Source organism: Eurosta solidaginis, chromosome 4 (genome assembly GCF_040869045.1).
Source record: "Eurosta solidaginis isolate ZX-2024a chromosome 4, ASM4086904v1, whole genome shotgun sequence".
In the NCBI taxonomy this organism is placed as follows: Eukaryota; Metazoa; Arthropoda; class Insecta; order Diptera; family Tephritidae; genus Eurosta; species Eurosta solidaginis.
This window is the reverse complement of record NC_090322.1, coordinates 180,533,502-180,777,294: the sequence shown is the minus strand read 5'-3', so window position 1 is coordinate 180,777,294 and position 243,793 is coordinate 180,533,502. Positions and strand designations below refer to the sequence as shown.

The 243,793-nt window shown below is 39.7% G+C and overlaps 1 protein-coding gene across 2 annotated transcripts; it reads left to right on the top strand.

The window, feature by feature from the left end:
* The first annotated feature begins 3,258 nt into the window (after positions 1–3,258).
* On the top strand, positions 3,259–161,493 carry LOC137250729 (probable WRKY transcription factor protein 1). 2 transcript variants are annotated; one of them, XM_067784055.1, is made up of 5 exons: positions 3,259–4,308; positions 14,588–18,881; positions 134,750–134,983; positions 156,217–156,282; positions 156,624–161,493. In XM_067784055.1, the coding sequence occupies exons 2-5, from the start codon at positions 15,540–15,542 to the stop codon at positions 156,795–156,797; spliced, it is 3,816 nt and encodes a 1,271-aa protein (XP_067640156.1). In that variant the 5' UTR covers positions 3,259–4,308; positions 14,588–15,539; the 3' UTR covers positions 156,798–161,493. The 2 variants fall into 2 exon arrangements, with proteins under 2 accessions (XP_067640156.1, XP_067640157.1); XM_067784056.1 differs by lacking the exon at positions 3,259–4,308 and adding an exon at positions 4,380–4,696.
* Positions 161,494–243,793: the final 82,300 nt, after the last annotated feature.

Below are 243,793 nucleotides of genomic sequence, written 5' to 3'. Positions count from 1 at the left end.
ACAAAAATTTTCCACACTTTGTATGCAGAAAAATCGCTTCGGAAAAAAGTTCTCAAAAATCAATTCGAATTTCGAGAGAAGTTTTCCGTAAAAGTTGTTTATCAATGATTTGCATAGTTTCTCTAATTCTTTTTTAGAATATTCTTTGAAGTACGAGGATGGTTCTTACGGAGAGAAAAGTGGACCAGGGGCTGCCCTATTCGAAATAAAATAGTGTATGATGCGATTTGCCTGAAACTTTGTATAGGTGTACTACCCTGACTAGCTCTTTATTTGAGAAACTTTTCATTCCGGGAGGCGTAACATGGGCTTACTTATTTCACAAAATCTCATTTTTGTCGCAATTTGTTTGAAATGTATTGATTTAGGCAGCCTTTCGAAAAATGAAAATAAGAGACCGTAGTGGGAATAAAATAGGGGAAGAAATAAAGGGAAGATTTAGGGAGAAGGAAGAATATGTGAGTAGAAAAGGGAGACACAAATAAAGAAAGTGCGAGGGGAAGTTGGGAAGAAGAGGAAGCATGTGCAAGGAAGGAGATGAAGAATAGAGGAAGATTGAGGGATGGGCAATAAAGTGGGAGTAAAGGAGAGCAAAGTACAGAATGTAAAAGGGAGAAGATACGGAGGGAGATAGGGATCGAATATGTAGAGAAGGAGGGATGAGCAAGAAGTTAATTTTTTTTTTTGCAGAAGCTGCAGTGGGAAAAAGGTTTCCTGATATAAGGGTCAGGTCATCCCTAACAGCCGGAACGAAAGTAAGCCCATCACCCCCATTAGAAATACCACCCACAAGGCAAACTTTTTCTGTTTCTCTACCCTATCCAACAGAAACCTAACTTTTACAACAGACACCACCATACGCACAATTATTGAATCTGAGAACCTCTTCTCGATGTCATACGACATAGTTCCCCTTATATAAAGAGAGGACCCGTGGACTCTGCATTTAGCAGAATCATTACTTGCCAACTACGAGTTTGAAGGACTAAATTGGTTGCAATATAAGAATAGCTACAGAATGGCGATGGTTCATCAGTTAGTTAGACTTGAGTCTTTGTGTGGAGAAAATTATTGACTTTACGTAAGTAACTGCCGACGTCGTTCGGGGTAAAGAAACGTTTGACCAGCGTACAATGCTCGCTTACATTGGTACCAATAAAGAAGTGAGCAGGCACACCAACGCCTTGGTGGAGTTCGAGGTCTGCCTAACAGCTCTTCCATTCTATGGGCCATGGCACCCGATAGCGAAGCAAATCCACATTCGAGTTAAGAAACTCATCGGGATTCGGATATCGACCACCGCCACCACGATGCTCCCGTAGGGCCTATCCCAAAGTGTGTAGAGATGAAGGAAGTTCCGAGCGTTTATCTGCTACCCGCGGTAAGACTTTTGCAGCCGGAGCTACTTTCTATTGATTCAATATATTTCGCACCGGCGGCCTAGAAAAATTAGTATCAAATGAGGTAAAAACCCCATAAAAACATATTACACACTAACCAATCTGATCATAGCTGACCATCCTCCGTCTAAATACATCAAAAGCATACACGTACAACAATTCAAATGACCGACTAATGGAAAAAGTCGCACTTACATATATCAAACCCATTATCCCCAATAATTATTCCACGCAACGCCACATACACACACCCCTCCTGGGCGAATGGAGATTTCTTTTCCCCTCCGAGCCGAGCCTTGCCTCCTCCCTTGCCTTAGCCAACGGAGAAATTGATCCTGTAAAGAAGTTTGCCAACTACTCCTTAGCGCACTCTCTGAGTATTAACGTTGTTGTGATAGGTTAGATTAGGTTAAGAGGGCGTGCGTCGGTGATACCCACACTTCCACTCTGAGACATTTTTGTCCATTATGAGTGCCCTCAGTAAGTACAGGGTGGCGGCAAATTCGTTTAGCCTCATTACCTCCTAGCGGTCCTCAACGAACCACTTACTTTCCCTGATGAACCCAAGAAGAAGCGAGACGTCCACCTTCCCAACCTCTGCCAGGCTGTCGAAGAAGCGTGAGTGCAGAAATCTAAGACTTCTTCTTTGAAGCGCCGGGCATTGGCAGAGAAAGTGGTAGATCGACTCCTCTTCCTCCTCATCCTGGCAGCGTCTGCAGAGGTAGCTTGTTGGTATTCGCCACCGTCGTAGTATTGGTGCGATAGCAGAATGACCTATGATGACACCCGTAAGTACCCCCACCGCAGGTTTGTTCAGTTTGAGAAGGAAGCTGGTGCCCTTCCTATCCAAGCATGGCCATAAGGACCTTTAGAGTTCGCAGTCCATAGCAAGTCCGTTGCCCTGTTCTCATATTCGTCGATTCTCCCTAAGACACAACTCAGCGGCGGTCGGATGGAGCTGTCCACATCACTTATGTCTAAGTCGGAACCTTTCCTAGCCATCTCATCCGCGAGTTCATTCCCTTCAATGCCGCTGTGCCCAGGGACCCAGCAAAGGGAGACATTAAGATGACTTATAGAAGCCATAGAGGCTCTACACCTCCGCACGATATCCGATTTTATCATGTTGGACTCTAATGCCCTTAAGACGGTTTGGCTGTCAACAAAGATTGTTACGTCGGTGTTGGAGACCGCACTATCTTAGAGAAGCTTTGCCGCTCTGTATATGGCATAGACCTCGGCTTGGAATACACTGCATGCGTCAGGAGGTCGGAATGATTGGCTTAGCTGTAGATGTACATCACAGCTCCATTTTCGAGCCGTTGGTGTATATTGTGATGCCCCTGCCGTTGTCTAGGCCTACTTCCCATTCCCCCTTGAAGGATATCGTATGTTCTGAACCTGGAAGTCCAAAACCACTGTGATGTGGTCTGTTTTGGATGTTAGGTCGGTTATTATTCCGTTTAATTGCCCCTTCGTCATATCGTCCAGAATCGTCGCGTGTACGTGCTTAGCTGTTTTTGTGATAACTCACAGTTGGGTATATAAGGTTTCATTCGAACGAATTCAAAATTTTGTTTACTTGCTTTTATTGCATATTTTATATTGACTTAAAATTTTTTACTCGCTTTAGATAGATTTTTTTCGTGTAGCGTGTGAATGCTGGGGCTCGGCTGTTTTTCATTTGCTTTCAAAAAAACGCGGACGGCACGGCACAGCGAAACCTCTGGGGCGTAGTACAAGCAGTGGCAGTAGATAAATAATAAAAAATGAACGCTTTGTTTGTGAGCCCAGCAGCAGCAGCGGCCACATTAGGCCGCGTATGTGCAGCGCAGAGAATGACAAGTAAAACGTTGTTGTGTAGCGCATCGCCAACAGACGACTTTGACGTCTTGACTGTTTTGCTTTTGCTTATTGTTGGCTTGAATTGTTGAGTGTGTGAATGGATGGATGGATGGTTTTTTGGTTGTTTCGTAGAGTTGGCAAGTGGCAAAGCGGCATACCTGATCAACATAGCTGTTTTAGTCACCAACATGATATTGAATGAGTTGTATGCGCGCGTTCGAAATCAACAAAACCGTTATAGACGAGTAACTAAAACATGTGATTAAGTACAAGTATTAAGTACGAAAATTTGTCAAGACGATTTGTGTTGTGAAGATGTGAATCCTAAATGATACCTACGTACATAGTTTTTGAGTTTTTGATATAAAATTACTGCTTCAGGCGCAGTGGTGTAGTGCAGTGGCGGTGAGGTGCCGACTGACGAAACGTAAAAAAGTGGGCTAGTAATGTGAGCTGCTGTAAGTTGAAATTTAATAACAGCAACAACCACGATAAATTCGAAACTTGAATGCAAGCAAGAAAAGTGTCAACCCATCTGCTAAATAACAACAACAACAACAATAAAGGCAGACACAATTGTAAGACCAACAATCGAAGCTGCAAAAATGCAACAAGGTGCGTCATATAATCGCTTACCACAACAACAACAATAGCAAAACGCAAACAGTGCTACAGCATACTTCCGATTCGCTTCAACACCAACTGGCTTTCTTTCACAATCAAAATGTTGTTTATGCGCTTCTTGATATTGCATGTGTGAACTTCTTGCTGCATGCCTAAGCGCTCGGTTGATTGTATTAAGAGTGTGCTAGTGATAGTATTTGCAATTTGCCAATTTTGTGAAAGTCAATAATAAACACAAAACATGTGTACAAACCAGTACGTGTTAAGTGTATGAGTACAGAGAAAGGATAAAACGTATAAAAACAAAACAAAAATATAAAATAAATAAAAAGTTAAAACCAAAAAATACAACAACCACATAATATCATCAAACGCATGTGAAGTGAATTTACAAATAAATGAGTAAACACTCTTCCGAAATCTTATGGTTAACACTTAAGTAAGTATAGGAGAAATATATTTACGTAAATACACACATATTTCAATAAGTTCAGTTAGTGTCGAAAAAAGCAAAACTTGAAAGTGTGGCGAAACAAAAAATCAATAAATGCAACAGTTAATGTTTTGTTTTTTTTTTTTTGAAAATGAGGTAAAATGTGTTTGCATGGCGAATTTAAAGCGTGAAACAGCAAGTACAAGCAAAAATTAAAACAAAGCGTAAAAAAAAACAAAAAAAAGCAAGTTGCGTGTATGAGTTTAAATAAATGCATAAAAATTAAAAGAAATGTGTAAAGAACCTCAGGCTAGGTACACATGAGAATTTTGGAAAAAACTAAAGACTAAAGCTACGAACTTCACTATTCTACCTTCGATATATCTTAATAAAGGTTAGATATTATCCATAATATGCTCTTCAAAAGAAGGGGTTTATTTTTATACCTTTCATGAAAATGAAATGGTATATTAATTTCGTCACGAAACCCAAAATTGTAAGTCCTTAAAGGAAAATAGATAGACCCAACATTAAGTATACCGAAATAATCACGATGAAGAGCTGAGTTGATTTAGCCATGTCCGTCTGTCCGTCTGTCTGTTTGTATGCAAACTAGTCCCTCAATTTTTGAGATATCTTGATAAAATTTGGTGAGCGGGTGTATTTGGGTGTCCGATTAGACATTTGTCGGAACCGGCCGGATCGGACTACTATAGCATATATCCTCCATACAACCGATTTTTCAGAAAATGAGGATTTTTGTCATATCTTATTCACTTTAACAGATTGAAGCTTCAAACTTCATCATATACTTTCGTATATTGCACATATTGTTGCCTGAAAAAATTGATGAGATCGGTCGTATATATAGTATATATCCCCACAACCGATTGTTCAGATAAGAAACTTTTCGTAATTACTGCCCTATTTTAAGAGCTAGAGGCTTCAAATTTCAACGAATGCTTACGTATATAGCATATATTGTTGTCTGAAAAAATCATAAAGATCGGTGGTATATATATTATATACTTCATATAAACTGTCATTTTTGTCCCTCTTTTACGGTTAGAAGCTTCAAAATTCATCAAATTTCATCAAATAGTTACGTTTACGTCATATGTTTTTGAAATACGTGATTCGTAGTCATAGTTTTTACACGCAGACCACAAAAAACCTGAAACTTTGCATCCTCACACAAAGTACCTAGCTGTTTTTTATTTTATATTTATCTTAAAAATCGTTTAGGTATGTAGAGCTGTTCACTACATATTTCTTATCTTATACATCCGATTATTCGGAGATTACGAACGGGATAAGATTATTGTTCAGCCCCATTCTTGAAAGGTATGAAGTCTTCGGCACAGCCGAAGACAGTCCCGTTCTTACTTGTTATTTTTAGTTTATTAAAAACTTTCATTCGAGCTCTAGGCCACACAAATATATATACCAAAATGTCAAAAACCGATTTTGTTTTTGCATATACAGTATTTGACTTTATTGTTGTCGAACATACGAAGATCTGTTTGTATGATTTTTAATAATCGGGGATTGCCCATATTGCTTTTTTTTTTTTTAAATGTATGAAAACATTTATTTGAAGCAATTTTTTAATTTTATAATTTATTTAATAATTTGGGAAAAATTTAAACAACGTGACATCAGGACGGACAAGGCGACAGCTGTTTCGATTATACCTTGTAAATCTCTTCAAAGCCTTTTCTCCCGGGAGTGGGAGTCGAACTCGCACCCCTACCATTTCAACTATCGTAGGGGTGCGAGTTCGACTCCCACTCCCGGGAGAAAAGGCTTTGAAGAGATTTACAAGGTATAATCGAAACAGCTGTCGCCTTGTCCGTCCTGATGTCACGTTGTTTAAATTTTTCCCAAATTATTAAATAAATTACGAAGATCTGTTTTTGACATTTTGATATATGTATATATTTGTGTGGCCTTGAGCTTGAATAAAAGTTTTCAATAAGCAACAATACTAAGGGCGATAATAACTACAAAAAAAAACATATTTTTTTGTTGTATTATCCGCCTATTGATAAAGGATTCAAGGTTCGAAACGAGCTCAAGGCCAGAACAATAATTTATTGTAATGATTATTGTTTTTTTAATTTTTCTATAATTGAAAAATTGTATTTTGTTTTTGGAATAGTAAGTAGACAATTTTTCAGACGACCTGCCATAGCTGCGCACATAGATCCATTTCGAAGGGTGCTAAGCCTTCATCATCAGTACGCTTTAGGCACGCTGCCCTAACCATTTAGCTATACATGTATACAATTATAGAAAAATATAAAAAATAAACAATAATCATAAGAAAAAATTATTGTTCTGGCCAGGAACATTTTTTAGTTTATTAACAAACTAGCAGACCCGGCAGACGTTGTTCTACCCTAAATTTGGTCTATCTGCATATGTTTTAATAAGCTTATTCCGTCTAACTCTGCCCTCACCCCTCTACTTTTTCCTAATCTTTGTATTCACACCTCCCTCCGTATTTTTCGCTTCATCTATCTCCATCTTCCTCTCATTCTATCTCTTTCTCTGTCTCCTTCTCTCTTTTCTCCTCTCTCAAGTTTTTCTCATTCTTCTTCATATCTTAATGACAGTCCCAGAGGGTGGTATGTATTTTATTCCAGTCCCATTCCGAGTCTCAGTCCCAGTCCCACTCCGAGTCTCAGTCTCAGTCTCAGTCCCAGTCCTAGTCCTAATCCCAGTCCCAGTACCGTGCGTTTGATAGGCATATTTTATAAACGAATTTTACGATTGCCCCTCTTCACATTTTGTGTGAAATCTCCGAAATAATTTGAGATATTGAAATAGATCTCACATAACAATGCAGTACTCATTTCTACCTTTCGTTTGACACCCATGCTGGAAAAACTAATTTTGGGTCAATAACTCTGGAACCGGATAAGATATCCTGATGAAAGATGTCTTAAATTTTAGGATAGACGTCTAGTAATATAATAGTGAAGGTTTCATTCAATTCAATGGAGTAGTTTTTGTGTGTGGTGGGCATAATGGTAAAAAAAACAACATTTTTGGTCACCCTGGGTCCACATTTTGGGCAATAGCTCGGGAACTGGGTGAGATATCCCAATGAATGTTATCCTAAGTTTTAAGTTCGACGTCATGTGATAGAATGGTGAGGTTTCATGCAATTCTAACTAGTAGTTTTTACGTGATGCCCGGACAATCATACAGACAGACAGACAAAAATTCTAAAGATTGTAGATTTGGGTTCCGTTGGTCCAATAACGACCTCTCCTCTCAGTTTTTCTTGAATATCTTTAATGTACAGACATCAACTTTTTACAATTTTATTATATGTAGAGATTTGTACACGTGAGGCTATTGTCTCTTAGCGTATACCAACGTTCGGAATATTTACCAGCAATACAATATTTTTATTTTCTAAATTTATTTTTGTATAAATAAATTATGAAAACTAATCGCCCTAATTAAATCAAAATACTATCAACTATTCTATGTATGTATGTTACACTGGGTCGATTTATTAACCGATATCGCGCCATCGATTTTTCGATAGGATTTGGGCTCAGAAAAAAAAAGTTCCCCAAAATAATTTTCAAGCCTGCGAAAAAAATTCCGAAAGTGTCAAAACACTCCCCAAAACCCAAAAAATGTATTTTTTTTTTTTTTTCAAAAAACTGTTATCGCCAACGTTTTTGGTCAAAAAATTTACTAATTTCGCTATTTTTTTTTCACAGGCTCGAAAATTAGTTGTTTGGGTATGCGTAGTGGAACTTATTTTCCTGAGCCCAAATCCTAGAGAAAAATCGATGGCGCGATATCGGTTAACTTTCGTCCATACAAATGTATGAATGCTCAAAAAGGTATTTGATTAGTTTAGTAAAACCAAAAATAAAATAATGAATCTTATTCAGAAAAAATTCAAATAAAGCCAGTTTCAAGCGTATGGTATTGCGTTAATGTTATTTGGTAGCGAGTTCCATAGTTTGATGGCACTGACAAAGAATGTTCTACGTGGAACAATAGAGTTGCCATTTCTGTCCGATTTTGAAAATCATAAATTTCTAAAGAGGTATTACAGTTGCCTTTTATAGATTAAATCGTGCAGGAACGTTAAATTGGGGTAGTTCGGAAAACTAACGAGACTGCAGTTAAGTATCTTGGAGGAAAACTCCGATATATGATCAAATTTACGCTTAGAAAATACATATCGAGCGCAGCTGCTTAAAGCCCGCCGCAACTTTTTCTTTGACTCACTGTCGATATTGCCGAAAATGATCCCCCCAAAAGATATCAAGGGAACTATAAGAGTTCTCACCACTTTCAATTTCACATTAATTGGAATTAAATGTAGACCAGATCCTCTGATACGACAATCGGGCGACAAAGATATACTTGAGCGTCGTCAGCGTACAGATGTATCGATACGCTCTTGGAAATATTAGTCATATCATTAATAAAAATATAAAACACAATTGGGCCAAGGATGGATCACAGTGATACCCCCGAATCAAGACTATAATCTCCGAGCAACTAGTTCTCGGCACGACTTTCCGCAAGCGACCTCTAAGCAAATTTTTAAGCAATCTCACGGAACTATCAGAGAATCCGTAGTATTTACTTAATTTTAGTAAAAGAATAGAGTGATCCACTGTATCGAAAGCATTGAAAAAATCCAATTTCTGCCATGAAAAGCTTCTAAGTGAAAACTCATTTGCTTTGCTAATGCCGTTCGGAGTCGACATAAAACAATTTGTAGGAAAAATTAAAAGAAGCACGACGCAAATTGGAAGGGAAAATTTGCCTAAAATCTCTTCGGAGGTTATCGCGCCTTACATTTTTTTTTAAATCCTGGTACCTAATTGGAAACACTACGGACATATGCCATTTCAACTTAACCTAACATCGAAGTTACCATTCGGACACATCATACGGCTTCATGCCTATCCAATGTGTAACTATACTGCAAATAAGATGAGTAACTTTGCCGGGGACTGATCAATTTGTTTGATTATTAACTAAGGATGAAGGAAAGCTACTAAAAGCATTCAATTCGTCAGAAGGACCAGCCAATTAATTTGTAGTCATGGAAAGGACTTTTTGCGTCTGGTTTTTTTTTTTTGTGTACAAACGTGCGTACTTAAATTTAAATTTCAATCGCATCGATATTTGCAGGTGTCTTTTGTATACTCGAAATGGAATGTAAGGCGAATTGAATTAAAAAAAACTGTCATAATTTATTTAATGATAAAGTGGTAGTCACTACATTGTAAGGACGTCTAGCACACAACCTTGTCGTTGGCTCATACACTGTCATGTTTAGCTGCAGAGCTTCTACTTGATTTTGTATTACTTTACAATCGGAACCGGCCTGAATATAAAGTTGATTGCTTACCGGTTTTAACTGCGTCGCATATTGTTTTATTACTACAGGTGCTGCTCTAAATTTCATTAAATGGAGTTCACTGCAATCACGGCAAGCGTAAAAAAAATGTATTATAAAAACGAAAATATTTAAAGCAAGTAAGAGAGTCTAAGTGCGGATGTGAAACAAGATTATATACTCAGCAGTGTCCTTCAATCGTACAGTTTATTTAGTTTCAGAAATATTGCTTTCCCAAACTTCATAAGGCAAATCAAAGGGTCATTTCATGGGTTATTTTTTCCTAAATTTCTCATCATAAGAAAAAAACATGTTTACCCCTGCAAAAAATCATGCGATTAATCCCTAAGGAGAGCGGTCTGCGATTGATCTCTTTTGGTCACATTGGAGTATAATTGATCCCCTTTAGTCCCTTTTGGGTATAAAGAGGATGGATCAAACAGTACAAAAAGGATCTGGCCGATAGAACCCGTGGGGGTATAAAGAGGACCAGTGTGACACTACCCGTTCAGACATAAACGGGTACAATTGGTTTCTCCATAGGACATGCTCAAACAAAAGGGATCACTCCAACCCATATAAAGAGATAAGAACAGTCTATAGTCGCATATTCCTTTGCGACTCATCCCGGATTCATCCTAGACTAATCGCATTTTTTTGCAGGGATTCTACACGGAGCCATACTTCCCGAAATGCTGGAAAGTAGAACTGAATTTCGATACGATACCTAGCCGATTTAATCGATCATCACACCGAAGATCCTAGGTTCAAGCCCCGAACAAAGTACCATCGAAAATTTAGAAAAAACTTTTTTCAATTAGAAAAAAGATTTACTTAGCGGTGTCGCCTTTCGGCAGTGATTACACAAACACTCCGAGTTTATTTGTGTCATGAAAAGCTGTTCAGTGAAAATGTATCTGCCTTGCAGATGCCGTTCGGAATCGTCATAAAGCATGAGATCACGTCCCGCCAGTTATTAGGAAAATTTCAAAAAGAGCACGACGCAAACTGGAAGAGAAGCTCGGCCTAAAATCTCTTCTAAGGTTATCACGTCTTACATCTGTTTACTTGTTAATGTTGTTACAAATAGGAGAATGCTCTCTTGATGTATTTGAAAAATATGATAAAGATTTACTAAAAGGAGCCAGGTAAACAAAAGAGTCCGGAGGCTTTACAGACGGAAAAAAGTTCCAGTTAGATGTGGGCAGTGCTGAGATCTTATAAAAAAAAATAAATACAATCGCGTTATACCTTTAAGGAGATACTTATTGATTGTTTCCACAAATTTCCGGGACGTTACCTACATGTTTTATGCTGACCCCCAACGCCATCTGCACGACAGACGAATTTTAGGTGAGAAGCTTTAGCTGGCAGTTATACACTCGGACTGTTTGCTAAATCACTGCCGAGTGGCGAGCAAACAAAATGTCTTTACTTAGTATGTGTGCTATGCCACCGAACACCGTTAGTCAAATCAAATATATATGGGGTATTCCATCCCATGTCGACCAATTTTGAACCCGACCCCTTTAGAATTGACTAAAGTTTTTTTTTTCTTTTTCTAGCTTACGAAAGACGTTTTTCAGAATTTTTTCAAATTTTTTCATTCAACTCAAAAAAAGTTATGAATTTAAAAAAAACACCGTTTATGTTTTCAAAATGCTATAACTTTTTCAAAAATTGACCGTTTGGGATCTTTTTTTTTTAAATTTGTTTTTAAATCTACTTTTCGGAAAAAATACAAAAAAATTTTTAAAGTTTCTTTTTTTTAATTTTTCAGTTTTTCGAGATTTTTCGAATTTCGCCATTTTTTTTTCTCATAAAAAACTTCAATCAATTCTGCAATCATCCCCACTAATCCCGGAGTGGGTCGATTTTTTTTATATTTTTTTTTGTTTAATTGAAAAAAAAATTTTCAAAAATGAAATTTTTTTTTATCAATTTTATTTATATAACAAAAAAATGTAAGAAAATGATTTTTAAGTATTCTTTTCTTTACATTTTTACATTATTTTTAGAAAACTTACATGTTTACTGTGTCAGTCATTAATCCTGGTTATTTTAATCGTAGATTACCATAATATATAAAGAAAAGAATACTTACAAATCATTTTCTTACATTTTTTTGTTATATAAATAAAATTGATAAAAAAAAATTCTCATTTTTAATTAAATAAAAATAAATATAAAAAAAATCGGCCCACTCCGGGATTAGTGGGGATGATTGCAGAATTGATTGAAGTTTTCTATGAGAAAAAAAAAATGGCGAAATTCGAAAAATCTCGAAAAAATTAAAAATTAAAAAAAAACTTCAAACATTTTTTTGTATTTTTTCCGAAAAGTACATTTAAAAACAAATTAAAAAAAAAAAGATCCCAAACGGTCAATTTTTGAAAAAGTTATAGCATTTTGAAAACAAAAACGGTGGTTTTTTAAAAATTCATAACTTTTTTGAGTTGGATGAAAAAATTTTAAAAAATTCTGAAAAACGTCTTTCGCAAGCTAGAAAAAGAAGAAAAACTTTCAGCCTATTCTAAAGGGGTCGGGTTCAAAATTGGTCGAAATGGGATGGAATACCCCATATATATGACAATACATACGAGTATATAATGCGGTTCGGACGCAACAATAAATGGAATGTGAAAGTATGCAAAACTTAACGAAGCTAAGGGGAAATTTGACTTTGCTTAAATGAGACATTAAATGGGATAGGGCATAGGGTTGTACATTTACGATATCTGAAATTTCTTTTTAAAACGCTGGATATAAGCTTAAGTACGGTTACGGACGCAACAATTTTTTCTCAACCAATACTCTCATGACATTGGAATAATATTCTTTGAGAGACATGCGTCAAGTTTTAGGTCTAAGCGAGTAAAGAAAATCTGTATACCTGGAATTTCGAATATACCCTCAAAAACCGGGATTAGGGGCCATAAACCCCATTTCATAAGCGGAGACACATACCGGCATATAACTTTCCATGTTTTTATGCTTCGATCATTTTTTTAGGTCATTCAATATAGTACGTTTTTTTTTTAACCAGTGTTGCCAGAACCTTTCCAGCAAAAATGCCAGATTGACAAAAATAAAAAGCTAAACAGGCTAAATAAAAATTTTTAAGGCGTTTTATTAATTGTTTTCATAAAAGACATAACAGAATAAAAAAATGTTAATTAATTTTTACTCCAATTTAATAAAAAATAACAAAAATAGTTAGCAGGTGCTATCTGTGTTTTAATTTAAAAGGGGTACATGATAAACAAAACTCTACTATTGTCTATAAGTTTTCGTAATATGTTTGAAGTAAATGTTTTTCTATTTGCAAAATAAGAATGCCGATCGGCTATTTTCAATTAGGAAATCTACTTTTTGTCCTTTTAAAGAACCCATGAAAGATGTAAACTCTACATTCCACACTGTCTGAGAACCTCTTCTTCAAGTTTTTGGTATATGTGTCCTTGAATCATGAAAGGGACCTATTGTGCGAAAACAAGTTTTCGAGAAAAACGCGTGTACAGTTGTTGTTTAGCTTGACTCTGTGCAGCGGCCGGCCGTTGTGAATGAATTTTGTAATTAAAATTTAAGTAACTTCCCGATAAGCTACAAGCTTGAAACTTCGAATATAGTTCAGAACCCAATGACAATGCAATAATTAGAAAAAAACTCCGATAGGTGGCGCATGGATCAAAATATTTCAAAAAATCGTATTTGTGGTCCGATTTGGCTTTAAATGCTAGTTGTGAACTAAGAAAGATAGAAAACTGCGGTTTGTTCCATTGGAAAGAGCGTTCAGTTTCCTATAAGAATCACTCAAAAAGTGAACAACGGCATTTTCGCACGGCGTGGCCCCGCCCTTTTTCATTTAATTTGACTAGAATACTTTTAATGACATAAGTCGAACAAATATTTACCAATTTGGTAAGGGCAAAGCTTCTATGACGATAACAGTTTTCTGTGAAAATGGGCGAAATCGGTTGAAGCCGCGCCCATTTTTTATACACAGTCGACCGTCTGACCTTCCACTCGGCCGTTAACACGATAACTTGAGCAAAAATCGATTTATCTTTACTAAACTTAGTTCACGTACTTATCTGAACTCACTTTATTTTGGTGTTAAAAATGGCGAAATCCGACTATAACTACGCCCACTTTTTCGATAAAATGAAAAAAATGTCATAATTCTATACCAAATACGAAAAAAGGGATGAAACATGTTGATTGGATTGGTTTATTGACGCCTTCACATATACAACTAAGGGCCACTCCCTTTCAAAACCTTCATTAATGCCTTTAGTTTCATACCCATATCGTACAAACACATTATAGAGCCACCCCTGGTCCACCTTTATGGCGATATCTCGAAAAGGCGTCCCCTACAGAACTAAGGCCCACTCCCTTTTAAAATACTCATTAACACCTTTCATTTGATACCCATATCGTACAAACACATTCTAGAGTCACCCCTGATCCACTTTTATGGCGATATCTCGAAAAGGCGTCCACCTATGGAACTAAGGCCCACTCCCTTTTAAATAATCACTAACACCTTTCATTTGGTACCCATATCGTGCAAACGTATTCTATAGTTACCCCTGGTCCACCTTTATGGCGATATCCGGAAAAGGTGTCCACCTATAGAACTAAAGATCACTCCCTTTTAAAATACTCTTTAATACCTTCCATTTGATACTCATGTCATATAAACACATTCCAGGGTTACCCTAGGTTCATTTTCTATATGGTGATTTTCCCTTGTTTTGTCTCCAAAGATCTCAGCTGAGTATGTAATGTTCGGTTACACCCGAACTTAACTTTCCTTACTTGATTTTTTAAGCAGATAAGATTTAAACGAAGTTTATTGAAAATCAATAGTTATATTTTTTATAATTTCAGATTCAATCCCACTAACGCGACGATGGATGTCTCATCAACATAAAGTAGAGTGAGAAGAAATGAAAACAGGGCCACAAAAATTCAATACAAATTATCACGTTTTTGTGCAATAATAGCAGTTTAAACATTTAAAAATTGAATAAAAAAGTTTAAGTAACAAATCCACTAAACAAGGAAGTTTAAAGAAAAATCAGAAGCAAAGGGTTTGCAAGAAAATAAAAAAAAACGCCACAAAGTAATCAACTAAAGAAAATTACAAAGTGATCAAATGAGGAAGTGTTTGAAGAAAAGTGCAAATATATAAAGAAATATCGATAAAGTATTGTGGTGCATTGCTGAATAATTTTTTGTGTAAATATATAAATAATAGCACTAACTGTAAGTGCGGTGTAACAACGTGTGTAATTCATGCCGTAAATTGCATAATTGAAAAAAAAGTTGCAGCCACAAAGAAACGAAGAAGTAATTGAAGAAATAGAAAATCCACAAAGCAAATTAAAACAAAATCGAAACGAGCATATTACAGTTTAACTACAATAACAAATAAAAGAACAAAAAATAAGTACATAGTAGAAGGGCGGCAAAGTGTGAAGTGTCTGAGTTCACAGCCACAACCAACGCGGAAGAGCCAAGACGTTGAGCAAACACACATGCCGCAAGAAGCAAGTGAAAACAAGAAGTGCCGATCAGGGGCAAAGTGAGCTGTAGGGTTGAGTAAGTGCCTGCTGAAAAATAAAACAAAGCTAGATGAAGTAACAGAAATAAATTACTACTAAAATTGTTGCTACTTATAACAACAACAACCTTCATGCTAATCTTTTGTAAAGTTGCTATTTTTCACACGCAGCTAATTAACAAGAAGAGAAACAAATTTCAAGAAGCAGCAGCGAGATATCTAGACTTAATTAACGAGAAAGAAGCGATTAGAAGAAAATAGAAATAAATAACGATAATGACAACAAAAACGGTTATAAACACAAATATGCCATCAACGCGTGGTATTTCGATTTTAATTGATGATCAAGATCCAATAAAACCGCCACAGCAACAACATGAAAAACCAGAACAACAACATTCTAAACATATCAACAATGCGCAACAACAAAGTTTAAGGTCAACACAGAAAGCGGAGACTGGCAAGATTACCATTTATCAAAATACCACAACAAAAACAACAACACAGATGGCACCAACACCGGCGACAGCAATAACTAGAACAGTGCTCACTCAGTTACAGCCACAGCCAGGTAAATTGGTGGCAAAAACGACAACAAAAACAGCAGGAGCACCAAAAAATGGTGTTAACGATATTAATAAATATGCGTTTAATAATGATATTGATAATAATGATGATAATTATTATTATGCAAATAATGAGCATAGATATAATAAACAACGTCATTTATTTAACACACAAAGTGGTGAATTTGAAAATGTTGAGCAGACAACTGGTTATAGCACAATTAAACAAACAACATCAACTGCAGTGCCAACTTTTCCACACTTACTCTTGAAAGTGATGAGTGAAAGAGGAAAAACTGAGTATGAAAAGAGCGCTGCTGCTGCTGCTCAAAATAACAACAACGAAGAAATACACGAAGCATGGGATGGCGAAAAAAGAAATGTTATGGATGGTGGAAAACTGCAAGCGGTTGGGATAGCAGGTGTAGCAGGGGGCTTAGATGGACAGAGCAACAACAACAACAACAGCGAAGGTATGAAAATAAACGTAAGCACTCATACAAACGCATTGTCGACTACAACGAATGAAGTGGCACAAGCACAAAACACTGCAATTGGTCAAATTCACCAACATCGCATGATGATTATACAATGCAATGGCAATAATGAAGCAGCTAATGATGAGCTGTCTAATAATTATGAGCGCACCATTAACCAAAAACAACATTATCACACTGGATCACCACTTGTTGTAAGAGAAACAATCAAGTCGACGGCGACGTTGACTGCTTCTAATGTGGATCACGAAGACAATGACGACGAAAGCAATAAACGTCGTGTGTCTGGTGTTGTTGCTGGAAATGGTCAAGACGCGTTTGAACGTATTTGTACGAATGATGACCAAAACGGTAACAAATACCAAGATCGTAGACGCTGCCATGAAACCACATCAAAGACGATAGACTGCAGTGCAGATGACCAACAGCAGCTGGAAAGTGAAGACGTAAATGCGAATACGAATGTGAATGCGATCGTTGTGAATAATAATAATAATAATGATTTACCCATAGCAAAGATAAATGCAGCAGAAACAAAAGCAATTATTAATACATATCCAACAATTAAAACAGAATCAAATTGTGCAAGTGCAGTGACCGTAACAGGTGAGGAGCTTAGTGCTCATTCATTTGGTGCAAATATAATAAAAACAGAAAATCAAAATCTGAATGAAAATAATTTCGCAACGAATCAAACACCATTGCATGTTTTGAAAATACAAATTAAACCACAAGAAGTGTATACAATCAATGAGAAAAAACAAGTGACTGTGGTAACCCTAAATGAGTTGCAGGTTGAAAAATTAGAGCAACAACAAATAAATGATTTAAAATTTACTCTTCCAGTGCATAAATTTGAACCAAAGAAAAGTGCGCGTCCAGCGTTGACGACGACGACGACGACGTTGACAACGAGTGAAAGTGCAAATAATTTACAACACAAGGCGAATAACGTCAAGAAAATGGTGCAAAAGCCTACAACAATAAACACAGCGAAAACAGCATTATCGCTTACGACAACGCCATCCTCCGCCGCAATGACATCAACGACAATTCTCAATTCGGGCGCGGTAAGCGTAACGACCGGCGGTGGTAGCACAAATCTAAATTCAAAAACGAATGCGAACGGTAACGGTCAAGGCAACGGTAATGCTGGCGGTGGCGCTCCAAGTAACGGTAATACTAACGGTAGCGTTCATGGTAACGGTAGTACTAACGGTAGCGCTCATAGTAACGGTACTACTTACGATCACGCTAAAAGTAACGGCACTACAAACGGCAACGCAAACACTCTTGCAATCGGCAATACAAGCGTTACCGAGCTGAACGCCCCCTCGGCACATCCGTCTTCGTCATATTTATATTATGTTATGTCCAGTGGACAATTTTCGCCATGCGACACACTAGACAGTGGTACAGGCAGTGATCTTGAAAGTAACGGTAATATCATGCCCGCTGCGCCAACTGCACAAAGTAAACTGCAAACAACACTTGACAAATTGAATGCAGCCGCTGCTGTACACGCTTCCACAGCCACAACTGCACAAAATGGTCTTACACCAAAAATGGAATTACTTTTGAAAAGCACTAAAATACGTCTGAATGCTAATAATGGCAGCACAAAAAAACCTCAACACGACACTACACACAATTCAGCCATAAAATATCACAACACAACAACAAATAGCGATCATTCACATGTGCGCAGTTTTACTGATAGCGAGGAAAGTGAAGCATCGTCACTTAGTTGTGATTCTTTGCATTCCACCGAATTTATGCGTCAATCATCTGTATCACCACCCACAACACCACCAAAGTCTATGAATGGCAGTGGTGTTACAACATCACGCATCAAAATGTTGGGTTCATTCTTGCCTGATTCTTTGTTGCGTGATATACGCGATCGTAAATTTTCAACAAATGATTTTGAATTGAAATATGGCAATGGGGGAGTTGATATCGGCAGTGGTAGTACTGGCAGCCCTGACGATGGTAGTGATGCTGATCCGGATGCGCATGCTGATGATGATGATGATGCCACCTCTACCACCATCACCAATACATTGCCAGATGCTTTGAATGAACAAGAATATATGAATGTTGAACATACGAAATTTTTATGTGAACGCAATACGAACAATATTAACACAAATAATAATAACAACAAACACAATACCTCGAAACGTTTATCGCTGCCAAATAAAACGTTTGTATTCAATGCGGAGAACGGTACTTTTGTTGATACGAAAATGGATTCAATGCCGCGTAAATATGAAGCTGATAAATATTACACTTTTCATGTGAAAGAACATGAGAATTTTCATAGTTTTGATATGAGCGGTGGTGGCGCCAGTTTCACAGCAAGTGATTTAGAAAGTCTTTCCGAATATGAAACGAAAGGCTTGCAGGATGACGCATTTGCCGGATATAAGGACATACGTTGCGGTTCAGCTACATCGACAATACGTTCGTCGAAAGGTACGGTGCGTGGTGTTAAGAATCGTGTGCGCAATGGAATAGCCACATTCTTGCAGTTGCAACAGCCAAATATGAAGGTAAGTCGTTTTGGGTAGGTTATAGTACATACAATCCCTTTAATATTGTCCAGTATATGTATTTGGATATAACATTTATAGATCAAATGGAGCTTTTTTCAAAACAAATGAAACTTTTTTAAAATCAAATGAAACTTTTTTCAAAGCAAGTGAGACTAGTTTCAAATCAAATTAAAATTTTTTTAAAACAGCTAACCTTTTTTTCAAATCAAATGCAAATTTTTTCAAATCATATGAAACTTTTTTCAAATCAAATGAAACTTTTTCAAAAGAAGTGAGACTATTTTCAAATCAAGTGAAAATCTTTTTAAACCCAATGAAAATTTTTTATAAATCGAATGATACTTTTTCAAAATCAAATGAAACTTATTTTAAATCAAATGAAACTTTTTTCAAAGCAAATGCAACTTCCTTAAAGCAAAATGAAACTTTTTTCAAATAAACCGAAACTTTTTCAAATCAAATTAAACTTTTTTCAAAACAAGTGAGACTTTTTCCAAAACAATTTAAATTTTTTTCAAATGGAATGAGACTTTTTTTAAATCAAATGAAACTTTTTTCAAATCTAATGTAACCCTTAAAGCGAAATGAAACTTTTTTCAAATACCCGAAACTTTTTTCAAATCAAATTAAACTTTTTTCAAAACAAGTCAGACTTTTTTCAAAACAATTTAAACTTTTATTCAAATCAAATGAAACTTTTTTCAAATCAAATGCAACTTCATTAAGCGAAATGAAACTTTTTTCAAATACCCGAAACTTTTTTAAAATCAAATTAAACTTTTTTCAAAACAAATCAGACTTTTTTCAAAACAATTTAAACTTCTTTTCAAACCAAATGAAACTTTTTCAAATCAAATGAAACTTCCTTAAAGCGAAATGAAACTTTTTTCAAATCAAATGAAACTTTCTTAAAGCGAAATGAAACTTTTTTCAAATACCCGAAACCTTTTTCAAATCAAATTAAACTTTTTTAAAAACAAGTGAGACTTTTTTCAAAACAATTTAAACTTTTTTTCAAATCGAATGAAATATTTTTTCAAATCAAATGAAACTTTTTTCAAATCAAATGCAACTTCCTTAAAGCGAAATGAAACTTTTTTCAAATACCCGAAACTTTTTTCAAATCAAATTAAACTTTTTTCAAAACAAGTGAAACTTTTTTCAAAACAATTTAAATTTTTTTCAAATCAAATGAAACTTTTTTCAAATCAAATGCAACTTCCTTAAAGCGAAATGAAACTTTTTTCAAATACCCGAAACTTTTTTCAAATCAAATTAAAATTTTTTAAAAACAAGTGAGACTTTTTTCAAACGAATTTAAACTTTTTTTCAAATCGAATGAAACTTTTTTAAAATCAATTCAATCTTTTTCATTTCAAATGAAACTTTTTTCAAAACAGTGAGACTTTTTTCAAAACAAATTAAACTTTTTTCAAATCGAATGAAACTTTTTTTAAATCAATTCAATATTTTTTCATTTCGAATGCAACTTGTTTCAAAACAAATGAAACTTTTTTTCAAATCAAATGAAGCATTTTTAAAGTGAAATGAAACTTTTTGAAGCAAACTGAAACATTTTTCAAATCAAATGAAAATTTTTTTAAAACAACTGAATCCTATTTCAAATCAAACGAAACTGAAATTTTTGTTAAAACAAATTAAACTTTGTTCAAATCGAATGAAACTTTTTTTAAATCAATTCAATCTTTTTTTACTTAAAATGAAACTTTTTTCAAACCAAATGAAACTTTTGTCAAAGCAAGTGAAACTTTTTTCAAATCAAACCAAAATTTTTTCATTTCGACTGAAACTAGTTTTTGGCTTGTGAGATTTAGAGCCTTCCAGCTGTGCTTTTACACCCAAAAACTGTTTTGCTATTAACAGTGTACAGTTGCAGCAGCTATCTCAGAAAACCTTTGGAAAACGTCCTTTTTCAGATTTTGATTGAAGAACGTCTTATTTCAGACATTTATTCAAAAACGCCCTGACGAGGTGTTTGTTCCAAAAACGCGCAATCTGAGCATTATCTCAGCAAACTTTCCAAAAAGGCGCGTGAACCCGCCTACTTTGTACAAAATAATTATTTCAAAAATGATTGGCCAAAACTCAAGAACAGTATAATTTTCACCATGAAACTCAGTAACGTTATGCCTGGGAAAAGCAGAAAAAATCGGTTGAGGACTACGCTTATTTTTAAACTGACCTTTTTATACTCAGTTGAGCAGAGCTCACAGAGTATATTAAGTTTGATTGGATAACGGTTGGTTGTACATATATAAAGGACTCGAGATAGATATAGACTTCCATATATCAAAATAATCAGGATCGAAAAAAAATTTGATTGAGCCATGTCCGTCCGTCCGTCCGTCCGTTAACACGATAACTTGAGTAAATTTTGAGGTATCTTGATGAAATTTGGTATGTAGGTTCCTGAGCACTCATCTCAGATCGCTATTTAAAATGAGCGATATCGGACTATAACCACGCCCACTTTTTCGATATCGAAAATTTCGAAAAACCGAAAAAGTGCGATAATTCATTACAAAAGACAGCTAAAGCGACGAAACTTGGTAGGTGAGTTGAACTTATGACGCAGAATAGAAAATTAGTAAAATTTTGGACAATGGGCGTGGCACCGCCCACTTTTAAAAGAAGGTAATTTAAAAGTTTTGCAAGCTGTAATTTGGCAGTCGTTGAAGATATCATGATGAAATTTGGCAGGAACGTTACTCCTATTACTATATGTATGCTTCATAAAAATTAGCAAAATCGGAGAAGGACCACGCCCACTTTTAAAAAAAATTTTTTTTTAAAGTAAAATTTTAACAAAAAATTTAATATCTTTACAGTATATAAGTAAATTATGTCAACATTCAACTCCAGTAATGATATAAAAAAAAAAATAAATAAATGTAAGGCGCGATAACCTCCGAAGAGATCTAAGGCCGAGCTTCTCTTCCAATTTGCGTCGTGCTCCTCTTGATTTTTCCCTACAAATTGGCCGGACGGGACCTACATGTTTTATGCCGACTCCGAACGGCATCTGCAAGGCAGATGAGTTTTCACTGAGAGCTTTTCATGGCAGAAATACAATCGGAGCGCTTGCCAGACACTGCCGAGGGGCGACCCCGCTTAGAAAAATTTTCTTCTAATTGAAAAATCTTATTTCTAAAATTTTGATGTTGCTTTGCCCGGGAGTTGAACCCAGGGCATACGGTGTGATAGGCGGAGCACGCTACGGTGGCCGCCAGTAATGATATGGTGCAACAAAATACAAAAATGAAAGAAAATTTCAAAATGGGCGTGGCTCCACTCTTTTTCATTTAATTTGTCTAGAATACTTTTAATACCATAAGTCGAACAAAAATTAACCAATCCTTTTGAAATTTGGTAGGGGCATAGATTTTATGACGTTAACTGTTTTCTGTGAAAACGGGCGAAATCGGTTGATGCCACGCCCAGTTTTTATACACAGTCGTCCGTCTGTCCTTCCGCATGGCCGTTAACACGATAACTTGAGCAAAAATCGACATATCTTTAATGAACTTAGTTCACGTGCTTACTTGAACTCACTTTATCTTGGTATGAAAAATGAACGAAATCCGACTATGACCGCGCCAACTTTTTCGATATCGAAAATTGCGAAAAATAAAAAAATGCCATAATTCTATACCAAATACGAAAAAAGGGATGAAACATGGTAAGGTAATTGGATTGTTTTATTGACGCGAAATATAAATTTAGAAAAAACTTTATAAAATGGTTGTGACACCTACCATATTAAGTAGAAGAAAATGAAATAGTTCTGCAGGGCGAAATAAAAAACCCTTAAAATCTTGGCAGGTATTACATATATAAATAAATTAGCGGTATCCAACAGATGATGTTCTGGGTCACCCTGGTACACATTTTGGTCGATATCTGGAAAACGCCTTCACACCACTCCCTTTTAAAACTCTCATTAATACCTTTAATTTGATACCCATATCGTACAAACTCATTCTAGAGTCACCCCTGGTCCACCTTTATGGCGATATCTCGAAAAGGCGTGCACCTATATAACTAAGCCCCAACGCCCTTTTAAAATACTCATTAACACCTTTCATTTGATACCCATATCGTACAAACAAAGTCTAGAGTCACCCCTGGTCCACCTTTATTGCGATATCTCGAAAAGGCGTGCACCTATATAACTAAGCCCCACCGCCCTTTTAAAATACTCATTAACACCTTTCATTTAATACCCATATCGTACAAACATATTCTAAAGTCACCCCTGGTCCACCTTTATGGCGATATCTCGAAAAGGCGAACACCTATAGAACGAAGGCCCACTCCCTTTTAAAAATACTCATTAACACCTTTCTTTTGATACCCATATCGTACAAACAAAGTCTAGAGTCACCTCGAAAAGGCGTCCACCTATAGAACTAAGGCCCACTCCCTTTTAAAATACTCATTAACTCCTTTCGTTTGATACCCATATTGCACAAACGAATTCTAGAGTCACCCCTGGCCCACCTTTATGGCGATATCTCGAAAAAGGCGAACACCTATGTAACTAAGGATTACTCCCTTTTAAAACACTCATTAACACCTTTCTTTTGATACCCATATTGTACAAACAAATTCTAGGGTCACCCCTGGTCCACCTTTATGGCGATATCTCGAAAATGCGACCACCACTCCCCTTTAAAACCCTCATTAATACCTTTAATTTGATACCCATATCGTTCAAACACATTCTATAGTCACCCCTGGTCCACCTTTATGGCGATATTTCGAAATGGCGTCCACCTATAGAACCAAGGCCCACTCCCTTTTAAAATACTCATTAACACCTTTCGTTTGATGCCCATATTGTACAAACAAATTCTAGGGTCCCTAGAGACACCCCTCGTCCACCTTTATGGCGATATTTCGAAACGGCATCCACCTATAGAACTAAGGTCCACTCCCTTTTAAAATACTCATTAACACCTTTCGTTTGATGCCCATATTGTACAAACAAATTCTAGGGTCACTCCTGGTCCACCTTTATGGCGATATCTCGAAACGGCGTCCACCTATGGAACTAAGGATTACTCCCTTTTAAAATACTCATTAACACCTTTCTTTTGATACCCATATTGTACAAACAAATTCTAGGGTTACCCCTGGTCCACCTTTGTGGCGTTATCTCGAAACGGCGTGCACCTATGGAACTAAGGATTACTCCCTTTTAAAATACTCATTAACACCTTTCTTTTGATACCCATATCGTACAAACACATTCTAGAGTCACCCCTGGTCCACCTTTATGGCGATATCTCGAAACGGCGTCCACCTATGGAACTAAGGATTACTCCCTTTTAAAATACTCATTAACACCTTTCTTTTGATACACGTATTGTAGAAACAAATTCTAGGGTCACCCCTGCTCCACCTTTATGATTTCTTTTGATACCCATATTGTACAAACAAATTCTAGGGTCACCCCTGGTCCACCTTTATGGCGTTATCTCGAAACGGCGTGCACCTATGGAACTAAGGATTACTCCCTTTTAAAATACTCATTAACACCTTTCGTTTGATGCCCATATTGTACAAACAAATTCTAGGGTCACTCCTGGTCCACCTTTATGGCGATATCTCGAAACGGCGTCCACCTATGGAACTAAGGATTACTCCCTTTTAAAATACTCATTAACACCTTTCATTTGATACCCATATCGTACAAACGCATTCTAGAGTCAACCCTGATCCACCTTTATGGCTATATCCCTAAATGGCGTCCACCTATAGAACTATGGCCCACTCTCTCATAAAATACTCTTTAATGCCTTTCATTTGATACACATTCCAGGGTTTCCCTCGGTTCATTTTCCTACATGGTTATTTTCCCTTATGTTGTCACCATAGCTCTCAACTGAGTATGTAATGTTCGGTTACACCCGAACTTAACCTTCCTTACTTGTTTTATTTGGAGTTTCGTGCAAGGAGGTAATGCTGTATGTAAGACTCTCCGAATGTAAGACTCCCTTCTTCCATGAAGGGCTACCTATTAAAACCTAACCTCCTCCGACTGCCCGCGCAAATCCCCGTACCGCTGACCACATGTAGCATTACTTCGGGTACGGGTGCACTCTACGTGAGCTCCCTGGCTACTCTCACGTTAATGAGCTCGGCATCCGTTGTATCGTTTACTGATAAGTATATGCCTCACATACATATGTGCTGACCGTATCCTATCTGTCGCTTCGGCAGGTCTTGTTATTGGTGACACTGTCCGGGCATAGGTCGCCAAGTATCTCTTGTACCCTCCTTCGCTGATCGAAGAAGTGCCCGCAACCTTGCCTATTCTGTGGTGATATTTGCTGAAGTGACCGAAACTGAGTGAGGTGAAAGTCTACCTCTCCGTGTGGTCGTTTCAACCAGGGATTCAGTTCAGGGATTAGTTCCCTAGTCCACTTTCCCACGGTACTGTTGCTCCACTGTTCTTGCCAGCGTCGAATCGATTCCTGCATGCATGCGCGACATGGCAAGAGCAGCTCTACTTTAAGGGACCTTAGGCGAATATAAAAGGCACTATCTTTGGAAAAATTAACTTCTTATCATGGCAATTTTATTTCTAAACTATATTTTTGATATTAAAATTAATAAATAATTTTGGAAATGGGTTGTGGATATGAGAGAGGGAGGGAGAGGGGCCCTCCAACAAAGGTCGCCGTATTTCGGTAAGTAACTATCTTCGTTTTTCACAATCGCCGGCTAACGTTAATTGGCAATTAGTTCTGATCAGCAGATCATCGAACAATTTATGTCAAATAAAGTACCGTCTAGCTGTTACCGGATATAGTGAAACGGAATCCATAATGTTACCAGAATTTGTTCGACGACGAAACTGAATAAAGAATCAAGATTTTTGTTATAAAATAAGTATGTCTCATATACGAATCGTCGAAGCTTTATATAACAAGCATGCAGACCACAAAAAACGTGAAACTTTGCATCCTCACACAAAGTACCTACCTATTTTTTATTTATTTGAATATTACGAATGGGTTGGCAGCGCAATATATAGCTTATCCAATCCAATTGTCAACCTCACCTATCCGTGGCGAATCCTGTTTCATTAACAGCCGAGGCTCTGGCGACCCCGAACTCCTAATGGATCTAGGGGTGGGAGGGCGGTATGCCCCAGAAGGTTTGATGTGGTCATATCAAATCGTTCCCGAGGTAGTCGGGATGGTACCTGTACCCGAGATGGGGGGATAGTATCAAAAATTCCCCCCGTAGGTCCGCGCCTGGTACCCTCGATATATCAATGGAAAACAGCTGATTAATTCTTTGGCCGTGTAACTCACATAAATCTAAAAATCTCACAGGTTATTTGACAGTTGCATATGCATATGATTTTAGCACCTGTCATTCACAATCTACTGTTGTCATGTGTAACCTTATGTATTCTAAAATTACAAATACTTAATAAGCACAAAAGAAACTAATGCATAAGTGTCCCAATTCAATTCAACAAATTTCAACAATTAAAATTCAACGACCTAGTCAAATAAAATATTTTATTGGCATACCAAATGTGTTAAGCGAAATCGCATTCAATACAAAAGTTTGACAATAGCATTGTGTTGTCATAATGCAGACAACTGTCAAAAAACTGAATCTTTCAGTCAACTTAATAGAAAAAGATTAATGGATTAACATACATAGGTAATTTCATAAATGCGTCCATACTCACATACTCACATATATATTAATGGAGCTACCCTGTCGGAAATATATAACTTCGTTAAATGTAATTCAACATGTATTTTTATCTTATAGTAATGTTTGAAATCTTCCTATCTTCTTAAAAGCAACTATGTACATAGACCTTCTCATTTATGCCGTTCTGGCTAACCAATGGTGACAATGTATAACACCCATACTAACCGCATGCGTACGTTTAGACAGATGACCGGTGCAGGCTGTAATCATTTTAGGGATTACACCTCCATGGATGGCCGAGAAGGTTCAATAAACCTTATTGCTGGTTATTACCGGAATGTAAGGGATCTATATCATCTATAACCGGCAAAGGACCATCAGCGTCGATGACACTTCCTAAAACCATCGATGAGTGCATTTAACGCTACAAGAATAAGATGGAAAACTTTATGACATGGAAATTCTAGAGACTTCGAATAGATTGCAGCTCTAAAGCCCTTCAATCTCGTAGCATCGCTTTAGATGTATATGCCGTTATCAACTGGAACCGTGCTACTTCTTCAATCCTTCCCACTTGAAACGATAGTACAGATTAATTCAGGTACCGCTCTGCCCTTGCTGAGTATCTTTTCTCTGTACCCATATTTCCCGAGTCAGTATATGCAGGTCGGTCTGAAGTAGGTTTAAAATATGTGGCAAGCTTCGGTGGCGACAACGCACGTAGTACTCTGAGCTTTCTGTTCACACTATACTGAGCGCAGCACAGATTGCACCATCCCCTCGTACAACTAAGGAACTCTAATTCGGGATTCAATCGATTTTTAGTTCCAGATTCTTTGTACCCGGCATAATGATTTTGGCCGTTCAGTCATGACAGTTCAAAATAAAGCGAGAGGATGATATTCTGGCATGCAGCCTGGCCATTATTTTGTCAATTAAAACGCAGAGCCCTTCCTGATGTTCCCTTCATTATATTTTTATACCCAGCTGAGCCGAGGTCACAGAAAATATTAATTTTGTTCGCCTAATGGTAATCCGTAACGGCATAAACTAATCGAGATAGATATAGACTTCTATATATCAAAATGATCTGGGCGAAAAAAGAAATTCATTTAGCCACGTCCGTCCGTACGTCCGTAAACACGATAACTTGAGTAAATTTAGACGTATCATAATGAAATTTGGTATGTAGGTTCCTGGGCACTCATCTCAGATCGCTATTAAAAATGAACGAAATCTGACTATAACCACGCCCACTTATTCGATATCGAAAATTTCGAAAAACCGAAAAAGTGCGATAATTCATTACCAAGGACGGATAAAGCGATGAAAATTGGTAGGTTGAATATCTTTATAGTATAATATAAATGTAAGTAAATTATGTCAACATTCAACTCCAGTAATGATATGGTGCAACAAAATACAAAAATGAAAGAAAATTTCAAAATGGGCGTGGCTCCACTCTTTTTCATTTAATTTGTCTAGAATACTTTTAATACCATAAGTCGAACAAAAAATTATCAATCCTTGTGAAATTTGGTAGGGGCATGGCTTCTATAACGGCAACTGTTTTCTGTGAAAATGGGCGAAATCGATTAAAACCACACCCAGTTTTTATACACAGTTGGCCGCCTGTCCTTCTTCTTGACCGTTAACATGATAGCTTGAGCAAAAATCGATATATCTTTACTAAACTTAGTTCACGTACTTATCTGAACTCACTTTATCTTGGTATCAAAAATGGGCGAAATCCGACTATAACCACGCCCACTTTTTCGATATCGAAAATTTCGAAAAATGAAAAAAATGTGCCATAATTCTACACCAAATACGAAAAAGGGATGAAACATGGTGATTGGATGGGTTTTTTGAAGTAAAATATAACTTTGGAAAAAACTTTGTAAATTGGGTGTGACACATACCATATTAAGTAGAAGAAAATGAAAAAGCTATGCAGGGCGAAATCAAAAGCTCTTGGAATCATGGCAGGAATACTGTTCGTGGTATTACCTATATAAATATATTAGCGTTCTGGCTCACCCTGGTCCACATTTTGGTCGATATCTGGAAAACGCCTTCACATATACAACTAAGGGCCACTCCCTTTTAAAGCCCTCATTAATACCTCTTTAATTTTATACCCATATCATACAAACACATTCTAGATTCACCCCTGGTCCACCTTTATGGCGGTATCTCGAAAAGGCGTCCGTCCACCTATAGAACTGTGGCATACTCCCTTCTAAAATACTCTTTAATACCTTCCATTTGATACCCGTGTCATACAAACACATTCCAGGGTTACCATAGGTTCATTTTCCTACATGGCGATTGTCCCTTATTTTGTCTCCAAAGCTCTCAGCTGAGTATGTAATGTTCGGTTACACCCGAACGTAGCCTTCCTTACATATGTTCTTACGCAAATCCTATACTTCCTGAAAGTCACTCTTTAAGTAGCAGTATTTCGAATAGACTCCACGATGAGATACATATCTATATGAAGACAACAACATAGTACTCCTTTGAAAACTTCAGAAGGCTCACCAGTTTGTAGGAAAAAGTTAAAAGTAGCACTCCAGAAAACGGACTAAAATCCTTTGGTATAGATCGTCACCGGATATGAAAATTATACGCTCGGATACCGCCTCCTTCAGGTATTAGTCTTATAGACGTGCGAGCCATTTTATTTAACCATGTCGAACCATTTACGTTATGAAAAAGAAGCGGGAGAAAGTCATTCAAGTAATTACTTTTTTTTTGCTCCATTAAAAGCTATATATGCATTTGAAGTTAATTCGCTAAAATCGTTTGCTGCTGTTCAGTAAAGACCATTAAATGCTCCTCATGCCAAGCACTAACTTAATCTTCGATGAAAGATTTACCGCAAACTGGTTTTTTTAAACATTGGCAAATGTGAGTAATTTGTCATCTGACAAAAATGAAAAGAGCCGTTTAATTTGCCGAGGTAATCCCTAAATGATTCCGAAATATTCCCAAAACATTTTCACAAATATTGCTAAAATTATTTCTTAAACAACCCTAAAGCAGTCTTGAAAACATTCCCGAAATAGTACAGAAATTACCTCGAAATAAGGCCTAATATAATCCGGAATCAAAAATATAGTTCTGGTATCATCCAAAGCATGATTTCAAAGTGATCTAGGAATAGTGCCGAAAAGATTCCCAAACAGTCTTAAAATATTTTTTTTTTTTTCAAAGCCAAACTCGGTGTTTTCCAAATGTTTTATGCAAAATATCTCTTGACGGAAATTGATTCTTAATTTTTGTTTCGGATTATTGATGCTGATATCAAATCGCGTCTCTTCTCGTCTTTCCTGTCAGGCCAATTCTGTCGACGGTAAAGTTCTATCAAACAGTCCTGAAATGGTTAAAATGATCCCAAAAAAGTTCCACAGCGATACCGAAAACAATCGCCTAATGATTTCGAAATGTTCACGTGACTAATTCTAAAAGCCAGAAACAAATATACACACAACACACGCGTTTCAATAGAATTGAAATATTTGAAATACGCGTTTTAGGTATTATTTATTTGTCCTTTTCGGGACTCGGACTCGTACAGGTTTTTTTTTTTAAATATTATCTGCATCATTCAGAGATCCTTTTGAAGTCTTATCGGTATCTATTTGCTTACAAAGCAATGAGCCGCTCATAAGGTCGTTATCTATAACAAACCGATAACATTTCTATTTCTGTAATAAACTGATAACTTGTTAATAACACACCAATAACAAATCGACATTTTTTCAATAACAAACCGATATGTTTTCGATACCAAGTGGATAACTTTTCAATCCATAAAAAACCTATAGCTTTTCGATAATAAATCGATAACCCGACTATAATGAACCGACAACTTATCCATAACGTTTATTATCGATAACAAATTTATATTACTTCGACAACAAGTCGATAACTCGTCTACACTACATGAAACGTCGGAAACACACAACCACTAGGCTAAAAGAAATGGATGGCACGTCAATACTTCTTAAATAAAAATCCAATAACTCGTGAATAGCGATCTTTATCGATAACATGTCGATACAACTTAAAACGATCAGGAAACTTTTTGGATGAGTGGAAAGTTACATCGGTAATTCCAGTTTTTAAATCTGGAAGTAAAAATGATGCATCGAACTATCTACCAATTTCTAAAATAACTAATACTGCCAAATTGTTCGAAAAGATCATTAGCTCAAAGCTATCATTTGGCATCAAATCATACATACCGCTGTCTCAACATGGTTTTATACTAGATCGATCTACAGTTACTAATCTAGCTGGTTTTTCCAATTACTGCATCTCAGCGTTTTCAGATGATCTGCAAGTCGATTCCATTTATACGGATCTATCTAAAGCATTTGGTAGAGCATCTCATACCTTATTAATTCACAAACTACAGTTATTTGGATTTCACTCATCATTTTTAGCCTGGGTGAAATCATACCTAACGAACAGAGTTAACTTTGTGGTTTGTGATGGTGTAAAATCATTCTCATATAGAGCAACCTCTGGGGTTCCTCAAGGAAGTATTCTTGGTCCTCTATTTTTTGTCATTTTCATCAATGATTGTTCAAAGTGCTTTTTAGAGTGTGAACATCTGCTTTATGCCGATGACTTAAAGATATTCAAAAAGATAAAAACTCTCTCTAATTTTTAAACATTAGAGATTGAAGTGAAAAATTGTCAAGAACGGTGCTTTCGTAATAAACTATCTATTAATATTGATAATTGTTGTTCGGTTACCTTCTGTAAAATTAGGTCACCACTTCAGACTTCGTATTCTATTTCTGATACTGTACTTAGATCCAGTAATAAATCCACAGACCTTGGTGTTGTATTTGACTCAAATTTTACATTTACTGAACATTTGAATTATGTCATACCTAAGGAGTATTCCTCGTTAGGGTTTATTCGGTGCAATAGCTCTGAATTTAAGGATTCATATACTAAAGAATTACTTTATAATACATTTGTAAGATCTAAATTGGAATATGCTTCCATAATCTGGAATCCGTTTTATGAAGTACATACTAATAGAATTGAAATGGTTCCAAAAAAGTTTTTAAAATTCGCCTTGTCCGATAACTTGCTATGTAGAGAAATAAATTTAGACATATTTGCTAATCGTAATGAATTCAAGCAAATGCTATGCTTGTACTATTCACACACTTTTTAATTATTAATTCTTAGTCTGTAAGGTTTGTAAACCATTGACTTAAATAAATAAATAAATAAACACGCAGCCAGCTTTCGGTTTTGGGTTTATGTGAACGTTTATATTCCCCAATTTGTGACATATGTATGCATGTATGTCACCTTAGTCTTTCAACCCATTGTATTGTTTATAGGGCCGCTATTAGTTAACCCAAATTTCAAACTACATGTTAAAGATTACGTTTTTTTATATCATTGAACCATAATTTGATGGATATTCTTTATATGTGATCGCTATGTGATATGTCACGTACAAGTTATATCTTTGTGCAACCTTTTGCGATATATTTCACCGATTTTCGTATTATTGGGTCGAGCCATTACGTCTGCGGTCTGTATTTCCTTTTGTGGGAGGGTTTATATCGTTTTCCTGAGAGGAAATTGATAATTTTTAGTCAACGGAACTAGATGGCTGAATCTTAAGAGCATCACATTGTCCACAACTAAGGAATATGGAAAGATACTGCTAACGTCACTGAGATGACTGACGATCTGGAACAATGTCATGAAGTTGCGAATGAGTATCGAGGAGGTTTGTAGAACGAAAACTCGGGATTGACAGTATACGGTCCCAAGAACCAATATTAACCTATGTAAACCAAGCGTAGTGCTTATAGATTTTACTGATGGCAAACAAAATTTTGGTTTATCAAAATTTTATTTTAAACAGCTCTTGTTATCCTTGGAAACGTTAACATGAAATACTGATACCCTCTATCTACTCACCTACCTCTCCTCTGTCTGACCCTCTTCCTCTCTTGTTGCCCCTCCCCTATGCGATTTTCTAGTTTACCTTATCCGAGTCATTAAATTTTACTTTTACTTTCATTCTTCCATAAATATTCCCCTTTTTCTCTTACTCTTCTTCTTTTTCTCTTATTCAAGTCCAGCTCTCACTATTTCTCTTAAACTTATCTAAATCTTCCTGTTAGCCTCTTTTTACTTCTTTATCTCAAACCACTCCTCCTATTCTTACTTTTACTCTCACTCTCCATCTTCCTCTTCCTCTTGTTCTCTTTACTTTTCCGACTTTCCTCTACTTTTACTTCCCATTTCCTCTGTTTTCTCTTCTCTTTTCTTTCATGTCCCCGTTTCTGGAATTATATCGAGTTTGGCTTTTTTCCGCACATTACATTACTAAGGATATAAAAAAGGTAGCACCATAAGATCATTTTTTAGAGATGGCAATGCTTTTTAAGCATTTTACAAATTGTATCTCTGGTTATGTTTCAAAGTGGAATTACCATGTTTTCAGTAGTGTCATGATTGAAGCTATACAAAAATCAAATGCTTATGTTTTTAATTACTCGGTCTTAAGGACATTTCGTAGAGCTTCTTCTTATACAATTTAAACATTTTTTGAAAATCATGTCCTTCTTTGAAAGACCACATTGCAAAATACAGCGGACTCTTTGAGTTACTCTACGAAATTTACGTAGTGGTAAGATTCGAACGTGTTTTGAATAAGCGTAAGCTACTTAGACCCGGTTTTTCGGTAGTTGGTTAGGCTAAGCTTAAACTAAGTTTTCTGAAACTCAAGTCAAATTTTAACTCCAGTTAAACTACTGAGCAGTCACAGTTTAAGGCCGCCTTTGGGGTTTGCTTTTTTGTGCGGCAACATTGGTTTTTTTATTAACAGCTGGATTTTGTTTACCCAACAAACATGGAAAAAAATTCTTCAGTGAAATATATATCTAGTTCCGGAAAAGATATCCAATATTATTATTTAACTATTCTTAAACCAGGTAGTTCTCGAGTTGATATCCAGCAACATTCTCAAATTACTATACAACCTTTGAAAAATTTTGTAAAATTAAAAGTTTTCGAGTTGATCTCCAATGTCTTTAATATTTTCCAATTATTATTCTAATTTCGATAGATTTTGAGAAATGTACAGTTTTCAAATAAATATTCAACACATTTCTCCAGTTGATATCCTACATTGCATATCGAGGTGGAGTTGATCTCCAAGGTGATACCACCAAAACCAACAGCTGTTTATTGTGAGAAAAAAACACCTGTTTGATAGCAGTGATGAAGCGTAATTAATCAAAAATAAATGATATAGGCGGCCGCCGATGGTAGCGTGCTCCGCCTACCACACCGAAGATCCTGGGTTCACGCCCTGGTCAAACCAACATCAAGATTTTAGAAACAAGGTTTTTCAAATAGTAGAAAATGTGTCTAGGCGCGATCGCCCCTCGGCAGTGTTTGGCAAGCACTCCGAGTGTATTTCTGCCATGAAAAGCTCTCAGCGAAAACTCATCTGCCTTCCAGATGCCGTTCGGAGTCGGCATAAAACAAGTAGGTCTCGTCCAGCCAAGGAAAAATTTAGGAAAAATTAAAATGAGCTCGACGCAAATTGAAAGAAAGGCGCGGCCTAAAATCTCTTCGCAGGTTATCGCGGCACATTTATTTATTTTTTAAATTATATACATTATATTTTATTTTCGTGAAAATACTGTAGTATGGAATCTTAAATTTGAGTACAGTTAGAGAACCACAAGTTGGGAATTAAGTTTTTTTAACTTAAGAAATAACATTTTTCTTTTGCTGTGTACGCTATGATTCTCGAGTTGAGCCACTGTTTGAAACAACTCTTGAGATTTTAGAAGTATGCCTAGTTATCAACATGAGTTCTAATGGTACTCAAGCCCAAATGATTGTTGGGTATATTCGACGCCATTTCGAACGAACGTAAATAACTGATAGGTTAACTAGAGTTTAACCCTGCCAGATCGGCCGCTTAAGCTCACCTTACACTTCAGTTAAAGTGGACTGAAAAACTGCAGAATAAGTTTAAGCGTAGTTAAACTGACAAACTGAGTTGAACTTGTACCGAAAAATCGGGCCTTAGTATATTTTGCAAAAACTGAAAGCCTTAAATATTAATATTAAGGCAAATAGTTTTTAATAATTCCAAAAAACATGCACAAATTACCAGATTACATAAAAAGCTATTTCGAGCAATCGTCTTGTTTAAATATCCAAGCATCGGATGTGCCTCTCAAGTGTAAATATTCACATACCAAATACCAGCTGCTATGCAAATCAAAAACTAGGCAGACAGAACAAGTATTTAAACAAATTTGCAACATAGCTGCACTATAACGAGGACAACACACCTTTCATACAACAACTTAGGCGGCATGTCAATAAACCCACACGAACTTCGCTTGTTAAGAGGTGAGGAGATAGATGTTGATGTCTGTTTTGACTGCAGTTTGTTACACACATTGAACATAGTGGTTTTGTTGTCATTTTCTTCACCTGAATTACAATGTCACATAAAATAAAGCTTATGTTTATTAGACTGGATCGATTTATTAACCAATATCGCGCCATTGATTTTTCGATAGGATTTGGACTCAGGAAACAAAAGTTCCACCACGCATACCCAAAAAAATAATTTTCGAGCTTGCGAAATTTAATTTTTTTGACTTTTTTCGACTTTGATTTTTAAGGTTTTTTTCTTGACCTACTAAAAAAATTTTAATTTCATTGTAAAATTTTCATGTATGTATACCCTGTCCGACCCAAAAATGTCCGCTAAAATTTTTAAATTTTTTTAAATTTTTTTTATTTATTTTTTTCAATAAACTGTTTTGGTCAACGTTTTTAGCGGACATTTTTGGGTCGGACATGAAAAAACATTAAAAATCAAAGTCGAAAAAAGTCAAAAAAATTAAATTTGGCAGGCTCGAAAAATTTTTTTTGGGTATGCGTAGTGGCACTTTTTTTCCTGAGCCCAAATCGTATTGAAAAATCGATGGCGCGATATCGGTTAAATTTCGCCCATGCAAATCGACCCACCCTAATGTATATACCTTTCAATATACACAAAGTCTAGCAACACTAAGTAAGTTTTCACAGATGAATATTTTTCTCATCAATTTCTTCCCAGCCATGCAGCAGCCTAAAACTAATACGCTTAATTTGTTGTTTAGCCATCGGATGTTGCTTTGTCGCTTTTGTGGTTTGTTGACAGGTTGACGTGCTTGTCAACCTATCTCAGCTTGCATTTGAAAAAAAAAAAAACATCCATAATCATTGTGTTGCATCTGCAATATCGACACTCTTAACCGCAAAATCTATCACGAAGCGTTAACCAACAAACTTCCAAAAAACAACAAATACAAGTTGCAAATGTAATTGCACTTATAACATGCAGCTGCGCTCAAAGTTGAACGTTGCACGCAGCATGCCTACATATGTACATATGTATGTATATGTATACTCTCCTCGTCCATTTTTGATTATTACTAATTTTATTACACAGTGCAACAATATTTTTTTGTGATGGAATAATTTGAACTGATTACGATAGACCCCAAAACCAGAGAAGTTTTAAAATTACTTCTCATTCTTGGGGAGTTTTTAATAGTCAAGCACTCAAAACTGCTAGACCTTGACCGTTCTGGCGCGAATGCGTCACAAAGACAAGCAATGGGACATCCAATCATTCAAATTTTCACATTTATAGTGATACTGTCCTGCTTGAACTTAGATTTACTTGTAAACTTTTAAAAGATTTTCAATAATTTTTATACCTAAATCTTCTTTTCTCTGCCTCCTCCACTGCTTCTGGCTTTTCCATTTCTGTCAAGTTTTTTCTCTCTTTCCCGCATTTTATACTTACTCGTATACCTCCCTCTGTCACCCTCTCAATCTCTCGCTCTTCTAAATTTTTCAATGATTTCTATTCCTAACTCTTCTTCCCTTTCTGTCTCTTTCCTTCCCCTTTCTCCGCACATTTTACTATTTCTCCTTCCTATTTCTCCTTCTCAAAGAATGAATATGATTTGCTCGATCCTTATTTAGCAAAAAATTGTTAATCTTTCACATATTAATCTAGTCAAAGCGATCCCAGAAAAAGGGTTTCTTTAGAATGATCAAAGCAATAAGCCACACGCGTACCAAATTCCTACAAATCGCAAAATACATTCGACGTTTATGTTGCTGTTGTTCTTGTAACCTCAAAATACTTCACCAAGCTTAAGGGAGTTTCTTCGCGACACCCCGGAAAACAGTCCAACCATCCCCTGCGGCTCAGCTTGTTTACTTCCCTTTTCGTATCTCTCTCTATTTTCCTCTTCGTAAAAATCTCTGTTTTCTCTTCTCTTCCCTTACCACGTTCATTCCCTTCCGATTATCACTTGCTTCCATTTCGGGGTTGGTTTACTTTTCCTTTGCCCTTTTCTTATCTTTTACCCTTCCTTTTCTCGTTTCTTATCCGTCTTTTCGCCATATCCCTTGCCCTCCCCATCTTTCTCTTCTGCCCGCTCTATCTCTTTCTGTATTGAATCTCCCCAACCATCCTCCTCCCAACATACCTCCTTATATCTTCTCCCTACCACTTTTTCAAATACTACCACTCCATCATATATAAGATCATTATACCAATAATGGGATATCTATTTGAAAAAGGTGCGGAGATACAGCGAGTTAGGCCTTTTTATAGTGACGTGTGTAGCACCGTCTTCCTTTTCCAAGTGGCATGCTTCCTTATCTATAGTGTACTAGCTTTACCAGGCGCACGTTGTAACGCCCGAGATCGAATGGATGTTGCGTTAAATACATACATGCATACATATGAATATACAGATTTTCGAGAAAACATATCGTATGTGTTTGCCAAAAGTGGCTTCACTTCGGATATCAACATCTTCGGTTGTCAGATCTTTCGCGTTCAACGCTAACGCGGTGTCAGGATGAAAAAGAATTTCAACCAAATTAGTGATACGAATCGCTACGTTTAAATAACCCTGACTGAGTACACGATTTTTTATATCATGATCCGAATATATTGGGGCATATTCATAATCGAAATCAAATGTGACTAAGTTAGTTGAAGCATTTTTGACAGAGAGCACCTATAAAATTGTGTCAAACAGTGCTAACTAACTTAAAATCATATTTTATAGTGACTTTGCCTATGTCGCGTTCAGTTTACTACTACTCATTGCAGATCTCTGCTCTGTGGGTTAAATCTGTAAAACAAAATCAAGTGCGCAGAAAAGTATGCAACATTGAGCCATAACAGCCTAACTTCTACGTTCGTTGTATACACAAATAAAGCGAAATTACCTCGTTTTTGAGCCGCTGTATGTTATTCACAATCCCTCTAAACAAATGACTTAGGCTTTTATTCCCTTGTGAACACAAATCTACCGATAACTCTGTTATCGATTAATTTATCGAATTCTCGCAAAGTAATATTGCATTGTCATCGGAGTTATACATGTGTGCAAAATTTCAGCTCAAACGAACACCGGGAAGTGTTTCAAATTTAACTTGCAAGATTTTATTACAAACAACAGCCAAGTGAAAGTAAATAAAAGCTTATAAAAAAACGGGGCCGGTTGCTTGCTTTGTATGTAAATATCATAAAACATCACCCCTGGGCAGGTTACCTTCTAAACCATTGATTATTTTCACTACATAGAAATTTGTTCCACATCCCCTCAAAAGATCTCAACAAAAAAATTTTAATTTTTTAATCATAATGGAATGCAATTGCAACTAAGACAGAGTTAATATGTGGGTCTATCGGCCTAAGTGGGAATCATTTAGTACACAAATAAGTGTTACACAGTGTTATCTCAATATTTTTAGTATATTTTTGTTGCATAAACATAAACAGTTGTACATTGTATGTATCTATGTAGCTCTTACATTTTATTTATTTAATTAGTTTTGATTAAGTTTTTATTTATTTAATTAATTAAATGTATAAATGTTGTTAGTTGATGGTTGGCAAGCAAGAGGCAATCGTAAAGCAACAAGTGTATTATTTGATACCCAACGCAGCTGCACACATTTATGTACATGTATGTATGTACATTAGAGTGGCCAGAAAACAAAGTGGGGATTTAAGCACGTATTTATCGCACTAACTAGTAACAGTTTGCTTGGTCAGAGAATGAGAAAATGCAATTTTTCAAGAAACGAAAAGTTTTTATTGAATTGAAAAGTTTTTATTTTCTTATAATCTATACATCTTATAAAATATATATCGTTGCACGCCCACCACTTCGCTCAGATTTTAAAACATTTTTTTTTTTTTTTTTTTCATTTAAAAGCTTAACTACGTGAGATGGACACTTTCAATATAATATAAAGGTATATATTGTAGGGGCGTGGCAAACTGCCAAAACGTATTAAAAGATCATAAAATTTTTATTTACACAGCTATAAATCAAAAACGAATAGATCGATTGGAATATTTTTTCTTTGCAGTAAAACTTTTAGATATGCATTTACCTTCGCTCTGCGTTAAAAAAAAAAAACTTCATTCCTGAGCTAAATTGTTTAAACAAAGTAAAATGGCTTCACTGTGCGAGCAAACTTGCTTTGAGTGGGCCATGTATCACAACACATTATGCGTCACATACATACATAGCATTCGCAAGCGTTATTTAACTTCGGGGGTACATTTATTCATATCACCTTGACATACATACCTATTTATTCGTGTTAATGTTGTTAGTGGTTAAGAATGCATACAACTCTTTAAAAATAATTTTTAGTTTAAAATTTAAACTATTATTTATATTTAATTAGCGAGACATGCTTTATACAAATGTTTTTATACTCAGCGTGCTTTGCACACACAGTATATTAACTGTGATTGGATAACGGTTGGTTGTACAGGTATAAAGGAATCGAGATAGCTATATACTTCCATATATCAAAATCATCAGTGTCGAAAAAGATTTGATTGAGCCATGTCCGTCCGTCTGTCCGTTAACACGATAACTTGAGTAAATATTGAGATATCTTCATCAAATTTGGTACATGAGCTTATATAGAATAGATTGGTATTGAAAATGAGGGAAATCGAATGATAACCGCACCCACCTTTTATATATATAACATTTTGGAAAACACAAAAAACTGATTATTTAGTAAATAATACACCTAGAACGTTGAAATGTGACGTATGGACTGATATTGAGACTCTTGATAAAAATTTGAAAATATTTTTTAAAATGGGCGTGGAACCGCCCACTTGTGATAAAATCAATTTTACAAATATTATTAATCATAAATCAAAAATCGTTAAACCTCTCGTAACAAAATTCGGCAGAGAGGTTGCCTTTGCTATAAGGAATGCTTTGGAGAAAAATTAACGAAATCGGTTAAGGACCACGCCCACTTTTATATAAAAAATTTTTAAAAGGGTTGTGGACGAATAAAATAAGCTATATCTTTGCAAAAAAGAGCTTTATCTCTATGGTATTTCATTTCCAAGGTTGATTTATAAAAAGAAATAGGAAAAACTTCAAATTTCAAAAAATGGGCAAGACACCGCCCCTTTTATGACTAAGAAAGTTTCTATGTTTCGGGAGCCACAACTCCAAGAAAAATTAACGGCTCGTAATAAAATTGGGTACACAAATTTTCCCTATAGCAGGAAATATTTCTAGAAAAAATGGACGAGATCGGTTAAGGACCACGCCCACTTTTATATAAAAGATTTTTAAAAGGGTCGTGGGCGAATAAAATAAGCTATATCTTTGCAAAAAAGAGCTTTGTGTCAATGGTATTTCATTTCCCAAGTGGATTTATAACAATAAATTGGAAAAACTTCAAATTCAAAAAAAATGGGCGTGGCATCACCCCTTTTATGACTAAGCAATTTACTATGTTTCGGGAGCCATAACTCGAAGAAAACGTAACGGATCGTAATAAAATTTGGTACACAAGTTTTCCCTATAATAGTAAATATTTATAGAAAAAACGGACGAGATCGGTTAAGGACCACGCCCACTTTTATAAAAAAGATTTTTAAAAGGGTCGTAGACTAGAATAATAAGCTATAACTTAGCAAAAAATAGTTTTGAATTAATGATATTTCACTTATAAAGTTTTACTGTAAGAGGAAATGGGGAGACATTTTTTTTGGCGGTGCCACGTGTTATGTAGAAAAGTAATTTATCTGAAATGAAATGTACAATTGAAGCTCACGCTGAGTATATAATGTTCGGTTACACCCGAACTTAGACACCTTTACTTGTTGTTATTGTTATTAGAGAGAATTGCAAAGTTGACAAACGGCGATGGTTACTAGGACATGTTTCTGAATTTCACTTCCTCATCAGCTAGCTTCTCGGGAGCTGAGTATTGAACTCGGAACTCCAACATTCATACTTTATACTAGTACTTTACTAAGGTATGTACTAATTCTATATGATTTTTTAATCCTAATTGTGTGGAATATTTATAGGCGCGCTCAAGAGCTTAGTAACATTTGATTTTTATAGTACTGCTTCTATTAGCAGTACTTCCGCTGTTCATTATTTTTCAATATTGTTATCTGTATTTAATTAGCGAGACATGCTCATATTGCTTTAAAGAAACGCGTCCACAAATACCTGGAGCGATTTCAGACGTCACGTATTGACCTCGGTCACAATAAACCGAACAATAACAACAGATCGGAACGAAAAATGGCACTACTGATGGCGCAACGTCGAAACCCGTTTTTCTACAAATTTTTAGGCAAAAGATGACGCAAAATCGCTGCAGTATACATCAATGTTAATACCTTTTAACAAAAAGTTGAGTTCACATTTTCATTTTATTTTCAATTGCGTATCTTTGTTTTTTGGCAGTAGAACCGTGTAAGCCAGAATCGCGGTTACATGAACTGGTAAATCGCGGTTACATGAACTGGTAGCGCTTTTCGGTCACATAATACTTCGGTAAAAATTTTATCAAAAACGGTCGGAATAAGGCCGTAAGTGAAAAGGATAAATTGCGAAAAAAGAAAAAAACTTACCTGATATGATTGTTAGGAACATAGCTAATAAAAGGTGAAAACGAATGAACGCTCAGTATCTGTCATTACGTATCATAAACCTGAAAAGAAATAGATACAAGTCGATTAGCTCAGTGAGCTTAGCAATTTATTTACGATTATTCTTACGAAGCAGTTAAATTTGCTTGTGGCAATTCTAAAGTAAATAACCTAGTTGTTGAAAATTTTATATATGTGACCTGGAATCATGAAACGACCCTATTGTGCGAAAAAAAGTTTCCGAGAAAAACGCGTTTAAAGTTTTTGTTTAGCTTGACTCTGTGTAGCGACTGGCCGTTGTGAACGAATTTTGTCTTTAAAATTTAATTAATTTCCCGATAAGATACAAGCTTGAAACTTGGAATATAGTTCAGAATATAGTGGCTAGGAAAACATGTTATCATATATATTATTTGTGATTGCTGTTTTTATGTACGGGTCCCTTTTTTGCTCTTATTTGGAATCCAAATCTATAAATAAAATTTTGGTTGTGAAAATGGAGATTCGGGCTATTAGCGAGCTTTGGCCAATTTTAGTCGTAGTGCTTTTGTTTAGCTATATTTTATTAAAATAATTTGTTAAAAATAAACGATTGTGAGCACACAAAGAAATCTATTTGTACTATGGCACTATTGTGAATATTTGCACTGCATTACCGGTAGTTGCTACCATACGCCAGATGGCAGCCTGTAAGTTTTAAATGATTGATAGAACAGCTGATCTATGTTGATATTTGATAAGAGACTTTTATATTGGTTGCGCAAGATGCGCACGGGTCCGGCTCGTATTATGTATTTTTAAAGCTCCAAAATACTAGTCAATAGAGAAACCGTTCTATGGACTAGTATTTTAGAGCTTTAAAAACACATGAAAAGTTGGTGTTTTCCTGGCCACTCTTATGTTCATACATACATATATGCGAATGTGTAATAAAGTGGTATGTCTATATTTTAATTTTTCAAACATTTCTATTATTTTTACGTTAAGCTCCATAATAAGTCACGTTTTTATGCTGCCGCAGGTGAAAGTAGTAATGTGTGTGCATGTATGTGCGTTACAAGTAAATAAAAAGTTATGAAGATTTAATCATATACATACATCAAACATACATGTATTTGTATTTTTCACAACTAATTGATTTCTTCATCTGTTACATACATATGAAACCCAAACTTAAAAACTTGTAATATGTACACTTTATGTATTTTCATATATGACGTAGTGAGAATGACATTATCCCGGTTAAAAGACCGGCCCACCATAAACGAACTGATCAAACCTTCCAAGCACGGTTTCAGATTTGATCAATTAACCATCGATCAGATTTTCACGATGCATGAGAAGATCCATGAAGTAGGGACTTGGCAGTAATAACCCCTTTATCTATTTCTAAACAGCTTTTGATATCATGAAAACGGAGCTACCTCTAACCACTACCCCTTAATATTACTTCTTACCACCAATCTTCATGAAACTAAGTTCATTTATATTTCTTGTAAAAGATCATTATGTCTCTAATGCCACTAAGGCTATTTTTACAACGTTGCCACCTAATTGAAATCTAAAAAATATATAAACGATAGGTGCCACAATGAGTATTGAACTAAAGGTTCATTTACTTAGTATTTCGATAGGCATTTTTTAAGTAGCTTTGTCACCTGTGGTTGCTACCTAACCTTGTAATATATGTTCCTTTATATATATGTACATTTCCCCCTCGGAAACTGCTCAACCGATTTAGAGGCTACATGAAATTTCAACAACTCATATGATTTTGGAGATATGGACAAAAGTGTGACCCAGGTAGGCCTAATATTTACTCTATTTTATATGGGTTTTATAGACATGTGGGGTGCAGGGATAGTAGGTATCAAAAAATGTGTAATTAGTAGTAGTAGGTGCCTATATGCCGCTATGTCTGAATTTGGTTTCCCCGCAAAACTTATACGACTGTGCAAAATGACGTTGAGCAACTCTATCAGCTCAGTCAGAATCGGGAAGGACCTCCCCGAGCCGTTCGAAGCTAACCGAGGTTTTAAACAGGGTAACCACCTATCGTACGCTTTCTTTAATTTGATGCTGGAGAAAATTATACTAGTTGCATAACTTAACAGCTCTGGAACAATCTTCTATAAAAGCGTTCAATTACTGGCGTATGCTGCTGACATTGATATCATTGGCCTAAACATCCGCGCTGCTAGTTCTGCTTGCTCCAAACTGAAAAAAAGCAGGAAAGATGGGTTTGATGGTGAATGAGCACAAAACGAAGAAGCTGCTGTCATCCAGCCAAGAGTCAGCGCATATGTGCTTTGGCATCCACGCTTCTGTTGGCAACCATAATTTCGAAGTAGTAAAAGACCTTCGTTTATTTGGGAACCAGCATTAGCACTAACAACGCATCAGCTCTGAAACCCAGCGAAGAATCACTCTTGCCAATAAATGCTTCTTCGGAATTGGTAGGCAATTGAAAAGTAAAATCCACTCTCCAAAAACTAAAATAAAAATCATGCTCTAAAAGTCACTTATCGTCCTGGTATGCGGTGCAGAAACATGGTCCATGACAACATCAGATGTAGCGGTTCTGATAGTGTTCGAGGGAAAAATTCCTCGAAAGATTTATGGACAACTAAGCGTTGGCGAATGCGAGTACCGAAGAAGATTTAATGATGAGCTGTACGACATCAACATAGTCCAGCGAATTAAAACACAGCGGCTTCGCTGGCTAGGTCATGTTTTGGGAATAAAAGATGACGCTCCGGCTAAGAAAGTTTTTTTATCGGAACCCGCCTATGGAAGCAGACGAAGAGGGCGGCCTCTACTCCGCTGGAAGGGCCAGGTGGAAAGCGACTTAAACTCCCTTGGTGTGACCAATTAAGTAAGTAGGTAAGTAGTTCGGGGGTGGTGTTTATTCGAAATCATTGCTGAAACAAATAGAGTTTCTTCCTCACTCGGGGCTCCTGCTGTGTTTGGATATACATATGTATAAGTACTTGAGATCCCTTGGTGTTTCAATTTAAAACAATTATCTACTGATAACTGTGAGACCTGTCCACTACTACCAGATTTACTGGCTACCATCCGGCATAACTACCAACCCTTCACCGGCTCATCGCCACCCATTATCTGCCGTTTTAAATTTATTTATAACTTTGGCACCGTTTTATCATTTATCTCATTCCACCGTTCGCCAATCATTCACCACTCACATTTAAACACCTACCAGCCAACGGTTCATCATTCACCATGCACCGTTCGACTATTTACCATAACCTAATATTCTGGACACTGGTCAACTGTACAGCGGATTCAGCGTGCATTAATCCACTGCTAGCTTTAAGCATCCGTTAACAAATTGCACCGGTTTGTTTTGACATAATTCCGTCGTTCACTGTTTTCCCATCAACCGTTAATTTGTGTAGCTGTCAACTCAACTCTGATTCAAATAACACAAAAAAATGTATTTGTGTTCCTTAGTAAAAGAAGATATCTCAACTCTGAATCCGGATTGGCTGTACTATACCAGCCTTACATGGGTTACTCATACGCCCTGGTGAACTCATTATCATTATATTTTATTCGGCGCTCAACCACTTAGTGAGTTTAGCGGTTTAGAAGTATTAAATATGGATTTCTAAGCGGGATTAGTAGAGAAGTGACAACGAAGAAGACTGTCATTAATTCGCGAGGCTCTGGACTATTATATCTAGCAATCCAGCCCCTTCACGTTACCTGGAGATGAGAAAAGTGGCAGGACGATGAGTAGCGTAGAATCTCTGAAGCTTCAATTGTGGGCTATTAACTCTTTCAAGCCATACAAACCACCAGGCCCGAATGTCATTATTCCGGCGGGACTTTAAAGTTTCTTGGGAATTTCCTGCCGCTGGTTGGCTATCATTAACAATAATTGCCATAAACCGTAAAGACTATATACTGAAATCTTGTAACAAAGTCAGGCTTGCCTTTATTTCAACGGCCAGTAAAAGCTCTTGCGTATCGCCTAAGGATTTCAAACACTAAAAACGTTGGAGCGACACTATATTCACACGGAACAGGATTTAACGAGGGTTACTGTCGGCATCGTAGCATGGCTATTGTAAGGGCAGGTCAACAGAAACGGCTCTCCATTCAATTGTGAAGCAAATAGAGTACACAAATTTGATCGAGCTACTTGTCTTGACATCGCTTAACAATGTCCTCCGTGTTACCATTGAAAATGCTGTGATTGGATTGATTAACAAACTCCTGTGCAACAGAACCGTCGCAGCGAAGTGGGGAGGACCAGAATGGCCTCCACATGAGGTGTTATATTTTCCTCTTTCCGAAAGAGCTCTGTCCACAATGGGGTCCAATTATTATTATATTTTTTTTTTTTTTTTAATTTGAGGGCATCTTTCATTTACTGTACGTCAAAACCTCTTAGTTTTTAAATCCCAAGGTATTAAATCGTATAAAAGATTACCAAATGTGTATCGCATCATGTAACGAATTTAATAAGCAAAAAAAGACTTGAGCTTTCGTTTTGCCTTTGGGAGGTTATTGAAACGTGTTGCAAGTACGACATTGAAATCAAAAAGCGGCGTTTATACAATCGTCAAAAGAAACCTCTAATATGCGGCCTCAAGAATTGAGGATTACAATAGAATGACATTTTATGTGCCATTTCGCAACACTTACACTTGTCACCTTCAAGGTCGCTTTTGTTTAAAAGCACAAATCCACTTTCCAAAGCTTTGGCCAGTTATTTATCAAGCAAGAATTTGATGAGGGGAAATGCACAGAACTTTTATGAAGAATTGCTGGATTTTTTCTGAAAGTGATTTCGTCTCTGAAGTCGAAATGTGGAGGCAACGAGTTTGAGATCGAAACGTTCAAAATGCGTTGTCGGAAAGTTTTCTTAAATCTCCAGGACTCTGAAATTTTCGCTTCTTTTTGCAGGTAATAAATGTGAACGCATTTAAAAATGTAAATACGTTATTGCGCGCTTTAACAGTAATGCCAGTTACTACAACTCCAGAACGGTCACTTAGAACCTTGAGAAAAATCAAGAACTATTTGAACAATAGTGCGGCGGATATTAGCAGCTGTATACATCACTATGTTACTACTAAATAAATATGCAACAACAATAAAGCAAGCAGCCACACTTAGGTACATGTACACATTAAAGCAAGCAGCCAGACTTATACCTATGTAGTCAGCAGATAAGAGCGAAGAAGAAAGACAACAACACAATAACACATCACGATATCATCAGCTAAGAGCATAAGTTGTTACTCACACATACACACGCATGTCTCTAGAAGAAAAACATAAACTACAGAATTACATGTATATTAGACTGGGTCGATTTATTCACCGATATCGCGCTATCGATTTTTCGATAGGATTTGGGCTCAGGAAAAAAAGTTCCATTACGCATACCCAATAAAATAATTTTCGAGCCTGCGAAATTTCATATTTTTACATATGTGAATTTAATTGTGAAGTTCTACTCCCAAAGTAGTCAAAATAAAGATTATTTTGCAATACTGAATATTGGAGTTATTTAGTCGACAGTACAGCGATTCGAACGTTAGCAGAAGGTGTATAATTATCAGTAATTTCCCAGAATTCGTTACAATACGATGGGACAAGAGCGTCTCAATGGTCTAGCTTCTTTGTATATCCATAACCGTATTGATTTGGCTGAACACGAAATGCTGAAATAAATCGAACCCGCAACCCCCCCCGCGCTCCCCTCCGGAAAATATGAAAAATTAAGTGCATCTACAATTATTTTTTTGGGTTTACCATAACGCGTTTTTCATATAAGAACTTTGTCAGTACACAAGTACTTATTTGTTGGTGTATACAAGCACTTTCACAAATTACTTCACAATAACAATGAATTTCACTTTGATTGACATACTTTTTCTAAAAATCCTAATTGTGCGAAACTTTTACATAACCTTATTTGGAAAAGCCAAAATTGCTTTAATTGAGACAAAGAGAAATATTTACGCCCATGGCAAAAAAAATTATTTATGTCAAGCCAAAATTTGTATATGCGTATGTACATAATGTATTACAATAATTTAATACATATTTACATACATACATATAAGCAAAATATTTAAGTAATATTTACTTATGCGAGCTGTGAAAATAAAATTGATTATAAAGTTAAAAAAAACAAATTCAAACATAACCATATTATTTGTTGTAAATTGTATTGATGATACTAAGCAATGTCTACGATCGACAATTGAAAATTTAGTTATAGCAGGTGAAGCAACACTGCACAACAAGTTGCCACAACATACTGCACCACAGCTTTTAAGATTATTACGTCAACGCCTTTCAACAAACCGATCTATACAATCTGTCCGTCTGCCTTTCAATCGTACGCATTCATTTTCTATTCGCTCAATCAATTGTCGATTAACTGCACATATGGTGGTTTATTAGTTTATACGTTTGTGTGTGTGTGAGTAGGTAAATGTGAATTACGCAAACTTTTGTAGTTGGATGTTGAAGTCAAAGTTGGAAAAGTGTAAAATTAATCATTTTCAAATCGGGGATTAGTAGCAATTAAAGGTGAAACTTTCAGCGCATATATTCACACTAATAACTGCAATTTTTGCTGTATTACATCATTAGAAATTGTTATGCGCTATAATGTTGTAACGAATTTAGTGAAACTCCGCTTATTTTACACCTTCTACTAACATTCGTATCGCCAAATTGTTGAATAAATAACTCCAATATTCAATAATGCAAAATGGTCTTTATTAGACTACTTTGATAGCACTTCACAATAACACTTATAATTCGCAACCAATAGCGTGCTTAAATCAAACTGATTACGGACTAATCAGCTTCTGCTGCTTTTATACTCTCTGCCCAAATGTCTAGACGTTTCTTCTTCTAGAATCCTCTACCTGGTCACCAGCCATACGCGCGTGTATTTGTAGTGTGTAACCATATGCGTGTGTTAATGTGAGCGAAGTAGTAGCTGATGATGACATGCATTTGTGAGTATATCTCTGCTGCTTGTTTGTATGTATATACATGATGATTAATGTGTTTATGTAGCTTTCTTAAATGTTGTTGTGCCTTTATTTAATAACCTTAGATATGGTAATATTCGTCACAATATGTACGAGCAGGCTTATTATATCATTTATTAAACTTCGTATTGATTAATACGTTTTATGGGGACTACAGAATGGAGGTGTACGGTAAGCACAGGCGTAATGTGTAGGAGCAGTGGAAGGAAAGGAGAGACAAGAAAAAGAAAATAGAGGGAAGAGGAAGGAAAGCTGATAAACCAAAGCCGAAACGGGACTATATGTTGTCGACTTATTATCGATGAGTTATCGGTTTGTTTGTTTTTAGCGGCCGTACTCGTGTGATGGTAGCGTGCTCCGCCTACCACACCGAAGATCCTGAGTTCACGCCCCGGGCAAAGCAACAAACAAAATTTTAGAAACAAATTTTTTCAATTAGAAGAAAATTTATTTAAGCGGGGTCGCCCCTAGGCTGTGTTTGGCAAGCACTCCGTGTGTATTTCTGCCGTTCGGAGCCGCCATAAAAAAAGTATGTCCCATTCCGCCAATTTGTAGGGGAAATTAAAAAAGGAGCACGACGCAAATTGGAAGAGAAGCTCGGCCTAAAATCTCTTCGGAGGTTATCGCGCCTTACATTTGTTTATTTACCGGTTTGTTATCGAAGAGTTATAAATTTGTTATCAACAACAAATTATCGGTTTGCTCACAAAAATATCGGTTTATTATCGGAAAGTTATAGATTACTCTTATCTTATCGCTTTTTTGTGAACGATTTCAAGGTAGTTTTTATCGATTTAGTATCGAAGTGTTTAAGTAAAAATATGCCGATAAAGCATCAATATAAAAACGATAGCACATCGATAACGAGCCGATACCAACCCTATAGCTCGACTATAATTTAGCCACCCCAGCGGGATAGGGGGCTTAGAATATACCCGCGGCAGGTATGCCTGTCATAAGAGGCGACTAAAATACCAAATTGATTCAAGGGGTTGTGGAGCGCAACGCTCCCAAGGGGTTGGCAGCGCAATATATAGCTTCTCCAACCCAATTGTCAGCCTCACCTACCCGTAGCGAACCCTGTTTCTTTAACAGGCTCTGGCGACCCCAAGTTCCCCAAGTTTCCTTCCGGAAAAGGACCATCAACATCGATAACACTCCCCAAGGCCTTTGGAGAGTGTCCTTATCGCTACAACAACAACAACTATAATTTCACTTTCGATAACAAGACGATATCTCGCCGATTTCGCTTGTAACCGAAAACAACCCCGAGTATACCGAAATTGTTCTAAAATATTACCGACTTGTAGTGAAAGAACTTTATGAAATAGTATCGATACCAGTACTCATTTAAAATACTCGTATCAAAGTATCGATGCTAGTACTCATACTCAGTAAAAGTTACCGAGTATACTCGATCCAAGTGAGTATTTCGGAACCTTTACCAAAAGTGAAGAATTTTTTTTAAACTGTTTTAAATTGAATAGAAAACAAGTGTTCCCACATGAAAAAATTTAGTTCTCCAAAATACGCCAAAGTTGGCAGGTATGCAGGTTGTTTTCCTATTTCTAATTTTAGAAACAGTAAAAATGTAAATTCACTATATTTTTAGCTGACATGATGTTCTTAAAAGAATGCCAGAAAGGTGCGTTCTTCAAATTTTTTATGATACAGGGCGTTCTAAAACTGGCAGCCGAAAAAGCGTGATCTTCTATACGTAAGATCTTTGACGAAAAAGAAAAAAAAACAATTAAGGACGGCACTGTTTTTGGCTGTGCCGAGGACTTCACACATTTCATGAATGGAGCTGAACAATAATCTGACGAAATTTAAAAAACTCACGAAATCTGAACCACCAGTGGTATTGTATATATACATATCACATATACGACCTACGTTAACAATTTTTTAAACAGCAGTGTAGACCTTATTTATAAGCATTCTATGATATCTTTTATCTAAAAAATCGATTGAATAAGACATATGATATAGTTATTGTTCAGAGAGCAATGCATATGTACCCATCCTCTGAAATTTCAAGCTTCTAACGGAAGAAAGACCAATTATCTGAACAATCGGTTATATGTATTATATTGTGACGAATATAAGCAACACTAAGAGATACTATCATCTCTAAGCCGATACTAAGCAGTCATTTGTATCTACATAAACAAATCAATCATTATGTCTACACATATGAACATACAGCAGCGGAGAGATGCTCACAAAAGTATGCAATCATCAGCAAAGTAGTTCTCACACATACACTTGCATATATCTGAGATGCTCACAAAAGTATGCAATCATCGGTGGAGGTGTCACTCACATATACACGCGCATATGAGAAGCTATAAACGTGCATCTGTAGTTTATAGCTGGTAAGTGTATAGCTGGTAAACAATTAATAAATTCTAGAAGAATAACGCCTAGAAGTATGCGGACGAGGAAACCGAAGAGTATAAAAGCAGCACCAACTGAGGCATGAGCAATCAGTTTGAAATAAGCACGCTATTGGTTGCGAAGTATAAGTTTATTGTGAAGTACTCTAATAAAGACCATTTTGCATTATTGAATATTGGAATTATTTATTCAGCAGTTTAGCGATACGAACGTTAGTAGAAGGTTGCAGATAAGCGGAATTGCACTAAATTCGTTACAACAATTTAAGCCTTATATATTTCCATTCTGTGAAATTTCAACCTTCTAGATAATAATATTAGGAAGAAATGACGAGAACCCTCTTATCCGAAAATTCTGTTTTCAGGGAGACACATGATAGTGGTCCAATCCGGTCGGTTCAGACAAATGATTAATAAACTTCATTTTCAAGATATCTTAAAAATTGTGGGACTAATTTGCGTTCAAACGGACTTGGCTTAATCAACTCAGTTCGCCATCCGATCATTTTGGTGTACTTATTGGTGAATCTAACTCTTCTCTTTTAAGGACTTACAATTTTGAAATTCGTTCCAAACTTGATATACCATTTCATGTTCATGAATAGTATAATAATAATAGATACATTTGTAGAACTGTAAATTTGTAGCATCATAAATATTTACATTCAAAATATAAATAAAACATGACACTTACATTTTATCATTAAGTTATAATTATTATTGATTAACCAACTAACACATATACACATTTATAGCAATATATTAAAGAAGTTTAACAAATCTATAAACAACATTCGCGGAAGTGATACAGACAAATGTATGCCGAAAGTTTCAAACAAATTCAAAATAACATAATAAAAGCATCAAAGCATAAAATAATAAATTAAGAATATTAATGTTGTTTTTAATAAAACTTGCTAAACAAGTAAGCTAAGAAAAAAGGTAAAAAATATAGCGAATGAAGAATTATACACGCGGCGTGAGCCGCAAAATACATATTGTTATTGCAGCAGTGATTAATAATAATTTTTTGAAAATATAACTCCTAGAGGTTTTCGGAGACAGTTCTTTTTCAATTTGTGATTTGATAGTTTATAATTTTCCCAAATGATATCGAGTGCTGAGTGGTACATAACAATATTTCGGTTGCCGTTTCAAAAACGCCTTATCTCTGAAAACATTGGAAAAACGCCCTATCTTAAAATTTATTTCAAAAACGCCTGTCTAAGAATTAAGTTGAAGAACACTCTACTTAGCCATGACGCAATTAAACCTGACAGGTGAAGTCAGTAATACAACAACAAAAATGTTCCGGCCCTCATAATCCGATCATGAATTTTAAAGTAGTAGGGAGGGAAAATTATTCGTACTATTTTGCAACTTTTTTACTACCTTAGTAATGTAATGTGCGAATAAAAGCCAAACTCGACTCGAAAGCCAAATTGGACACGGAGAAAAAGAGGAAATGAGAAGAAAAAGCAGAAAAAGGTGGCGGGATGTCGGAAAAGTAAGTAAAACAAGAAAAAGATGTAGAGTAAGTGTAAAAGTAAGAGTAATAGTTCGAGAAAATTAATAAAAGGACCACCAGCAGGTTAGGGGGTCAGAATATACCCGCGGTAGGTATGTCTGTAAAATACCAAATAGATTCAAGGGGTTGCCAGCGCAATATGTAGCTTCTCCAAACCGAATTGTCAACCTCACCTATCTGTGGCTAATGCTGTTTCATTAACAGCCCAAGCTCTGGCGACCCTGAACTCGTAATGGATCTAGGGGGTGGGAGGGCGTTATGGCCTAGAAGGTCGCATGTGGTCATAAATCGTTCCCGAGATGGTCGTGCTTGGTACTGGAACGTACCAGATCTGCATCCGGCAAAGGACGATCAACATCGATAACACTCACAAAACAACAACAACAACAACAGTAATAAAAGGAGGTTAACAGCAAGTTTAAGATTAAAAGAGTAATAGTGAGAGTTATAACTGGATAAAAGCAAGAGCAAAAGAGTATGAGGCAAAGCGGGAAAATTTACGGAAGAATGAAAAGGATATGGAAATTAAATGAGCCGATTAAGGTAAACTAGAAATGAAGGCAGGTGGATAGATAGAGAAAGTCAGAACAATGTCGGATTTGATCATACTGCTTGAAGTGTTTCATGTTTGTCTAAACCTTTCCGGAACTAGCCAACTCTGTTTAAAATAAAGTTCTGATAAGCCAAATGTTGTTTTTTTTTTGCCATCAGCTAAGTCTTGAAGCTCTGATTTGTTAAAGCATCGTCGTTGTAAAACCCTCTGGCACTTTATATTTCTATACCACCCAACTCTTTCTGCTCAATGTGCGTACCTCAACGCTTGTTTTATATAGACAAATCTTGGGTCTTTGGGCCGTGTTATTGTTCCAGATCATCAATAATTTCATTGACGTCAGCAGTATATTTCCATATTCCTTAGTTGTGGGCTATGTGATTCTCTGAAAATCCAGCCATTAAGTTCCGTTGCCTAAAACTTTCCCATTTCCTATCAGAAGAAAGAAAAAGACCTCCCACAAAAAAAATATATATACCATTTTGTAATATTGACTTCGCCTGTCTTGTTTGTTGCATCATGACCTGAGAATAAATTTAATAAATTTTGATGTTAGATAAGGCGTTTAATGAAAAAAAAAGCTGATACAGGGTGGCCGCCGAAATAGGGTGATATTCCACTCAGCAATCGATATGCATGTAGAATCATTCGGTATAAGAGGCTAGCATGCCACCCAAAACACCAAAGCAAGTGTTTACAATTAGAAACCCGGAACAAGGCGTTAAATGCATCTATTACGAGCTTTTTTACTTACTTACTTACTTACTTACTTAATTGGCGCTTAACCGTCTAAACGGTTATGGCCGTCCAACAAGGCACGCCAGACGCTCCTTCGCTCCGCCAACCGGCGCCAATTGGTCACACCAAGGGAGTTTAAATCGTTTTCCACCTGGTCCTTCCAACGGAGTGGGGGCCGCCCTCTACCTCTGCTTCCATAGGCGGGTTCCGATAGAAACACTTTCTTGGCCGGAGCATCATCTTTCATTCGCATAACATGGCCTAGCCAGCGCAGCCGCTGCGTTTTAATTCGCTGGACTATGTTGATGTCTGCGTATAGCTCGTACAGCTCATCATTAAATCTTCTTCGGTACTCGCCATCGCCAACGCGTAGAGGTCCATAAATCTTTCGAAGAACTTTTCTCTCGAACACTCCCAAAGCCGCTTCATCTGCTGTTGTCATGGTCCATGCTTCTGCCCCATATAGCAGGACGGGTACGATAAGTGACTTGTAGAGTATGATTTTCGTTCGCCGAGAGAGGACTTTACTTTTCAATTGCCTACCTAGTCCAAAGTAGCATTTATTGGCAAGATTGATTCTTCGCTGGATTTCAGTGCTGATGTTGTTGCTAGTGTTGATGCTGGTTCCCAAATAAACGAAGTCTTTTACTATTTCGAAATTATGGCTGCCAACAGTAGCGTGGTTGCCAAGGCGCATATGCGCTGACTCTTTGCTCGATGACAGCAGGTACTTCGTTTTGTTCTCATTCACCATCAAACCCATCTTTACCGCTTCTTTTTCCAGCTTGGAGTAAGCAGAACTAACAGTGCGGGTGTTTAGGCCGATGATATCAATGTCATCAGCATATGCCAGTAATTGCACGCTTTTATAGTATATTGTTCCAGTGCGGATAAGTTCTGCAGCTAGTATAATTTTCTCCAGCATCAAATTAAAGAAATCGCACGATAGGGGGTCACCCTGTCTGAAACCTCGTTTAGTTTCGAACGGCTCGGAGAGGTCATTCCCAATTCTGACTGAGCTGATGGTGTTGCTCAACGTCATTTTGCACAGCCGTATAAGTTTTGCGGGGAAACCGAATTCAGACATAGCGGCATATAGGCAGCTCCTTTTCGTGCTGTCGAAGGCGGCTTTAAAGTCGACGAAGAGGTGATGTGTGTCGATTCTCTTTTCACGGGTTTTTTCCAAGATTTGGCGCATTGTGAAAATCTGGTCGATGGTAGATTTACCAGGTCTGAAGCCGCACTGATAAGGTCCAATCAGCCGGTTCACGGTGGGCTTCAATCTTTCGCACAATACATTTGAAAGGACCTTATATGCGATATTAAGAAGGCTGATTCCACGATAGTTGGTGCATTCTGCAGTATCCCCCTTCTTGTGGACTGGGCAAAGAACACTTAGATTCCAACCGTCGGGCATGCTTTCGTCCGCCCATATTTTGCTAAGAAGCTGCTGCATGCGCCTTACCAACTCCTCGCCGCCGAACTTGAATAGCTCCGCAGGCAATCCATCAGCGCCCACGGACTTGTTGTTTTTCAATCTGGTTATTGCTATTCTAACTTCGTCATAATCGGGCGGGGGGACATATATTCCATCATCATCGATTGCGGGATCGGGTTCTTCATCTCTGCGCGGTGAATTTCTGCCTCCATTTAGGAGAGCAGAGAAGTGTTCCCTCCATAATCTAAGCACTCTCTGGACATCAGTTACAAGGTCGCCGTTTTCATTCCTACAGGAGTTTGCCCCGGTCTTAAAACCTTCCGTCTGTCGCCGTATTTTTTGGTAGAATTTTCGGGCGTTATTCCTGGTGGCTAGCAGCTCAACCTCCTCGCACTCACGCCTTTCTGCTTCTGCTTTTTTCTTCCTGAAAAGGCGTCTCGCTTCCCTTTTCAACTCACGATAGCGTTCACACACTCCTCTTGTCGCGCTCGCTTTTAACGTAGCCCTGTAGGCAGCGTCTTTTCTTTCGGTTGCAACGCGGCATTCTTCATCATACCAGTTGTTTTTTCGTGGCCGCCGGTAACCAATTTTTTCCTCGGCGGCAGTATGAAGTGCTTTGGAGATATGCTCCCACTGCTCCTGTATTCTTCAGGATGAGTTGTGCCCTCAGAGAGCAGGTGTGAGAGTCGAGTTGCGAAATCATTGGCAGTCTGTTGTGATTGAAGCTTTTCGACGTCTAGCTTTCCTTGTGTTTTTTTGTTCCTTGTTTTTAGCCGCGTTGAGGCGGGTGCGTATTTTGGCTGCAACGAGAAAATGGTCCGAATCGATGTTAGGTCCTCGGATCGTTCGCACATCTAAAACACTGGAGGCATGCCGTCCGTCTATCACAACGTGATCGATCTGATTGCGAGTATTTCGATCAGGAGACAGCCATGTAGCTTGATGTATCTTTTTATGCATGAACCTCGTGCTTGATATGACCATGTTTCGAGCACCGGCAAAGTCAATCAGCCTCAGTCCGTTAGGAGAAGTTTCATTGTGTAGGCTGAACTTTCCGACTGTAGGGCCAAAAACACCTTCTTTGCCCACCCTGGCGTTAAAGTCGCCAAGCACGACTTTTATATCATGACGGGGGCAGCGCTCGTATGTGCGTTCTAATTGTTCATAAAAAGTGTGTTTCACCTCATCGTCTTTCTCCTCTGTCGGCGCATGGGCGCAGATGAATGATATATTAAAAAAGTTTGCTTTTATTCGAATAGCGGCGAGACGCTCGTCCACAGGCGTGAACGCCAGCACTTGGCGACAAAGTCTCTCTCCCACCACGAATCCGACGCCGAAACTGCGCTTATTCGCATGGTCACTCCAATATATGTCACAATTTTTGATCTTCTTTCTTCCTTTCTTCTTCCAACGCATTTCTTGGATGGCGGTGATGTCAGATTTTGCTTTGACGAGGACATCAACCAGCCGGGCATCTGCACCAATCCCATTCAGGGAGCGGACGTTCCAGGTGCATGCCCTCAATTCATTGTCCTTCAAACGTTTGCCATGGTCTTTATCAATAGAGAGTGTATTTATCCGAGGCTTGATGTTATATTTCATTGGAGTATGGTTTTACGTGGCGGGTCCCAAGCCCAGCGCACAACCCGCTCAGCGGGGGTGAAAATATTACTTGGCACGTTTATATAGCGAGCTGCTTACTCCAAGACAGACGCCCGCTTGCAGCCGCACCTAGAGGTGTACAGACGCTGCCGATGAAATCTCCCCCGGCTAGCCCTTAAACCGATTATGTCAGAGTGGCCTAGCCAGGTTGTCGCCTTCTCACATTAGCTCACCGCTAAACGGGTGTTTAGCGGCTACCCATAGGATACTTGGCCGCAAGCGACCGGCAGTAGTGAGCTGCTTGAACCGCATGCAAAAGAATCGCTCTGGCCATTCCCAGGTGAATGGCGGTCAGAAGCTTTCCCCACTTTCGTGGACTTCTACACACGGCCCCACCCTCCTATATTCACAAGTTATTCCGCTTAATTTAAAAATTTGAATCCACATTACTTATAACAATGTAAACTTAAGTTATCAATAGCTTGATAATAACTGAACGGATATCCCGTATTGAGTTTCAGTAAGATTTCTCAAGCACTTCTGGGTGCACTTCAAATCATAGATATAGACTTCCATATATCAAAATCATCAGTGTCGAAAAAAAATTTTATTGAGCCATGTCCGTCCGTCCGTCCATCCATTAACACGATAACTTGAGTAACTATTGAGATATCTTCACCAAATTTGGTACACAAGCTTATCTGGACCCAGAATAGATTGGTATTGAAAATGGCAGAGAGGTTGCCTTTACTATAAGGAATGCTTTGAAGAAAAATTAACGAAATCGGTTAAGGACCACGCCCAATTTTATATAAAAGATTTTTAAAAGGGTCGTGGACGAATAAAATAAGCTATATCTTTGCAAAAAAGAGCTTTATATCACTGGTATTTCATTTCCCAAGTGGATTTATAACAATAAATAGGAAATAGTTCAAATTTAAAAAAATGGCCGTGGCACCGCCACTTTTATGTCTAAGCAATTTTCTATGTTTCGGGAGCCATAACTCGAAGAAAGATTAACGGATCGTAATAAAATGGGGTACACATATTTTCCTTATAGCAGAAAATATTTCTAATAAAAATGGACGGGATCGATTAAAGACCACGGCAACTTAGATATAAAACAAGTTTAAAAGGGTCGTAGACTATAATAATAAGCTATAACTTAGCAAAAAATACTTTTGAATCAATGATATTTCACTTATCAAGTTTTATTGTAAGAGGAAATAGGGAGACATTGTTTTTTTAAATGGGCGGTGCCACGTGTTATGTAGAAAAGTAATTTATCTGAAATGAAGTGTACAATTGAAGCTCACGCTGAGTATATAATGTTCGGTTACACCCGAACTTAGACACTTTTACTTGTTAACATTAAACTTAAGCGAATCGACACAAAATGTTTATGGCTAATTGGTTTGCTTACTTTCCACCGTTTGGCAACAAAATTCTTAATGCTGCAACATAGCAACTGTTAATTAACGCTAATTGATATCACCTCAATTCGCTGTGCTTGTTTAATTTATGCAATTTTTTCAAACACTAATCCATACACGTATGCGACTTATTAACACTTTTTGTGGGCCCTCGGCCGAAAGTGGGTTTTTGAACTGAAACCGAACCAAACGTTCCATTTTGATCAACTAATCGGCTGTTCACGGAAGCCGAAGTCCTTGAAATAGCTAAAGTGAAAATAATCCAAAAAAATTTTTTTTTGAAAGACTATAAAATTGCATTCTACCAAAATGAAGTTTTTTTCGTCTCTTTCCACACAAAACCAAAATTCTGTGCTACTTCAGAAGGCCTTGGACAGTCGAATAACAAATCCCATAATGCAATAAACCAGACAACCAATATGACGAAATGGAGTCGCATTTGACAATACTCGCCCTCATAAATTGAAGTGTTGCTTTTTGACTTAACTACAGCATTGATTTTTTCAGTATCATATAAAAATATTACATTAATGCCTTTCTGAAACATGAAGTAACTCGCAGGAAAATAACGCCTGCGGACGGACTGTATTTCCTTTTGGGTGAGCGTTTATTTCCTCTTCGGGAGAGAAAATGGAAACAGTTTTAGTCAACGGAACTTAATGGCTGGATCTTTTGAATATGGAAGCATACTGCTGACGTCAATAGAATGATTGACAATCTCGAACAATATCATGTAGTTGCGGATGAGTGTTTGCGAGCCTTGTAATACGAAAACTCGGGATTGACGGTATACGGTCCCAAGACCCAATATTGACCTATGTAAACGAAGCGTTGAGGTAGGCTCATTGAGCAGAAAGAGGTGACTGGTGTAAAAATATATAGCAGCAGATGTTTTACAGAAACGATGTTTGAAAAAATCAGAGCTTATAGATTTACCTGATTGCAAATAAAAAAACTTTGGCTTTTCAAAACTTTTGTTTTAACAGCTATTGCACACCCGACATACAGTTTTTTAACTTTCTCTATCTATTCACCTGCCTCTCCTCTGTCTATACCTCTTCCTCTCTTACTTCCTATCGCCTCTGCATTTTCTAGTTTATTTTAATCGGCTCAGTCAAGTTCCCTATACCTTTTATTCTTCCGTAAATCTTTTCGATCTTCGTCTTACTCTTTCCACACTTTCTCTAATCCAAGTCTAACTCTCACTACTACTCATAATCTTATTCTAAATCTTCTTGTTAGCCTCCTTTTACTACATTGTCTCAAGCCATTATCTGTATTCTTACTTTTACTCTCACTCTACTTCTTCCTGTTTTCTTTACTCCCCTCCAAATTTCTAATTTTTTTCTGACCATTTCCTCTGTTTTATTTTCTCTTTTCTTTCATGTCCCCTTTTCCAATGTGGAGATGCATCGACTTTGGCCTTTTCCACGTATTACATTACTATGAAAGTAGGAAAAGTGTACCAAAAATGTCCCACCTACCTACTACTTTAAAATTCATGACCGTATTATGAGGGCAGTAAAATGTTTGTTGGTGTACTACTAACTTCACCTGTCTGGTTTTATTGCATCATGGGCAACCCTAATAGCATTAAAATACTGTTTATTAAGGCGAAGAAGGAAGAGAGATGCCTATTTAGAAGTAACAAACGTGAAGCAGAACGACGTGAGTGCGAAAGACTTCAGATGATAGGAATAATGCAAGAAAACTCTATGAAAAAATCCGGCAGATGACGGAAGGTTTAAAGACCGGGGCAGATTCCTACAGGAATGAAATGCCGACGTAGTAGCTGACCTACAGTGTGCTTAAGTTGTGAAGGAAACACTTCTCTTCGTTGCCAGCTAACGAGAGAAAATACGAACCCGATACACTCCCAGCGGGTTAGGGGGATTAGAATATACCTGCGGCATGTGTGTAAGAGGCGACTGTAATATCAAATTGACTCAAGGAGTTGTGTAGCGCAACCCTTTCAAGGGTCGCCAGCGCAATTTATAGCTTCTTCAACCCAATTGTCAACCTCGTCTGTCCGTAGTGAATCCTGTTTCTTTAACAGCCGAGGCTTTAACGATCCTAAGTTCCTTATGGATATAGGGGTTGTGAGGGCGGGATGACCTAGAAGGTTTCATGTGGTCATACTAAATCGTTTCCCGAGATGATCGGGCTAGTACATTTATGATGCTTCTTACCTTAACGTACAGGATTTGCATCCGGCGTAGGACAGTCAACATCGATGACACTCCCAAAAACCTTCGGGGATTGTGCTTATCGCTACAACAACAGCAACGAACCCGATACCAAATCGCCGCTGATAGAAAACACGTTTCGGCGCCCGACTATGACGAGGTAAGAATGCCAATATCCCCGCTGAAAAATCACAATGCGCCAAGTAATGACGGAATACCCGCCGAGTTGTTCAAACTCGGAGGCGAAGAGTTGGTAAAGAGCATGCATCAACTCCATGCAAAATATGGCCGGATGATCGCATGCCTCCAGATTATAACTTATGTGTACTCTGCATAACCCAAAGCAAAGGCGATCCGGCAAACCACGACAATCACCGTGGAATCAGCCTTTTTAATATCGCTTGTAATACACACACCATAGTTTCGTCAACTTCAAAGCAGCATTTGACAGTGCGAAAAGGAGCTGTTATGTCTGGATTTAAGTTACCTGCAAAGTTAGTAAGGCTCTGTCAAATGACGTTAAGCAACACCACCAGCTACGTAAGGATTGGAAAGGACCTTCACGAGCCATTCGAAACCAAACGAGTCTTTACACAAGGCCACTCCCTTTCGTGTGTTCTCTTTAACATAATGCTGGAGAAGATAATTCTAACAGCAGAACTAAACCGTGATGGTACAACTATTAAAACAACGTTTATATGCTGGCGTATGCTGATGTTATTGGCCTGAACGAACGCGCTGTGAGCTCTGCCTTTTCTGGTTTAGACAAAGAAGGAAAAAAGAATAACTCTTTCCAACGAGTGCTGCTTTGAACTGTGTAGGCAATTGAGCAGTAAAGTCCGCTCTCGAGGAACAAAAATTATGCTCTACAAGTCGCTCATCATACTGTTCTGATGTATGGCTTCGGCTCATGAACTGTGTCAAGAGAAGATGGCATGGCTCTTGGAGTGTTCGAGAGAAAAGTATCAAGGAGGTACAAGGATGAGCTGTATGAGCTTTATGCAGATATGAATAAAAACTCAAAGACATCGCTGGCTAGGTCGTGTTATGCGAATGGACAAAGAATGTATTTCAGTCGACACCGCAATTTGGAAGCAGAGAAAGGGAAATACCTCAACTGAATTGACTGAAAGAGGCAGATGGAGGAAGACTTGACCTCCCTTAGTGCTCCCAATTGGCGTCAGCTATCGCGAAATAGGTATAGCTGGCGTTACTTGTTACAAAATGGCCTAAATGGCTGTTAAGCGCCAATTAATGAAGAAATGAATGACAACCAAACCTCTATGAAAAGTAATATTTTCTTAGCGAGGAACCTACTTATAGTTTGGAACAAGAACCGTAAAACCGTTAGTGAAGGCTGTTGAATTTCAAACTATTGTGTATGTATGTATGTATTGAAACGAAGTTACTTGCAAATTCTCTTATTTGCAATCCTCTGCTAAGTTCGAATCACTAAACTGTTGAATAAATAACTCCAATTTGTAATAATGCAAAATGGCCTTTATTACAGTACTTCACAATACACTCAAACTGTGCAACGAATAGCTTGCTTAATAACCACACTGATTGATGGCTCAATGAAACTCTACTACTGCTATTGCTCGCTAGATATCGTCTGAATCGCAACTGCTTGACAACTCAAATCAAACTGAATTACTTCTTACTCGCTGGCGCCGCTTTTATAGTTTACGCTGCATACTTCTAGGCTCTTCGATTTCCAGAAGTTACTAGTTGTTTCGGCTACAAAATCGCCAGCCACAACTACGTGCACAAATTATTGCTCTCTCTTGTGACAACTCAGATAAGGTATATGCATGTGTTTGTAGTTTACAGTCTCCCGCACACACATAAGCGTATAAGTAAATTCATCGGTGTGTGACATCTCATCTCTTGCTGCCTTGTATGTAAATGTTGCTCGTCGGAATGTGTACATATGTGTAGACGCAATTATTTATTCGTTTATGTAGATACATAATGATTGAATTATTGATGTGCATTCACGTCACTGCTTAGATCGGCTTAGAGCTGGCAGCACTCCTTAGTTTTGCTAATATTCGTAACACTGCCCTCCACCTAAGTCTGATCGTCCCGATCAGACAAATCTCTCGATCTAAACGCTGCTAGCATCGCCAAATGTACCACTCTTCTACTCCGTGGTTTCTCAATGCTTTGTATGCGGTAGATGGTATCACTGAGCTTCTTCACAATCTTGTACGGGCCTTCCCAACTGCACCGAAATTGGGCTGGGACACCTTTCCGCCGGTGAGGGTTGTTTAACAGTACCAAATCTCCATTCCGGAAACCTTCCGAATTATTTTCCCTGTCGTACCTGTGTTCCATCTTACTACTCATTATTCTGGATCGTTCTCTCGCACTCTGTTGCTTGGCCAATGAAGAACTACTTTGTAGAGCTTGTTCTTGACGGATTGGCTTCACATACTCAATATCGTTCCGACGTTTCCCAACAAAAGTGCGCGCTGGCTTGAAATCATCCTTGCATTCTTTCTGAAAAATTCTTTCGGTGAATTTAGTGCGTCCATTAGGGTTTGTTGATGCCGGTCTTTTCCTCGCAGGTACTTTTAATTTCGCTTTATTTGGCACATTCGATCCATCAACCTTTGCTCGATCTACTTTCCTTGACTTTCGTGGTCTCTGTCGAATCTCCTCGACCAGCACTCGCTTACTGCTGAACCCTTTTTCCAAACTGAAGTTAAGTGGCACATCTTGGTTCTCATAATGCATCACCCTTCTCTGCATATCGATCTTGATGTCATGGTCAACCAAGAAATCCACTCCCAATATAACTTCATCAACGATCTCCGCCACAACGAATTTGTGTAGAACCATGACCTTCCCAATTAGGACTTCACATATTACTTCTCCCTGAACTTGGTTATATTCGCCTGTGACCGTACGCAACCTCGCTCCAGGTAATGACTTTATTCCCCTGTAGACCAAATCAGATCGAATCAAGGAATGAGATGCCCCCGTATCTACAGTCAGTACACGCTCTTTACCATCCACATTCCCTCTGATGGTAAGACTGCTTGATTTCCTTCCAATCTGCGACACAGATATCACAGGACATTCAACAGCCGGGGCAAGTTTTCGTTCTTTACTTTCGACACGCTCTTGCTCATTTCCGCCAGCTTTGCGTTTACGGCCACCCACATTGTTGGAACTATTAGGACCAAGATCGCAATGACGTGCAATGTGACCTGGGTTGCCGCACTTGAAACATTTAATAACTCCGGCATTCTTCTGTTGAGATCCCTTCAGTGCTTCCAAAATAGTGTCTACCCAATCTGGTCTTTCCACTTCTACACGATGAGCTTTGTATGCTGGTTTACTCAATAGTGAGGCCGTTTCCTGAGTCAATGCATGTGATACCGTTTCAGAAAATGTCAGCTTTGGGTTTGCGTATGTAGCTCGCTTCGTTTCCACGTCCCGTATGCCATTTATGAAACTCTGGATTTTTACCCTTTCAGTGTATTCCACGGGTGCGTCCGCATTTGCAAGATGAGCCAATCTTTCAATATCTGAAGCAAACTCCTGCAATGTTTCATTTGCTTTTTGGTAGCGGTTTTGCAACTCAATTTGGAATATCTGTTTCCTATGCTCGCTTCCATAACGTCGTTCTACAGCAGCCATCAATGCTTCATAATTGTTCCGCTCTCCTTCGGGAATCGTCTGTAGAATTTCCGCTGCTGGCCCCTTCAATGCCACGAATAGTGCAGCAACTTTATCTTCCGAATTCCAGTTGTTCACTGCTGCGGTCTTCTCAAACTGTAGCTTAAAGACCTGGAAAGGAACAGAACCGTCAAAGGATGGTGTTTTTACCTTTGTATTGCTTGCTGAAACAGCTGGGCGGTTTAATTGCAACTCTTGTATACGACCTCTCAAAGCATCCACCTCGGCTTCGATTTTTTCCTCAAACTGCGTTATTTTCTCGTCCATACAAGCTTCGAGTTTTGATGATATACGCGCCTCTTGTGCTTCGAGTTGTACTGTTATGCGTGCCTCTTGTGCTTTCAGTTGTGTCTCCATTTTTGATGTAATCTGTGTCGACATTTCTGACATACGCGTTTCTTGTGCTTCAATCTTGGATGTTATGCGTGTCTCCTGCGATTCCAGTTGAGATGACATTTGTGACGACATTTCTGAAATGCGTGCCTCCTGTGATTCCAGTTGGGATGCCATATATGTCTTCTGTTCTTCCATCTTCGATGTTAAACGTGTCTCCTGCGATTCCAGCTGAGATGCCACTGTCGATGTTTGAGCAGTTATTGCAGCCAATATCACGTTCAAGTCCGTGCTCGTAACTGTCTGCGATGTTTCGCCTTTCTCCTCAATTTTTGTCGTTGTTTCGTCCCCATCAGGATAAAAGACAAACTCGTCCACATCAATTCCTTGCGACTCCATTACCTCTCGTAGCCGTGCTTGAAGTTCGATCTTATTGCCGGTTGTATTTAATCCACGGTTCTCCAACTCCTTTTTCAGTTGCTGGATCTTCAATTCACTGAACTTTGCCATGTCCAAGTTGTATTCCCAATCTTTGGAATTTATTCAACAATTCCTCTTCTGACACCAATTGTAACGAATTTACTTGCAAATCCTCTTATTTGCAATCCTCTGCTAAGTTCGAATCACTAAACTGTTGAATAAATAACTCCAATTTGTAATAATGCAAAATGGCCTTTATTACAGTACTTCACAATACACTCAAACTGTGCAACGAATAGCTTGCTTAATAACCACACTGATTGATGGCTCAATGAAACTCTACTACTGCTATTGCTCGCTAGATATCGTCTGAATCGCAACTGCTTGACAACTCAAATCAAACTGAATTACTTCTTACTCGCTGGCGCCGCTTTTATAGTTTACGCTGCATACTTCTAGGCTCTTCGATTTCCAGAAGTTACTAGTTGTTTCGGCTACAAAATCGCCAGCCACAACTACGTGCACAAATTATTGCTCTCTCTTGTGACAACTCAGATAAGGTATATGCATGTGTTTGTAGTTTACAGTCTCCCGCACACACATAAGCGTATAAGTAAATTCATCGGTGTGTGACATCTCATCTCTTGCTGCCTTGTATGTAAATGTTGCTCGTCGGAATGTGTACATATGTGTAGACGCAATTATTTATTCGTTTATGTAGATACATAATGATTGAATTATTGATGTGCATTCACGTCACTGCTTAGATCGGCTTAGAGCTGGCAGCACTCCTTAGTTTTGCTAATATTCGTAACAGTATGTATTTGTGTGGACAAAACATTTTGTCTTATTATGTAATTTATTGTTTAGTTTTATTATTTAATTTTTTATATCTGACAATAATTATAAACAAATCAATAACCTAATAGCAATAAATTTGCATGCGATGATAAAAAGAAAGACAGCAGACGTTTAATTCAAGGCTGTTAAAATATTCAAAGTGCGAGAAGAACAAACAAGAATATAAAAATATATTATATTTCTTCAATTTGCGCTTATTTGTTAATTAAAACAATAAACTAGTTAAGTTCAATGACTACGATAAAGTAATTTTTTTTTTTTTTTTTTTTTTTATCTGCTAAATTTATAGCTATTCATGTTTAAATTAATGAATAAAATTATCATTAAAAATTTTCATACAATATCGTTCTGCCAATAAAAAAATTTGTTTCAGGTTTTATAAATGCAACCCAATATGTGCTAAACAAAGTTCTCGAAGTCTATTATAACCAATCATCATAACCTCTTGTTATAAATTGGTGAGCGCATTTACATATCAGCGACTGAGTGGAAGATTACCCTATTCTGGCAGCTGGTTTGAAACTTCGTAACTTAGTAAATGTTTCAAGATTGCCTTATTAAATAATTCGGGGACTATGATTAACTATTAGGCCTCGATGCGACATTTGTTTAGATCTATTGTGCCTGACCTTTCAGCCTATTATTATATTCGGGGATAAGAATTTTGAATTACTGACTTCTTTTTTTTTTTTGTAATTTGTATATGTGACCTGGAATCATGAAACGACCCTATTGTGCGAAAATACCGTTGTTCACTTTTTGAGAGATTCTTATAGGAAATTTAACGCTCTTTCCAATGGAACAAACCTCAGTTTTCTATATTTCTTAATTAGATTCTTAGTAGTTTTGTAAAGTAAAATAAAATAAATTAGAGTTCGAGTGATGTCATCATTCGGCACCAGGAAAATGATTCTAAGCCTAACAACAGCATGTAGCCAAACGTACGCATGCACATTCACATACACATGCATATAGTTGCAAGGCGTGAGAACTTGCTGGTGCACACGAATACGCAAACTCAGCAGCAATTTTAGTTGGTTGCGTTTTGTTTACGTTATCAGCGAGCAGCTCAAAAGCCACGCGTGCTAAGTGTTTTGTAAGTATATACATATGTATGTATGAATGGATTTATTTTGGCTACACTACAGTTTCACAAATCGCATTTAAAGCCAAATCGGACCACAAATACGATTTTTTGAAATATTTCGATCCATGCGCCTCCTATCGTAGATTTTTTCTTATTATTGCATTGTCATCGGGTTCTGAACTATATTCCAAGTTTCAAGCTTGTAGCTTATCGGGAAGTTACTTAAATTTTAATTACAAAATTCGTTCACAACGGCCACCCGCTACACAGAGTCAAGCTACACAAAAATTTTAAACGCGTTTTATTCGGAAACTTGGTTCGCACAATAGGGTCGTTTCATGATTCCAGGTCACATATGTTAAAAGTGAGTTTGGTTATCATACACTTTTTCCAATGCTATAAATCGAAATGACGAAGTTGGCCTTTGCAAATCGCTTTTAAGACTGGACAGATTCAAGGAGTTTATATTAATATTGTAACGAATTTTGGGGATTCCGATTATTTTGCACCTTCTGCTAACGTTCGAATCTCTGAACTGTCGAATAAATAACTCCAATATTCCGTATTGCAAAATGGGCTTTATTTAGACTACTTTGGGAGAGTACTTCACAATAACAAGTATACTTCACTAATGGCGTGTTTAAAGCAAACTGATTCATTATCGCTAGCACTGCGCTGCTTTTATACTCTCAGTTAGCTTCGTTCACCTATTTCTCCTAAGGTCTGGACTTTTTACGAACACGCCTTCTATAACAACTGTATCTCATACTTGGTTATTTAGATATATACATGTATATCTGTAGTTTATGATTTTCTTCTAGCTATAAGCGTGTGTATGTGTGAGTAACAGCTTCTGCTCTTATCTCCTGACTACATATGTGAAATAATCTCTTCACTTCGAGGGGAGGAATATTCTTCGCTGCCTTGTACATAAGTGCGGCTGCTTGCTTTTTTTGTTGTTGTGAGTATTTACTAACATCATAGTGATGCTAATATTCGCCAGAATATTAAAAATATATTTCAAAAACAAAAAATCTACTTTAAACAAAAGAAATCATATTTTTCAAAAACCGTGTACAAATTGCACATCCGTAAAAAAAACGTACAGTGAGAGAAACTTCTATTAAATTGAGTTCATACATACAAGCAAGGATTATTACAAAAATATATTCAAAGGCAATAAAATCGGTTATGCCAATTTCACACAGAATTTCACAAAATAAAAAGAATATAAAAAAATGTTAAGTACTTTCATCTTATAAATGGACCAAAATCAACTAAAACTCTTTCTTTAAACGAAGGCACAATCCTGATGAACTTTTATGTTAAAATTTTAAAAATTTGTATTAAGAACAAAAATATAAAAGTGGAGTGCAATAAATAAACTTTCGATATAATCTTTACCTAAGTTCGGCAATGTGCGCTCCACCTTTATAACTTTTTTCCTGATAAACATTTTTGCAGTGGCTATGTTCAAATTTTAATATCAAAGATCAGCAGGATTATGTCTTCGTTTAAAGAAACATTTTTCGTTTGTTTTGGTCTATATATATGAAGATATTACTTGAAAGTTATTTAATATTAATATTTTTTGGGGGCAACTGACAGATGTTCGATAATGAAGCAAGTGGCCGTGTGAAAAGGGAAAATTAATTATTTCATTAAACGAAATTGTGACTCCATTACGTTTCTGTGAAATTGGTATTACTGGCTTGAAATCGATTAAGTCTTCCAAATTTTTTGTTTTTTGTTTTGTGTATGAGCGTTTTATTTAAATTAAGTGTTTTCAGTTGCAGCCAGAGAATTTGCTTTAGTTTATGTAGTTCAAATCATTAATTAGCTACAAATCCGTGTAAATTGTATGGACTATATTTTACGGAATTATGTAACTTCAATATGTTAATATAATTAATTAATAAATATTGTTACTTTCACACTTCAGCAAATTTGTTAGCCAATTACTAAGTACAACTGTACATATATTTATTTGCTCATTAGTTTATAAGTGAAACTCAAAGGTACGTTCACGCCAGCAAATATGCTTCCGGCTCCATATTTGCACGAAATTCCAACCATTTGGGCGCGCACTTTGTTTCCTACATTTGGCTTCTTATATTTACATCAGCGTGGTCAAATACCAATTTGGCTGCTTGTCAGTGAATAATAAAGCACTTAAGCAGTCTGATTGACGTTATTGTCATAATTTTGAAAGCCTGTTATGGAATGTTCAGCACATGCCTTTAATGTAAAATAAGGCTTAACAATTTTCTAAAAATTTAAAATAATTCAGTTGTAACCAACGTTGACGCGATTTCCTCTCACATATTTAGATACATCCGCACATACATACTGTAACGAATTTAGGGAAAGTCCACTTATTCCAAACCTTCTGCTAGCGTTCGAATCGCTAAACTGTTGAATAAATGACGCCATATTGCCATATGGTCTTTATTTAGTCTACTTGGAAGTAGTACAATTATACTTCAATATCACGTACTTCACAACAGCGTGTTTAAATCAAAACTGATTACTGACTACTCAGATTGCGCTGCTTTTATACTCTCCGTTGCTTCATTCGCATATTTCTAATAAAGTCTAGGCGTTTCGCCTTCTAGAACTGCTGTATCTCCTGCTTGGTAATTTCTATATACATGTATATTTGTAGTTTATCTTTATCTTATAGCCATACGCAGGTGTATGCGTGAGTACTACTTCGGCTGATGATTACATGTGTTTGTGAGTATCTCTTCGTTGCCTTGGATGTATGTGTGTAAATGATGATTGATTTGTTTACGTGCACACGAGTGGCTGCTTCATGGATTTTTTATTGTTGCGTGATTATTTATTTAGTTTCAGCTTAGGGATGCTAATATTCGTCACAATACATAGGTTTCCAGAAGAAAAAAAATTATTTACTGGTATTTCTACATATTTTATCTGTATAAATGATGATCTTAAAAATAATGACATTTACCTTAACCTTCCAAAGCCGATATATAATTCTAAAGAAATTTTTGTGTATCTCTCTTGTAAGCCAAACAAGAAGGCTTCGATGTGCAAAATATCTAAATGTATGAAACGTGTAGGCGTTATATGTGGAAAGAGTGGAAGGGCAGGAAATGACATAATTACCATTAATTGGATGTTAACCGCCTAAGCGATTTTGGGCATTGCATAACAAGCCACGCTAGCTATCCCTATTTCGCGATAACTGCCGCCAATTTAGAGCATTACGGGAGTTCCCAGTCTTCATCCACCTGCCCCTCCCAACTCAGAGGAAGTATTTCTCTTCCTCTGCTTCCAAACTGAGGTGTAGACTGAAACACATACTTTCTTGGCCGGAGCGTCTTCGCCTATCCGTATAACATGATTAGCCAGCGAAGCCTTAAGTCCGTCTTCATTATTTCTACGTAAAGCTTATGCAGCTCAACAATAAACCTCCATCCTCAGCAGGTAAATAAACGGCAGGAAAGGAAAAATGAGAAACTAAACCCGAAACCGAAAGCGGACGGCGTGTTATTGCAGACTTAACGGTTTGCTATCTATAACAGCCGTTGTCGGCAGTTTTTCATCGAGAGCTTAGCTATTTGTTATCGAAAATTTATCGATTTGTCATCAAAAAGATTTCGATTTGTTATCGACAAAAGAGTTATGGACAAGTTTTCCATTTGCTATCGATGAGTTATCAGTTTGTTATCGAAAAGTTAACGACATCACATCCTTATTCGTGCCGATCACTTCCATGGTTTCCTTTCAACTTCGACCCATCTGTAAATCAGCTACTTATAGCACCGCTGAAAATGTGTTTCTACCCCAATTCTATCTCGAGGGATTGATTGATAAAACGATAGTACAAAAGGAATGAAGTTGGTAAGAATTATGGAGAAAGCCCACTGCGGTCGAGTTGCTCTCGACATCCACCGGATGTATGTTCATCATGCCGATGGCATTCTCACAGCAGTTGTATCCATCAATATTAGGTTTTCAAGTCAGCTGCGCGTCCAAAATAATCTCTAAATATTTAACCCTATTAGGAAGTACCAGCAATGCTCTCACAATTGGGGAAGTCCTAAGGCAGAAATATTGCATCTCCTTGTAAAACGGAACAGGTCCATTTTATAACGGTTGACTAGGCCCACTTGACCAATGCAGCCAGATAATCCTGCAAAACATCTATCATGGTATTCTAAAGTTTCCCTTTACCAAAATTTCGGAATAATCTAGGTAACTATTCAGCAACCACCAAAAGCTACTTGCTGCCTCATAAGAGAAGACAGATAGCACACGCCTGCAGAGTGCATCTGTGCACCTTTCTCTAGATTGCCGCAGTACTACCTTGACTGCTAAAATAACCAGGGTACTTTCATGGCTTCAGACCGAACATAGTAAATTTCCCCCCCCCCCCCCTCAACCCCTCTCGATGTTTGGAACGGCACCAATAGCGAACTCCTTTTGCTCTATGGGCCTTTCTATTTCTATTTCAATTGAATGAAAAACCCTTTCTGTCGACCTGCTCATACAAAAGGCGTGCTGCAATGGCACAGGAGCTTCAAGATTTTCCAAAAGACACACACATATATGTACATGAGTTTTACCTCAATAACTGTTATTTATTTTTATGGAACTAGTACAAGTTTTGTCTAAGTATTTCGAAACATTGAACCGAATCGCCTGATTTTTTGAGCCCTGATTATAACTGAATAGTCTGCCTCAGGAAGGTGTACCTCAGCTGTTGCTTAGGCTTCTTACATAAGCATCTCATTATCAACCTGTACAATTGTTTTTCTTTCCCGATGTGAGTACATACATGGTCACTGAAGCACGTTAGAGTATATTAACTTTGATTGGATAACGGTTGGTTGTACAGGTATAAAGGAATCAAGATAGATATAGACTTCCATATATCAAAATCATCAGTATCGAAAAAAAATTTGATTGAGTCATGTCCGGTCCATGACCACGCCCACTTTTATATAAAAGATTTTTAAAAGGGTCGTGGGCGAATAAAATAAGCTATATCTTTGCAAAAAAGAGCTTTATATCATTTCCCAAGTGGATTTATAACAACAAATAGGAAAAACTTCAAATTAAAAACAAGTAAGAACGGGACTGTCTTCGGCTGTGCCGAAGACTTCATACCTTTCATGAATGGGGCTGAACAATAATCTTATCCCGTTCGTAATCTCCGAATAATCGGATGTATAAGATAAGAAATATATAGTGAACAGATCTACATACCTTAACGATTTTTAAGATAAATATAAAATAAAAAACGGGTAGGTACTTTGTGTGGGGATGCAAAGTTTCAGGTTTTTTGTGGTCTGCGTGTAAAAACTATGACTACGAATCACGTATTTCAAAAATATATGACGAAAACGTAACTATTTGATGAAATTTGAAGATTCTAGCCGTAAAAAAGGGGTCAAAATGACAGTTTATATGAAGTATATAATATATATACGACCGATCTCTATGATTTTTTCAGACAACAATATATGCTATATACGTAAGCATTTTGTGAAATTTGAAGCTTCTAACTGTTAAAATGGGGCAGAAATTGCGCAAAGTTTCTTATCTGAACAATCGGTTGTATGAGATATATACTATGTGTACCACCGATCTCAATGATTTTTTCAGACATCAATATATGCTATACACGTAAGCAGTTGGTGAAATTTGAAGCTTCTAGCTGTTAAAATGGGGCCGAAATCGTAAAAAAAATATATATATACTATATATATATACTATATATACCATCATATATATATTATATATATCACCGATCTCTATGATTTTTTGACACAACAATACATACTATATACGTAAGCAATCGGTGAAATTTGAAGCTTATAACTGTTTAAATGGGGAAGAAATTGCGCAAAGTTTCTTATCTGAACAATCGGTTGTATGGGATATATACTATATATACCACCGGTATCTATGATTTTCTCAGACAACAATATATGCTATACACGTAAGCATTTGGTGAAATTTGAACATATCTAAACGATTTTTAAGATAAATATAAAATAAAAAATAGGTAGGTAATCTGTGTGAGGATGCAAAGCTTCACGTTTTTTGTGGTCTGCATGTAAAAACTATGGCTACGAATCACGTATTTCAAAAATATATGACGTAAACGTAACTATTTGATGAAATTTGATGAATCTTGAAGCTTCTAGCCGTAAAAAAGGGGTCAATATGACAGTTTATATGAAGTATATAATATATATACCACCGATCTCTATGATTTTTTCAGACAACAATATATGCTATATACGAAAGTATTTTGTGAAATTTGAAGCTTCTAACTGTTAAAACGGGGCAGAAATTGCGCAAAGTTTCTTATCTGAACAATCGGTTGTATGAGATATATACTATGTATATCACCGATCTCAATGATTTTTTCAGACATCAATATATGCTATACACGTAAGCAGTTGGTGAAATTTGAAACTTCTAGCTGTTAAAACGGGGTAGAAATTGTGAAAAGTTTCTTATCTGAACAATCGGTTGTATGAGATATATACTATATATACCACCGATCTCTATGCTTTTCGCTTCTAGCTGTTAAAACGGGGCAGAAATTGCGCAAAGTTTCTTATCTGAACAATCGGTTGTATGAGATATATACTATATATACAACCGATCTCTATGATTTTTTCAGACAACAATATATGCTATATACGTAAGCAATCGGTGAAATTTGAAGCTTATAGCTGTTAAAATGGGGTAGAAATTGCGAAAAGTTTCTTATCTGAACAATCGGTTGTATGAGATATATACTATATATAGAATCGATCTCTATGATTTTTTCAGACAACAATATATGCTATATACGTAAGCAATCAGTGAAATTTGAAGCTTATAGCTGTTAAAATGGGGTAGAAATTGCGAAAAGTTTCTTATCTGAACAATCGGTTGTATGAGATATATACTATATATACAACCGATCTCTATGATTTTTTCAGACAACAATATATAATATATACGTAAGCAATCGGTGAAATTTGAAGCTTATAGCTGTTAAAATGGGGTAGAAATTGCGAAAAGTTTCTTATCTGAACAATCGGTTGTATGAGATATATACTATATATAGAATCGATCTCTATGATTTTTTCAGACAACAACATATGCTATATACGTAAGCAATCAGTGAAATTTGAAGCTTATAGCTGTTAAAATGGGGTAGAAATTGCGAAAAGTTTCTTATCTGAACAATCGGTTGTATGAGATATATGCTATATATACAACCGATCTCTATGATTTTTTCAGACAACAATATATGCTATATACGTAAGCAATCGGTGAAATTTGAAGCTTATAGCTGTTAAAATGGGGTAGAAATTGCGAAAAGTTTCTTATCTGAACAATCGGTTGTATGAGATATATACTATATATACAACCGATCTCTATGATTTTTTCAGACAACAATATATGCTATATAAGTAAATATTCGGTGAAATTTGAAGCTTCTAGCTGTTAAAATGGGGCTAAAATTTGCGAAAATATATATATATATACTATATATATATACTATATATATATACTATATATACCACCATATATATACTATATATACCACCGATCTTTATGATTTTTTCAGACAACAATATATGCTATATACGTAAGCATTCGCTGAAATTTGAAGCCTCTAGCTCTTAAAATAGGGCAGTAATTACGAAAAGTTCCTTATCTGAACAATCGGTTGTGGGGGATATATACTATATATACGACCGATCTCATAAATTTTTTCAGGCAACAATATGTTCAATATACGAAAGTATATGGTGAAGTTTGAAGCTTCAATCTGTTAAATTGGGTAAGATATTACAAAAATCCTCTTTTTCTGAAAAATCGGTTGTATGGAGGATATATGCTATAGTGGTCCGATCCGGTCGGTTCCGACAAATGTCTAATCGGACACCCAAATACACCTGCTCACCAAATTTTATCACGATATCTCAAAAATTGAGGGACTAGTTTGCATACAAACAGACAGACGGACAGACGGACAGACGGACATGGCTAAAAAAACTCAGCTCTTCAACCTGATTATTTCGGTATACTTAATGGTGGGTCTATCTATTTTCCTTTAAGGACTTACAATTTTCGGTTTCGTGACGAAATTAATATACCATTTCATTTTTATGAAAGGTATAAAAATAGGTAGGTAATCTGTGTGAGGATGGAAAGCTTCACGTTTTTTGTGGTCTGCATGTAAAAACTATGGCTACGAATCACGTATTTCAAAAATATATGACGTAAACGTAACTATTTGATGAAATTTGATGAATCTTGAAGCTTCTAGCCGTAAAAAAGGGGTCAATATGACAGTTTATATGAAGTATATAATATATATACCACCGATCTCTATGATTTTTTCAGACAACAATATATGCTATATACGAAAGCATTTTGTGAAATTTGAAGCTTCTAACTGTTAAAACGGGGCAGAAATTGCGCAAAGTTTCTTATCTGAACAATCGGTTGTATGAGATATATACTATGTATATCACCGATCTCAATGATTTTTTCAGACATCAATATATGCTATACACGTAAGCAGTTGCTGAAATTTGAAACTTCTAGCTGTTAAAATGGGGTAGAAATTGCGAAAAGTTTCTTATCTGAACAATCGGTTGTATGAGATATATACTATATATAGAACCGATCTCTATGATTTTTTCAGACAACAATATATGCTATATACGTAAGCAATCAGTGAAATTTGAAGCTTATAGCTGTTAAAATGGGGTAGAAATTGTGAAAAGTTTCTTATCTGAACAATCGGTTGTATGAGATATATACTATATATACAACCGATCTCTATGATTTTTTCAGACAACAATATATGCTATATACGTAAGCAATCGGTGAAATTTGAAGCTTATAGCTGTTAAAATGGGGTAGAAATTGCGAAAAGTTTCTTATCTGAACAATCGGTTGTATGAGATATATACTATATATACAACCGATCTCTATGATTTTTTCAGACAACAATATATGCTATATAAGTAAATATTCGGTGAAATTTGAAGCTTCTAGCTGTTAAAATGGGGCTAAAATTTGCGAAAATATATATATATATACTATATATACCACCATATATATACTATATATACCACCATATATATACTATATATACCACCGATCTTTATGATTTTTTCAGACAACAATATATGCTATATACGTAAGCATTCGCTGAAATTTGAAGCCTCTAGCTCTTAAAATAGGGCAGTAATTACGAAAAGTTCCTTATCTGAACAATCGGTTGTGGGGGATATATACTATATATACGACCGATCTTATAAATTTTTTCAGGCAACAATATGTTCAATATACGAAAGTATATGGTGAAGTTTGAAGCTTCAATCTGTTAAATTGGGTAAGATATTACAAAAATCCTCTTTTTCTGAAAAATCGGTTGTATGGAGGATATATGCTATGGTGGTCCGATCCGGTCGGTTCCGACAAATGTCTAATCGGACACCCAAATACACCTGCTCACCAAATTTTATCAAGATATCTCAAAAATTGAGGGACTAGTTTGCATACAAACAGACAGACGGACAGACGGACAGACGGACATGGCTAAAACAACTCAGCTCTTCAACCTGATTATTTCGGTATACTTAATGGTGGGTCTATCTATTTTCCTTTAAGGACTTACAATTTTCGGTTTCGTGACGAAATTAATATACCATTTCATTTTCATGAAAGGTATAAAAAAATGGGCTTTTATCACCAAGCAATTTTCTATCTTTCGGGAGCCATAACTCGAAGAAAAATTTACATATCGTAACAAAATTTGGTACACACATTTTCCTTATAGCAGGAAATATTTCTAGAAAAAAAGGACGAGATCGGTTAAAGACCAAGGCAACTTAGATATAAAAGAAATTTAAAAGGGTCGTAGACCAGAATTTTTTTTTTTTTTTTTACTTAGCAAAAATACTATTGAATCAATGATATTTTACTTATCAAGTTTTACTGTAAGAGGAAATGGGGTGACATTGTTTTTTAAGCGGGCAGTGCCGTTATGTAGAAAAGTTATTTATCTGAAATGAAATGTACAATTGAAGCTCACGCTGAGTATATAATGTTCCTTTACTTGTTTTAATAGTAAGAGTGTTTAGGTCTTTGTACTACTATGAATTATAAAAGCGTAAATTCATGCATTAACGACGTGCCCCTTTTATTCCCAGTAGTTCACATCGCAAAATCCACATCCAATTTATATCTTTTTTTGAAAATTTTTTAGCCAGTGAGGCTTATTAAATCAACTATTTTTGTTGCTGCTGCAGCAATCCAAACCATTATTACCATTGTGTTCTTGCTTTAGCGATAATTGTATAATTACTATTTTATGTTGTACGTGTCACTACTGCAACTGCTGCAACTTTAATAAAGTTACTTTATGCTCATGCGCTCAGACAATCGTCTTGGCATTTGATTGCTTCATTTTCGTTATTTTATTTACTCATATTTAGATCTACCGCTTCACAGCTTCAACCTCAATTTTAACTTTTACCTTTGCGTTTCGAACTTAAAGCGATGCATTCATTGCGCCCAGTTCATTGAATTCATAAAGGGCATAAAACGTACAGAAATTACACAAATTGGCCGGTCAATTGTGGTTGCATCGTATGTTAAGTCAAATTGTTTTACCGCACATTGAAATCCATATATGAATCTACCATACCAAGACCAATTCGATGGTTCAGATTTACTTTTTTGTTCAACTTAACATTTAGGTCTCCGAAAAGCTTGTTGCCTGTGTAAGAAGTTTACGACAATGGATCAGTCGACAAACGAAGTAAAAAGTTGCAAATGAGCCTCCATAGCTTAAATCATATGTTAGGAGTTTGGGAAAAAAATGGTCAGGTTGTTGTTGTTGTAGCGATAAAGACACTCCCCGAAGGTTTTGCTGCTGATCTTTGCCGGATATAGATCCGGTACGTTCCGGTAACAAGCATCAAAAGATAGGAAAGGAAAGAAGAGGGAGGAAATGAAAGGAAAGGGAAAGAAAGGAAGGGAAAGGAAAGGAAAAGAAAGATGAGATCGGAAATCAAAGCCGAAGGCAAGACCGCAGCAGTTGATAAGTTATAAGTTTGCTATCGAAGTGCTAACCGTTAGTTATCGACGAGTTATCGATTAATTACCGAAGTGTTCTACACTTGCTATTAATAGCAAAATTTGTCGATGGTTTCTCGATTTTTTATCAACAAGTTGTTGAGTTATTCTCGAAAAGCTTTTGATTTAATATCGAAAAATTGCAAATTATTAATCGAAAATATATCGATTTACTATCGGCATTTTATCGGTGCGTTTGCGATGAGTTATCGCTTTATTATCGAACTGTTATAAATTTGCTATCTATAGCGAAAGTTATGGATAAGTTCTCGGTATTTTATTGAAAAATTAGCAAATTAATGGATTTGTTATCGAAAAGTAATCGACTTTTATCGACAAGGTATCAAGCTATTCTCGAAAAGTTATGGATTTAATATGGTAAAGTTGTAATTTTTTTATGAAGAGGTTTTGGTTATTGAAAAGTTGTACGTTTTTTAATTGAGTCCCACCAGTTTATTATCGGCTTGTGGTCGGTGCGTTATCGTATTTTTATCGAAGTGTTATATACTTACCAGCGATAACAAAATTTGCCGATGAGCTGCCCATTTTTATAGATGAGTTATGGGGCTATTCTCGAAAAGTTGCAAATTATTTACCAAAAAGTTATTTGTTATGTAAAAGTTATCGATATCTATCCAGAGGTTATCGGTTTACTCCCTAAAAGCTATCGATTTATTATCGAAAAAGTATTTATCGAAAAGTTAAAGATTTTCACTGAGTGCTATCAATTTATTATCGGCGTGTTGTTTATTTCATGTCGAAAAATTATCGATATGTTACTAAAAGGTTATTAACTTGTCATGGGAGTATTACCAATTTCGCAAAGCTATCAGTTTGTTATTGAAAAGTTTTCAATTTATTACCGAAAACTTACCGATTCGTTATTGAAAAGTTGTTGATTAGTTTTTGACAAGTTCTATATTTGTAATAGAAAATGCATATATGTATTTACAATCGGTTCATTATCCGAGTGTTACTAATTCGTTATCGGAATTTTATCGAAAAGTTATCCACTCATTGTCAAACAGTCATCGATTTGATATCGAAAAATTATCTTTTTCTTATCGGAATCGTACCGATTTGTTATCAGCGTGTTATCAGTGTATGTTTACACGTCAAACTTCACGAGTACTTGGTACTCAACTCTTTTTTTATTTTGGATGCTTTTTGTTGTATTATTTACGATCATGTCCAACAAATATATTTTGGCTAGCGGGCATTGAGCTTTTGGCGCAGAGCTTCACAACATTAAATCAATTTCATATACATACACAAACAGATGAATGAACTGTAAGCACACACATTCACATACATATTTGCCAGGCAATGTGAAATAATGGCGATGCAATTCACATCAAACCTGTACGTAAAATGCAGATGACAACAAAGACAGCAGCGACAATAGCAAATGAATGCAATAGCCAATAAAATAACAACAACACATCACCATGCATATGTATGTAATACATACATATGTATGGAGATATGTATGTGTGTAACTTGCATTCCGCTTCAATAACTGCTACTTCGATAAAATCACTGAAATGAATTGTCGTAGTTGGCCGACACTTTATCTGAAGCTATTCGCAACCTCCAATGATGCAGTCAGCTCAAGCGCCAACTCAGCATTTTACATATGTGAAATGCCTTCATACTTGTACAACTGGATCGCTATTGTTGTTGCATTTGTATACATTAATATTTTGCAACATTGTGTGAACGTGTAACGGGATACTAAAAGGTATAGCAAAACGGCTCTGACTTGTTTCTTATGGGAACTTGATGGATTGGCGGTTTCAGTCATTAATTTGAATTTAATGATCAAGGCGATTGCGCTCAAGTTGTACCGAGCATGCCAAAAAAGGCCAAATCCTTCTCTACTCGTTTCCCTTCTGTCACTGAGGAAAAAAAATATTCTGAGCAGCATTATTGTCAACGATTGGAAGGTGGTAAAAACTAGGGTTGCGACAGGAAGAAGCAGCGCTTTGCAAAACTAGTCATCAGTGATGAAGCGCTCCACGGTGGTCTAGAGTCAGGCTGCCTATACAGAAGAAGGAAGAACTGGTAATATCGGATATATCAATGGATAAGCTGGGCAACATTTTGAGGAGGTCTGTACATTCCGCAAACGGAGAAGACGAAAATTTGGAAACATCTAATGCGAACTGAAATACGTGCTTCATTACCGCAAGCGACGACGAATTAACTTCGCTCTATTCGCAAGCCGTAATCGGTTTCATACTACTTTCGCCGACATCTGCTTCTGTTGCATCATTCGGAAGAAACCCTGGTGAAATTGTTCACGGGTGGATCCGTGCTGGGCGGGAGGTTTGGAGTGGAGTATCCGCAGCTCGGTGTTAGCTCGAAATTTAGATTGCCCAACTACTGCAGCGTCATATGCTAATGCGACTTAGATAGTTAGGCGGCTATCGAAGCATTAAGCTGTTACCGTGAGGTCGAGAGCTCTGAGAGACCGCTTGACATTATTTGCGGTGGCATTTACTACTTTCTAGTAAAATTACGTGAGTGCTAGAATATCCCTGGCAACTGTCATGTATGATATATTGACCCGGGAAGGCACCGGCGTACTAAATGTATGTCAGTGGATACTTTGGAATTCAGCTGGCCACTTCTTCTAGTGGGCCTCAAGCCAACGAAGCTAATGCTGGGCTGACTCCGCTTCTTACTTTGTGTCGAAGTCTTTCTGAACCATTATTGACTTAAGGCGCGCGGCCGAACTATTAGGGCTTACAAAAGCTGATCTATCCATGGTTTTTGGGAGTGGTCACAGGGCACTGCCCAACAGAAGTCTACGCGGTCCACTCTCTCACTTTATGTTCAGCTGTGCAGCCTTGTATAAGTCGAGAAGAGATCCCGAAAGTTTATAATGGCTGGATGTAATTGTTTAGTCCATTGGAGCCTAAAAATAAAGAGGTTTCTGTGCTTTTGACGACGGCTTCAGTCCCTCGTTAGGAGTACGAATAAAACACACCCTAGGGATATAAGTTCAGCAGCCTTCTGGCGAGTTTTTATCTGAGGCTGAAAGATGAAATACCATGTTAATATGAACGTTTACTTAATACGGTTCAATGATATACAGTCACTGAAGAAGTAGGCCATTCTGTAAGTAAAAGAAGAAGTAAGAAATTAGGTTCCGTCTGCAATAGAAAGTGCGGGTAGAAGGGGAAACGATCGAGCACGTATTGGGGTTGTGTCCTGCGCTCGCCAAACCATGACTCAAACTAAAAAGAGAGACACACATCTTTTAAATCTAAAAACAGCAAGTGGAAACCTGCTTTACCAAGAGGTCAGAATTATTTTATATTTTAGGTCCTGATTTTCGATAGACAATTCCATTTTGACCGTTGAGCAAATTTCTGGAAACACTATGGACTAATTCGGTCAGTATTGGATCCGCATGGACCGCTCAGTTCATCCTAACCTAACTTAAGTGCATCGCATAGAGCCTTGCAAAGATTTTTCGCTTTTATAAAGATTATCCCCTCCCTGGGAAAGTTATAGGTTTTTAGTGCTGTACCCACTTACGACTTTTATGTTCATCAAGCATTTTCAACATCGCAGCGATGTGGGAGTCCGAAGGTCCAGTATGGTATACTTAAAAGAGAGAGAGAGAGAGTTTGGTCGTATTATAGAGAATCTAGCAGGATCAAACAACCGCATGTGACTTTGATTACATCACGCAATCGACGCGTGCCTTTGCATGCTATGATAATGAGCTGTGCTGCATATAATGACGGAGCGTCCGAATGATACCATTTTAAATGCATTTTGGGATACGAAAATATTCTTTTTGTAATATCCACAGCTTCTTTATTAAGTATATTCGAATTTTAAAATACGTTTTGTTACACCTTTTATTGGCTGAGAAGAAAGAGAAGCGGAGGATGGAGTCGAGGTTATATGTTGGTAAGACAATCGAACTGGTGCGCACAAGTGCTTCATTGTCAATAACAACAACAAAGAAACACTGGAATACCGATAAAATCCAATAATGTTGACATACAACTTTATAAGCTTTCAATGACTGCGGTAAGAGGGGAAACAGTAATAGCGACGCGACAGTAACAGCATCAAAAGATTAAGAAGGCGATGAAAAGAGAAAGCAGGTCACTTGTATAATGACTTTTCGAGATATAGTAGTTTTTGTTGTTCTTGTTGCTATTATTATTGCTGCTTTTGTTGTTGTTATTGCTACGAGGCTCAGTTGGAAAATAGCATTTACTGTGACATTATATTGGTAGCCCGCTAACAGTCGCCAATAGCTCGGTCTCAAATATTTAATTTTAGCATTTTTTGGAAAGCTCTTGAATAACTCTGAAATAATTGAAAACTGGTATGGATTGATTTCCGGCCAGAAAATTTAATATTACTTTACTTACTTAATTGGCGCTTAACCGTTTAAATGGTTATGGCCGTCCAAAAAGGCGCGCCAGTCGCTCCTCTCTGCCACCAAGGGATTTTAAATCGTTTTCCACCTGTTCCTTCCGACGGAAAGAAGAAACTGCCTATGCGATTTTCGCCGTAGCGTTGGAAAATACGTCAGTCACCCCTGTTTATCTCTTCACATAGCATGATCCATGAATTCCTTTGAGATACGCCGCTGTCATCTTGGGAAGGAATATAAATGCTCCATATGTTCAAAGCACATCGCATCTTCTGTCAACCTCCCTCATACATACATAGCACTTCATTTTTGTTTTTGGAGAGGAATTCTGTTCTTGACTTCATTCCAAATTAGACATTAATGCAAAGAGAGAGAAAATCTGTTTTAATTCTAAGGTGAGATTGTTTTCGCTGAAAACTCTGGCCCTTCACGATTTTCACGTTGCAGGTTTCGAATATTAGGAAAGTTACAGCTTCTAAGCATCAAATCTTTTAAAGAAAGAGACACAAGGGACGTTTTCTCTTTCATATCTGGCAGACATAACAGGCGCGAAGCTCGATTCTTTCTTAACTTTAAACCTCTTTTTAGTCGCCCTCCATATCATACGCATACGCAATCACATTTTAGTTGTGCTGCTCGAAATATCGTCTCCAACATCACATTGGATGAATTGTACGAAAAGGGATCGCTTTTTCAGAATCCCTGTTTGGTTTCTCATGACTTCTGCCTTATCAGCGGCTTGCAAAAGGGATTTAACTGATTCTTGTTGTAGTCATAAGGAGACTGTCCGAAGGTTTTATGGAGTTTTATAGATGTTGACGGTCCTGTGCCGGTATTGATCCGCGAGAACTATTTGGAAATTGATTTATCTATTGCATTTTAGCGACAGGGAGGAATGTTCCCACCATAACTCTGTACGTATGTCATCTGCAGAGTTTTCTCGTAGAGCTTTCAGACATTATTTCTATCATGCCGTACAGCTTCTCGCCCTCGCTCATAACGCTTCTTAGTTGAGAGTCGCCATTAAATTTTCTCTTAAGTATGCAGCTCAAGCGGTGCAGATAGCGTTCGTCTTTTCCCAGACCTCGTATTATCTTTGATTATTTTCGTGGCTCCGGGGAAGTCTATAGTGTCTTCATTGCCAATAATAAGTGGGTCAGAAATATGTTTTCACTTCTCTGTTACATCGTCGAGTCACACATTACAAAGAAAGAGAAGGCGCGAGATCTGAACAAAGAAATTTTAAGCTGGTTTGGACATTGGGAACTCGATAGGAGAGCGCTAATGAAAGATTCTAATGCTATACCTACCGTCGATTACAATGTCATCAATTTTGTTAAACGTTTTCTCATTGGGAGGTGCAAGTACCTGGAGCTACATATTACCATATTTCAAAGCGGCAGGAAGTCAATCTTTGTACTCTGACTAAGAAATATTTCATTGTGGAAGGTGGACAGTCAGCATTAAAAACCACGTTTTTGCATTTCCTAGCATTAAAGTTGGTAAGACGTTACAGTCACAATGTCCATTTAATTTCATGCCTGACCACATCCATTGCATTTTCTGTATAGCGGCAATGTAAGCCTTTGCATCCATTACTAAATCAACCATCCGGTCAGTAAGGCTTTCTCTTAAGAGGGTAACGACATTCCACGGGTGCATTTTTAATCTGAATTCTTCAAACATTCGTCATGATCGTCATCGGAGAATTTTGACCCTAGCCTTTGGTTAACTTCTGGATGTGGGAGTTCTGGATGTCGCTGATCCAAAACCTACCTAGCCGACGCTAGAGTGGAAAAATATATATTTAGTAAAATACACGTTTAATGCTCGACGGTCGCTTGCAGCCGCATGCCTTGATGACTAGAAGCTACATGGATTCAAGGCTGATAAGCGCAATTCACAGCTTCCGCAATCCAATTTTCAACCTCACTTAAACGAAGCGAATCCTATTACAAATATGAATGTGCCATACACAGATTTAGCAGACGAGGCTTTGGTGTGTTGTCATATTAAGCCCAGAGATGGTAGGCTAGTACCTTAATGGTGCTTGTTACCGGAACGCACCGGATGTATATCGGGCAAAGGACTATCAACATCGATGATACTCGCCAAAAATTCAAACAACAACACCAACAACTAGTTGCTACAAGCCAAAGTGTGCCTTTAAGCCGATTGTACGGTAGCGGTGCCAACGAAGTTCGCAATTTTTTGTTATTTGCTTATAGACTAGTTATCAGAAATGGCTCAACCGATTTCCACATAATTTTGTAGATTGATAGCGTATTACTTTCTGAGAATGTTATGGAAGGTGTTGCCACTAATGTTGCCTTTGACTTGACCTTTAGTTGACACGACTTTGACTTAACTTTTACCCAACTTTTACTCAACATTGACTTGACTTTGACTCGACTTTGACTTGACTTTGACTTAGGTTTAAGATGACTTTGGTTCAACTTTGACTTAAATTTGACTCGACTTAGACACGACTTTGCCTTGACCTTGACCTTGACCCGACTTTGACTTGAATTTGACTTAACTTTGACTTGACTCGGCTTTGTCTTGACTTTAAACTAACTTTGACACGACCTTGGCTCGACTTTTACTTGAATTAATATTAAATCCACTTTCACTTGACCATGACTTAATTTTGCCTTGACTTTGACTTGCGTAGACTTGACTTTGACTTGACTCAACTTTGTCTTGACTCAACTTTGACTTGACTTGGCTTTGACTTTGACACGACTATTGCTCGACTCTTACTTTACTTTGAATCCACTTTGACTTGACCATGAGTTAACTATGACTTGACTTTGACTTGACTTTGCTTTGACTATGACTTGGCATATACTTGATTTTGACTTTAATTGACTTTAACTTGAGATTGACTTAACTATGACATGACTTTGGCTCGACTTTTACTTGAACATGCCTTAACTATGATTTAACTTTGTATTAACTTTGACTCGACTTTGACTTGAACCTTTTTTTATTAAATACGATACATCAAACGAAAGCTATTTTACTCCGTATTTAAATAAAAACAAATTTTAAGTAGGGCAACCCTGTTCTTAAAATTATATTCATATTTATGTATCTCCTGAAGCTGTACAATTCCTGTGGCAAAGTGAAGTCACGCTAACCTAAGGTCCGTCACAAAGGTACTATGGAAAAATGTAAACTGAAATGTATTACCTTCGCTAAGGCCTAGTTGCAGAACGGTTTAAGTTAACCCTTTAACAGTTTAAGTTAACCTTTTAACTGAGATTTAATTTGACATGAGGGGTTAAAGTCATACATTTTTTATAAATTTTTTAAATTGACTCTGAGTTAAAAAAAAAACTTGCCGTTCTGCAAATGGCTCTTAGTAATTGACCTGCTTTTGATTTTTTTGTTTGTTTATTATTAATAAAGTTTTCTCTCGGTCCATTATCAAAATAATTTTTCGGTTAACTCTTATTTCGGAGCACTGTTTTTTTTTTTTGCCAGCGCTTTAGCTGTAGGCAAGTACATTAACACTCAACGGTACTGCGAAAAGGAGTATACAAACAAATTGTTAATCAAATACAATGAAATTGATAATAACAATTTGAGTCATACAACCATATTGAGATTATAATAACATATTTAACAATTTTTTAAATTTTTTCCAAGTTTAAGCTCCTGCATGAGACAATGTAAAAAAGATGGCAAAATAATTTTGATAATGAAGCAAATTATAAATCCACACAAAGAAGAAATGTAAAATTAAGTGCTTAATTTTTTTGTGCCCACTGTGTGTTAATAAAACTTAGACAGCGGTTGTCTGGTGGATATGAAGTGTCGGCAGGTGGGCGTGAATGCCTTATTCATTCAAATGCTGCGATTAACCCTAGTAAGGTGCTTGTAAACATTGAAAGCATGCGCAGTGTGCAGGCGAGGCAGCTAACGTGCAACAATATCTGTTGTACATAACTTTTTTAATATTGAAAACTTTGTTCTGAGCGCTCTTTTTTCCACTTTCGTCTTTAATTTTCATAATTTTGCACTAATTTTTCAATTAAATGAATTTTCTGCTTTCTCGCTTGTGGCTGCGTTTGATATTCCATGTATTTTTTTTTTTTTTGTTGCAAGTTTTTCGTTAAATAAAAATTTAATTGGAAGTAGTTCATCATTTGCAAGCTTTTAAAGCGTAAAGTGTTTAAGTACAAGAGATTTTTGCCCATTGTTGTTTTTTTATTGTTTCACAGCGTTACTTGGGACTGCCATCAGCTGGCATAACTGCAACCGGCATGTATATATATATATATATATATATATGTAAATATGTAAAAGTAATGTAGCAAAATATTTTTGCACTAAAAGAGTTTTGAATGGTTTCAATGTTGACTATTTTTTCTATTACAATGTGCATAAATGAAAGCTTCAATTGTTTAATCATATTGTTATTATTGCATGCATAACATGCCAACTACACACATTCATTTACATATTTATGCCCACTCATCTCAATCAAACGAATGCTCTGCTCCACTGCACCAAAGAAACATTGAGCTTTACCGCCTACAAAAACGCCTTATGACGCGCGCGCAGCCGCAGTTGTTTTACACTTTTGTTCTTTATATTGAGGCAACATTTTCAAAGTAAACGATGAATAAACGATTTCCAATTCAGGCACTAAATATCAGCCCTCGTAGTCCCGCCTTTGTTTCAATATTTCTCTTCTACCTCTCATAGTTTTTTATTCTGTTTCGCTGTTTCATAACAGCCGATGAGTCATCGATGATACATCAATAACAAATCGATAACATGCCGATAAAGAATTGGTGACCATCCGATAACAAATCGATAACACGTCAACACAAAATTGGTAATACTGTTTTCACACATACGGCTTATTGAATAATAAAGGCAGTTTTCTACATTAAGACGCTTATTGAGCTCAATCTTCCCTACAAAATTCGAATCTATAATTATTTCATTAGTAGCTAATCGAATGCCTAATGAAGTCAAAAGCACAATGCAACTCTGTTGGCAGCCTTCCGCTTCTTAGTTTTTGGTGTGTTCAGTGCTTAAAAATTTCATTTGTCAAAGTAAAGGTCATTGTCTGCATGGCGGAACGATACAAGGTGGCCGCATCGATTATAACCTTTTTTACTTGATTTGATACATCAACTACCGGCGCAGTACGATTTTGACATTTGTCCATCGAATTTACAAGTACATGGAATTTTTTTTGTTTGTAGGTATGTCACCATGCTGCCACCTTGTATCGTTCCGCCATGATTGTCTGTCATATAGCATTGTCATTTTATTCGCTTGACATTTCATCCTTAATACTAATCGAGCAGCTAATTCTGTGTGAAAGCAAAAAAAATTAAGATGTCATTAGAAGGTGAAATGAGATCATTAAGTTTCTGTGTGAAAACAGTATAACACCCCGAAAAGAATACGATAGCTTTTCGATAACAGTTCGATTACCTTTTAATAACATATCGATAACTTTTGCGACGGAAAATTGATAACATCTTTTCGAAAAAAATCTATCGCACGCCTACAACAAATTGGTAACACTTTGATATCAGAACGATAACTTTTCCATAAAAATTATTGGCAATTTTCGTTAACCAGCCAACAACTCTTCGGCAAAAAATCGATAGCTTTTCGGTAACCTTTGTTATCTGTGGCAAGTTTCAAACACTTCGATAAAAAGACGAAAACTCGTAGCTTAGCAATGGATACACTCCCATATCCCGTCGAAAACAAACCGGTTTGCCTTCGGTTTTGACTTCTAATATTTCCCTGCTCTCCCCTTCTTTTATTTTTCCTTTCTCTGCCGTTCCTTTTCTTTACTTTAATTTCCTTTCCTTCTGTTCTTCGTGAAATAAAAAAACGTACGACCAAGAGCACATGGGAGCAGGAGAAAACGTTTAGGCTGTGTCAAGACAACTAAGAAAATAAACAATGTCGCAGTTGAACAGCCATACTAATCACAGATATTAGCACTGAATCTCTGGCAAAGAAAACAACTACGTTTACAGAAAGCTCTCTGAGCATAGGTTCTTCAAAAAATGCCAATATAAAACAAAAAAGGCAGACCAAAAGTGCGTTTACGGCGATGCAGGTAATGAAGATGATTATCTTAAAATACTCTTTATGGATCAAGAATCAACAAATACTTGAACAGCCGGCCACCGTGTTGTGGTGGTAGCGTGCTCCGCCTACCACACCGAAGATCCTCGGTTCAAGTCCCGGCACAGAACATCAAAAATTGAGAAACAAGTTTTTTCAATTATAAAAAGGTTTTTCAAGCGGAGAGGTTTTTTCCCATGAATGCCGTTCGGAGTCGCCGTAAAACATGTGGGACCTACCTACTAGAGATATACACCGCCGATAAGCCGCCGCCTATTTTCGCCCATTTTCGCACACAGCCGCAGAATGTCAAAAGTATCGACGCGGCGGCGGCGGCGTCCGGCGCGGTACTATATTTTCTACTCATTTAAGGCCATTTATTGTTCATGTCGAAAATTGGTTCGATATAGTCGAAATGGGTATCAACGGATGCGCATCACTACCAGTTATAAGAATCCAATTACGAAACTTAACTCTTTCTAACCGTTTAAAAGTTATTTAAAAAAACAGGCGCTTTCCATGTCGGCTTATCAAGGATTTTATATCACCAAATTATTTAAACAAAACACTAAAAGTTATATAAAAAAGTAAATGCTCACTTTGCATAATTTTTTCAAAAAATGAATAGAGAACAATGAATTCAAATAAAATGACCCAAGTCGAGCATGTTTTCAAATTGTCCTTAAGTTGTTAAAAAAGCAAGTTACCCGAAAAAAGTACAGATTTTCACAAAAAATTCTATATTCCGATTGGCTAAAATAATAAGCGAAATCAGCAATGCAAAATCCTTTAGTAGGTTCCAGGGGCTTAAACGCTCCTTTAAAATGATTCCCACCTCAAACTTAAGTTGAAGATATATGTATGTATGAGAAGGGTGTGAAAAATCACATCAAAAATCTGTTGTTTGTTTGGAGTGAATCACATTGATTCTAGTCTATCAACCAAGTTTGAATATCACCTATACGTTACGGCTCCTGTTACATATGTGAATACGTAGGTATATATTGTAAAGAATTTTGGGAAATTCCACTTATTTGAAACCTTCTGCTAACGTTCGAAGCGCTGAACTGTCGAATAAATAACTCCAATATTCTGTATTGCAAAATGATTTTTTTAGCCTACTGTGGGAGTAGTACAATTATACTTCACTTCGCAACTAATAGCGTGTTTAAATCAAACTGATTACTGACTCATCAGCTTGCGTTGCTTTTATACTCTCAGTTTTCTCGTTCATCCATTTCTCCTAAGGTCTAGTCATTTCGCGAACAGTTCGAGAACATTTGTATCTCATACTAGGTTACCAGCTATATACATGTATATTTGTAGCTGATGCTTTTCTGATAGCCATGTGCGTGTGTATGTGCGAGTAACTACTTCGGCTGATGACTACGTCTGTGTGTGTGAGATACCTCTTCGTTGCCTTCTACATAAGTGTCACTGCTTGCTGTGTTTTGTTGTTGCGATTATTTACTAACAGCCTAGTGATGTCAACATTCGCCACAATATATTTACCAGGTGAGGCTTTGTCCTTCGCAAGAACATTCAAAGTGGTGAAGCAAAAGTGGCGTTCTACTACCCTAACGTATGGGATAGTCGAACTAGTATAAAAACTGAAGCTACGCGGTTATTCATAATGAATTCTTGTATCAAAAGGCCGGAAAACAACAGTTTGGACTGGGCATATAACCTTAACATCTTTCAACTTAAAATCGGTTTTACGAAGGCTATTGAAATCAATGTTTCGAACGCAAACATCTGGAAATTTTGGTTTGCATTTTAAAAAAATTTATCCAGGGTCCTTGTAAAAAAAAAAATATATATATATATATTGTCACCCATGAGTTACGCAATGATATCCACTTAGACTGCTTATGATTTCGAGGGCGGCATCCTTGGCCGAACAGTTACTCCCTAACGTTTCAAGGTGGTTCTCTGGTAGTGCTCGGCAGCATAGCGCGAAAAAAAATTCGTTAGAAAGCCTGCGGAGATACACCTAGAGATTCTAGGAAAGTGACGTCGGCGAAGGTACTGTTCACACATCTGGATTTATAGTTCTTAAAACAGCCGAAAAAAACAGTTTGGCGCGTTCATCAATAGGCCAGCGTTGGTGCTAATCGTTAACACTGTGCCACGAGAGTCATGAGTATTGAAAGACCATTAATAGCAGCCGTAAGTCGCCTTTGAGCGTGACCAGCAAAGAGCCACAAATGATGTAAAGAAATCGTGTCGACAACGAGCATTAGGAATTAGCCCAGAACATCTGGTTCGGTGGAACTACGCTTTGCACGAGAAATACAGAAAAAAGTGTGATCATTTTAAGTACTTGAATTTTTTCGGCAGACGCAGCAGTACCAGTCCCTTAGACCGGGGTTAGGTTCGAAGGCTTCCTAGAGTTAATGAACGAAGAACAGTCTCCGCAAGGAGCTACTCCTGAAAATTTTGGAACGATCCGCGATATTTTGAGGCAAAAACCCCGGATCTTTCCGAAATGGCCAAAGCGTTGATTTCCTTAAATACATACAAACAAAACCTTTTTTAAATATAAAAATGTATATTTTTAAAGTAAGAATGCCGGCGTACGACGGCGCGCCGTCCACGCCGCCACCGCCGGTATATTATAGTGCCTACACCGCCGCCGCCGATAAAGTGATCGGCGTAAACCTCTACTACCTACTATCCAGCCAATTTGTAGGAAAAATTAAAAGGAGCACGATGCAAATATAAGCTCGGCCTAAATTTCTTCGGAGGTAAATCGAGCCTTGTATTTATTTAATTTTTTATTTTCAATGAGGGATTAAGCAAACCAAGATTTTGGAGAAGCCTGATGAGTCTCAAATCGTGGTATTACTGGCCTCTAGGTCAAAAATATGTACACCTAAACGTGAGGTTACAGGATGTCCAGTATGATCAGCCGTGCCATAGCTCATGAGTTTTATTTGACCGACTAGTTTTAAAACACCAAACAACTGTAAAAATAAGATTTAATAAACCAAATACATTCGGGTGCGCGCTTGGTGTCAACTTATACAGGAAAGATCAACAAAAATGTTGCGTCAGCTTGTCGCTTGCTTATCTTCACCAAAAGTCGCAAATCCAGAAAAAGACTACAAGAAGTCACTTAAATTCCAGGGTCTCAACTGTATGAAATATTTCGATACACAAATGCCCATTTGAGCCGAGTTATGCCTGTGTCCCCGAAAATGGGACCAAATGGCACTACCCTCCTCTCACACTTAAAGGCTGCACTTTCATCTTAAAAGAACGTTGCAGTGGTAGAATAGCTTGAACTTGCGGCTTACATCAATAACTCCACGCTCTCTCCACTCAACTTTTTCGTCCATTTTGGATCCACCCATAAATGCTTGAGAAAATTTAGCTGATAAAAGCCAAAAAAAGGGATTACTGCTTAAAATTAACTGATAGATAATGCGTTTGCGTTGAGATCAACTGTTTTTAACCAGTACGCTCATACAGCATTAATGTCTTGAACACCATTTCATACCTTTACTGTGCTACACTTGATGATATTTCCATGACAGAACATATGGAGATGTCCAGGTGCTTAAGCCTATTTTGTATAAGCAGTGATGTTCGCATAGTCGAGGTCAATCGGAACTCACGGAAGGTTTATCTTCATTAAGATTGAGTGAACTGTTAATACACATTACTCCGCTTACGTAACCACCCAGAATATCACGCTGCTTGCTCAGAAAACTTCTTTAGAAGAGGATTTCCATACCAGCAGCTCAAGATACCTCCTAATAGGCCCCCTAGACTCAAAGTAATTCAGAGGGAAGAGTATCATTCCCTCTTTTGAGGATATTTGTGCAAATATCTCTTTGAATTGTGGTCTCACTTCGCGAGGTGACTCTTCCGTAGATCCGAAAACAAAAAGATTTAGAGCTCTTCGATTTCTAGCGAAATTGAGCTCTTTCCAGAGAGCCCATTCCTTTAATCTATGTTAGTAACAGGTTTGAAACATGTGAATGCTCCATTTAACGACAACGGATCTGTTCAGAAGTTCAAACGTTTTAATAACAAGCATGGGAGACTGATTGTCTGAATGGTTCGGCAAACTTTTATTATACCTTTTTTTACGTTAGTGTATACCAACTGTAGGCAAATGCCGAAATAAATTGGTAATTAGGAGCAGAGAATCTGCACAAATAATTATAATAACCTTTTCTGGTTATCGAAGCTAATGACCTTCAACTTAATAGCAGTGTGTTTTTTTACATGTATATACATATGCACGTAAACTTTATATGGACTGTTAAGTGTGGAACTTTATCTACACTCATGAAATTGTTGCGCAGAATATAAGTATTGCCAAAGTTCAGTATGCATTATACTCAGTTGCAACTGAAATGTGTTCCTCTACACTATTGTCCATATTTATGGGCGAAAAGAGTGTGTGTCCACAATTCATCGCAACCGATGCAGCTATAGGTTATACACTATGACCAACATAGGTGTGTGTCTCCGCTACTCAGTACAACCCGTTTCGTAGCGAGTTATTTACCACTGGCGTGAGCCTTCAATAATTGTCTAAGTAATGATAAGCATTTGTTTTAACCGCAAATGTAGATGTGTGTACATTAGACTGGGTCGATTTATTAACCGATATCGCGCCATCGATTTTTCGATAGGATTTGGGCTCAGGAAAAAAAGGTCCACTGCGCATACCCAAAAAAATAATTTTCGAGCCTGCGAAATTTCCTTTTTTTGACTTTTCTCCACTTCGATTTGTAAGGTTTTTTTTCCTGACCTATTAAAAAACTTTTCATATATATACCCTGTCCGACCCAAAAATTTCCGTTAAAAACGTTGGCGATAACAGTTTAATATTTTTTTTCTTCAAAAACTGTTATCGCCAACGTTTTTAGCGGACATTTTTGGGTCGGACAGGGTATACATGAAAATTTTACAATCAAATGAAAACTTTTTTAAGTAGGTCATGAAAAAACCTTAAAAATCTAATTCGAAGAAAAGTTAAAAAAATGAAATTTCGCAGGCTCGAAAATTATTTTTTTGGCTATGCGCAGTGGAACTTTATTTTCTTAGCGCAAATCCTATTGAAATATCGATGGCGCGATATCGGTTAACTTTCGTCCATACAAATCGACCCACCCTAATCTGCATGTCAAAAAAAACACGTTTAATATATCACATTAGTAGGCAACACCTCCCCAGTGCTCGCATTGTCACTAGTTTTTCGTATCATGCGTGTCCTATAGAAGTTTAGGAGGCCTATTTCCCAGTTTATATTTGGAAGTCCATAAACAGCGTGGGTCCACATCAGTAGAATAACTCTCCAAAGCCTTTACTACCACATATTTCTGATTTTCTTTTAATAGTCGAGAATCGAGTTGAAGGGAAACGGTGTAATTGGAAGGCAACCATAAAACTAAGCTGAAATATTTAACTATGTAGTAACTTCATCAGTGTTATTAAGGAGGCTCTAGTACCGTAAACGAAAGTCCTATAAGTGAAGTGTTCAGCTCACTTTCTGGTAGAAGCAAGAAACAAACGCTGCGATACCAGTTCGAGAGTTGAGTACAGCGGAGTAACTCCAACACTGCCAAGCATCGCTTGCTTTCTTTTGTGTACCACCTCTAAAAGATAACAAAACTCTATCATACTCTACAAGCGCTTTCTACAGAAATGTTACCTTCGTTAAATTTGAAATGTTCTCCTGAATTGATGTATATTTTGGTGTTTTTTGGGTCACTCTAATGTGGGTACATCTTACGTGCTGTAACTCAAATTATTTCAATGTGAATAATGCAAAAAACCATCAAAATCAGTTTGTACGACGTAAGCTTTGTCAATATGTATGCTAGTGGGTGAATACAAATTTTTCTCCGAATTAAAAATTATCCAAAACATGAATCAAGTAATTGTTGCCTCCCGGTGATTGAAACCAAAACAATGCAAATTAATGGATTTTTTTTTTTATTTTTGGCGTTTTATTTGTCTTGCAAATTTCCAGATGTTTTGTTCGCAGAGTATGTATGTATGTGTACTCAGTTATACACCTACACACTTACACTTATGAAGCAACAACTGAGCTTTTTGTGCTTCTATAGGACTTGCTTTTTTTCTTATTCTTGAGATGTTAAAAGCTTGCTTTGTTTAAAAAATTCCATTTATTTTCGAATGCCGTCAGCAAATACCTAAATTTAATGTTAAAGGATGCCATTGATCGGTTCAATTTGTAGTTACAAAGAAAGAATATTAACATACCAGAGCTTTTTTAGCAAAACAGAAATGCACAAATTATTCAAAATGTGTGTAAGACTGCCAAAAAGCAGCAAACAATTCTACATTTAACAAGTAAGGAAGTCTAAGTTCGGGTGAAACCGAACATAACATACCCAGTTGTACACTTGAAATGCTGTTGTTGTTTGCTTTGTGCGCTTAATAGTGTTACAAGGTTGCGCAATAATACCTATACATATGGTTCTATTCAGAACAAATTTTTCTTCGCGTTATGGCTCCCGAAACATAGAAAATTGCTTAGTCATAAAAGAGGCGGTGCCACGCCCATTTTTTTTTTTTAATTTGAAGTTTTTCCTATTTGTTGTTATAAATTCACTTGGGAAATGATATAAAGCTCTTTTTTGCAAAGATATAGCTTATTTTATTCGTCCACGGCTCTTTTAAAAATCGTTTATATAAAAGTGGGCGTGGTCTTTAACCGATTTCGTTAAGTTTTCTTCAAAGCATTGCTTATAGTAAAGGCAACCTCTCTGCCGAATTTTGCTACGATAGGTTTAACGATTTTTGATTTATGGTTAATAATATTTATAAAATTGATTTTATCACAAGTGGGCGGTGCCACGCCCATTTTAAACAATTTTTTCAAATTTTTCATTCAAATTTCAACGTTCTAGGTGTATTATTTACTAAGTAATCAGGTTTTTTGTGTTTTCCAAAATGTTATATATATAAAAAGTGGGCGTGGTTATCATCCGAATTCGCTCATTTTCAATACCAATCTATTCTGGGTCCAGATAAGCTTGTGTAGCAAATTTGGTGAAGATATCTCAATAGTTACTCAAGTTATCGTGTTAACGGACAGACGGACGGACAGACGTAAGGACGGACATTTTTTTTCGATACTGATGATTTTGATATATGGATCTATCTCGATTCCTTTATACCTGTACAACCAACCGTTATCCAATGAAAGTTATAATACCCTGTGTACAAGTACAGCTGGGTATAAAAAGTAGGTAGATTAGGTTGGGTGGCAGCTGTTCAGTTAACAAACAGCTCAATTTTAGGTTGGTACGTTGTGCTACCATATACGCTTAAGTACGATGAATACTTACTCCGGATCATTAGGGACCTTATATTTGCTAGTAATTAATACTAGATCCACGTTGGCGGTTAACCCAACTCCAGATGCCCAGCCATATATATACCGAAATGCCTGATCCATCAGAGAGCTAATTGTTGTTAAGCATCTGCCGAGTCTTTTGATTATTCAGATAATCCGTTTTTGATATATTTCTTTCTTGCTCTTTAATGGATATTCAGGTTAAGAGTTACCAGACGCTTTTGAATTCCAATTATCATGCAGGAAAAGTCAAGAACAGAGCCAACGATTAAAATTGAGGCATTTAGAAAAACAATGAAATTTGCTTACCGAGGGCAAATTAACTGGTGAATACGGACCAATTACTAGGTGGACTAAAAGTGAAGAGGAGAGTGGTAATTTAAACCTTATACATCACAGGAGTACGTCCTAGCTTCCCTTTTGAGCTTAGCATGGATCTCTGCAACATCGCACGTACGAAATAGAGGACTTCTAAGGCACGCTTCGTTAACTGTCAGTAGCTGGTGAAGTAATATGGAAGAAATTAGTAAATTTTAACTTTTTAATTCCAAGCTTTAGTGAAAAGCTATTAGTGATGTAACAGTCTAAAGTGGCATAATGGTGCCTTTTACATAATATTTTACCATTATTATTTAGTCTAACAAACAATTTCATAGGTTAAGAGGAAAGTTTTTTATGGTTATATCTTTATTTAATGGCATTTGTAAAAAACCGGAAACTGAATATTTATCGCTTCATTATGCTTGCATAAAGCAGAACTGGCCAACTGATCAGAGGAAAAAGTTTTAGTAAGTTGGTCACAAATCATTTAATGTTGAATTCCTCCGTTGGCAAGCAAAATAAAATGATTAAATATATTTATATGCATTTTAACAACCATAAATTTGTTTAATTCCATACATATGTAGATATAGGAAAAAGTTGCACACAGTATTTGTGACACACTTGCGTGGAATGAAGTGATCATCACGTGATTGTTGATAACATCGTCTTTCAGGTTGTTGATGTCAGTGTACTTAACTAATTAATTTGTTATCGGTTTCTTTATCTTATTTTCTTTGTTCGCTGGTTTTTGCTTATTTGCATTTTTGTATAGCTTAAACCAAATCTGTGAATTTTTGCTTTTGCAATTTCTTTGTTTAGTAGTTGTATTCCTAGATAGAATTGAACATCTAGTTGACAATCGCAAAAGTTAAAACTAATACCATAGCCATCCAGAAGCACAACTTCTCGCTCCTAGTCGGAGCATAGGGCGGAGACGAACGCTCTCCAGCGACTTCTATCAGTCGCTAAACGTCTTATTTCATTCCAGGTGGCGGTGGAAGAGCTCTCATTGAGAAACGTACGCATCCAAGTTTGTCGAGGGCGCCCCCTGCGCCGGCTTCCTTGTGGGTTCCATTGGAAGGCCATTTTGGCAACGTTGCCATCTTCTCTGCGGAGAGTGTGACCGATCCAACCCCACTTACGTTTTTTAATTTCAGTGTAGATTGGGGGGTTGTTCGTGAGTGAAAGTAGATCGGCGTTGCTTATTGTTCTTGGCCAGAAGATACGGCAGACTATTCTCAGACACTTGTTTATAAACGTTTGCAGTCGTCGGTTAATGCGGTCAGAGACAAGCCAGGTTTCGGACCCGTATAACAGAACTGATTTCACGCTGGTGTTAAAAGTCCTCAGTTTTTTTTTCATCGACAATATGCGAGAGCGCCATACTCGGCCTAGCCAGTGGAATGCAGTTCGTGCCTTGCAGATCCTTGCAGATACATCCGATTCTGCGCCGCCATCTTTAGTAATTTGGCTGCCAAGGTAGCAGAATTCTTCTACATCCTCAATGACGGTAGTGCTGCCATTTGATACAAGTTGGAGAGGAGATGTGTTTCTTTGTTTGGTGCTTATCTTAATAAGCTTACAGGGCATTGACAATAAATTATCATGGGATAGGCATCTTCTATTTGCTTGTTATAATTTATTTATTTTTTATTATTAAACAATATTAAATAATATTTAAACAGAGCAGATCCACGGATATAATTTTCTGTAAATAACTTACTTATTATGTATGTACTAGAAGACCCGGCAGACGTTGTGCTGTCCTAAATTTGGCCAATCTGCATACATTTTAATAAGCTTTTTCCGTCTGACTCTGCCCTCCCCCCTCTTCACTTTTTCCTAATTCTTTTATTCACTCCTCCCTCCGTCTTTTTCGCGTCATCTATCTCCATCTTCGTCTCATTCTATCTCTTTCTCAATCTCCTCTCTTTTCTCTTTTCACTTCTCTCAATTTCTTCTCATTCTTCTGCATCCCTTATTGCCTGTCCCAGAAGGTGGTATGTATTTTATTCCAGTACCAGTCCCAGTCCCACTCCGAGTCTCAGTCCTAGTCCTAGTCCTAATCCCAGTGCCAGTCCGTCTCTGGATAACATATTACTCTGTACTAAAGCACTCATCAACAGCTTTCATTTGATATCCATATTGTATAAAGAATCTCTAGACATTCACTGGCCCACGTTTTGGCCTACATCTCGAGACCCTAGTCACCCAGGGGTATGAAAATTACCCACTAATAAAGCACTCGTCAACAGCTTTCATTTGATATCCAAATTCTATAAACACATTCTAGGGGTACCCGGGTCCACGTTTTGGCCTTTATCTCGAGACCCTAGTCACCCAGGGGTATGAAAATTACCCTCTACTAAAACACTCATCAACAGCTTTCATTTGATATCAAGATTCTATAAACACATTCTAGGGGTACCCGGGTCCACGTTTTGGCCTATATCTCGAGACCCTAGTCACCCAGTGACCTATCCTATGTTTCAAGTTATATCAAACCTAACACCGGGTGCAAAACAAATTCAAAATCGGTTCAGTAGTTTAGGAGTCCATTGGCCTCAATTGTGTGACACGTGTTTTTTATATATTAAGAAGAAGAAGACGTATATTAGCATGAGAAACAATTTAAAATTTTTTTCAAGAGCGCATATTAAGCAAAGGTGAAAGTTGATGCCATAGAACCGCATCATATCTGGCTATGAGCAACTGAGTATTGAAAATGCATTTCTATGGTAGGCAGTGCCAGATTTGTTCTATGCTAAAATCCAGGGACGGAAAATAATAATTTTTTTTTTCGCAGTCGAAAAAGTCCTGGTCAAAAAATTGTCCTAGGTGAAAATGTTTGAGTTCCCAGGTATCCCTTGAACTTTTTCCATAAAAGTCCAGATATAAAAGTAAAATCTGTATTTTTATTTTTTGAGTCCGATAAAACTAGTTAAACTCGGACTTTAAAAAATAAAAGTCCGGAAATAAAAGTTAAATCCGGACTTTTATTTTTTAAGGCCAAAATAAAAGTCCGGCTTGATAACAAAGAAACGGCTTATGCGAATTAAAAAAAAATATTTCGGATAAGCCGTTTCTTTGTTATCAAGCCGGACTTTTATTTTGGCCTTAAAAAAATAAAAAGACCGGATTTAACTTTTATTTCCGGACTTTTATTTTTAAAAGTCCGAGTTTAACTGGTTCTACCGGACTCAGGTAATAAAAATCCGAAAAAAATTTTATCTTGATCCAAATATATTAAAAGTCCAAAAATAATAGTTTTGCAAGGAATTCTATTATAAAAGGAATAACAGTTTCCGCCCCTACTAAAATCAATTTGAATATTCTTCAATTTGATAGGCTACTCTACATATCACTGCCTTAAAGTACGGATGTAGTTATTTATTCATTTGAAGAGTGAAGTTATCAGATAAAAGAGAAGAAAGTCAATGTTACATTGGAGACGGAGCGGTCTCTTTACAACAAAAATATTTCACCTCAAGCTGACCTATACTCAAAGTGTCAGCGGAGAAAAAACTGCAGTCGCAATCATTTCGTATAGCACAACATCTTAAAGTTTGTTAGAGTGTAAGCACTTCCTGGAAAGAATCGGAATGGACAGAAGTATACCGTATTGGTTACCTGTGTAAATGAGAATAGATGGAAATGAAAATACGCATGAGCTAGCTAAAAGGGTCGCATCCCTTGAAGATTGTACGTAGACGTCCTAATCAGTTTCGGGGAGATTAAGTTACTCTTACCATTAAAAAGAGAGGGAGGCTTATTATGGCTTTTTCGAGTGGGCACTGCCTTTTAGAGTCGCATGCTTTTAAAGAAGGCCTTGCCAGCGATAGGAGATGCAGGAAGTGCGGGTTGGAGAAGGAAAGACCGTGTATATTTTGTGCACATGCCCTGCGCTCGCTAGGCTAAGACTACAAGTTACCGATTTTTATCAAAAACTTTTCGATTTATCATATAAAAGTTATTGATTTGTTATCGAAGAATTATCGATTTGTTATCAACAATGTATCGATTTGTATCAAAAAGATATCGATATACTATCTAAAAGTGATGGATTTGAATGATTTATTTGTACTCGAAGTATTACTTAATTGACGATTAACCAAGTAAACGGTTATGGCCGTCCCACGTCCAACAGTACCGTGGCTGCCAAGGCTCAAATGCGCTAACTTTTTGCTCGATGACAGTAGGTACTTCGTTTTTTCTTCATTCACCATCAAACCCATTCTTACCGCTTCTTTTTCCAATTTCGAGTAAGCCGAACTTACGGCGCGGGTGTTCAGGCCGATGATATCATTTTCATCAGCATACGCCAGTAATTGCACACTTTTATAGAATATTATTCCAGAGCGGTTAAATTTCTCTAGCATCAAATTAAAGAAATCGCACGATAGGGGGCCACCCTATCAGAAACCTTCGTTTAGTTTCGGACGGCTCGGCTCTAAACTGATGATGTTGCTCAACGTCATTTTGCACAGCCGTATAAGTTTTGCGGGGAAACCAAATTCAGACATAGCGGCACATAGGTAGCTCCTTTTCGTCCAGTAGAAGGCGGCTTTAAAATCGACGAAGAGATCAGAGCTGTGTGTCAATTCCTTTTTCGCGGGTTTTATCCAAGATTTGGCGCATTGTGAAAATCGCGTCGATGGCAGATTTACCAGGTCTGAAGCTGCATTGATAAGGTCCAATCAGCCGATTCACGGTGGGCTTCACTATTTCGCACAATACACTTGACAGGAAAAGGCTGATTCGGCTGCATTGATAAGGTACAATCAGCCGATTCACGGTGGGCTTCACTATTTCGCACAATACACTTGACAGGAAAAGGCTGATTCGGCGATAGTTTGCTCAGTTTGCAGTATCCCCTTTCTTGTGGACTGGACAAAGAACACTTAGATTCCAGTCGTCGGGAATGCCCTCGTCCGACGAAGAAGCTGATACATGCACCTTACCAACTCCTCGCCACCGTATTTGAATAGTTCCGAAGGCAATCCAACAGCGCCCGCGGCTTTGTTGTTTGTTATTAGCGCGTTTTTTTGTTGATTTGTTACTGAAGAGTTATAGATTTTTTATAAAAAATGTATCGCTTTCTTATCGAAAGGTTATCGATTTCTTATCAGAGTGTTACAAATTTTCTATCAACATGTTATCGATTAGTTAACGTTTACTCATGGGTGTGTTATGAAACATTTACCAATAAAGCTTTAGTATAAAATTGATGACACAAATGTAACATCGATAAAAATCCAATAAGAAACCATTAAGAAGCCGATGACTCAGCGGTGACAAACCTACAACTCACCGATAATAATTCGCTTTGGATATTGAGCGGATTATAAAAAAATAACTTGTCGATATCGGTCTCAAATAGCCCGACTATTTTTGTTTTTGGTGGAGTTAGCTCTGTTGTGGTTTAAATTCAACCTTTGGGCGAGCATTAGTTAATCTCAAAACATAACTTGTATGTTTACTAATCGAATTTTACTAGTACTTGGTACTCACGCCTTATCGTACAACAAAAGCCTGGTATCCATTTTCAGCAATTGAGTAGAAACTGTTCGTGACCAAAAATCTATAGGCTTATAAATACTTAAGTGAGTTTGGTGTCTAAAAACGTTTTACTAAAATTTTTATTTGATTTTCCCTCAATAATTTTTGTTTTATTTTTAATTTTAATATTAATAGCGAGCAGCATATAGTATCCCACCAGGCGGGAAAATATCCAATTGCGTATGTATATACATGCCAAAAATCGCACGCATATGAATAGTTTTCCAGTCACAAATGTCATTGCCTTCTTAGATCTTCAGAGTCAAGTCAAACCGCTTTAACGCTAGCCATGTGCATATCTTCATACATATAAGTACATACATACACATATGCACTTACATACATGCACGTGTTTACATTTGTACAAACGTTATCTTCTTGTCTCCGATCAGTGTTTTTAGTCTTAGTTTGCTTGGCTTAAAGACGCACAAGTTTTGATTTATTTTGTTTGCCAATTTATTTATTTGTTTATTCATTTCATTTGTTTTATTAGCCATAGGTGAATGCGCTTAAAAATGTTAGTTTTTTTTTTTAATTTTTATTCGTAGCATTTAACACCAAACGAATATTTTTGGCCGCAGGCGGTTATTTTAAGTGCTTCGCTTGTACTAGCAAAAAAATAGCGGGTTAGGTTTGCTCATTTTTTTTTTTTTGTGTTGTTGTGTGAATCAACACCAGCTACGAGATGTTTTTTATTTAATCTTTCTGTTGCAGCATTTGTCGAGGCATAGAGTTTTTTGTTAATCAAGAAAAGCATTACTATAGAAAGTTGTACATCATATCGAGCTTAGGAAAGGTGGACACATCTGAACCTCCGTGCAGACGAGTTCATATTAGGCTAAGTCGAAAATAAGTCTAACGTATGATCAGCTTAAACACAACTTAACTGAAACATTTGATCCTCGGTAGTATTTTCCAATATTTTTTTTTAAATTTATGTAGTTTTGTTCGAATCCGGCGCACAGTTATAGAATGATACGTCGCTATATTGGTCTTCAGAAACTCCGTACATTCCTTTAATCTTTCTTCCAGCTCCGAAGTCGTTTTCACATAGTTGAGTCAGCTAACTAAGTTATTGTTTTACTATCGGCTTATTCGATAGCTTGTTATCGGCGGGTAGAGATGTGCCTTCGAATATTGTATATTGAGAAAAAAATTTGCAATACGATAACTTTTTGCGAAGAAATCGATAAGTTTTCTATAACATGCCGATACTGTATTGGTAACACTACATTACCAAATCGATAACATAACGATCACAAATCGATAACTTTTTGATAATATACCGATAACTTTTGACATACTAACGATAACTTTTTGATAAGAAATCGATAGCTTTTTAACTTTTTGACAACAAATAAATAAATCCACAAACTTCTGATAACAAATCTATAACTTTTGATAGCAAATCGGCAGCAAGCCGACAACAAATTGATTACATTTTAATAACAAATTGATCACCTTTCTTTGGCAAATCGATAACTTCTTGATAACATATTGTTAACTTTTCTATAAGCATTCTATAACTTTTTGATTATAAATCAAAAAATTTCGATAATAAGCCGATAGATCGTCAATAAAAAACAGATAACTTACCTATAGCTCTTTTTATTGATAAAAAATGCATAGCACTTCGATAATAAATCGATAACTAGTTAATACCTCGTCGCTATCTCACCTACATGTGTATGTATAAGAAACCTTTCTTTTTCTTGACTTGATTGGCTTTTTGATTTCACTCATATGAACTCTACTACGGACATTGTTCCCATATTGTGCTATAGCGTAGTGACTAACTACATTTACGCTTACGTCCTGTATTCCCCGATACAGCGCACTACGTGTCCTGCGCTCGCCAGGGAAAGGCTTCAGCTATTAGGGGCTGCAGTGTTGCCAGGTCTCGAGGTAGTAATTGTGCTAGGCCCTAAAAAACTTCTAGCATTTGCCAAACGGATGTGGTTTTTTGTGTGAGGATTACCGATTCATTATTTACTTCATATTTATCAAGAATTACGATTATTACGAGCGAGATAAGATTATTGCTCGGCTCAGCATGAAGTCTTCTTCACAACTAAAGACGCAATGGGGATGAGAAGTGGGACTGGGAGCGAGAAAGAAAGAGAAAGGTGTTGGAAGGGAAATAAATGTACAGGGAACAGAGAAATATAAAAAGAGGTGGCAGTAGAGGGCGAAAGACAGTAGAAGGCGAAAGAGAGTAGACGGCGAAAGAGGACGAGAAGGGTAAGAAATAGGAGTGCTAAATTTTGTTAACTATTTGAAAACTTAAATTCGGGCGGAAAAAAGTCTGCCGGACCTGCTAGTAGAAGAATACATTTTTAAAAAGTTGGTGTCCAAATAATTGCGTAAAGGGCAATCTCTTCACCTTACTTTCCGTTGCACTGAATCGGGATCGGAACCGGAAACAAAACTGTTTCCAGGAAACAATTCAAAGGTGATTTCAACAATTGAGCTCCATTCCAGTTATTTATCTGGTACAAAACAACCTTGTTCACAAAATTAAATGCTGAAAATACTTTTCAACTATTTATTGACAATTTACAATCAGTATTTATAGGAATTAAATAATGCAGACATATTTTATAATTGTTTCATTAAATTTTATACACACGCACATACATACACGTTCAACAATTCAATCACTATTCATCTGATCACGCAGCATTCAATAAAGATTTATGATGGGGTTAAGAAATGATTGTAAATAGCAATAAAAAATACAGCAGCGAACGCAAAAATAGCAGTGACATTTTTTAATTTAAGAAAAAAAACTTCTATGACCATTATGACTGAAAATATGCAAATAAATATTAAAAAGATTTTCGCTAAATTTGAGAGTTCGAGAAAATTTCACGAAAATTTTGAGTTTTTCAATTAAAAAAATTCAGAAAACTTAAATGAAAAGTTCGAGTTTTGCGTAAAATTTTTTCGAATTTGTTTGTAAATTTTTGGGATTGGTTTACAGGGTTTCAGTTTCATAGAAATTTTTTCTTAAATTATTGAAAATAAAAACCAAGAACTTAAGTGACGAAATTTGATAAGATATGCTTCTGCTATTTTGGTGTGCGTTGCTGTATGAATTAATAATATCAATATAATATTTATATATAAACACAAAATCGTGAATACAGGTGCAAGTAGATTTAATGGATTAGCAACGGTGTTTTGACAGATAAAACTCTCGATTTGACAATTTGAAAAGCGTTATTAAAAAGTTATCGATTACTTACTGAAATGTTATCGATATACTATCAAAAGGATATCAATGTGTTTTCAGAAATATTTGTCGGCGCGCTATCGATTTTTAATCGAAAAATTATCGATTTCTTATCGGAGTGTAACCGGTTTCTTATGGAAAGTTAACGACGAATAATCTACTTTTTATAAAACAGATACCCATAAAACTTCAATATAAAATCTATGACACATATCTAACCCTTCGATAACAAGCCGATAAGAAGCCTAAAAGAAAACGATGCCCAGCTGAAAACATATCGATAGCAACCTAATGACAAATCGAAAACTCGACGATAATTATTCACTGTCAATAATAAAACTATAACTTGACGGGATAGCTTGGAAGGTTCGACGGGGTTGTTCGCGAGATGGTCGGGATAGTATCTTAATGGTGGTTTTTACCGGGGCGTACCAGATCTATATTGGACAAAGGACCGTCAACATCGATAACAATAACGAAAACCTTCGTGGAGTGTCCTTATCGGTACCGAAGAATGAATGGAGTTGACCCTCTTCGATGGGCCATCATATCGATACCGGTGTAATACGTCCTCTGAATTCAAGACACAAAGGATGCATACTTTGGCCTTTTGTATAGTGGGGATGAGCTCTCTAATCATAACGTAAAACCGTGCACTTTGGTATTGCCTTAGGAAATTAGTAACCACTCCTTTTTAGTCGTTACACTTAGTCTGTTTGACTCCGGTGTACCATTCCACTGGGTCGTAGGATAAAAGCGAAGAGTTCGCTGCGCTCCGCATAATCCTTAGCATGGCACTAAGCAGCTCCGTTTTACCCATAGGAATTATTGCAATAAAACATCTTCACGACCATTGGCTTCCTCACGAGCCGCACACCCTCTATTATTAAATTAAACTTTTTGCTTTAACTGCCTTTGGTTTCTTCGCGTGCGCCAGAGTCTTATTGTGATATTTCTTAGCCTTCTTACTGATTTCCTGTTCTAATATTCACTTCCTTTCGTATTTAAGTGTATGTGTATATTACAAAGTAAGATAATATAACGTCCATACTGCACTTCAACGGCGCACTGCGCGATTATGTCTAAAATTCGTCAATCCAATACGTGCCGAATTACGTAAAATTTTAAACAAAACGTTTGGAGCGAGTCGTGATATTAGATGATAATTCACTCTCAATTATCTCAATAATTATTATAAAATCGATGGACCTTCTAATTTGTTTCAAAAGTTTATCGAAATACACCGGAGGTTGAACAAAATGAAAAAAAACCACAAACAATTATAAGGAAACAAAATGGAAACAAAAAATTAAACGGTCACTGATAAAGTTAGGCAGGTTGCTGGTACAGATTTATATTACCATTGTGAATTGCGAATGAATTACGAAGGAGCAGTGTGGACTGAGTACCTCGTGAATTACGTAGTTCATATTTTTGAGCCTCAATTAATTTTTTTTTTCGTACTTTCCTTTAACTTTCATAGTCCAACAAAAATTTGTGATTCACTAAATTGTTTGAGTTGTTTGGAGCAACAAAAACAAAAAGCCTAGCACTAACTTAAAGTTCGCATGTTGTTTGAAATGTTGACAAGTTGTTATATACAACTTTTGACATTTGAATGTTTTCCTGCAATAACAATCATTTATTGTGGCTCTTAGATATTGAACAACTTTTTTCGATTGCTTTTGTATTTTTTATTTTCTATGCTACGCCATGACTTTGCAAAAGTTAAGCAAATGAGTTAAAAAATAGGGAAGCTGGACCGCTTACAAGTTTATTTATTCAATTTAATCTTGCATTATTAGTTGTAATGATGTGATGCTACAGCTAACTATGGCAGCGAACTTGTTCTACTCGCGTGGTCAGCTGAAGTCAAGCGGCATCTGACAGCATCAGCCTGCGAGATCAACTTTGCAAACAACTGCAACTTGGTCATATAACGGAAACATTAATTGCATATGTGAAGGATACAGCAAACGTCTTAAGCTAAGGCCACACTGAGCTGCACTACACTGCGCTTCACCTTATTGCCTATTTGATCAACATGGCCACGCCGCGCAATGCTGCTGCCGCTAGGTGTGAATCGCTTCATAAGAATATATGCAAGAATATTTTGCAGCGCAGTGTAGTGCAGCTCAGTGTGGCCTTAGCTTTAGTGTTATCAGCTGAGTAAAGATTGCATGTGCGCGCTCATATGTCACTGCTTTTAGCATTTTCGAATTTTCCTCACTGTGAGGTTGAACTGGCTGATCCACGAGGACCTCACATAGACTGAATGAGTCCGTAGTGTTTCCTGACTGTGAAGTTTTACTGGATTTTTTGTGGATATGGCAGTCAAATTTTTGAGGGCTATCTACTAAAACCTAACCTTACATGGCCCGCACAATGCCCCGTACCTGGAGAAGCGTTTAGCATTACTTCGAGTACAGGCGCGCGTTACGAGAGCTATACGGCTACTCTCACGATAATGGGCTAAGCATCCATCTTCTCCTTTGCTGAGTAGTATATACCTCACATATGTGCTGAACGTATCCCATCTGTCGCTTCGGCAGGTTATGTTATTGATGACAATGTTGGCAAGCATCTCTTTTAGCCTCCTTCGCTGTTCGGCGCAGTCGTTTTTTCCACATTTCAGTCAGTTCGGGTTTTCAACTTTGCCAATTCTGTGCAGATATTTACGAAAGTAACCGCTAACTGTCTAACTTCATGTGTTTATATTTAATGGTCCCCAACCGTCATCCGCGTAAGCAAGAAGGAATGTACTTTCTGGCAAGTCCAATCAAGTGACTCAAACTGCGCTGTGCGCTAAAAGTTCTTGCAAACGGCCCAGTGTAAAGGTTACAAATTTAACTGTACTGAAAAACTGGCACTGAAAAACCGAGCCTTAGAATTTTTGATGTGTTAACATCCAGAATATAAGCGTAAGATAAGTGTAAGCGTAACGGTAATATTTTGAATTGGAATGCTGTATAAGGGAATACAGAATGTAAATGTAGGTGTAATGTGTGGGAATGGTGGGAGGAAAGCAACTGCAAGGAAAAAAGTAAAAGAGCAGCGAGGGAAAGAAACCAAAACCGAATCCGGAGTCGAAGAGTTACTGGTTTTTGTCTACAGTTTATCGATTTTTTATCGACAAGTTATCAATATGTTACCGAAAAATTATTCGTTTTGATCAGGGCAGAAAACGGTTGAACCGAACCACCCTCTATTTTGGGGCTTTGAACCGAACCACGAACCGAACCGTTTTTTTTTTCTTAACTCCAAAAACCGAACTGAAAACCACCCAAAAAAAAAATGGTACGGTTCGGTTCAAAATAAAGTTTCAACAAAAATCACTTAACTTATTTAATTCACCACTTTGCTTGAAAATACAACTCTAAGATAAAAAAAGAGCTTTTTCATTTATAACATAGTCCGAACTATAACACAAACCACATATATATTATGTATAATTATAAAAATTTTAAAGTTGAATTAATCAAATTTTCGAAACTTTTTATTCACAGTTTTTAGAAATTTCCTGAATGTGCAGTCTTGAAGCTCATTCAATTATAGTGTAATAGTATGCAAGTTTCAAGTAGATGAGAATTACCGTTAATTTTTTAAAATCTGTATCCCCGAGGGTGTTGCCCATATCTATTCTATTATATATATAAAAAGAAGTGTACATTTTGATTGTCACCCCATAACTCGAGAACGGATAGAAAGATTGCCATAAAATTTTTAGGAAAGATACAGGAAGGAGAGATGATGGTTAGTTGATTTTGAAATCCCAAATCGGTTTAGCCATTCTTGAGTTATGATTTTTTTTAGAAAAAACTCAAAATTAAAAAAAAAAAATAAAAGAAATGTACATTTATCCCAAAACGTGGACCCGGGTACCCCTAGAATGTGTTTATACAATATGGATATCAAATGAAAGCTGTTGATGAGTGCTATAGTACAGGATAATTTTCATACAACTGGGAGGCTAGGGTCTCGAGATATAGCGCAAAACGTGGACCCGAGTACCCCTAGAATGTGTTTATACAATATGGATATCAAATGATAGCTGTTGATGAGTGCTATAGTACAGGATAATTTTCATACAACTGGGAGGCTAGGGTCTCGACATATAGCCCAAAACGTGGACCCGGGTACCCCTAGAATGTGTTTATACAATATGAATATCAAATGAAAGCTGTTGATGAGTGCTATAGTACAGGATAATTTTCATACAACAGGGAGGCTGGGGCCTCGAGATATAGCCCAAAACGTGGACCCGGGTACCCCTAGAACGTGTTTATACAATATGGATATCAAATGAAAACTGTTGATGAGTGCTATAGTACAGGATAATTTTCATACAACTGGGAGGCTAGGGTCTCGAGATATAGCCCAAAACGTGGACCCGGGTACCCCCAGAATGTGTTTATACAATATGGATATCAAATGAAAACTGTTGATGAGTGCTATAGTACAGGATAATTTTCATACAACTGGGAGGCTAGGGTCTCGAGATATAGCCCAAAACGTGGACACGAGTACCCCTAGAATGTGTTATTACAATATGGATATCAAATGAAAACTGTTGATGAGTGCTATAGTACAGGATAATTTTCATACAACAGGGAGGCTGGGGCCTCGAGATATAGCCCAAAACGTGGACCCGGGTACCCCTAGAATGTGTTTATACAATATGAATAACATATGAAAACTGTTGATGAGTGCTATAGTACAGGATAATTTTCATACAACTGGGAGGCTAGGGTCTCGAGATATAGCCCAAAACGTGGACCCGAGTACCCCTAGAATGTGTTTATACAATATGGATATCAAATGAAAACTGTTGATGAGTGCTATAGTACAGGATAATTTTCATACAACAGGGAGGCTGGGGCCTCGAGATATAGCCCAAAACGTGGACCCGGGTACCCCTAGAATGTGTTTATACAATATGGATATCAAATGAAAACTGTTGATGAGTGCTATAGTACAGGATAATTTTCATACAACAGGGAGGCTGGGGCCTCGAGATATAGCCCAAAACGTGGACCCGGGTACCCCTAGAATGTGTTTATACAATATGTATATCAAATGAAAGCTGTTGATGAGTGCTATAGTACAGGATAATTTTCATACAACTGGGAGGCTGGGGCCTCGAGATATAGCCCAAAACGTGGACCCGAGTACCCCTAGAATGTGTTTATACAATATGGATATCAAATGAAAACTGTTGATGAGTGCTATAGTACAGGATAATTTTCATACAACAGGGAGGCTGGGGCCTCGAGATATAGCCCAAAACGTGGACCCGGATATACCTAGAATGTGTGTGGATATCAAATGAAAGCTGTTGCTGAGAGCTCTAAAGTTCATTGTGATATTGGATTTAGTCGCATCAACCTGGCAAAACTGATAAATATGTATGCGAAGCCGAAATAAAGACAAGAATTAATAATACGCACATACCTATTTACATACGTCCTATTCGATTTGCCTGAAATTTCGTATATAAATTTGCTTATATTAGTATTTACGATGCTTTTTTCCGGGAAGAATACCAGAGACGGACTACGACTGGGATTAGGACTAGGACTGAGACTGAGACTCGGAGTGGGACTGGGACTGAGACTCGGAATGGGACTGAAACAAAATACATACCACCCTCTGGGACTGGCAATAAGGGATGAAGAAGAAGGAGAAAAACTTGAGAGAAAAGAAAAGAGAGAAGGGGACTGAGAAAGAGATAGAATGAGACGAAGATGGAGATGAAGCGAAAAAGACGGAGGGAGCAGTGAATCAAAAGATTCGGAAAAAGTGTAGAAGGGTAGGGCAGAGTTAGACCGAAAAAGCTTATTAAAATGTATGCAGATAGGCCAAATTTAGGGCAGAACAACGTCTGCCGGGTCTGCTAGTCTTCTATATAAAAACAAATGTTGTTCGTGCGGTTTAAAATGCGAACACCCTCTTGAAACTTGCACATTATTACACTACAATTAGATGAGCTACAAAACTGCACACTCAGTAATTTTTTGAAAGTTTTTAATTAGTCTGGAAAACTGATGAAACTTTGATTGATTGTTGGGAGCTTTGTGTAAGCTTTGAAATGTATATATGTATATATAGTTTGTGTTGTAGTAAGAACGATATTTTAAATTGGAATTATTAAAAGGTAATAAATAAACATAATTTGGGAACAATACGGTTTTAAAGGGAAACCATATTATTTTTCACATAAACGTATATCAACACTTATAAGCTTATTGCCTAAGAAAAGCAAAGAAGACATTTACATTTTCATGAATATCTTTTAGTTTGTGTAGTAACTTCGCATCTAAAATTTAGGAGGTACCTTTTATATGTATATTGAAAACAGCTAATTGAATAGGTTTTCTTCTCTTAAAAATACGACTACTTTCTTATGTGCAGAATATATGCGTTGTAAATAGTCCCTATATGCAGGTATAGTCATGCATTCTACCATTTTCGCTCCATACATTTTATAATAATCAACAAACCGTTTTGATAAGTTTTATAAATAAATACATACATGGCTTTGATCTCAATAGCTGTATTTTATTTGTATGCACAGATCCCAAGTGACGAATTTCAAATTTTGTATAATATCAAAACTTAGTATTAAACGTTTGAACCACGTGAACCAAGTTTTGTTTGAGTGGTTCGAACCACTGAACCGAACCGCTTCGATTTTCGAGGCTGTTAGCAGCCCTGGTTTTGATATCTAATTGTTGTATTTGGTATCAAAGCGTTATAAATTCGCTATCGATAACATATATTAACAAATTTTTATCTATTTTTATCGAAGGGTTCTCGATACGTTATTGGTTTGTTATCGAGAAGTTATCAATTTGACAATATACACTTGTTATCCAAAAGTTATCGATGATGTAACGGCATTTTACCGATTTCTTATCGGCGAGATATCGGTTTATAATCGGCGTGCTATCGATTATCGACAAGTTATAGATTTATTTCGACAATCCATCGGTTTGCCAACGATAACAACGTACACGGTGGCTCATCAGTTCATAATCCAATGCATACCTATAAATCTTCGAAAAAAGTCACGCAACCTAGATGGGATAGTCTCTGCCTTGCCAGAGCGATGCATTCGCAGAGAATGTGAACACGCATTGCATCCTCCATCTCCCAAAAGCGACAGATTTGTGTGTCGTATAGATTTAACTTTCTTAGGTGATATCGTAGACTACAGTGCCCTGTATAGTACCCAGTGAGGGGTTGCAGGTTTTCTCTGTGTAGATTTATGAGTTTGGCTGATACTCTCGTAGAGTCACAGCTATTAGTGAGAACAACACATTTAATTATTCTCCCAAACTTTGTTGATATTTTTCGAACTACCTCAATGTAGTAAAACCATGTAAGGAAGGCTAAGGTCGAGTGTAACCGAACATTACATACTCAGCTGCCAAATTACGGCTTGCAAAACTCTTAAATTACTTTCTTTTAAAAGTGGGCGGTGCCACGCCCATTGTCCAAAATGTTGCTAATTTTCTATTCTGAACCCATCTACCAAGTTTCATCGCTTTATCCATCTTTGGTAATGAATTATCGCACTTTTCAGTTTTTCGAAAGTTTCGATATCGAAAAAGTGTGCGTGGTTATAGTCCGATTTCGTTCATTTTAAATAGCGATCTGAGATGAGTACCCAGGAACTTACATACCAAATTTCATTAAGATACCTCAAAATTTACTCAAGTTATCGTGTTTACGGACATACGGACGGACGGACGGACATGGCTAAATGAATTTCTTTTTTCGTCCAGATCATTTTGATATATAGAACTCTATATCTATATCGATTATTTTATGCCGTTACGGGGTACCGTTATGCGAACAAATTTAATATGCACTGTGACCTCTGCTCAGCTGAGTATAAAAAATTGTGTGCTGAGATTTAAATGAATTTCTGTGACCTTGGTTGATTTTGTTGCAATACCACTTCCTTATAAATAATAACATGAGCACATGAAGTTAACTACTTATGAATTCTATTACAATTATATATGACGTCGACTCAGCATGTTGAAAGGTTTTTTTTTTGTTAAAGCTGTCAAAGAGCTAAATCATATTTTCTTATTGTTCAGAATTCTCATTGACAAAGTCTTTAAAATTAATGAAGTGACAATAAAAACATAAAACGCTTGTGGAAACAAGGTTAAACACGAAATGGCGAGATAAAATTGTCGCCATAAATACATTCTACACTGCACTACAAACACTGATGTAATTTTTTGCCAAGTTTACGGTGGCGGAAAAACGGAAGCTGGTATCTATGGGCAGAACTTAAAAAACGAATACCAATCGGGTGCTACCTCACAATTTTTCAGGCATAAATTCATGCAATAAAAGTTTGCGGTAGATATGTCTATGTAGCGGCTTATCCTTGAGGAGTATCCTCATTGTGTCACGCAGTCAGGCAGCCTTTCGAACTTTGCAGTCTTACACAACCATTTCTAAGCTGGTAGATGACTGCAGTCCTAAATGCTCAAGAAGAACGTGTTTTCCGCAAGGTCGTTGAATCCGCGCCGGCTCGTCTCATTCCGGCTGGAAAAGTTCGGCCACACTTTCCAACATGCACCGCAACTTTAGCGAGATAGCGTGAGCTTGTAAGACAGCAAGATCCTGACGACCCTCATACCAGGGACATAAATATGCGCATTAAACAGCCCCAGCACCCTCATTTTCGAGGAAGCCTTTCGTAGTATACCTCTTTTAGTTTTGAGATTTCTCGATAACGCTAACGACTTCGTTAAGTTTTCTGACAGGTAACATTTGATTGAAGCATAAAAAAGTCCTCTACATATTTTCAATTGCAATGTGGAAGCAACGATACCAATCTCTCGATCCCCTACATCTCTCCTTCCTTATTTTCACGTCTTTAGGTTTATATCCCCTCACTAGGGCAGGCACCTTGTCGATGGTGTGAGTGCTAAGCCGAACTCCATAGCGCCCTACTATGTGGCTGAGCGGTTTAGGGGCTTGCATCTACGCCGTTTCCCCTCATAAGAGGGAGGCGGACGCCGGTAACCAACAAATGTCAATCTCCCTAATCCAGAGTATTATACGGACCGTGCATATTGGATGATTTGCAGCCAAGGGATATATTTGGCTGTATTTCAATACCAGACCAACTTAGTAAGTATTGATGGCCTTACCACAGTTAGGGGCGCTGCCGTGGTGGATCGTTCTCTTTCCCATATTTAATATTAGACCGATGAGCACACCTTGTTGGGCAGGTGGTCATACGACCAAGATCAAGATCTTATTTTAATAAAAAGGATGAGAGAAGGGAGTCGTAGTGGAGTTAAGGAGCTTGGTGATGCAAAGGCATACAATTCCAAACGGAGAAGTACAGTGGAGAAGGGTGCGCAGTTTTAAGGATTGTCCAATGCTTGGGAACAATAGTCGACCTAACACATCTGGAGAGTGAGCAATTGGAGTGAGCAATTGGAGTGGGCGATAGAAGTGGGTGGAAGGCAATTCAAGACGTTTTCTGCGAAATATACTCGGTACTGCAACCGGTACGAAAGGGAAGAAGCTTTGAGCAGAAGAATGAAGAGGCAACTTCGGCTGAGGGTGACAAGCCTGCTTTTAAGTGGCAGAAAAGATCCGGTCCCACGGCCGAAGGCAGGCCAGCCGAATGTACAATACAAATGGGTCTAGAGCTGTAGGACAAATTGGCCTCAATATCGAGGTAGTAACAACCTCGACAGCGACAACCTGAACATCCACGTCAATGGCACTACGCTACAGACTGTCTTACACCCCAACATCTTGATCAGGATCTACATTTTGGTGAGCATGCAGCCGCAATTGTACCGAAAATCCAGATCTGCAATAAAATCCTCAAATCTCTTCCTGACAGTACTTGGGGTAAAGATAAAGAAACGATAATTTCCACTTACAAAACAGTTGGCAAGCCAGTTGCATGCTACGCGTCCCCGATATGGTCGCCAAGCCCTAATACTACTCACTGGAAGAAGCGACAGGCCTGCCAAAATACTGCACTCAGAACCGCCACGTGTTGTCTTCTTATGTCCCCAGAACACCATCTACATAAACAGGCGAGAATACTCCCCATTAGGGAGAGAAATGAAATGCTAACCAAACAGTTCCTGTTGAATACCCAGAAACCTGGGCATCCCAACAGACATCTGATTGATGAGCCAACACCGCCCAGGGGCTTAAGGAGTCATCTCCGTAAGCACTATGAGGAAATACGGCACCTGAGAACACAGTCGTATGAAGCCAAAAAACACAAGCAGGTCCTCAGTGAACTCCACAAACAGGCGGCGGAATTGCCCAGTGAATCCTGTACTCAAAGAACAATACCCAAACTTGCAGAATAGGAACGCACACTCCCTAGGGAAATGCGAATCACTCTAGCTCAACTTCGATCTGGATACTGTAACAGGTTAAACTCTTACCTATCCAGAATCAACCCCGACATACAAAACATATGTCCTGCTTGTAACATGTCCCCCGTGACACCAACGATCTCTTCAACTGTATTGTGGAAACAACGCCTCTAACACCCCTCTCATTATAGTCCACCCCTGTTGAATCACCAAGTTTCCTTGGACTACCGTTAGAGGATATTGATGACGATTTGTGATCGGTCGCACCTATTGGATGGAGCGAAGCACTGCTACAACAACAACAACAGCGACAACCTCGAAAGCTGCAAGTCAGAGAGAGGACGTTAAAGTTGCATTGTGCCAACCACGGATGTGGAAGTATGAGATATGCTAAAAGGAATTAACGCAAAGACTCGGCTTGCTCGGAGGTGCCAAAGGAAGGTAACACTAGGACTCTGGCTTTTCCCCAGAGGAAGAGTTATGTGGCAAATCAGTAACTGACTGTGGCGCTTTAAGACTTTTATCTTTAATTGCTTCTCGAAGTGTATGTTTAAAGGGAATGCTTTTTATTGTTATATCCCATTGAGTAATAAGCCTGATGTCTTCATCAATAAATTTTAAATAAATAATGACCAATATTGACAATATTTTAGCAACCTCATTGCATTCCGATATATGCACAATAATTAATTAATTTAAAGTACATTCGTTATGTGTGCCAAGCAGAGCAATGTTGACAATCGTCTGCTCCAATAAGTCCAACATGTTCTAGATTTAGCCTAGTTTTAATTTGCCATCAATAGCAGAGGCGCAAACGAGTATGCGGCACTGTACGAGTGTATATGTAGAGGTGGCCATTTATTAATAAATCAATATGCATACCTACAAGGAGAACAAAAAAGGAATAACGCACGCTTTTTTAATCTAAACCAGGTTTTAGTTAATTTGTAATTTGCACAGTGGTCGGTCCCATAGGCCAAAAATAAAAAAATCAAAGTGAAAAGTTTGTCACCAAATGTGTCGTTTGTATCTCTTATTAGAACAGCCTTTCAAAAGGTATATTAGTTTTTGTTGTATACGAACTGTACTCTTTAAGAATAGCTTTAAAAGTGAGGTTATGTTATTAGTTGGTTTTTGCAGTGTGAGCAAGTTAAAGATAAAATGCAAGTTTAAGCTATTTAAAAATACATAAAATATCATTTCATTGAAATAAATAAAAATGAGTGGTGAAGTTGAAGGTATTTACTTCATTCTGAAATAATTTTAGTGTCTTGTGTTTTTTTTTTGTTATTAAAAATTTCACCAGTACCTTTATTATTGTTTATTTGCATAAATATTTCAATTTCAGCTAAAGTTTTAATTAGGTTCCTCACCGATCCGCCCGTTGGGACTTATATCTTATTATTATTCAAAGTTTTAGGATTCTAAAGTGTTAATATCAGCTGCCACTAACTATGTTTTGCGACAGTTTTCTGATAGCGTCACCCAGATAAATTATTGTCGTTATTGTTATATATGCTCACATGAAACGACATTATTTCATCCAGTCGACGATATGCATATGTAAACTTTTGTGTGTTTTTGTTGTTTTGTTATTGTTATATATGTAAGATCTTTTAATAACTTTAATTTCTTTATTTAATCCTATTAAACATTGTATTTGCGATAGACACATCTTACCACTTTTCCCCCCACATCTACTTACTTTTTGTATGCATGCGGTAAGAGTGGTTGTGGGTCGGTATGAAGGTATCACCTGCACCAATTTTATGAAAAAATAATTCTCACATATTTGTAAAGCCGTGACCAAAGTTTCACGTTAATATCTCTACTAGAAGTATTTTTGGCCCCAACTCCATATAAGACTGACCAGTGTGTACCGGTGCGTATACGTAACTTTATGTACCTAGCTTTTATTAACGTATCCTTTAAGCATAATTTTCACCAACTTCCAGAAGTTTGATTAATTTCAAACTTTGCACACGTATCAAGGACCGATGACAATGCAATAATTTGATGATGGGGTGACATAACGTCATGGGACATAATGTCTATTGACCTTATGACCACTTCAAATGACCATAAGTTTAATTGAAACTTTTCGGCCGTATCGAGTACCGATGACTAAGCAATATTTTTGATGGTGAGGTGGCGTAGAGTCAACGCACATAAGGTCAATTGACCTTATTTAAAATGGTCATAAGTTTAATTGAAACTTTGCGCACGTCTCAAGGACCGATGACAATACAATAATTTAATGGTGAGATGATATAAGATTAACGGACATAAAGTCAATTGACCTTATGACCACTTCAAATGGCCATATGTTTAATTGCACACATATCAAGGTCCGATGACAATGGAATAATTTGATGGTACATAGGTGGCATAAGGTCAACGGACAGTATGTTAGTCAGCCTTATGACCAATTCAAAAACCATTTAAAGTCACCATATGGCCAATTGACTTAAGAGCCCTTCAAAATTTGGTGTATTGAACATTTTTCGATCCATAACCACATTTTTTACTAAAGTGAGACGAACATAAAAGCAAACAAGGTTCGCAAGATAAATTTTATGTTAATTTGCAATAGCTTTTCGATTTCTCGATATTCCATTGGGGTCAAATTAGCGCCGCGGAATTTTTTATTCCAAATTTTTCTTAGGCGCAAACATCAATAAGTCAAACAGTCAAGGTCCTTCACCTACAGGCATATGGCCGACTTCTCAACTTACTCGAAAACATGGAAATCTACACACAAAATACATCGATCTAAAAAATCATCATATATATTCTTTCTAATTGCTGTTTTATGTACGGGTCCCTTTTTCGCTCTTATTTGGAATCCAAATCTATAAATAAAGTTTTGGTTGTAAAGATGGAGATTCGGTCTATTTGCGAGCTTTTGGCAATTTTGCTCGTAGTGCTTTTGTTTATCTATATTTTATTAAAATAATTTGTTAAAAATAAACGATTGTGAGCACACAAAGAAATATATTTGTACTATGGCACTATTGTGAATATTTGCACTGCATTGCCGGCAGTTGCTATTGTACGCTAGATGGCAGCGCAAAAAAGATGGTAATTTTATTTTGAATAAATTATTCCACCTTTTACTAATCTAACGTAAAATCTTTGTAAAAAAAAAACTATTTTTTAATTTTTATTTATTCTTTGGTCTAATTTTACTATAGTTGCGTTCCAATGAAGCCTGATCCACAAACCATTAAAAATTTAGCATGCAAATATAATAACAACGTTGTGATTCTGATATCTATCTCGATCAGTTTCGAATTCACAGGGTGACTCTGGTAATTTGGTTTTTTGTGGAAAATTTTTCACAGCTTACACTTTTACTTGCTAGAACTTTCAAACATATGGACTCGAGCATTCCATATTTAACAATTTTTTCCACTTCGCAACCCATAAATTTTTACTTTAAGTCTTAAAAAACCATATTATAAAGGCCATAAAATAATTACACTATATTCATTTTAAATCACGAATTTTTAATTGAATGCTGCGAACTTTTATAGCACTGGCCCGGTTCGTTCCAATCAGATTTGACCGTGATTCACAGCAGGATGTCTCATTGGAACGCCCTACATGATAAGCCACAAATAAGTCGCCAGCGTCTTATTTCCATTATTATCAGAAGAAAAAAAGAAAATACTTTCTTACTTGCTTTTTTATTAGCTTCTAGGTCATATAACTCGATAATGATTTTATGTCCATTTTATTAGCATTGGCACTTAATTATACTTTTTTCTTCTGCACGTCAAGAACTTTTGCCAATTTGTTGTATCTTGCTTTTTTTTATTCTTCCGTGCATACAAGCACATTCGCTTTTGTTTATCGCTAATGGGGTATAGTATAAGTCGTTAAAAAAAACTATTCAAGCTCATAAGCGTGTATTCTTAGTGTAAGCTTTGTGTATTGCAGAGCGTCTGATCAAAGATAACATATCTTTTTTTTTTTTTTTTTCATTTTACAACGCCTGTCGAAAGAGGTCACTAAGAGTGTGGCTAATGGACCATGAAATAAATTAATATTCTTTCTTCTTGTTTAGCTGCCTTTTGTATTCTCATACCTGACTGCCTTAGTATTTTTTTTTTTCTCCTTACACTTTTATAAGTGAAGCTTCAACTGATTGAATTACGGGTTTTCATTATTTATATTTAGTTTGTAAGTAATTAATTTTTCACAATATTAATGAAGCTGCACGGTGCATTGGAATGGAAGATAGCCGACAAAGACCCCAGCGGGTTACGGGTCTTAGAATATACCCGCGGCAGGTATGCCTGTCGTAAAAGGCGACTAAAATACCAAATTAATTCAAGGGGTTGTGCAGAGCAACCCTCTCAAGGGGTTGCCAGCCAATATATAGCTTCTCCAACCGAATTGTCAACCTCTTCTACCCGTGGCGAATCCTGTTTCTTTAACAGCCGAGGCTTTGGCGACCCCAAATTCCTTATGGATCTAGCGGGTGGGAGGGCTGGATGGCCTAGAAGGTTTCATGTGGTCATACCAAATCGTTCCCGAGATGGTCGGCATAGTACCTTAATGGTGCTTGTTACCAGAACGTGCCGGATCTGTATCCGGCAAAGGACCATCTACATCGATAACACTCCCCAAGTCCATTGAGGAGTATCCTTATCGCTACAACAACAACAACATAGCCGACAAGGTTTGTATATGAGAACCTCTTTGACTTGGCAGGATTTAATAAAGTTCTCTCTAGTCGTAATCTGTCATGTGCGAAGAAAATACAACATAAAACTATTGAAATATAGTCCCGATATGATCCAGAAAACGGTTCCGAGAGAGCCAAAAAAATAATCTCGAAAAAGTCCTAAAAAGATTCCGAAATTATAAAGCAAACGTACGCCAACTAGACCGGAGATAAACCCGAAATAAATGGATTCAAAGTGATCACAAAATAAATGGACGAAAATTTACAACAACTATGGCATGACGTGGCCGAATACGTTTGTAACACTTCAGCCATCGTAGGAGTGCGGGTTCAAATCCCACTCCCGTGAGAAAAGGCTTTGAAGAGATTTACAAGGTATAATCGAAACAGATGTGGCCTTGTCCGTCGTAATGTCAGTTATTAAATAAATTATAAAAAAATTAAAAACTGCTTCAAATAAATGTTTTCATACATTTAAAAGCAATGAGGACAATCCCCGCTTAACTCATACAAATCGGACGGAGATTATTCAGAAAACAATCGCATAAAACAGCGGTAGTTTCGGTGATATTACTTCGGAAACAACTAAGAAACGGTCCTTAAGAAATCTTGGAATAGCCCCGAAACAGTCCCTAAATAGTTCTGAAATAATCTTGAAATAGTCGTGGTCGTGCGTAGCCGAGCACAACCCCGAAATTGTCCTAAAATAATCTAGAAATTATTCCAAGCACTGTTCCGAAAAGAACCTTAATTGTCCCGAATTTATACCGAAAATCATCCCGCTGTGATTCCATAAAAATTCCGAAAATCATCCCGATCCAGAAATAGTCCGAAAATGGTCCGGATAAAGTCGTAAAACTATCTGCAGATAATCTATAAATAATTTGCTAATGGTCCCGGAACCCGTTTAAACGGTTAAGCGCCAACTAAGTAAGGTTTGGTGAATGGTGTATCGGTGTCCTACCAACGCGTTGATCGATGACCGATGAGTCGTTGTCGCGAATGGTGTAGCGTTGATAAAATAGCCTTTGGCTCGTTGGAATATGAATCGACGTCCAAGCAACCGGTATATAGACGTTCTGTGGGTCGATGACGAAAAGAGCAGCACCAGTGTCTAGGAGAGGGGGAGGTACGAGTCGCACTTTGAAGATGTTAAGGTATTTGACGGAACTTTAATAAAAGTTATAAGAAAGTGTTCGAGATGTCTCTCGGTTGGCATGCGGGCTTTCACTGGCATTGTCCCAGTATCATTCTGCCGGTTGGTTTGGAGACGAATGTTGTGGAAGGTAAAGGTGCTACTGCTTGTGATGTTAAAAAAGCAGTATAGCGACTTAAGGTGTTTTTATTATAATGATATAAAAAGCAGCATTATACCGTTGCGAAGGCTCGTTAAATTCGGCATTTTATGTTGGAGTTTAGTTGGGAATATTTCCGGCCTAGATAGATAAGGCCTAGTCTAGCTTGCTGACATCGGAAATTTTAAACTACACGAATGATGGCAGTAGTTAATATGTCAATACATGCTGGAAAGTGTGTATCCAAAACCAAAAACTAGCTCGTCGAGTATCCTGTTCCTGTATTCTAAATTGACTCGACGGGTTAGGTGACTTAGAATATACCCGCGGTAGGTATGCCTGTCGTAAGAGGCGACTAAAATACCAAACTGATTCAAGGGGTTGCCAGCGCAATATATAGCTTCTCCAACCCAATTGTCAAGCTCACCTACCCGTGGCGAATCCTGTTTCATTAACAGCCAAGGCTCTGGCGACCCCGAACTCCTGGCCTAGAAGGTTTCATGTGGTCATACCAAATCGTTCCCGAGATGGTGGGGCTAGTACCTTTATGGTGCTTGTTACCGGAACGTACCGGAACCATCAACATCAATAACACTCCCCGAATGGCTTATTCCGAAGCTGTACAGATGAGGATTAGTTGTGAAGGATGTGTTGAACGTTTCCTCTCCAAATGCGCGACCCTAGCCAGGACAGGGATGAAGAAGCACTTCATCTGCTGGTTAGGGGAGCTTAGTTCTACTTAAATAAAGACATCCAGCGCTGCATTAGAAATGCCAGTTGGTTCAACTTTTTACTTATTTAAAGACGGAATGGCATTGGTTTATTCAGTGGTATCACTACGGAGCCACCTGACCTAACCGTGGCCCACCGGCCTTCCCGGGCAGCCGCAATAAGCTAATTTAGCATATCATTCGGGACCGCTGAGGCAGTGATCACTTATAAAGTTTGACATTGACTCTAGTATCAAGAGTTATAAATCTGTCAATTAACGTTACGTGTATCCTCACGGGACGAAAGGCGTCGTACGTTAGTAAATCTAAAACTTTGGTTTTTTTTTACTACACTCAAATGTTTGCATTACTCGAACTCCTTTAAATCCAGTTTATTTTACATATTTTCGGTTACCAACAAGCATCCACATCAGTTCAACTTGACCCACAATAACTAATGGCGCTGCACATATGTATGTAAGTACTATCTGCCAACTGGTAAAAATGGATTTGAAAAAAATGTATGATATTTTCTCCCATGCATTATATCGAAAATTCCAAACGCAAACCAATAACATGAAAAAGAGCACAATTTTCGTCACCGAAAGTAGCACAAACAAGTAAGGACGGGACTGTCTTCGTGCCGAAGACTTCATACCTTTCATGAATGGGGCTGAACAATAATCTTATCCCGTTCGTAATCTCCAAATGTATAACATAAGAAATATATAGTGAAAAGATCTACATACCTAAACGATTTTTAAGATAAATATAAAATAAAAAATAGGTAAGTACTTTGTATGAGGATGTAAAGTTTCAGGTTTTTTGTGGTCTGCGTGTAAAAACTATGACTACGAATCACGTATTTCAACAATATATGACGTAAGCGTAACTATTTGATGAAATTTGATGAATTTTGAAGCTTCTAGCCGGTAAAAAGGGGCAAAAATGACAGTTTATATGGGGTATATAATATATATACCACCGATCTCTATGATTTTTTCAGACAACAATATATGCTATATACGTAAGCATTCATTGAAATTGGAAGCCTCTAGCTCTTAAAATAGGGCAGTAATTACGAAAACTTTCTTATCTGAACAATTTCAATTTTTTCAGGCAAAAATATGTGCAATATACGAAAGTATATGGTGAAGTTTGAAACTTCAATCTGTTAAATTGAGGATGATATGACAAAAATCCTCTTTTTCTGAAAAATCGGTTGTATGGAGGATATATGGTATAGTGGTCCGATCCGGCCGGTTCCGACAAATGTCTAATCGGACACCCAAATACACCCTCTCACCAAATTTTATCAAGATATCTCAAAAATTGAGGGACTAGTTTGCATACAAACAGACAGACGGACAGACAGACATGGCTAAATCAACTCAGCTCTTCATCCTGATTATTTCGGTATACTTAATGGTGGGTCTATCTATTTTCTTTTAAGGACTTACAATTTTGGGTTTCGTGACGAAATTAATATACCATTTCATTTTCATGAAAGGTATAAAAATCAGTTTTATGACCGCTAACCACAATTCACCAAAACAAAATTTAGTGTCTCAAAAACTAGCTTCGATTAAGATTTTCATTAAAAAAAATCAAATTTTAGCTAAATAAATATAAATGAAAAGTTTGCAGCCATTTCATATGCATTTTTGTTAAGATATTTGTACATGATGTTGAATACATGAAAACGATGATCTTGATTCGCTAACCGGTATGTGAACTCTGCGTCGCAAAAGCATTCGGTAGACGCCAATAAAAAGAAACATAGCTGCAAATATAAACAGGATCAACCAGAAACTAAATTATATTTGAAGTGTGCGTGAATGAGTGAACCCTGCAGGAAAAAGGCCAGCGCAATGTTGGCCATAAACATTTATGAAATGACAAATAAAAATTTAAAAAAAAAAATATATTTCAAAAAAATTTAAATAAAAATAAAATAAACATGTTTTAAGCACTTCCTTTATATAAATGGACAAAAATCAGCGAAAAATGTCTCCTTATATAAAGACATATTCCTGCTAAACTTTGATTTTTACATTTTGACATAGAAATTGTAAAAATATTTATGAGAAGTAAAAATATAAAAGTGGAGCGCACATTACTTGGATTGGAAAGTTGGTAGGAAGGAAGGGAGATATTATTAGTCAATAAATTGTGGAATTGTATAATATTTTTGCTTCTCATAAATATTTTTGCAATTTCTATGTAAAATTTTAAAAATCAAAGTTTAGCAAGAATATGTCTTTATATAAGGAGACATTTTTCGCTGATTTTTTTCCATTTATATAAAGGAAGAGCTTAAAATTTTTTTTATTTTATTTTTATTTCCTCCTTTTCTTACATTCTCTCGGTGTCTTAACCTATCGGTTAAGTTTTACGCTTGTAGCTCAATCAATCCCATATTCCCTCCGTTTCGTACGATTTTTCTAAATATCTCATCCCGTGCGCCCCCTAGCGAAACTTTTTGTATTGTGTCATCGGCTGTCATCGACCTCTGAATTAAGCTCTAAATTTTTAGGCTCTCGCTCATCGAGAATTTATTTAAAACCCGGTTTCAAATTTCCAAATTATTATATAATTTTTTCGATCCTTGCGCCACCTAACGGAATTGTTTTCTCCTTTTGTTCCTTTGTCACGATGTCTTAACCTGTCTCTGAGGTTTCATGTTTGTAGCTCAATGAGAAGTTACTTTAAAATCGATCTCATAACACCAAATTTCCAAATTCTTATCTAAATATTTCGATCCGTGCGCCAACTAACGGAATTTTTTCTCGTTTTCTTAAATTTTCTCGGCGTCTTATCCTATCTGGGAAGTGTTACAGTTGTAGCTCAATGAGAACTTACATAAAAACAAATTCCAAAATGACCTTCGTTTCGTACGATTTTTCTATCTAAATATCTCATCTCGTGCGCCCCCTAGCGAATCTTTTTGTATCGTGTCATCGGCTGTCATCGATCTCTGAATTCAGTTTGAGATTTCAAGTCTCTAGCTCATCGAGAAGTTACTTAAAAGCTGGTTCGAAATTTTTCAAATTCTTATCTAATTATTTCGATCCGTGCGCCACCTAACGAATTTTTTCCCTTTTGTTGCATTGTCACGGTGTTTTAACCTATGTGTAAAGTTTCACGTTTGTAGCTCAATGAGAAGTTACTTAAAAATCGATTGCAAAATTTGTGTTATAAGCGGACAAACATTCAACCGACCTAATATAAAGGAAATAAAAAATTTAGTTTTAAAAAGGGCGTGAGGACCAAATACTTGAAATTCGATGTATAAACATAGAGATGTACGTCTAGAAAACAAATATTTCAAGCTACCTTGGAGCATGGCCACGAGTTGAAGTTAAACCACAGTAGAGACAACTTAACCGGAAACAAATAATTTCGGGCGTTTTGAGAAGATCTTCAACGCCTTCTTCTTTGTAACAACCGACACCGACAAGTGATTGTTTTATAATCGGTTTTTATTGACTTCGAATTGTTACTGTCGAGTTATCAGTTTGTTATCGGCTTGTTATCGCAGAGTTATCGGTTTCTTATTGTTTTAGCCGGGTAAAAGACAAGTCATCGATTTTATAGTGAAATGTCATGGGTATAACTATGTTCCATAACAAACCCATAAGTCATCGATAACTCGCCTATAAAAAACTCGTAACACTCCGATAACAAATCCACAACTTTTCGATAGTACATCAAAAACTTTTTGATAACATATCGGTCTCTTTTCTATAGCAAAGGTATAGCTTTTCGATATTATATCGGTAACTTTTCGATAACAAATTAGAGCTTGCGATTTCTTCACGAACACAAGCGAGAATTTGAGACCCGAGAACTCGACTTTTCGCGAGTTTCTGGTTTCTCGAAATACTCGTAAATCTTGCGAGCTTCTCGACATTCAATTACTGACAATATTTACACACTCGTTTTTTTTTTACCTCTGGTTTTTTGTTCATTATATTAATTTCCAAAGATACTTCACTCAAATAGAGCTTGGGACTTCTCGAAGTTCTTCGAGAAGAGATTTCTCGTGAGACTTGCCCTCTCGCGAGCTTCTTGAGATTCAACTTTGTCGCTGTATTACTTGTATTACATGTACATTTTTGGTGTTTTTATATGTGGTTTAGTGAAAATGTTCACATGTGGTCCAGAAAAAATCATAAGCTCTATATAAAACTGCCAGTGCAGCGATTAAATTGAATGTCGAGGAGCTCGCGGGACTATCGCGAGAAGCCGAGACTCTCGAGAAATCTCTTCTCGAACAAGTTCGTGAGCTCTATAACAAATTGATAGCTTCGCGATAACAAATCGATAAAAAAAATTTTTAGCATTCCATTCACAAATTGATACCAAATCAATATCAGTTTGATAACATATCGATAACTTTTCTATACACAATCGATAAACTTTCGATAATAAATCAATAACATTTCCATAAATAACCAATAACTCGTCTATACAAAATAGGCAACTCATCGATAACCTTTGTTGTTAACAGGGGCTGAAACTGTTATTCCTTTTATAATATAATTCCTTGCAAAACTATTAATTTTGGACTTAAATATATTTGGATCAATATAAAAATTTTTTTCGGATTTTTGTTTTTTGAGTTCGATGGAGCTAGTTAAACTCGGACTTTTAAAAATAAAAGTCCCGAAATAAAAGTTAAATCAAGACTTTTATTTTTTAAGGCCGAGTTAAAAGTCCCGCTTGATAACAAAGAAACGGCTTATCCGAAATAAAATTTTTTAATTCGGATCAGCCGTTTCTTTGTTATCAAGCGGGACTTTTATTTCGGCCTTAAAAAATAAAAGTCTTGATTTAACTTTTATTTCCGGACTTTTATTTTTAAAAAGTCCGAGTGTAACTAGTTCTATCTATAACTCTTCAATTACACACCTTTAACCAATTTATAACACGTCATCCGGTTTGACTTCTTATTTTTCCCTTTCTGTCCCCTACTTTTCTTTTAGTCCTTCCTTTCCTTCTTTTTCTCTTTCACTTTCCTTTCCGTTTCTTTAATTTCCTTTCCTTTATTTTAATTTCTTTGCCCTACCTTGATTCACTGTCTGATTTTACCCATATAAAATTGAAAACAGACACCTAGGTAACTTCTGAGACGTTTCCAGTCTCTTAATGTTTGCCAGTCTCGACTGAGCCAAATATCCACAAAAAAGTTGACCGTGGCTTCGATGGCAGAGGAAAGGAGTACTAGAACTTGTTGGGCGATTTGGTTTAACTGTTTCACTTGGAACAACGAAGCATAATTCTGTCTGTTTATATGCAAACTAGTCCCTCAATTTTTGAGATATCTTGATCAAATTTGGTGAGCGGGTGTATTTAGGTGTCCGATTAGATATTTGTCGGAACCGGCCGGATCGGACCACTACAGCATATATCCTCCATACAGCCGATTTTTCAGAAAAAGAGGATTTTTGTCATATCTTCCTCAATTTATCAGATTGAAGCTTTAAACTTCACCATATGCACTCGTATAATGCGCACATTGTTGTCTAAAAAATTGATCAGATCGGTCGTATATATAGCATATATCCCCCATAACCGATTGTTCAGATAAGAAACTTTTCGTGACTACTGCCCATTTTAAGAGCTAGAGGCTTCAATTTTCACCAAATGCTTACATATATAGCATATATTGTTGTCTGAAAAAATCTTACAGATCGGTGGTATATATAGTGTATACCCTATATTAACTGTCATTTCTGCCCCTTTTTTTACGGCTAGGAGCATCAAATTTCATCAAAAACTTACGTTTACGTCATATATTGTTGAAATAAGTGATTCGTGGTCATAGTTTTTACATGCAGACCACAAAAAACGTGAATCTTTGCATCCTCACACAAATTAGCTACCTATTTTTGAACGGTTTTATTTAGCTTGACTTGACAGGCTGGCTGGCCTACACGAATTTTGTAATTGAAATTTAAGTGACTTCCCGATAAACTACAAGCTTGAAAATTGGAATATAGTTCAGAACCCGATGACAATGCAATAATAAGAAAAAAGCTCCGATACGTGGTGCAAGGATCGAAATATTCAAAAAAATCGTATTTGCGGTCCGATTTGGCTCATATTTGGAACACATAATACATACATGAATAGAAAGCGACCTATGAAAAAAACTGCCGCTAGGTGGTGCAAAGATCGATATATTCAAAAAAATCGTATTTGTGGTCCGATTTGGTCATATTTGGAACACATAATACATACATGAATAGAAAGCGACCTATGAAAAAGTCGCCGCTAGGTGGTGCAAGGATCGAAATATTAAAAAAATCGTATTTGTGGTCCGATTTGGCTCATATTTGGAACACATAATACATACATGAACAGAAAGCGACCTATGATGTCCGATTTGGCTCATATTTGGAACAGATATTACATACAGTCGTGTAGAAGTATAGTCAAAATATTTTGGAGTTCGAGGAGGGACAAGCATACGTGGCGCAGAGTTGAGTAAAGTCTTTGGAAGGATTATGTATTGAGGACTTAGATTGTAACAAATTGAAATAATGAGACAGTAAATGGACTAAATAAATAAATACTAAAAATTTGAAAATAAAATAATTTAAACAAATTTTTTAAGTTAAACGGTTTTATTGAAAACAATACTTACATGAATTAATAATAATACTAAAAGCTAGAAAATAATACGGTAAGTCCTAGGTACTAGTCATCACACTCCTCATCAATCTATCATATATAAGACCAACTGAACCTTAATAAGGTTATGCTACGCCTCACATTTTTAGAAGACAATCCCGTCCTTAATTGCTATTATTGTGATGACCTACGAAATCTCTGAATTGAAATGAACTGAAATGCACTGAGCTAACTAAAACTTTTACAAATGAGATGCGTTCGTAAAATGCGTTCATCAACTGCGTATAAACCGGATCACTAGCATCATCACAATTAGAATATAAATGAAGTGCAACTGAATACTACGCGGCAATAAAACATCAATCAGAAAAAACACCAGCAAACAACTACACTATTTCCAGTTGTAATTGAGAAGGTGTCATATGAAAACAAGTAATAAAGTCTAAGTACTTTGTCAATGCGACGAGAGCGTCTAATGAAAGTTCTCATGCCTGAGGCATTTAATTGAGAAAAGTAAGTTAAAAATGAGAATAGTCAATTGAATATGCGAAAGCGTTACTTCCATATAAAAAAGTCAATTGTAAATTGGAAAGCATCAAATATTAATGCGAAAGCATCATTATACGTACCTTTCATGATAATGAAACGATATATTGTGGCGAATATTGGCACCACTATGATGTTAGTAAATAATAACAACAGCAAGCAGCTACACTTATGTCCATGTACACATTAAAACAAGCAGCCACACTTATGTACAACGCAACGAAGAATATTCCTTACACATAACCATCAGCTTGAAGCAGAGAGATTATTTCACATACATATATGTAGCCGGCAGCTAAGAGCAGAAGTTGTTACTCACACATACACACGCATATGATTAGAAGACAAACATAACTACAGATATACATGTATATAGCTAAATAACCAAGCAAGAGATACAAATGTTCTGGAAGGTATGTTTGTGAAAAGTCTAGACCTTAGGATAAATAGGTGAACGAAGCTAACTGAGAGTATAAAAGCAGCGCGGTGCAAGCGATAGTCAGTCAGTTTGATTTTAACACGCTTTAGTGAAGAACGCGGTAATTGTACAACCCCCAAAGTAGTCTAAATAAAGACCCTTTTGCCATACTGAATATTGGAGTTATTTATTCGACAGTTCAGCGATTCGAACGTTAGCAGAAAGTGCAAAATAAGCAGGAACCCCCCAAAATTCGTTACAATATTAATGTCGTTTGCTTTTCAGAAAAAAAATTAACCCTCATGTTGCACTCTTAAGTTCCAACTTTTGATCTAGGTTACCTGGCGCTCTGCAAAAAGGCTGGGTTTTTGGGTAATGGTACCATTTTCCTTATTCAGTGGGAAATATTTTGTGAGATTAACATACAAGCTTACAAGAGATCTGAGAAAAACCAACAGGGCGGCATTCAGAAAAGATTGGTGCAAAATCGAAAATTGCAAGTCCTTGAAGGAGAAGAGATAGACCCACCAATAAGTATACCGCAATGATCAGGATGACGAAATTGATATGGCCATGTCCGTCTGTCTGCCTGTCAGCTTGAACGCCAACTAGTCTCTCAATTTTAAGATATCCTGCTGAAATTTATGGAGTTCTGGCGTCACAAAAATTGCAGCCCCAAAAACAGGACCCCCTTTTTCTGAGCCTTGTTGTTATGCCAGACTTAGTTACCAGACTAGTTTTGCTTGGCATTCACACTAATTTTTAAGTAGTTTGCACCTTATTTATTTACTGCTGGCATTTGCAGTGCAACAACTGTTATCACACATGGCCACACTCGAAACTATATAAAGGCAATGGACGTGCATGCAGGTTAGCCATAAAAAAATAAAAATTAATGTAAGGCGCGATAACCTCCGAAGAGATCTAAGGCCGAGCTTCTCTTCCAATTTGTGTCGTGCTTCTCTTGATTTTCCCTACAAATTGGCCGGACGGGACCTACATGTTTTATGCCGACTCCGAACGGTATCTGCAAGGCAGATCAGTTTTCACTGAGAGCTTTTCATGGCAGAAATACACCTGGAGCGCTTACCAAACACTGCCGAGGGGCGACCCCGCTTAGAAAAATTTTCTTCTAATTGAAAAACCTTATTTCTAAAATTTTGATGTTGCTTTGCCCGGGGTGTGAACCCAGGGCATACGGTGTGGTAGGCGGAGCACGCTACCATCACACCACGGTGGCCGCCGGTTAGCTATAAATTGCATTGAAAAATTAAAAAAAAAAGTCGACAAAATAAAGCAAACTCGAAAGCGAAACAAGTTAGCAGCCAATTTAGTGCAAGCACGCACTAGGAACAACTATTGTGTCGGTAAACTTTTTGTTGCAAATACCAAACAACAAAGATGTTGCCTCTACAGCGGCGCATGCGCATTACATATCAAGCCGAATGCAAACCAATATAGAGAAGATTTGAAATTTTAAATAAAAATAATTGCAATTGCGATTGCACAAAAGAAGAGATTGCTAACGAATCTGAAACAAAGTTCATTTGCAATGTGTAAGCATGGAATGCTTTTTGTGCGCCTTTTTACTTAGTCACTGAAAACCGCAAACAAATTTTGGATTGCAGATTAGCTATTTTGGTTTGGTTACTGCGTTGGCCTTGGCTATTCCTTCAATCATTTATTTTAGACATTTACCTTTTTTGATTACGAAAATGCGATAATTAAACCAAAAAAGGCTTTAATTGAATAATTTAATTTGTAAGTGATTATAAATTTTAAATAGTTTCCATTTTTTCTTATTCAAGCAAAGAGTCGTAGTTTTTAGGCAATACTTAGGGTAAGTGTGGGCGACTTTGGCAAGCAAGGCGACTCTAAGCGTCAGTATTTGAAAAATAAGCGCCGTATTGTGCATGAAAAAAGTTTTTCTCAGTCAGGAAAAAGTATTTCTAAGCGGGCTCATTAAAAATTCATCTGTCTTGCACCTTCGTAGTCGGCATAAAATATGTTAGTTCTGTCTCGGCCTACGTCTCCTCAAGTGTAAATCACGCTAAGTATTTATTAATTGATTGGCAAAGACATTGCAGCTAGATTACTCCAAAATAGTAAATTTGCAGTGTCCAGCAAACCCAACCTGGCTGCCTTGAAAGCATTATAGTTTAAGTCACACAAAAGTGTGCCGAAGAGTCAATATCTTGCTGGTGTCCTAAGGGCGTCCAGTATCTGCCTTTGCTGAGTCTCTGCATGTAGCCATATCGAAGGGAATGTAATTGCAGATGAGATAGCCGGGAAAAGCTTCGAAATAGACATAAACGGGGCGGAGAGCTCTGTATGGTAGCCATCTGGTAATCTCTTGAGAAAATAGAAGGATATAATCCTCACAAGTTCAACGATGACGTATATAAATAATATCTCTCTGCAATAGCTAGGATGAGGATGAGGAATAATCAATTCATTACTTTCTGCGGCGATATCCAAAACGGGGAAAGGAAAGGAGTGGGGGAAAAGGAAGGGACAGGAAAATAAAGTAGGAAAAAAGAAACAAAAGGAAAGGAATAGAAAGGTTTGTTATGGACGTGTTGCCAAAGAGGTTTAGTCGAGTTTTCGACTCGTTATAGAAAAAACATCTATTAAAATTAATTGAAGAAATCGATATTGTTTTCGATAACAAACTGATAACTTGTCGATAATAAATTGATATTTTTTCCATAACATATCGATAACTTTTCTATAAAAATCGGCACGTTTTAGATAAGAAATAGATAGATATTTTTCGATAACCAACCGAAAACTTGTCGATAAGTCACCAATAAAAAACTGATAATTATTCGATAGATTAGGTTGAATTGGCCGCCTCCAGCGGAGACTTGCGTATGCCATTGTTGCCCGTTACCTCGAAGGAGCTCTGGCTTCCCTTCTGTAGAACGTGGTTCATAAACCAGCGCGTTTGCCTAAGGTAGCGCAGAATTTTTTTTATATCTGCGGATTCTAGCTCTACAAGGTACCCAAAAAAGTGTCTGTGGAGACATCGGTACCTGGTCTCCGACAGGGCGGGACAATGGCATATATAATGCTCTACGCTTTGTAGCTCTTCTTAGTCTCTGCAACTGCGGCAGAAGTCATTTGTTTGCAAGTCCATATGAGCACCATGGGCACCCATAAAACAGTGACCTGACTCACCAAAAAGGGCTAATGGGCTAATAGAGAGGCGATTCACAAGTACGACCGCTTGCGATATCTTTTCGTACAGCTTGCTCCATATTTGCTTGGACACTCCAGATGTTGGTTCTATGACCTATCTCGCGTTAGCTTGTTCCGTGCACAGAGATCGTAGTCAGTGCTTGCAAGTATTTAGAGGAGGATTCACCCAGCCAGCAGGTGATTATTTGCAAGCTGGTACCTTTTCTTTGCTAGCTCATCAGCAGCGCAGTTTCCTGAGGCGTAACTGTGGCCTGGGTCCCATATTATGCTCAGGTTTCTCTTAACAGCTAACTTGTTTAAAGATTCCCCGTACTACAATGCCACTAGTGACAATGTATCACTACATTGCGCGGATTTTATGGCAGCTTGGCTGTCGAAAAAAATGGAAAAAAGAATTAGTGACCGGTGAACTAGATAGAGAGCACCTTCCCAGATAGCTATAAGCTCAGCTTGGAAAATTATTATTCCATAACATTGCGCTAACAGGTCTCTGGTCAAATGGATCTAGTGGACACGCAACAATCCTGGGCGCGTACGCCCCAGTCCCAATACCGGTACGCACTGACTACTGCACGCCAAAGAACGTCTTCGTTAAAAACTATAGTATATATATACCATCGCGACAAGACTGGAATACCAGTCAACATACGGTACTGGGTTCCATCAAGATATTCACGGATGGTTCTAAGCTTGACGGGAAAGTGGGAGCAGGCATCTTTTCACCGGATCTGGGTCTAGAGGTCTTTTTTCGCCTACCAGATCACTGTAGTGTTTACCAAGCGGAAATGCTGGCAATACACAGGGCTGTACCTAAGGATGGTAAACGGGTGTTTATTTTCTCAGACAGCCAGGCCGCATTAAAGGCCCTGCACTCATTCGTCGACAACGCAAAGTCGGTCACTGAATGCCGCAGATCTCTTAATGAGATGGCTCAGCACTTCAGTATTAGCCTTGTATGGGTACCTGGGCACAGGGATATTGAAGGCAACTGCAGAGCAGACGAGCTGGCCAGAAGAGGCACCACCGACCATAACCTTCCGGGAAATGATTCGGTAGGTATACCCATGGCCACTTTCAGGCTTCGTGTGAACACAAGCACTATAAGAATTGCAAATGGACTATGGTCAGCCATATCATCGTATGAGACATCCAGGCTAACCTGGCCCGCATATGACAAGGGGCGCACAAGAGCGCTTCTGATTTTAAACAAATCAGTTCTATCGTCCCTGATAAGGATTCTAACAGGGCATTGTTTAATAGGCACGTATGGTGCTAGAATGGGGGTAACGACCTTCGACTACTGTCGCAGCTGCAGATGTACAGAAGAGGAGGAGAGTGTTCAGCACCTTCTCTGTCATTGTCCAGCGCTTAGTAGACGTAGGTTGGTCATCCTTGGTAAATCTTTTCTACATGACCTTACTGAGGTCTCTAGCTATGAAGTCAAGGCTCTAGCAAAATACATAAATTCCACGAAGTGGTTTGACCCGCTTTAGGCAGGGTAGGGGTCCTCTTTGAGACCGTATAGGGTATTACAATGGGCCCATTGGTGGCCTAAGTAGTGAGCTGTTACCATAGTGTCCAGCTCAGCCCTCGCAACCTAACCTAACATTGCGCTTTCCACGGCAGTTGGTTCTATTTAATTTGTTGTGTCCCTCCCACTCAGTCCGTGACCAGCAAACAAATTCAGCCATCCTTTGTAAGCCTATCTTGGCAGTTTTTTAGAGCACATTATACCATCAAACTTAAGTGTTAATTAACATTAAACATTTTTGTAATTTTTGTTTTTTTTCTTCTTCTTGCAGAACTTCAAAGAAAAAGATGCAGGTAAAGTGGTTCTCTACACAACAAGTATGGGTATTATACGTGACACGTACGCCAAATGTGCGAATGTCAAACAAATATTGCGTACGCTGCTTGTGAAATTCGAAGAACGGGATGTATTTATGAGCATCGAATATCAACAAGAGATCAAGGAGCGAATGCACTCGGAAGCGATAAAAGTACCTCAACTATTCGTGGAAGGTCAACATATTGGTGTAAGTACAAGCAAATTGCAAAAAAACTGTAGTTGTAATATCACGTAAATATACTTGCGTGTAACCACATATATACATATGTACTTATGTATATAAAATTAACTTTTCTGTTCAACACACAACCTCGTGAATATTGCAATAAAGTACAAGCAATTTTATTACTAACGAACCGCAACTCTTCACTTTTGTTGAATGCTGAGATGCATTTGACATTTTCATGCCAAAATAAATTTACAGTCAAAGGGCTAATAAGAATAGTATTTGTTGTATTACATTATCTTTATAATTTTTCTATTTAAAGACATTGTTGTAAGCTGGTTGTTTTTTTGTTTAGCTCATTTTGCATGGTTACCACTTTTATGTATGAGGGCTTAATACGGTCCCATTTTCTTTACGTTAAGCATGAAGGTAAATTTTCTTCTGGCTTCGTTCTCCTTATTTCTAGAAATCTCTTTGCAGTTATGATCATTTTGCCTAATTCGAGATGTGTAACTGTACTTGATATGATCGAAATATCCATACTTAATATGTAGATTCTAACTTCAAAAGAGCTTTCCAGACCAAAGTATCAGGGTATCTTCCCTCTTTATCCAATATGTATTTATCTATATGTACATATTCCCTACATACATCCAGTACCCTTTCCACGATATTCACCCGACTCCAATGTCATACAAATCGGTCGTTTCGCTTGTCAGTAGGTGTACCAACTGGGATTTTCCGAGATAAAACAACAATCGCGCCGTCGGACGCCGTCCAATACGGGCTTTCTATTCGTATGGCAGTAATTCGGAAAGCTGTTAGTAACTATATCTTTTTTATAATATTGTCGAGCTGTTAACGTTGGACAATAGCTGACGGGTGGCATGGGTCGCCGATGTTGGCCATTATTCGCATTAGGACTCCACTAACTTTAAACACTTTCTCTCCCACCGCCCTGAAGTGTTCCTTAGAAGTTAGTTTTAATCTATGTTTACTACTAAATATTTCATGTATGGCTTTGAATTTTATCATCCCCGTTGGTTAAGACTAACTCATCCACAGTCCGCTTTGAGCTCAATAAAACCACTTGTCTTATTGTTAACCATCTCAAGGCACATATTCGTCAGCCCTTTCTTTATTCTTTTTACGACTTCATAACATAAAGCTTGGAAAGGACGACAATATCATCTACATATGCGGGAAGTTCCGTTCGTAGCACAACGTCATACATCGCATTCCATAGCCCTGGCTCTAGGACAGATGCCTGAGGGACGCCGTCGGTGATGGTGTGCTGTTTTGGTGCCTCATCCGTCCCTCAGCAGTACTCTGTCGCTAAAATAGCTACCAATAATTCTACGCAGGTAAGCAGGTGTGCCAAGGTATCATAACGCTTGCATTATCTACATCCAGTTCGCAGAGTTAAAAGCACTTCTAATATCCATGGTCGCCGTGGTGTGGTGGTAGCGTGCATTCCTGCCATGAAAAGCTTCACAGTGAGAATGCATCTCCCTTGCAAATGCAGAAAAAATTAAAAGCAGCACAACGCAAATTGGAAGAGAAGCTTGGCCTAAAATCTCTTCGGAGGTTATCGCATGTTACATTCACTTATTTATTTAATATCCATGGTAATCAGTAGACAGAACTTTCTTTTACTTTGATCTCGGTTTTTCCAAATTTCGGTGATTTCCAAAATCCAAACTGATTATTTGACAAGCCACCTGGAATTTCCATGGTCTGCTGTAGGCATTCAATGATAATAAACTCGAGAATCTTTTCTATAGAATCCAACATACAAAGTGGGAAGATGGATGATCGGGAATCTTACCAGATTTCAACACAAGGATCAGTCTTTGACGTTTCTATGAGCAGAAAAGACACCTTCCTGGATACAGGCGTTGAAACGATCCGTAGATAGGGATGTTCTAGACCTTATCGCTGCTTTAAGGGCTATATTTGGCACTCCATCGGAACTTAGGGATTAATTATCAGCAACACTGTGTACTGCATCCAGCACCTCCTGCTCCTTTATATTCATTTTCATCTGCATCTATATCTACATATAAATATCTTGGAATAAGAAATTTTAGATCAGAAACTTGGCAACTTTGTCAATATGCTGCTGTAAGCATTTTTGTTGCATGTAACGGTTTTCATAACAAATAAAGAAGTATCCATAAAAATATACGGAATACATATAGATGTATGTATAGTAGAGTCTAGCTATACTGGAAGATGAAAAAAAAACTAAATCATTAAGGTGAATAAGTCACAATGCGACTGCTGCATTCGACATAAGTTTTTCTACTTTACCGCACATGCAAGGCCAAGCCGTATGTCGCAGCAGGGCGCGCTAGTCGCGAAATTATCTACTTGAACAAGGGAGCTCTTCTTTCGTTTCTGTGGTTTTTTTAATTGGCGCAATTTAAAATGCTTTGACATATTTGGGTTTCTGCAATTCCGTCAGCTTCCTCTTTTGACAACCATCGGATGAGAATCATTTTTCTTTATATTCGCCTACGCACTAATAGAAGATGACAAGAATAAGGACTCCTTTCATGAGAAACTGGAAAAGACATACGAGGACTGCCCTTGCTTAGCGAGTTCAACGCTAGGGTCCGCAAGGAAGGGGTTTTTTGTTTTCCACGTCCTCCAACGGGTTGAGGCTGATTGACTGCGCGGCGGATAGTAATTTACGATACCGGGTTCCAGCTTAAAAAGAAACCAAATCGATCATGTTGTGATCGACGGCAGGCATAGTTCTTGTGTCCTGTATAGTAGCTAAGAGAATGCGCGAGGGGACAGAAGGAAAGTTTGCGGTCGGAAAGGTGCACCCGGTAACAGACAACTTATGATTACTTAACTCAGCTCTCACAATTCTTCACTCCGAGCAAGCTTCGGCCTGACGATGTAGCCTAGTAGTGCGAGCATATTTCTCTCTCACAATGTACCACCGGTGCTGACACCATAAGTATCACCCAGCACGCAAAAACAACTGGTACTATGAGTAATGTCGTTTTGCCTGAAAAAAAAACAATGCCTTTAAGTCGTCTGCTTAGAAAAAAAAACGTGAGGCAGAAGAGCGTGACTAGAGGATACAAGACCTGGCAGATTCCTGTTAGAATGATGATGGCAGCCTGTTAACTGATGTACTTGAGTTACGCTACCTAGCTAGCGAAGGAGAGTACGAACCCGATACCCTAATCGCTAATGACGCAAAACACGTTCCGGCGGCACCAGACTATGACAAAGACTGGCAATGTCCCGGCTAAGGAAAGACAAGGCGCCGGGTAACGATAGACTATCCGACGAGCTGTTCAAACACGGAGTCGAATAGTTGGTAAAGTGCATACATCACTCCTTTGCAAAATGTGGTCGGACGAGCGCATTCTTCCAGATTGGATTTTAAGTGTACTCTGCCCAAAACACATGAAAAGCGATCGCGCAACCCGCGCTTATTACCACGAAATCAGTCTGTGAATAAGGTTTGATGTGTCGAAAGACAGAAGCCCACCTTATAAGTGCGGCTTCAGACGTGTAAACCTACTACCGACCAGATCTTTATGATACGCCAGACCATCTTTTGGTCGACTTGTTGCTTTTGTTGTAGCAATAAAGACACTCCCCGAAGGTTTTGGGGAGCAATATCGATATTAATGGTCGCTGCTCGACCATATCTTATTCGTTTGTTCACCGTTTGTCCATGTTTGTCCAGGAAAAATGTTCGTTTGTCCCCCTATTGTTAAAAAGTTATTTGAAAAAGGAAAAATCGTGTGTGAAGTTGGCACATCCATTTGCGAGTAATTAAAAAAACCAAATGTGATTCGTTTGTCCATGTTTGTGTGGCAAAAATTTTCGTTCCACCTTTTGTTAAAAAGTTATAAGAAAAATATTTTGCTTTCGAAAAAACCCCTACATTTTTTTGTTATAACTTTTTAACAAAAAATGAACAAACGAAAAATTTTCCTGGACAAATATGGACAAACGATGGGAAGACGACGGACATACGATTTACCACAATAAAGGGAAAAAAATTTTATTGGGGTTTTTTCGTAGAAAAAATATTTTTGTTATAACTTTTTAACAAAAGGTGGACAACCGAAAATTTTTGCCAGACAATCATGGATAAACGATGAGCAAACGGCGGACATACGATTTACCACAATAAAGTGAAAAAAAAACTTTTGGGGTTTTTTCGAAAAAAAAACTTTTTGTTATAACTTTTTAACAAAAGGTGGACAAACGAAAATTTTTCCTGGACAAACATGGACAAACGAATGAGATATGGTTTTTTTTATTTACTCGCACATGTAGGTGCCAACTACACAGAGCTTTAGTCACCTCTTACGTCAGGCATACTTGCCGCAGGTATATTCTAAACCCTCTAACCTGATGGGGTTTTTGGTCGACTTCAAAGCTGCCTTTGTCAGTGCGAAAATGCTTTGCCCAATTAAGTTGAGCAACACCACCAGCTCCATTGGGAAGGACCTCCAAGAGCCATTCGAAGTCAAACAGGACTTGATTCACGGCGAATAAAAGTAAAATCATTTCTCGACGAACAGAAATTACGATTTACAAGTCGCTCATCGTGGTTCTGTCATCAGTGCCGACGACGACTATCGATGGAGTTAGTGTGATGAGCCACTAAAATGTGAAATTCAGAGGAAGTGAAAATATAAAAAATATATTATGCGCCTTTTTTCGTAGTTAATTATATTAAAAAGTCAACGGATAGAGTCTTTATTTGCACAAGAAATATCAACAAGTGATGCAGCTGAATTTTAGCAAAAACCTATAGCCATTTCATTTTTGTCTTCACTTTAATACAAAAAGCTGGCGTGGAACAATCCATTCGCATATATCAAAGCTCCACGCCACTTTTAAGTGTTTTTATAAATATTTGTTTGGATTTGTTTAATTTTTCACACACACATACACCGACTAATTTGTGTAGGTATGTAGGCACAGTGAAAATTAATCATTAAAATTTATAGCGGCAACTGATCTTCCACTTTTAAATAACGAGTTTTTGAAGTTTCATTTGGCTATAAAAACGATTGAATTTGAAGTAATTTTTATTAGTGCCTACAATTAAGATATAAAACTTTTTATTCGATATTTTGTTTGATCGTCTAGTCTACATATAGTGTCACTAATACACAGGAAACTATGGTGCGAAATAAAAAGAGCATTAAATTGCTCCGTTTATTGTTATTGGTACGTTTTAGGGACAAATAAGAAAACTATGTTTCGTTCGTATTCCAAGCTCTGCTGGCATTGTGCACCGCGGGTAGAAGAACGATTTCATAACTGTTCCCAAGGGAAGAAAACCGGCCTATAAGCCCCGAAATGGCCCTTAAAAACAACTCCGAAAGAGTTTCGATGTAAATGCGAAATGAAACCGAGAAAATACATATTCGTCCAAATTATTCAGAGATAATTCCGAAATGAAGCCATACGAAAAACAATCCCGATATATTCCCGATATCTCGTAGATAGTTTTCAAATAATGCCGAAATAGTCAGTATGAAGTTTCGTAATGACCCCAAAGAGATCTCGAAATAACCCAAAACCCATCCGTAAAACAAATTCAATATGATCCGAAACATACCCGGATTGGGAGCTGACATCATCCCGATGACAATCCTGAAATGAGCTAATTATTCCGAAAGAGTCAAAAAGTGATTTCGTTATACTCCCAAGTGATCCCAGAAGCAATCCCAAAATGATCCCAAGATAGACGCGATATGAACCCGGAAAAAACCCTGAAATAGTCTCGATATATATCAGAAAAAATTTCAAAACTTTTTTTTTAATTTTAAACTACTCCTAAAATCTTAAAATTATTCCGAAAGAATTTGTTAGTGATCCCGGAATAAAAAAAATAAATGTAAGGCGCGATAACCTCCGAAGAGATCTAAGGCCGAGCTTCTCTTCCAATTGGCGTCGCGTTCCTCTTGATTTTCCCTACAAATTGGCCGTACGGGACTTAAACGTTTTATGCCGACTCCGAACGGCATCTGCAAGGCAGATGAGTTTTCACTGAGAGCTTTTCTTGGCAGAAATACACCCGGAGCGCTTGCCAAACACTGCTGAGGGGCGACCTCGCTTAGAAAAATTTTCTTCTAATTGAAAAACCTTATTTCTAAAATTTTGATGTTGCTTTGCCCGGGGTGTGAACCCAGAGCATACGTTGTGGTAGGCGGAGCACGCTATCATCACACCACGGTGGCCGCAATCCCGGAATACTCTCGAGTAAAAACAATCCCGAAATGATCCGCGAATGGTCCCGAAACGATCCCAAGACTGTTTCAATATCTTCCACAAGAAATGCAAAAATTAATCCGAAATCAATATTGAAAATTTGAAATTATTCCGAAAATGATGAAATTATTACGAAGTATTCGGGAAGTGATCCCGATACAAACTCGAAATATTTCGAAGTCATTCCGAAGACAATATTAAAGATTTTGAAATTATTCCGAAATAATCTGATAATAATAATAATGCTACTTTGGAGATACATAGTTCCGAGATATACCCGGCATGATCCCAAAGTCAAACCCGAAACAATATCGAAATAGACTCAATATACTCCAAAAGAAGTTTTAAAAATTTTTCGAAAAAAATGTTGAAAATCTTAAATTATTTCAACATTTTTTTAATTCTTCCGAAATTATGTGGAAATAATGCCGGAATTCTCCCAATATTATCCAAAACCATATGGAAATGATTTGAAATAGTCCTGAAAAATACCGAGATTCACTCTTATACAGCCCCGAAATTATTCGCAAATGGTGCCAAAATATACCCAAAACAGCTTCGATAATCTAGAGAAGGTTCTAAACTAGTTATGAAATGAACCCGAAGTAGTACTCGTATGGTCTCAAAAACGTATATATCAAGTATCATTGGTTTAGGTCAAATAGACTCCGAGATATAAGATTTAAAAACACTGTTTTCTCTAAATTTGTTTATATACCAGTCTATATGAACCATATTCTTGAGACTACATCCAATAGATCTCCACATATTATTAGCTATCTGGTTCAAAATCCACAAGTCTTCAGCCGTTCTCGAAGTTCGAAGTACCGAAGAAGATTTAATGAAGAGCTGGATATGGTCCGGAGGCTACGATGGCTAGGCCATGTTATGCGAATGAAAGATGATGATTCGGCTAAGAAAATATTTTTTAGGAACCCGCCTACAGAAGCAGTGGAAGAGGACGCCCCACTCTGATGGCAGGAAGAGGTGGAAAAATATCGAAATTCCCTTGGTGTTATCAATTAGCGCCAGTTCGCAGAACAAAGAAGCGACTGGCGCATCTTGTTGGGCACACATAACCGTTTAAACGGTTAAGCGCCATTTAAGTAAGTTAGTAATACTAAATAAAGAGTTCAAAATTATCGTAAAATTTTCTAGATTTTCGAATTTTTTTCCAAAACATATCTTTAGCTACATAGCATATCTTTAGTTACAAAGTGTATAGTAGTTTTTTTTTCTTAAAATAGTAAAAAGAAAAAAGAATTTGATTGACGAAATTTGATAAAAACAGCCACTTCTATTTTTCTCTTCCCTGCTGTCTATTGACAGAGATGATAATTCTAGCAGCAAAACTAAACCGTGAAGGTGCAATCTATTTTAAGAGCGTACAATTAGTAGCGTGTGCTGATGATATTGTTTTGTTGCCCCTGTTGTTGTTATTGTTGTTGTAGCGATAAGAACACTCCCGGAAGGTGGGAGTGTGTTACAGATGTTGATGTTCCCTCGCCGGATACAGATTCGGTACGTTCCGGCAACAAGTACCAATAAGGTGATCACAAGAAACCTTCCACGCCATACCGCCTTCCCACCTCTATATTCATGAGAAACTTGGGATCGACATACCCACAGCTGTTAAAGAAACAGAATTCGAGGTGAGGCTGACAATTTGGTTGGAGAAGCTATATATTGAATCAATTTGGGATTTTAGTAGCCTCTTACGACAGGCATACCTGCCACGGGTATATTCTAAGCACCCTAACCCGCTGGGGTGTTAAAGATAAAGGAAGGATTACATAAAGCTTCCGGTAAATGACGACAAGACGAAGACGCATATTCATTCGAGGCTGTGATGAATTTCGTCTATTTGGGAGCCAGTATTAACAACAATAACAAATCAGCTTAGAAATTAAGCGGAAAATAACTCTTGCTTACAAGTGCGACTTTGGACTGAGTAGGATATTGAAAAAGTCCTTTCTCGACGAACAAAAATCACGCTCTACAAGTCGCTCATCATACCCATCGTGATGTATGGCTCGTAATACCGACGGCGAGTATCGAAGAAGGAGGAATGATGAGCAATATGAGTTTTACGCATATATGACGATATTGTAACGAATAAAAACCCAAAGGTTTCGATACCTACATCATGTTATCCGAATGTACGAAGACGCTCCTGCCAAGAAAGTATTTCAGTCGAAACCGCAGTTTGGAAGCAGGGAAAGGGGGAGACCACCAAATGAATTGAATTGGGATAGACAGGCGGAGGAAGATCTGACCTTCCTTGGTGCTCCCAATTGGCGTCAGTTATCACGAAACAGGGATAGCTGGCCTGACTTGTAATGGAACTGCCAAAATCGCTTAGGCGATAAAGCGCAAATCAATAATGATGATGCTGTCTATTAGCAATTAAATAATAAAAGGAAGGACGTTCTTGTGTTCACATAAAATAACTTAACAGTTTTAGTAGTCAGTTTAGATAAATAAACCGCTTTTACTTCCGTTATAGTAGGTCGGTTGAATGTTTGTTCGCTTTTCATACAAATCTTGCAATCGATTTTTAAGTAACTTCTCATTGACCTACACACGTGAAACTTTGCACATAGGTTAGAACGACGTGACAACGCAACAAAAGAAAAAAAAATCCGTTAGGTGAGATCGATGACAGCCGATGACACGATACAAAAGATTCGCTAGGGAGCGCACGGGATGAGATATTTAGAAAAATCGTACGAAACGGAGGAAATTTTGGGATTGATTTTTATGTAAGTTCTCATTGAGCTACAACTGTAAAAATTCACAGAAAGGATAAGATGCCGAGAAAATTCAAAAAAAAAGGAGAAACAAGTAAAAAAGGCTAAGTTCGGGTGTAACCGAACATTACATACTCAGTTGAGAGCTGTGGAGACAAAGAAAGGGAAAATCACCATGTAGGAAAATGAACCGAGGGAAACCCTGGAATGTGTTTGTATGACATGTCTATCAAATGGAAGGTATTAAAGAATATTTTAAGAGGAAGTGGGCCATAGTTCTATATATGGACGCCATTTAGGGATATCGCCATAAAGGTGGACCAGGCCTGACTCTAGAATTTGTTTGTACGATATGGGTATCAAATGAAATATGTTAATGATAATTTTAAAAGGGAGTGGGCCTAAGATCTATAGGTGGACGCCTTTTCGAGATATCGCCATAAAGGTGGACCAGGGGTGACTCTAGAATTTGGGTATCAAATGAAAGGTGTTAATGATAATTTTAAAAGGGAGTGGGCCTAAGTTCTATAGGTGGACGCCTTTTCGAGATATCGCCATAAAGGTGGACCAGGGGTGACTCTAGAATTTATTTTGTACGATATGGGTATCAAACGAAAGGTGTTAATAAGTGTTTTAAAAGGGAGTGGGCCTTGTTCTATGGGTGGACGCTCTTTCGGGATATCGCCATTAACGTGGACCAGGGGTGACTCTAGAATGCGTTTGTACAATATGGGTATCAAATGAAAGGTGTTAATGAGTATTTTAAAAGGGCGCGGGCCTTAGTTCTATAGGTGGACGCCTTTTCGAGATATCGCCATAAAGGTGGACCAGGGGTGACTCTAGAATTTGTTTGTACGATATGGGTATCAAATGAAAGGTGTTAATGAGTATTTTAAAAAGCAGTGGGCCTTATTTCTATATGTGGACGCCTTTTCGAGATATCGCCATAAACGTTGACCAGGGGTGACTCTAGAATGTGTTTGTTTGATATGGGTATCAAATTAAAGGTTTTAATGAGGGTTTTAAAAGGGAGTGGCCCTTAGTTATATATGTGAAGGCGTTTTCGAGATATCGACCAAAATGTGGACCAGGGTGATCCAGAACATCATCTGTCGGGTACCGATAATTTATTTATATATGTAATACCACGAACAGTATTCCTTCCAAGATTCCAAGGGCTTTTGATTTCGCCCTGCAAAACTTTTTCATTTTCTTCTATTTAATATGGTATGCGTCACACCCATTTTACCACGTTTTTTTCTAAAGATATATTTTGCGTCAATCGACCAATACAATTACCATGTTTCATCCCTTTTTTCGTATTTGGTATATAATTCTGGCATTTTTTTTCATTTTTCGTAATTTTCGATATCGAAAAAGTGGCCGTGGTCATATTCGGATTTCCGCCATTTTTTACACCAATACAAAGTGGGTTCAGATAAGTACGTGAACTGAGTTTAGTAAAGATATATCGATTTTTGCTCAAGTTATCGTGTTAACGGCCGAGCGGAAGGACAGACGGTCGACTGTGTATAAAAGCTGGGCCTGGCTTCAACCGATTTCGCCCTTTTTCACAGAAAACAGTTATCGTTCTAGAATGTAAGCCTCTACCAAATTTCACAAGGATTGGTAAATTTTTGTTCGACTTATGGCATTAAAAGTATCCTAGACAAATTAAATTAAAAAGGGCGGAGCCACGCCCATTTTGAAATTTTCTTTTATTTTTGTATTTTGTTGCAACATATCATTACTGGAGTTGAATGTTGACATAATTTACTTATATACTGTAAAGATATTAACTTTTTTTTTTAAAATTTGAATTAAAAAAAAAAATTTTTTTAAAAAGTGGGCGTGGTCGTTCTCCGATTTTGCTAATTTTTATTAAGCAGACATATAGTAATAAGGGTAACGTTGCTGCCAAATTTCATCATGATATCTTCAACGACTGCCAAATTACAGCTTGCAAAACTTCTAAATTACCTTCTTTTAAAAGTGGGCGGTGCCACGCCCATTGTCCAAAATTTTACTAGTTTTCTATTCTGCGTCATAAGTTCAACTCACCTACCAAGTTTCATTGCTTAATCCGTATTTGGTAATGAATTATCGCACTTTTTCGATTTTTCGAAATTTTCGATATTGAAAAAGTGGGCGTGGTTACTGTCCGATATCTTTCATTTTAAATAGCGATCTGAGATGAGTACCCAGGAACCTACATACTAAATTTCATCAAGATACCTCAAAATTTACTCAAGTTATAGTGTTAATGGACGGACGGACGGACGGACATGGCTCAATCGATTTTTTTTTTCTATACTGATGATTTTGATATATGGAAGTCTATATCTATCTCGATTCCTTTATACCTGTACAACCAACCGTTACCCAATCAAATTTAATATACTCTGTGAGCTCTGCTCAACTGAGTATAAAAAGTGCAACAAATATACATTGGCACAACAAAAAGAGCTTTGGGTGTTAGAATCACCGAGCACAGAGCAGATACCAAAAATTGAAAAAGCTCAACTGCGCTTTCTCAACACTTAACAAATAAACAATACTCAGCTGATTTTGAAAATGTAAAAATTTTAGATGTAGAAAGGAAGCGATAAAACAAAACTGACACTGGAAGGCCTTCGAATACAACAAAGAATAAAAAAAGCTGTATATTATAAGTACGATGTGGACAACATTAGTTGTGCTTACGCCACGGCGATGAATGCAAATAAATAATAATAATAAGTGTTGCCAAGTATTTCAGTAAATTAATATGTTTTAAGGGAAACATTGAAAAATACAATTAATGTAAGTGTCTAGTAAAAAATGCGATATACTTTTGTCGATGTTTATAAATTATTTTATGTTTCTGTCCAATAAACAGACTTCCTGAGGAAGGTACAAAAAAGCACCGAAACATGTAGAAGAAAACAGAAAAAACCTTGTTTTTTTGCATAAAACCCACCGTCCGAAAAGCTCCAAAATACACAAAAGAAAAAATTCCGTTAGTTCGCGCACGGATCGAAAAAATTTAATAACTTGAAACGGTGTTTTAAGTAACTTCTCGATGAGCTAGAGGCTAAAAATTTAGAGCTTAATTCAGAGGTCGATGACACAATACAAAAAGTTTCGCTAGGAGGCGCACGGACAAGCGTAAAACTTAACAGATAGGTTAAGACACAGAGAAAATGTAAGAAAAGGAGAAAATAAAAATAAAATAAAAAAATTTTAAGCACTTCCTTAAATAAATGGACAAAAATCAGCGAAAAATGTCTCCTTATATAAAGACATATTCTTGCTAAACTTTAATTTTCAAATTTTGACAAAGAAATTGCAAAAATATTTATGAGAAGTAAAAATTTAAAGGTGAAAATAAGCGAAATCGGATGATAACCACGCCCTCTTTTTATATATATAAAATTTTGGAAAACACAAAAAAACCTGATTATTTAGTAAATAATAAACCTAGAATGTTGAAATTTGACGTCTAGACTGACTGTCTCAATTCTTGACAAAAATTTGGAATTTTTTTTTAAAATGGACGTGGCACCGCTCACTTGTGATAAATTCAATTTTACAAATATTATTAATCATAAATCAAAAATCGCTAAACCTATCGTAACAAAATTCGGCAGAGAGGTTGCCTTTACTATAAAGAATGCTTTGAAGAAAAATTTGCGAAATCGGTTAAGAACCACGTCGACTTTTATATAACAGATTTTTAAAAGGGTCGTGGACAAATAAAATAAGCTATATCTTTGCAAAAAAGAGCTTTATATCAATGGTATTTCATTTCTCAAGTGTATTTATAACAATAAATAGGAAAAACTTCAAATTTAAAAAAATGGGCGTGGCACCGCCCTTTTATGACTAAGCAATTTTCCATGTTTCGGGAGCCATAACTCGAAGAAAAATTAACGGATCGTAATAAAATTTGGTAAACAAATTTTCCCTATAGCAGGAAATATTTCTAGAAAAAAGGAACGAGATCAGTTAAAGACCACGCCCACTTTTATATCAAAGATTTTTAAAAGGGTAGTAGACGAAAATAATAAGCTATATCTTAGCGAAAAAGAGCTTTGTATCAATAGAATTTTACTTTCTAAATTGAATTATAACATTAAATTGGAAAACACTAAAATTTTTGAAAATGGGTGTGGCACCGCCCCTTTTATGACTAAGCAATTTTCTATGTTTCGGGAGCCATAACTCGAAGAAAAATTAACGGATCATAATACAATTGGGTACACAAATTTTCCCTATAGCAGGAAATATTTCTAGAAAAAAAGGAACGAGATCAGTTAAAGACCACGCCCACTTTTATATCAAAGATTTTTAAAAGGGTAGTAGACGAAAATAATAAGCTATATCTTAGCGAAAAAGAGCTTTGTATCAATAGAATTTTACTTTCTAAATTGAATTATAACATTAAATTGGAAAACACAAAAATTTTTGAAAATGGGTGTGGCACCGCCCCTTTTATGACTAAGCAATTTTCTATGTTTCGGGAGCCATAACTCGAAGAAAAATTAACGGATCATAATACAATTGGGTACACAAATTTTCCCTATAGCAGGAAATATTTCTAGAAAAAAAGGAACGAGATCAGTTAAAGACCACGCCCACTTTTATATCAAAGATTTTTAAAAGGGTAGTAGACGAAAATAATAAGCTATATCTTAGCGAAAAAGAGCTTTGTATCAATAGAATTTTACTTTCTAAATTGAATTATAACATTAAATTGGAAAACACTAAAATTTTTGAAAATGGGTGTGGCACCGCCCCTTTTATGACTAAGCAATTTTCTATGTTTCGGGAGCCATAACTCGAAGAAAAATTAACATATCTTAATGAAATTGTGTACACATATTTTCCTTGTAGCAGAAAATATTTCTAGTAAAAATGGACGGGATCGGTTAAAGACCACGGCAACTTAGACATAAAACAAGTTTAAAAGGGTCGTAGACTAGAATAATAAGCCATAACTTATTAAAAAATATTATTGAATCAATGATATTTCACTTATCAAGTTTTATAGTAAGAGGAAATTGGGAGACATTTTTCTTTTAAACGGGCGGTGCCACGTGTTATGTAGAAAAGTAATTTATCTGAAATGAAATGTACAATTGAAGCTCACGCTGAGTATATAATGTTCGGTTACACCCGAACTTAGACACCTTTACTTGTTTTATTTTTATTTATACTGCTTTGGTTACGGGTTCAGTGTATCAATCCATAATATTTTTGAATACGGAAATACATATTATGTAAAATAGTTTAAAATTTTGTAGAGAAAGTAACGTTTCAAGAGAAAACTTTTTTATTTACGCTGACAGTTAATTAGTTGTCATAACACGAAGGGTCGGTTGAATAATTTTAAAATGCATATACAATACCTGAAGGCTGCAAGCGTTTTCTAGACTCACGTAAAAATTCACAGTCAAAATATATATGATATTAAAGTATTGTTAAAAATAAGCATTTGTATGCAATAATATTAGCGCATCATTGCTATTTTAAATTTGTTTTTAGCATTTAATTTAAGTTTCGTACACTGTGACGAATTACCAGCATATTTTGTATGAGTGAGAAGTGGTAACCACCCGCTGTTATAAATAATTCAACAAATTGCTACATTTTACTTGTAATTTATTCGAATGCTGCAAGGTTTATATGAGTTTAAAATCGCAAAAATAAAATAATAAAAAAATTAATATGTACGTAGTATATCGCAAAGCTCACTCTTAGACACTTCCCACCTAAAGCCCCATCACATAAGCAGTTTTTCATATACATAGATGCGTTTAACGCAATCTTATGCATTATGAATGGATTGCACGTATTTTTATGGAGAATGCTAGATGGAGCGACACTGGCGCCATCTGACATGAAAAAGTAGCCAAATTGTTGTAAATTGTTTTTTCCAAACGTCCTTTCTGGGGTTCTTCTTACTTTTTAACCAATCTATTTTATATTTCTGAATTTCACATCCATTTTTATGATGTACCTTTTTCTGAAATACTTTTTCTGAATTTCATTTGAATCTTTCTGAAATTCTTCTTTTGCTTTCTTCTGAATGGGGCATGTTCTGCATATTATTTGGCCTTCTCTGATATCATTGGCATTTTCGGAACTTTCATTAGCCATGAGGGGGTTAGGTTGAACTGGCAGTTCCGTGAGGGCCTCACATAAACTGAATGAGTCCATAATGTTACCCGAAGTTTGTTTAACGACCAAACTGAAAAACCCTATCAAAAACCAGAACTTATGTCATAAAATAACTCCGTCTTCTTGGCAAATACTAGAAGCTTTCTAGGACCTATGCCGCTCGCTGCTGTTAGATCTGATAGCTGCAGCACTCCTGATAGCTGGCGCAGGGTACGACCAGCAAGCCTACACTTCCTACATTTGCTAAAGCCCTGAGGTTTAAGAGGCTGGGAAGATTATGTCCAAATGCTCCGTGCCCTGGAAATATGGCTGCGATTTTTAATATATCGTTTCTTGAGCTACTTGCAGCTTTGGTCGGCCAAAGTCCTCAACAGATCGTAATGAAATTTTCACAATGCAGCTCAAGAGTTAGGTAGCATAACGTGTTCAAGTGAATGTTAGCCCAATTTATAGGTTCTCCAAAAAGGTTCTCACCTACCCATTGCGAGTCCTTTTTTTAGTAGGCAAGGCTCTGGCGACCTCAAGTTTCTCACGAAGGGAGGGGATTAAATGAATTAAAAGGTATAATGTGGTCATATAAAATCGTACCCGACGATTGTATCTTTCCGCAACGTATGTACCGGATCAATGTCTTTTGTTGCAACATTTGCTTTGGCTAAGGGTCCTGGCACACTTTGCAAGTGTATTTCTTTTTCTTACTCGTTGAACTTTTCTAACATTTTTCGCAATTAAAAACTGTAATGAAACAAATGAATACGACACAAAATATGTTAGCAAGTACTTTTGTTGTATAGCAGTGCTTTGCGAAATTTTGTAGGTGAATGGGCAAGGGGAAATAAACTTTAATTGCCAAGTCTGAAGTTCCTTCATTTTTATAAACACAACATCTTGGTTGATTGTGGCGATGTTACTGGAATGCATTGGCTTGTGTTAAACGCATCTATATGAACAATTTCATTGTGCCGCGGCCTTTATGTTGATTTTATATATATCAAACAAGCGAATGAGCAACATTTGTAATAACTCACTGCCATTATCATGGTCAGCAGTTACAGTTACTTTATTGTATTTGTATTTTTTTGCAATGGCAATATAATAAGGCGGTAATAATATTTGCCAATTTACGATAGCTCATTAGATTCATACTTACACTTGTACATTGCGTGTTACAGATATAGCAAAAAAACGTCCCCTTCTCTTGCAGCAACCAATAACTATCAGCAAAAACCGTAATTTGCTCACGAAGAAAGTGAAATTTACTGTTTATTTGATGTCTTTGTTATTTCATATATCTAAAATTATATTGGAGTGCAATAGCTGTGGCGCTGGATGAGCTATGTATATTAGGGTGGGTCGATTTGTATGGACGAAAGTTAACCGATATCGCGCCATCGATTTTTCGATAAGATTTGGACTCAGGAAAAAAAGTTCCACTACGCATACCCAAAAACATAATTCTCGAGCCTGTGAAATTTAATTTTTTTACTTTTTTTCGACTTTGATTTTTAAGGTTTTTAATGACCTACTAAAAATATGTTCATGAAAATTTTACAATCAAATGAAAATTTTTTAGTAGGTCATGAAAAAAACCTTAAAATTCAAAGTCGAAAAAAGTAAGAAAAAAGGAAATTCCGCAGGCTCCAAAATTATTTTTTTGGGTACGCATAGTGGAACTTTTTTTCCTGAGCCCAAATCCTATCGAAAAATCGATGGCGCGATATCGTTTAATAAATCGACCCAGTCTAATGTATATTTCTATGTAAATATATTTTTTTCATATGTTGATCTGTATGAATGTGTAGATAAATTAAAGTTCGTAACTATATATTCATTGAATATAATATACATGTATGCATGTACATATACCCTTAAATATACATGTATATACAAATTCATATAAATATGTAAAAGATGGTAATTTTGATTATGAGAATTTGTTCATTTTAGTATGGGGGCCCGTATTTGTTTGCCCCCGGGCCCGGATTTTCTCTCGGCGGCCCTGTGTTAGCGTGCTCCGTCTACCACACCGAAGATTCTAGGTTCACGCCCCGGGCAGAGCAACATCATAATTTTAGAAACGAGTTTTTTCAAACTCAATTTTTCTAAGCGGGGTCGCCTCTCGGCAGGCACTCAGCGTGTATTTCTGTCATGAAAAGCTTTTCAGTGAATACTCATCTGCCCTGCAGATGCCGTTCGGAGTCGGCATAAAACAAGTAGATCCCGTTCCGCCAATTTGTAGGAAAAATTTAAGGGAGCACGACGCAAATTAGAAGAAAACCTCGGCCTAAAATCTTTTCGGAGGTCATCGCGTCTTATATTTTATTTTTTTTTTTTTTTTTAATAGTGAATGAGCACAATCCGAACCTTAAGGCCTCGCATGGATGGGCACACAGACTAGTGGTGATTTAGGTAGCAATATGCGGCCACTGCCCCGTATTACGAAGAAAGAGAGGGAGACACGGTGAACCTACACTGCTATCCTCTATTTAATAGAGGTTTGCAATTGTCTGTACACCAAGAAGTATACCTTCAAGCAATCGGATAGAGAGGGGCGGGAAAGATATAAAAAGTTAAAAGTCATATAGATAAGCTAAATTTATGGCAGAACAGCCTCTGCGGGTCTGCTAGCATCAATATGTAAATAACACAGAATTCCGACATCGGGTTGTATGCTGGGCTTGGTACGTAAAAGTTACTTCAAATGTTAATAATAACAGAAACACCTCTGACGACCACCATGGCAAACGTTTTAAGGGTTGATGCAGTATTTAGTGCAATGACCGCTCTATAGGAAACGAGACAAGACATGAACTCAAACAGGTCATCACAAATCTATTACCGAGGCCAAACTAATAAAGGAACCAAATACAAACTAATACAAAGCGCGAAATAACACAGAATTCCGACATCGGGTTGCGCGCTGGGCTTGGTATGTAAGAGCTACTCCAAATGTTAATAATTACAGAAACCCCTCTGATGACCACCATGGCAAACGTTTTAAGGGTTGATGCAGTATTTAATGCAATGACCGCTCTTTAGGAAACGAGACAAGACATGAACTCAAACAGGTCATCACAAATCTATTACCGAGGCCAAATTAATAAAGGAACCAAATACAAACTAATACAAAGCGCGATATGAAGTTTTGGTTGATGTCGCTTTGTAGTGGGAAATAGACTAAGCCACCAAGTATTATCGTTCACGGCTCTAAACGAGCGTCTAGCTGCCATCTGCATCAAGCTAAGCTTCGTCAGTATTACGTTTATCTGCGGTTACCCGTCGACAGATGATACATACGATCGCTGCCTCCGCCTATCAGCAAAATTTGCTACTTTAACGCCATGGGAGGCAGTGAAGGAGTCTTCGATCGTAACACTTTCTAACAGATTCGGGCTGATTTACTTTGCTGTGACTCGAAATATATTAACCTGTGGTACCTGGATCCCGCATGAAAACTCGACCAAACTACTAGACTATCTACTGATCGTAAAATACAAGTGACTCAAAAATAATTGCTATTGAGAAGCTGGTCTCCTATCAGGCAGCTAATAATTTCTCCATTCTTAAGGACAATCTTCGATCCAGCAATGTAACTGAGCAATGGGAACACAAACTGTGCACACTGAATAATTCCAGCCAACTCAAAAACCCTGTGAGGAATTTCGCTGCATTTCGAAAGAAGGGACGGTGGCCAATCGATATAAGAATTATTGTGACGCAAAGCTGGAAGAGAAATGGCTAGGCAAATGAGATAAACGTGGAAGGCGTGAGTTCGGAAAGCCTCAGGTTATGTCGAATAGGTATAAGTCTTTAGAAGGCTGGTGAAAATTATTGCAGAAAAATAAGGACCTAGTGATCGATGTACAGAGCATACTTAGGTTAAGGGGAGTTAGGGCGGGTTATGACACCTCTGCTGTGTGTGATGTAATCAATCAACTACTCAGGCGGTTCGATGAGGGATCCGTCAGACTAACGACATACGCAGTTTACGTTGCAGTAGTCGTGAATATATATATCTTAATATATAATGTCTAGTAAACCGCCAACGCGTAGTAGACATATATGGTCTTGTGTAAAAACGTGCCCCGCCTACCACACCGAAGGTACTGGGTTCAACAGCCAAAACATAGAAGAAAGTTTTTTTAATTAGACAAAAGTTTTTCCAGTGGCGTCAACCCTTGGCAGTGGTTTGACAAACACTTCGGGTGTGTCTCTGCCATGGAAAGGTACTCAGTGAAAATTCACCTGCATTTCAGCTGCAGTTCGAAGTCAGGATGAAACATATAGGACCCGTCCAGCTAATTTATAGAAACAATTAAAAACTATCACGACGCAAATTGGAAGTGAAAGTCGACCTAAATCTCCTCGAAGTTAACTCGCCAAGTAACTTTTTATAAGGTTCCGAATCGGACTAGACCTAAGCTAGTAGAGATGAACCTAAAGGAGAAACCTTGTACAAAATATTCGGGAATCATTTTAAAGAGTCAGTTGTGGAAGCTCAACGTGGAGGAGAGAGTGAAGTAGGACTAGGCAGCACTTTGTTCATGTAATAGAATGCTAGGGTGGCGTGAGACCCATTTGCTTGCATCTCTGATTGGGTATTTACCTCGATTTTTGAGCCTGGTAGATAGCCACACAAAAAAGGGCCTACCTCAAAAACTTAGAGGCTATGCAGGCTAACAATGCTCAGCGTAACGGAAGCTCTCAACACCACCCCGATGGCTGTGCTGTATGTCGTTGTGTACATCCCATATATAGGCCTGGTGGCGAAAAACATAGCGTTAACAACTCAAAGATGCCTACGGTCTTAGCAGTATAGTGTGATCAAATATTGGACGAGCAGTGTACCAGATCCCATACCTGCAATTTAGTGGGGCTATAGGGTACAATCGTGGTGGAAGGATAGCACAAGGCTACCCAAATGGCAGATGAGGCGATATATGTGTACAACGATGGTTCCCAAGAAATGGAAGGAGGAAGGTCTGCAGTATACTGCGTTGATCTACAAATAAACAGATCCTACAAGATGCAAGGTCACTGTAGTGTTTTTCAGGCGGAAGAATTAGCCACGATCAAAGCAGAAGAAAAGCTGGAGGAAACAGTTTAAACTGCAGCCGTATCAACTTTTATAATGATAGCCAAGAAACAATTAAGGCGAAAATCTCGCATATCAGAACATCTAAAAGTGCACAAGAGCGAAAAGGCAGTTGAGCTAGCTAAAACGGGTGCATCCCTCGAAGCTTGTACCGTAGACGTCCCAATTATATTGGGTAAGATAAAAACAAAAGATTTGCACATGATCGACCTGGCAAGAAAGGTGTGGAACCAAGCGTATGGCTACAAGGTGCCGATGATCTTCCACAGGTCTAACGATCTAAGACTACTTAAATAAGTAACTTTTATCACTACAAAGAAAGGACTTTACGCTCATGATTGGTATTCTGACTGGCCACTGCCTTCTGGGATTAAATTCTTTTAAGTCAAGACTCATCAGTGATATCAGATTTAGAAAGTGTGGGTTGGAGGTTGCGATCGAGCACGTTCTGCGATTGTGCCCTGCACTCGCCAGGCTCCATCTATTCCTATCTAGAGGCAGGCAGTAGCATATGTAGTTCCTGGTATTTGCCAAGAGAACCGGATTATTTTATAATATATGTAGGTCCAGGTTTTTGGTACTGGTTTTTCAGTTTGTTCGTTGAGCAATTTTCTGTTAACACTATGGACTCATTAAGCGCTCACGCACCAGCCAAATCAACCTTATCTGTCTTACGTTATAAATTAAAGATTATTTTTTATTTTAGTGTATCTTAGCATTGTTGGTAGAGTGTTTTTTAAGTACTCGCAAATTGATGCATTACATTTATCAAAACTTTAACTGAAAACTTGTTGAAACTCATACATTATACGAAAAACTTGCAACAGTCAATTTATTTAATAAACGAAAACAATTTAGTTTGCGGCAAGCGCAAACCATTACTACACGAGCAAGTTTCCTTCTTAAGTCTTTCATTTTGTCTGCTTAAACATATTCGCCTACTTGCCACCTGTGATTAATTGGATTTTTTTGTTTCTTTGCAGGATGCTGACACCGTGGAAAGACTAAACGAGTCTGGTGAACTGCGTCAGTTACTCAAACCATATAAAGTAAGTTGTCGACTATGAACTTAAGTGGTTATGACATGGAAGTTGATTTTTTTAACCAAAGGAAATACCTACACGCGTTAAGCAATCAATAATTAATAATGAAATTTGTCAATGCGCCTTTTCATGGGCAATTCATTGCATTACATTAATTTTTCTTTAATTAAAAAAATTAATTTTCATAATTTGATAATTTTGTTTGAGCTTAGGCCTAAAGCTCAATCAAAATTATCAAATTATATTAAACAAGGCTATTAAATTTACCAATAAAAATTAATTTTCAATATATTTTACGAACATAAATATGCAAATATAATTTTTTATTTATTGTTTTTTTTTTCTAGTCAATTGCCACCACATTCACATGCCAAACATGCGGCGGCTATCGTCTATTGCCGTGTCCATCATGTAATGGTTCGAAAAAATCGGTGCATCGAAATCATTTCACAGCCGAATTTGTGGCATTGAAGTGCATGAATTGCGATGAAGTTGGGCTGGTCAAATGTCACAACTGCTAAGTGAGACGCCAATGGATGGTAGAGAAGAGCCAATGACTATGGGACAGGCGCTGTTTTAAAGAAAAAATTACGCTACTCTTTACTTGATTGACAGTTCGAAGAAAATTTCGTTAGCAAGCAATTAATTATCTGTATATGGCTGAGAGTAACATAAATATGTAGATGTAATAGTTATTATAGCAGTATATTTGTATGTATATTTAAGTATGCATGTAAAACATACATAAACAATTAACTAAGACAACGAACAAGTCACTTATAATAACATTAAATTTAAAATTCATACGTAAAAAAAAGAAGTATTTTTAAGTAACAGCAACTTATTTTTATTTTGCCAAATTATAAAATTAGTGCAATGATGCAATTTAGTATTTTTTTAACTTCATTGCGCTTTATTTTAATTTTATTTATTTTTTTATGAAACATAACCCTGTACTAATTTAAAGCAGACGATAAATGAATGAACGACCGCTTCAACGGGTTTTACCATAGCAATTAAAATTGTCTATTTTTTTTCTATGTACAGCAGAGAACACGAAAATAGCAGTGACAATTTATATCAAATTTAGTCAATTAAGTTTCTTCTTTTTATTTTTGATAGTATCGCGGGTTTGAATCGAGCTCAAGGCATAACAATAATTATTCGAACCCGCGATCGTACAAATCAGTAGGCCGATATAACAAAAACAAATTGTTAGTACATCACAGAGCACGTCGATGAATATGACACTATGGCATCATTGCCATAAAACGAGTCCAATGCTCACATCGTTTCTGCAACAGATCTCCCGTGATAGAACAAAAACATGTAACCATTTTTTTGAACATTGTGGGAAACTAGGGATTTGCGTAGAAGGCTATATCTCCATCAATATCAATGTATTTCAAAGATCTTTTTGGATAGCCTAAACGCTAAAGTTTTTTATGTATAAGGGGCTAACATTTTTGATTCCTAGTTTTAGATTAATTAGTTAAAATGTAAAGTTACGCACCTAGAAAATGGCACAATTTTAGCATCATATTTAACGAATTTAGAGAAAATTCCGCTTATAGCAAACCTTCTGCTAACGTTCGAATCGCTAAACTGTTGAATAAATAACTCCAATATTCAATAATACAAAATGGTCTTCATTAGACTACTTTGATAGTACTTCACAACCAATAGCGTGCTTAAATCAACTGATTACTGACTACTCAGCTTTCGCTTCTTTTATACTCTCTGTTGCCTCGTTCACCCATTTCTTCTAAGGTCTAGTAACTTCGTGAACTTCATGCTTGTTTACCAGCCATATATGTACATGTATATTTGTAGTTTATAGTCTCTCGCATAGCCATATGCGTGTGTATATGTGAGTACTACTTCGGTTGATGAGTACATGTGTTTGTGCGTATCTCTCCGTCGCCTTGTATGTAAGTGAGTAAATGATTATTGATTTGGTTACGTACCCAGGAGTGGCAACTTGCTTTATTTTTGTTGTGCCTTTATTTAATAACCTTAGTGATGTGAGTATCAGTTAGTGATGCTAATATTTCGTCACAATATATAATATTTCTAATTGCGGTTTTATGTACCGGTCCCTTTTTCGCTCTTATTTGGAATCCAAATCTATAAATAAGGTTTCGGATGTAAAGATTGATATTCGGGCTATTAGCGAGCTTTGGGCAATTGTGGTCGTAGTGCTTTTGTTTAGCTATATTTTATTAAAATAATTTTTAAAAATAAAGGAATGTGAGCACACAAAGAAATCTATTTGTACTATGGCACTATTGTGAATATTTGTACTGCATTACCGGCTGTTGCTACCATACGTTAGATGGCCGCAAGCTGCAAGTTTTAATTGATTGAAAGAACAGCTGATTTCTGTTGTATGTGATAAGAGACTTTTATATTAGTTGCACAAGATGCGCACGGGTCCGGCTCGTTTCATATACATAAAATCATTTTTTGTGCTTGAACAAAAGCATGTAACTCGAACTTAGGTTCTATGAAATTATAACACAAAATGTTTTTTTCATATATTTGAATTTTTTGTGCTTCAACAAAAGCACGTAACTTAAGATATTTTTCAAACGACAAAATTTCAGAGTCCATCGCTGCTTAAGGAACGAAAATTTTGAAGCAGCTCCTGGGGATATTGGAGAATTGCCCAGTGGTAATTTTTTAACCTGAACTGCAATATGTGCAGCAATAATTAAGACTCTGTAAAAGTTGCTTGCTCTTGTCGTGCAACCATTTTCACCTTTTCATACATTTTAAATTTCGTTGTTTTATTTTGGTTTGAGTTTGAGGTACTTAGAAATGAGTCAGAAAAAAACGGTTTGAAGTCTCTGATAAATTTTTTCCAAGGGATACCAAAAATTCATAGCAAGACAAAAGCGCGTAAGTACGAGTTACATGTTTCTGTTCTACCACGGGAGAGATGTCGCAGCGCTGTGAAAATCAATTGGCAAGAAACAGGATAGAAGTAGAAATAATGAAGACACAAAAACAACCATTGTGATAGCTGAACGTTGCCGATGACAGAATTTAGCAGTTCCCGAAATTGATTTATACAACGAGCTTTGGCTGTTGTCTAAAATTTTTTCTTTCTTCTATTCTAATTTAAACAATTTTTTTCATTTGAGCAAAAATGTATCATTACAATAATAAGATAAAAATAATTATTGTTAGGCTTTGAGCTCGATTCGAACCCGCGATCTTACAAGTGACTAGGCCGATATAAAAACAACAAAATTTTGATAATTTAAGAAAAAACAGCCACGAATTCTGTTAATGAAACTATGAAAACCATTCTCAATAAAGTTTACGAACAAGTTTTGAAATTTCAGGACTTTTTACGAAAACTTGGAGCTTTTTGTCTAAAATATTTTGATTGTGCACCTTGGTAGCCCAATCAATTTTAGTCTCACAAGGTACAAGTAATAAGTCACCCAAAATACGCATTGATTTTTGAGAATTTTTTTTTCAGACGGGAAGAAGGTTAGGTTAGGTTGAACTGGCCAGTCCGCGAGTGCCTTACATTAGAATGAATGAGTGCATAGTGTTACCAGAAGTTTGTTTGACTATCAAACTAAAAACCCCTTTCAAAAGCCAAAACCTGTGTAATAAAATACCTCCGTCCTCTTTGGCAAGCTTTCTAGGATTGCCGCTTGCTGCTTCTAGATCTGATAGCTGTATCACTCCTTATAGCTGGAGTCTTAGGCTGGCGAGCGCTGGGCACAATAACAGAGAGTGCTCGATCGCTTCATCATTCATACCGCGCTTCCCATATCTGCTATCACTAACTAGACCTAATTTGAAAGCATGTAACGCCAAAAGGCAGTGTCCAGTCAGTATACACGTTATAAGCCTGCAATCCTCTCTTTGTAATGATAAGAGTAACTTTGTTAATCTGAGGTTGTAAGAGCTGCACATGATCTTTCGCACTTTGCAGCCCCACGCTTGGGTCTACGCCGATAATGTACAACTCTCACCTTCTCTTAATCTCATCCAATCTTATTGGGATGTCTGCGGTGAAAGCTTCGACGGGTAGGCACTTTTTAGCTTGCTCATCCGGTTTTTAATTCCTATAAACGCCCTATCTCCGAAAACGTTTGAATAAAGCTCTATTTCATAATTTGTTTCAAAAACACCCTATTCTTTCGAGAGATTGACTTCACTGTAATACACATTTAGATGTTGTGCTAATGCGAGATTATTGCCTTAATTGTGCTTGGCTATCATTAGAAAAATTGATGCGGCTGCGATTTAAGCAATTTTCTTCCAGTGTTTCTACTGCTTTGGTTACGGCTATTACAAACGCCTGAAAACATTTAAGTGATCTTGTAGCTTGTAGGATCTGCTTATCTCCGAGTCAGCGAAGTATATCCCAGATCTTACTCTTCCATTTCTTTGGAACGGTCTGTATGCACGTGTATCGCCACGTCTGCCATTCACCTCTATTTAAGCTCTAAAGGACCTTCGAAGGGAGGAAAAAGAAAATATGTGGAAGAAAATATGGAACACCCTATGGTAAAAAAAATTGTTAAAGTGAATTTTTGAAAAAGAATTTAGAAAACTCTAAATAATAAGTTCGAAATTTTCATACACTTTTCTCGAATTTTCGAATTTTTTCGAAAAAGTTTTGAAATTGGTTTGCATCGTTTCAGCTACAAAATTCATTGAAATTTTTTTAATAAATTATCCAAAATAAAAAAGGAAAATTATTGACGAAATTTGTTAAAAATTGTTACTGCTAATGTCGTATGCGCTGCTGTATTTATTTACTTGACACTCTTAATTGTGTTTACATATATGTAAATTTATCTTGTACAATATAACTAAATGAGTATCATTTTGATTGACAGTCGCAAGGGTATATTCATTCGTATTTATTATATATTGCTGACGAATGATTCGAAATGTAAGTGTGACGGTTGTGATATATAATTTAACACAGATGTTAGTAAACAAATTAATTAACTTACAGTTACATATATTGAATAAAACAAATAAACACAAACTCAAATTTATCACAACTAAATTTTATTCTTTCAACAAATCCAAGAAACATGATAAATTAAGTTTATGATTGAACAAGTAAGGGAGGTTAAGTTCGGGTGTAACCGAACATTACATACTCAGCTGAAAGCTTTGGAGACAAAATAAGGGAAAATCACCATGCAGGAAAATGAACCTAGGGTTACCCTGGAATGTGTTTGTATGACATGGGTATCAAATTAAAATTAAAGAGTATTGTAAAAGGAAGTGGTCCATAGTTCCATATGTAGACTTCTTTTCGAGATATTGCCATAAAGGTGGACCAGGGGTGACTCTAGAATGTGTGTGTACGATATGGGTATCAAATTAAAGGTATTAAAGAGGCTTTTAAAAGGAAGTGGCCCTTAGTTGTATATGTGAAGGTGTTTTCGAGATATCGACCAAAATGTGGGCCAGGGTGACCCAGAACATCATCTGGTAGGTGTCACACCCATTTTACAGAGTTTTTTCCAAAGTTATATTTTGCGTCAAAAAACCAATCCAATCACTATGTTTCATCCCTTTTTTCGTATTTGGTATAGAATTATGGCATTTTTTTCATTTTTAGAAATTTTCGATATCGAAAAAGTGGGCGTGTCATAGTCGGATTTCGCCCATGTTTAATACCAAGATAAAGTGAGTTCAGATAAGTACGTCAACAAAGTTTAGTAAAGATATATCGATTTTTGCTCAAGATATTGTGTTAAGGGCCGAGCGGAAGGACAGACGATCGACTGTGTATACAAAATGGGCGTGGCTTCAACCGATTTCGCCCATTTTCACAGAAAACCGTTACCGGCATAGAATATGCTTACCAAATTTCACAAAGATTGGTAAATTTTTTTTCGCCTATGGCATTTAAAATATTCTAGAAAAACTAAACGAAAAAGGGCGGAGCCACGCCCATTTTGAAATTTTCTTTAATTTTTGTATTTTGTTGCACCATATCATTACTGGAGTTGAATGTGGGCATAATTTACTTATACACTGTAAATATATTCATTTTTTTGTTAAAATTTGACTTTTAAACATTTTTTTAAGTGGGCGTGTTCCCCATTCGATTTTGCCAATTTTTATTTAGCGCACATATAGTAATAGGAGTAACGTTCCTGTCAAATTTCATCATGATATCTTCAACGACTGCCAAATTACAGCTTGCAAAACTTTTAAATTACCTTCTTTTAAAAGTGGGCGGTGCCACGCCCATTGTCCAAAATTTTACTAATTTTCTATTCTGCGTCATAAGTTCAACCCACCTACCAAGTTTTAACGCTTTATCCGCCTTTGGTAATGAATTATCGCACTTTTTCGGTTTTTCGAAATTTTCGATATTGAAAAAGTGGGCGTGGTTATAGTCCGATTTCGTTCATTTTAAATAGCGATCTGAGATGATTGCCCAGGAACTTACATTCCAAATTTCATTAAGATACCTCAAAACTTACTCAAGTTATCGTGTTTACGGACAGACGGACGGACGGACGGACATGGCTAAATGAATTTCTTTTTTCGCCCAGATCATTTTGATGTATAGAAGTCTAAATCTATCTCGATTAGTTTATGCCGTTACGGATTACCGTTATGCTAACAAAATTAATATACTCTGAGAGCTCTGCTCCGCTGAGTATAAAAAGTGCATTGATAAAGATGGTATGTAGCGAAATTCATACTCCTCACGAAATACCAAACAAAGCCCCTCGAATAAAATACCAATTTCACACAAAAGTTGAATGACATCACATTTTTTTTTAATGAAATTGTTATTTATTGATATTAGAGAAAAATTGTAAAGTTTACAAACGGCGATGGTTACTAGGACATGTTTCTGAATATCTCTTCTTCATCAGCTAGCTTCTCGGGAGCTGAGTATTGAACTCGAAATCTCCAACATTCATACTTTATACTAGTGTCCTTTAACCACTCAGCCATATGAATGCCCCGCTGCTCACTTTGCAATTGGTCTCTAAGTATAGGCTTTTTGTTGCTAATCCGTTATTCGCCGTAGGTACATACTAATTCTATATGCTTTTTAATGCTAATTGTGTGGAATAAATATAGGCGCGCTCAAGAGCTTAGTAACATTGGATTTTTTTTTTTTTTTATATAGTAGTGTAAGTGTAGTAAGCATCACTTAAAGATTAAAAGGTGACAAAGAGTTTTTATCAAGTTTTTAAAAATTTGGCAGATTTACAACTTTGTTGTCCTAGAAGATATTTCACGCTACATAATCCCTGATATGAATTTCTGGTTCGGAACTAGACCTAAAGTGCCAAATATGTACTAGTTCGTTAGTAACTAGATTTTGTCCAGTTAAAAAATCGAACTTTTGGATTTATATATTTCATATTTAACATATAATTGAGAAAAAGGTACCAACAAAAAACTGCTACCAGCTTTAAGGAGCTTCGACTATGAGTAGGGATTCAAGGGGTTGAAAGCGCAATTGGTAGCTTCCGCAACCAATTTGTCAACCTCACTTAAGAGAGGCGAATCCTGCTACAAATAAGCATGTATCATACACATATTTAGCAGGCGAGAATATGGCGACTCCAAGTTCATCATGGCGCTAGTGGTGGGGGCGCGATGGCCTTGAAGGTTCAATGTGGTCATATTAAATCTTTCTCAAGATGGTCGGGCTAGTGCCTTAATGCTGCTTGTTATCCGTACGTACCGGATTTATATCCGGCAAAGGGCCATCAACATTGACAACACTCCCCAAAAACCTTCGGGGGCTTTTTTTCCCAACATTTCCTCACCGGTTCGATACTATCGAAAAAGGGGATAAGTGTGGTACTAGAAGCAACATCTAGGATTTCGGAACGGTTCGGAGCCAACGAAACAGCACCAAGAAAAGAACTAATTCTAATCTGTAAATGTTTACACTAGTTCGCAACTATCAAAAAAGTGCCAATAAACAACTAGTCCTAAAGTGGAATTTTTGTCTAGTTCGAACTAACTTGAGAAAAGGTAATGCAGCGGGAACAATTTCCACCGCCTAGGACATATAGGCATGTTAAAAATGCCATTTGAAAGCATGTAAAAGAGGCAGATGAAGAGCTATAGTGGTTCCGAATGCAATAGAAGTGCACCAGTTTTGAACTAGCGATTTTCCCTTAAGGGATGGTTCATATTTATTTCCTCCAGAGAAAATGCAAAAAAGTGGTGGAAGGAAAAATAATGGAAATTCCGAAGAACATAATGTTAGTCCGAAGAACATCTTGGGACCAGTTTAATCTTTAAATGGAAATTAAAATAAAACAAATAAGGAAGTCTAAGTTCGGGTGAAACCGAACATTACATACTCAGCTGTACACTTGAAATGCTGTTGTTGTTTGTTTTGTGTGCTTAATAGTGTTACAAGGCTGCGCAATAATACATATACATATGGTTCTATTATGAAATAATTTTTCTTCGAGTTATGGCTCCCGAAACACAGAAAATTGCTTAGCCATAAAAGGGGCGGTGCCACGCCCATTTTTTTTAATTTCAAGTTTTTCCTATTTATTGTTATAAATCCTCTTGGGAAATTAAATGAAATACCAATGATATAAAGCTCTTTTTTGCAAAGATATCGCTTATTTTATTCGTCCACGACCCTTTTCAAAATCTTTCATATAAAAGTGGGCGTGTTTATCATCCGATTTCGCTCATTTTCAAAACCAATCTATTCTGGGTCCGGGTATTCACCGTGTACCAAATTTGGAGAAGATATCTCAATATTTACTCAAGTTATCGTGTTAACGGACAGACGGACGGACGGACATGGCTCAATCAAATTTTTTTTCGATACTGATGATTTTGATATATGGAAGTCTATATCTATCTCGATTCCTTTATATCTGCACAACCAACCGTTATCCAATCAAAGTTATAATACCCTGTGTACAAGTACAGCTGGGTATAACTAGACGCGCTGAACTCTAGGCTGCTTTGTTGCAAAATTGCTATTATACAGTTCCACTAATTTTTTACCGTCAACTGCTAGAATCAGAAACACCAAGAAAAATTTAAAAGATTTTTGACTTTATTAGGTGATCATTTAAGCAATAATGAAATAATAAAGAATGTGTACATTAGGCCGGGTCGATTTGTGGGGAGGCAAAAAAATCGCCCATTGCTCTGTGAAAATCATATTCTAGGGATCAAAATAAGAAACTTTGCCGAAGGAACCATACCTCTAAAACGAATTCTGATGTCCCCCAATTTGGGTCGAACTTTTGGGTAGGGCAAATTTTGAAAAATCCCACTTTGACCCATTTAGAGTGCTCCAATCGAGTCCAAATGTATGACCGACCCCCACTAACTTTGGAGGCCCCACCCACCGATGCCAGTGACACACCCCCTGTAACCCCCCTGGGGGTTCACCATACAATCATTTCAAAAAATCGCCGGTTTTGCACTTTACATGAAAAAATCAGCTAAATGGCTATGTTTTTTCTTTATTTTTATTTATTTATTTATAATAATATTTATTATTTATTTATAGTAACATCTATTTTTTCTCTTAAGAAATGTATTTAGTCAGAACATATGTAAATGAAAAAATTAATTTAAGTGAGTTATAGAAAAAAAACTAAAAAAAATTATTGTTTGAAGTCTTTTTTACTTTCAACTCTGGGCAATTTCGCACGGCTCTCTAATATCGTCGCCATAACAGCCTCTACATTTTCCGGTATAACCCGTTTGGAAACGCTAGCTAGCAATTAAACATATCGTTCCGTTCCTTGTATGTGTGATGGAATTTTTGGATCATTAAACGGTGGATCATCTTGATTTAAATATTCTTTCAATGTATCGTACGGAATGCTTCGCGTGAATGGTGGTTCAAATACGATATTTATATCATTCAAATTGATCATTTCCGTATAACTTGTGCAATTAAAGTTTATATCTGGTTTTTTTATAAACTCTAAGTTCCATTGGCTCGTCAACATCGGTTCGATAGCGTAGAATTTTCTTGATGGCACAGTCGCGCTTTTCTTTGCTATCATCAAACAACATTAATAACAAGATATTTTCCGAATGCGCATAATATGAATTATCTTTAATTACTTGATTGACCATTTTGCGTAAGCGAGGTTCTAGAAATCGTGACCAACCAATGAGCTTGAAAAATAATGCACTGCCGTACACGACAGAGCTGTAATACTTGACATTGAAGTACATTGGCACATAACATTTAATTATAAATTCAACCAGTTTTCCGGTTGCCGATCTTGGTCCAGTACTGGTTGATTTATCCAAAGCTTCAAACAAATGTCGAAACGGAAGTTCGTTGAAGTGTAGAAGGCAAACGAACCAATGCAATGGTCTTTTTAACAGCAATTCGAATCGTCGTATAATTCCACCGTGTGGGCCAGTGTTTGTTGGCTCACCGTCAGTGCATATTCCAATTAATGCATCCAGTGATATATTTTTATCGTTGAAAAAACCATTTAATTTGGTTGTTTTGTATTCAGCGGTTTCATGTTCCAGTCTTACGTAACCAATCAATTCAGAATTGGGTTCTCTCAAAATAACAAGATGAGGTTCTTTTACCAACCTAGTATGATACTTCTCATCAATTTTATCTATCGTTAAAGTATCATCTTTTCTGCCATCGAATGAAAACGCTAACAAATTGGTATCATCTAACCGTTTGCAAAGCACTTCTTGTCTGCATTTCTCTTTTTCTCTGCGAACTTTCGATTTATGCATGATGAGAGGTTTCCCATGCTTATCTTTAATTTTAAAATCTTGCAAAAGAGCGATTCCCAATGCTGATGCTACTCTGTCAGGCACACCAAATCTGTCACATACCAAGGCAAAGTTAAAACAATCGTATCTCTCTGTGTATTGTGAACTTGTGCTTCTATCCATTTCTTCTTGAACCGGTAGCGTTGCGTATGTTAAATCATCGGGATCTTGGTATGTTGGCATTGATGACATAGACGTTGCTCCTTGCTCTTCAGTTTCCATCATAAATGCATCCATTGTTAGTCTTCTCTGATTATGTAGATCGTGCATGAACTCTTTGCGGCGTTCGGGAACTCAGCCGCATGCACATGGAGCTGCCTTCAAATCGCAGTTACATGTTCCAATGTAAAAAATTGTTTCCAGAGATTTTACATACTCTGTAAATTGTTGGGTGTTGTTTCTTCTCTTGATTTGCTCTTGATACTTGTCAAGCAATTTATTCAATTTATTAAATACACTTTTTTTCAGCATTATTTCCATACCAAGTTTTTCCCAAATTCCAATCAACTTATCTTGTACTTGAATAGTGAATGATTTATGGGAAAACTTTTTTTGTTCCGTTTTAGTACGTTCGCTTAAGTAAAAATAATATCTCAAGATATCCAGATGGGTTGGTAAATTAAGATCAGTTAAATCAGTAGAAACACCAAAAACAGTAACATCATGCTTGGGTATATGACTCATTGGGTTTTCGATAGTTGTTGATGTAGTTGCTTCATCTTGCGGTGTAGAGGATGGTGGATTCATTATAAACTTTTTGATTTGGAATGGTCACTTAACTTATTATTTTTTTTTTTTTGAAATATTTTTTTATCTGAAATTAGCACTTCACACTTTGAGTTCTTCACAACGACTTAATGCATTCACAAAAACTGTTGCGTTATATATGGTCTACGAGACGAGGTAATAAGAATGAAATGGTAATTTTAATTCTACCTGCTGTGTCTTGTGGTGGCTTAAAAAAAAAATAACACAAGCAATTTTACGATCTGCAATTGTGTCACAGTGATACCTTCATTTTTTAAAACGGTTGAATAAAAAACCCACACAACTATGTTTACGACATGCAAATGCATCACAGTGATGCCTTGGTTTTAAAAGGGGGTTGTAAAAACGCTAATTTCTAATAATTTTTTTTAATTTCTTTTCTATTACTAAGTTAAATTCATTTTTTCATTTACATATGTTCTGACTAAATAAATTTCGAAAGAGAAAAATAAACTCCAAAAAGAAAAAACATAGGCATTTCAAAGCGGGATTTTTCAAAATTTGCCCCTACGACCCAAAGGGTGGGACATCAGAATTCGTTTTAGAGGTATGGTTCCTTCGGCAAAGTTTCTTATTTTGATCCCTAGAATATGATTTTCACAGAGCAATGGGCGATTTTTAAATCGACCCGCCCTAGTGTACATTCTATAGGAGATTTGAGGTAGAAAACTCAACTAATTAATTCATTGACTCTCTAGTCGAAATCGATCAAAGAACCAGTCGACTAAAAATTTCTTGCTCCACTTATCGCGCCAATGTATATGAATGTGTGTACACAATTTCAAACGAAAAATTACACTGAAGACGGCACAACGCCGAGACCAGTTTGTCTCTAAATCAAATTTGACAAAGGATGACAGAAAATCTTTCTAATATATCAATATCTGAATAGTTTCCTTTAGTTTTTGGAAATGTAGGTGGTGCGAGACATCATCAAAGGACACAGCACAAGAGTGCGATTGAATCAAAATGTTTATACTTACTCTTGGTAGAACTTTCCAGAAATCCTAAGATCTCGAAATAAGAAAAAATAAGTAAGTATTTTCAAACGGCAGCCGAGATATGTAACAAACCTTCTTTTAAAAAAAAAAACATTTTAAGCGAGAGCTTAGAATGCAGTCATAGACTACATAGACTAATGCTAATGTTCAATCAAGAAAGAAGTATCTCTTACTTCAAGATCAATGATTCCAGAGAGTTCTACAAAAAACTCGTCGGACAAGTCGCTCTGGTTGTTGTTGTTGTTGTTGTAGCGATAAGGTTACTCCCCGAAGGCTTTGAGGAGTGTTCTCGATGTGATGGTCCTTTGACGGATACAGATCCGGTACGCTCCGGTAACACAGCACCATTAAAGTGCTAGCCCGACCATCTCGGGAACGATTTATATGGCCAGATTAAAACTTCAGGCCATCCATCCCTTCCTACCCCCAAGTTCCATGAGAAACGGGATTCGCCGCTCGAAAGTGAGGTTGGTCAAATGGAGCGGTGGTAAAGAAGAATAAGTGAAGTTAGCTGTTGTGTTGACTATCAAAATGTAAAATGGTTGATAACAAAAGTTGTTAGATATATATCTCAGTATCCACGGCATTAGTTATAATGTCATCGTATTTACTGAGACCTGGCTCAAACCGCATGTGCTCAATTCCGAAATTCTTTGTAGCCGCTTCGAGATTCATATTTTATTTGATAATGACTTTTGTTGGCATAACCATTTCAGCTATTATTTCAGTATACAGAGGAATGTATTTATAAATCGCGCATCATTAAATATTCAAAGTGCTATGTTGTTAAGTAATTACAAATACAAATGTATAAAGTTATTTGCATATTGAATATCACAATGCTGTTGTGGAATTCTTCCAGGGCCGGATTAACAGGTAGGCAGAATAGGCAGTTTCCTGGGGCCCCCGAAAAATTAAAAAGACTTCTAAAATTTTCTTACAAACATAAAATTCTCGAGAGTGAAAGAAAAATATAATCAGAACTGAAAATAAATTTTACTCAAATAAAACTCAATTGACCGCATTCAAAAGGCGACGACCGACAAACTAGACAAGGTTCCTAAAAAGGACATTTCCGACTCATTTGACAAATTGTATGAGCGTGCAAAGAAGTGCATCGAAGTGAAAGGAGAGCATATTGAATAATAAAAAAGGTTTATAACTTTTCTTCAGTTGGAAGGTCATACTGGTGAAAGTCTAGCGAATCAAACTTGAAAGTTTCTTACTGAAGACTGTGGTTTAGATATTCAAAATTGTAGAGGACAATAATATGACAACGCAATAAACATGCCCGGGAAGTATAAAGGTGTGCAAGCAAGAATATTAAGTTTGAATGAGAATGCGATCTATGTTCCCTGTTCCGCGCATTCCCTTAATTTGGTTGGAGAGCATGCTGTGAAGTGCTGTTTTTATGCAGTAGATTTTTTCGCCATTATGCAGACATTATACATATAATTTTTTTCCGCTTCCACCTATCATTGGGGCGTATTAAAAAATAAAATAAACAATGAGAAAACTTTGAAAACATTGTCAACTACACGCTGGGAAGCACATTCGAATGCAACGAATGCAGTTTACGATTCATTTGATATCATATTAGAAGCTCTAGAAATCATTTCTGATGATGAATCACAAAATACTGATACTCGTTATGAGGCGACGTGTATCGCGAATAAAATGCAAAAATTCGAATTTGGTTTTATGTTGATTTTATGGAGCTCTATTTTGACTGCTATGCGTTCAGTGAGTGAGTCATTGCAAAGTGTAAAAGCAGATTTGCAAACGTGTGGTTTTTTGTACGGATTGTTAGAAGAGAGTTTAGTTTCATTCCATAAAAATTTCAATGATTTCGAGGAAAAAACAAAACAATTATTACCTGGTATAGGTTATACAGAAATCGTAAAACGTACTCGTCGTAGAAAAAACCAACCTAACGACGGAAATGCTCCAGAAGTCCAGAAGTAGAATTTTCGCTTCGCGATGATTTTAGGACAAAAGGTTTCCTCGAAATCATCGACAATCTTCACAGTGAAATGAAACGACGTGAGAAAGTTTATATGGAAGTTTCAGAGAGATTTGCATTTCTCATCAACTTTTCTCTAAGTGATGGAGACCTCCACGAATCTATAAATAACTTAGTTCTTTTCCATTCTAGAGATTTGGAAGAATTTTTCATTGAAATGAAACAATTCCAAAGTCACATGAACTCCAGATACACTGATGCAGAAAAAACTCATAGTCATTTGTATAAGATTCTAATAATTTGTGTTGTTATATCGGCCTACTGATTTGTAAGATCGCGGGTTCGAATCGAGCTTAAGGCCTAACAATAATTTTTTTATCATTATTATTGTTATGATAAATTTTTTCTTAATTGAAAAAATTTTTAAATTAGAATAGAAGAAAGAAAAAAATTAGACAACTGCCAAAGCTCGTTGTATATATCCATTTCAAGAACTGCTAAATTCCTTCAGTAGGCCGGTATAACAACAAAAATTGTTAATACATCCCAGAGCACGGGGAAAAAAGTGTCAATAAAACATAACACTATGGCAGCATTGCCAACAAACAAGTCCAATTGTCACATCCATTCTGCAACAGATGTCGCAGTGTTGTGAATATCAATTGGCACGAACCAGAATAGAAGTAGGATCAATGAAGACAAACAAAAAACCGCTGTGATGGCTGAATGGTTATAACAGCGGCGCCTAAACGTTGCCGATGAAGGAATTTAGCAGTTCCTGAAATGGATCTATACAACGAGCTTTGGCAGTTATCTAAATTTTTTCTTTCTTCTATTCTAATTTAAAATTTTTTCAATTAAGAAAAAATATATTATAACAATAATAATGATAAAATAATTATTGTTAGGCCTTGAGCTCGATATTAACTCGCGATAATATTTTTATTGATATTATTACATTGTAACAATAAAATTTTTATGAAAGATATAAGTTTGTATTTTTAATCGAAAAAAGAAGGGAACGGACGTGAAAAGAAGGGCCCTCAAATTGATGGTTGCCTAGGGCCCCATTGAGGGTTAATCCGGCCCTGAATCCTTCACTTTAGTTATTATCAATGCAGATCTCACAAGTACCAGTAAATGATGTGCTAGATTTTTTCAATTATTCGAAGGTCGTGTTTATGGCTCTTAACGTAACATATAAACAAAAAATAGCAACAACTGAAATAGTACTGTTAAAGAAAAAACTGCGGCAGTATTTATGTATGTAGTAACAACACGTTAATAACAACGCAAACAATATCAAATTATATACACAAACAAGCAAACCAACAATTTGCAATGCTTGCTTTGTAAGAAATAACAATGGTATGCTAACAAAAATGAGTAACGCAGATAGATAATTGTCAGCTAAAGAAGTAAAGAAATACGATATTTAAAAGAATTTTTTAAGTTACCGGTAGGATTACATTCTATGCGGCAGCTCTTAAATCTATTCGCACAACATGATTCGTTGCACTATGCTCATATCGGCGCGAAGCTCATAAAGCTCTTCCTTAAACTTCATTCGAGACACGCCATTGGCGTTAGTGGAAGGACAATACATCGGCGGGGTGACATAAGGTCAATTCGCATTCAGAAAGTTCCATACTCTTAAATCTGACAACTTTTACACTCAAATAGTTCGCACTTTTTTACCGGTATGACCTAATCTATAAATTCATCACATGTTAATAATTAAATACATATAAGTACGAAATAAATAAATGGGGGTGTGGTGGTTTCGACCCTCCCTCTAAAAATTTTGAATTTACCCCAAACAAAAACTTTCTTATAGCCCTATCTTGTTCTTTTGTTCACAATTGAACATACCTATATTTAAATTTCTTATCTTCTTCATGCATGAAGCAAACTTTACAAGAAAATTAACGTTGGTGTAATTCACTTAAACCCATCTCATACACACTGAAAGAAAAAGACTGGTAAAATCAACCGAAATACGGGTCAATTCAACCGAAATTTCTGTCAATTTTTATCCATCGCAACAAGATGTTGAATCAACTGCGCACAAATCGCTGATTCGTAATTGACCGTTTTAGTAGTCAAACAATTCGATCAATTTCACCGAATTTCCGTTAAGTCAAGAATAACTGAACCGATTTGTTGATTTTGCTAGCACCATCTCTTTCAGTGCAAATTTTGATAAGAAAATTCGAACTATACTGCAGCATTCATCATACAATCCCTCGTCTCTATTTACTCCCTCCCTAAAACAGTACACACGTGGTCTAAAACGGCTTTATCCTTTTGCTTTTGGCCACGTTCTGCAACTCCCTCTTTGTGATCGTCATTATATCAAAAGGGGGGTCTACGGGGTGAAGAATCATTTGAGTTATATGCAATAATATTGCATTATTGTAGAAATTGAAAAATTCAAACTATTGGCAGGCTTTTCACGGTTTTATATATTTTCAGCACAAAAATAATACACTTTAAAAAACTCATAATTTCGTAAAAAAATACTCAACCAAACGACTTTTGAACACTTGCAAAATAATATAATTACGTGTATTTTAAATAACCAAAAAATATTTTAGCTTTTGTTTCACCACAAAGTTTTATTTAATTTTAAACCACGCGTTATTTCACTTCTATAAATTGCACTACTTAGCGCGTCATCAACAACTTACAGTTTTACAGCAGATTATTCAATGAAGAACAATAATTATAAGAAATGATAATTACCGTTATATACTGTGGACATTTTAAAAACAAATTCCATTCAAATTTCAAAAAAAAAAGTGACTTAAAAATTTTTACTTTTTCGCGTCTAAACCAAGCAAAATTGCCACTGTGCGCCGTTGCTTGCATTTCTCCTCATACATCTACCGGAGATCTTTTCGCTCGAATAACTTGAGCGTTGTTCGAACTCCTTTCGGTATCGTCAATAATTCCGAGCCATACATCTTGATAGGTATGATGAGAGACTTAAGACGAAATTCGTAATTGTTGGCAATAATGACTATCTAATTGGGCGCGGGGTTTTTTAAACGTTTTAAATTTGTTGTTTGTAATAATGCTGGTTCCCAAATAAATGATACCATTTACTATTTCGAAACAGTGACGTGATCGCTTCATGACGCCAGTAATTACACATTCTTGTCAAATATTGTTCCAGAGCCGTTAAGTTTTGCAGCTTGTATAACTTTCTAAAGCATCGAATTAAATAAATCGCACGATGGGGGTCCCCCTGTATGAAACCTCTTTCCTTCTCAATTCTGACTGGTGTTGCTCGAAGTCGCAGTCTTGCCCAGCCGTATACACATGCCATTCCGCGAGTATATTCTAAGCCTCCTTAACTCGATGGGGTCATACAACCACATTAATTATTATCTCAAATATCTACTATTACGTACATAACAACAATAGCGAAGTCTCTTCATACATACATAGGAAGATATTGCTAGTCATCTGTTTATTAGCAACTGCTTGTATTGCATATCGTGCATGCTACAGCAATTATTTATGTACTATGGAAGTAGCAACCATTTTGCATGCGATGTCACATCATCACATCTTCTTAATATATTTTGAACTTTGCAGCTGTGGCAACATTTGTTTTTGTTCGCCATTGGAGCTTTATTGACAATTTTTTTTTTAATTTGAGGTGTGGTGGCGCATCTTCAATGACAAACAACAAACAGCATTATACATAAAACCAAGTTGCATTTTAAAATGAAGGATACCATGCAAGTTGTATAAGGTACTGAAACTCTTTAGTTGAAATTTGTTTTGTCAAAACAGAAAACGCTTAAAAGTTTGTCTCGGACTAGTATGCTATGTAAAAACTAAACTCATTAAGCCAGAATTGAGGGAGCCAAAATTACATCTATCATATTATAAATCAAAATCTAAAATTTTGGAAATATGTAGGTTAGGGTGGGTCAAATTTATTGTTGAGAAGGCACATCCAGTTTCTGAATCTATGGGTCATACTGAGTAATATTGCCCATGGGACCATAGGTATGAAATGAATTTCGAGCCTTCCTAATTTTGTTAGAAAATTGTATATCCCAATCCGAATAGTGGCTCTCACAAATAAAATACATGAAAATAAATGTCAAATTCGGATTCGGATTGGGATATAAATTTTTCTAATAAAATTAGGTAGGCTGGAAATTCATTTCAGACCTATGGTCCCATGGACAATATTACTCAGTATGACCCATAGATTCAGAAACTGGATGTGCACCTGAAGTTTTTTCCCCCATTTTCCCCATACAATTTGACCCGTCCTAATGTAGGTAATCTCAAACACTATTGAACAAATTGGGATGCAACTTTCTTTAAAAGAATTCTTACATTAAGCTCTGAAAGAAAAGCTATTCAAAATACAAAATTGGCCATCCATTTTTGAAATACTGAAGAATTAAGCTCGACAATTTTCAAACCACTCACGGCAGTTCTACGAACGCATGCAACTACTAGGCTGTGGCGGAAAGATGTGTTATGGTGTGAGCGCAAATCAACTGCCCTTAGTTTCCCTGTTGTTCTATCAGGGGCAAGATATTCAATTCGGCAAACACTTTTGCGACGATTGGATAACGGTGGAATCTTTCGTCGTTCCAGATGCCTTCTTACGGCTTCATTGATGTATGTCACGGTGGCCCCCGTGTCGATCAGGGCGCGGCACATCAATCCTTCGATGGACACCTGTATGTAAAAACGTCCGTCGTTCCCCTTCCCTTTGGCTACGCATGATAATCGTGCGGGTGTTATCGGATTATATCGGTTCATTCCGTAGCATGCACAATCCCTGGAGAGCGTTCCGTCTCTGCCGCATCTAGAACAAAAAAGTCGTCTTTTGTTGGTGCAATGGGAGCGGCGGTGGCCGCGTTTCTTGCATCGCCAGCAGGTCTTTCTTGCATCGTAACGGTCAGTGAGTGTGGACAGGGAATGCGTTATTTGATCATTCTGCTCCTCCAGCCCCTCGATTATTACTGTGCTTAAGCTATGTGCTAACAGTCGGCTCTGTTTGGCTTCTTCGCTCCGCAGTAGTTCGTACTCGTCGGTGAGCTCCATAAGCTGCTCTATCGTTTGGAACTCGCCCCGCTTCACAAAAAGTCGATACTCCACCCGTAGTCCGTCGTATATGCGTTCTAGATGATCTTCTTTGCACAAAGTCGGGTGGAGGGCGAGGATATAGTCCTTGGCCTTTTCTCTGCTCGTCTGTTTTCTTTGGCGGATAGCGTACTCTAGCTGGCTAATGTGTCGCTTCGGCAAAAAGAATTTTCCGACTTCGGAGCGGAAGTCAGCCCACGTGTGTAGTTGTTGTTTTCGCAGGCGGAACCATTGAAGGGCTTTGCCACGCAGTATCTCTGGAAGGGTTGGGAGGAGTTGATCTGGCTTAATCAGATAGCATTCTGCCAGTTCCTCAATCCTTTCCAGGAAGTCGTATAATGTTTCACCTCCAGCGTAATGTACATCCCAGCGGCGGACTGTATTCATGACCTCCGTGTTACTTATGCCGCTCTGCTCGCGCTGGGGGGATATTGCTTTAATTGTGACGGCCGGCATGGTGTTTTGCGTAGATGTGACTGGCCGGGCCTCTTCGGCGGCGATCTCCATCTCTACCTCTCTCAAAAGATTTTCTGTTGGCTTACTAAGTACCATCGGCAGAACCGACCTTTTAACTTTACCCCCCGTCGACCCAAAGGGAGTCCCTGGAATGTATTTATATTGGCTCGGGCAGTCTGCCAGGGTAGTGGGGAAATCCGCCCCGCTACTGGCGTTGGGGCGGGTTTCCTTCCTACCCGAGAAGCCTGCTCGTGCATTACCTTTCCAGTGTGTAATAGGGGGTGTAAATCCCGTCTTACTCACCGGAAATGTGGGTAAACCGGCAGAGCGCCCGATAAGCAGGGGGGCGTACCATCGGTGGAACCGACCTTGTAACGCACCTTCCTAACCCAAAGGGCACCCCTTGTCGACCGCCGATGGCGGCCGACACGTACTTCACTTACCTACGGCGAAGTGTGCCTGGTGTATTCCGGCCAATCATTATATTCATATGTAACTATGAACACATTGAGAATTATGCTCGCATTGTCGCGCACAGCGCACCACGAACGAAATTTCCCAAGCATTGTGCGTTCACCATCGCTGGCTTGCCTAGTGCTTGCGCGATGGTTGTTGGGCCAGTAAGTATGTATATGTGTGTCGGTACATACAATACTAGGGGTGGGCAGTAAATGGGAGATATGATGTTAGGGGTGGGCGCTAAATGGGAAATAGATATTGTGGCGTAGCATTTGCTACGTTACAAGGTATTAAAATCAATTCTAACGCTTAGCATACTTCAACCTAATCGACAAACGTTTTAAGCGTGATAATTATTTCAAATTTATATCCGAGGAAGTGCTTATAACTATTTAAATTGTGTAGAGATATTTATAATGCGGTCTGGATTGAACAGATCTGCCGTTTGGGAGGTTTTCACCAAAAATGGAAATGAAGTTAAATGCCATATATGCAAAAAAAAAAATAAATTTTCTGGAGACACATCAAATTTAAATGACCATCTTCCTCAGAACAAAGGAATGTAACTTTAGGAGAAATAGTGCATGTAATTTCTGAAGAGGAACGTAGTTCTACTTATCTTTCGTCAACTACTGCAGTAAGTACAGCGAGCAGTTTCCTAACAGTACCTGTCGAAGACATTTCCAATAGTGGATGTTTGAGAAGGACTATTTATGTTGTTGAACAATACAGATACAAATTCATTTTCACTAATCTTCTGCCAGCATATATTTTGTTACTCACACATTCACACGCATATGGCTAGAATCATAGCATAAACTACAGATATACATGTATATGGCTAAATAACCAAGCATGAGATACAACTGTTCTAGAACGCATGTTCGTGAAACGAATAGACTTTAGGAGAAATGTGCCAACGAGGTAAACGAGAGTATAAAAGTAGCGCAAGCTGAGGAATCAATAATCAGTTTGATTTAAACATGCTATTAGTGAAGTATAATTGTTATTGTGATGTACTACTCCCAAAGTAGTCTAAATAAAGACCATTTTGCAATACTGAATATTGGAGTTATTTATTCGACAGTTCAGCGATTCGAACGTTAGCAGAAGGTGCAAAAGAATCGGAATCCTCCAAAATTCGTTATAGAATGAATGAAAAAATGCATTCGATGGTTAAAATCATTATTAACTAACTAACTATCGATAGTTGAATTCATTCGATTTCCCAGCACTAGTCAACGAGTAGAGGGCTGTGAGTCTTTCAAAGAACTTTTCTCTCCAACACCTGCCTTAATGGCGAAGGATGTTCACAGCCTTTCAACCAGTTGATAATCAACCGCAATTCAACATAGAATTAAATAACACTTGATGCCGCAGTTTAACAAATATCTAAATATTTGGAATCTTTTGTCGATTATAAAAATATTTCCAAATGCGTACATAGCAAGACAGATGCGTATATAAGTGCGACCATATAATAGATAGATCTCTACCTTTACCCAGAGGCGCATAAAATTAAATTGTTACACGTCACTTTCACTTGTTTACAATGCTGCCGCAATGTATCTAAACCGGTTCGCTTGCGTTCAAACATTCGAATAATCGTCGAACTTATCAGCCTACCAATCAGCATAAGTAAACGCCTGCCATTTGCCCTTTTCTGCGCTTCTTTATTGATATCATGAATTTTCCTTTCATTGTGCGCAAGTTTTTTTTCTTTTGTGCTTTAATGTAGCCGTCGAAATTTTCGGAATTATTCAACGCAAAATTTTTTGAATTGTTTACTTCTTTATTTATTTTTAACTTTTTTTTTAATAATAGCCGGTGACCACTTGTGTGCTGCACGTCAATGGTGTTTATGTAATTTTTTATAAAATCATTTTAAAATCTTATTGACAACAACCAGTTTATAAACAACACAGGTGCTCGCGGTTGCAATTATGCATATTTAGATACACAGATATGTATGTATGTATTTATGTATTACTATGTGGCCATATGGGCGTCTACAAAGGAATCTGCTGTAACAATAAAAACAAAAATTTACTGCTTTCAACGTGAGAACCTTCATTTGAATTAATGTATGATAGTTGCATTTGTAATGTACGAGTTGCTTATTCACCTATTATACAAAAGACTTAAGAAACGAACTTGGACATATGTAATTTAATTGAATCAAGTGGGCAATTGCTAAGTAAATTTTGTTATTGACTGCTTATAATGGCGGTGATTTTGAAAGCGTTTTATTTATTTCGCCGTTTTTTTACATATAGACCTCGCTCTCATATTTCGAAAAAGTATGTTGTGTCATATGACGCTGAACTAGGCGGAACAGCAATATTGTGGACCAAGATTCAAGCTGTCCTTTCCAAAGTCTTCTCCATAGTTTGTTGTTATTTTCTCAAAAAACACTTTTGAAAGGTTTTGGAAGTGTTGCTGAATTAATAGTTATTAGCCTGTAAAGAATATACCACCTTTAAGTGCTCGAATATTGAAACTTCTTAATCATCTCACCCCTACTTCCGTAAAACAAGTAAGGACGGGACTGTCTTCGGCTGTGCCGAAGACTTCATACCTTTCATGAATGGGGCTGAACAACAGTCTTATCCCATTTGTAATATCCAAATAATGCGCTGTATAAAATAAGAAATATATAGTGAACAGATGTACATACCTAAACGATTTTAAGATAAATATAAAAAAATGGCAAAAAACCCCCTTATCTTAACGATCGGTTGTATTGGATATATATTATATATAGCTCCGATCGAAATGATTTTTACAGGAAATCTTCTGTGATATATTAGAATATATATCACCAAGTTTCACGTTTTTATATTGGAAACTAAGGGAGAAATGGCCAAAAATCTTTCTATCTGAACGATCGGTTGTATGGGATAAATATTATATATAGCTCCGATCGAAATGATTTTTCATGAAATCTCCTATGATATATTAGAATAAATATCACCAAGTTTAACGTTTTTATATTGGAAATTAAGGGAGAAATTGCCAAAAATCTTTCTATCTGAACGATCGGTTGTATGGGATATAACTACATATAGCTCCAATCAAAGTGATTTTTCAGGATATCTTCTATGATATATTAGAATACTAGCCTTTACCCGCGGCCCCGTCCGCAAGGAAAAAATTAAATATATGGGCTATTCACGTTAGCCTGTTTATCAAGTTATCTGTTTAAACATTTTTTTCTGTCTAATGCATTTTATTTTTGTAACTGAGTAAAAAAAGAAGTAAATGAGCTGATAACCTGGTAGGATCCCCAAATGATCCCGCAATTATCCAGAAAAAGCCACAAAATGACCCCGATGCTATCGCGTACGGATTCCGAAAACTATCCAGAAATGCCCCGGAAGGGTCTCCAAAAGTTCCGGGAATAGTCCTAAAAACCAGACATGACAACGACACGATTCTAGACTTATCCAGAGAACAACACAGAAATGATCCCTGAAATGTATCAAAATGATCCCGAAACAGTCCAGAAAAAGTTCCGAAATGACCCTGACGGGCTCCTGGAGGCATCTCAAAAACCATCCAGAAAATATCCAGGTATGGTCCCTAAATTATCCCAACATAATCCAGAAAAAGTTCCGAAATGACCTCGAGGGGATCCACGACAGATCGCGAAAACCATACAGAAATGATTCCGGAAGGGTCCCAAAATGATCCCGAAATAGTCCGGATATGATCCCGATGGGATCCCGCACGGATCGAGAAATGATCGCGGAAGTGTCCCAAAGCTATCCCGAAAAAGTAACAACAAAATGCCGAAATAACTCCTACGGTATCCCGGACGGATCCAGAAATGATCTCGGAAGGGTCCCCAAATGATCCCAAAATGGTCCCGAAATGACCCTGATGGATCCGACAAACCATCAAGAAATGATGCCGGAAGGTTCCCCAAATGATCCCGAAATAACACAGAAAAAGTCATGAAATTACCCCTAAAGGTTCGCCAAATAATCCCGAAATAGTCCCGAAGGAGTCCCGAAATGACCCTGACGGGACCTCGAACGGATCCTTAAATGACCATTGACGGGATCCCGGACAGATCCTGAAATCCATCCAGAAATGATGCCGGAAGGTATCCCAAATGATGCCGAAAAAGTCCTGAAATTACAATTAGGGGATCCCGGACGACTCCCGAAAACTATCCAGAAATGATTCCGGAAAGGTCGCCAAATAATCCCGTATCAGTTGAGAAAAAGTCTCGAAATGACCCCGACGGGATCCCGAAAATCTTCTAGAAATAAGATATCCCAAATTATACCGAAATAGTCCCGAAATTACCCCTACGGGATCCCGGACCGATCCCGAAAAATTTGCAGAAATGATGCTGGAAAATAGTTCCGAAAAAGTCCCGAAATGACCCCGACGGAATCCTGAACGGATCGCGAAAACCACCCAGAAATGAGGTCGGAAGGGACCTCAAATGATCCCAAAAAAGTCTCGAAATGATCCCGACGGGATGCCGGACGGATCCCTAAAACCATACAGAAATGATGTCGGAAAGGTCCACAAATGATCCCCTAATAGTCCCGAAATGCCCCTGATGGGATCCCGGACGGATCCCGAAAACCATCCAGAAATGATGCCGAAAGGGTCCTCAAATGATCCCGTATTAGTCGAGAAAAATTCCCGAAATGAACCCGACGGGATTCCGGTTGCATCCAGAAAACCATCTAGAAATGATGCCGGAAAATACCCCAAATGATCCCGAAATAGTCCCGAAAAAGTCCCGAAATGACCCCGACGGGATCGCGGACGGATCCCGAAAACCATCCAGAAATGATGCCGGAAGGGACCCCAAATGATCTCGAAAAAGTCCCAAATGATCCGGAAATAGTCCCGAAATTATTTCGTCGAGAGCCCCGACGGATCTAGGAAACTATGCAGAAATGATGCCGGAGAGGTCCTCGAATGATCCCCTAAGAGTCCCGAAATGATCCCGCGCGGATCCCGGACGGATCCCGAAAACCATCCAGTAACGATGCCGAAAGGGTCCCCAAATAATCCCGTATTAGTAGAGAAACAGTCCCGAAATGACCAAAACGGGATCCACGACGGATACCGAAATCCATCCAGAAATGATGCTGGAAGGGACCCTAAATGATCCCGTATTAGTCGACAAAAAGTCACGAAATGACCCCGACGGTATCTCGGACGAACCCCGGAAAGTATGCAGAAATGTTCCCGAAATAGTCCCGAAATGACCCCGTCGAGATCCCCAACGGATCCCGGAAACTATGCAGAAATGATGCCGGAAAGGTCTTCAAATGATCCCCTAATTGTCCCGAAATTACCCTGACGGGATCCCGGACGGATACCGAAATCCATCCAGAAATGATACCGAAAGGGTCCCCAAATGATCCCGTATTAGTCGAGAAAAAGTCCCGAAATGACCCCGACGGTATCTCGGATGAACCCCGGAAGCTATGCAGAAATGATCCCGAAATGACCCCGTCGAGATCCCCGACGGATCCCGGAAACTATGCAGAAATGATGCCGGAAAGATCTTCAAATGATCTCCTAATAGTCCCGAAATGATCCCCGACGAATCCCGGAAGCTATGCAGAAATGATGCCGGAAAGGTCTTCAAATGATCCCCTAATAGTCCCGAAATGATCCCGAACGGATCCCGAAAACCATCCAGAAATGATACCGGAAGGGACCCCAAATGATCCCGAAAAAGTCGCGAAATGACCCCGACGGGATCCCGAAAACCATCCAGAAATAATGGCGGAAGGGACTCAAAATGACCCCGAAAAAGTCCCGTAATGATCCCGGAAACCATCAAAAATTTATCTCTCAAAGGTACGCAAATGATCCCGAAAATGCCCCGACTGGATGCCGAACGGATCCCGAAACCCATCCAGAAACGTTGCCGGAAAGGTTCCTAAATGTTCGCGAAAAAGTCCCGAAATGATTCCGGAATGGTCCCGAAAATATCCCAAAATAACCCCGACGGGATCCCGGACGGATCCCGAAAACTATACAGAAATGATCCCGGAAGGGTACCAAAATTATCCCGAAATAGTACCGAAAAAGTCCCGAAATGACCCCGGCGGGATCCCGGACGCATCCCGAAAACCATTCAAAAATTATCCCGAAAGGGTCTCGATATGACCCCAACGGGGTTACAAATAAGGCGAATCTAATTGTAGAACCATTTTTAAAAAGGCAGCAGGCGCGTTGGAGCGAATGAAGAGTTACAAAGAAACATACAGGTAAAGCTAATAAAAGCGTGCTAATAAAAACAATTGAAGGAGGGCTGATGGCGGGAGGAGAAGGACCGCTGCTCTTTTTTCCAAAATTGTCTAGATCTCGATCTGTATGTGCCAGATACCAAAAACTCTTGATGTAGGAGAAAATTTATATTGAGTTATAAAAATTTATAGATTTTACACCAGAGCGTTGATAAAGGGGGGGGGGGGGGGGGGGGGGGGGGGGTGTCCCTGCTCACTTTGTAAGCCCTCGACTTATTTGACCCCTTGAGTATGTGATATTGGTGAAGGCCAAGTATACGTCGCCCCAGCGGGTTAGGGGATCAGAATATACCCGCGGTAGGTATGCCTGTCATAAGAGGCGACCAAAATACCAGATTCAAGGGGTTGTGTAACGCAACCCTTCAGGTTGCCAGCGCAATATATAGCTCCTCCGATCCCAATTGTCAACCTCACCTATCCGCGGCGAATCCTGTTTCACTAACAGACGAGGCTCTGGCGACCACAAGCTCCTCATGGAATTTGTGGGTGGGAGGGGGGAATGGCCTGAAGGTTTAATGTGGCCACATAAATCGTTCCCGAGATGGTCGGGCTAGCACCTTAATGGTGCCGTGGTACCGGAGCGTACCGGATCTTTATCCGGCAAAGGACCATCACATCGATAACCCTCCCCAAAGCCTTCGGGGAGCAACCTTATCGCTACAACAACAACAACAACAACAGCCAGTATACGTAAAGCTTTAATGTGTAAAAATTATTAAAAAGTAATTTCTCGAAGGGGTCGTGGGACCCCCACCCCTCTTTCCACGTTCGAAAAAAATTTCGCTAGTAGACTACTGTCTGTGTCCCAAATTTCATCAAAATCCGTGTAGCCATTCTGGCGTGATTCAGTCGCAAAGACGAAAAAATATAATAATTAAATTATAACTGTTCCTAGGAGGCGGGGACCACGCCCCTTTTGAAAAATATGTAGCTAGTATATCCTTCTAGACTATTGGCTATATGTGTGCAAAATTTCATCCAAATCGGTCCAGCCGTTCTTGCGTGATTGAGTCACAAAGACAAACGTCTGGACAAACATCCAAACATCTTCACATCCAAACTTTCCCATTTATAATATACTAGCCTTTACCCGCGGCCCCGTCCGCAAGGAAAATTTTAAATATATGGGCTATTCGCGTTAGCCTGCTTATTATCTGTTTAAAATTTTGTTTTCTGTCTAATGCATTTTATTTTTGTAATTGAGTAAAAAAAAGAACTAAATGAGCTGATAACCTGATAGGATCCCAAATGATCCCGAAATTATCCAGAAAAAGCTACGAAATGACCCCAACGCTATCGCGGACGGATCCCGAAAACCATCCAGAAATGCCCCGAAAGGGTCTCCAAAAGTTCCCCGAATAGTCCCAAAAAAACCCGAAATGAGAGCGACACGATTCTAGACGTATCCAGAGAACCACACAGAAATGATCCCTGAAGGTGTTCAAAATGATCCCGAAAAGGTTCCGAAATGACCCTGACGGGCTCCCGGGCGGATCTCAAAAACCATACAGAAAATATCCAGGAAGGGTCCCTAAATTATCCGGACTAACTCCAGAAAAAGTTCCGAAATGGCTCCGAGGTGATCCACGATGGATCGCGAAAACCATACAGAAATGATTCCGGAAGGATTCCAAAATGATCCCGAAATAGTCCGGAATTGACCCAGATGGGATCCCGCACAGATCCAGAAATTATCCCGGAAGGGTGCAAAAACTATCCCGGAAAAGTAACAAAAAATCCCGAAATGGCTCCTACGGCATCCCGGACGGATCCAGAAATGATCTCGGAAGGGTCCCCAAATGATCCCAAAATGGTCCCGAAATGACCCTGAAGGATCCGGCAAACCATCAAGAAATTATGCCGAAAGGGTCCCAAAATGATCCCGAAATAATACAGAAAAAGTCACGAAACGACCCCTAGAGGATCCCCAAATGATCCCGTATTAGCCACGAAAAGGTCCCGAAATAACCCCGACGGGATCCGGGACAAATCCCGAAAACCATCCAGAAATGATGCTGGAAGGAATCCCAAATGATTCCGTAAAAGTCCCGCTTTGATTCCGACGGGATCCCGAACGGATATCGAAATCATCCAGAAGTGATGCCGGAAAGGTCCTCAAATGATCACCTAATAGTCCCGAAATGACCCTTAAGGGGTTATGGACGGATCCGATAAACCATCCAGAAATGATCCCGATATAGTCCCGAAGAAGTCCCGAAATGACCCTGACGGGATCTCGAACGCACCCCTAAATGACCCTGACGGGATCCCGGACACATCCCGAAATCCATCCAGAAATGATCTTGGGAGGGACCCCAAATGATCCCGAAAAATTCCCGTAATGATTCCGAGGGGATCCTGATCGGATACCGAAAACCATCCAGAAGTGATGCCGGAAAGGTCCTCAAATGATCACCTAATACCAAAATGACCCTGACGGCATCCCGGACTGATCCCAAAATCCATCCAGAAATGATCTTGGGAAGGTCCCAAAATTATCCCGAAATAGTCTCGGAAAAGTTCAGAAATTACCCTGACGGGTTCCCGGACGAATCCTGAAAACCATCCAGAAATGATGCCGGAAGAGCCCCCAAAATGATCCCGAAAAAGTCCCCAAATGACCCCGACGATATCCCGGACGGATCCCGAAAACCATCCAGAAATGATGCCGGAAGAGCCCCCAAATGATCCCGAAAAAGTCCCCAAATGACCCCGACGATATCCCGGACGGATCCCGAAAACCATCCAGAAATGATGCCGGAAGAGCCCCCAAATGATCCCGAAAGAGTCCCCAAATGACCCCGACGATATCCCGGACGGATCCCGAAAACCATCCAGAAATGATGCCGGAAGAGCCCCCAAATGATCCCGAAAAAGTCCCCAAATTACCCCGACGAGATCCCGCACGGATCCCGAAAACCATCCAGAAATGATGCCGGAAGAGCCCCAAATGATCCCGAAAAAGTCCCCAAATGACCCCGACATACTCCAGAAAAGGTTCCGAAATGGCTCCGAGGGAATCAACGACGGATCGCGAAAACCATACAGAAATGATTCCGGAAGGATCCCAAAATGATCCCGAAATAGTCCGGAAATGACCCAGATGGGATCCCGCACAGATCCAGAAATGATCCCGGAAGGGTCCAAAAACTATCCCGGAAAAGTAACAAAAAATCCCGAAATGGCTCCTACGGCATCCCGGACGGATCCAGAAATGATCTCGGAAAGGTCCCCAAATGATCCCAAAATGGTCCCGAAATGACCCTGATGGATCCGGCAAACCATCAAGAAATTATGCCGGAAGGGTCCCCAAATTATCCCGAAATAAAACAGAAAAAGTCACGAAACGACCCCTAGAGGATCCCCAAATGATCCCGTATTAGCCCCAAAAAAGTCCCAAAATGACCCTGACGGGATCCCGAAAGGATTCCGAAAACAATACAAAAATGATGCCGGAAAGGTCCTCAAATGATCCCCTAATAGTCCCGAAATGACCGTGACGGGATCCCGACAACTATCCAGAAATGATGCCGAAAGGGTCCGCAAATGATCCCGTATTAGTCGAAAAAAAGTCCCGAAAGGACCACGACGGGATCCCGGACGAATCCCAAAAACCATCCAGAAATGATGCCGGTAGGTATCCCAAATGATCCCGAAATAGTCCCGAAATGACCTCGTTGGCATCCCGGACGGATCCCGAAAATTATCCAGAAATGATGCCGGAAAGGTTCCCAAATGATCCCCTAATAGTCCCGAAATTACCCTAATGGGATCCCGGACGGATCCCGAAAACCATCCAGAAATGATGCCGAAAGGCTTCCCAAATGATCCCGTATTAGTCGCGAAAAAGTCCCGAAATGACCCCGACGGGATCCCGGACGGATCCCGAAAACCATCCAGAAATGATGCCGAAAGGGTTCCCAAATGATCCCGTATTAGTCGCGAAAAAGTCCCGAAATGACCCCGACGGGATCCCGAACGGATCCCGAAAACCATACAGAAATGGTGCCGGATGAGCCCCAAAATGATCCCGCAAAAGTCCCCAAATGATGATATGACCCCGACGAGATCCCGCACGGATCCCAAAAACCATCCAGAAATGATGCCGGAAGGGTCCTCAAATGATCGCGAAATAGTCCCGAAATGATTCCGGAATAGTCCCGAAAATGTTCCAAAATAACCCCGACGGGATCCCGGACGGATCCCGTAAACTATACAGAAATGATCCCGGAAGGGTCCCAAAATGATCCCGAAATAGTCCCGAAAAAGTCCCGAAATTACCCCGGCGTAATCCCGGACCGATCCCGAAAACCATCCAGAAATGATCCCGGAAGGGTCTCGATATGACCCTTACGGGATTACAAATAAGGTGAAGCTAATTATAAAACCATGTTAATAAGGCAGCAGGCGCATTGGAGCGAATAAAAAGTTAGATAGAAACATACAGGTAAAGCTAATAAAAGCGTGCTAATAAAAACAATTGATGGAGGGCGGATGGCGGGAGTAGAGGAGAGGACCACTGATCGTTCCTCCAAAATTGTCTATATCTCGTTCTGTATGTACCAGATACCAAAAACTATTGATTTAGGAGAAAATTTAGATTGAGTTATAACAATTTATGGATTTTACAACAGAGGGGGAGATAAAGGGGGGCGGGCGGAGGGTGGCACTGCTTACTTTGTAAGCCCTCGACTTATTTGACCCCTCGAGTCTGTGATATTGGTGAAGGCCAGTATACGTAAAGTTATAATGTGTAAAAATTATGAAAAATAATTTCTCGAAGGGGTCGTGGGACCCCCACCCCTCTTTCCATGTTCGAAAAAAATTTCGCTAGTAGACTACTGTCTGTGTCCCAAATTTCATCAAAATCCGTGTAGCCATTCTGGCGTTATTCAGTCGCAAAGACGAAAAAATATAATAATTAAATTATAACTGTTCCTAGGGGGCGGGGACCACGCCCCTTTTGAAAAATATATAGCTAGTAGATCCTTCTAGACTATTGGCTATATGTGTGCAAAATTTCATCCAAATCGGTCCAACCGTTCTTGCGTTATTGAGTCACAAAGACAAACGTCTGGACAAACATCCAAACATCCAAACATCCAAACATCTAAACATCCAAACATCCAAACATCTTAACATCCAAACTTTCCCATTTATAATATATATTAGATTAGCCTTTACCCGCGGCCCCGTCCGCAAGGAGAAAATAAAATATATGTGCTATTCACGTTAGCCTGCTTATCAAGTTGTCTGTTTAAAAATTTTTCTGTCAATGTATTTTATTTTTTAATACAGTAAAAAAAAAGAACTAACTGAGCTGATGGGCACGCTTACATGAATAGTACAATACACTTTTTTCGAATTAAAAAAAAATACATTTTGTTTCTAAGTTAAATTAATTGATATGACAGGGGTGAAAGAATTACTACTCATAGAACAAAGGAGTGAAACTACAATTAGCTAAAACCAAAAAGAAGTTTTTAAATGAAAGCAGTGTTGCTTTTTCGGGTATTTAGTTGGTTAAAATATTACAAACATTTTAATTATAGTTGTAATAGTTCGTTACAGGATTCATTTAAAAATAGAACGAAAAAGCTGTGATATATTAAAGATAAAACATACCGAATTTTAATTACGAATAATTTGCCGTAAATCCACGGCCATGTGTGCTGAATTACCGGTTTCGAAGAGACCAAAAATGATCCCGGAAGTGTCCCTAAATGACCCCAAATAGTCACGAAATGATGCCGACGGGATCCTGGACAAATCTCGAAAACTATCCAGAAATGATGCCGGAAGGGTCCCAAAATAATCCCGAAGTAGTCACGAAAAGTCCCGAAATGACCCTGACGGGATCCCGGACGGATCCCGAAAACCATCCAAAATGATCCCGAAATAGGCCAGAAATTACCCCGTCGGGATCGCGGGCGGATCCCCAAAAGTATACAGAAATGATGCTGGAAGGTGAAATGATCCCCTTAAAGAAAGATGAAAAATGAAATGATTCCCTTATAGTTCCGAAATGATCCTGACGGGATTCCCGACGGATCCCGGAAACTATCCAGAAATGATGCCGGAAAGGTTCCCAAATGATCCTGTATTAGTCGAGAAAAAGTTCCGAAATGACTCCGACGGGATCCCGGATGGATCCCGAAAACCATCTGGAAACGATGCCGGAAGAGACCCCAAATGATCCCGCAAAGGTCCCAAAATGATCCCGACAGGATCCCGGACGGATCCCGAAAACCATCCAGAAATGATGCCGGAGGAGACCCCAAATGATCCCGCTAAAGTCCCAAAATGACCCCGACAGGGTCCCGGACGGATCCCGTAAACCATCCAGAAATGATGCCGGAAGAGACCCCAAATGATCTCGCAAAAGTCCCAAAATGACCCCGACAGGATCCGGGATGGATCCCGAAAACCATCCAGAAATGATGCCGGGAGAGACCCCAAATGATCCCGCAAAAGTCCCAAAATGACCCCGACAGGATCCCGGACGGATCCCGTAAACCATCCAGAAATGATGCCGGAAGAGAACCCAAACGATCCCGCAAAAGTCCCAAAATGACCCCGACAGGATCCCGGACGGATCCCGTAAACCATCCAGAAATGATGCCGGAAGAGAACCCAAACGATCCCGCAAAAGGCCCAAAATGACCCCGACAGGATCCCGGACGGATCCTGTAAACCATCCAGAAATGATGCCGGAAGAGACCCCAAATGATCCCGCAAAAGTCCCAAAATGACCCCGACAGGATCCCGGACGGATCCCGAAAACCATCCAGAAAAGATGCCGGAAGAGACCCCAAATGATCCCGCAAAAGTCCCAAAATGACCCCGACAGGATCCCGGACGGATCCCGAAAACCATCCAGAAATGATGCCGGAATGGACCCCAAATGGTCCCGAAATGACACCGACGGGATCCCGGACGGATACCGAAAACCATCCAGAAATGATGCCGGCAGGTACCCAAATTATCCCGAAATAGTCCCGAAATGACCCTGACGGGATCGCGGACGGATTCCGAAAACCATCCAGAAATGATGCCGATAAGGTCCCTAAATGATCCTGTATTAGTCGAGAAAAAATTCCGAAATGACTCCGACGGGATCCCGGACGGATCCCGAAAACCATCTAGAATTGATACCGGAAGGTACCCCAAATGATGCCGAAATAGTCCAGAAATGACATCGACGGGATCCCGGACTGATCCCGAAAACCATCCAGAAATGATGCCGGAGGAGACCCCAAATGATCCCGCTAAAGACCCAAAATGACCCCGACAGGGTCCCGGACGGATCCCTAAACCATCCAGAAATGATGCCGGAAGAGACCTCAAATGATCCCCCAAAAGTCCCAAAATGACCCCGACAGGATCCCGGACGGATCCCGTAAACCATCCAGAAATGATGTCGGAAGAGACCCCAAATGATCCCGCAAAAGTCCCAAAATGACCCCGACAGGATCCCGGACGGATCCCGAAAACCATCCAGAAATGATGCCGGGAGAGACCCCAAATGATCCCGCAAAAGTCCCAAAATGACCCCGACAGGATCCCGGACGGATCCCGTAAACCATCCAGAAATGATGCCGGAGGAGACCTCAAATGATCCCGCTAAAGTCCCAAAATGACCCCGACAGGGTCCCGGACGGATCCCGTAAACCATCCAGAAATGATGCCGGAAGAGACCCCAAATGATCCCGCAAAAGTCCCAAAATGACCCCGACAGGATCCCGGACGGATCCCGTAAACCATCCAGAAATGATGCCGGAAGAAACCCCAAATGATCCCGCAAAAGTCCCAAAATGACCGCGACAGGATCCCGGACGGATCCCGTAAACCATCCAGAAATGATGCCGGAAGAGACCCCAAATGATCACGCAAAAGTCCCAAAATGACCCCGACAGGATCCCGGACGGATCCCGTAAACCATCCAGAAATGATGCCGGAGGAGACCCCAAATGATCCCGCAAAAGTCTCAAAATGACCCCGACAGGATCCCGGACGGATCCCGAAAACCATCCAGAAATGATGCTGGAAGAGACCCCAAATAATCCCGCAAAAGTCCCAAAATTACCCCGACAGGATCCCGGACGGATCCCGTAAACTATCCAGAAATGATGCCGGAAGAGACCCCAAATGATACCGCAAAAGTCCCAAAATGACGCCGACGGGATCCCGGACGGATCCCGTAAACCATCCAGAAATGATGCCGGAGGAGACGCCAAATGATCCCGCAAAAGTCTCAAAATGACCCCGACAGGATCCCGGTCGGATCCCGAAAACCATCCAGAAATGATGCTGGAAGAGACCCCAAATGATCCCGCAAAAGTCCCAAAATGACCCCGACAGAATCCCGGACGGATCCCGTAAACCATCCAGAAATGATGCCGGAAGAGAGCCCAAATGATCCCGCAAAAGTCCCAAAATGACCGCGACAGGATCCCGGACGGATCCCCTAAAGCATCCAGAAATGATGCCGGAAGAGACCCCAAATGATCCCGCAAAAGTCCCAAAATGACCCCGACAGGATCCCGGACGGATCCCGTAAACCATCCAGAAATGATGCCGGAGGAGACCCCAAATGATCCCGCTAAAGTCCCAAAATGACCCCGACAGGGTCCCGGACGGATCCCGTAAACCATCCAGAAATGATGCCGGAAGAGACCCCAAATGATCCCGCAAAAGTCCCAAAATGACCCCGACAGGATCCCGGACGGATCCCGTATACCATCCAGAAATGATGCCGGAAGAGACCCCAAATGATCCCGCAAAAGTCTCAAAATGACCCCGACAGGATCCCGGTCGGATCCCGAAAACCATCCAGAAATGATGCTGGAAGAGACCCCAAATGATCCCGCAAAAGTCCCAAAATGACCCCGACAGAATCCCGGACGGATCCCGTAAACCATCCAGAAATGATGCCGGAAGAGAGCCCAAATGATCCCGCAAAAGTCCCAAAATGACCGCGACAGGATCCCGGACGGATCCCCTAAAGCATCCAGAAATGATGCCGGAAGAGACCCCAAATGATCCCGCAAAAGTCCCAAAATGACCCCGACAGGATCCCGGACGGATCCCGTAAACCATCCAGAAATGATGCCGGAGGAGACCCCAAATGATCCCGCTAAAGTCCCAAAATGACCCCGACAGGGTCCCGGACGGATCCCGTAAACCATCCAGAAATGATGCCGGAAGAGACCCCAAATGATCCCGCAAAAGTCCCAAAATGACCCCGACAGGATCCCGGACGGATCCCGTATACCATCCAGAAATGATGCCGGAAGAGACCCCAAATGATCCCGCAAAAGTCCCAAAATGACCGCGACAGGATCCCGGACGGATCCCGTAAACCATCCATAAATGATGCCGGAAGAGACCCCAAATGATCCCGCAAAAGTCCCAAAATGACCCCGACAGGATCCCGGACGGATCCCGTAAGCCATCCAGAAATGATGCCGGAGGAGACCCCAAATGATCCCGCAAAAGTCTCAAAATGACCCCGACAGGATCCCGGACGGATCCCGAAAACCATCCAGAAATGATGCTGGAAGAGACCCCAAATGATCCCGCAAAAGTCCCAAAATGACCCCGACAGGATCCCGGACGGATCCCGTAAACCATCCAGAAATGATGCCGGAGGAGACCCCAAATGATCCCGCTAAAGTCCCAAAATGACCCCGACAGGGTCCCGGACGGATCCCGTAAACCATCCAGAAATGATGCCGGAAGAGACCCCAAATGATCCCTCAAAAGTCCCAAAATGACCGCGACAGGATCCCGGACGGATCCCGTAAACCATCCAGAAATGATGCCGGAAGAGACCCCAAATGATCCCGCAAAAGTTCCAAAATGACCCCGACAGGATCCCGGACGGATCCCGTAAACCATCCACAAATGATGCCGGAAGAGACCCCAAATGATCCCGCAAAAGTCCCAAAATGACGCCGACGGGATCCCGGACGGATCCCGTAAACTATCCAGAAATGATGCCGGAAGAGACCCCAAATGATCCCGCAAAAGTACCAAAATGACCCCGACAGGATCCCGGACGGATCCCGTAAACCATCCACAAATGATGCCGGAAGAGACCCCAAATGATCCCGCAAAAGTCCCAAAATGACCCCGACAGGATCCCGGACGGATCCCGTAAACCATCCAGAAATGATGCCGGAAGAGACCCCAAATGATCCCGCAAAAGTCCCAAAATGACGCCGACGGGATCCGGGCGGATCCCGTAAACCATCCAGAAATGATGCCGGAAGAGACACCAAATGATCCCGCAAAAGTCCCAAAATGACGCCGACGGGATCCCGGACGGATCCCTAAAACCATCCAGGAATGATTACGGAAAGGACCCAAACTGACCCCGAAAAAGTCCCGTAATGATCCCGGAAACCATCAAGAATTTATCTCTCGAAGGTACGCAAATGATCCCGAAAGTACCCAGACGGGATCCCGGACGGATCCCGAAAACCATCCAGAAATGATGCCGAAAGGGTCCCCAAATGATCGCGAAATAGTCCCGAAATGATTCCGGAATAGTCCCGAAAATGTCCCAAAATAACCCCGACGGGATCCCGGACGGATCCCGAAAACTATACAGAAATGATCCCGGAAGGGTCCCAAAATGATCCCGAAATAGTCCCGAAATTACCCCGGCGTAATCCCGGACCGATCCCGAAAACCATCCAGAAATGATCCCGGAGGGTCTCGATATGACCCTTACGGGATTACAAATAAGGTGAAGCTAATTATAAAACCATGTTAATAAGGCAGCAGGCGCATTGGAGCGAATAAAAAGTTACATAGAAACATACAGGTAAAGCTAATAAAAGCGTGCTAATAAAAACAATTGATGGATGGCGGATGGCGGGAGTAGAGGAGAGGACCACTGATCGTTCCTCCAAAATTGTCTAGATCTCGTTCTGTATGTACCAGATACCAAAAACTATTGATTTAGGAGAAAATTTATATTGAGTTATAACAATTTATAGATTTTACACCAGAGGATGGATAAAGGGGGGGCCGGAGGGTGTCACTGCTTACTTTGTAAGCCCTCGACTTATTTGACCCCTTGAGTCTGTGATATTGGTGAAGGCCAGTATACGTAAAGTTATAATGTGTAAAAATTATTGAAAAATAATTTCTCGAAGGGGTCGTGGGACCCCCACCCCTCTTTCCATGTTCGAAAAAAATTTCGCTAGTAGACTACTGTCTGTGTCCCAAGTTTCATCAAAATCCGTGTAGCCATTCTGGCGTGATTCAGTCGCAAAGACGAAAAAATATAATAATTAAATTATAACTGTTCCTAGGGGGCGGGCACCACGCCCGTTTTCAAAAATGTATAGTTAGTAGATCCTTCTAGACTATTGGCTATATGTGTGCAAAATTTCATCCAAATCGGTCCAGCCGTTCTTGCGTGATTGAGTCACAAAGACAAACGTCTGGACAAACATCCAAACATCCAAACATCCAAACATCCAAACATCTTCACATCCAAACTTTGCCATTTATAATATACTAGCCTTTACCCGCGGTCCCGTCCGCAAGGAGAAAATGAAATATGTGGGCTATTCACGTTAGCCTGCTTATAAAGTTATCTGTTTAAAATTTTTTTTCTGTCTAATGCATTTTATTTTTGTAATTGAGTAAAAAAAAAGAACTTTATGAGCTGATAACCTGATAGGATCCCAAAATGATAACGAAATTATCCAGAAAAAGCCACGAAATGACCACGACGCTATCGCGGACGGATCCCGAAACCATCCAGAAACGCCCCGGAAGTGTTTCCAAAAGTTCCCGAAGTAGTCCCAAAAAAACCCGAAATGACAACGACACGATTCTAGACTTATCCAGATAACCACACAGAAATGATGCCTGAAGGGTACCAAATTGATCCCGAAATAGTCCCGAAAAAGTTCCGAAATTACCCTGACGGGCTCCCGGACGGATCTCAGAAACCATCCAGAAAATATCCAGGAAGGGTCCCTAAATTATCCCGACTAAAAAAAAAAATAAATGTAAGGCGCGATAACCTCCGAAGAGATCTAAGGCCGAGCTTCTCTTCCAATTTGCGTCGTGCTCCTCTTGATTTTTCCCTACAAATTGGCCGGACGGGACCTACATGTTTTATGCCGACTCCGAACGGCATCTGCAAGGCAGATGAGTTTTCACTGAGAGCTTTTCATGGCAGAAATACAATCGGAGCGCTTGCCAGACACTGCCGAGGGGCGACCCCGCTTAGAAAAATTTTCTTCTAATTGAAAAATCTTATTTTCTAAAATTTTGATGTTGCTTTGCCCGGGAGTTGAACCCAGGGCATACGGTGTGATAGGCGGAGCACGCTACCATCACACCACGGTGGCCGCCAACTCCAGAAAAAGTTCCGAAATGGCTCCGAGGGGATCCACGATGGATCGCGAAAACCATACAGAAATGATTCCGGAAGGATTCCAAAATGATCCCGAAATAATCCGGAATTGACCCAGATGGGATCCCGCACAGATCCAGAAATGATCCAGGAAGGGTGCAAAAACTATCCCGGAAAAGTAACAAAAAATCCCAAAATGGCTCCTACGGCATCCCGGACGGATCCAGAAATGATGCCGGAAGGAATCCCAAATGATTCCGTAAAAGTCCCGCATTGATTCCGACGGGATCCCGAACGGATACCGAAAATCATCCAGAAGTGACGCCGGAAAGGTCCTCAAATGATCACCTAATAGTCCCGAAATTACCCTTAAGGGGTCATGGACGGATCCCATAAACCATCCAGAAATGATCCCGATATATTCCCGAAGCAGTCCCGATATGACCCTGACGGGATCTCGAACGCACCCCTAAATGACCCTGACGGGATCCCGGACAGATCCCGAAATCCATCCAGAAATGATCTCGGGAGGCACCCCAAATGATCCCGAAAAAGTCCCGCAATGATTCCGAGGGGATCCTGATCGGATACCGATAACCATCCAGAAGTGATGCCGGAAAGGTCCTCAAATGATCACCTAATACCAAAATGACCCTCACGGCATCCCGGACTGATCCCAAAATCCATCCAGAAATGATCTTGGGAAGGTCCCAAAATTATCCCGAAATAGTCTCGGAAAAGTTCAGAAATTACCCTGACGGGTTCCCGGACGCATCCTGAAAGCCATCTCTAAATGATCCCGAAAAAGTCCCGAAATGACCCTGACTGGACCCCGAAAGGATCCCGAAAACTATCCAGAAATGATGCCGGAAATGTCCTCAAATGATCACCTAATAGTTCCGAAAAACCCTGACGGGATCCCGAACGGATCGATGCCGAAAGGGCCCGCAAATGATCCCGTATTAGTCGAGAAAAAGTCCCGAAATGAACCCGACGGGATGCCGGACGAATCCCAAAAACCAGCCAGAAATGATGCCGGAAGGGACACCAAATGATCCCGAAAAAGTCCCGCAATAATTCCGACGGTATCCTGAGCGGATACCGAAAACCATCCAGAAGTGATGCCGAAAAGGTCCTCAAATGATCACCTAATAGTCCCAAAATGACCCTGACGGCATCCCGGACAGATCCCGAAATCCATCCAGAAATGATCTTGGGAGGGTCCCAAAATTATCCCGAAATAGTCTGGGAAAAGTCCCGAAATTACCCTGACGGATACCGGACGAATCCTGAAAACCAATCTTAAATGATGCCGAAAAAGTCCCGAAATGACCCTGATGGGACCCGGAAAGGATCCCGAAAACTAACCAGAAATGATGCCGGAAAGGTACTCAAATGATCTCCCAATAGTTCCGAAAAGACCCTGACGGGATCCCGAACGGATCCCGACAACTATCCAGAAATGATACCGCAAGGGCCCGCAAATGATCCCGTATTAGTCGAGAAAAAGTCCCGAAATGACCCCGACGGGATCCCGGACGAATCCCAAAAACCATCCAGAAATGATGCCGGTAGGTATCCCAAATGATCCCGAAATAATCCCGAAATGACCTCGTCGGCATCCCGGACGGATACCGAAAATTATCCAGAAATGATGCCGGAAAGGTCCACAAATGATCCCCTAATAGTCCCGAAATTACCCTGATGGGATCCCGGACGGATCCCGAAAACCATCCAGAAATGATGCCGGAAGAGCCCCCAAATGATCCCGAAAAAGTCCCCAAATGACCCCGACGATATCCCGGACGGATCCCGAAAACCATCCAGAAATGATGCCGGAAGAGCCCCCAAATGATCCCGAAAAAGTCCCCAAATGACCCCGACGAGATCCCGCACGGATCCCGAAAACGATCCAGAAATGATGCCGGAATAGCCCCAAATGATCCCGAAAAAGTCCCCAAATGACCCCGACATACTCTAGAAAAGGTTCCGAAATGGCTCCGAGGGAATCAACGACGGATCGCGAAAACCATACAGAAATGATTCCGGAAGGATCCCAAAATGATCCCGAAATAGTCCGGAAATGACCCAGATGGGATCCCGCACAGATCCAGAAATGATCCCGGAAGGGTCCAAAAACTATCCCGGAAAAGTAACAAAAAATCCCGAAATGGCTCCTACGGCATCCCGGACGGATCCAGAAATGATCTCGGAAGGGTCCCCAAATGATCCCAAAATGGTCCCGAAATGACCCTGATGGATCCGGCAAACCATCAAGAAATTATGCTGGAAGGGTCCCCAAATGATCCCGAAATAAAACAGAAAAAGTCACGAAACGACCCCTAGAGGATCCCCAAATGATCCCGTATTAGCCCCAAAAAAGTCCCAAAATGACCCTGACGGGATCCCGAAAGGATTCCGAAAACAATACAGAAATGATGCCGGGAAGGTCCTCAAATGATCCCCTAATAGTCCCGAAATGACCGTGACGGGATCCCGACAACTATCCAGAAATGATGCCGAAAGGGTCCGCAAATGATCCCGTATTAGTCGAAAAAAAGTCCCGAAAGGACCACGACGGGATCCCGGACGAATCCCAAAAACCATCCAGAAATGATGCCGGTAGGTATCCCAAATGATCCCGAAATAGTCCCGAAATGACCTCGTCGGCATCCCGGACGGATCCCGAAAATTATCCAGAAATGATGCCGGAAAGGTTCCCAAATGATCCCCTAATAGTCCCGAAATTACCCTAATGGGATCCCGGACGGATACCGAAAACCATCCAGAAATGATGCCGAAAGGGTTCCCAAATGATCCCGTATTAGTCGCGAAAAAGTCCCGAAATGACCCGGCGGGATCCCGGACGGATCCCAAAACCATCCAGAAATGATGCCGAAAGGGTTCCCAAATGATCCCGTATTAGTCGCGAAAAAGTCCCGAAATGACCCCGACGGGATCCCGGACGGATCCCGAAAACCATCCAGAAATGATGCCGGATGAGCCCCAAAATGATCCCGAAAAAGTCCCCAAATGACCCCGACGAGATCCCGGACGGATCCCGAAAACCATCCAGAAATGATGCCGGAAGAGCCCCCAAATGATCCCGAAAAAGTCCCCATATGACCCCGACGAGATCCCGCACGGATCCCGAAAACCATCCAGAAATGATGCCGGAAGGGTCCCCAAATGATCGCGAAATAGTCCCGAAATGATTCCGGAATAGTCCCGAAAATGTTCCAAAATAACCCCGACGGGATCCCTGACGGATCCCGTAAACTATACAGAAATGATCCCGGAAGGGTCCCAAAATGATCCCGAAATAGTCCCGAAAAAGTCCCGAAAAAGTCCCGAAATTACCCCGGCGTAATCCCGGACCGATCCCGAAAACCATCCAGAAATGATCCCGGAAGGGTCTCGATATGACCCTTACGGGATTACAAATAAGGTGAAGCTAATTATAAAACCATGTTAATAAGGCAGCAGGCGCATTGGAGCGAATAAAAAGTTAGATAGAAACATACAGGCGGGAGTAGAGGAGAGGACCACTGATCGTTCCTCCAAAATTGTCTAGATCTCGTTCTGTATGTACCAGATACCAAAAACTATTGATTTAGGAGAAAATTTAGATTGAGTTATAACAATTTATGGATTTTACACCAGAGGGGGAGATAAAGGGAGGTGGGCGGAGGGTGTCACTGCTTACTTTGTAAGCCCTCGACTTATTTGACCCCTTGAGTCTGTGATATTGGTGAAGGCCAGTATACGTAAAGTTATAATGTGTAAAAATTATGAAAAATAATTTCTCGAAGGGTCGTGGGACCCCTACCCCTCTTTCCATGTTCGAAAAAAATTTCGCTAGTAGACTACTGTCTGTGTCCCAAATTTCATCAAAATCCGTGTAGCCATTCTGGCGTGATTCAGTCGCAAAGACGAAAAAATATAATAATTAAATTATAACTGTTCCTAGGGGGCGGGGACCACGCCCCTTTTGAAAAATATATAGCTAGTAGATCCTTCTAGACTATTGGCTATATGTGTGCAAAATTTCATCCAAATCGGTCCAGCCGTTCTTGCGTTATTGAGTCACAAAGACAAACGTCTGGACAAACATCCAAACATCCAAACATCCAAACATCTAAACATCCAAACATCCAAACATCTTAACATCCAAACTTTCCCATTTATAATATATATTAGACTAGCCTTTACCCGCGGCCCCGTCCGCAAGGAAAATTTTAAATATATGGGCTATTCGCGTTAGCCTGCTTATTATCTGTTTAAAATTTTGTTTTCTGTCTAATGCATTTTATTTTTGTAATTGAGTAAAAAAAAGAACTAAATGAGCTGATAACCTGATAGGATCCCAAATGATCCCGAAATTATCCAGAAAAAGCTACGAAATGACCCCAACGCTATCGCGGAGGGATCCCGAAAACCATCCAGAAATGCCCCGAAAGGGTCTCCAAAAGTTCCCCGAATAGTCCCAAAAAACCCGAAATGAGAGCGACACGATTCTAGACGTATCCAGAGAACCACACAGAAATGATCCCTGAAGATGTTCCAAAATGATCCCGAAAAGGTTCCGAAATGACCCTGACAGGCTCCCGGGCGGATCTCAAAAAACACCCAGAAAATATCCAGGAAGGGTCCCTAAATTATCCCGTCTAACTCCAGAAAAAGTTCCGAAATGGCTCCGAGGGGATCCACGATGGATCGCGAAAACCATACAGAAATGATTCCGGAAGGATTCCAAAATGATCCCGAAATAGTCCGGAATTGACCCAGATGGGATCCCGCACAGATCCAGAAATGATCCCGGAAGGGTGCAAAAACTATCCCGGAAAAGTAACAAAAAATCCCGAAATGGCTCCTACGGCATCCCGGACGGATCCAGAAATGATCTCGGAAGGGTCCCCAAATGATCCCAAAATGGTCCCGAAATGACCCTGATGGATCCGGCAAACCATCAAGAAATTATGCCGAAAGGGTCCCAAAATGATCCCGAAATAATACAGAAAAAGTCACGAAACGACCCCTAGAGGATCCCCAAATGATCCCGTATTAGCCCCGAAAAGGTCCCGAAATAACCCCGACGGGATCCCGGACAAATCCCGAAAACCATCCAGAAATGATGCCGGAAGGAATCCCAAATGATTCCGTAAAAGTCCCGCATTGATTCCGATGGGATCCCGAACGGATACCGAAAATCATCCAGAAGTGATGCCGGGAAGGTCCTAAAATGATCACCTAATAGTCCCGAAATGACCCTTAAGGGGTCATGGACGGATCCCATAAACCATCCAGAAATTATCCCGATATAGTCCCGAAGAAGTCCCGAAATGACCCTGACGGGATCTCGAACGCACCCCTAAATGACCCTGACGGGATCCCGGACAGATCCCGAAATCCATCCAGAAATGATCTTGGGAGGGACCCCAAATGATCCCGAAAAGTCCCGCACTGATTCCGAGGGGATCCTGATCGGATACCGAAAACCATCCAGAAGTGATGCCGGAAAGGTCCTCAAATGATCACCTAATGCCAAAATGACCCTGACGGCATCCCGGACTGATCCCAAAATCCATCCAGAAATGATCTGGGGGAGGTCCCAAAATTATCCCGAAATAGTCTCGGCAAAGTTCAGAAATTACCCTGACGGGTTCCCGGACGAATCCTGAAAGCCATCTCTAAATGATCCCGAAAAAGTCCCGAAATGACCTTGACTGAACCCCGAAAGGATCCCGAAAACTATCCAGAAATGATGCCGGAAATGTCCTCAAATGATCACCTAATAGTTCCGAAAAGACCCTGACGGGATCCCGAACGGATCCCGACAGCTATCTAGAAATGATGCCGAAAGGGCCCGCAAATGATCCCGTATTAGTCGAGAAAAAGTCCCGAAATAAACCCGACGGGATGCCGGACGAATCCCAAAAACCATCCAGAAATGATGCCGGAAGGGACACCAAATGATCCCGAAAAAGTCCCGCAATAATTCCGACGGGATCCTGAGCGGATACCGAAAACCATCCAGAAGTGATGCCGAAAAGGTCCTCAAATGATCACCTAATAGTCCCAAAATGACCCTGACGGCATACCGGACAGATCCCGAAATCCATCCAGAAATGATCTTGGGAGGGTCCCAAAATTATCCCGAAATAGTCTGGGAAAAGTCCAGAAATTACCCTGACGGATCCCGGACGAATCCTGAAAACCAATCTTAAATGATGCCGAAAAAGTCCCGAAATGACCCTGATGGGACCCGGAAAGGATCCCGAAAACTAACCAGAAATGATGCCGGAAAGGTCCTCAAATGATCTCCCAATAGTTCCGAAAAGATCCTGACGGGATCCCGAACGGATCCCGACAACTATCCAGAAATGATACCGAAAGGGCCCGCAAATGATCCCGTATTAGTCGAGAAAAAGTCCCGAAATGACCCCGACGGGATGCCGGACGAATCCCAAAAACCATCCAGAAATGATGTCGGAAGGGACTCCAATGATCCCGAAAAAGTCCCGCAATTAGTCCGACGGGAATCTGAACGGATACCGAAAACCATCCAGAAGTGATGCCGGAACGGTCCTCAAATGCTCACCTAATAGTCCCAAAATGACCCTGAGGGCATCCCGGACAAATCCCGAAATCCATCCAGAAATGATCTTGGGAAGGTCCCACAATGATCCCGAAATAGTCTCGGAAAAGTCCAGAAATTACCCTGACGGGTTCCCGGACGAATCCTGAAAGCCATCCTTAAATGATCCCGAAAAAGCCCCGAAATGACCCTGACGGGATCCCGAAAGGATTCCAAAAACTATCCAGAAATGATGCCGGAAAGGTCCTCAAATGATCCCCTAATAGTTCCGAAATGACCGTGACGGGATCCCGAACGGATCCCGACAACTATCCATAAATTTTGTCGAAAGGGTCCACAAATGATCCCGTATTAGTCGAGAAAAAGTCCCGAAATGACCCCGGCGGGATCCCGGACGAATCCCAAAAACCATCCAGAAATGATGCCGGTAGGTATCCCAAATGATCCCGAAATAATCCCGAAATGACCTCGTCGGCATCCCGGACGGATACCGAAAATTATCCAGAAATGATGCCAGAAAGGTTCACAAATGATCCCCTAATAGTCCCGAAATTACCCTGATGGGATCCCGGACGGATCCCGAAAACCATCCATAAATGATGCCGGAAGAGCCCCCAAATGATCCCGAAAAAGTCCCCAAATGACCCCGACGAGATCCCGCACGGATCCCGAAAACCATCCAGAAATGATGCCGGAAGAGCCCCAAATGATCCCGAAAAAGTCCCCAAATGACCCCGACATACTCCAGAAAAGGTTCCGAAATGGCTCCGAGGGAATCAACGACGGATCGCGAAAACCATACAGAAATGATTCCGGAAGGATCCCAAAATGATCCCGAAATAGTCCGGAAATGACCCAAATGGGATCCCGTACAGATCCAGAAATGATCCCGGAAGGGTCCAAAAACTATCCCGGAAAAGTAACAAAAAATCCCGAAATGGCTCCTACGGCATCCCGGACGGATCCAGAAATGATCTCGGAAGGGTCCCCAAATGATCCCAAAATGGTCCCGAAATGACCCTGATGGATCTGGCAAACCATCAAGAAATTATGCCGGAAGGGTCCCCTAATGATCCCGAAATAAAACAGAAAAAGTCACGAAACGACCCCTAGAGGATCCCCAAATGATCCCGTATTAGCCCCGAAAAAGTCCCAAAATGACCCTGACGGGATCCCGAAAGGATTCCGAAAACAATACAGAAATGATGCCGGAAAGGTCCTCAAATGATCCCCTAATAGTCCCGAAATGACCATGACGGGATCCCGACAACTATCCAGAAATGATGCCGAAAGGGTCCGCAAATGATCCCGTATTAGTCGAAAAAAAGTCCCGAAAGGACCACGACGGGATCCCGGACGGATCCCAAAAACCATCCAGAAATGATGCCGGAAGAGCTCCCAAATGATCCCGAAAAAGTCCCCAAATGACCCCGACGATATCCCGGACGGATCCCGAAAACCATCCAGAAATGATGCCCGAAGAGCCCCCAAATGATCCCGAAAAAGTCCCCATATGACCCCGACGAGATCCCGCACGAATCCCGAAAACCATCCAGAAATGATGCCGGAAGAGTCCCCAAATGATCGCGAAATAGTCCCGAAATGATTCCGGAATAGTCCCGAAAATGTTCCAAAATAACCCCGACGGGATCCCGGACGGATCCCGTAAACTATACAGAAATGATCCCGGAAGGGTCCCAAAATGATCCCGAAATAGTCCCGAAAAAGTCCCGAAATTACCCCGGCGTAATCCCGGACCGATCCCGAAAACCATCCAGAAATGATCCCGGAAGGGTCTCGATATGACCCTTACGGGATTACAAATAAGGTGAAGCTAATTATAAAACCATGTTAATAAGGCAGCAGGCGCAATGGAGCGAATAAAAAGTTAGATAGAAACATACAGGTAAAGCTAATAAAAGCGTGCTAATAAAAACAATTGATGGAGGGCGGATGGCGGGAGTAGAGGAGAGGACCACTGATCGTTCCTCCAAAATTGTCTAGATCTCGTTCTGTATGTACCAGATACCAAAAACTATTGATTTAGGAGAAAATTTAGATTGAGTTATAACAATTTATGGATTTTACACGAGAGGGTGGATAAAGGGGGGGGGGGGCCGGAGGGTGTCACTGCTTACTTTGTAAGCCCTCGACTTATTTGACCCCTTGAGTCTGTGATATTGGTGAAGGCCAGTATACGTAAAGTTATAATGTGTAAAAATTATGAAAAATAATTTCTCGAAGGGTCGTGGGACCGCCACCCCTCTTTCCATGTTCAAAAAAAATTTCGCTAGTAGACTACTGTCTGTGTCCCAAGTTTCATCAAAATCCGTGTAGCCATTCTGGCGTGATTCAGTCGCAAAGACGAAAAAATATAATAATTAAATTATAACTGTTCCTAGGGGGCGGGGACCACGCCCCTTTTGAAAAATATATAGCTAGTAGATCCTTCTAGACTATTGGCTATATGTGTGCAAAATTTCATCCAAATCGGTCCAGCCGTTCTTGCGTTATTGAGTCACAAAGACAAACGTCTGGACAAACATCCAAACATCCAAACATCTTAACATCCAAACTTTCCCATTTATAATATATACTAGCCTTTACCCGCGGCCCCGTCCGCAAGGAAAATTTTAAATATATGGGCTATTCGCGTTAGCCTGCTTATTATCTGTTTAAAATTTTGTTTTCTGTCTAATGCATTTTATTTTTGTAATTGAGTAAAAAAAAGAACTAAATGAGCTGATAACCTGATAGGATCCCAAATGATCCCGAAATTATCCAGAAAAAGCTACGAAATGACGCCAACGCTATCGCGGACGGATCCCGAAAACCATCCAGAAATGCCCCGAAAGGGTCTCCAAAAGTTCCCCGAATAGTCCCAAAAAAACCCGAAATGAGAGCGACACGATTCTAGACGTATCCAGAGAACCACACAGAAATGATCCCTGATGGTGTTCCAAAATGATCCCGAAAAGGTTCCGAAATGACCCTGACGGGCTCCCGGGCGGATCTCAAAAACCATCCAGAAAATATCCAGGAAGGGTCCCTAAATTATCCCGACTAACTCCAGAAAAAGTTCCGAAATGGCTCCGAGGGGATCCACGATGGATCGCGAAAACCATACAGAAATGATTCCGGAAGGATTCCAAAATGATCCCGAGATAGTCCGGAATTGACCCAGATGGGATCCCGCACAGATCCAGAAATGATCCCGGAAGGGTGCAAAAACTATCCCGGAAAAGTAACAAAAAATACCGAAATGGCTCCTACGGCATCCCGGACGGATCCAGAAATGATCTCGGAAGGGTCCCCAAATGATCCCAAAATGGTCCCGAAATGACCCTGATGGATCCGGCAAACCATCAAGAAATTATGCCGAAAGGGTCCCAAAATGATCCCGAAATAATACAGAAAAACTCACGAAACGACCCCTAGAGGATCCAAATTATGATCCCGTATTAGCCCCGAAAAGGTCCCGAAATAACCCCGACGGGATCCCGGACAAATCCCGAAAACCATCCAGAAGTGATGCCGGAAGGAATCCCAAATGATTCCGTAAAAGTCCCGCATTGATTCCGACGGGATCCCGAACGGATACCGAAAATCATCCAGAAGTGATGCTGGAAAGGTCCTCAAATGATCACCTAATAGTCCCGAAATGACCCTTAAGGGGTCATGGACGGATCCCATAAACCATCCAGAAATGATCCCGATATAGTCCCGAAGAAGTCCCGAAATGACCCTGACGGGATCTCGAACGCACCCCTAAATGACCCTGACGGGATCCCGGACAGATCCCGACATCCATCTAGAAATGATCTTGGGAGGGACCCCAAATGATCCCGAAAAAGTCCCGCAATGATTCCGAGGGGATCCTGATCGGATACCGAAAACCATCCAGAAGTGATGCCGGAAAGGTCCTCAAATGATCACCTAATAGCAAAATGACCCTGACGGCATCCCGGACTGATCCCAAAATCCATCCAGAAATGATCTTGGGAAGGTCCCAAAATTATCCCGAAATAGTCTCGGAAAAGTTCAGAAATTACCCTGACGGGTTCCCGGACGAATCCTGAAAGCCATCTCTAAATGATCCCGAAAAAGTCCCGAAATGACCCTGACTGGACCCCGAAAGGATCCCGAAAACTATCCAGAAATGATGCCGGAAATGTCCTCAAATGATCACCTAATAGTTCCGAAAAGACCCTGACGGGATCCCGAACGGATCCCGACAACTATCTAGAAATGATGCCGAAAGGGCCCGCAAATGATCCCGTATTAGTTGAGAAAAAGTCCCGAAATGAACCCGACGGGATGCCGGACGAATCCCAAAAACCATCCAGAAATGATGCCGGAAGGGACACCAAATTATCCCGAAAAAGTCCCGCAATAATTCCGACGGGATCCTGAGCGGATACCGAAAACCATCCAGAAGTGATGCCGAAAAGGTCCTCAAATGATCACCTAATAGTCCCAAAATGACCCTGACGGCATCCCGGACAGATCCCGAAATCCATCCAGAAATGATCTTGGGGGGGTCCCAAAATTATCCCGAAATAGTCTGGGAAAAGTCCAGAAATTACCCTGACGGATCCCGGACGAATCCAGAAAACCAATCTTAAATGATGCCGAAAGTCCCGAAATGACCCTGATGGGACCCGGAAAGGATCCCGAAAACTAACCAGAAATGATGCCGGAAAGGTCCTCAAAAGATCTCCCAATAGTTCCGAAAAGACCCTGACGGGATCCCGAACGGATCCCGACAACTATCCAGAAATGATACCGAAAGGGCCCGCAAATGATCCCGTCTTAGTCGAGAAAAAGTCCCGAAATGACCCCGAAGGGATGCCGGACGAATCCCAAAAACCATCCAGAAATGAAGTCGGAAGGGACCCCAATGATCCCGAAAAAGTCCCGCAATTATTCCGACGGGAATCTGAACGGATACCGAAAACCATCCAGAAGTGATGCCGGAACGGTCCTCAAATGCTCAACTAATAGTCCCAAAATGACCCTGAGGGCATCCCGGACAAATCCCGAAATCCATCCAGAAATGATCTTGGGAAGGTCCCAAAATGATCCCGAAATAGTCTCGGAAAAGTCCAGAAATTACCCTGACGGGTTCCCGGACGAATCCTGAAAGCCATCCTTAAATGATACCGAAAAAGCCCGGAAATGACCCTGACGGGATCCCGAAAGGATTCCAAAAACAATCCAGAAATGATGCCGGAAAGGTCCTCAAATGATCCCCTAATAGTTCCGAAATGACCGTGACGGGATCCCGAACGGATCCCGACAACTATCCAGAAATTATGCCGGAAGGGTCCGCAAATGATCCCGTATTAGTCGAGAAAAAGTCCAGAAATGACCCCGACGGGATCCCGGACGAATCCCAAAAACCATCCAGAAATGATGCCGGTAGGTATCCCAAATGATCCCGAAATAATCCCGACGGATACCGAAAATTATCCAGAAATGATGCCGGAAAGGTCCACAAATGATCCCCTAATAGTCCCGAAATTACCCTGATGGGATCCCGGACGGATCCCGAAAACCATCCAGAAATGATGCCGGAAGAGCCCCCAAATGATCCCGAAAAAGTCCCCAAATGACCCCGACGATATCCCGGACGGATCCCGAAAACCATCCAGAAATGATGCCGGAAGAGCCCCCAAATGATCCCGAAAAAGTCCCCAAATGACCCCGACGAGATCCCGCACGGATCTCGAAAACCATCCAGAAATGATGCCGGAAGAGCCCCAAATGATCCGGAAAAAGTCGCCAAATGACCCCGACATACTCCAGAAAAGGTTCCGAAATGGCTCCGAGGGAATCAACGACGGATCGCGAAAACCATACAGAAATGATTCCGGAAGGATCCCAAAATGATCCCGAAATAGTCCGGAAATGACCCAGATGGGATCCCGCACAGATCCAGAAATGATCTCGGAAAAGTAACAAAAAATCCCGAAATGGCTCCTACGGCATCCCGGACGGATCCAGAAATGATCTCGGAAGGGTCCCCAAATGATCGTAAAGTGGTCCCGAAATGACCCTGATGGATCCGGCAAACCATCAAGAAATTATGCCGGAAGGGTCCCCAAATGATCCCGAAATAAAACAGAAAAAGTCACGAAACGGCCCCTAGAGGATCCCCAAATGATCCCGTATTAGCCCCGAAAAAGTCCCAAAATGACCCTGACGGGATCCCGAAAGGATTCCGAAAACAATACAGAAATGATGCCGGAAAGGTCCTCAAATGATCCCCTAATAGTCCCGAAATGGCCGTGACGGGATCCCGACAACTATCCAGAAATGATGCCGAAAGGGTCCGCAAATGATCCCGTATTAGTCGAAAAAAAAGTCCCGAAAGGACCACGACGGGATCCCGGACGAATCCCAAAAACCATCCAGAAATGACGCCGGTAGGTATCCCAAATGATCCCGAAATAGTCCCGGAATGACCTCGTCGGCATCCCGGACGGATCCCGAAAATTATCCAGAAATGATGTCGGAAAGGTTCCCAAATGATCCCCTAATAGTCCCGAAATTACCCTAATGGGATCCCGGACGGATCCCGAAAACCATCCAGAAATGATGCCGAAAGGCTTCACAAATGATCCCGTATTAGTCGCGAAAAAGTCCCAAAATGACCCCGACGGGATCCCGGACGGATCCCGAAAACCATCCAGAAATGATGCCGAAAGGGTTCCCAAATGATCCCGTATTAGTCGCGAAAAAGTCCCGAAATTACCCCGACGGGATCCCGGACGGATCCCGAAAACCATCCAGAAATGATGCCGGATGAGCCCCAAAATTATCCCGAAAAAGTCCCCAAATGACCCCGACGAGATCCCGGACGGATCCCGAAAACCATCCAGAAATGATGCCGGAAGAGCCCCCAAATGATCCCGAAAAATTCCCCAAATGACCCCGACGATATCCCGGACGGATCCCGAAAACCATCCAGAAATGATGCCGGAAGAGCCCCTAAATGATCCCGAAAAAGTCCCCATATGACCCCGACGAGATCCCGCACGGATCCCGAAAACCATCCAGAAATGATGCCGGAAGGGTCCCGAAATGATTCCGGAATAGTCCCGAAAATGTTCCAAAATAACCCCGACGGGATCACGGACGGATCCCGTAAACTATACAGAAATGATCCCGGAAGGGTCCCAAAATGATCCCGAAATAGTCCCGAAAAAGTCCCGAAATTACCCCGGCGTAATCCCGGACCGATCCCGAAAACCATCCAGAAATGATCCCGGAAGGGTCTCGATATGACCCTTACGGGATTAAAAATAAGGTGAAGCTAATTATAAAACCATGTTAATAAGGCAGCAGGCGCATTGGAGCAAATAAAAAGTTAGATAGAAACATACAGGTAAAGCTAATAAAAGCGTGCTAATAAAAACAATTGATGGAGGGCGGATGGCGGAAGTAGAGGAGAGGACCACTGATCGTTCCTCCAAAATTGTCTAGATCTCGTTCTGTATGTACCAGATACCAAAAACTATTGATTTAGGAGAAAATTTAGATTGAGTTATAACAATTTATGGATTTTACACCAGAGGGGGAGATAAAGGGGGGCGGGCGGAGGGTGCCACTGCTTACTTTGTAAGCCCTCGACTTATTTGACACCTTGAGTCTGTGATATTGGTGAAGGCCAGTATACGTAAAGTTATAATGTGTAAAAATTATGAAAAATAATTTCTAGAAGTGGTCGTGGGACCCCCACCCCTCTTTCCATGTTCGAAAAAAATTTCGCTAGTAGACTATTGTCTGTGTCCCAAATTTCATCAAAATCCGTGTAGCCATTCTGGCGTGATTCAGTCGCAAAGACGAAAAAATATAATAATTAAATTATAACTGTTCCTGGGGGGCGGGGACCACACCCCTTTTGAAAAATATATAGCTAGTAGATCCTTCTAGACTATTGGCTATATGTGTGCAAAATTTCATCCAAATCGGTCCAGCCGTTCTTGCGTTATTGAGTCACAAAGACAAACGTCTGGACAAACATCCAAACATCCAAACATCCAAACATCCAAACATCTTAACATCCAAACTTTCCCATTTATAATATATACTAGCCTTTACCCGCGGCCCCGTCCGCAAGGAGAAAATGAAATATGTGGGCTATTCACGTTAGCCTGCTTATAAAGTTATCTGTTTAAAATTTTTTTTCTGTCTAATGCATTTTATTTTTGTAATTGAGTAAAAAAACGAACTTTATGAGCTGATAATCTGATAGGATCCCAAAATGATAACGAAATTATCCAGAAAAAGCCGCGAAATGACCCCGACGCTATCGCGGACGGATCCCGAAAACCACCCGGAAACGCCCCGGAAGTGTTTCCAAAAGTTCCCGAAGTAGTCCCAAAAAAACCCGAAATGACAACGACACGATTCTAGACTTATCCAGATAACCACACAGAAATGATGTCTGAAGGGTACCAAATTGATCCCGAAATAGTCCCGAAAAAGTTCCGAAATTACCCTGACGGGCTCCCGGACGGATCTCAGAAACCATCCAGAAAATATCCAGGAAGGGTCCCTAAATTATCCCGACTAACTCCAGAAAAAGTTCCGAAATGGCTCCGAGGGGATCCACGATGGATCGCGAAAACCATACAGAAATGATTCCGGAAGGATTCCAAAATGATCCCGAAATAGTCCGGAATTGACCCAGATGGGATCCCGCACAGATCCAGAAATGATCCCGGAAGGGTGCAAAACTATCCCGGAAAAGTAACAAAAAATCCCGAAATGGCTCCTACGGCATCCCGGACGGATCCAGAAATGATCTCGGAAGGGTCCCCAAATGATCCCAAAATGGTCCCGAAATGACCCTGATGGATCCGGCAAACCATCAAGAAATTATGCCGAAAGGGTCCCAAAATGATCCCGAAATAATACAGAAAAAGTCACGAAACGACCCCTAGAGGATCCCCAAATGATCGCGTATTATCCCCGAAAAGGTCCCGAAATAACCCCGACGGGATCCCGGACAAATCCCGAAAACCATCCAGAAATGATGCCGGAAGGAATCCCAAATGATTCCGTAAAAGTCCCGCATTGATTCCGACGGGATCCCGAACGGATACCGAAAATCATCCAGAAGTGATGCCGGAAAGGTCCTCAAATGATCACCTAATAGTCCCGAAATGACCCTTAATGGGTCATGGACGGATCCCATAAACCATCCAGAAATGATCCCGATATATTCCCTAAATGACCCTGACGGGATCTCGAACGCACCCCTAAATGACCCTGACGGGATCCCGGACAGATCCCGAAATCCATCCAGAAATGATCTTGGGAGGGACCCCAAATGATCCCGAAAAAGTCCCGCAATGATTCCGAGGGGATCCTGATCGGATACCGATAACCATCCAGAAGTGATGCCGGAAAGGTCCTCAAATGATCACCTAATACCAAAATGACCCTGACGGCATCCCGGACTGATCCCAAAATCCATCCAGAAATGATCTTGGGAAGGTCCAAAAATTATCCCGAAATAGTCTCGGAAAAGTTCAGAAAATACCCTGACGGGTTCCCGGACGAATCCTGAAAGCCATCTCTAAATGATCCCGAAAAAGTCCCGAAATGACCCTGACTGGACCCCGAAAGGATCCCGAAAACTATCCAGAAATGATGCCGGAAATGTCCTCAAATGATCACCTAATAGTTCCGAAAAGACCCTGACGGGATCCCGAACGGATCCCAACAACTATCTAGAAATGATGCCGAAAGGGCCGCAAATGATCCCGTATTAGTCGAGAAAAAGTCCCGAAATGAACCCGACGGGATGCCGGACGAATCCCAAAAACCAGCCAGAAATGATGCCGGAAGGGACACCAAATGATCCCGAAAAAGTCCCGCAATAATTCCGACGGGATCCTGAGCAGATACCGAAAACCATCCAGAAGTGGTGCCGAAGATGTCCTCAAATGATCACCTAATAGTCCCAAAATGACCCTGACGGCATCCCGGACAGATCCCGAAATCCATCCAGAAATGATCTTGGGAGGGTCCCAAAATTATCCCGAAATAGTCTGGGAAAAGTCCAGAAATTACCCTGACGGATACCGGACGAATCCTGAAAACCAATCTTAAATGATGCCGAAAAAGTCCCGAAATGACCCTGATGGGACCCGGAAAGGATCCCGAAAACTAACCAGAAATGATGCCGGAAAGGTCCTCAAATGATCTCCCAATAGTTCCGAAAAGACCCTGACGGGATCCCGAACGGATCCCGACAACTATCCAGAAATGATACCGAAAGGGTCCGCAAATGATCCCGTATTAGTCGAGAAAAAGTCCCGAAATGACCCCGACGGGATGCCGGACGAATCCCAAAAACCATCCAGAAATGATTTTGGAAGGGACCCCAATGATCCCGAAAAAGTCCCGCAATTATTCCGACGGGAATCTGAACGGATACCGAAAACCATTCAGAAGTGATGCCGGAACGGTCCTCAAATGCTCACCTAATAGTCCCAAAATGACCCTGAGGGCATCCCGGACAAATCCCGAAATCCATCCATAAATGATCTTGAGAAGGTCCCAAAATGATCCCGAAATAGTCTCGGAAAAGTTCAGAAATTACCCTGACGGGTTCCCGGACGAATCCTGAAAGCCATCCTTAAATGATCCCGAAAAAGCCCCGAAATGACCCTGACGGGATCCCGAAAGGATTCCAAAAACTATCCAGAAATGATGCCGGAAAGGTCCTCAAATGATCCCCTAATAGTTCCGAAATGACCGTGACGGGATCCCGAACGGATCCCGACAACTATCCAGAAATTATGCCGAAAGGGTCCGCAAATGATCCCGTATTAGTCGAGAAAAAGTCCCGAAATGACCCCGACGGGATCCCGGACGAACCCCAAAAACCATCCAGAAATGATGCCGGTAGGTATCCCAAATGATCCCGAAATAATCCCGAAATGACCTCGTCGGCATCCCGGACGGATACCGAAACTTATCCAGAAATGATGCCGGAAAGGTCCAAAAATGATCCCCTAATAGTCCCGAAATTACCCTGATGGGATCCCGGACGGATCCCGATAACCATCCAGAAATAATGCCGGAAGAGCCCCCAAATGATCCCGAAAAAGTCCCTAAATGACCCCGACGATATCCCGGACGGATCCCGAAAACCATCCAGAAATGATGCCGGAAGAGCCCCCAAATGATCCCAAAAAAGTCCCCAAATGACCCCGACGAGATCCCGCACGGATCCCGAAAACCATCCAGAAATGATGCCGGAAGAGCCCCAAATGATCCCGAAAAAGTCCCCAAATGACCCCGACATACTCCAGAAAAGGTTCCGAAATGGCTCCGAGGGAATCAACGACGGATCGCGAAAACCATACAGAAATGATTCCGGAAGGATCCCAAAATGATCCCGAAATAGTCCGGAAATGACCCAGATGGGATCCCGCACAGATCCAGAAATGATCCCGGAAGGGTCCGAAAACTATCCCGGAAAAGTAACAAAAAATCCCGAAATGGCTCCTACGGCATCCCGGACGGATCCAGAAATGATCTCGGAAGGGTCCCCAAATGATCCCAAAATGGTCCCGAAATGACCCTGATGGACCCGGCAAACCATCAAGAAATTATGCCGGAAGGGTCCCCAAATGATCCCGAAATAAAACAGAAAAATTAGCCCCAAAAAAGTTCCAAAATGGCCCTGACGGGATCCCGAAAGGATTCCGAAAACAATACAGAAATGATGCCGGAAAGGTCCTCAAATGATCCCCTAATAGTCCCGAAATGACCGTGACGGGATCCCGACAACTATCCAGAAATGATGCCGAAAGGGTCCGCAAATGATCCCGTATTAGTCGAAAAAAAGTCCCGAAAGGACCACGACGGGATCCCGGACGAATCCCAAAAACCATCCAGAAATGATGCCGGTAGGTATCCCAAATGATCCCGAAATAGTCCCGAAATGACCTCGTCGGCATCCCGGACGGATCCCGAAAATTATCCAGAAATGATGCCGGAAAGGTTCCCAAATGATCCCCTAATAGTCCCGAAATTACCCTAATGGGATCCCGGACGGATCCCGAAAACCATCCAGAAATGATGCCGAAAGGGTTCCCAAATGATCCCGTATTAGTCGCGAAAAAGTCCCGAAATGACCCCGACGGGATCCCGGACGGATCCCGAAAACCATCCAGAAATGATGCCGAAAGGGTTCCCAAATGATCCCGTATTAGTCGCGAAAAAGTCCCGAAATGACCCCGACGGGATCCCGGACGGATCCCGAAAACCATCCATAAATGATGCCGGATGAGCCCCAAAATGATCCCGAAAAAGTCCCCAAATGACCACGACGAGGTCCCGGACGGATCCCGAAAACCATCCAGAAATGATGCCGGAAGAGCCCCCAAATGATCCCGAAAAAGTCCCCATATGACCCCGACGAGATCCCGCACGGATCCCGAAAACCATCCAGAAATGATGCCGGAAGGGTCCCCAAATGATCGCGAAATAGTTCCGAAATGATTCCGGAATAGTCCCGAAAATGTTCCAAAATAACCCCGACGTGATCCCGGACGGATCCCGTAAACTATACAGAAATGATCCCGGAAGGGTCCCAAAATGATCCCGAAATAGTCCCGAAAAAGTCCCGAAATTACTCCGGCGTAATCCCGGACCGATCCCGAAAACCATCCAGAAATGATCCCGGAAGGGTCTCGATATGACCCTTACGGGATTACAAATAAGGTGAAGCTAATTATAAAACCATGTTAATAAGGCAGCAGGCGCATTGGAGCGAATAAAAAGTTAGATAGAAACATACAGGTAAAGCTAATAAAAGCGTGCTAATAAAAACAATTGATGGAGGGCGGATGGCGGGAGTAGAGGAGAGGACCACTGATCGTTCCTCCAAAATTGTCTAGATCTCGTTCTGTATGTACCAGATACCAAAAACTATTGATTTAGGAGAAAATTTAGATTGAGTTATAACAATTTATGGATTTTACACCAGAGGGGGATATAAAGGGGGGCGGGCGGAGGGTGTCACTGCTTACTTTGTAAGCCCTCGACTTATTTGACCCCTTGAGTCTGTGATATTGGTGAAGGCCAGTATACGTAAAGTTATAATGTGTAAAAATTATGAAAAATAATTTCTCGAAGGGTCGTGGGACCCCCACCCCTCTTTCCATGTTCGAAAAAAATTTCGCTAGTAGACTACTGTCTGTGTCCCAAATTTCATCAAAATCCGTGTAGCCATTTTGGCGTGATTCAGTCGCAAAAACGAAAAAATATAATAATTAAATTATAACTGACCCTAGGGGGCGGGGACCACGCCCCTTTTTAAAAATATATAGCTAGTAGATCCTTCTAGACTATTGGCTATATGTGTGCAAAATTTCATCCAAATCGGTCCAGCCGTTCTTGCGTTATTGAGTCACAAAGACAAACGTCTGGACAAACATCCAAACATCCAAACATCCAAACATCCAAACATCCAAACATCCAAACATCCAAACATCCAAACATCTAAACATCCAAACATCCAAACATCTTAACATCCAAACTTTCCCATTTATAATATATATTAGATTAGATTAGATTAGATATTAGATTAGATATTAGATATTAGATATTAGATTAGATATTAGATTAGATATATCACCAAGTTTCACGTTTTTATATTGGAAACTAAGGGAGAAATGGCCAAAAATCTTTCTATCTGAACGATTGGTTGTATGGGATAAATCTAATATCTAATATATATTATAATCTATCTAATCTAATCTAATATCTAATCTAATATATATTATAAATGGCAAAGTTTGGATGTTAAGATGTTTGGATGTTTGGATGTTTGGATGTTTGGATGTTTGGATGTTTGGATGTTTGTCCAGACGTTTGTCTTTGTGACTCAATAACGCAAGAACGGCTGGACCGATTTGGATGAAATTTTGCACACATATAGCCAATAGTCTAGAAGGATCTACTAGCTATATATTTTTCAAAAGGGGCGTGGTCCCCGCCCCCTAGGAACAGTTATAATTTAATTATTATATATTTTCGTCTTTGCGACTGAATCACGCCAGAATGGCTACACGGATTTTGATGAAATTTGGGACACAGACAGTAGTCTACTAGCGAAATTTTTTTCGAACATGGAAAGAGGGGTGGGGTCCCACGACCCTTCGAGAAATTATTTTTCATAATTTTTAAACATTATAACTTTACGTATACTGGCCTTCACCAATATCACAGACTCAAGGGGTCAAATAAGTCGAGGGCTTACAAAGTAAGCAGTGACACCCTCCGCCCGCCCCCCTTTATCTCCCCCTCTGGTGTAAAATCCATAAATTGTTATAACTCAATCTAAATTTTCTCCTAAATCAATAGTTTTTGGTATCTGGTACATACAGAACGAGATCTAGACAATTTTGGAGGAACGATCAGTGGTCCTCTCCTCTACTCCCGCCATCCGCCCTCCATCAATTGTTTTTATTAGCACGCTTTTATTAGCTTTACCTGTATGTTTCTATCTAACTTTTTATTCGCTCCAATGCGCCTGCTGCCTTATTAACATGGTTTTATAATTAGCTTCACCTTATTTGTAATCCCGTAAGGGTCATATCGAGACCCTTCCGGGATCATTTCTGGATGGTTTTCGGGATCGGTCCGGGATTACGCCGGGGTAATTTCGGGACTTTTTCGGGACTATTTCGGGATCATTTTGGGGACCCTTCCGGTATCATTTCTGTATAGTTTACGGGATCCGTCCGGGATCCCGTCGGGGTTATTTTGGAACATTTTCGGGACTATTCCGGAATCATTTCGGGACTATTTCGCGATCATTTGGGGACCCTTCCGGCATCATTTCTGGATGGTTTTCGGGATCCGTGCGGGATCTCGTCGGGGTCATATGGGGACTTTTTCGGGATCATTTGAGGGCTCTTCCGGCATCATTTCTGGATGGTTTTCGGGATCCGTCCGGGATATCGTCGGGTCATTTGGGGACTTTTTCGGGATCATTTGGGGGCTCTTCCGGCATCATTTCTGGATGGTTTTCGGGATCCGTCCGGGATCTCGTCGGGGTCACTTGGGGACTTTTTCGGGATCATTTTGGGGCTCATCCGGCATCATTTCTGGATGGTTTTCGGGATCCGTCCGGGATCCCGTCGGGGTCATTTCGGGACTTTTTCGCGACTAATACGGGATCATTTGGGAACCCTTTCGGCATCATTTCTGGATGGTTTTCGGGATCTGTCCGGGATCCCGTCGGGGTCATTTCGGGACTTTTTCGTGACTAATACGGGATCATTTGGGAACCCTTTCGGCATCATTTCTGGATGGTTTTCGGGATCCGTCCGGGATGCCGACGAGGTCATTTCGGGACTATTTCGGGATCATTTGGGATACCTACCGGCATCATTTCTGGATGGTTTTTGGGATTCGTCCGGGATCCCGTCGTGGTCCTTTCGGGACTTTTTTCGACTAATACGGGATCATTTGCGGACCCTTTCGGCATCATTTCTGGATAGTTGTCGGGATCCCGTCACGGTCATTTCGGGACTATTAGGGGATCATTTGAGGACCTTTCCGCCATCATTTCTGTATTGTTTTCGGAATCCTTTCGGGATCCCGTTAGGGTCATTTTGAGACTTTTTTGGGGCTAATACGGGATCATTTGGGGATCCTCTAGGGGTCGTTTCGTGACTTTTTCTGTTTTATTTCGGGATCATTTGGGGACCCTTCCGGCATAATTTCTTGATGGTTTGCCGGATCCATCAGGGTCATTTCGGGACCATTTTGGGATCATTTGGGGACCCTTCCGAGATCATTTCTGGATCCGTCCGGGATGCCGTAGGAGCCATTTCGGGATTTTTTGTTACTTTTCCGGGATAGTTTTTGGACCCTTCCGGGATCATTTCTGGATCTGTGCGGGATCCCATCTGGGTCATTTCCGGACTATTTCGGGATCATTTTGGGATCCTTCCGGAATCATTTCTGTATGGTTTTCGCGATCCGCCGTTGATTCCCTCGGAGCCATTTCGGAACCTTTTCTGGAGTATGTCGGGGTCATTTGGGGACTTTTTCGGGATCATTTGGGGCTCTTCCGGCATCATTTCTGGATGGTTTTCGGGATCCGTGTGGGATCTCGTCGGGGTCATTTGGGGACTTTTTCGGGATCATTTGGGGGCTCTTCCGGCATCATTTCTGGATGGTTTTCGGGATCCGTCCGGGATATCGTCGGGGTCATTTGGGAACTTTTTCGGGATCATTTGGGGGCTCTTCCAGCATCATTTCTGGATGGTTTTCGGGATCCGTCCGGGATCCCATCAGGGTAATTTCGGGACTATTAGGGGATCATTTGTGGATCTTTCCGGCATCATTTCTGGATAATTTTCGGTATCCGTCCGGGATGCCGACGAGGTCATTTCGGGATTATTTCGGGATCATTTGGGATACCTACCGGCATCATTTCTGGATGGTTTTTGGGATTCGTCCGGCATCCCGTCGGGGTCATTTCGGGACTTTTTCTCGACTAATACGGGATCATTTGCGGGCCCTTTCGGTATCATTTCTGGATAGTTGTCGGGATCCGTTCGGGATCCCGTCAGGGTCTTTTCGGAACTATTGGGAGATCATTTGAGGACCTTTCCGGCATCATTTCTGGTTAGTTTTCGGGATCCTTTCCGGGTCCCTTCAGGGTCATTTCGGGACTTTTTCGGCATCATTTAAGATTGGTTTTCAGGATTCGTCCGGTATCCGTCAGGGTAATTTCTGGACTTTTCCCAGACTATTTCGGGATAATTTTGGTACCCTCCCGTTCGGGATCCCGTCGGAATCAATGCGGGACTTTTACGGAATCATTTGGGATTCCTTCCGGTATCATTTCTGGATGGTTTTCGGGATTTGTTCGGGATCCCGTCGGGTTATTTCGGGACCTTTTCGGGGCTAATACGGGATCATTTGGGGATCCTCTAGGGGTCGTTTCGTGACTTTTTCTGTATTATTTCGGGATCATTTTGGGACCCTTTCGGCATAATTTCTTGATGGTTTGCCGGATCCATCAGGGTCATTTCGGGACCATTTTGGGATCATTTGGGGACCCTTCCGAGATCATTTCTGGATCCGTCCGGGATGCCGTAGGAGCCATTTCGGGATTTTTTGTTACTTTTCCGGGATAGTTTTTGCACCCTTCCGGGATCATTTCTGGATCTGTGCGGGATCCCATCTGGGTCAATTCCGGACTATTTCGGGATCATTTTGGAATCCTTCCGGAATCATTTCTGTATGGTTTTCGCGATCCATCGTGGATCCCCTCGGAGCCATTTCGGAACTGTTTCTGGAGTTAGTCGGGATAATTTAGGGACCCTTCCTGGATATTTTCTGGATGGTTTCTGAGATCCGTCCGGGAGCCCGTCAGGGTAATTTCGGAACTTTTTCGGGACTATTTCGGGATCAATTTGGTACCCTTCAGGCATCATTTCTCTGTGGTTATCTGGATAAGTCTAGAATCGTGTCGTTGTCATTTCGGGTTTTTTTGGGACTACTTCGGGAACTTTTGGAAACACTTCCGGGGCGTTTCTGGATGGTTTTCGGGATCCGTCCGCGATAGCGTTGGGGTCATTTCGTGGCTTTTTCTGGATAATTTCGTTATCATTTTGGGATCCTATCAGGTTATCAGCTCATAAAGTTCTTTTTTTTACTCAATTACAAAAATAAAATGCATTAGACAGAAAAAAAATTTTAAACAGATAACTTTATAAGCAGGCTAACGTGAATAGCCCACATATTTCATTTTCTCCTTGCGGACGGGGCCGCGGGTAAAGGCTAGTATATATTATAAATGGCAAAGTTTGGATGTGAAGATGTTTGGATGTTTGGATGTTTGGATGTTTGGATGTTTGTCCAGACGTTTGTCTTTGTGACTCAATAACGCAAGAACGGCTGGACCGATTTGGATGAAATTTTGCACACATATAGCCAATAGTCTAGAAGGATCTACTAGCTATATATTTTTCAAAAGGGGCGTGGTCCCCGCCCCCTAGGAACAGTTATAATTTAATTATTATATTGTTTCGTCTTTGCGACTGAATCACGCCAGAATGGCTACACGGATTTTGATGAAATTTGGGACACAGACAGTAGTCTACTAGCGAAATTTTTTTCGAACATGGAAAGAGGGGTGGCGGTCCCACGACCCTTCGAGAAATTATTTTTCATAATTTTTACACATTATAACTTTACGTATACTGGCCTTCACCAATATCACAGACTCAAGGGGTCAAATAAGTCGAGGGCTTACAAAGTAAGCAGTGACACTCTCCCCCCGCCCCCCTTTATCTCCCCCTCTGGTGTAAAATCCATAAATTGTTATAACTCAATCTAAATTTTCTCCTAAATCAATAGTTTTTGGTATCTGGTACATACAGAACGAGATCTAGACAATTTTGGAGGAACGATCAGTGGTCCTCTCCTCTACTCCCGCCATCCGCCCTCCATCAATTGTTTTTATTAGCACGCTTCTATTAGCTTTACCTGTATGTTTCTATCAAACTTTTTATTCGCTCCAATGCGCCTGCTGCCTTATTAACATGGTTTTATAATTAGCTTCACCTTATTTGTGATCCCGTAAGGGTCATATCGAGACCCTTCCGGGATCATTTCTGGATGGTTTTCGGGATCGGTCCGGGATTACGCCGGGGTAATTTCGGGACTTTTTCGGGACTATTTCGGGATCATTTTGGGACCCTTCCGGGATCATTTCTGTATAGTTTACGGGATGCGTCCGGGATCCCGTCGGGGTTATTTTGGAACATTTTCGGGACTATTCCGGAATCATTTCGGGACTATTTCGCGATCATTTGGGGACCCTTCCGGCATCATTTCTGGATGGTTTTCGGGATCCGTGCGGGATCTCGTCGGGGTCATATGGGGACTTTTTCGGGATCATTTGTGGGCTCTTCCGGCATCATTTCTGGATGGTTTTCGGGATCCGTCCGGGATATCGTCGGGGTCATTTGGGGACTTTTTCGGGATCATTTGGGGGCTCTTCCGGCATCATTTCTGGATGGTTTTCGGGCTCCGTCCGGGATCTCGTCGGGGTCATTTGGGGACTTTTTCCGGATCATTTTGGGGCTCATCCGGCATCATTTCTGGATGGTTTTCGGGATCCGTCCGGGATCCCGTCGGGGTCATTTCGGGACTTTTTCGCGACTAATACGGGATCATTTGGGAACCCTTTCGGCATCATTTCTGGATGGTTTTCGGGATCCGTCCGGGATCCCGTCGGGGTCATTTCGGGACTTTTTCGCGACTAATACGGGATCATTTGGGAACCCTTTCGGCATCATTTCTGGATAGTTGTCGGGATCCCGTCACGGTCATTTCGGGACTATTAGGGGATCATTTGAGGACCTTTCCGGCATAATTTCTGTATTGTTTTCGGAATCCTTTCGGGATCCCGTCAGTGTCATTTTGGGACTTTTTTGGGGCTAATACGGGATCATTTGGGGATCCTCTAGGGGTCGTTTCGTGACTTTTTCTGTTTTATTTCGGGATCATTTGGGGACCCTTCCGGCATAATTTCTTGATGGTTTGCCGGATCCATCAGGGCCATTTCGGGACCATTTTGGTATCATTTGGGGACCCTTCCGAGATCATTTCTGGATCCGTCCGGGATGCCGTAGGAGCCATTTCGGGATTTTTTGTTACTTTTCCGGGATAGTTTTTGGACCCTTCCGGGATCATTTCTGGATCTGTGCGGGATCCCATCTGGGTCATTTCCGGACTATTTCGGGATCATTTTGGGATCCTTCCGGAATCATTTCTGTATGGTTTTCGCGATCCGTCGTTGATTCCCTCGGAGCCATTTCGGAACCTTTTCTGGAGTATGTCGGCGTCATTTGGGGACTTTTTCGAGATCATTTGGGGCTCTTCCGGCATCATTTCTGGATGGTTTTCGGGATCCGTGCGGGATCTCGTCGGGGTCATTTGGGGACTTTTTCGGGATAATTTGGGGGCTCTTCCGGCATCATTTCTGGATGGTTTTCGGGATCCGTCCGGGATATCGTCGGGGTCATTTGGGGACTTTTTCGGGATCATTTGGGGGCTCTTCCGGCATCATTTCTGGATGGTTTTCGGGATCCGTCCGGGATCCCATCAGGGTAATTTCGGGACTATTAGGGGATCATTTGTGGACCTTTCCGGCATCATTTCTGGATAATTTTCGGTATCCGTTCGGGATGCCGACGAGGTCATTTCGGGATTATTTCGGGATCATTTGGGATACCTACCGGCATCATTTCTGGATGGTTTTTGGGATTCGTCCGGGATCCCGTCGGGGTCATTTCGGGACTTTTTCTCGACTAATACGGGATCATTTGCGGACCCTTTCGGCATAATTTCTGGATAGTTGTCGGGATCCGTTCGGGATCCCGTCACGGTCATTTCGGAACTATTAGGGGATCATTTGAGGACCTTTCCGGCATCATTTCTGGATAGTTTTTGGAATCCTTTCGGGATCCCGTCAGGGTCATTTCGGGGCTTTTTCGGGATCATTTAAGGATGGCTTTCAGGATTCGTCCGGGAACCCGTCAGGGTAATTTCTGGACTTTTCCGAGACTATTTCGGGATCATTTTGGGACCTTCCCAAGATCATTTCTGGATGGATTTCGGGATTTGTCCGGGATGCCCTCAGGGTCATTTTGGGATTATTAGGTGAGCATTTGAGGACCGTTCCGGCATCACTTCTGGATGGTTTTCGGTATCCGTTCAGATTCCCGTCGGAATAATTGCGGGACTTTTTCGGGATCATTGGGGTCCTTCCAAAATCATTTCTGGATGGTTTTTGGGATTCGTCCGGCATCCCGTCGGGGTCATTTCGGGACTTTTTCTCGACTAATACGGGATCATTTGCGGGCCCTTTCGGTATCATTTGTGGATAGTTGTCGGGAGCCGTTCGGGATCCCGTCAGGGTCTTTTCGGAACGATTAGGTGATCATTTGAGGACATTTCCGGCATCATTTCTGGATAGTTTTCGGGATCCTTTCGGGGTCCAGTCAGGGTCATTTCGGGACTTTTTCGGGATCATTTAGAGATGGCTTTCAGGATTCGTCCGGGAACCCGTCAGGGTAATATCTGAACTTTTCCGAGACTATTTCGGGATAATTTTGGGACCTTCCCAAGATCTTTTCTGGATGGATTTTGGGATCAGTCCGGGATGCCGTCAGGGTCATTTTGGTATTAGGTGATCATTTGAGGACCTTTCCGGCATCACTTCTGGATGGTTATCGGTATCCGATCAGGATCCCCTCGGAATCATTGCGGGACTTTTTCGGGATCATTTGGGGTCCCTCCCAAGATCATTTCTGGATGGATTTCGGGATCTGTCCGGGATCTCGTCAGGGTCATTTAGGGGTGCGTTCGAGATCCCGTCAGGGTCATTTCGGGACTTCTTCGGGAATATATCGGGATCATTTCTGGATGGTTTATGGGATCCGTCCATGACCCATTAAGGGTCATTTCGGGACTATTAGGTGATCATTTGAGGACCTTTCCGGCGTCACTTCTGGATGATTTTCGGTATCCGTTCGAGATCCCGTCGGAATCAATGCGGGACTTTTACGGAATCATTTGGGATTCCTTCCGGCATCATTTCTGGATGGTTTTCGGGATTTGTCCGGGATCCCGTCGGGGTTATTTCGGGACCTTTTCGGGGCTAATACGGGATCATTTGGGGATCCTCTAGGGGTCGTTTCGTGACTTTTTCTATATTATTTCGGGATCATTTTGGGACCCTTTCGGCATAATATCTGGATGGTTTGCCGGATCCATCAGGGTCATTTCGGGACCATTTTGGGATCATTTGGGAACCCTTCCGAGATCATTTCTGGATCCGTCCGGGATGCCGTAGTAGCCATTTCGGGATTTTTTGTTACTTTTCCGGGATAGTTTTTGCACCCTTCCGGGATCATTTCTGGATCTGTGCGGGATCCCATCTGGGTCAATTCCGGACTATTTCGGGATCATTTTGGAATCCTTCCGGAATCATTTCTGTATGGTTTTCGCGATCCATCGTGGATCCCCTCGGAGCCATTTCGGAACTTTTTCTGGAGTTAGTCGGGATAATTTAGGGACCCTTCCTGGATGGTTTCTGAGATCCGTCCGGGAGCCCGTCAGGGTAATTTCGGAACTTTTTCGGGACTATTTCGGGATCAATTTGGTACCCTTCAGGCATCATTTCTGTGTGGTTATCTGGATAAGTCTAGAATCGTGTCGTTGTCATTTCGGGTTTTTTTGGGACTACTTCGGGAACTTTTGGAAACACTTCCGTGGCGTTTCTGGATGGTTTTCGGGATCCGTCCGCGACAGCGTCGGGGTAATTTCGTGGCTTTTTCTGGATAATTTCGTTATCATTTTGGATCCTATCAGGTTATCAGCTCATAAAGTTCTTTTTTTTACTCAATTACAAAAATAAAATGCATTAGACAGAAAAAAAATTTTAAACAGATAACTTTATAAGCAGGCTAACGTGAATAGCCCACATATTTCATTTTCTCCTTGCGGACGGGGCCGCGGGTAAAGGCTAGTATATTATAAATGGGAAAGTTTGGATGTTAAGATGTTTGGATGTTTGGATGTTTAGATGTTTGGATGTTTGGATGTTTGGATGTTTGGATGTTTGGATGTTTGGATGTTTGGATGTTTGTCCAGACGTTTGTCTTTGTGACTCAATAACGCAAGAACGGCTTGACCGATTTGGATGAAATTTTGCACACATATAGCCAATAGTCTAGAAGGATCTACTAGCTATATATTTTTCAAAAGGGGCGTGCTCCCCGCCCCCTAGGAACAGTTATAATTTAATTATTATATTTTTTCGTCTTTGCGACTGAATCACGCCAGAATGGCTACACGGATTTTGATGAAATTTGGGACACAGACAGTAGTCTACTAGCGAAATTTTTTTCGAACATGGAAAGAGGGGTGGGGGTCCCACGACCCTTCGAGAAATTATTTTTCATAATTTTTACACATTATAACTTTACGTGTACTGGCCTTCACCAATATCACAGACTCAAGGGGTCAAATAAGTCGAGGGCTTACAAAGTAAGCAGTGACACCTTCCGCCCGCCCCCCTTTATCTCCCCCTCTGATGTAAAATCCATAAATTGTTATAACTCAATCTGAATTTTCTCCTAAATCAATAGTTTTTGGTATCTGGTACATACAGAACGAGATCTAGACAATTTTGGAGGAACGATCAGTGGTCCTCTCCTCTACTCCCGCCATCCGCCCTCCATCAATTGTTTTTATTAGCACGCTTTTATTAGCTTTACCTGTATGTTTCTATCTAACTTTTTATTCGCTCTAATGCGCCTGCTGCCTTATTAACATGGTTTTATAATTAGCTTCACCTTATTTGTAATCCCGTAAGGGTCATATCGAGACCCTTCCGGGAACATTTCTGGATGGTTTTCGGGATCGGTCCGGGATTACGCCGGGGTAATTTCGGGACTTTTTCGGGACTATTTCGGGATCATTTTGGGACCCTTCCGGGATCATTTCTGTATAGTTTACGGGATCCGTCCGGGATCCCGTCGGGGTTATTTTGGAACATTTTCGGGACTATTCCGGAATCATTTCGGGTCTATTTCGCGATCATTTGGGGACCCTTCCGGCATCATTTCTGGATGGTTTTCGGGATCCGTGCGGGATCTCGTCGGGGTCATATGGGGACTTTTTCGGGATCATTTGAGGGCTCTTCCGGCATCATTTCTGGATGGTTTTCGGGATCCGCCCGGGATATCGTCGGGGTCATTTGGGGACTTTTTCGGGATCATTTGGGGGCTCATCCGGCATCATTTCTGGATGGTTTTCGGGATCCGTCCGGGATCCCGTCGGGGTCATTTCGGGACTTTTTCGCGACTAATACGGGATCATTTGGGAACCCTTTCGGCATCATTTCTGGATGGTTTTCGGGATCCGTCCGGGATCCCGTCGGGGTCATTTCGGGACTTTTTCGCGACTAATACGGGATCATTTGGGAACCCTTTCGGCATCATTTCTGGATGGTTTTCGGGATCCGTCCGGGATCCCATTAGGGTAATTTCGGAACTATTAGGGGATCATTTGGGAACTTTTCCGGCATCATTTCTGGATAATTTTCGGGATCCGTCCGGGATGCCGACGAGGTCATTTCGGGACTATTTCGGGATCATTTGGGATACCTACCGGCATCATTTCTGGATGGTTTTTGGGATTCGTCCGGGATCCCGTCGTGGTCCTTTCGGGACTTTTTTTCGACTAATACGGGATCATTTGCGGACCCTTTCGGCATCATTTCTGGATAGTTGACGGGATCCCGTCACGGTCATTTCGGGACTATTAGGGGATCATTTGAGGACCTTTCCGGCATCATTTCTGTATTGTTTTCTGGATCCTTTCGGGATCCCGTCAGGGTTATTTTGGGACCTTTTTGGGGCTAATACGGGATCATTTGGGGATCCTCTAGGGGTCGTTTCGTGACTTTTTCTGTTTTATTTCGGGATCATTTGGGGACCCTTCCGGCATAATTTCTTGATGGTTTGCCGGATCCATCAGAGTCATTTTGGGACCATTTTGGGATCATTTGGGGACCCTTCCGAGATCATTTCTGGATCTGTCCGGGATGCCGTAGGAGCCATTTCGGGATTTTTTGTTACTTTTCCGGGATAGTTTTTGGACCCTTCCGGGATCATTTCTGGATCTGTGCGGGATCCCATCTGGGTCATTTCCGGACTATTTCGGGATCATTTTGGGATCCTTCCGGAATCATTTCTGTATGGTTTTCGCGATCCGTCGTTGATTCCCTCGGAGCCATTTCGGAACCTTTTCTGGAGTATGTCGGGGTCATTTGGGGACTTTTTCGGGATCACTTGGGGCTCTTCCGGCATCAATTCTGGATGGTTTTCGGGATCCGTGCGGGATCTCGTCGGGGTCATTTGGGGACTTTTTCGGGATCATTTGGGGGCTCTTCCGGCATCATTTCTGGATGGTTTTCGGGATCCGTCCGGGATATCGTCGGGGTCATTTGGGGACTTTTTCGGGATCATTTGGGGGCTCTTCCGGCATCATTTCTGGATGGTTTTCGGGATCCGTCCGGGATCCCATCAGGGTAATTTCGGGACTATTAGGGGATCATTTGTGGACCTTTCCGGCATCATTTCTGGATAATTTTCGGTATCCGTCCGGGATGCCGACGAGGTCATTTCGGGATTATTTCGGGATCATTTGGGATACCTACCGGCATCATTTCTGGATGGTTTTTGGGATTCGTCCGGGATCCCGTCGGGGTCATTTCGGGACTTTTTCTCGACTAATACGGGATCATTTGCGGACCCTTTCGGCATAATTTCTGGATAGTTGTCGGGATCCGTTCGGGATCCCATCACGGTCATTTCGGAACTATTAGGGGATCATTTGAGGACCTTTCCGGCATCATTTCTGGATAGTTTTTGGAATCCTTTCGGGATCCCGTCAGGGTCATTTCGGGGCTTTTTCGGGATCATTTAAGGATGGCTTTCAGGATTCGTCCGGGAACCCGTCAGGGTAATTTCTGGACTTTTCCGAGACTATTTCGGGATCATTTTGGGACCTTCCCAAGATCATTTCTGGATGGATATCGGGATTTGTCCGGGATGCCCTCAGGGTCATTTTGGGACTATTAGGTGAGCATTTGAGGACCGTTCCGGCATCACTTCTGGATGGTTTTCGGTATCCGTTCAGATTCCCGTCGGAATAATTGCGGGACTTTTTCGGGATCATTGGGGTCCCTTCCAAAATCATTTCTGGATGGTTTTTGGGATTCGTCCGGCATCCCGTCGGGGTCATTTCGGGACTTTTTCTCGACTAATACGGGATCATTTGCGGGCCCTTTCGGTATCATTTCTGGATAGTTGTCGGGATCCGTTCGGGATCCCGTCAGGGTCTTTTCGGAACTATTGGGAGATCATTTGAGGACCTTTCCGGCATCATTTCTGGTTAGTTTTCGGGATCCTTTCCGGGTCCCATCAGGGTCATTTCGGGACTTTTTCGGCATCATTTAAGATTGGTTTTCAGGATTCGTCCGGTATCCGTCAGGGTAATTTCTGAACTTTTCCCAGACTATTTCGGGATAATTTTGGGACCCTCCCAAGATCATTTCTGGATGGATTTCGGGATCTGTCCGGGATGCCGTCAGGGTCATTTTGGGACTATTAGGTGATCATTTGAGGACCTTTTCGGCATCACTTCTGGATGGTTTTCGGTATCCGCTCAGGATCCCGTCGGAATTATTGCGGGACTTTTTCGGGATCATTTGGTGTCCCTTCCGGCATCATTTCTGGCTGGTTTTTGGGATTCGTCCGGCATCCCGTCGGGTTCATTTCGGGACTTTTTCTCGACTAATACGGGATCATTTGCGGGCCCTTTCGGCATCATTTCTAGATAGTTGTCGGGATCCGTTCGGGATCCCGTCAGGGTCTTTTCGGAACTATTAGGTGATCATTTGAGGACATTTCCGGCATCATTTCTGGATAGTTTTCGGGATCCTTTCGGGGTCCAGTCAGGGTCATTTCGGGACTTTTTCGGGATCATTTAGAGATGGCTTTCAGGATTCGTCCGGGAACCCGTCAGGGTAATTTCTGAACTTTTCCGAGACTATTTCGGGATAATTTTGGGACCTTCCCAAGATCATTTCTGGATGGATTTTGGGATCAGTCCGGGATGCCGTCAGGGTCATTTTGGTATTAGGTGATCATTTGAGGACCTTTCCGGCATCACTTCTGGATGGTTATCGGTATCCGATCAGGATCCCCTCGGAATCATTGCGGGACTTTTTCGCGATCATTTGGGGTCCCTCCCAAGATGATTTCTGGATGGATTTCGGGATCTGTCCGGGATCCCGTCAGGGTCATTTAGGGGTGCGTTCGAGATCCCGTCAGGGTCATTTCGGGACTTCTTCGGGAATATATCGGGATCATTTCTGGATGGTTTATGGGATCCGTCCATGACCCCTTAAGGGTCATTTCGGGACTATTAGGTGATCATTTGAGGACCTTTCCGGCGTCACTTCTGGATGATTTTCGGTATCCGTTCGGGATCCCGTCGGAATCAATGCGGGACTTTTACGGAATCATTTGGGATTCCTTCCGGCATCATTTCTGGATGGTTTTCGGGATTTGTCCGGGATCCCGTCGGGGTTATTTCGGGACCTTTTCTGGGCTAATACGGGATCATTTTGGGATCCTCTAGGGGTCGTTTCGTGACTTTTTCTGTATTATTTCGGGATCATTTTGGGACCCTTTCGGCATAATTTCTTGATGGTTTGCCGGATCCATCAGGGTCATTTCGGGACCATTTTGGGATCATTTGGGGACCCTTCCGAGATCATTTCTGGATCCGTCCGGGATGCCGTAGGAGCCATTTCGGGATTTTTTTTTACTTTTCCGGGATAGTTTTTGCACCCTTCCGGGATCATTTCTGGATCTGTGCGGGATGCCATCTGGTCAATTCCGGACTATTTCGGGATCATTTTGGAATCCTTCCGGAATCATTTGGTACCCTTCAGGCATCATTTCTGTGTGGTTATCTGGATAAGTCTACAATCGTGTCGTTGTCATTTCGGGTTTTTTTGGGACTACTTCGGGAACTTTTGGAAACACTTCCGGGGCGTTTCTGGATGGTTTTCGGGATCCGTCCGCGATAGCGTCGGGGTCATTTCGTGGCTTTTTCTGGATAATTTCGTTATCATTTTGGGATCCTATCAGGTTATCAGCTCATAAAGTTATTTTTTTTACTCAATTACAAAAATAAAATGCATTAGACAGAAAAAAAATTTTAAGCAGATAACTTTATAAGCAGGCTAACGTGAATAGCCCACATATTTCATTTTCTCCTTGCGGACGGGGCCGCGGGTAAAGGCTAGTATATATTATAAATGGCAAAGTTTGGATTGGAAGATGTTTGGATGTTTGGATGTTTAGATGTTTGGATGTTTGGATGTTTGGATGTTTGGATGTTTGTCCAGACGTTTGTCTTTGTGACTCAATAACGCAAGAACGGCTGGACCGATTTGGATGAAATTTTGCACACATATAGCCAATAGTCTAGAAGGATCTACTAGCTATATATTTTTCAAAAGGGGCGTGGTCCCCGCCCCCTAGGAACAGTTATAATTTAATTATTATATTTTTTCGTCTTTGCGACTGAATAACGCCAGAATGGCTACACGGATTTTGATGAAATTTGGGACACAGACAGTAGTCTACTAGCGAAATTTTTTTCGAACATGGAAAGAGGGGTGGGGGTCCCACGACCCCTTCGAGAAATTATTTTTCATAATTTTTACACATTATAACTTTACGTATACTGGCCTTCACCAATATCACAGACTCGAGGGGTCAAATAAGTCGAGGGCTTACAAAGTAAGCAGTGCCACCCTCCGCCCGTCCCCCTTTATCTCCCCCTCTGGTGTAAAATCCATAAATTGTTATAACTCAATCTAAATTTTCTCCTAAATCAATAGTTTTTGGTATCTGGTACATACAGAACGAGATATAGACAATTTTGGAGGAACGATCAGTGGTCCTCTCCTCTACTCCCGCCATCCGCCCTCCATCAATTGTTTTTATTAGCACGCTTTTATTAGCTTTACCTGTATGTTTCTATCTAACTTTTTATTCGCTCCAATGCGCCTGCTGCCTTATTAACATGGTTTTATAATTAGCTTCACCTTATTTGTAATCCCGTAAGGGTCATATCGAGACCCTTCCGGGATCATTTCTGGATGGTTTTCGGGATCGGTCCGGGATTACGCCGGGGTAATTTCGGGACTTTTTCGGGACTATTTCGGGATCATTTTGGGACCCTTCCGGGATCATTTCTGTATAGTTTACGGGATCCGTCCGGGATCCCGTCGGGGTTATTTTGGAACATTTTCGGGACTATTCCGGAATCATTTCGGGACTATTTCGCGATCATTTGAGGACCCTTCCGGCATCATTTCTGGATGGTTTTTGGGATCCGTGCGGGATCTCGTCGGGGTCATATGGGGACTTTTTCGGGATCATTTGAGGGCTCTTCCGGCATCATTTCTGGATAATTTTCGGGATCCGTCCGGGATATCGTCGGGGTCATTTGGGGACTTTTTCGGGATCATTTTGGGGCTCTTCCGGCATCATTTCTGGATGGTTTTCGGGATCCGTCCGGGATCTCGTCGGGGTCATTTGGGGACTTTTGCGGGATCATTTTGGGGCTCATCCGGCACCATTTCTGGATGGTTTTCGGGATCCGTTCGGGATCCCGTCGGGGTCATTTCGGGACTTTTTCGCGACTAATACGGGATCATTTGGGAACCCTTTCGGCATCATTTCTGGATGGTTTTCGGGATCCGTCCGGGATCCCGTCGGGGTCATTTCGGGACTTTTTCGCGACTAATACGGGATCATTTGGGAAGCCTTTCGGCATCATTTCTGGATGGTTTTCGGGATCCGTCCGGGATCCCATTAGGGTAATTTCGGGACTATTAGGGGATCATTTGGGAACCTTTCCGGCATCATTTCTGGATAATTTTCGGGATCCGTCCGGGATGCCGACGAGGTCATTTCGGGACTATTTCGGGATCATTTGGGATACCTACCGGCATCATTTCTGGATGGTTTTTGGGATTCGTCCGGGATCCCGTCGTGGTCCTTTCGGGACTTTTTTTCGACTAATACGGGATCATTTGCGGACCCTTTCGGCATCATTTCTGGATAGTTGTCGGGATCCCGTCACGGTCATTTCGGGACTATTAGGGGATCATTTGAGGACCTTTCCGGCATCATTTTTGTATTGTTTTCGGAATCCTTTCGGGATCCCGTCAGGGTCATTTTGGGACTTTTTTGGGGCTAATACGGGATCATTTGGGGATCCTCTAGGGGTCGTTTCGTGACTTTTTCTGTTTTATTTCGGGATAATTTGGGGACCCTTCCGGCATAATTTCTTGATGGTTTGCCGGATCCATCAGGGTCATTTCGGGACCATTTTGGGATCATTTGGGGACCTTTCCGAGATCATTTCTGGATCCGTCCGGGATGCCGTAGGAGCCATTTCGGGATTTTTTGTTACTTTTCCGGGATAGTTTTTGGACCCTTCCGGGATCATTTCTGGATCTGTGCGGGATCCCATCTGGGTCATTTCCGGACTATTTCGGGATCATTTTGGGATCCTTCCGGAATCATTTCTGTATGGTTTTCGCGATCCGTCGTTGATTCCCTCGGAGCCATTTCGGAACCTTTTCTGGAGTATGTCGGGGTCATTTGGGGACTTTTTCGGGATCATTTGGGGCTCTTCCGGCATCATTTCTGGATGGTTTTCGGGATCCGTGCGGGATCTCGTCGGGGTAATTTGGGGACTTTTTCGGGATCATTTGGGGGCTCTTCCGGCATCATTTCTGGATGGTTTTCGGGATCCGTCCGGGATATAGTCGGGGTCATTTGGGGACTCTTTCGGGATCATTTGGGGGCTCTTCCGGCATCATTTCTGGATGGTTTTCGGGATCCGTCCGGGATATCGTCGGGGTCATTTGGGGACTTTTTCGGGATCATTTGGGGGCTCTTCCGGCATCATTTCTCGATGGTTTTCGGGATCCGTCCGGGATATCGTCGGGGTCATTTGGGGACTTTTTCGGGATCATTTTGGGGGCTCTTCCGGCATCATTTCTGGATGGTTTTCAGGATTCGTCCGGGAACCCGTCAGGGTAATTTCTGAACTTTTCCGAGACTATTTCGGGATAATTTTGGGACCTTCCCAAGATCATTTCTGGATGGATTTTGGGATCAGTCCGGGATGCCGTCAGGGTCATTTTGGTATTAGGAGATCATTTGAGGACCTTTCCGGCATCACTTCTGGATGGTTTTCGGTATCCGATCAGGATCCCCTCGGAATCATTACGGGAATTTTTCGGGATCATTTGGGGTCCCTCCCAAGATCATTTCTGGATGGATTTCGGGATGTGTCCGGGATCCCGTCAGGGTCATTTAGGGGTGCGTTCGAGATCCCGTCAGGGTCATTTCGGGACTTCTTCGGGACTATATCGGGATCATTTCTGGATGGTTTATCGGATCCGTCCATAACCCCTTAAGGGTCATTTCGGGACTATTAGGTGATCATTTGAGGACCTTTCCGGCATCACTTCTGGATGATTTCGATATCCGTTCGGGATCCCGTCGGAATCAAAGCGGGACTTTTACGGAATCATTTGGGATTCCTTCCAGCATCATTTCTGGATGGTTTTCGGGATTTGTCCCGGATCCCGTCGGGGTTATTTCGGGACCTTTTCGTGGCTAATACGGGATCATTTGGGGATCCTCTAGGGGTCGTTTCGTGACTTTTTCTGTATTATTTCGGGATCATTTTGGGACCCTTTCGGCATAATTTCTTGATGGTTTGCCGGATCCATCAGGGTCATTTCGGGACCATTTTGGGATCATTTGGGGACCCTTCCGAGATCATTTCTGGATCCGTCCGGGATGCCGTAGGAGCCATTTCGGGATTTTTTGTTACTTTTCCGGGATAGTTTTTGCACCCTTCCGGGATAATTTCTGGATCTGTGCGGGATCCCATCTGGGTCAATTCCGGACTATTTCGGGATCATTTTGGAATCCTTCCGGAATCATTTCTGTATGGTTTTCGCGATCCATCGTGGATCCCCTCGGAGCCATTTCGGAACTTTTTCTGGAGTTAGTCCGGATAATTTAGGGACCCTTCCTGGATATTTTCTGTATGGTTTTTGAGATCCGCCCGGGAGCCCGTCAGGGTCATTTCGGAACCTTTTCGGGATCATTTTGGAACACCTTCAGGGATCATTTCTGTGTGGTTCTCTGGATACGTCTAGAATCGTGTCGCTCTCATTTCGGGTTTTTTTGGGACTATTCGGGGAACTTTTGGAGACCCTTTCGGGGCATTTCTGGATGGTTTTCGGGATCCGTCCGCGATAGCGTTGGGGTCATTTCGTAGCTTTTTCTGGATAATTTCGGGATCATTTGGGATCCTATCAGGTTATCAGCTCATTTAGTTCTTTTTTTTACTCAATTACAAAAATAAAATGCATTAGACAGAAAACAAAATTTTAAACAGATAATAAGCAGGCTAACGCGAATAGCCCATATATTTAAAATTTTCCTTGCGGACGGGGCCGCGGGTAAAGGCTAGTTATATTATAAATGGCAAAGTTTGGATGTGAAGATGTTTGGATGTTTGGATGTTTGGATGTTTGGATGTTTGTCCAGACGTTTGTCTTTGTGACTCAATCACGCAAGAACGGCTGGACCGATTTGGATGAAATTTTGCACACATATAGCCAATAGTCTAGAAGGATCTACTAACTATACATTTTTGAAAACGGGCGTGGTCCCCGCCCCCTAGGAACAGTTATAATTTAATTATTATATTTTTTCGTCTTTGCGACTGAATCACGCCAGAATGGCTACACGGATTTTGATGAAACTTGGGACACAGACAGTAGTCTACTAGCGAAATTTTTTTCGAACATGGAAAGAGGGGTGGGGGTCCCACGACCCCTTCGAGAAATTATTTTTCAATAATTTTTACACATTATAGCTTTACGTATACTGGCCTTCACCAATATCACAGACTCAAGGGGTCAAATAAGTCGAGGGCTTACAAAGTAAGCAGTGACACCCTCCGCCCCCCCCCTTTATCCTCCCTCTGGTGTAAAATCTATAAATTGTTATAACTCAATATAAATTTTCTCCTAAATCAATAGTTTTTGGTATCTGGTACATACAGAACGAGATCTAGACAATTTTGGAGGAACGATCAGTGGTCCTCTCCTCTACTCCCGCCATCCGCCATCCATCAATTGTTTTTATTAGCACGCTTTTATTAGCTTTACCTGTATGTTTCTATGTAACTTTTTATTCGCTCCAATGCGCCTGCTGCCTTATTAACATGGTTTTATAATTAGCTTCACCTTATTTGTAATCCCGTAAGGGTCATATCGAGACCCTCCGGGATCATTTCTGGATGGTTTTCGGGATCGGTCCGGGATTACGCCGGGGTAATTTCGGGACTTTTTCGGGACTATTTCGGGATCATTTTGGGACCCTTCCGGGATCATTTCTGTATAGTTTTCGGGATCCGTCCGGGATCCCGTCGGGGTTATTTTGGGACATTTTCGCGACTATTCCGGAATCATTTCGGGACTATTTCGCGATCATTTGGGGACCCTTCCGGCATCATTTCTGGATGGTTTTCGGGATCCGTCCGGGATCCCGTCTGGGTACTTTCGGGATCATTTGCGTACCTTCGAGAGATAAATTCTTGATGGTTTCGGGATCATTACGGGACTTTTTCGGGGTCAGTTTGGGTCCTTTCCGTAATCATTCCTGGATGGTTTTAGGGATCCGTCCGGGATCCCGTCGGCGTCATTTTGGGACTTTTGCGGGATCATTTGGTGTCTCTTCCGGCATCATTTCTGGATGGTTTACGGGATCCGCCCGGATCCCGTCGGCGTCATTTTGGGACTTTTGCGGGATCATTTGGGGTCTCTTCCGGCATCATTTCTGGATGGTTTACGGGATCCGTCCGGGATCCTGTCGGGGTCATTTTGGGACTTTTGCGGGATCATTTGGGGTCTCTTCCGGCATCATTTCTGGATGGTTTACGGGATCCGTCCGGGATCCTGTCGGGATCATTTTGGAACTTTTGCGGGATCATTTGGGGTCTCTTCCGACATCATTTCTGGATGGTTTACGGGATCCGTCCGGGATCCCGTCGGCGTCATTTTGGGACTTTTGCGGGATCATTTGGGGTCTCTTTCGGCATCATTTCTGGATGGTTTACGGGATCCGTCCGGGATCCTGTCGCGGTCATTTTGGGACTTTTGCGGGATCATTTGGGGTCTCTTCCGGCATCATTTCTGGATGGTTTACGGGATCCGTCCGGGACCCTGTCGGGGTCATTTTGGGACTTTAGCGGGATCATTTGGGGTCTCCTCCGGCATCATTTCTGGATGGTTTACGGGATCCGTCCGGGATCCTGTCGGGGTCATTTTGGGACTTTTGCGGGATCATTTGGGGTCTCTTCCAGCATCATTTCTGGATGGTTTTCGGGATCCGTCCGGGATCCTGTCGGGGTCATTTTGAGACTTTTGCGGTATCATTTGGGGTCTCCTCCGGCATCATTTCTGGATGGCTTACGGGATCCGTCCGGGATCCTGTCGGGGTCATTTTGGGACTTTTGCGGGATCATTTGGGGTCTCTTCCGGCATCATTTATGGATGGTTTACGGGATCCGTCCGGGATCCTGTCGCGGTCATTTTGGGACTTTTGCGGGATCATTTGGGGTCTCTTCCGGCATCATTTCTGGATGGTATACGGGATCCGTCCGGGATCCTGTCGGGGTCATTTTGGGACTTTTGCGGGATCATTTGGGGTCTCTTCCGGCATCATTTCTGGATGGTTTACGGGATCCGTCCGGGACCCTGTCGGGGTCATTTTGGGACTTTAGCGGGATCATTTGGGGTCTCCTCCGGCATCATTTCTGGATGGTTTACGGGATCCGTCCGGGATCCTGTCGGGGTCATTTTGGGACTTTTGCGGGATCATTTGGGGTCTCTTCCGGCATCATTTCTGGATGCTTTAGGGGATCCGTCCGGGATCCTGTCGCGGTCATTTTGGGACTTTTGCGGGATCATTTGGGCTCTCTTCCGGCATCATTTCTGGATGGTTTACGGGATCCGTCCGGGATTCTGTCGGGGTCATTTTGGGACTTTTGCGGGATCATTTGGGGTCTCTTCCAGCATCATTTCTGGATGGTTTTCGGGATCCGACCGGGATCCTGTCGGGGTCATTTTGAGACTTTTGCGGGATCATTTGGGGTCTCCTCCGGCATCATTTCTGGATGGTTTACGGGATCCGTCCGGGATTCCGTCGGCGTCATTTTGGGACTTTTGCGGGATCATTTGGGGTCTCTTCCGGCATCATTTCTGGATAGTTTACGGGATCCGTCCGGGATCCTGTCGGGGTAATTTTGGGACTTTTGCGGGATCATTTGGGGTCTCTTCCAGCATCATTTCTGGATGGTTTTCGGGATCCGTCCGGGATCCTGTCGGGGTCATTTTGAGACTTTTGCGGGATCATTTGGGGTCCCCTCCGGCATCATTTCTGGATGGTTTACGGGATCCGTCCGGGATCCTGTCGGGGTCATTTTGGGACTTTTGCGTGATCATTTGGGGTCTCTTCCGGCATCATTTCTGGATGGTTTACGGGATCCGTCCGGGATCCTGCCGCGGTCATTTTGGGACTTTTGCGGGATCATTTGGGGTTTCTTCCGGCATCATTTCTGGATGGTTTACGGGATCCGTCCGGGATCCTGTCGGGGTCATTTTGGGACTTTTGCGGGATCATTTGGGGTCTCTTCCGGCATCATTTCTGGATGGTTTACGGGATCCGTCCTGGACCCTGTCGGGGTAATTTTGGGACTTTAGCGGGATCATTTGAGGTCTCCTCCGGCATCATTTCTGGATGGTTTACGGGATCCGTCCGGGATCCTGTCGGGGTCATTTTGGGACTTTTGCGGGATCATTTGGGGTCTCTCCCGGCATCATTTCTGGATGGTTTTCGGGATCCGTCCGGGATCCTGTCGGGGTCATTTTGGGACTTTTGCGGGATCATTTGGGGTCTCTTCCGACATCATTTCTGGATGGTTTACGGGATCCGTCCGGGATCCTGTCGGGGTCATTTTGGGACTTTTGGGGGATCATTTGGGGTCTCTTCCGGCATCATTTCTGGATGGTTTAGGGATCCGTCCGGGACCCTGTCGGGGTCATTTTGGGTCTTTAGCGGGATCATTTGGGGTCTCCTCCGGCATCATTTCTGGATGGTTTTCGGGATCAGTCCGGGATCCCGTCGATGTCATTTCGGGACTATTTCGGCATCATTTGGGGTACCTTCCGGTATCAATTCTAGATGGTTTTCGGGATCCGTCCGGGATCCCGTCGGAATCATTTCGGAATTTTTTCTCGACTAATACAGGATCATTTAGGGACCTTATCGGCATCATTTCTGGATGGTTTTCGGAATCCGTCCGCGATCCCGTCAGGGTCATTTCAGGACTATTTCGGGATAATTTGGGTACCTGCCGGCATCATTTCTGGATGGTTTTCGGTATCCGTCCGGGATCCCGTCGGTGTCATTTCGGGACCATTTGGGGTCCATTCCGGCATCATTTCTGGATGGTTTTCGGGATCCGTCCGGGATCCTGTCGGGGTCATTTTGGGACTTTTGCGGGATCATTTGGGGTCTCTTCCGGCATCTTTTCTGGATGGTTTTCGGGATCCGTCCGGGATCCTGTCGGGGTCATTTTGGGACTTTTGCGGGATCATTTGGGGTCTCTTCCGGCATCATTTCTGGATGGTTTACAGGATCCGTCCGGGATCCTGTCGGGGTCATTTTGTGACTTTTGCGGGATCATTTGGGGTCTCTTCCGGCATCATTTCTGTATGGTTTTCGGGATCCGTCCGGGATCCTGTCGGGGTCATTTTGGGACTTTTGTGGGATCATTTGGGGTCTCTTCCGGCATCATTTCTGGATGGCTTACGGGATCCGTCAGGGATCCTGTCGGGGTCATTTTGGGCCTTTTGCGGGATCGTTTGGGTTCTCTTCCGGCATCATTTCTGGATGGTTTACGGGATCCGTCCGGGATCCTGTCGGGGTCATTTTGGGACTTTTGCGGGATCATTTGGGGTCTCTCCCGGCATCATTTCTGGATGGTTTTCGGGATCCATCCCGGATCCTGTCGGGGTCATTTTGGGACTTTTGCGGGATCATTTGGGGTCTCTTCCGGCATCATTTCTGGATGGTTTACGAGATCCGTCCGGGATCCTGTCGGGGTCATTTTGGGACTTTTGCGAGATCATTTGGGGTCTCTTCCGGCATCATTTCTGGATGGTTTACGGGATCCGTCCGGGACCCTGTCGGGGTCATTTTGGGACTTTAGCGGGATCATTTGGGGTCTCCTCCGGCATCATTTCTGGATGGTTTTCGGGATCCGTCCGGGATCCTGTCGGGATCATTTTGGGACCTTTGCGGGATGATTTGGGGTCTCTTCCGGCATCGTTTCCAGATGGTTTTCGGGATCCATCCGGGATCCCGTCGGAGTCATTTCGGAACTTTTTCTCGACTAATACAGGATCATTTGGGAACCTTTCCGGCATCATTTCTGGATAGTTTCCGGGATCCGTCGGGAATCCCGTCAGGATCATTTCGGAACTATAAGGGGATCATTTCATTTTCATCTTTCTTTAAGGGGATCATTTCACCTTCCAGCATCATTTCTGTATACTTTTGGGGATCCGCCCGCGATCCCGACGGGGTAATTTCTGGCCTATTTCGGGATCATTTTGGATGGTTTTCGGGATCCGTCCGGGATCCCGTCAGGGTCATTTCGGGACTTTTCGTGACTACTTCGGGATTATTTTGGGACCCTTCCGGCATCATTTCTGGATAGTTTTCGAGATTTGTCCAGGATCCCGTCGGCATCATTTCGTGACTATTTGGTGTCATTTAGGGACACTTCCGGGATCATTTTTGGTCTCTTCGAAACCGGTAATTCAGCACACATGGCCGTGGATTTACGGCAAATTATTCGTAATTAAAATTCGGTATGTTTTATCTTTAATATATCACAGCTTTTTCGTTCTATTTTTAAATGAATCCTGTAACGAACTATTACAACTATAATTAAAATTTTTGTAATATTTTAACCAACTAAATACCCGAAAAAGCAACACTGCTTTCATTTAAAAACTTCTTTTTGGTTTTAGCTAATTGTAGTTTCACTCCTTTGTTCTATGAGTAGTAATTCTTTCACCCCTGTCATATCAATTAATTTAACTTAGAAACAAAATGTATTTTTTTTTTAATTCGAAAAAAGTGTATTGTACTATTCATGTAAGCGTGCCCATCAGCTCAGTTAGTTCTTTTTTTTTACTGTATTAAAAAATAAAATACATTGACAGAAAAATTTTTAAACAGACAACTTGATAAGCAGGCTAACGTGAATAGCACATATATTTTATTTTCTCCTTGCGGACGGGCCGCGGGTAAAGGCTAGTATTATATATAGCTCCGATCGAAATGATTTTTTCATGAAATCTTCTATGATATATTAGAATACATATCACCAAGTTTCACGCTTTTATATTGGAAACTAAGGGAGAAATGGCCAAAAATCTTTCTATCTGAACGATCGGTTGTATGAGATAAATATTATATATAGCTCCGATCGAAATGATTTTTTCATGAAATCTTCTATGATATATTAGAATAAATATCACCAAGTTTAACGTTTTTATATTGGAAATTAACGGAGAAATTGTCAAAAATCTTTCTATTTGAACGATCGGTTGTATGGGATATAACTATATATAGCTCCAATCAAAGTGATTTTTTCAGGATATCTTCTATGATATATTAGAATGTATATCACCGAGTTTCACGTTTACACTTTTTAAATTGCGGCAGGAATAACCAAAATCGTCTTATCTGAACGATCGGTTGTATAGGAGATATATGTTATAGAGGTCCGATCCTACCGGATCCGACAAATGTCTAATATAATACAAAAATACATCGTTGTGCCAAATTTCATTGAGATATCTCAAAATTTGAGGGACTAGTTTGCGTTCAAACAGACAGACGGACGGACGGACAGACGGACATGGCTATATCAACTCAGTTCGTAGCCCTGATCAATTCGGTATACTTAATGGTGAGTCTATCTTCTATATTTCTCAACGTTACAAACATCGGACCAAAGTTAATATACCATTTCATGTTCATGAAAGGTATAATGAGCAAAATCGGCCTGTCTTATTATTCTTTTTGTTAGCGATAGGTTAGGTTAGGTAGGTTAAAAGGACCGGGCCAAGAAGACTGCTTCCCGGCCCAATACTTAGGCCACCAATGGGCCCATTGTGATGCCCTAGAAACGGTTTAATCAACCCTTGCTCTAACAGCTACAGCGGTTCAAACTACTTTGTGGAATCAATAAATTTAACTAACGCCCTAATAACGAGCCTGGAGACCTCCGCGAGATCAGTTAAATATGGTTGACCAAAAGCGGCCAACCTTCTTTTGCTCAGTGCCGGACAGTGGCACAGCAGGTGCTGCACGCTTTCCTCCTCCTCAATACATCTGCAGCTGCGGCAATAATCGTGTGATACGACGCCCATCATAGCGGCGTGAGTATGTGGCGGTGCAGTTCAAGTTTTCAGAACAAAAGTGTTGCTTAGCAACGAACATTTAAATTTTATATTGTTCAACAAGTTTTCATAGTTCAGTCAGTCATTCAATATTTTTCATTGTGAAATAATAAAATACTTTTATATTTAAATTTCAATAGGAAATATTTATTCCTTATTTTCCTATATTGGTGACCCCGATAAAAGTTTAACGCGTATCTCATAAGATGCTTCGAGATGAAGATCAGCTCGTTACCCTTCGCGGAGAAAATGAGGAGCTTCAACGACAAATCGACGAATTACGCCAGCAAGCGCAACAACATAACCGTCAATTGGAGCATCAGCAGCAGCAGCAGCAGCAGTGGGATTATGATTTTGCCGCTAACTTCCCTGCATCGCCCTGCAGTCCATCGTGTTGCAGTAAAACTGCCGCCTTTTTGGTCTGACAAACCAAAGTTATGGTTTTCACAGGCTGGTTCGCAGTTTACGTTGTCGGATATCACAAATGAAGTAACAAAGTTCCATTATGTTGTTTCGCAGCTGGACGCACGTATCGCATTGGAATTCGAGGACGTTATAGAAAATCCTCCTCTGCAGAATCCATACACATTTTTGCGCACAAAATTGATTGTTCGTTTGTCTGTGTCTGAGGAACAACGAGTCCGCCAACTTATCAGTGAAGAAGAGCTCGGCGATCGCAAACCATCGCAGTTTCTCCGTCATTTACGCTCTCTCGCTGGTTCAACTATCGTGCAGGATAACCTCCTTCGTCAACTCTGGCTTAAACGTCTTCCGTCCAACGTCCAGGCCATTCTGGCGACACAATCAGAATTGCAGCTCGACAACATTGCGGAGCTTGTTGACAAGATTGTCGAAGTCTCACCGAGCACACCGACTTTCGCCGTAAATTCAGCGCTCAGCGATAAAAGTATCGAAAGCAACCTATTAAACACGATTGCTGATCTACAAAAGCAAGTGGCCGAATTGTCTGCTTTTCGTTCGTGCCCCCATCATTCCCATAGTTCTTCGAACAGCTCTCGACGTCGTAGCAAATCTCAAAATCGAAGCAACTCTAACCAGCAAATTTGTTGGTACCATAAAAAATTTCAGGACAAAGCGAAAAAATGTGTAAGTCCCTGTAATTATTTGGAAAACGGAAAAAGCAGTCTGTGAATGCGGCATCAGACTGCTTGTCAACCAGTCGCCGCCTTATTGTCACTGATAAGATATCAAAACATCGCTTTCTCGTCGATACTGGTTCTGACTTATGTTGCTTTCCTCGACGTCTATTACGTGATCGTCGTTCTCCTGTCAGTTACGACTTGTGTGCTACCCCAGCGGGTAAGGGGGTCAGAATATACCCGCGGTAGGTATGCCTGTCGTAAGAGGCGACTAAAATACCAGATTCAAGGGGTGTGTAGCGCAACCCTTCAGGTTGCCAGCGCAATATATAGCTTCTCCAAATCCAATTGTCAACCTCACCTATCCGCGGCGAATCCTGTTTCACTAACAGACGAGGCTCTGGCGACCCCAAGCTCCTCATGGATCTTGGGGGTGGGGAGGGAGGGGATGGCCTGAAGGTTTAATTTGGCCACATAAATCGTTCCCGAGATGGTCGGGCTAGCACCTTATTGGTGCTGTGGTACCGGAGCGTACCGGATCTGCATCCGGCAAAGGACCATCACATCGATAACACTCCCCAAAGTCTTCGGGGAGCAACCTTATCGCTACAACAACAACAACAACAACTTGTGTGCTGCAAATGGAAGCAAAATCAAAACATATGGTTTTCTAACCTTGAATCTCAACTTAGGACTTCGTCGTGATTTTCCATGGAGATTTATCGTCGCTGACGTCGATCTACCAATAATTGGATCGGATTTTCTCGCTTATTATCACCTTTTACCGGATTGTCGTACAAAACGCATCGTCGACGTCACAACTGGTCTTCAAGTACACGGTTTTTCTCAGCCTTCATCGCAAAGCTGTGTTAAAGCAGTTCAGGACTCGTCGACTTTCAGTGCTCTCATTTCTCAATTTCCTGAAATTACTCGTCCACCTGGTTTACTTCGTAATATAAAACACGAGACTGTTCATCACATTCGTACAACTTCTGGACCACCGGTGACAAGCAAAGTCCGACGCTTAAATCCTGAGAAATTAAAAGTAGCTAAACAATAATTCGACGCTATGTTACAGGCTGATACAACTCGTCCTTCAGAGAGTTCTTGGTCATCGCCTTTACACTTGGCACTAAAAAGTGATTCAACTTGGCGCCCTTGTGGAGATTTTCGTGCATTGAATGCTCGAACTATCCCAGATCGATATCCTGTCCGTCACATTCATGACGTAACTCACTTTATCGATGGTTGTACAGTATTTTCGAAAATTGATCTTGTTAAAGCTTATCAACAAATTCCTGTAGCCGAAGATGA

Bases quoted from the DNA above. Each gene is read 5' to 3' on its own strand.
- LOC137250729 (XM_067784055.1), top strand. From the start codon at position 15,540: ATGACAACAAAAACGGTTATAAACACAAATATGCCATCAACGCGTGGT. The intron at 18,882-134,749 runs GTAAGTCGTTTT...TTCTTCTTGCAG, and splicing joins TGCAACAGCCAAATATGAAG to AACTTCAAAGAAAAAGATGC. The intron at 134,984-156,216 runs GTAAGTACAAGC...GTTTCTTTGCAG, and splicing joins TGGAAGGTCAACATATTGGT to GATGCTGACACCGTGGAAAG.